Source organism: Rhinoderma darwinii, chromosome 2 (genome assembly GCF_050947455.1).
Source record: "Rhinoderma darwinii isolate aRhiDar2 chromosome 2, aRhiDar2.hap1, whole genome shotgun sequence".
Lineage (NCBI taxonomy): Eukaryota > Metazoa > Chordata > Amphibia > Anura > Rhinodermatidae > Rhinoderma > Rhinoderma darwinii.
In genome coordinates this window covers 321,529,046-321,817,403 of record NC_134688.1, presented here as the reverse complement: position 1 = coordinate 321,817,403, position 288,358 = coordinate 321,529,046, and the positions used below count along the sequence as shown (strand labels likewise).

Below are 288,358 nucleotides of genomic sequence, written 5' to 3'. Positions count from 1 at the left end.
TATAGAGAAACATAAAAGTGATCATGTGTCCTTGCAGGAATCCCCTAGAAATATAATATTACCTGCATTCACCTGTGCAGACATTTACCAACCAGGGCATATCAAACACCACTATAATAGGCCCATGTTTTTAGCCAATAGCCAATCCCAGGTAGTTCCTCTGAGTGTAGGGATCTGAATTTGACATATATATGAGGGCTATTTTCCCTGATCATAACTAGCTATGTGGGTCATTACAAATATAAATTATGACGGGGTTTGCCTTGATGTATCATACTTTCTTTGAACACCATGCCATTCTCCCATGTTTCTCCTGGTCCACAGACAGACACACCACAGGCATCCATTTGCATAGCTTTAGATGTTTGGTCAGGATGTTTGGTCAGCCCTAGTGACAAATCCTTAATCAGCACATCTCGCACCTTGGTGAGGAAAGAGCCAATTAAACATTTGTCAGACAGTGGACATCCTTTGATGGCCAAAGATCTGCATTTCCTATGCAAATCAGATGTATCTTCTGTGTCAGAGGGAGTTATGAAATTACCTCCTAGTAACCTACTTTTGATTCTCTTACCTATAACACCACACCTCCCCCCTTAAGACATGGCATGGGATCATTGATATAGCCATCAATATCCCAAGCCGATCTCCGCAGCTTCCCCCTGGCGCGATAACCCATCTGCGTTGCCATGCTCACTGCCCTTTTTGTGCTGGATAGTGAAATCATATTGTTGCAAGACTAAACTCCATCTCAGCAGCTTCCCGTTATCACCTGCTACCCTGTGCAACCAACTAAGTGGGTTGTGGTCGGTCACTACGGTAAATCTGCGCCCATAGAGGTATGCCTGTAATTTCTGCAAGGCCCATACAATGGCCAAACATTCCTTCTCTACAGTGGCATACGCAACCTCCCTCGGTAGAAGCTTTCTGCTCAAATACATTATTGGATGTTCATGCCCTTCTGGATTTACCTGGCTGAGCACTGCGCCTAGCCCATAGGCGCTGGCGTCAGTCTGCACCACAAACTTACGAGTGAAATCCGGGCTTTGCAAGACTGGGGAGCTAGCAAGGGCAGCTTTTAAAGCTGACAGAGAACTCTCGCAGTCGGCAGTCGAATTAACTATTTGAGGCTGTTTCTTCTTTGGGAGGTCTGTCAAAGGTTTTGCTAGGGAACTATAGTTAGGAACAAACTTTCTATAGTATCCTGCGGTCCCCAAAAAGGACATAACCTGTTTTTTGGTCTTAGGAGTGGGCCAGGCAGAAATTGCATCAACCTTTCCTGGCTCTGGCTTTAGTGTCCCTCCACCCACCTTGTGCCCGAGGTACTGCACTTCGGTCATGCCGATTTGACACTTTCCAGGCTTGATGGTCAGTCCTGCATCCTGGATACGCCTGAGCACCTGTGACAGGTGGGTCAAGTGATCCTCCCAGGTCTGACTGAATACAGCAATGTCATCCAGGTAAGCGACAGCAAACCCTTCAAACTTCTCTAACAGCTTGTTCACCAAGCGCTGGAATGTGGCAGGAGCATTTTTCATACCAAAGGGCATTACCTTGGACTCATAGAGTCCAAAGGGGGTGATGAAAGCGGACCTCTCCTGCGCTTCCACAGACATAGGGATTTGCGCTTACCCCCGACTTAAATCCATAATTGTTAGGTACCGGGCACCGGCTAGCTGATCCAAAAGCTCATCTATGCGGGGCATTGGATACGCATCAAACACAGTGATGGTATTCAACTTCCTGTAGTCCACGCAAAATCGTGTTGTCTTGTCCTTTTTGGGGACAAGCACTACAGGTGATGCCCAGGCACTTTGAGACTCCTGGATCACGCCCAGCCCTAACATTTCCTCTATTTCTTTCTTCATGTCAGCCCTCACTTCTAGGGAAACTCTATAAGCTGCTTGCCTAACAGGTTGGTGATGCCCCGTGTCTACATGGTGAGTTCTCCCAGGTCTCCCTGTAAAAGTGGCAAGGAAGGGGTTAAGTACCTCCTGCAGCTGGAACTTCTGACCCTCAGACAGCTGTGAATTGACTACGGCATCCTCAGTGGATCCTATCTCCTTTGCGGAAGCCACTAAATCCAGCAGTGTTTCACTTTCTCCCTCCTCTGGCAAACTGCAGACTGGCAGAGCGCACATATCCCGGTCATAATGCGCCTTGATCATATTCACATGAAAAACTTTGTGTTTCTTGCGAACATGATCGATCGTGACTACGTAGTCCACATCGTTGAGGCGTTGATGAATTGGATATGGGCCTTCCCATGCCGCCTGGAGTTTGTTTTGGGTCATAGGGACCAGTACCCATACCTTCTGACCCACCGCATACACTCTCTCTCGGGCATTCCTATCATACCACCTCTTCTGACTTGCCTGTGCCTGCACCATGTTCTCATGTACTAGGCCTGTCAGTTCCTGCATCCTCTCTCTGAATTTCAAGACATAATCTATCACAGAGACCTCTGGTGTAACCAATTCTCCCTCCCATGCTTCTTTCATGAGATCTAGGGGTCCCCGTACCCTCCTTCCATACAGGAGCTCAAAGGGTGAGAAACCGGTTGATGCCTGCGGTACCTCTCTGTAAGCAAATAGCAGGTGCGGGAGATAACGCTCCCAGTCTCGCCCTTGGGACGCCACAAGCATTCGTAGCATCTGCTTGAGCGTCCCGTTAAACCTTTCACACAGACCATTAGTCTGAGGATGGTAAGGGCTGGCCACCAGGTGTTGCACCTGTATTTTCTTACAGAGGCACTGCATCAAATTTGACATAAACTGGGTCCCCTGATCTGTGAGCATCTCCCTGGGAAATCCTACACGGGAAAATATGGTCAGAAGGGCGTCTGCTACCTTATCAGCCCTGATGGAGGATAATGCTATGGCTTCTGGGTAACGTGTGGCATAATCCACTACCGTCAGGATAAAGCGCTTTCCAGAACTGCTGGGTATGGCCAAGGGCCCTACCAGATCCACAGCAATCCGTCGAAAAGGCTCATCAATTATGGGCAAAGGAATGAGGGGGGCCCGGTGCACAGGTCCCGACTTCCCCATCCTTTGGCACACAATACAGGAACGGCAGTAATCTGTCACATCATTCCCCAGGCCAGGCCAGTAAAAGTTGTGTTTTAGGCGACTCTTAGTCTTACTTATCCCTAGGTGACCAGCTAGTGGTATCTCATGAGCCACCCGCAGGAGTTGTTCCCTGAACTGACGTGGCACCACTAGTTGCCTGTCTTTTAATGCATCCTGCTGGGGGTCAGTGGAAATACTTTGTCTATACAGTCTCCCCTGGTCCCAGGTTATTTTTTCAGTGTCCCCCTCCTCTGGGGTCCGATCAGCCAGCTGTCGCAGCTTCTGCAGACTATCGTCAGTGCGTAGGGCCGTCTGAAACAACTGACATTCTGCGTCTGTACTGGCTGATAGCAACACATTCTGACTAACTTCTGCCGCTGGCTGCGGGCTGTCAGCTGTCCCCACTTCCTCTGTAGCAGACACAGTAGGGGGCCCAGAACCCAGACACAGGTTTGTGTTACAGGCACCCTGACTGCGTGTCACAGGAGAAATGGACACAACATTCTCCCCGTCTTGGTGAACTGGTGTGTGTGTGGATGTGACAGGGATTTCATGCATGTTTATGACGTTTTCCGCTACTAAATCTACACACAAATCATTATCTGACGCTATACAATCCCCACATCCTACATCATTGCTAGTTATACAGTCTATATCCAATGCATTGTTAGATGAGTCTAGGTTATCACTAAGCACAGAAGCATTATGTAAGTCTATAACATTGCTGGACACAGGGTCATCACATTCCTTAGTATTGACAGTTTCATTATTATCATATACTACCTGCGGTGACACACATGGGGCAGCAAGTACGCTAGAGTCCTCCTCAAGGTCTGAAGAAATATATCTGGAGACTAAACGTCCCAGATCGGTTCCTAGTAACACATTAGTGGGGATTTTATCCGTCACTCCCACATCCATCATCCCTCTTCCCGCCCCCCAATCCAGGTAAACTCGTGCCATGGGTAAGGCCGGGATCAGACCACCAACTCCAGAAACAGTTAGAGTTTTTCCTGGGATAATGTCTTCTGAAGAAACAAGCTCTGGGTGGACAAGAGTCATTTCGGCACCAGTGTCCCTCAGTCCCATGGTAACCGTCTTGCCCACAGTGACCGCTTGTAAATTGTCACAAGATGCCCTCTCCCTCCCACCCACAAACAAAACTGCTGGGGACAAAATAGATGGTTTGGGCAAAGGGGTAGTTTTCCTCTTCTCTGGGCAAGCAGTGCTGATATGCCCCACTTGGTTGCATCCAAAACACCTGCGATTATCAACAGCAGGCCTGGGAAGTGGGGCAGGGGCAACACCTCCTGGTGATCTGCGAGTAGGGGCAAAAGTGTTAATAGGGGGCTTTCCCCCTTTCCAGCCTGGAACAGCAGGCTTTCGCGCCTCTGGCGCTCTGTTGGCGGCATATACATCCGCTATCTGGGCAGCTTTATCCAGGGTCTTGGGCTCACGGTCCAAAATAAACTGTCGTACTTCCATAGGACAGGTGTGGAGAAACTGGTCCAGGATCATCAGATCCTCCAAATCTTCAAAGGTGTTGACAGCTAATCCCTGCGTCCACTGCCTGAAGTGGTTCTTTAGTCCATCGGCCAGGTCTGAGTAACTGTCAGTACCCGTGCGCTGCAAAGCCCGAAATCGTTTCCTGTATACCTCTGGGGTGAGGTTAAATCGTTGGATTAAGGCCTTTTTAATAGCCTCATAATCTTGATCGATAGTTGTGGGCAGGGCTGCAAACACCTCCAGAGCTTTGCCTTTCAGCCCTGGAGTCAGATACTTAGCCCAGTCTGCAGGTGGCAGTTGGAATTGTCTGCAGACCTTTTCAAAACCTTTCAAATAAACATCCAGATCGCCGTCTTTCTCCATGACAGGGAAACGCTCTAGACGGGGTTTAAGGTTGATTGTGCCTGTGGACTCACTCTGAGGTGAGGATGAAGCACTTGGCAGCTGCATTTGGGTCAACTTGAGCTGGTACTCCCGCTCTGCCTGGCGTTCTTCTCGCTCCGCTTGACGTTCCGCAAACTCTGCTTGGCGTTGTGCAGCTTCTCGTTCTGCTTGGCGCTCTTGCATCACCAGTTGCATCCGCATATTCGGATCACAGTTGCCAATCTGCTGGAGGATTAGAGAAAGAGAAGACTCCATACCGTTTTGAGACCTGGTACTGCTGGTACTGCCATGCCCAGCCAGTTCCTGACTGGAGTCTCCTGTCCGTTCCTCTGAGGCTGAAGTTTCCTGCTCTGGTCCCTCGGAATGGTGGAGCTGTGTATCATCTGCCACCAACGCTTGGATCAGATCCGCTTTACTTTTGTTCGTTCCGTCCAGCCTTCTCTCCTCACAGAGGACTAGCAGTTCATCTTTCCTCTTATTTCTATACACCTCTGCCATCTTATCAGCGGTTTTTTCAAAATAAAAGAAAGAAAAGAAAAAACAAGAAGGGGAAGGGAAACTGTTTTGCACGTATGTATGTTAGCTGACAAATAGTATGCACTGAGTTCTTCCTTGTGGACTGTTGTATTATTTTCAAAGATACTCCAGCCCTTAAGTGTAAAGGTTAATTTCTTAAACAAAACACTTAACGTCTTTAACAGTGTAAATGACAATAACACTATCCCACCGCTGCCACCAATCTGTGCCGATCGCCGATCTCAGGTCACGTCACAGGGGTGAACTACACTACTGAGTTTATTAATTTACCTCATAAATCCACGCCCACCTACTCTAGATGACAGGATTATGCTAAATTACTCCTGTAGTTTCCAACACCCCAATAATTTATACCACAGTATGCTACCACCACCTATACTTATCTAGGCAATAGGGGCCTAAGTCTCTATGTTCCCTTAACACCAGTTCCTATAACACAGGTTATCTAAATTGAACATAAAATACAGGTAACGTTCCTCACCTTCGGAAGATTAAGTTCTGTAAGACTACAAGGAAGAGACTTATAAATATTTCAAATTTAATACACAATAGTGCAGTGCAATACATAAAATAGTTGTCAGAATAAAAGATAAAAAATATACATACAGTTACAATGCAATCAAACAGTTTATGAAAATAAAAGGGGTAAAAGAAACAGAACAAAACCTTACTGATGTACAGCGGCGATATCCTGGCTGTGGGGACAGCTGAAAATATGGGCAGTCACTCCAACCGAGATATGGATCCCCAACGACTGACACTGACCCTCACTTCTCATGGCATTTTAAACCCAGTTTTTTCCCTCCAGTTCACTGGCTGGTGATGTCACTGAGAGGAGGCTGTTCATATGATAATGAAGGGTACTCCTCCCATTACACAGTTGTATTTCTATAGAGAAACATAAAAGTGATCATGTGTCCTTGCAGGAATCCCCTAGAAATATAATATTACCTGCATTCACCTGTGCAGACATTTACCAACCAGGGCATATCAAACACCACTATAATAGGCCCATGTTTTTAGCCAATAGCCAATCCCAGGTAGTTCCTCTGAGTGTAGGGATCTGAATTTGACATATATATGAGGGCTATTTTCCCTGATCATAACTAGCTATGTGGGTCATTACAAATATAAATTATGACGGGGTTTGCCTTGATGTATCATACTTTCTTTGAACACCATGCCATTCTCCCATGTTTCTCCTGGTCCACAGACAGACACACCACAGGCATCCATTTGCATAGCTTTAGATGTTTGGTCAGGATGTTTGGTCAGCCCTAGTGACAAATCCTTAATCAGCACATCTCGCACCTTGGTGAGGAAAGAGCCAATTAAACATTTGTCAGACAGTGGACATCCTTTGATGGCCAAAGATCTGCATTTCCTATGCAAATCAGATGTATCTTCTGTGTCAGAGGGAGTTATGAAATTACCTCCTAGTAACCTACTTTTGATTCTCTTACCTATAACACCACATTCACATTGATAACTTCATTTTTATTTTGTTGCAGATTTTGCTGAACCGATTGGACTACATCTTTGATTCGTTGAATCTGCGAAGATCTACGTTTTCTCAAATTTTAATAAAATGGTTAACGAGGGTTTTGGGGGGATTTCTTATTTCAATTTAAAAAAAATAGTATTTGTGTTTTTTTTAAACTTTATTAGTGCCTAGATAATGGCAGTTGGTGGAGAGGCTAGTACTAACCACCCATTATTACTCCGGTACCCACGGCCACCAGGGGTGCCGGGAAGAGCTTGGGGCGATCCAGTACCCGACCGTCTGTAGTGATGTTTGGGCACTGGGGCGGCCATAGGCTGGTATTATGAGGCTGGGAAGGGTCAAAAACAGTGGACCTTCCCACCCTTGTAATGCTAGGCTGCTGCTGCTGTGTTGTATCTGGCTGGTTATGAAAATGGGGGGGTCCCCTACATTTTTAATAACCAGCCAGATACAACACAGCAGCAGCCGCCTGGCATTACACGGGTGGGAAGGGCCACTGGATTTGTCCATTCCCAGGCTAATAACACCAGCCTGCGGCCGCCCTGGTAATCCACCATCACTGGATCGTACCAGGCTCTTCCAGATAAAAGTAGTGGAGGTTGATATTGGGGTAATGTATGTTTACTGCTAGCCTAATGGACGTCGTCAAAAAGAAAACTGTCATTATGCATACGCTAATAAAGTATAAAAAAAAAACATAGATATTCCCAAAAAATTTTATTGAAATAAATAATCCACCACAGAATCCTCGCTAACCATTTTATTTAAACAAAAATCGTAGATCATCGCAGTAGTTCACCGAATATACTACGTAGTACAATAGGTCTAGCGTAACCAGATTAAAATATATAAATTAGGCCTGAAGCATTCTTTTGTGAAATGATTCCTTGTGCTGTCCCTTTTTTTAAAGTTTTTTTTCAGAATACAGCAAAACTTTAAAAATATTTGTATCAAATCTCAGGTTTTTTTTTAAAATAATTATTCGGTCACTACATTTTCCCTTTAGAAAAAAAAAGCGTTACTAAAGTAGTCCTCGAACCCAACTTAGTCAAGCAACCAAACCGTTCTAAAAACACAAATACAAAATTTATAACACATGGGGTAGGCTTACATACAGGGTACATGGGTGACACTGTCTGTTATATCAAGTATCTAAGCCAACAATAAGTTAGGCTTAGATACAGGTGCACAGCAGACACAAATCTTATACTATATAAGATTACTGTCTGCTGTGCCCCATTACATAAGGCTAATATGGGGTATGTATGCCCCTCATACAATATAATGGGTGGAACTCCACGTCTTTTTAAAAAAAATATTTCCCCAAAATGTAATAAATAATAAAATAAAAAAAACAGCCAGATACAACATAGCAGCAGCAGCCTGGCATTACAAGGGTGGGAAGGACCACTGTTTTTGGCCCTTTCCAGCCTCATAGTACCAGTCTGCGGCTTCCCCAGTGCCCAACCATCACAACAGATGGTCGGGTACTAGATCGTACCTGGCTCTTCCCAGCACCCCTGGGGGTGGTGGGTACCGGGGTAATAATGGGGGTTAGTGTTAGCCTCTGCACCGGTTAACACTAAGCCCCGCCTTAGTAATGGACTTTTTCAGACAGCAGCCATTACTAAAGTGGTAGTAATAAAAGTTTAAAAGAAAAGAAAATATATACCGTAGATAAAATATTTTATTGAAATAAAGCCCCCCCAACACAACCGTCATTAACCATTTTATTGTAGAAAAAAAAAGAGCGGTCATCAAAGTAGTCCTCGAAACCGATGTAGTGCAACGACCAAACCTGTAAACAAAACAAATAAAAAACACAAAAATAAAAAAAGTGAATAAAAACATGTCGTAGACTTATATTCAGGCCCATGTGTGATACTGACTGTTATACCATGTATAGAAACCTGCCACAAAGTTGGCTTAGATACAGGGCCCCAGCACACAGTATCATACATACATATATACAAACAAACACACCTGACCCCATATAGTAGTTATTCCGTTGTCCATGCTCCCAGGTTTGGTGACTTCGTTCCAATGAAAAAAAAATAATTAAAAACTCACATAAGACGTTCATACGGAGATCTGAACGGTCCCGTCACTTTTCTTCTTACTGCTCCCTTCACAATAACAAAGCGATGGGCGCAGATGACGTAATCACGCGAGTGTTATATGATTACGTCACCTGCGCCACAACGCATTGTTACTGTGAATGCTAGCGGCGCCAAGTAGCAGTAAGAAGAAAAGTGACAGGACCGTTCAGGTCTCCGTAGGAACGTCTTAGGTGAGTTTTTTTTATCTTTTCTGTTGTTCGCCGGGTGCTGATGCAGGATCGGTGCGGCGACTAAATATATTACATCGGGGGGGGGGGGGGGGGGTGCAGCTTAGCTGGAGAAGTGGCTTGCCGAAATAGGGTGAACAGAGGGTTGCGTGTTGGTGAACTTCAAGGTGTGTTCGTTTCAACCAGGCTTACCATGCCTGGTTGAGACGAACATTCTTCCGATGCTGCTAGAACGACAGTATCTAGCAACATCGGTAGCGCGCACACTGCAGAGCGGCTTAATTGACATCGAGCCGCTCACGCCCCTTTTTGGAAAAGATAACCAGCATTAGCTGAGTTATCAAGTTTTAAAAAAAGGTAGTTAGGGAATAAATTTTTAAAAAAAATTTCACAGCAAGTGTTTTATTATTTAATTCCAGCTTAGAATGTCTAAAAAAAAATAATTTTTGACTCAATTTGGGAATAACCCTTTAACCTCTTCCCACATTTTCACGTACATGCACGTCATAGTAAGGATATGTGCACACGAGAACTGTCTTTTACGTCTGAAAAGACAGACTTTTTTCAGGAGAAAACAGCTGCGTCGTTTCAGACGTAAAAGCTCCTCCTCGCATTATGCGAGGCGTCTTTGACGCTCGTAATCTTGAGCTGCTCGTCATTGAATGCAATGAAGAACGGCTCAAATTACGTTGCAAAGAAGTGTCCTGCACTTCTTTGCCGAGGCAGTCATTTTACGCGTCGTCGTTTGACAGCTGTCAAACGACGACGCCTAAATTATTGGTCGTCGGCACAGTACGTTGGCAAACCCATTCAAATGAATGGGCAGATGTTTGCCGACGTATTGTAGCCCTATTTTCAGGCGTAAATCGAGGCATAATACGCCTCGTTTATGCCTGAAAATAGGTTGTGTGAACTCAGCCTTAGGGTCATCTTCCCACATTGTGGCACGCAAGTACGTGATGGTGATTTTGCGGATCACAGCGGAAGCTCGAATATCACTGACAGCTGGTCTACCACTGCAACGGCTGAGATTGGAGAAGCCTCCTATTCTTGGCCGTTTAACCCTTGTTTGAAATTAATGGACATATGTCTTTTTTTAACTATACTAACTATGTAATTGTGTAACCCCTTAAATCATACCTCCCAACTTTGCAGTTTCGTAAAGAGGGACAACTGAAGCGGCACGCATAGCCCCGTTAAGCCACACCTCTAACCCCGCCCATATACACCCGGTTCAGCCCACACAGTACAATCCTCCTATAGAACCCCCAACATAGTATAATGCCCCTATAGCTAACCCCCCACACCGTATGATACCCCACAGTACCTTATACACAGTATAATGCCCCCATTGCTGCCTGACACAGTATCATAGCCCGATAGTGCATCCCACACAGTAGAATGCCCCCATACTACCTCTCATACAGTATAATGCCCCATAGCTGCCCCCACACAATATAATGCCCCCATAGTTGCACCCATACCGTGTAATGGCCACAAAGATGCCCCCATACAGTATAGTGCTCCATAGCTGCCCCTATACAGTATAATACCCCCATAGCTGCAGTGAATCACTGGCCTCAGCAGTCACAAGCCGTTCATGGCAGAATCACCACTGAGGCTAGCGATTGGCAGCAGCAGCACATGACCAATTAAGGACATGAATCATCAAATATTACAAATTAGAGGGGTGTTCCCACAAACACATAATCCACAGGATAAGAAGTTATGTGATCACTGGGGTCCAGCCACTGGGGCCCCCAACGATGAGGAGAATGGGGGGGCCAAAATTCCCCCGAAGCGCTACATAAGAATGGAGCGCTGGTGCTCATGCTCGGCCAGCGCTCCTTTAATGGCCGAGCATGTGCATTAGTGCTCCATTCTTGTGGAGCACTTCGGGGGACTTTTGGTTTCCCATTCTCCTCATCGCTGGGGGTCCCAGTGGTCAGACCCCCAGCGATCACACATGTAGCCCCAATCCTCTGGATTAGGAATACATGTTTGTGAGAAAACCCCTTTAACTCCATATGGGGCATGATCCACTAGGGCGTTTTTATATTTAGGAAGCCAGTGCCTGAACAAACTAGTGTTTCTAAAATCATAAAATAAACGTCATTCATTTTATGATTCTAGAAACGCTAGTGTCTTTTTTTTTACTCCAATTGTCGCACTTTTCTCTACTCACAGTAGTCTGTCTGTTTTATGGTGTCTAGTAGATCTGGGCCGTGCTGCCTGTTGAGCGCGCGTCCTGCTCCCTCACTCCAGGCACACAACGCTATTGCGCCGAGCAACGTACTCACGCGGGGCGCAGGCAGCTTACGAGTCACAGTCTGACCACAGTCACACCGTGACTCGTGAGCTGCATGCAGTGAGTAAGATCAACGTAAGCAAATTCAATTTGCCTTACGTTGACCTTACGAAGGGGAGGAGAGGGGAGGGGGCGTGGCTGGCCACAGGGAGACTGAGTCCATGACTCAACAGGGCTTAAATGGACATTTCAGACCTCCCGGGACAGTGGTTAAAAACCGGGACTGTCCCGCCGGATCTGGGACGGTTGGGATCTATGCCTTAAATGCTGCTGTCAAACATTTAAATGTTTTGATGGAGGGAGCTCCCTCGCTGACACATCAGTGGCCCGGGACCGCAATTGCCGTCTGCCTACGGGTTACTATTGTTATATGCCTATTAGGCTGTATCAGAGGCATCGCCTAATATATTACCTGTCAGTTCTACACTGCCAGGAAATAATGCTTTGGTATACTTCATATAACGAAGCATAATATCTATTTTTTTTCATAAAAAAGTGTTTTTATTTAGTAAGAAGTGAAAAATAACCCCCACACATGTATGGTTTTGTTGTGAGCAAAACACAATAAATAAAGTCAACACATTAATTAAACCGCATGATGAATGTCTTGTAAAAAATTAAAATAAAAAAAATGAAAAAACAAACAGCGAAATTGATTTTTTTCCTCCTCACACCCAAAAACAGAATAAAAGTTAAATAAATCCCATGTACCCTAATTTGTACCGATGAAAACTACACGTTGTCCCACAAAAAACAAGCCCACATATGGCTACATCGATGGAAAAATAAAAAAGTTACGACTCTTGGAATGCTGCACTGCAAAAACAAATAATTTGTGTAAAAGGGTTTTTATTGTACAAATGTAGTAAAACATAAAAAAAACGTCTACATAGTTGGTATTACCGTAATCATACAAAGAGAATAAAGGTGTTATTTACACCACTAAAATGTGAAAAATAATGCTGGATTAGTAGTTTTTTTCATTTCCCTCCACAAAAAGTTAAAAAAAATGTTAATCAATATAATATGCATCAAAAAAAAATTGTGTCATTGTAAAGTACAACTCGCCCTGCAAAAAAAAGCAAAAATTGTCCTTGTCTTTGTTCAGCTCAATTAGGGTATGTGCACACAACCTATTTTCAGACGTAATTCAGGCGTTTTACGCCACAAATTACGCCTGAAAAGACGGCTCCAAAACGTCTGCAAACATCTGCCCATTGCTTGCAATGGGTCTTATGATGTTCTGTGCAGACGAGGTGTAATTTTACGCGTCACTGTCAAAAGACGGCACGTAAAATTACGGCCGTGTCAAAGAAGTGCAGGACACTTCTTGGGACGTTTTTGGAGCAGTTTTTCATTGGACTCCAATGATAAACAGCTCCACTTACGTCCGTAAAAGACGTGCACAAATGTCTGAAATTCAGGAGCTGTTTTCGCCTGAAAACAGGTCCGTAATTTCGGACGTATTTTGCGATTGCGTGTGAACATACCCTAACTGTACAACGTTGTACATCGCCAAAGCAGACAAATCCGTTTACCAGTCACCAAACATTTTTAGGACATTCTGCTACCCATTCTAACTAATTTAGGCCTGTGTATTATGAAAGAATTATCGCACTGATAATGCGTTACTTCTCTAACATCGTGAATTTATAATCCTTAAGAAGAATCCTAACACCCCGAATATTTTTTTAGAACATCCCTAAGATACACTGAAGAATGATTTGATTTTCAGTTTTGTTATTTCTGCTTTTAAGATAAGCATTCTTCAATTTTAAATACCTAAAAAAACATAAGTGAGCCTTCCATCGCCAAGAGCATTTTTGCTTTTTCCCAAAACTTGTGCATATAAAATTCTCTGTGTTAATTTTTTGTTAACCATCCTGATTCAAGTATGTTTGTATGATTTAGGCTGGATTCGTACAGTGTTTGCTGCGTTTTTCGTGGGGTTTTTAACGGCTTTTATGCTGCATTTTTTCATGGAGTTCTAACTGCGGCCAGACGTTATAAAGTCTATAGTAAAAAAAACAAATGCCCTATACACAATTGTGTTCTGGTTTGTGGCGTTTGAGGCCATTTTGTGGTTAGTGGCGTTTTTTCCTATAGTTTGCTAAATGCCATAAAAAATAAAGATCATGTATAAAATGACACCAAATGAAAAACCTCAACGCCATAAAAGAATTAAAAAAAAACGCATGTTACATTTGATAACTAAACCTTTTTAGAAGTGTTTTTTGATGCAGTTTAAAAGGCCTAAATATTATGGCAATTTGTTCTAATGCAACCAGAAATGCATTTTCTGTATCCTGCCTATTTAAATGTAATGTTTTTTTGGCTACTGTGCTTTATATACTATGTGCTTACACAGTTTGATAAGCCGCTGTTTGACCCCCCAGGGTACCTGTAATGCAGTGTAAGGGTATGTTCACACGGCTTATTTACGGACGTAATTCGGGTGTTTTACGCCTCGATTTACGTCCGAAAATGCGGCTCGATAGCGTCGGCAAACATCTGCCCATTCATTTGAATGGGTCTTACGATGTTCTGTTCCGACGGTCTTTTTTTTTTACGCCACACTGTCAAAAGGCGGGGCGTAAATAGACGCACGCGTCAAAGAAGTGCCTGTCACTTCTTCAGACGTTAAATGGAGCCGTTGTCCATTGACTCCATGGAAAAACAGCTCCATTTACGTCCGTAATTGACGCAGCGAAAAAGCGCCTCAACATGCCATGACGGCTGAAATTACGGAGCTGTTTTCTCCTGAAAACAGCCCCATAATTTCAGCCGTAACGGACGCTGCCGTGTGAACATACCCTAATTAGTCATTTTTACCAGAAGCAGTATAGTAGACATAAATGTCTTCATTATAAATAGTGAAGCACAATAAGAATAGATTATATTGGGTACTTCAAGTATATTAGCCTGTGAATTCTATATGACATTTCTGCCGTTTCAGCCAATTCATGTATGAATTACTTGCATAATTTGAAATACTAATGTCACTTTATCAACATGGTAGATGTTAAATAACCAATGACATTATATTTTATTAGTGACATTATTATTTTATTAGTGATACAAAGACAATTCTCATGTCATGTATATTATATATTCAATTATAGTATAATATATTTAGTTTTTTTTGTTTTTTCTTTAAATCATTTCAAATAGTGCTCTTTTCTTTTTCAAGTAAATGAGGTATACTTGAAGTATTAAAACCTCACATATGTAAGATTTTACTAACAAGATTTGACTTTTATGCGACCTTTCATTTTGTAAATGCATGACTGTGTTCTATTACACAGTACCGTACTGAATATTATTGCTAGTTTTGGAGATGTGAGTCATTGCAAGCTAAATTTTTGGCCATTCACTGCAAAACAACTTAATCAATATTTCATTTCTTTGCATGCTTCAGTTATTCTGCACAGTGGAACCTCCCAACAGTGGTTTCCAAGAAGGAATAATTAAAAAATGTATGTGCTCTTTCTACCCGTGGTTTCTTCTCTGACCTCCCATCGAAAATCAATGGGAGGCAGAGAAAGCGGGCAAACGCTGCAAAAAACATGGCAGGATAGTGCAGGCAGGTCTACATGGTAGGCTTAGATACAAGGCTCCAGCAGACAGTAATCTCATACTAGATAAGATTACTGACTGCTGGGCAGTGTATCTAAGCCTACCTTGGCCTTAGATACAGGGACCAACAGACAGTATCACACATGGGCTTTGTATCAAAGCCTACCAAATGTGTTACTATCAGGGTTTCTTTTTTGAGCTTGAGGAATACTTCGATGACTTTTTTTATCTTCATTAAAATGGTTAACGAGGGTTGCGTGGTGTTTTTGAAATTTCAATAAGATTTTTTTTCTATGTCTTTGTGTTTTGTTTTTTGTTTTAAACTTTATTACTACCGCATTAGTGATGGCCGAAGGCTGATTGACAGCATCCATTACTAAGTCAGGACTCAGTGTTAGCCAGTGCAGAGGATAATACTAACCCCATTGTTACCCTGGTTCCCACTGCCACCAGGGGTACTGGGAAGAGCCAGGTGCTGTCCAGCAGCACTGGGGTGACAGAAGGCTGGTATTATTAGGTTTGGAAACCCACAAATAGTGGGCATTCCCACCCTGGTAATGCTAGCCCGCTGCTGCTTTGTTGTATCTAGCTGGTTATGAAAAATGGGGGGAGAAAAATAATGTGAGGTTCCTCCCCCCCCCCATTTTTCATAGCCAGCCAGATACAACATAGCAGCAGACTAGCATTACTAGGGTGGGAAGGGCCAAGGTTTCTGGCCTTGCCCAGCCTAACAACACTAGCCTGCGGCCGTCCTCACTATAGATGGTCGGGTGCTGAATCACGTCGGCGTAATAATGGGGGTTAGTGCTAGCCACTGCACTGGCTAACACTATGCCCTGCCTTAGCAATGGATGTGGTCAATCAGCCAGCGGCCATTACTAAAGCGGTAGTAACAAAGTTTAAAAAAATACATGGATAAAATATTTAATTGAAATAAAAAAAAACCCACACACCCAATCCTTGTTAACCATTTTATTGAGAATAAATAAAAATTGCATCATCAAAATAGTCCTCAAATCCCAAGTAGTTCAACAAATGAACCTGTAAAAAACAGAAACGCACAGAAAAAATTTGTAGTAACACATTAAAAATACATACTTATACATACTTTTCCTTTGTCCAGCACTGGAGCCGCAATGTCAGCGAGCTGGGCCTATATCTAAGCCTATTATATGTGAAAACGTCTGCTAAGCCACTGCATCTAATCCTATCCATAGATATAGATTCGTAGTGCTATAGATATGCTGTCGTCCCTAACGTTTTAAGACCTTAGTGACGCCCCTGGCTGCTAGTGCTGCATCGTTGGGTCACTTAGGAGTCCCAGCAATGCAAATGAAAGCTGCGGGCTATGAGAAGTTAGGGGGGCCCCCCAAGAAGAACTATTGCACCGGGGCCCATGAACCTTCAGCTATGCCCCTGCCTCCTGCTACTCAGAGACACATGTCCCGGACTTCACAATTTTAGAAAGAAGCCAGTGGCATATGTCAGCAGCGCTCAAAAATCGCCTGGGAATAGGAAATAGGAAAATGAGCAGTCACATGACCAGCTGTGCTGGACCACCTATTTATCTGTCTGACTCTTGAAGTAATAACAGTGCAGTTGATGTGAAAATTCAAAGAATAAAACATAGGAGTCTGAACACACAGTGGGTTTAGGTAGGAGTATTACAGAGAGTAAGGGTATGTTCACACGGCAGCGTCCGTAACGGCTGAAATTACGGGGCTGTTTTCAGGAGAAAACAGATCCGTAATTTCAGCCGTAATGGCATGTTGAAGCGCTTTTTGCTGCGTCCATTACGTCTGAAGAAGTGATAGGCACTTCTTTGACGCGGGCGTCTTTTTTACGCCCCGCCTTTTGACAGCGGGGCGTAAAAAAAATGACTGTGTGCACAGAACATCGTAAGACCCATTCTAATGAATGGGCAGATGTTTGCCAACGCTATCGAGCCGCATTTTCGGACGTAAATAAGCCGTGTGAACATACCCTAAGAGAGGCTTGGAAAAACCTTATAGTGGGAAAACCCCTTTTAGCCTCATGGACATTCCCATTCTTGTTAGCAGTTCACTTTATGAAGCCAAAGAAAATGAGGAAAGATATAATTTAGAGCAAACTGATACTTTAGTTTTGCAAAGAACTATATGCACAGCTTAATAAGAATGTCCCATTTAATGAGATAAAACGAATACTGTTGACATAGTCAAAGTTGAGAATTCCTTTAGGCCTTATTCACTCGGCCGTTTTCAGAACAATGATGTTCTGTGGGTGTATTCACATGGCCGTTTGTGTGGCAGCCTATGCAGGGGGGGGGGCTCTGTGTGTCAGCCTATACAGGGGGGGGGGCTGTGTGGCAGCCTATACAGGGGAGGGGGGCTGTGTGGCAGCCTATAAGGGGGGGGCTGTGTGGCAGCCTATACAGGGGGGGGGGCTGTGTGGCAGCCCATACAGGGGGGGGCTGTGTGGCAGCCTATACAGGGGGGGCTGTGTGGCAGCCTATACAGGGGGGGGCCTGTGTGGAAGCCTATACAGGGGGGTGGGGCTGTAAATAGTGTGTAGTTGAACATGTGACCTTCTTTTGGGTGTTTTCAGGGGGTTGGGACAATAAAAGCCTGAGCAAAGAAATTCCAGGCCCTGCTGCAGCTTCTGAACTATTTGACCCTGCTTCATATTGACCCTGGCTTACTGACTACTCTCCTGCTCTGCGTTTGGTACCTCGTACACTCCTGGTTTGAGTCGGCTTGTTCACTACTCTCCTGCTCTGCGTTTGGTACCTCGTACACTCCTGGTTTGACTCGGCTCGTTCACCACTCTTGTTGCTCACGGTGTTGCCGTGGGCAACTGCCCCATTTCCCTTAGCTTCTGTGTACCCTTGTCCGTTTGTCTGTCGTGCACTTATTGAGCGTAGGGACCGTCGCCCAGTTGTACCCCGTCGCCTAGGGCGGGTCGTTGCAAGTAGGCAGGGACTGAGTGGCAGGTAGATTAGGGCTCACTTGTCTGTTTCCCTACCCCCATCATTACATAATCACAAGCCCATATACCTAGTCTCCCTGGTCCCTGACACTACTATGGACCCCCTTGAGACCCTGGCTCAGCAAATGCAGGGTCTCTCCCTACAGGTCCAGGCCCTGGCTCAGAGGGTTAACCAGCCTGATGCTGCCATGGTAGTGCCCCTCACCTCACCTCTTGAACCCCACCTCAAGTTTCCTGACCGATTCTCAGGGGACCGGAAGACTTTTCTCTCCTTTCGGGAGAGTTGTAGGCTCTATTTTCGGTTAAAGCCCCACTCCTCAGGTTCTGAGAGCCAGCGGGTGGGTATAATTATGTCCCGGCTCCAGGAAGGGCCCCAAGAATGGGCCTTCTCCTTGGCTCCTGACGCCCCTGAACTTTCCTCCGTTGATCTTTTCTTTTCTGCTCTCGGACTCATTTATGACGAGACTGACAGGACTGCCTTTGCCGAGAGTCAGCTGGTGACCTTACGTCAGGGTAAGAGACCTGTTGAGGAGTATTGTTCTGACTTTAGGAAGTGGTGCGTAGCTTTTCGGTGGAATGACCCTACCTTAAGGTGCCAGTTTAGGTTGGGTCTGTCGAATGCCCTGAAAGACCTGCTAGTTAGCTATCCCTCTTCTGACTCCCTAGACCAGGTTATGGCTTTAGCGGTACGACTTGACCGACGTCTCAGGTAACGACAACTTGAAGGTTTTTGTGTTTTCCCCTCTGACTCCCCCTGATGCCTCCCGAGGTTCCGTTGCTTCGCTCTTCCACGGAAGACTCGGAGGTACCTATGCAACTCGGGGCCTCCGTGTCCCCCCCGACAACGTAGAGAGTTCCGCAGGAAGAATGGTCTCTGCTTCTATTGTGGGGATGACAAGCATCAAGTGAACACCTGTCCTAGGAATAAGAATAAGCAGCCGGAGAACTTCCGCGCCTAAGTGATCATCGGGGAGGTCACTTGGGCGCACAAGGTATTTCCCGTAAATATGAAACGTAATAAAATTTTGCTTCCCTTTCAGGTCTCCTTTGGTGGTAGGTCTGCTACCGGCAGTGCCTTCGTGGATTCAGGGTCTAATATCATGTCTGTGGAATTTGCTATGTCTCTAGCTATGCCTTTGATTGATTTGCCTAAACCTGTCCCGGTAGTGGGTATCGACTCCACTCCTCTTGCTAATGGTTATTTTACACAGCATACCCCTGTTTTTGAACTCCTTGTTGGCTCCATGCATTTGGAGCAGTGCTCTGTACTGTTGATGCAGGGGTTATCGTCCGATTTGGTTTTAGGCCTTCCCTGGTTGCAGTTGCATAATCCCACGTTTGACTGGAATACTGGGGAGCTTACCAAATGGGGTAATGAATGCTTGACGTCATGTTTTTCTGTTAATTCTATTTCTCCCCCTGAGGAGGTGAACACGCTACCTGAGTTTGTTCAGGACTTCGCTGATGTTTTCTCTAAGGAGGCCTCTGAAGTGTTACCTCCTCATAGAGAATACGATTGCGCTATCGATTTGGTACCAGGAGCTAAGCTCCCTAAGGGTAGGATATTTAATCTCTCTTGTCCCGAACGTGAAGCCATGAGAGAATATATCCAGGAATGCCTGGCCAAGGGTTACATTCGCCCCTCTACTTCTCCGGTAGGTGCTGGCTTCTTCTTCGTAGGGAAGAAGGATGGTGGTCTTAGGCCATGCATACTACCGTAACTTGAATAAGGTCACTGTATGGAACCAGTATCCCCTTCCTTTGATTCCTGATCTCTTTAATCAGGTTCAGGGGGCCCAATTGTTCTCTAAGTTTGATCTACGGGGGGCGTATAACCTTATCCGCATCAAAGAGGGGGATGAGTGGAAGACTGCGTTTAACACGCCCGAGGGTCATTTCGAATACCTCGTTATGCCCTTTGGGTTGTGTAATCCTCCCGCGGTCTTCCAGAATTTCATAAATGAGATTTTAAGAGATTACCTGGGGGTATTTCTTGCAGTGTACCATGATGACATACTTGTGTTTTGCAAGTACTGGTTCTCCCACATTGAGCATGTCAGGAAGGTGCTCCAGGTCCTTCGGGAAAAAAAAATGTTTGCGAAGACCGAAAAATGAGTGTTTGGGGTGCAGGAGAAAGCATTTTTGGGTCAAATCCTCACTCCTCATGAATTCCGCAAGGACCCCGCCAAGGTCCAGGCTGTGGCGGAATGGGTCCAACCTGCCTCCCTGAAGGCGTTACAGTGCTTCTTGGGGTTCGCTAATTATTACAAGAGATTTATTGCTAACTTCTCGGTCATCGCTAAGCCTCTTACGGACCTCACTCGCAAAGGTGCTGATCTCCTCCACTGGCCTCCTGAGGCTGTCCAGGCTTTAGAGGTCCTTAAGAAGGGCTTTATCTCGGCCCCGGTGCTGGTTCAGCCCAACCAAATGGAGCCATTTATCGAGGAGGTTGACGCATCCGAGGTGGGAGAGGGGGCTGTCTTGTCCCAGGGTACCAGGTCCCTCACCCATCTCCGTCCCTGTGCCTACTTCTCCAGGAACTTTTCGCCCACTGAGAGTAACTATGATATTGGCAACCGCGAACTCTTAGCCATTAAATGGGCATTTGAAGAGTGGCGCCACTTCCTGGAGGGGGCTAGGCACCAGGTAACGGTCCTTACCGACCACAAGAATCTGGTTTTCCTAGAATCGGCCCAGAGGCTAAACCCGAGACAAGCTCGATGGGCGTTATTTTTTACCAGATTCAACTTTTTGGTTACCTATAGGGCTGGGTCTAAAAATATTAAGGCTGATGCACTGTCGCGTAGCTTCATGGCCAGCCCACCTTCGGAGGAAGATCCTGCTTGTATTTTGCCTCCAGGTATAATCATTTCCTCTATTGATTCTGATTTAGTCTCTGAAATTGCGGCTGATCAAGGTTCAGCTCCCGGGAACCTTCCTGAGAACAAGCTGTTTGTTCCCCTGCAATTCCGGCTAAGGGTACTTAGGGAAAATCATGACTCCGCACTATCTGGTCATCCAGGCATCCTGGGTACCAAGCACCTCATTGCCAGAAACTAATGGTGGCCTGGGTTGCCTAAAGACGTTAAGGCCTACGTCGCCGCTTGTGAGGTTTGTGCTAGGTCCAAGACTCCCAGGTCCCGACCAGCGGGATTACTACGTTCTTTGCCCATTCCCCAGAGACCTTGGACACATATCTCCATGGATTTTATCACCGATTTGCCTCCATCTCAAGGCAAGTCGGTGGTGTGGGTTGTAGTAGACCGCTTCAGTAAGATGTGCCACTTTGTGCCCCTCAAAAAACTACCCAATGCTAAGACGTTAGCTACCTTGTTTGTCAAGGGGTCACTGTCAATATTGTTTCTGACAGAGGGGTACAATTTGTGTCTTTGTTTTGGAGAGCCTTGTGTAAAAAGTTGGAGATTGATCTGTCCTTCTCCTCTGCCTTCCATCCTGAAACTAATGGCCAAACCGAGAGGACTAATCAGCCTCTAGAACAATATTTACGGTGTTTTATCTCTGACTATCAATATGATTGGTTCTCATTCATTCCCCTCGCCGAATTTTCCCTTAATAACCGGGTCAGTAACTCGTCAAGGGTCTCCCCCTTTTTCTGTAATTTTGGGTTTAATCCACGGTTCTCCTCCGTTTCACCTGGTAGTTCCAACAATCCCCAGGTAGAGCTCGTTCTTCAGGAACTGTGCACAGTCTGGGCCCAGGTTCAGGAGAACCTAGAGGCGTCCCAGAGCATACAAAAAAACTCAGGCAGATAGAAGACATTCTGCTAACCCCTCGTTTATGGTCGGGGATCTTGTGTGGCTATCGTCAAAGAACTTGCGCCTTAAAGTCCCGTCCAAGAAATTTGCTCTCCGGTTTATAGGGCCGTACAAGGTCATTGAAGTCCTCAATCCTGTCTCCTTCCGACTGGAGTTGCCCCCATCTTTTCGAGTACACAACGTGTTTCATGCCTCCCTCCTTAAACGCTGCTCCCCGTCCTTGGCTCCCTCGAGGAAACCTCCTGTCCCCGTTCTCACCCCTGAGGGGGTAGAATTCGAGGTGGCCAAGATTGTGGACAGCAAGATGGTCCAAGGCTCCCTCCAGTACCAGGACCATTGGAGAGGATACGGGCCTGAGGAGAGGACTTGGGTACCCGCCCGGGATGTTCACGCTGGGGTATTGGTCAGGAGGTGCCACCTTCGTTTCCCCAATAAACCAGGTCCATCTAGAAAGGGTCCGTTGGCCCTTCATAAAAGGGGGGGTACTGTTAAGGTTCTGCCAGGCACAGCTTCTGTATCCACGCCCATAGGTAATTAGTCTGCACCTGCTTCTATGTCTGAGAGACTGACTCCATCTTCCACCACTCAGGATGGCAGGCTTAGGAGTGTGAGAGCCTATCACAGCCTGGCCAGACGGAGCTAGCTCCCGCCCTCTGTCTATTTATACTTGCCTTTCCTGTTCCTCCTTGCTTGTGATTCTTCTTTGTTGGTTTCCTGGCCCTGCTGCAGCTTCTTGAACTACTTGTCCCTGCTTCGTATTGACCCTGGCTTACTGACTACTCTTCTGCTCTGCGTTTGGTACCTCGTACACTTCTGGTTTGACTCGGCTTGTTCACTTCTCTTGTTGCTCACGGTGTTGCCGTGGGCAACTGCCCCGTTTCCCTTTGTTCTGTGTTTCCTTGTCTGTTGTCTGTCGTGCACTTATTGAGTGTAGGGACCGTCGCCCAGTTGTACCCCGTCGCCTAGGGCGGGTCGTTGCAAGTAGGCAGGGACTGAGTGGCGAGTAGATTAGGGCTCACTTGTCGGTTTCCCTATCCCTGTCATTACAGACACAGTGTATTGTGCTATTATCTTTAGGGATACAGTGTGCAGCACCATGCAAATTTTATCTTTGTTTACAGGTGTAATGCTTGAAAAGTGAGAAGCTGAAGACATCTGAGCGGCAAACTGCAGAAATGGGTTGTGGTCGGGAGAAGTCATCATAGAGGTCTGGACCGGATGGAGAATGAAAGACAAAAAGAACAAGAATCAGAAAAGACGTTACCGGTGAGTCACTCAATGTAAATGTTTATTCTGCCTCTAATCAGTACTGTAGTCACTATATGATCTGCAGTGAGATGATCGGTGGTGTTATTTATTTATTTTTGGGAAACAGCAACTCCCAGCATAACCTTACCATTGTTCGGGTCATGCTGGGAGCTGTAGTTCTATGCCATACAAACCTATATGGCAGGGGTTCCTCTAAATTGAGCTGTATTGTGCTGGTGTTGTGTTTATGTGCTGAGCCTGGTTTTGGTGATGTATTTACGTACTGAGCTTGGTTCCAGTGCTCTATATATTTACTGAGCTTGGTTCTGGTGTGTATATATATATATACTGAGCTTGGTTCTGGTACTGTATATGTGTACTGAGCATGGTTCTGGGGCTGTATATATGTACTAAGTTTAATCCTGGTGTTGTATATATGTACTAAGATTGGTACTGGTGCTGTATATATGCATTAAGCTTGGTTCTGGTGTATATATGTACTGGGCTTGGTTCTGGTGCTATATTAATGTACTGGGCTTGGTTCTGGTGCTGTATTTATGTACTGATCTTGGTTCTAGAGCTGTATTTATGTACTGTGCTTGGTTCTGATGTTGTATTTATGTACTGAGCTTGGTACTGGTGCTGTATATATGTACTGAGCTTTGTTCTGGTCTTGTATATATGTTCTTGGGCTGTATATATGTATGAGCTTGGTTCTGGGGCAGTATATATGTACTGAGATTGGTTCTGGGGATGTATTTATCTAGTGAGCTTGGTTCTGGAGCCGTATATGTCAGAGCTTGGTTCTGATGCTGTAATTGGAGTCATGGAGTGGTGCCACTATTCTGAAGAGTCACATAGTCCTGCCTCCAAACGCACCTTTCCATGTTTGATTCACATTCCCCTGGCTGATATACATCACTACCAGTCTCCTCCAACTTTCTTGGATGCGCCATTGCCTTGTACTACTTGGGCACACACCGTGCAGCGAGGTGTTCTCTGCCCGGCTGCACTACGCATACCAGTGCAAGGCAACAGCACATCTGCAAGAGTTGGAGGAGGCTGCTAGTGATGTGGCACAACCAGGGGGACGTCAATCAAAATCTGAGGGGCACCGTTTCAATTTTTGCCTCAGGCAGCAGAAAAGCTAGAATCGTCCCTGGGGGAGGGACAGCATTTGCAGGGCTATCAGACGTGCGTCATGATAGGCATGTCTGCTAGTGGTAGAAGTTAGAACACGCCTCTTTGACAATGCATGCACCTCCAGAGAGGAACAGGAAGGCAGGGAGGTGGTCATGCGGTGAGGTTAGTGTGGTACCTGCCTCCTGCCCCAGCCAACTCTAAACTGATCGGCTGACGCTAGGGAGGGATTAATTATACAGCAAGGTGGGGTTCATCTAACTCACTGCAGATGACTCTATGGGTGGATAATAATTTCAGCACTCAGCTCAACCCCCCCCCCCCCACTGTATAATAAATACTGAGGGCTCTATCGGGGATGGGGGGATTATTGCCCCTTCAAAGAGTCCTCTACAGTCACTTAAATGGATAGACCCCCCTTTCAGTATAATCCCCCCTTCCCTAGAGCCTTCAGTAGTTACTAATATATTGCATGGGGAGGTCAGATTTTCTGACTAACTGCTGGGTGCTCTATGGGGGGGGGGTGTCTGAGCGACTAACTGCTGAGGTCTCTATTGGAGGGATACCCCCCCTACAGAGATGTCCAAGTCAGACACTCAGACCGCCCGGCAGTCAGTCAGACAATCTGACCACCCCTTGCAATATTAGATAGATGCGGGTCCCACCTCTGAAACCTACCCACTAAACCCTACCTCTTTCTGCTCTTGCTGCCTCCCGGCCACTTCCTGACTTCATGGTCGGGAGTTACGAAAACAGCGTAGCTTGTTGAGCCATGCTGTTTTCTTAAGTCCCATAGAACTGAATGGTAGTTACGGAAACAGCATAGCTCGCATGCTACGCTTCTTCTGTAACTGCCACTCACTACTATATGAGTTACGGAAACGCTATTTTCGTTACTCCCGAACATGAAGTCAGGAAGTATCTGGGATGTAGCGAGAGCAGAAAGAGATAGAACGGGGTTTAGGGGGCTCCGTTAAATATATGTATATAGCTACAATTGCGCTATATGGATCGATGGATTCTCGCCATGATTGAGGTTATTATTGTATCTATATATATCCGATTGTGATTCTTTTTGTCAAATGCTTGTTTCTATTGTGCCGCAGAGACGACTGATTGCGGAGCATGCGCAGTAGCGCTCTAGGATCGTAACTGGAACCTGGAGTGTGGTGAACTTCCCTCCTTTGTTTTTCTATTATAAGAATAGCGATTGACATATTGATATTGATGATGTATTGAAGATGTATTGTATGTTGCATTTTTACACTTTTTGAGGATTATATAACAAATTGAAGATTGTCATTAAGACTAATGTATGTTACACCTGGGAGACCGGGTTCACGATTTTCACTGGTTGAAACGGACCATGTGATTACTTGTATTCACCTATTTAAAACGATGTTTTTAGACATGATGTTAGGCTTGAAAAAGACCCCTCACTCACTATGGGTCGAAACGTTGCCTGTCGTTTGTGGATGTCTTGACAATAAAACCACTTGACAGCGTGCACCGCACCAGATTCGGGATTAGTGATGCTTCAAAAATTATTTTTCTCTTGATATCCTGTGGCTATGTCATAAATGTCCCTCATGGTAAAACCCCTTTAAAGTGTAACTAAACTTCTAAAAAAGTTTTGATCGGTGGGGGTCCAAGCACGGAGACCCCCACCAATTGCTAAAACAAAATGACAGAAGCACTCAGGTGACCGCTGTGCAGCTTCGTTTCTGATCTGCTTTACTCGGAGAGCCGAGCAAGCGGTGTACGCCACTCTGAGGAATGCCGATCAGAAACGAAGCAGCGCAGCATTCAAACGAGCCCTCCTGCCGCCTCATTTTAGCGATCGGTGGGGGTCTCAGTGCTTGGACCCCCCACTGATTAAAAGTTCTGACATATCACTATGACATGTCAAAAGTTTTTCAAAAGTTTACTTACACTTTAATATTATTATTTTTCTTTTTTTTCCCTTTAATAAAACAGTGTATCAATGTGTTTGGTGCAACTTAGTAAATACTTTTTATTAAAAATGATTTTAACTTTTTGAGAAACAACTGCTTTGTATCCTGTATACAGAGCAGCTGTATCTAGTGCTAAAACCTATATCTGTCAGGTCATTGGCTCTGACAGGTACAGTGTCAGTGGGTTGGAGGGTTGAATTGTGTGTGAGGGGGAAGGAGGGGGCCCAAGTTGTGTCAACAGCCCAGGGCCCATGGTAAACTTAATCCGTCACAGGGAGATGGTGTGGTGACGTCAGAATAGGGGGACATGAAGTCAATCAGCGTGCAGGGGAGCATCTATGACATAGATCCGAAGGCATCTCAAAGTGGGTCACACAGTGTGGAGGATTTTGAATGGAGCGGTGGTTGTGCTTCAATGTCAATGTTTGAAGAAGCGCCAAAACAAGCGGTTAGCCGCCATACAGACAGTAGCGCCGAACACCTGGATACGCCAGGAACCAGTGGAACTAAGTGCCTGATGAAGGTCTCCTGACCGAAACGTTGCACGCACTAAGCCTCTGGCATCAAATACAATAAACTTGAAGAATTAAAAAACTACATTTTGTGTGCCGAATACTTCTTCAAATACGATTGGATTGGGACCCTATTCGTGCACCTGCCTTGGTCCAGTGCATTCTGAACCACTACCTGTCAATGTCAATGTGTTAGGCTTCAATGTCTATTGAGCCGACAGAAATAGCCAAGCGCTGTCGTCGGGCCCTCAGTGGTGGGGCCCCCAGCGATTACACCTTTTTTCCCGTGAATAGGTGATAAATGTTCTTATTGGGAAAACCCTTTTGAGGGTATGTTCACACATAGAAAAAATATATTTTATTGAAATAAACCCCTCCACACACAACCCTCATTAACCATTTTATTGAAAATAAAAAAAACGCCATTGAAGTAGTCCTTGAATCCGACGTAGTCCAACGACCAAACCTGTAAAATAACACAAACACAAAAAAAAACCATTAGTAACACATGTAGTAGGCTTAGATACAGGCCCACGTGTGATACTGTGTAAGACCATGCATCTAAGCCTACAACAAGGCAGGCTTAGATACAGGACACCTGCAGACAGTAATCTTATACTGTATAAGATTACTGTCTGATGGGGTCTTGTATCTAAACCTGCCTTGTGGTAAGTTTAGATACATGGTCCAACAGACAGCATCACACATGAGCTTAGATACAGGGCCCATGTGTGATACTGTCTGTTGGACCCTGTATCCAAGCCTACCACATGTTAGGCTTAGATAAAGGGCCCCAGCAGACAGTAATCTTATACAGTATAAGATTACTGTCTGCTTGGGTCCTGTATCTAAGCCTGCCTTGTGGTAAGCTTAGATGCATGGTCCAACAGACCATATGACACATGGGCCCTGTACCTAAGCCCATGTGTGATTCTGTCTTTTGGACCCTGTATCTAAGCTTGCCACAAGGCAGGCTTAGATACAGGACCTTAGCAGGCAGTAATGATGTTACACTTACCCAGCTCCTCGATGCAGCGGATGTCCCGTCACCATCCAGCGTCATGACGTCACACGCGGCGCACAGCGTAATGACGCAAGATGACGTCAGGACTTCTGCTGAGATCGGGAAGGAGGGTAAGTATGTGTCGTTACTATAGTAACAGGGGCCCGTGTATTTTATGACATAGGCCCCAGTTACTATAGTACATTTCTATAGCACTTCGGGGGCCACGGCCCGGTCGCAATCGTGACCGTTGTGACCCCTGTAGCGGCAGTCGCTCGGGGATCTGTACACTGGGCCAAAGATCCTGGACCATACACACATTGGATCACTACCCCACCAATTTAAAATCAACTCCAAGGTACCCCAACCCGCCACAACGAGCATCCTTTGAACCCCTTCAAGTATGCAAGCTACCCCACACTAACAAACCTCGCTCAATACCCTCTTGTATTCTGAGTGATCAGAGATCAATGCCCACCGCATTAAGGTGAACACCATCGGCCAAGCAGAAATTCCCTCAGCCATCCTCAAAATCGTAATGATGCACAATCACACCACCTGTTAGGGATCTGCCAGGTACTTCATCTAGGTATACTCCTGGGATTCATCAATCCACACCTGAGGCCAGACCTGTTCGACTGACACCATCTCCCACCAACCAGGGTGGCAGGCTCAGGAGTGGGAGAGCCTATCGCGGCCTGGTCTGTCGGAGTTAGCTCCGCCCCCTGTCCTTTATTACCTGCCCTGTTCTCTCCCTCAGTGCTTGTAATTCTTTTGGATTCCTGGCCCCACTGCTGCTTGCTCCAGCCTGCTTCTGCCGTGCTTCTGCCTTGCTGCAGTTCTGCTTGACCTGCTTTGCTTTGCCCCTGGCTTGCTTCTGTCTCCTTGCCCGCTTGGGTGTACTCACTTCGTCCTGGTCCTGACTGTCCGTTCGCCGCTCCGTTTCCTCGTGGCGTTCCGTGGCTACTGCCCCTTCCCTTGCATGTTCCCTGTTTGTTTCCCTGTGCACTTAGACAGCGTAGGGACCGCCGCCCAGTTGTACCTCGTCGCCTAGGGCGGGTCGTTGCAAGTAGGCAGGGACAGGGCGGTGGGTAGATTAGGGCTCACTTTCCCTTCACCTCCTTCCGGGCCATTACATAATTACAAGCCCTTACCTAGTCTACCATTTCTCCTACGCTGACGCTATCATGGACCCCCTTGAGACCCTGGCCCAGCAGATGCAGGGCCTCTCCCTACAGGTCCAGGCCCTGGCCCAAAGGGTCAATCAGGGTGACGCTGCTTTAGTAGTACCCCTCACCTCACCTCTAGAACCCGACCTCAAGTTACCTGACCGGTTCTCAGGGGACCGTAAGACGTTTCTCTCCTTCCGGGAGAGTTGCAGACTGTATTTCCGCCTAAAGCCCCACTCCTCAGGTTCCGAGAACCAGCGGGTGGGTATCATCATATCCCGACTCCAGGAAGGGCCCCAAGAGTGGGCCTTCTCCTTGGCTCCTGACGCCCCTGAACTTTCCTCTGGTGATCGTTTGTTCTCTGCCCTCGGCCTCATTTACGACGAGACTGACAGGACTGCCTTAGCCGAGAGTCAGCTGGTGACCTTACGTCAGGGTAGGAGACCGGTTGAGGAATACTGTTCTGATTTTAGGAAGTGGTGCGTAGCTTCTCAGTGGAACGATCCGGCCCTAAGGTGCCAGTTTAGGTTAGGATTATCTGACGCCCTGAAGGATCTGCTGGTTAACTACCCCTCGTCTGACTCCCTTGACCAGGTTATGGCCCTAGCAGTACGACTTGACCGACGTCTCAGGGAACGTCAGCTAGAACGCTTCAGTGTGCTCCCCTCTGACTTTTCTGCGATCCCCCCCGAGGTCCCGTCTCCTCGCCCCTCCACGGAGGACTCGGAGGTACCTATGCAACTCGGGGCCTCCATGTCCCCTCGACAACGTAGGGAGTTTCGCAGAATGAATGGTCTCTGCTTCTACTGTGGGGACGACAAGCATCTACTGAACACCTGTCCCAGGCGCAAGAATAAGAAGCCGGAAAACTTACGCGCCTAAGTGATCATCGGGGAGGTCACTTGGGCGCACAGGTATTTCCCGTTAATGTGAAACGCAATAAAATTTTGCTTCCCTTTCAGGTCTCGTTTGGTGGTCGGTCTGCCACGGGCAGTGCTTTCGTGGATTCAGGGTCATCTGCTAATATCATGTCTGCGGAATTTGCTATGTCTCTAAAGATGCCTTGTATTGATTTACCTTATCCTATCCCTGTAGTAGGAATCGACTCAACTCCTCTTGCTAATGGTTATTTTACTCAGCATACTCCTGTTTTTGAACTCCTTGTTGGCTCCATGCATTTGGAGCAGTGCTCTGTACTGGTGATGCAGGGATTATCGTCTGATCTGGTTTTAGGCCTTCCCTGGTTGCAGTTGCATAATCCCACGTTTGATTGGAATACTGGGGATCTCACCAAATGGGGTAATGAATGTCTTATGTCATGTCTTTCTGTTAACTCTATTTCTCCCCGGGAGGAGGTAAACACGCTTCCTGAGTTTGTTCAGGACTTCGCCGATGTGTTTTCTAAGGAGGCCTCCGAGGTGTTGCCCCCCCCATAGAGATTACGATTGCGCTATCGATTTGGTGCCCGGTGCCAAGCTTCCTAAGGGTAGGATATTTAATCTTTCATGTCCTGAACGTGAAGCCATGAGGGTGTATATCCAAGAATGCCTGGCCAAGGGTTTCATTCGCCCCTCGACTTCTCCTGTAGGTGCTGGCTTCTTCTTCGTGGGGAAGAAGGATGGTGGTCTTAGGCCGTGCATTGATTATCGTAACCTGAATAAGGTCACCGTAAGGAACCAGTACCCACTTCCTTTGATTCCGGATCTTTTTAATCAGGTTCAGGGAGCCCAATGGTTTTCTAAGTTCGATCTACGGGGGGCATATAACCTTATCCGCATCAAAGAGGGGGATGAGTGGAAAACTGCGTTCAACACACCCGAGGGTCATTTCGAATACCTGGTCATGCCCTTTGGGTTGTGTAATGCCCCTGCTGTCTTCCAGAATTTTATTAATGAAATCCTGAGAGAGTACCTGGGTAATTTTCTTGTTGTGTACCTTGATGACATACTGGTGTTTTCCAAGGACTGGTCCTCCCACGTGGAGCATGTCAGGAAGGTGCTCCAGGTCCTTCGGGACAATAATCTGTTTGCTAAGACTGAAAAATGTGTCTTTGGGGTACAGGAGATACCATTTTTAGGGCAAATCCTCACTCCTCATGAATTCCGCATGGACCCTGCCAAGGTTCAGGCTGTGGCGGAATGGGTCCAACCTGCCTCCCTTAAGGCGTTACAGTGTTTTTTAGGGTTCGCCAACTATTACAGGAGATTTATTGCCAACTTCTCGGTCGTCGCTAAGCCTCTTACGGACCTTACCCGCAAGGGTGCTGATGTCCTCCATTGGCCCCCTGAGGCCGTCCTGGCCTTTGAGACCCTCAAGAAGTGCTTTATCTCGGCCCCCGTGCTGATTCAGCCCAACCAAGAGGAGCCATTTATTGTGGAGGTTGACGCATCCGAGGTGGGAGTGGGGGCCGTCTTGTCCCAGGGTACCAGCTCCCTCACCCATCTCCGCCCCTGTGCTTACTTCTCTAGGAAGTTTTCGCCCACGGAGAGTAACTATGATATTGGCAACCGCGAACTTCTAGCCATTAAATGGGCTTTTGAGGAGTGGCGGCACTTCCTGGAGGGGGCCAGACACCAGGTAACGGTCCTTACGGATCACAAGAATCTGGTTTTCCTAGAATCGGCCCGGAGGCTTAATCCTAGACAAGCTCGGTGGGCACTATTCTTTACCAGATTTAATTTCTTGGTTACCTATAGGGCTGGGTCCAAGAATATTAAGGCTGATGCTCTGTCACGTAGTTTCATGGCCAATCCTCCTTCTGAGAAGGATCCTGCTTGTATTTTACCCCCTGGTATAATCGTCTCTGCCACGGATTCTGATTTAGCTTCTGATATCGCGGCTGATCAGGGTGCAGCTCCCGGGAACGTCCCTGGGGACAAACTGTTTGTTCCCCTGCAATACCGGCTGAGGGTACTCAGGGAAAACCATGACTCCGCTCTATCTGGTCATCCTGGCATCTTGGGCACCAAACACCTCATTACCAGAAACTATTGGTGGCCTGGGTTGCCTAAAGACGTTAGGGCTTACGTCGCCGCTTGTGAGGTTTGCGCTAGGTCCAAAACCCCTAGGTCCCGAACTGCGGGCCTACTACGTTCCTTGCCCATTCCCCAGAGACCTTGGACCCATATCTCCATGGATTTTATCACCGATTTGCCTCCATCTCAGGGCAAGTCGGTGGTGTGGGTGGTAGTCGACCGCTTCAGCAAGATGTGCCACTTTGTGCCCCTTAAGAAGCTACCTAACGCCAAGACGTTAGCTTCTTTGTTTGTGAAACACATCCTGCGTCTCCATGGGGCCCCAGTCAATATCGTTTCTGACAGAGGGGTACAATTTGTTTCCTTATTTTGGAGAGCTTTTTGTAAAAAGTTGGAGATTGATCTGTCCTTCTCCTCCGCCTTCCATCCCGAAACTAATGGCCAAACGGAAAGGACCAACCAATCCCTGGAACAATATTTAAGATGTTTCATCTCTGACTGTCAATTCGATTGGGTCTCATTCCTTCCCCTTGCTGAATTTTCCTTGAATAACCGGGTCAGTAACTCGTCAGGGGTCTCCCCGTTTTTCTGTAATTTCGGGTTTAACCCAAGATTCTCCTCCGTCTCCCCTGGTTGTTCCAATAATCCTGAGGTAGAGGATGTTCATCGGGAACTGTGCACTGTCTGGGCCCAGGTTCAGAAGAACCTAGAGGCGTCCCAGAGCGCACAAAAGATTCAGGCGGATAGTAGACGTTCTGCTAACCCCCGGTTTGTCGTCGGGGATTTGGTCTGGTTGTCGTCCAGGAACTTGCGCCTTAAGGTCCCGTCCAGGAAGTTTGCTCCCCGATTTATTGGACCTTATAAGATCATTGAAGTCCTCAACCCTGTATCCTTCCGTCTGGAGCTCCCCCCATCATTTCGCATACATGACGTCTTCCATGCCTCCCTCCTTAAACGCTGCTCCCTGTCCTGGTCCCCCTCGAGGATACCTCCTGTTCCCGTTCTCACCCCTGAGGGGGTGGAATTCGAGGTGGCCAAGATTATGGACAGTAGGATGGTCCAGGGCTCCCTCCTGTACCTGGTCCATTGGAGAGGATACGGGCCGGAGGAGAGGACTTGGGTACCTGCCCGTGATGTTCACGCTGGGGTATTGATCAGGAGGTTCCACCTTCTCTTCCCCACTAAACCGGGTCCCCTTAGTAAGGGTCCGGTGGCCCCTCATAAAAGGGGGAGTACTGTTAGGGATCTGCCAGGTACTTCATCTAGGTATACTCCTGGGATTAATCAATCCACACCTGAGGCCAGACCTGTTCGACTGACACCATCTCCCACCAACCAGGGTGGCAGGCTCAGGAGTGGGAGAGCCTATCGCGGCCTGGTCTGTCGGAGTTAGCTCCGCCCCCTGTCCTTTATTACCTGCCCTGTTCTCTCCCTCAGTGCTTGTAATTCTTTTGGATTCCTGGCCCCACTGCTGCTTGCTCCAGCCTGCTTCTGCCGTGCTTCTGCCTTGCTGCAGTTCTGCTTGACCTGCTTTGCTTTGCCCCTGGCTTGCTTCTGTCTCCTTGCCCGCTTGGGTGTACTCACTTCGTCCTGGTCCTGACTGTCCGTTCGCCGCTCCGTTTCCTCGTGGCGTTCCGTGGCTACTGCCCCTTCCCTTGCATGTTCCCTGTTTGTTTCCCTGTGCACTTAGACAGCGTAGGGACCGCCGCCCAGTTGTACCTCGTCGCCTAGGGCGGGTCGTTGCAAGTAGGCAGGGACAGGGCGGTGGGTAGATTAGGGCTCACTTTCCCTTCACCTCCTTCCGGCCATTACACCACCATTCCTAACAACAAAAGCAGAAACATCCTGCTGTCACTTTAACCCAAGCTCTATTCACGCCAACCACAGAGCAAAGCAGCTGCCACATCCTAGGTGGCACAATCTATGACCACACGGTAACCACATCAGGTTAAAGCGACTACAGATGAAGATCATAACTGATTACCTGATAAGCTCCCAGAAGGGCCGAACTCTAAGAGTAGAGATGAGCGTACAGGGACAACCGAACCCGGTTTCGGTCCGAACATCGGGAAAAGTTCGGTTCGCAGCGAATCCGAACTTAACCGGGTTCGGCCGAACCCGTTTTGACCGAACCCGGTCAAAAATATTATACAAATCGGCAGTCACTTGTCTCTATCAATCACTGATAGAGAAAAGAGGCTGCTGATTAAAAATAAAATAAAAAGCATTTTAAACGTACCCGGTCGTTGTCTTGGTGACGAGTCCCTCTTCTTCCTCCAGTCCGACCTTCTTTTCTGACGCGGCAGCCTGTGATTGGCTGCAGAGGCCTCTGCAGCCTGTGAGTGGCTGCAGAGGCCGCGGCTGTAATGATAGGGGTAGGGAAATGGACAAGTGAGCCCTAATCTACCCGCCACTCTGTCCTTGCCTACTTGCAACGACCCGCCCTAGGCGACGGGGTACAACTGGGCGGCGGTCCCTACGCTCAGTAAGTGCACGAGACAAAACATACAAGGGAATATAAAGCAAAGGGAAAGGGGCAGTTGCCCACGGCAACACCGTGAGCAACAGAGTGGTGAACGAGCCAAGTCAAACCAGGAGAGCACGAGGTACCAAACGCAGAGCAGAAGAGTAGTCAGAAAGCCAGGGTCAGAATGGAGCAGGATCAAATTGTTAGGAGCTGTAGCTGGGCCAGGAAACCACACAGAAAGAGTCACAAGCAAGGAGGAACAGGAAAGGCAGGTATAAATAGACAGAGGGCGGGAGCTAGCTGAGTCTGGCCAGGCTGCGATAGGCTCTCCCACTCCTAAGCCTGCCAGCCTGAGTGGTGGAAGCTGGAGTCAGTCTCAGAGAGATAGACTCAGGTGAAGACTGATTACCTAAGGAAGTTAACCCCGAAGCTGTGCCTGGCAGATCCTTTACAGTACCCCCCCTTTTATGAGGGGCCACCGGACCCTTTCTAAGTGGACCTGGTTTACTGGGGAAACGAAGGTGGAACTTCCTGACCAATACCCCAGCGTGAGAATCCCGGGCGGGTACCCAAATCCTTTCCTCAGGCCCGTATCCTCTCCAATGGACCAGGTACTGGAGGGAGCCTTGGACCATCCTGCTGTCCACAATCTTGGCCACCTCGAATTCCACCCCCTCAGGGGTGAGAACGGGAACAGGAGGTTTCCTTGAGGGAGCCAAGGACGGGGAGCAGCGTTTAAGGAGGGAGGCATGAAACACGTCGTGTATACGAAAAGATGGGGGTAACTCCAGCCGGAAGGAGACAGGATTGAGGACTTCAATTACTTATATGGCCCAATAAACCGGGGAGCAAACTTCTTGGACGGGACCTTAAGACGCAAGTTCCTAGATGATGACCACACCAGATCCCCGACCATAAACAAGGGGTTAGCAGAACGTTTTCTATCAGCCTGAGTTTTTTGTACGCTCTGGGACGCCTCTAGGTTCTTCTGAACCTGGGCCCAGACTGTGCACAGTTCCCGATGAACCTCTACCTGGGGATTGTTGGAACTACCAGGTGAAACGGAGGAGAACCGTGGATTAAACCCAAAATTACAGAAAAAGGGGGAGACCCCTGACGAGTTACTGACCCGGTTATTAAGGGAAAATTCGGCGAGGGGAATGAATGAGACCCAATCATATTGACAGTCAGAGATAAAACACCTTAAATATTGTTCTAGAGATTGATTAGTCCTCTCAGTTTGGCCATTGGTTTCAGGATGGAAAGCAGAGGAGAAGGACAGATCAATCTCCAACTTCTTACAGAAGGCTCTCCAAAACAAAGAAACAAATTGTACCCCTCTGTCCGAAACAATATTGACCGGGACCCCATGGAGACGCAGGATGTGTTTGACAAACAAGGTAGCTAACGTCTTGGCGTTGGGTAGTTTCTTGAGGGGCACAAAGTGGCACATCTTACTGAAGCGGTCTACTACCACCCACACCACCGACTTGCCTTGGGATGGAGGCAAATTGGTGATAAAATCCATGGAGATATGTGTCCAAGGTCTATGGGGAATGGGCAACGAACGTAGTTAGCCCGCTGGTCGGGACCTGGGAGTCTTGGACCTAGCACAAACCTCACAAGCGTCGACGCAGGCCTTAACGTCTTTAGGCAAGCCAGGCCACCAATAGTTTCTGGCAATGAGGTGTTTGGTACCCAGGATGCCTTTTTCCCTAAGTACCCTTAGCCGGTATTGCAGGGGAACAAACAGCTTGTCCTCAGGAAGGTTCCTGGGAGCTGAACCTTGATCAGCTGCAATTTCAGAGACTAAATCAGAATCAATAGAAGAAATGATTATACCGGGAGGCAAAATACAAGCAGGATCTTCCTCCGAAGGAGGGCTGGCCATGAAGCTACGCGACAGTGCATCGGCCTTAATATTTTTAGACCCAGCCCTATAGGTAACCAAAAAGTTGAATCTGGTCAAAAATAGCGCCCATCGAGCTTGTCTCGGGTTTAGCCTCCAGGCAGATTCTAGGAAAACCAGATTCTTGTGGTCGGTAAGGACCGTTACCTGGTGCCTAGCCCCCTCCAGGAAGTGGCGCCACTCTTCAAATGCCCATTTAATGGCTAAGAGTTCACGGTTGCCAATATCATAGTTACTCTTAGTGGGCGAAAACTTCCTGGAGAAGTAGGCACAGGGGCGGTGATGGGTGAGGGACCTGGTACCCTGGGACAAGACAGCCCCCACTCCCACCTCGGATGCGTCAACTTCCACGATAAATGGCTCCATTTGGTTGGGCTGAACCAGCACCGGGGCCGAGATAAAGCACTTCTTAAGGACCTCAAAAGCCTGGACCGCCTCTGGAGACCAGTGGAGTAGATCAGCACCTTTGCGAGTGAGGTCCGTAAGAGGCTTAGCGATGACCGAGAAGTTAGCAATGAATCTCCTGTAATAATTAGCGAACCCCACAAAAACACTGTAACGCCTTCAGGGAGGAATGTTGGACCCATTCGGCCACAGCCTGAACCTTGGCGGGGTCCATGCGGAATTCATGAGGAGTGAGGATTTGACCCAAAAATGGTATCTCCTGTACCCCAAACATACATTTTTCGGTTTTAGCAAACAGTTTGTTTTCCCGAAGGACCTGGAGCACCTTCCTGACATGCTCAATGTGGGAGGGCCAGTCCTTGGAAAACACCAGTATGTCATCAAAGTACACTACAAGAAATATCCCCAGGTAATCTCTCAAAATCTCATTTATGAAATTCTGGAAGACCGCCGGCACATTACACAACCCAAAGGGCATGACGAGGTATTCGAAATGACCTTCGGGCGTGTTAAACGCAGTCTTCCACTCATCCCCCTCTTTGATGCGGATAAGGTTATACGCACCCCGTGGATCAAACTTAGAGAATCATTGGGCCCCCTGAACCTGATTAAAGAGATCAGGAATCAAAGGAAGGGGATACTGGTTCCTTACAGTGACCTTATTCAGGTTACGGTAGTCAATGCATGGCCTAAGACCACCATCCTTCTTCCCTACGAAGAAGAAGCCAGCACCTACCGGAGAAGTAGAGGGGCGAATGTAACCCTTGGCCAGGCATTCCTGGATATACTCTCTCATGGCTTCACGTTCGGGACAAGAAAGATTAAATATCCTACCCTTAGGAAGCTTAGCTCCTGGTACCAATTCGATAGCGCAATCGTATTCTCTATGAGGAGGTAACACTTCGGAGGCCTCCTTAGAGAAAACATCAGCGAAGTCCCGAACAAACTCAGGTAGCGTGTTCACCTCCTCAGGGGGAGAAATAGAATTAACAGAAAAACATGACGTCAAACATTCATTACCCCATTTGGTAAGCTCCCCAGTATTCCAGTCAAATGTGGGATTATGAAACTGCAACCAGGGAAGGCCTAAAACCAAATCAGACGATAATCCCTGCATCAACAGTACAGAGCACTGCTCCAAATGCATGGAGCCAACAAGGAGTTCAAAAACAGGGGTATGCTGTGTAAAATAAACATTAGCAAGAGGAGTGGAGTCGATACCCACTACCGGGCAGGTTTAGGCAAATCAATCAAAGGCATAGCAAGAGACATAGCAAATTCCACAGACATGATATTAGCAGAGGACCCTGAATCCACGAAGGCGCTGCCGGTAGCAGACCTACCACCAAAAGAGACCTGAAAAGGAAGCAAGATCTTATTACGTTTCATATTTACGGGAAATACCTGTGCGCCCAAGTGACCTCCCCGATGATCACTTAGGCACGGAAGTTCTCCGGCTGCATTCTTACGCTTAGGACAGTTGTTTACTTGATGCTTGTCATCCCCACAGTAGAAGCAGAGACCATTCTTCCTGCGGAAATCTCTATGTTGTTGGGGGGACACGAAGGCCCCGAGTTACATAGGTACCTCTGAGTCTTCCGGTGAAGAACGAAGCAACGGACCCTCGGGAGGCATCATGGGGGAGTCGGAGGAGAAAACACATAAACGTTCGCGTTGTCGTTCCCTGAGACGTCGGTCAAGTCGTACCGCTAAAGCCATAACCTGGTCTAGGGAGTCAGAAGAGGGATAGATAACTAGCAGGTCTTTCAGGGCATTCGACAGACCCAACCTAAACTGGCACCTTAAGGCAGGGTCATTCCACCGAGAAGCTACGCACCACTTCCTAAAGTCAGAACAATACTCCTCAACAGGTCTCTTACCCTGACGTATGGTCACCAGCTGACTCTCGGCACAGACAGTCTTGTCAGTCTCGTCATAAATGAGTCTGAGAGCAGAAAAGAAAAGATCAACGGAGGAAAGTTCAGGGGCGTCAGGAGCCAAGGAGAAGGCCCATTCTTGGGGCCCGTCCTGGAGCCGGGACATAATTATACCCACTCGCTGGCTCTCAGAACCTGAGGAGTGGGGCTTTAAGCGAAAGTAAAGCCTGCAACTCTCCCGAAAGGAGAGAAAAGCCCTCCGGTCCTCTGAGAACTGGTCGGGCAACTTGAGGTGGGGTACAGGAGTAGAGGTGAGGGGAACTACCAAGGTAGCCTCAGGCTGGTTGACCTTCTGAGCCAGGGCCTGGACCTGTAGGGAGAGACCCTGCATTTGCTGAACCAGGGTCTCAAGGGGGTCCATAGTAGTGTCAGGGACCAGGGTAGACTAGGTATATGGGCTTGTGATTATGTAATGATAGGGGTAGGGAAACGGACAAGTGAGCCCTAATCTACCCGCCACTCTGTCCCTGCCTACTTGCAACGACCTGCCCTAGGCGACGGGGTACAACTGGGCGGCGGTCCCTACGCTCAGTAAGTGCACGAGACAAACATACAAGGGAATATAAAGCAAAGGGAAAGGGGCAGTTGCCCACGGCAACACCGTGAGCAACAGAGTGGTGAACGAGCCAAGTCAAACCAGGAGAGCACGAGGTACCAAACGCAGAGCAGAAGAGTAGTCAGAAAGCCAGGGTCAGAATGGAGCAGGATCAAATTGTTAGGAGCTGTAGCTGGGCCAGGAAACCACACGGAAAGAGTCACAAGCAAGGAGGAACAGGAAAGGCAGGTATAAATAGACAGAGGGCGGGAGCTAGCTGAGTCTGGCCAGGCTGCGATAGGCTCTCCCACTCCTAAGCCTGCCAGCCTGAGTGGTGGAAGCTGGAGTCAGTCTCAGAGAGATAGACTCAGGTGAAGACTGATTACCTAAGGAAGTTAACCCCGAAGCTGTGCCTGGCAGATCCTTTACAGCGGCAGCCTGTGATTGGCTGCAGCGGTCACATGGGCTGTATCGTCATCCAGGAATGTCGGGCCGGATGTCGAGAGGGACGCGTCACCAAGGCAACGGCCAGGAGACCGGACTGGAGGAAGCAGAAAGTTGTCGGTAAGTACGAACGTCTTTTTTTTTTTACAGGTTACTCTATATTCTGATCGGAATTCACTGTCCAGGGTGCTGAAACAGTTACTGCCGATCAGTTAACTCTTTCAGCACCCTGGACAGTGACTATTTATTGACGTCGCCTAGCAACGCTGCCGTAATAACGGGTGCACAAATGTAGCCACCCGTCATTACGGGGCCTCATGCACATGACCATAAAAACACCCGTTATTACGGGTCATAATTACGACCCGAGATAGCGGGCCCATAGACTTCTGTTAGCCAAGGGTACCTTCCCGTTTTCTCACGGTAAGGTGCCCGTGCCTTTAAAAAGATAGAGCATGTTCTACTTTTTTATTTTACGGGCCGTGCTCCTATACTTTATAATGGGAGCACGGCTCGGAAAAACGACCGGCTGCCCGTGGCTCTTACCATTACGTAGCTCAGTCTGTTACTTCTCCTCCACTCCTGTCCTCAATAAGACCTTCACATTATTGGCAAGTCACCAACCCGCACAAGATCTGCACGCTCATCTCCTGAAATACTCTGTGCTGCTGTGAACTCTGCTCTTACCATTACGTGGTGACTTGCCAATCATGTGAAGGTGTTATTGAGGACAGGAGTGGAGGAGAGGTAACAGACTGAGAGCTACGTAATGGTAAGAGCAGAGTTCACAGCAGCACTGAATCTGCATGCTCATCTCCTGAAATACTCTGTGCTGCCTTAAACTCTGTGGACAGGTCAGGATCCTGTTTCTTTTAAATGCTGCACTGTAGCGCAGCCTTATATAGTGGATCGAGCGGGCTCCCCAGCAGCATTTAAAAGAAACAGGATCCTGTGATTGGCTGCAGAGGCGGTCACGTGGGATGAAGCGTCATCCCTGGAGGCCGGCCTTCTGACGTCATCCTGACGTGCGTGACCGCCACTACAGCCTGTGATTGGCTGCAGCGGCGACATGGATGAAACGTCATCGCTGGAGGCCGGACAGGAGGAATGTAAGTATGAACGTATTTATATATTTTTTTTATTACATTAAAATTGTATTTTCCACGCGCCGAGCATGTACTGTCAAGGTTGCTGAAAGAGTTAGTGCAGCCCATTAACTCTATCAGCACCCTGGACAGTACCATGCTCGGCGCACGGAAATTGCAGGTTCGGTCAGAACTAGTTCGGTCCGAATCAAACTTTTTCGTGAAATTCGGGGAACTAGCCGAACCAAACTTTTCATAAGTTCGCTCATCTCTATCTAAGAGCATTCCCCCACATGCAAAACAAGAACATCAGCATAATGTTTGAAGTCCGGCAACACACGATTCCAACTCATACCTCTCTGACCCAACCAGCGAAGCACAGCCACACCCCTGGGGAAACCCAATTGCCTACCATCAGGACGAACATCCGCCTGTTCCGCTCCCTAATGAACATATGGATGCCCCAGTATCCACACCAAACGAGGAACTTTGCCTAAAGAAAAACAGACAACAAAAGGAGGGAAGGGGGATCAGAAAAAATAAAAACTAGCAAACGAAGAAATACATTACTACTGTAGCACTATACTCACCCTAGACCAACAGAAAGAAACACCCCTCACTAAACACACAAATGGGGACGAATATAAGACCGGAAATGCTGGGATTCCAAGCTACCGATCCTCTGAACCACATCCAGTGCAAGTCCCCATCCCGCCGCATCCATAGCAGCACCAATGTGGAAGGAATGAAAGGAAAGACGGAACAATCCAGCACTAATTCCTTCAAACGTTTGCGAAAAACACATGTAAACTGATACCAAGAGAGAAAAGAACCATCGGAATGGTACAACAAATAGCCAGGAGCCAAAGTCTGCCTATACAAATAACAGGCAAGGCAGCGCACAGGGCAGAACCCAATATTACACGCCTAGCCCTAACCCGCTGATCCGTTTTTGAACCGCCAGATCCAAAATTTAACCCTATCATCCAGAAACACAGCATCCGTAGCCAGCAAACCCTCAGCCCTGGTCCCACTAGGTGCGACCAACTCCCCTATCTGTAAAGCTACAAAAAATGCCCATGAAAAAGCTGACCGAAACAAAACCACTTCATAGCTCAAGTAGGGACAAGGAAAACGGGCACCGCCCATCCGGAAATGACCTACCCCTGCGGTAACCCCTAACGGCCTAACCGACCAGGAAATCCTTTGTGACATCACTGAAACTACTGGACTTAAAACCGGAGGCCAGGGCCGACAACCTTCGAAACCCGCTGCAGATTCATGTCTTAAGAAACCTAACAGCACCATCAGCATCTGAACAGACTACATTTCAACCAACCAATCAATGCACTCATGCCACACCACCTCACAGGAATGTCATTCCTGGGTGCTAAGGATAACAGGATAAAGGAGAACAGGACCTACTCTGCTCAGCATTAGTTGCACATGCATATTTGTACTTTATTTCACTGCCATTTCTGTGCATTTAACTCCTTAGTGTCTGCCGTCACCTTACTCTGCTCAGCACTTGCAAATGTTAGTAGAGACATATACATTTGCATTTTAACGTATTGCTATTAACTATTTATGTACTAGTATGTAATACTAGTTTTATGGATTCTGTATTATGGCCTGATTTGACTTACTTGCTGCCCATTGCAGATTTCCTTTTAATCCAGCAATTTTAACATATTTGTGATTTTTCTATACAGAAATAAAGTTATGTAATTTTGTATATTGTAGCCTTGTGTGCTCATAATTCTTGTGGGTTATATATTCCATTGCTGAGCATGACTGTTAGGGCATGCCCAGACGTGGCGGATTTCTTCCGCCACTGACCGCATCAATGCCGCACGGAATCTGCGTTGCAGATTCTGTTGCGGCTTTGCCTAAAATGGGCATTAAATTGATGCGGACTAGCCGTTGCGTATTGAGGGGAAGAGGGCTTCCCTTCTCTCTATCAGTGCAGGATAGAGAGAAGGGACAGCCCTTTCCCTAGTAAAAGTAAAAATAAATTCATACTTATCCGGCCGTTGTCTTGGTGACGCGTCCCTCTTTCGCCATCCAGCCCGACCTCCCTGGATGACGTGGCAGTCCATGTGACCGCTGCAGCCTGTGATTGGCTGCAGCCGTCAATTGGACTGAAACGTCATCCTGGGAGGCCGGACTGGAGGAAGAAGCAGGGAGTTCTCGGTAAGTATGAACTTTTTTTTTTTTTACAGGTTGATGTATCTTGTGATTGGAAGTCACTGTGCAGGGTGCTGAAACAGTTACTGCCGACCGCTTAACTCTTTCAGCTCCCTGGACAGTGACTATTTACTGACGTCGCCTACCAACGCTCCCGTAATTACGGGTGCACACACGTAGTCACCCGTAATTATGGGTGCACACACATAGTCACCCGTAATTATGGGTGCCCAATTGACTTCCTCAGTCTGGCTGTAGACCTAGAAATACATAGGTCCAGCCAGAATGAAGAAATGTCATGTTAGTAAAACCAATACGCTCCGCAGAACACATAACATCTACATAACATCTGCGGACTTCATTGCGGAATTTTGACTCTCCATTGAAGTCAATGGAGAAATTCCGCAATGAGTCCGCAACAAGTCCGCTACACATCCGCAACAACCATTGTATGCTGCGGACACCAAATTCCGCGCCGCAGCCTATGCTACGCAGCGGAATTGTCCGCAACGTGTAAATGAACACAACTAAAAAGCTGTGGAAGGCAATGGAGAAACGTGTACGCTGCGGATTTCCGCTGCGGACTGTCCGCAGCGGAATTGCAGAGCAATTCCGCTACGTGTGGTCATGCCCTTACTATTACTCCTGTCAGGGGTTTTAACAGTTAGTTTATTCAGCTGCATATTTTCCCCCATATAGGACAGGGAGTTGCCTTATTGGTATCTCTTTTTAAAAAGGTTGTCTAGTTTAGAAAACCCATATATCCTAATAGGGCATTTTGAGTTATTAGAAAGGGGCTTATGTATAGGGATTAGCGATCGTTACTCTGATCGCTTGTCTCCATACAATTTCATCATGTCGGCAGTGCATATCCCTGATTACACAGGGAGATGTGCTGCCGACAACGATGATTTGTAATCTTGCATAAAAGAGCAAATGAGCTGATGAATGAGCGTTTGCTCGTTTATCAGCTGATCGGTGCCCTTATTACACAGAGCAATGATCAGGAACAAGAATTTATATGAAAACTTGCCCAATCATTGGCCTGTGTAATAGGGCCTTCACTGCCAGGTTTCAGATTACAGTTGAATGATAGGAGTTCCAGCATTGGGACACACTGTGATCAGGTTATTGTCAAGCCACCCTTCAAAGCAGGGTTTGTCCAAAGCAGAGAATATAAACCAGGTTTGAAATACTCAGTTAACATTTATTTTTTATTGTGGACAATAAAAATACACAAAAAAACTATGAAAGCGTATAAAGTATAAAGTTAATACAGTAAACTGCTATGCAATGACAAACCATGCAAAGAGACATTAATAATAAAAAAAACAATACAGACGCAAAAGAGAAGAAAAGTAATTAAACACTACCAATAGATGTATATGTAAACTGAACAAAAGTAAGCAGTATTTCTCAGTGCCCCAAACTCATTGAGGATCAGATACATTGTGGAATGTCATTAAGAGAAAAAATTGTCAAGATGAAAGACATTCTGAACACCATGACAATTCTAGTTATAAGATTCTGACAAGAGATGACTAACATCTAACATAAGTTCCAGATCATTACATGAGGAATCTTTTAGATCCATAATGGAGGTGTTAGAAGCTTCATTTTCAGCTTCAAAAACGCCTGAAAATCAGAGGCTGTTTTCTCTCACACGCAGCGACCAAAAACTTCTGAAAATACGGAGCTGTTTTCAGGCGAAAACAGCTCCTGATTTTCAGACGTTTTTTTAAGAACTCGCGTTTTTCGCAGCATTTTTATGGCAGTTTTTGGAGCTGTTTTTCAATGGAGTCAATGAAAAACGCCTCCAAAAAAGCCCCAAGATGTGTCCTGCACTTCTTTTGACGAGCCTTCATTTTGCGCGCCATATTTTGACAGCGACGCGTAAAATAAAGGCTCGTGGGGACAGAACATTGTAAAACCCATTGCATGCAATGGGCAGATGTTTGTAGTTGTATTAGGGGCGTTTTTTCAGGCGAATTACGCCTGAAAACACTGCGTGTGAACATACCGTTACAGGGACACAGCTTTTACTTTAACTAAAGCATATGAGGTCTCCTCTTCTCTGGGAGGTCACAAATGTGAGGGGGAGGAGCAGATTCTATACTGCATCTGAATGGCAAAGTGGTGCTTGTGCTCAGATCTGGTCAGGAGTAGGGGTGAGAGATTTTCTTGGGCCATGGAATACAATGGGACAATCGATTCCCCTATTTTCCTCATGAATTCTCCAAAAGTGAATCTCAAACCTAATTCTCCAATGCATCGAAATGGATGATGAATCAGCTAAACACCGATTAGTGAGGAACCTGAACTTTACTTCATTGTTATGAGTTGTTATTGTTATTTTATCTGCCATGTATTAAGATGTTCCTGTGTATTATGCAGACCAGCTGCTTGTGAAGAGTTGAAGAGGCTCTGTCACCAGTTTCATACTTCCCTATCTCCTACCTAATCTAATAGGCGCTGTGTTGTAGATAACTACTGTGTTGTTGTTTTAAAAAAAACATTTATTAGTGACAAAGTGATGAGCATTTTAACATTTATGCACATTTTTTGTAAAAGCCCAACTGGGCGTTTTTTTTTAACTTTAACCAAGTGGGCATTGTAAAGAAAAGTGTATAACACTTACCAATCAGCGTCAAACACTTTTCATTCATGTCCAGCTTTAGTCACAGCACAGCATGATTTCGCAAGATCATGCTTTACCGTCACTTACTGCTGCTGTTCCTTCACCGAAGCGTTGGGAGAATGACCAGACCTCGCCTCCAGTCAGGAGGTGGCTGAAGGAGATGTCTGGTCATTCTCCTGTCACTCCGATGAAGGACCCGGGGGATGAAGTGACGGCATAGCGTGATCTCACGAGATAACGCTGTGCTGTGACTAAAGCTGTGCATGAATGAAAAGAAGTGTATGACGCTGATTGGTCAGCGTCATACACTTTTCTTTACAACGCCCACTTGGTTAATGTAAAAAAAACAACACATTTGGGCTTTTACAAAAAAATTGCATAAATGTTCAAGTGCTTATAACTTTGTCACTAATAAACGTTTTTTTAAAACAACAACACAGTAGTTATCTACAACACAGCACCTATTAGATTAGATAGGAGATAGGGCAGTATGAAACTGGTGACAGAGCCTCTTTAAGCTGCTAGAAGAGGATACAGCTGCTTGTAAAGGGTTAATCAGCTAGAGCAGTACACAGCTGCTTGTATCTGCTGAAGGAAGAGGAGACAGCTGCTCGTAAAGGGTTAATCTACTAGAGTGTAAAGCTGTTTGTATAGGGTTAATCTGATATAGGAGGAAACTGCTACTTGTAAAAGGTTAATCTGAGTTTATCACTATATACACACTGAGAGGAAAGCTGTGACAGGATTTACTTCTGCTGCTTCTTCTAGCTCCCCCCAAAACACAGTGGTCTCTCCAGCTTAGAAGCAGATTTTGACTGTGCAAAAAAAAAAAGGAGCAAACATAAATGCAGCGACGTGAGTGACTGCCATGGGCAACTGCTCTGCTTCACCCATGTGGAAGTTTTGATAAAATTCTTTCATTGTGTATAGTTCAATGTTTGTGCTGACAGAAAATTGCACTGTGCCAATTTATTAAAGAAAACCCAAAAAATCTGCACTTAGAGCGGTTGTCCAGCAAATTAAAATGTTATATTGCTCGCAGTAGTGTAGAAACATAAAAATAGCCATACTCACCACACCAGTCCCCTGCTGTTCCCATGCTGCCACTACCCAGTCCCCTGCCGATCTCTACTTTCTTCTGCAGTGGTCAAAGCTGCGGCCAGTAATTGACTTGCAACGGTCTCATGTCACTGTGTTAGGGTATGTTCACACGGCCTATTTTCGGCCATTTTTCGGGCCGTAAACACCCGAAAAACGGGAAAAAAATCGTAAGCAGAACGCCTCCAAACATCTGCCCATTGATTTCAATGGGAAAACGGCGTTCTGTTCCTACGGAGCGTTTTTCGCTGCGTTTTTTTATGCGTAAAAAAAACGGCTGCGAAAAAGAACTGCAGGACACTTCTTGGGAAGTTTTTGGAGTCGTTTTCAAAAGACTCTATTGAAAAAAGCTCCAAAAATGGATGTAAAAAAACGCAGTGAAAATCGCGAGTGGCACAAAAAACGTCTGAAAATCAAGCGCTGTTTTCTCTTGAAAACAGCTCCGTATTTTGAGAAATTTTTGCTCACTGCATGTGAGCATACCCTTAGAGCGTCAACACTGCAGCAGGAAGTACAGACTAGGCAGCGGTGGGGGATTGGTGAGGTGAGTTTTCTTTTTTTTTATGTTTGTACACCATTGTGAGTCGTTTTCAAAATAATTTTTGTTGGAAATCAAATAATGCAAAGATTTGCCATAGAATAATTAATTCTTAACAATATAGAATATGGAATGTATTTATGCAATATGTCCTGCAATTCAAGATTTATGAATAAAAATAATATATACAGTAAAGTAAACTAAGAGCATTATATCAATGTCATGACTAAGGGCCCCTGTTCACTCTTCATTACTTGGGAGCTTTAGTAAATTATTATGCTTTAGCACCTGTGGCATTTATTTTTTTGAAAGGTCAAATATGTTGGCAAATTCTTTAATATTTATGCACAACTAGCCTATTCTCAAAACAATATGGTCCTCTGTGCAGAAACAAAATAAATTAAACTGTTCACTGGTGTCACTAAATAGCTAAACCTACCTTGTCTCTTTTTTAAGAACAGCTTGTTTAAAAGATTATCCGTGGTCGAAAATTCATGACAGTTAGTGTAGGTTTACAATTGGTGGACATGCTGCAAACTTTCTAACCGGATTTGCGGGTGAAATATCTGCAACGTATTGCAGTAGCAAGTGGATGAAATTTTAACAAATGTTATTAAAGGAACACCAAAAGTGGAAAATATACATAAAATATAAAAAAAATCATGGCAATTCCTTTTATATAGAATTCTTCTATATACGTGCCAAGAGATCCATCAATTTCTCCCATCCATCTCACAAACCTGCCTTAGGTTGTAAGGCAACTGGCTGCAGCAGGAGTCCTCCCTGTCACAATCTGTGAGTATGTGGACCCACTAGGCAGCACCCCCGCTGCGGAGTAGCAGCTGGCCAAGCAACAGTCATAGTACAAGAGTACCTTTGATAGTCTAGACAGTAGCGGAGGCTTAGGCACAGATTAACTTGAAGGCAGATGACGCCATACGCGGCGGAATATTATCAGGCGTGGTAGATGACACCAGACGTGGTGTATGACAGCAGGCGTGACAGGTGGCACAACATGACTCCAACACTGTAAGGCTCAGGCACGAACATAGCAAGGGACACAGGATACAGGTAGCACAGCACAAGAACAACTGGAACAGGATAACACTAAGATCATTTGCTAAGACTAACATGGGTATACACAACAATGCTCAGGCAAGGAGTGAAAGGGCAGAACCCCTATTATAGTCCAGGGTGATCATGGGCTAATTTGTTATTTTTTACATGTGCGCGCACTGGCCCTTTAAGGCTAGGCGCAAGCGTGCGCGCACCCTTCGGGACACAGCAGAGCGGAAGTGAGTGCTGCCGTCTCCTAGGGGGGAAATGACGGCCAGCACTCACAAGTCCATGGCCGCGGCCGTCGAGGGGTATGTCAGAACGACGGTCCGTGGCTGTGGACGTTACAGTTCCCCACTTTTATGTCTGCAAATGGAAACTAGGACCTCTAAGCCTGGCTGCCAGATTAAAATGGAAACAATGTATATTTCAAAACCGCCACGTAAAATAACGCCCCGTCGGAACAGAACACAGTTTTTCCCATTGAAATCAATGGGCAGATGTTTGGAGGCGTTCTGCTTCCGATTTTTCGGCCGTTTTTTGGCCCGTTTACGCCCCAAAACACAGCCGAATATAATCCGTGATGAGTGTCAGTGCATGACAAAACAATAGAGATGCAGTGATGGTATGATGTAGATCAGGATATCTAACAATACTAGTATGCATTGGTATTAGTACAGAACTTTGCATTAGTGCTGTTTAATAGTAGTGTGTAATTGTATATGGTCTGTGCCATTTAGATGATCACAGACTGCAAAAGCCGGAAACACATGATAACATCCAGTGGTATTGGGGGTTTTAGCTGGTTTCCATCCAGTCTCAGGTATCTCAGGTGTGGAACGAAGGAAAAATCTGATGATAGGAAATCAACTGGAGCAAAGGGCAGTGGGCAGAGTTCAGTGCCATTAATTTCTGTGAAGAGAGAGAAAAGTATATATGTCAATCAATGAACTGTTTTAGTAGTCCACACATGCACAACAAAAACTATAAATATTGCCTAACCAGCAGTATTCTTTTGAAGCAGATCTGTTATTCCCAATTCCATTATCATCTCTATAAATTATTATATAAGGCCTCATGCACACGAAAGTAAAAACGCCCGTAATTACGAGCCATAATTACGGCCCGTAATTACGGGCCCATAGACTTCTATTGGCCAAGGGTACCTTCCCGTATGCTTACGGGAAGGTGCCCGTGCCGTTGAAAAATATAGAACATGTCCTATTTCAGGCCGTAATAACGGCACGGGCAGGTCAATAGAAGTCTATGGGGCTCCCGTAATTACGGGTGGCTACGTGTGTGCACCTGTAATTACGGGAGCGTTGCTAGGCGACATCAGGGGATAGTCACTGTCCAGGGTGCTGAAAGAGTTAACTGATCGGCAAAATAGTATTAAAAGTTAACTTACCCAGAACTCTTCTTCTTCTTCTTCTTCCTCCAGTCCGGCCTCCCTGCAGCGGTCACATGGACTGCCGCGTCATCCAGGGAGGTTGGACTGGATGTCAAGAGAGGGACGCGTCACAAAGACAACGGCCGGGTAAGTATGAATTTCTTTTACTTTTACTGTGGAAAGGGCTGTCCCTTTCTCTCTATCCTGCACTGATAGAGAGAAGGGCTGCCGATTAGTGCAGTGCAATTTTGCAGCGAAAACGTGCCCGTAAATACGGCTGGAATACTGGTGACACCAGACCCGTATTTACGGGCACGGGTCCGTAAATACTGGTGCAATACGAGACGAATACGTGTGACCAAGGACCCGTAATTATGCCAATGTTTACGGGAGGACAAAAATAAGTTTGTGTGCATGAGGCCTAACAGTAAACTTTTTCTATATTTTTATTAATCTAAGCACAGACAGATACGGGACAGTTTTCAAGAACAGCATGTGTACATTACTCAAACAAAATTTGGCATTCAGTTTTTTCTAAACACATTCTGCATCCTTTAGAAAAGGTAGTGAGTAGCTGCAACTATTTGTGTATTAGTCTCTAGGTTCCCATAATTTAGAATGTGGAAAAACATATAGACATTCTCAAAAATATTGTGAATACAATGTATGAGAGTAATTATTGATTATTGTTTAAGCATTTACCATTCAGTAGAAAAATCTGTAGTATAGAGAGTTAATAAGTATGTAAAAACATGTGTGAGACTTTGAAAGTCTCAGTAAATAATTGTTTTGAACAATTATAATAGATTGCCGTTTTTATGACCTTAAGATAAGGTTTTCATGTTTTAATGAAACTAAAGGGCCTATTACGCCGGCTGACACTCGGACGGTGCAGCGAACGACGATCAACAAGACATCGTTGATCAGCGCTCGTTTGCTCCTGTCACATGGAGCTATGGATGGGGACGAGTGGTCGTTACACCAATCGCTCGTCCCCATATATTATTACCATGTCGGCAGCGCATCTCCCTGTTTACACAGGAGATGTGCTGCCGACAACGATAATATTTTAGTTTTTTTACACGGTACGATCAGCAGATGATCGAGCTCGTTCTCCTGCTGATCCTTGCCCTGTTTTCACAGGGCAATTATCGACAACGACCGTTCTATGAACGCTCGTCTGCATGATAATCGCACAGTGTAAAACCCCCTTTAAAGTCTTACCTTCTCCAAACAAGATTTCAGGTGCAAAATTAACGAAGCTAAAAATTTTATTCAAATGGAGGGGGTTCAAGTGCGTTTCATGAGGCTCTATCAGTGCCGCACTTGCCATGAGGTGAGGTAAGCCGACAGCCTCAGGCGGCGCCACCTAGCCGAAAATGGGGGGCGGCATCAGTGGCGTAACGACCGTGGTAGCAGGGCTTGAGGGGGCCCGTGCCGCTAGCCGACATGCCCCCCCTCGTATGCCCGGTGGCGCCGCTAGCAGTCGTTGTGGCTGCTACTGCTGTAGCGACGCTACTACGGCCCGCACCGCCGAGCCTCTATTATTTATGGGCTTGGCGACACGGGCCCCCTCATGCCAAGGAGGGCATGGGAGGGGGCCCGGTGCTAGTGACAGCCACCCCGTCTTGCAGTAATTGTACTTGCGTCTATAGCACGCAGGTACAAATACATGCATTAGTGCTCAATGGCCGGGCCGGGCATGACTTGAGCCCCCATTCAGCGCCTTTCAGCAACGCTAGCGTAGCAATGACATCATAGGCCCTGATTGATGGGGCAAGTCATTCTGCACCACCAATCAGCGCCTTTGAACGAGGCGTCGTTCAGCTCCAGCGGACCTGCTCAGAAGAGAGCAGATCTGCATCGCCACCAGACGGGATCATGTGAGTATGTAAAGTTTTATTTTTTTTCTCTACTAAAACTGTGAATGGCATTATGAACAGTGGGGGTTCTATCTACGGGGGGGGGGGGTCGTCTATATGTGGGGATGTGGGCCACTATATACTGGGGGGGTCGGGTCTATATGTGGGTCACTATATACAGGGGGGTCTATATGGGGACCTTGGCCACTATATACAGAGGGGGTCTATATGGGGATGTGGTGCACTATGCACAGGGGGGTACATATGTGTGGATGTGGGCCACTATATACAGGGGGGTCTATATGTGTGGATGTGGGCCACTATATACAGGGGGGTCTATATGTGTGGATGTGGGGCACTATATACAGAGGGGTCTATATGTGGGACACTATCTACAGGGGGGTCTATATATGGGGATGTGGGGCACTATATACAGGGGAAGCTATATGTGGGACACTATATACTATATACAGGGGGAGCTATCTGCGAGGTACTATCTACAGACACAGTGTATGGTACTATTATAATCAGGGACACAGTATATGGCGCTATTATATTTAGAGGTTTTGAGAATTTTAACTTCGTTTATAGGTGCAGAAATGTTTTAAAAGTGAGAAGCTGAAGACATCTGAGCATAAAACTGCAGAAATGGGTCATGTCGGGAGAAGTCATCATAGAGGTCTGGACCAGAGGGAGAAGAAAATAACTAGAATCTAAGACATCGCCGGTGAGTCACTTAATGTAAATGTTTATTCTGCCTCTAATCAGTAATGTAGTCACTTTATGATATGCAGCAAGATGATGGGTGGTATGATTTTTTTTTGTGAAACAGCATCTCCCAGCATATCCTCCCCATTGCCCGGGCCATGCTGGGAGCTGTAGTTTTACGCCGTACAAACCTATACGGCAGGGGTTGCACTAAATTGAGCTGTATTTGTTCTGGTGCTGCATATATGTACTGAGCTTTGTTCTGGTGCTGTATATACACCGTGTTCCAAATTATTATGCACATTGGATTTAAGTGTCATAAACATTTAATTATTAGTTTTTCAATTAAACTCATGGATGGTATTTTGTCTTAGGGCTCTTTGGATCATTGTAATCAATCTCAGACACCTGTGATAATTAGTTTTCAGGTGTGCCCAATCGAAGGAAAACTACTTAAAAAGGACGTTCCACATTATTAAGCAGGCCACAGGTTTCAAGCAATATGGGAAAGAAAAAGGATCTCTCTGCTGCCGAAAAGCGTGAAATAGTGCAATACCTTGGACAAGGTATGAAAACATTGGATATTTTATGAAAACTTAGGCGTGATCATTGTACTGTGAAAAGATTTGTGGCTGATTCAGAGCACAGACGGGTTCGTTCAGATAAAGACCTAATGAGGAAGGTTTCTGGCAGACAAATTAATAGGATTAGGAGAGCAGCTGCTAAAATGCCATTGCAAAGCAGCAAGCAGGTATTTGAAGCTGCTGGTGCCTCTGGAGTCCCACGAACCTCAAGGTGTAGGATCCTCCAGAGGTTTGCAAGTGTGCATAAAGTTATTATTCGCCCACCCCTAAACAATTCTCACAAGCAGAAACGGTTGCAATGGGCTCAGAAATACATGAAGACTAATTTTCAAACAGTGTTGTTTACTGATGAGTGCCGTGCAACCCTGGATGGTCCAGATGGATGGAGTAGTGGATGTTTGGTGAATGGCCACCATGTCCCCACAAGGCTGCGACGTCAGCAAGGAGGTGGCAGAGTCATGTTTTGGGCTGGAATCATGGGGAGAGAGCTGCTAGGCCCTTTCAGGGTCCCTGACGATGTGAAAATGACCTCTGCAAAGTACGTAGAGTTTATGACTGACCACTTTCTTTCGTGGTACAAAAAGAAGAACCGTGCCTTCCGTAGCAAAATTATCTTCATGCATGACAATGAACCATCTCATGCTGCAAAGTATACCTCTGTGTCATTGGCTGCTATGGGCATAAAAGGAGAGAACCTCATGGTGTGGCCCCCACGTTCCCCTGACCTCAACCCTATTGAGAACCTTTGGAGCATCCTCAAGCAAAATATCTATGAGGGTGGGAGGCAGTTCATATCAAAACAGAAGTGTGTGGCGCAAACTACAGGGGTTTGTGTGTGGCACTATCTACTAAGGGGGGGGGGGGCTGTTCAGCACTATATACAAGGGAGGGGGGGTTGTGTGGCACTATATACCGTGGGAGCTGTATATCGCTATATACCAGGGGGGCTTTATGGCGATATCTACAGGGGGGTTTGTTTGCCACTATCTACAAGGGCGATGTGGGGGTCGCTATCTACAAGTGGGGTGTGACACTGTTTATAGGCGGGGCTGTATAGCACTGTCTACAGGGGGGCTGTATGGCACATTCTACAGGAGGCACTATCTATAAGGGGGGCTGCTTGTGGCACCTGGGGGGGCCCAGTCAAGAGTTTTGTCTGCCTGCTATGGTGCCCAGTCTTTCCTAGTTATGCCCCCGGGCGGCATTTTGAACCATGGAAGGACTCGACCGGGGGGAGGTGGCATGCCTTATTTTACTTACCTGACGTGCCGCATGATGGTACCCATCTGTAAGAACACTCCTTCTCCTCTCTGATGCTGTACGCAGAACGCGCCGCCAGAGAGGAGCAGATCTGCAGAAGGAGCGGTCGAGTGCTCTCTCCTCAAGAAGAGGCGTAACGAGATGCACGATGCACGAGGTGAGCGGTGGCCTGTATTAAAAACTGAGCGCCACTTACAGCGCTCACGCTCCTGCCTTCACTAATTTAAAAGGTGTCGGTCAGCTGTAGCTGGGGTACCGGGACCCGGGAGTAAACTGCAATGGAGGTCTGGGCATTTTACTAACAGTCAAGGGCTCTATCAGGGGGGAATAATCCACCCCATAGAGCCCTCATGTTACTATAATGGAAGGTAGGTGGATGAAGGGGAGGGGCGGTCTGAGCTTCTGACTTACTGCAGAGGGCTCTATGGGGGGATTATTCCCCCCCTAAAGAGCCCTCTGCTGTCAGTAAAACACCCAAACCCCCCTTGCAGTATACTCCCGGGCCCCCAGCGTCGGCTGACCCCTTTTAAATGAGTTGGGGCAGGATCAAGCTGTTACCGCTCACGTCTAAGATCATAACTTAGATGTGATCGATTATAGGTGAACTAATGGATTCAGGTCTCAGCACTAGATACAACTGCTCTGTATACAGGATACAAAGCAGCTGTATCTCAAAAAGTACAAATCATTTTCAATAAAAAGTAATTAAAACTTGCACCAATCACATTGATAGATATATTCATATTAAATATATATATTAGAGGGGCGTGGCCTAGCGGTGAATGTGAGAGGACGTGTGTGACCGGAGCTCCTGCTGTATTCATCCTATAAGGTCCATATATCCCGTAAAATTCGGGGAAAACAGCTTCCCCAGGGTCTTACCAGAGTCTAGAGGTGGAGGAGCACGAGTGCCCGTCCATAATGACGCGCTCAAAGAAGCAGAAGTCGCCGCCAGCGAGTCCCGGGTCCCGCGCTCAAGATGGCGTCGAGGAGAAGGAAGGCCGCAATAGAGGCCTCCGGCAGGAAGTAGTGGAGAAGCTGGAGAGGTTCGCCCGCACGCCGAGAGCAGGGGGGGCGGCTGCACAGCAGCGAAAGTCGGCTGGAGATCAGGCAGCTGGAGGCTCATCTTATGGATCCAGGTACTCTCCTTTGGCGGGGGACATGAGAAGTGAGGAGGAGGAGGAGGAGGAGGAGATGAGTGGCGCCATGCAGGATCAGCCAGGTGCTGGAGGGAAAAGTGGAGCAAGGAAGGAGGAACCCTCCCTAAAGGACATTTTGGCAGCGGTGAAGCAAAATTCTATGGTCCTTAATACCTTAGCAAGCCAGATGGGTGGATTGAAGGAAGACATTTTGCTGCTCAGGAATGATTTGCAAAAAGTAGCGGAACGCACCACTGCCGTGGAGGGGAGAGTCTCAGACATGGAGGATGCGATTCCTCACATAAAGCAGGATGTACAGGCACACTCGCAGGCAGTGGCGACATTGCTGGCTAAGACAGACGACATGGAAAATCGGCTGAGACGGAATAACGTTCGCCTAGTGGGGGTTCCAGAAAGAGTGGAGGGAGCGAATCCGGATGACTTCTTTGAAAAGTGGCTGATAGACACATTTGGCAGAGAGGAATTGACCCCTTTATTTGCGGTGGAGAGAGCGCACAGGGTGCCGACCAGACCCGGCCCTCCGGGAAGGCCGCCGAGACCGGTGCTGATAAAGATTTTACATTATAAAGATAGAGACAAGATCCTGAGGAAAGCTAGAGAACGTCAAGACATCTCCTTTAATGGGGTGAAAGTGTCCTTCTTCCCGGATTTCTCTATGGAAGTACAACGGAAAAGATCACAGTTTATGGATATAAAGAGACGCCTAAGGGCGTTACAAGTGCAATATTCAATGATGTATCCTGCCCGTCTGAGAGTGGTGGCGCTGGGCACAACTTCCTTTTTCGAGACACCAAGAGAAGCGGTTAGATGGTTGGATAGCCATGAAAGTCAGCTGAGACCGGCGGAGGCAGAGGGACGGCGTTGATCCGGAACAGACCGGCTGACAAAAGGAGGCTGGGGATGCGGGACTGAACCAGGTGTCGTAGAAAATTGGAAGATATGGCATTGAGGGTTCCTGGTCATGTTTGGACTTGGAGTTGGAGGGCATGGTTGCGGTGAACGCGGAAGACCGGAAGAGGAGGAATGTGTTTATGGACATTGAGGGGTACCGATATGTTGAAGGGATGGTTGTTTATTTGCAAGAAAAAGGCAGCGGGAGGGATGGTCAGTTACGCGGGAAAAGTGAATAACGAGTTATGGTATTGTTGAATGTACGGTGGGCGGAGTTGACCTGCCGACGCTTGTTATGGGTAATGGCAGATACGTTCTGTCGCCCCAACCCTTGGAAAGGGGTAGGTTTACGGGGGAGGTTACAGGGGGGGGAGGGGAGGGAGGGAAAGAGGACCCAGCCGGTCGGATATGTAAAATTACGAGAACAGGATAGGATGTGTTGGGATATGTTGAGGGATGATGGGATCACTTAATTGTTTGTCCTGGAATGTACGGGGCCTGCGGGAAGCCAGAAAACGACAGGCGGTATTTGATTTTATTAGGAAATAGGAGTCGAGGGTGATAGGACTACAGGAGACACATATGACTAGGGATTCAGTCTCCATGATGCATAGGGCCTGGGTAGGCCATAGTTTTCATTCATATCATACTACATATTCAAGGGGGGTGAGTCTTCTCATACATAGGGCAGTGCCATTTATATGTCACAACTCCTTCCAGGATGGGGAGGGGCGGTATGTGGGGGTACACTGTACGATGTATCATTGGAATTGTGTGTTGGTGGTGTTGTATGTCCCCCCTCCATTTTCTAGCGGATGTATCAAGAAAGTGGTGTAGGAACTGGCTAGGTACCCGGAGGTGCCGTTACTAGTGATGGGGGATTTTAACGCAGTATTGAATACCAATATGGATAAATTCGGCATGACAGGGGGAGGTTTAACAGCGTTTGGCCATCTTGTTGCTGAAATGGGTTGGCGGGACATATGGAGGGATAAACATCCAAATAGCTTTCAGTATTCTTGTGCGTCTTCCACGTATCAGTCTTTATCCAGGATAGACCTAATCTTGTGCTCACCGGCAGCGGTACCATTTGTAGCCCAGATAGAGTACTTGCAAAGAGCGTTATCGGATCATTCTCCTTTGGTAATGAAGGTAGAGACGGAGGGGAGGACAGGGCGGGGGCAAGGGTGCTGGAAACTCAATGCCTTTTGGCTGAAGTTGATAGATCATAAACAAATTTTAGACCTCATAAAGGAATACTTTCAATTCAATTCGGGAACGGTACCGCAAGAGATACTGTGGGACGCGATGAAGGCGTGGCTAAGAGGGGTGTTCATCCAGCACATTTCGGCAGTAAAAACACGGTCTAGACAATTAGGGGAAGCGCTGTTGGAAAGGGTAACGGAGACAGAAAGGCTACATATAATAGATAACACCAGACACACTGAAGCATTGGGTGGAGGCGCAGCGATTGTTAAAACAGCATCAGTTGGAGAGGGCAGATAACAAAAGGATGTTTTTAAAACGCCAATATTATGAGGAGGGGGAAACCACTGGACGGTTACTGGCAAGGATGGCGCAGGCTCAGAGGGAGAATAATTACATACACACTATTAAAGGGGAGGGGGGGAAGTTGGAGACGGATACAGGACGGATTTTGAAAGTTTTTCAGCAGTTTTACTCGGATTTGTATGCCTCTAGGGCAGAGCACACACCTCAACAGCTGGAAGAGTATATAGGGGAGATAGAACTTCCCAGGTTGGGAGGGGAGGAGAGAGGGACATTGGAGGAGCCCATATCTCTGGAGGAGCTCCAGGCAGCCATAGGGATACTAGCCAGTGAAAAGGCGCAGGGGCCGGATGGGCTTCCGGTGGAAGTTTTTAAGGAATATGGGGAGGAGCTCGCACCGCAGTTATTGGCCACTCTTTTAGATAGTTTTGATAGGGGGCGGCTTCCGGAAACAATGTACGAAGCAACTATAGTCGTTCTGCCTAAAGAGGGGAAGGATCCCCAGCTCCCGGGCTCCTATAGACCAGTTTCTCTATTGACGGCGGATATTAAAATCATGGCGAAAGTATTGGCGCTTCGACTAGCTAAGGTGGTGGCTGGGGTGGTACATGGGGATCAGGCCGGCTTTATGCCATCCAAATCGACGGCGGTGAATCTGAGACGGCTGTTCTTGAATTTACAAGTTCTGCCGGATAATCATGGGGGGAGAGCCATTCTGTCCTTAGACGCGGCTAAAGCATTCGATTGCGTGGAGTGGAAATATTTGTGGTCAGTTCTGGAGAAAATGGGATTTGGCCCTAATTATATAAAATGGGTAAAGTTGTTGTATGTAGCCCCGACAGCAAAGATAAGGGTGAATGGGGTGCTATCGGATCGGTTCGCGCTGGAGCGGGGAACGCGTCAGGGATGTCCATTATCTCCGTTGTTGTTCGCGTTGGCGGTGGAACCCTTGGCGTGCGCAGTGAGACAACATGAACATATTCAGGGGTTGAGATATGGGGGGGTGGAGGAACGAATTGCATTATACGCAGACGATATGCTGTTATTCATGGCGGATACCGAGCGCACACTACCGTTAGTGATGGCCCTAATTAAGCGGTTTGGGAAATATTCAGGACTACTCATTAATTGGTCAAAATCGGCTCTAATGCTCATGGACCCGGGGGTTATCCAGACTGGGGAGGAGGAGGTGGAGATACCGGTGGTCACGGAGTTTAAGTATTTGGGGGTTAGGGTGACGGCGAAAGCACAGGATTATATGTCCCTTAATGTAATGCCACTGTTAACAACGATAAAAGCCAAAGTAGAGGCGTGGAATAAGTTACCGCTATCGGCTCTGGGTAGGACGAATCTGATTAAAATGATCCTTATGCCCAAGGTGCTGTATGTCCTACATAACTCCCCGGTATGGATCCCCAAATATTGGTTCAGGAGGTTGCATAACCTTATTAGGGACCTAGTATGGAAGAAGGGGGTACCTAGGATTAAACTGGAGAAATTACAGCTGCCGAAAGAGGAGGGGGGCCTGGCTGTGCCCAATGCTTGGGTGTATTATTTAGCTGCCCAATGTCAGCATTTCTGGGGGTGGGAGCAGGAAGAGACATGGGGGTCCAGTGCGCGCATCCTATCATATCTGGGGGGGGGGGGGAGAACCCGTTGGGAGGACTGGAAGCGCACAGCTATAAACGGATGGCGAGTACCAGACCCACTCTGCTTCTCATACACAAGGTGTGGTGGCAGTGCAAGCAATTGCTGGGGATAGGAGAATGCACTAAATATACACCACTCTGGAGGAATGCTTATCTGGGGGAATTGGGTAAATTGGAAGGGATGCAGGGGTGGGAGCAGCAAGGCATAATACGATTGAGTCAGTTGTACGAGGGAGGCATACTCAAATCCTTTCAGCAAATAAGGGAGGAGTTTCAGCTGGACTCCCGCATGTTCTATCAGTACCTGCAGATTCGGCACGCTGTGCAGACACAAGCGGTCAGTGTAGACATGACAATGCATGCCGCGGGGGTGTTGGAGCATATTGCAAAAGCAGTAACGTCAAAAGGATTAATTTCATTGGTTTATCGCAGGTTATTGGTGGAACATCTGGGGGATCCTATGGCACCAGTGAAAGCTGTATGGGAGAGGGATGTGGGTCCTATTACAACAGACCACTGGGAGGCGGTATTGGCAGCAACATGTACTTTGTCCATTAATGTAGCACAACGAAGATCGCAGTTGTTTCTGATACATAGGGAGTATAGGACCCCGTGGGTGCTGAAACAAATGGGATTAAGAGCAGATGCCAAGTGCCCTAGGTGCCCGGAGGAAAAAGCAGACATCTTTCATATGTTCTGGACATGCGGGAGGTTGGGGATTCTGTGGACGGAAATATTGGAGCTAGTGGGGAGAGTGTTTGAGGTACAGATTCCATGGGATCCTGTGGTTATGCTGCTAGGGTATGTTGGAGATTTGGAGGGGGATAGGATGTCAGGGTTGGCAATCGCTAAAATACTATATCAAGTTAGGAAAGGAATAGCAAAGCACTGGCTGGATGCGGAGCCACCATCAAAACAAGAAATCATAGGGGCACTTAACTCACAGGTTCTGATGGAATATAGGATATACTCCAAGAGGGGGTCCAAGGTCAAGTTTGAAAAACAATGGGCTAGGTGGATTGATCAATCTGGGTATGCTTCTGCGGAGCTAATGACACTAAGGTCACACGTTCAGGTATAGGGCCACTGACGGGGGGGTACATACGGAGAGCAGGCGTAGGATGGGGAATGGAAAAGGGGAAGAGAAGGAGAGAGGATTGGAAAAGTGGTATCGAGAAGACCGGCTGGGGGGATACAAGGGGGAGTTGGGGGGAAGGGAATGTTTGGTTGGATATAAATAATTGGGTCTGTTGAAATTTGCTTATACACTGTATGAGAACGTACAATGACCTGTAATAATGTGAAGTTTGTTGAATAAAATTGAACTGATTAAAAAAAAATATATATATATATTAGATATATATATTAAAAAAAATAAGTTTTTAAAGGTGTACATAGCCTTTAAACAGTAGCTAAACTTTTATCATGTCATACTGACATGTCAGAAGTTTTCATTGGTGGGGGACCGAGCACTCAATAGAAAGTCTATGAGGCTGTACACAGATACATTTATTTACGGAAAAAGTCGAACATACACGAAGCGGCTGAGCGTTCACATGAGCACTTCAGCTGCTTTGTTCTAGCTCGAACCCCCACCAATCGAAAGTTATGACATGTCACTATGACATGTCAGAGGTTTGTCGAACGTTTATCTACACTTTAAGCTTTTGTTCAATAAAATGGTTAAAGTGGATTGTGTGGAAGAGTTATTTCAATAAAACCTTTTTTTTATGTCTCTGTTTTTTAATACTTCATTACCGCCTTAGTAATGGCAGCTGTCTGATTGAGAGCGTCCATTAGTAAGAAGGGGCTTAGTGTTAGCCAGTAAAAAGGCTAGCACTAACCCCCTATTATTACCCCGCTACCCACCACCACCAGGAGTACTGGAAAGAGCTGGGTACGATCCATTACCCGACCATATGAAGTGAAGGTTACTGGGGTGGCCGCAGGCTGGTACAATCAGGCTAGGAAGGGCCAAAAACCATGTCCCTTTCTACCCTGGTGATGCTAGGCTGCTGCTGCTTCATTGTATCTGGCTGGTTATGAAAAATGGAGGGGAATCTCACATTATTTTTTTTTCAATTTATTTTAAAAAAATGACTTGGGGTTCCCCCTATTTTTCATAACTAGCCAGATACAATAAAGTAGCTGCAGCCTAGCATCACTAGGGTGGGAAGGGCCAAGTTTTTTGGCCCTTCCCAGCCTGAGAATACCAGCCTGCGGCCTAACCGTCATTTCAGATGTTCAGGTACTTAATCGTACTCGACTCTTCCCGGTATCCCTGGCGGCAGTGGGAACCGGGGTAATAATGGGTGTTAGTGCTATCCTTGTTACTGGCTAATGCTAAGCCCCAGCCTTAGCAATTGAACGCTGTCAATCAGACAGCAGCCATTACTAAGGCCATAATAAAGTATTAAAAAAAACAGACAAAAGACTGTTTTTTTATTGAAGTCAAAACTCCCCCATGCAACCCCCTTTTCCAATTTATTATTTTTATTTTTTTAAAGTAGATAATTGAAGTAGTCCAATGAATCTACGACGTAGTCCAAACGGTCCAGCGGAACCTACCAAAAAAAAGTTAGCAGTATATAATTTAAAAAAACTTAAATTTGCCACAATAGAAACCCCTGCTCCTCCGTTTGCTCTTGTAGGCCACAGCCTGGTTTAGGCCTGAGGCCTACAAGAGATCGGGAGCACGCTGATGACGTCAACTGCCCGGCACGATGACGTCACTGCATCATGCCGTCCACCCCGGGCCACTGAACTCAGTTAAAAATCATAAGTCATTTAGGTAATAAAAAGGGGGCATAGAAGATGCGTTAAACCATTTTCAGTGATAATGCTGCGTTGTTGATCTATGATACTAAAGTAATACAGTATACAGTAAGTAGAATTCTTTAAATCTTTTCTATACCTCAAACAGCACTTTAGCAAATAAACAACAAATGTTTTCCTATTTTAAAAAAATGTATATATTGCATGTTTGTTGTGTAAAGCTAATAATGAGAAAACTCGGATAGATGGGGGTGCATCTTTTTATAGTTCGCCTCAGGCAGCAGAGGGGCTGATTTATATATGATTTATATTGCTTTTCAACCTTGCATTGCCTTATTGTGTATAAATAGGCCTCAAGCACCAGAGAAATGCCACATGTATGATACTGATGAATTTCCGTGTCTGTGTGATCTTTCCAATGCATCGTTATCATGATTTGGACTCCAAGGCTGGCTCCTTAGAGTACCTTAAGCTTTCCCACATTTCGTTGGTGCCAAAACCCGGGACCCACATTGTGCCTGTTTAACTGGATGCTCGATGCTTTTCGAAGGATCAGTGAAACTACAAAACCAGGGTAAGTAAAAACCATTCATTCTTACAAACCATTTCACCCATCCCTCGTGCCGGTGGCATTAGCAGGTGGACTGTCCCAAGCAGCGTCCCATAAACTCCAACCTGCGGAACAGTATGAATGTAACAACCTGTAGTGACAACTTGTCTTTTGTAGTCCTTGACTGGGTGTCTGTGAGTGTCTTGTTTGGATGCTATTTCTTTATGTTTGTACTGTGTTTGATGATAAAGATTACTAGAGACCAGAGAAAAGGATATCCTATTGTAAGACTATAAAAAGGCCTGGCTAGAAAGTGACATTCATTTCAAGTTCTAGGAACTGGTACTAAAGAACTCCAAAAGGGTAGTTCTTCAAGTAAACACTGTCTGGAGGACGGTGGTCATCTAGCGGTTGATATAGTGACCAGTAGAGATATCCTACCGCCTTGTTGTTTTAAACTGGCTGAAAAGACTATAAAAAGTACTGACTAGAATAGAAATCCAAGTTCTGGGAACTGGTAGAAAAAATAGAACTCCAAATGGGTAGTTCTACAAGTAGACACTGTCTGGGGATGGTGGTCATCTAGAAGTTGATATTGTTGCCAACAGAAAAGGAAAGAAGGCGGTAGAAGGTTGTGATAGAATGTTAGGAAAACAAGCTGGAATGTCAAAGGGATGTTGTTTAGATAGTTCAAGATGGAAAACTTTCATAGCAGAGCTACGGAAGAGTGTGTCAATTACTGTTGAACAAGGAAGTTGATATGAATACAAACAGATTTTGACAAGAAGAGTGACTGTGCTAGTGATGATGAATACTAATACAGCTAGGCACATTTCAGTGAGTAATTTGGATCATGACGAGAAGTATGATGTAGACATGTATGTGTATGTCGAAGACGAGTCAGAGGAACAGACTGGTGCTAATCGGAATGGACTGACAAATGTGGGAAATCTCTTCCCAATGTTAGGAAAACAAAAAGAAAGAAAACAAAGAAAAAGCTGTGTATGTACACAACCCACCCCCCCCCCCCACATATTTTCCCTGGCACTCCTCAACAGGGTTTTTACCCGTTCAATGGGACACAGGTTCAAGGGGAGGGCAATTTGCAAGGTGCCCCTATGAGCATGCTAAACTCCCACCAGGTTAGCAACCCACCCATTCCCCCCTTATGGGCCCCTCCCAACACTTGGTGGGGCAAAGCTCCAACCCTGGGTATAGTTCCCAACAACAGGGGTAAACCGAGGCTAATGTGGGCCCTTGTGGTGATAGAACTGTATCAGGCAACATATACTCGCACAGTGTTTGTCATTGCAGAGAACAGAGCAGCGATCGACCACAACAAACAGCTGACGGAGGTCGGACGGAGATGACGGGCAGCAGCAACACTGAAGGGGGTCACGGTGAGATGGGAGCCCTTGAGGTCCAGCAGCTTGGTGAGTCTGATTCTGATTCATCCGAAGGGGACTTGTGGTCAGAGGGTGAGGATACCAGCAGTGAGGGCAGGATGCTTAAAGTTTTAAGAAAATGTTTGAAGGCAGTAAAAAGTAAAGGTAAGTCAGGAGAAGAAAGGGTGCAGGGTCAGGCTAAGAATAGCTCATTAGTGGAAAAAGTGTAAGCGGCGGGCGGGCAGGATACTTACGCATGCTCATTCTCCCCAACATATGCACATTTGCCACAGAAAGTTTTGAAACGTATTAGGGAAGGGAAGTACATAGATATTTTTGAGTTATCAAGGGAAGCGGTAGCGGCAAAGGAGGAGAGAAGTGGTCAGTCGGATAGGAAACAGTGGAGGACCATTGTGGAGTGGATGAAGGGGTTCCTAGTTTACGCCAGTGTATGGATAGAATCCAGACCGGAGCAATTCATCAACATCTTAAAGTACATGGACTTGGTGGTTGATGCACATGCCTTTTACGGGGGTCAGGGCTGGTTGGAGTATGACAGGGCTTTTAGGAAAAAGATGGTAGAAAGTAAGATTTTGAGTTTTGGCCAGAAGGATTTGGATTTATGGTCCAGATTGATGGGGAGAGAGAGGGCTCAGGTGGGAACAGGGGCCAGAGGGGCCCATCAAGTCAGCAAGGGCAGAATGGTTTGTTGGGCATATAACGAAAGGAACTGTAATCGGGGGTTTGCATGTAGATTTAGACACGCGTGCTCCAAGTGTGGGGCAGGGCACCCCCAGGAGGAGTGCGGGGGGGAAAAAATTTGAAGGTAAACCCAGTAATTCCTTTCGTGGGTTTGCAAAAGGCGCAGTCAGCAGTGAACATAAACAGGCTAAGTGAGTGGCTAAGGCTTTATCCCGATAGGGAAAAAGCATGATTTTTGTAGGAGGGGTTTAAGTTTTTAAGTACCTGAGACCATAGAAAGTGACAGGAGAACCCACTTTACTGTAGAAATTATGAAAGAGGTCATGGGATCAGTGGGGATAGGACAGGCTTTCAACACTGCCTACCACCCCCAGAGCAGTGGTAGGGTAGAAAGAATGAATGGTACCCTGAATTTTAGGATACAAAAAGCAATGGAAGAAACTTAGAGTCTGCCCCTTGCTTTGTACTCAGTCCAGGTAATGCTTAATGAATTAATTGTTTTTATGATAGTGTCCCCAAGACAGGCTTGTACTTTCTTCAGCAGTTACAGGCAATGCATGAGGACCTTACCCAGTATGTCAGAGCCCTACAGCAGCATTTATAACACGTGCCTAAACATGTATTTTCTTCCATTCTAGACCTTAACGCCACAGACGGTACACACAATACAACCCGGAGATTGGGTGGTCCTCAAAAGACATGTAAGGAAAAGCATCGAGTCAAGGTTTGACGGATCCTACCGTGGCTTGAGGGAAAACCAACATGGGTCCACGCCAGCTACTGCAAGCAGGTGCCTGGATCGTTGTCCTCCTCTGCCTGATGACCACATGCCTCAACCCTAAATGAACATTTTAAAGATGAATTGGACAATAAGTGAACAAATGTTAGTGTCCCTCTTCCAATAGTGAGGCATGTTTTTGACCATTGGTGGGTCATTGGAAAAGGGTCAATGTTACAGCAGTTAAGTTAACCACTTCCGGACCGCCCATAGACTATAAACGCCGGTCCGCAATTAACTCTGCAGGGCCATTCCAGAACGTTCTGCAGAGTTAGCAAGTTTGCCGCTCCCAGGCGGCCCTTAGCTCTGTGATACAGCTATCTCTAGACAGATGTATCATGGAACTTTAACCAGAGACCGCTCAGCGTGGTCTCCGGTCATGTTTTCGTTGTGACAACCAGTCACAACTATCACATTGCTCCGAACAGCAGCGCTTACGCACCGACTGTGAGGAGCTCTGTGATACAGCTGTCTGCTACACGGCGATTTTGGCCCCGCACGACACAGGTCGACCAGCCAAAGATCGCTATGTTCCATAGCCTACATTGCATGTAATGAAAGTAAATGTGGTTGTGTTACAACGCGCAAGTTGCCACGACATGACAGTTGCAAGAAATCCAAACTGTCTTGTTGCAGTTACTTGCAGGTCGCAACGCGACCACATGGACTTTCATTACTTGCAGTGTAGGCTATGGGACATAGCGATCTTTGGTCAGACAACCTGTACACGGAGTATTTTGCAGGCATAAAAAAATCTGCCTCAAAATTCCTGAAGGAATTTTGAGGCATATTTTGACCTGCCTGCACTTTTTTGCCGTGTTTTTTGCCTGAGGCCATTAAAGGAACGCGGGTGTAAAACGCTTTTTCTGCCTCCCAGCCGCCCGGGAAAAAACAACAATTTCGGCTATATATTGGTGCTGATTTCGACGCGGTTTCCACGTCAAAATCAGCACGAAAAAAACTCTGTGTGAGTTTGACCTTGAGTGACGTTAGGTGTGGCGGATTCACTGCAAATTCGCAAGTAGATGAGATTTTACCAAACTCATCTGCATGCTGCAGACATTTTACACGGCAGATTTTCAAATCTTTGATATGTCGTTAAATTAATACCTTGGGGTCTGCTTTCCTTAAAATAATCATTTTTGGGGTGTCAAAGGGGTTTTCCAGTCCACAAAAATTGATTTCCCGGCCGTGTGATGGCCGTCACACGGCCGCAGTACCGAATGAGCCTATTCACACGACCGACTTTTTTGACGGCCTGGTTTACCGGGCCATCGAAAAATGGTACATGTCCTATTTTCGGCTGTTCTCCCGGCCCCCATAGAAGTCTATGGGGTCGGGTAATACATTCCATTATTTGAATGAGTTCCGAGTGACGGCCGTGTCTTCCGTCGCTCGCTCACTCTCCTCACAGTGCGAAGTGCATGTAAGGAGGAGGAGGAGAGTATTTTGTTGCTCCCTGTAGGAGCGTAATCCCCAAACCCCGGCCACAGCTTCGGCAACACTGTGGCTGGGGATTGGGGATTCCGCTCCAGGGTCACTTCCCCTTCATTTCCTTTACTTGTCCCTGACATCCTTAGAAAGCTCTTTGGTCTTGCCCATGCTGTAGAGGTTAGAGTCAGACTGATTAATTGAGTCTGTGGACAGGAGTCTTTTATACAGGTGACCATTTAAGACAGCTGTCTTTAATGCAGGCACCAAGTTGATTTGGAGCGTGTAACTGGTCTGGAGGAGGCTGAACTCTTAATGGTTGATAGGGGATCAAATACTTATTTCTCTGTGTACAATGCAAATAAATATATATAATTTTGACAATGTGATTTTCAGTTTTTTTTTTTTATATAATCTATCTCTCACTGGTAAAATTAACCTAGCCTAAAAATTCTAGACTCTTCATGTCTTTGACAGTGGGCAAACTTACAAAATCAGCAAGGGATCAAATACTTATTTCCTTCACTGTATATATATATATATATATATATATATATATATATATATATATATATATATATATTTATATATATATACACACTACCGTTCAAAAGTTTGGGGTCACCCAGACAATTTTGTGTTTTCCATGAAAAGTCACACTTATATTTATCAAATGAGTTGCAAAATGACTAGAAAATATAGTCAAGACATTGACAAGGTTAGAAATAATGATTTTTAGTTGAAATAATAATTTTCTCCTTCAAACTTTGCTTTCGTCAAAGAATGCTCAATTTGCAGCAATTACAGCATTGCAGACCTTGGCATTCTAGCTGTTAATTTGCTGAGGTAATCGGGAGAAATTTCACCCCATGCTTCCAGAAGCCCCTCCCACATTTTTGATTGGCTTGATGGGCACTTCTTGCGTACCATACGGTTAAGCTGCTCCCACAACAGCTCTATGGGGTTGAGATCTGGTGACTGCGCTGGCCACTCCATTACAGATAGAATACCAGCTGCCTGCTTCTTCCCTAAATAGTTCTTGCATAATTTGGAGGTGTGCTTTGGGTCATTGTCCGGATGAAAATGGCTCCAATCAAGCGCTGTCCACAGGGTATGGCATGGCATTGCAAAATGGAGTGATAGCCTTCCTTATTCAAAATTTATTTTACCTTGTACAAATCTCCCACTTTACCAGCACCAAAGCAACCCCAGACCATCATATTACCTCCACCATGCTTGACAGATGGCGTCAGGCTCTCTTCCAGAATCTTTTCAGTTGTGCTGCGTCTCACAAATGTTCTTCTGTGTGATCCAAACACCTCAAACTTCGATTCGTCTGTCCATAACACTTTTTTCCACTCTTCCTCTGTCCAATGTCTGTGTGCTTTTGCCCATATTAATCTTTTCCTTTTATTAGCCAGTCTCAGATATGGCTTTTTCTTTGCCACTCTGCCCTGAAGGCCAGCATCCCGGAGTTGCCTCTTCACTGTAGATGTTGACACTGGCGTTTTGCGGGTACTATTTAATGAAGCTGCCAGTTGAGGACCTGTGAGGCGTCTATTTCTTAAACTAGAGACTATAATGTACTTGACTTGTTGCTCAGTTGCGCAGCGGGGCCTCCCACTTCTCTTTCTACTCTGGTTGGAGCCTGTTTGTGCTGTCCTCTGAAGGGAGTAGTACACACCATTGTAGAAAATCTTCAGTTTCTTGGCAATTTCTCTCATGGAATAGCCTTCATTTCTAAGAACAAGAATAGACTGTCGAGTTTCACATGTAAGCTCTCTTTTTCTAGCCATTTGGAGAGTTTAATCGAACCCACAAATGTAATTCTCCAGATTCTCAACTAGCTCAAAGGAAGGTCAGTTTTATAGCTCCTCTAAACAGCAAAACTGTTTACAGCGGTGCTAACATAATTGCACAAGGGTTTTCAAGTCTTTTCTAATCATCCATTAGCCTTCTAACACAGTTAGCAAACACAATGTACCATCAGAACACTGAAGTGATGGTTGCTGGAAATGGGCCTCTATACACCTATGGAGATATTGCATTAAAAACCAGACGTTTGCAGCTAGAATAGTCATTTATCACATTAACAATGTATAGAGTGTATTTCTGATTAATTTAATGTTATCTTCATCTAAGTGACCCTAAACTTTTGAACGGTAGTGTATATATGTGTGTGTATATATATATATATATATATATATATATATATATATATATATATATATATATAAAGCCACAAAAATGTTAGCATAAAATAAGTACTGTTTGTGGTTAATCTGTTGGGGTGGCATTGGGTATATGTTCTTATAAGGATTGATATGAAAAGAGCTGAAAAGTTATATAATGTGTGTTAAGTGGTTGGCCATATACTACTTTTATCAGTAGAGCACCAATATCCAGTAGTGCCATATAGTACTGGTGTTTTCCAGTACTGTCATATAGCAACAGCATAGTTGTATTTTCCAGTAGTATCACATGGTATTGTTTTTTTTTTATAAAGGTGTATTTTCAGTAGCATTTCACCAGGTCCAAATTCCACAGCAATGAATGATTGTATATCAAGAATATTCTATAATATCTTGTCCTCCAATAAAATATGACAGCTACAATACTCCCTCACAGCTATAAATTGAGTGTTTCCAAACATGGCATGTTAATAAACTGTATTGCCCTGTGTTGATACTGTAAAGTTTATTTTCACCCACCTGTCGTGGTCTGTCATTTGGTGGGTGGTACCTACTTGTCACAGTAGTAGACCAGAGGACGCGGATACAATTGAGTGCAGGGGACCGGTTCTGGGTCTTGATTCTTCACTGTACTTTGAACTGGCTGTAATTTTAAGCAATGGCTCGGGAGAATCAGGACAAACCAGCCTTATCCCACTACTGAATGGGCGGTCGCCTGAACTGCGCATATTGGGATCCGCCAATATTGGGATCCACCATTGCTCGCATGCATGAATAGGCACGTGCCATTTATCTGGCACATTTCTAAGATAAAAACTGGCTTATTTTAGTTGCACCATATTTATTATGTAATTTTGTTAAAAAGAATAATGGCTTGCTCCGTGTGTGCCACATACTGCCGTCTCTAGCACCGGACAGGGGTGCAACTGCCCAGTGTGCCGACGGCTGAGGGGGTGGTGGTGGCGCCACTAAAACCAACCGCTGCCACCCCCTCCTGCTCTACAATTGCATCTAGAGAATGCAAATACAATTGAATGGATCACTAGCATTGGCAGGGCAAGGGCCATTCAGCGCCAGTCAATTATGCCTGTGGCGCAATGACATCATCGCGCTGCCTACATCGTTCAGCTGCAACAGACCTGGTCAGAAGAGACAAGGCCTCTAGTGCTAGAGGATGGAGTACGAACGGGATCAGGTGTGTAATGACAGGCGTGGGGAGACAGACAAGTGAGCCCTAATCTACCCACAACTCAGTCTCTGCCTACTTGCAACGACCCGCCCTAGGCGACGGGGTACAACTGGGCGACGGTCCCTACGCACAATAAGTGCACGACAGACAAACAGACAAGGGTACACAGAGCTAGGGGGAGAGAGGGGCAGTTGCCCACGGCAACACCGTGAGCAACCAGAGAAGTGAACAAGCCGAGTCAAACCAGGAGAGTACGAGGTGCCAAACGCAGAGCAGAAGAGTAGTAAACAAGCCGAGTCAAACCAGGAGTGTACGAGGTACCAAACGCAGAGCAGGAGAGTAATCAGCAAGCCGGGGTCAATATGAAGCAAGGACAATGGTACAAGAAGCTGCAGCAGGGCCAGGAAACCAAACGAGAAGAATCACAAGCAAAGGAGGAACAGGAAAGGCAGGTATAAATAGACAGAGGGCGGGAGCTAGTTCCGTCTGGCGAGGCTGTGATAGGTTCTCCCACTCCTAAGCCTGCCACCCTGAGTGGTGGAAGATGGAGTCAGTCTCACAGACATAGAAGCAGGTGCAGACTGATTATCTATGGGCGTTAACCCCGAAGCTGTGCCTGGCAGATCCTTTACAAGGTGAGTATGAAAAGTTTAATTGTATAGGGGCTACTTCTACATGGGACTCTATCTACAGGGACTCTATGGGGACACTATCTACAGGGGGTCATATGGGGGGCACTATATACAGGGGACTCTGGGGCAGTATCTACAGATGGCTCTACGGGGCACTATGTATGGGGGCATTATCTAGAGGGGCTGTTTGTGGGGCACTATCTACAGTGGGCTGGGGCACTATCTACAGTTGGATATATGGGGGCCACTATCTACAAATGTCTCTATGGGGGCCACTATCTACAGGGGAATCTATGTAGGGCACTATCTACACAGGAGCTGTATGGGGCACTATCTACAGGTGGCTCTATGAGGAGCACTATCTACCGGGGGCTCTATGAGGGGCACGATCTACAGGGGGATCTATGGGGACACTATTTACAGTGGGCTCTATGGGGGCACGATCTACAGGGGGCACTGTGTGCGTATTTGTGGTGCTTTAATTTACAGTGTGTGACATCATTGTATGGTACTATTATAGTCAGGGGCATGGTGTATGGTACTATTATATTTAGGTGTGTAGTGTGTGGCACCATGGGAATTTTATCTTTGTTTAAAGATGCTGAAATATTTGATAAGTGAGAAGACATCTGAGCGCGAAAAACAGCAGAAATAGGCTGTGGCAGGGAGAAGTCGTCATAGAGGTCTAGACCGGATGGAGAAGAAAAGAGAAAAAGTACAACTAGAATCTGAGAAGACATCACAAGTGAATCACTAAATGTAAATGTTTATTCTGCCTCTAACTAATCAGTACTGTAGTCACTGAATGATCTACAGTGAGACGATGATTGTTTGGGCCATGCCGGGAGCTATAGTTTTACGCCAAACAAACCTATATGACAAGGGCTAAACTGAATTTGCTAATTATCTCTGTACTGAGCTGCATTTCTGCTGGTAAGTGTATATGTATTGAGCTTTGTTCTGGTGCTGTATATATGTACTGAACTTTGTTCTGGCACTGTATTACTGTTCTAAGCTTTGTTCTGGTGCTGTGTGTGTGTGTGTGTGTGTGTGTGTGTGTGTGTGTGTGTGTGTGTGTGTGTGTGTGTGTGTGTGTGTATATATATGTATGTGTATATATATGTATGTGTGTGTATATATATATATATATATATATATATAAAAGATACATCACTGGTAGGTTGTCCCTAGTTTCGGCGCTTTCCTATTAGCAGCACCACTCTTGCCTATGAGTGATTTTATTCTATCTTTTATACACAGGTGCTCGCTTTGCTCTTATTATTAATGTTGTAACAGTGGGCGCTTTTTTGATGTTCGCCCTGTTGGCCAAATCCCCTAGAAACTGCCCTGGCGCAACATAAGTGTTTTTTCTAGCATGGAGGGCATGGCTATTGGCTGACCTTGGTTTTAGGCCTATTTATTAATTCCGAAAAAATCTTTCAAAAAGTGTCATCTGCATTCCACCAGCAGGCTAATATAAAATGTAAGCCACGCAATTAAACAAAAATCACCATGCCTTCTCTTTAAAATGCATTGTAACAAATGTTATGCAACATTAGATAAATTTGGCACAAAACAATGTGTAAGCCAGGTTATTCTTATATTCAGCTTTGTAAATGAAAAAAAAAAAAAATTTAAATTTACCATTTATGGATAGTGTTGATGCTTTACCCTGAATGGGTGCAGTGTTACCAAATGACTACACAGATCATATAAGTCAATCATTGCCGTCAAACCAGTTTATCACTTGTACCCACTGCAATCATTTATAAATAACACTGATGTAATGTTTTGGAGCATCATAAATTGTTTGCTTCAGGCTATTGAGCAAAAACAATATTTTAAATCAGTCCTTTTTTATGTGATTTATTGTATGCTAGTAAAACCTGAATCTGCATCACCTCAGTTTCTATTAGTCATTCTACAGTGACAGTTTGTAGTCACTCGGCAGCATAGCTAGTGTCTTTGATTGCTCATTTTTGTATACAAATAGTGTTGCAAGTGATTCATCAAATCTATTGATTATAGTGGGTGGGCAATACATTTCTCTAGTTAAGTGATTGTGTTTGCCAAAGATGTAGAAATAATTTGCTGTTTTCTTTGGTTATTCATCCATAAAAAAAAAAAAGCCCAAATGGATTTATCTTGAAACTGCCATGACTAAGGCCTCATGAACACGACCGAAGCCGTGTGCACGGCCCGTTATTATGGCATGGACGGCATGTGGAGTGTCACTAGTGGGCTGTCCGCAATTCCCGGCCCGTGCACACATTGATTTCAATGAGCCCGGACCGCAAACCCGTATAATGACTTGTCCAAGCCAATGCACGGAGCGTGGAAACCACAGTCGTGCATGGTCCTATAGAAAAAATGGGTCCTCAATTAATCCGCATTTTTGCAAAAATACATTCATGTGCATGGGGCCTTAGGCCTCATGCACATGGCCATAGTAGTTTTATGGCCCGCAAAACCACAGATCCATTTTACGCATTTGCGGATGAGTGTAGTGCATCCATATTTGTGGATCTGCAAAAAAAGGGGAAGGCTGGAAATGATGTCACAAGCTTGTCCCAAACACCTGGAGTAGGTCACCAGTAGGTCGTTTAGGAGCAATTTTCTTTTTCATTTTTGTTTCTCTTTGCTTTGTGTGAGTTCTGTCTCATTCGTCTGATGATCTAGCTTTGGTTTTTGGCAATTTTTCACTGCAAAGATGTCTTCAGCTCCTGTGAATAATATTCTCCAGGACTGGCTACTCTTTCGGCGATTTGGACAGCAACCACCAATGCTGGAAGATGAACCGAAGAGGAAAAGGTTTTAGGTTCCCCCCCATTGTCTCCCAACGGCCTAGGAAGGAGCATTACCACACCCTGTACGCTGACCTGTTGCAGCAGCCGGACAAGTTAAACAGCTATTGCCGTATGCCCATTTCAACCTTCAATCAACTGGTGTTGGACCTCTGTTCTTGACTCACCTTCTAGGATACCAATATGCGACGGTGCATCACTCTGGAGGAACGGGTTATCGTCACCCTCAGATAAGAACACATGATGTTCCCTTTGCCTATTGCTGCCATATAACCCTGATATAGATAGTAAAACCATACTTGTCCCCTGTGCCTATTGCCGCCATGTCACACTGCTACAGATAGTAAAACTATACTTGTACCCTGTGCCTATTGACGCCATGTCACCCTGCTACAGATAGTATTACCATAGTTGCCCCTGTGCCTATTGCCGACATGTCACAAGGCTGCAGATAGTATAACTATACTTGTCACCTGTGCCTATTGCAGCCATGTCACCCTGGTACTGCTATATGTAATTAATTTTCTTTTTTTCACAGATTTCTGTCAACCAGCAACTCATTTGCATCACTGCATTTTTTTTAATTTTTGTTGGGGTGCTCCACGATTTCACAGATCGTACAACTGACCTGCAAAGTCATTTTGCAGCAACTGATAATGGTGGTGGTGCCACAGCCCAAAACAGAAGACTGGATTTGTGTTGTCGAGGGCTTCTACCAGTCTGTGCAGTTCCCCAACTGTGTTGGTGTGCTCGTTGTGAAAGACATCCGTGTTAAAAAGCTGCCTCACTCAGGGTCACAATATTTTAATTACAAGCAGTTTTTCTCACTGGTGCTGTTGGACTTGTCTGATCAGTTTGTAATTGTCGATATTGGGACCTATGGGAGCTCTGCGGATGGTGGCGTTTCAGGGCTTCCAGAATGGGTGAATGGCTTCAGTCCAATCAGCTTGCCCTTCCAGAGCCGAGACAACTTCCAAGATATTCAGGACCTTCTGCACCGTTTATCATCTTGTCTGATGAAGGCTTTGGACTGACGCCTCACCTCATGCGACCATTCCCCAGGCATGCTTTGGCTGACCACTAACCACTATAGGACAATCCCCCCAAATATAGAGGAGGGTACCCACATTGCCACAATGTCTAAAGAAACCCGGATCATAGAGGTTGGTATGTTTTATATAAATATCTATAAAACACAAAAGGCCAGAAATAAAGAAAAAAACACTGCAGCTAGAGCTACGGCGGGAGATAAATCTACCACTGATAGTCACCCCCCAATTGATACCTCAGATACCTGAACCTCCACTTCCCCAGGACGGGTACAGGTTACATCCCCACCCTATCCCTATCTCAGGTATCAATATGGGAAAGACTATAAGGGAAGGATCCCGATTGTATCCAGATGTCTACAGAGGGTTGGAGTACCCCATAGATAGACAATGTAATCCTATGAGTGCTTTTTTTTGTTGAGAAATGTAATTTTCATTTGTAAATTGCCTGACAAAGGGGCCTCTGTGCTCTGAAAGCTTTAGAACTTTTATGGTTAGGCAATAAAGGTATCATACCTTCTATACTTTTGTCTTTTTTGACACAAAAGTATTAAACATTGCATGTTGAGAAATGTAGAAATGCCAAACGACTAGGGGTTTATTCATGTTGGGGTGCTTGCTCTGATGGACCCAACCTGAACATCTGGCTATGACAAGAAAATTGCCAGATGCTACGGAATTGAGGGACAAATTGATGGGAGGAGTACACCGGACTGTATTCTGATACCTGTGGAACAAACAGTTTTGGTTCTAAGAGCAGGAAGCAAGAGAGAAACAAAAAAGGGAGACCCCAGCCCATCATAATTAATCTAGCCACAGGAACCCAGAGCAATGCCAGACTGTGAAGAAGTAAATGGTCGTGCTTCATGTTTGACTTTTTTTTATGTTTGTAACCTTTGTTGTGGTACATGAGATTCCCTGGTTTACAAAACTGTGTGACTGCTTCTTATCCCTTTATTCCTTGCTTTCCTCATTAGGCTGGCCACGTAATGCTCTATTCCTTTTCCCCTTTATGTTTTGTCACCTGGGAACAATGTACCAAAACTAAGGAAATACTCCCAACAATATGAGCCGATATGTTAAACTATTAGTGTTTCTGTGTAACTATTTCACTTACCTGCACTAGTGCAGCTGCAGCAGGTCATACTCTGGCCGTATAAGAGTCAGGCTAGCAGCGACTCTAGTATTTTATAGTGAAATCTGCATGGGATTGTGGAAGTTTTGTTGTTATGAAAGATCTCATGAAACAGCAATCAGAGGTAGATGAGAGTGGAGACTGAGAGGTGTGGTGTTAACATGATGGGAGTCTATAGAATTGCAACATCCTGATGTTTAAGGATTTTGTTGTACAAATTCAGGTTGTACCAGACTATGGGTATTATGACTAGAAAAAGGCAGAAAAATGTCACTTGACAGCTGAGAAATTGACAACACTTCAGCAGCTAATGGGGGAAATTTTTAGCAACACCAGCCTCAGCCATGCCAGATTACATGAAACCCTTTAAATTCTTTTGTCATGAGGCAAAGGAACATGCACAAGGCGTCCTTACACAACTGCATGGGTTAAAACAAACACCATTGGGGTACTACTCTGTACATCTAAGCTCTGTGATCAGAGGGACACCGTCCTGCATCAGAGCAGTAGCAGCAGCAGAACTTTACAAGATAAAGTAGCAGATATTGTACTTGAGAGCCCTCTCACCATCCAGGTACCACATACAGTGCAGGAAATGTTCTCACAGGGAGGTACAAAACATCTATCAGCTGCAAGACTTACAAAATACGAGGTAGCATTACTTACCCCCCAACCCTCACCATCAAAACATGCGTAGTTCTGAACCCAGCGACATTACTTACGCTTGGTCCAGAAGAGGGGAATGAAGAATGGGATGAAAGGCTAGAACAGAAAGAAGAGACCCATTAGAAGGCATTAGATGGAGCAGAACATGAAGCTGATGGTCAGATAAGATTGGGAATTAGGAAGAAAGGTGATAATAAAATACCACACAAATTTTTCAAATTTTTCTTATTTGATACTCCAGATTAGAGATGAGCGAACTTATGAAAAGTTCGGTTCAGCTGGTTCGCCGAATTTCATGAAAAAATTTGATTCGGACCGAACTAGTTCTGACCGAACCTGTAATACAAGAAAGCCCCTAAAAATCGTGTATAATGCTGTTTAAAAGCCCTAGAAGCCCTGTATAACACTCTTAGGTCACCCATGAGTGTATCCAAGTACTTTTGAGCTGTCTTTAAGGCAAAGTTAGTGTCAAAGTTACGCCAACATGTTTGGCTATAGGAAAACGGATGGGACACGGTGATAACTAACAGAAACCACTGCACTTGTGCATGTTGTATGCTTAATGCATTGTTATAAAAGGTACAAAAATGAACCATTTTTGGCGGCAGATGCCTGCCAGGGTTCATACATATAAGGTGGTAAAAGAAGAAGCAATGGCTTTTGACAAGCCCTCAAAAAATTTACCCTTTATGGTAGCAGATGCCTGCCGGGGTTCATCCATACATGGATGTAAAAGCAACAAGCAATGGCTTTTCACAAGCCCTCCAAAAATATACCCTTTTTAATGGCAGATGCCTGCTGTGGTTCATCCATACATGGATGTAAAAGCAACAAGCAATGGCTTTTCACAAGCCCTCCAAAAATATACCCTTTTTATTGGCAGATGCCTGCCGGGATTCATCCATACATGGATGTAAAAGCAACAAGCAATGGCTTTTCACAAGCCCTCCAAAAATATACCCTTTTTATTGGCAGATGCCTGACAGGGTTCATCCATACATGCATGTAAAAGCAACAAGCAATGGCTTTTCACAAGCCCTCCAAAAATATACCCTTTTTATTGGCAGATGCCTGCCGGGGTTCATCCATACATGGATGTAATGTAAAAGCAACAAGCAATGGCTTTTGACAAGCCCTCCAAAAATTTACCCTTTTTATTGGCAGATGCCTGCCGGGGTTCATCCATACATGGATGTAAAAGCAACAAGCAATAGCTTTTCATAAGCCCTCCAGGCCTGCTTGTAGCAGACGGCAGTGGAGGTGTATTGGTGGTAGTAGAGGTAGCCAACGGACAGCAAGGGTGGTGGTAGTAGTAGTAGTAGCAGCACACTAAAAGACACTGGACAGTCACAGGACAAAGCCCTGTGGTGGGGCAGGCCTGCTTGTAGCAGACGGCACAGGGGTGGATTGGTGGTAGTAGAGGTAGCCAATGGACAGCAAGGGTGGTGGTAGTAGTAGTAGTAGTAGCACATTAAAAGAGACTGGACAGTCACAGGACAAAGCCCTGTGGTGGGGCAGGCCTCAGGCCTGCTTGTAGCAGACGGCAGTGGAGGTGTATTGGTGGTAGTAGAGGTAGCCAACAGACAGCAAGGGTGGTAGTAGTAGTAGCAGCACATTAAAAGAGACTGGGAAGTCACAACTAACAGGACAAAGCCCTGTGGTGGGGCAGGCCTGCTTGTAGCAGACGGCAGTGGAGGTGTATTGGTGGTAGTAGAGGTAGCCAACGGACAGCAAGGGTGGTGGTAGTAGTAGTAGTAGCAGCACATTAAAAGAGACTGGACAGTCACAGGAGGACAAAGCCCTGTGGTGGGGCAGGCCTCAGGCCTGCTTGTAGCAGACGGCAGTGGAGGTGTATTGGTGGTAGTAGAGGTAGCCAACGGACAGCAAGGGTGGGGGTGGTGGTAGTAGTAGTAGTAGCAGCACATTAAAAGAGACTGGACAGTCACAGGACAAAGCCCTGTGGTGGTGCAGGCCTGCTTGTAGCAGACGGCAGTGGAGGTGTATTGGTGGTAATAGAGGTAGCCAACGGACAGCAAGAGTGGTGGTAGTAGTAGTAGTAGCAGCACATTAAAAGAGACTGGACAGTCACAGGAGGACAAAGCCCTGTGGTGGGGCAGGCCTGCTTGTAGCAGACGGCACTGGGGGTGGATTTGTGGTAGAAGTAGTAGCAGCACCAACAGCGGCACATTAAAAAAAGAGTGGACAGGACAGAATCCCGTAGTAGCAGGCGGCAGTAGCAGGCGGCAGCGGCAGCAGCAATGTCAGATCTAATCAGTGGCATCAGGCACAGGGAATTTAAAATCCTCACCGATCCACGCTTGATTCATTTTCAGAAACGTGAGATTTTCCAAGCTGTTGGCGGACAATCTTGTTCGCTTAGGGGTGACGAAGCCCCCTGCCGCGCTGAATACCCTCTCTGACACTACACTGGAGGGTGGACAAGACAGTACACCCATGGCAAACTGGGCCAGTTCTTGCCAATGATCTAATCTGCTGACCCAGAACTCCATGGGGTCTGGGATCAGGATTTCTGACGGAGAAAGGGCACAGTCCAGGTACGAGTGAACCTGGTTGTTTAGGTGCTGGTGATGGTGAACATCCCTTTTGTGACTATGATGTGTGTCAGGTCGGGGTATTGGATGTAAAAATGGTGTCATCATATTTTCCAAACTGAATTGGCTGCTGCTGCTGCCGCTGCTGCCGCCTATTGCAGAGGTAGCTCTGCCAGAGGCGGTGGAACGATGAGACAGTGGGGAGCGGAGAGTGGCCCCCCGGTCAGACATGCTTGCAGCAGGTGTTTGCCGTTCGAAAGCCGTGACAAGCTGGCTGCATAGCTTCTCTCGATAATAAGCCAATTTTGCCTCCCTCTCGGAAGGCGCAAAAAACTCCCCCATTCTGGCTTTATACCGAGGGTCTAAAAGTGTGGCTATCCAGTACTCATCTCTTTGCTTCATGCTAACAATACGACAGTCAGCGCGCAAGTAACGAAGCATACAGCTCGCCATCGCCAGCGTTTCAGAGGGCCCGGTTGGTTCCATCTCCGCCCCATAATGTCATGGTTGTCCATCATCAAGGTCGTCGTCAGACTCGTCATCACCATCACTTTCATGTTGTGCGGCTGCCTCGTCCCCTATCCCTTCCTGTGATTACATCTCCAAATTCAGCTCCTCTTCAGGTCCTGTTTCCTCATCCTCCTCCTCCTCAACATCCATAGCCAGATGTGATCCTTCCTCCATCCTTTGCTGAATCATCGCTGTGAGCATTTGCTCCATAATGAATATCAGCGGCATAACATCGTTCATTCCGCTACCGTCACGGCTCACAAATCGTGTGGCCTCTTCAAAGGGCCTCAAAACGCGACATGCGTCTCTAACCAGCTGCCAGTGCCTGAGCTCGTAATTACACTGGCTCCAAACGCTGCCCGTCTGCTGCATCAGGAAATCATTCACGGCTTTCCGCTGTTCGCACAGACGGTCCAACATGTGCAGGGTGGAATTCCAGCGTGTTGGAACGTCGCAAATCAGGCTGTGTTCTGGGAGATTGTTTTGACGCTGCAAGTCCAGGAGGGCATGCTTAAATGCATACGAACGTTTAAAGCGAACGCAAACCCTCCTGGACATGGCCAGCACACCCTTCAAACCAACATATGACTTTAAGAAGTGTGTTATGACCAGATTGATCACATGTGCCATGCAAGGAGCGTGTGTCAGTGAAGCCACAACGTTCTTCCCGTTATCAGAGACAACATTGCCCAGTGTGAGTTTCAGAGGAGACAGCCAGCGTGCGATTTCCTCCTTGATGCACAGCAGCAGCTCCTGCACTGTGTGGCTTTTCTCGCCCAGGCTCAGCAGGTGTAAGACAGCGTTGTGGCGCTTCACCTTGCACCTATGAAAAGAGGAGGGAGGAGGAGTGGAAGATACGCTGTGTCCTGTCGGGGACGGGAAGACCTCCATTGAGAAGGGCAAGGAGGAGGAGGAGGAGTAGGAGGAGGAGGATAATAGGCGCCTGGTGTCCGGAGTTGAAACAGAAAGATACAAGCGTGGAGGTGGTAATGCCTGGCATTGCTGCGGTGGTGTATCAGACTGCAAAATATTGACCCAGTGGGCCGTGAAAGACATGTACTGTCCCTGCCCATAGTTGCTGCTCCACGTGTCGACGGTGGCATGTACCCTGCTGCACACGGATAATTGCAAGGACTGGCCCACCTTTTCCTCCACGTGCTTGTGCAAGGCAGGTACAGCTGTTTTGGAGAAGTAATGTCGGCTAGGTATTCGCCACCTAGGCTGAGCGCACGCCATCAATTTCTTGAAGCCGGCGGAGTCGACCAGGTGGTACGGCAGCGACTGCACCACCAACAACTTAGCCAGGTGTGAATTAAGCCGCACGACAAGTGGATGACTAGGTATATATTGTTGCTTATTGGACAACGATTCCGTAATGGATAACTGACGGGACGTAGGAGGAGCACTAGATGACAGTGATGATGATGATGACAACGACATGGTGGATAAGGCCTGGCTACTACTTAGATGACAGGGACTCGAATCAGCAGCATCAGCGGCAGAGGGGTCTTCATTAGATGTACATGATAATGGTGGGGCATGTCGATTGTCCCACATGGCCTTGTGATGCCGCTCCATGTGTTTACGTAGAGCGGTAGTTCCTACATTGCTGCCCTGCCCTCGCCAGACTTTCTGCTTGCAGATACGGCACTGTGCCATGTTTTCGTCCTCCGGGAAGGTACAGAAAAATTGCCACATGGCAGAGTACCGTAAAGAGGTAGCACCACCACCCGAGCTTGCCCCTTGTCTGGCAGGCTGTTTTCGGGAGCCTACACCAGTAGCATCAGTGTCGCCGTCACCGGCTCCTGAGCTGACCCTACCGCTGCAACGTTTTGCAGATTGACTTCTGCCCCTACCTCGGCTTGGTTGTTTATCACTGCCAGTGCTGCCACTACTACCCTCCTCCTCTGACGCCGTCATCACCTCGTCACCTGGTTCCCACGTCCTGTCTAAAACAACATCGTCATAGCCCTCCTCATCATCCCCGCCACTTCTGTCACTGTGTTGTGAATGTGATGTGACATCATGGCGGGTTCCATGTCCCCCCTCATTACTGCGTCTGCCACCACGGCTACCACCAACACCCCCATTACCACAGCTATGCGTCTCGGACACCGCTTCCACCTCCACCACCGCCGCAACACACTCCGTTGGCTGACTCGCGGAAAACAAATCATCATCACTATGTTGTTCAGTATCTTCCTTCGCACCCGAGGAGATGTCTCTTAGGACTCTCAGGAAAGATGGCTTCCCGCTAGGAAGGGGGAGTGAAGACATAGATCATGGAATGGAAACGCTAGAAATACCCATATTACTACTGTCACTGTGCCAAGGAACTGTAGAGGATCTGGAATCCAACGAAACCTGGCTTGAAGCCAGATCGTCAGAGTCTTCCTGCTGAGATGACCGCGAGCCAGCCAACCAGTCCACAATGGCTGTATTGTCTAAAGTAACCCGCCCACCTGAGGAGTTGGACAAGTCTGGCTTGCTGAAACTGCTACTACTACCAGCAGGCACATGGCTGCTGCTACTAGTGCAACTGGGCACATGTCTTGTGCCACAAATGCTGGTACTGGGTCTGGCACCAACATATCCAACATTTGGACTGGAAGAGGACATGGCATGGGTGTTTTTTCCTCTACCCCGTCCTTTCACAACCTTTTTTTTACCAGACATTTCACTGCTGTGCTGGAGTGCAGCAAGTTAAATCAAAACCCCGGGGATGAGCCCCTTCTAAAAGCGTATTCACAAACTGGCTTGGCAAATGGCAATGAGAATTTCTATCAGCCGCTGTACACTGACTCAGGGAATGCTGGCCCTGGGCGTTGTAGTACTACAAAGGCTGCCTGTATTGCAAGTTGGATGCAACAACGGGGATGAGCCCCTTCTTTAAGCATATTCACACACTGGCTTGGCAAATGGCAATGAATGAGAATTTCTATCAGCCACTGTGCACTGTCTCAGGGAATGCTGGCCCTGGGCGTTGTAGTTCTACAAAGTCTGCCTCAGCTGCCTGTATTGCAAGTTGGATGCAATGGGGATGAGCCCCTTCTAAAAGTGTATTCACACAATGGCTTGGCAAATGGCAATGAATGAGAATTTCTATCAGCCACTGTGCACTGACTCAGGGAATGCTGGCCCTGGGCGTTGTAGTACTACAAAGGCTGCCTCAGCTGCCTGTATTGCAAGTTGGATGCAACGGGGATGAGCCCCTTCTAAAAGCGTATTCACACACTGGCTTGGCAAATGACAATGAATAAGAATTTCTATCAGCCACTGTGCACTGACTCAGGGAATGCTGGCCCTGGGCGTTGTAGTTCTACAAAGGCTGCCTCAGCTGCCTGTATTGCAAGTTGGATTGTTATGTTAACGGGGATGAGCTCCTTCTAAAAGCGTATTCACACACTGGCTTGGCAAATGACAATGAATGAGAATTTCTATCAGCCACTGTACACTGACTCAGGGAATGCTGGCCCTGGGCGTTGTAGTACTACAAAGGCTGCCTCAGCTGCCTGTATTGCAAGTTGGATGCAACGGGTATGAGCCCCTTCTAAAAGCGTATTCACACGCTGGCTTGGCAAATGGCAATGAATGAGAAGTTCTATCAGCCACGCCGCTGTGCACTCAGGGAATGCTGGGCGTTGTAGTACTACAAAGGCTGCCTGTATTGCAAGTTGGATTGTTATGTTAACGGGGATGAGCTCCTTCTAAAAGCGTATTCACACACTGGCTTGGCAAATGGCAATGAATGAGAATTTCTATCAGCCACGCCGCTGTGCACTCAGGGAATGCTGGGCGTTGTAGTACTACAAAGGCTGCCTGTATTGCAAGTTGGATTGTTATGTTAACGGGGATGAGCCCCTTCCAAAAGCGTATTCACACACTGGCTTGGCAAATGGCAATGAATGAGAATTTCTATCAGGCATGCCGCGGTGCACTCAGGGAATGCTGGGCGTTGTAGTACTACAAAGGCTGCCTGTATTGCAAGTTGAATTGTTAGGTTAACCCATGCAACGGGGATGAGCCCCTTCTAAAAGCTTATTCACATACTCGCTTGGCAAATAGAGAATTTTTATTGCTATTTGGTTGTTGAGAGTAGACTCCCGCTGTAGTGGATGAGCCCCTTCGATTGCTGGATTCCTGGCTTTTAGATTCCTAAAGCTTTCCCTAACTGCACAGAGATGCTATCCCTACAGCTCGTGTCTGTAAAATGGCCGCTGAGCTCCGTGCATAGACTTTTATTGCTGGCTTGAGCCCGCCCCTATGCTGCCTCCCGATTGGCTGGGAGAGCCGTTTGCAAGGCATTATGGGGTAGCCTGATGTCAGGTGATATTGTGAAATCCTCCATTTTACATCTAACATGTGGCAGGCGCCAAAATGTAGCCGGGTTCGGTCAAAACGGGTTCGGCCGAACCCGGTGAAGTTCGGATTCGCTGCGAACCGAACTTTTCCCGATGTTCGGACCGAAACCGGCTTCGGTTGTCCCGGTTCGCTCATCTCTAGTCATGTGCATGGGGCCTTAGAGAAGCTATGGTAGACAGAAGGTAAACTGTGCCTACCCCTGGTCCTATACCCTATGATGACACATGGACCAACACATGCGACTAAGGATGCAATGGTAAGTTTAGTTTCCAGGTTCTGGGTTGTCCCTGGGTACAACAACACTGCTACCCGATATGTGCAGACATGTCTTCTCTGTGACAGCCATAACAAAGGGAGAACAGTAAAAGTCCCAGAGAAGCATACCCCAAGGCCATTGTACCCGTTCGGCTGGGTTCACACACACACTATTTACGGACGTAATTCGGGCGTTTTAGCCCCGAATTACGTCCGAAAATGCGGCTCAAAAGCGTCGGCAAACATCTGCCCATTCATTTGAATGGGTCTTACGATGTTCTGTGCCGACGGTCATTTTTTTTACGCGCCGCTGTCAAAAGGCGGCGCGTAAAAAAGACGTGCCTGTCACTTCTTCAGACGTAAATGGAGCCGTTTTCCATGGACTCCATGGAAAAACAGCTCCAATTACGTCCAAATGGACGCAGTGAAAGACGCCTGCACATGCCATTACGGCTGAACAACAACACACCAAGCTCTCCCAGCATCAAAGACCCGGCTGTGTCCAAGAGAAGCGAATATACGTAGTAGGAGTTAGGGACTCGCAAGTCTGGGGATCCTTGTCGTGGATTGCGAACTTGCGTCCTTTTGGCCAAGATGATTACTAATACCCCAGGTATTTTTCATTACTACGTATATTCGCTTCTCTTGGACACAGCCAGGTCTTTGATGCTGGGAGAGCATGGTGTGTTGTTGTTTGGCATAGCAAGCAGGGTAGCCCGCTCTATGAACTATCTATTATTATTTAAAGCACCTGCTCACTCCTTCATCAGCGTTTCTGACCTGGCTGTGTCCATTTGTAAGTATGGCCTTTTTGGGTGTTTTTGTATATGTCCCCTTGTTTTTATCGGTTCTGGTTGGTATTGACTGCAGCATTTAACGAGTTAAACTAGCGGGATCGCGCTCGAGTGCGATGCCGCTAGTTACTCTGAAGTGTCGGCTGTAACATACAGCCGACACCGGCATCGTATGGAGCGAGCTCCCTGCGTGAGCCCGCTCCATACTTCCCCTACCCGACTTTGGCGTATGGATATGTCAAATGTCGGGAAGTGGTTAAACAGGCGTTCTATATACCCTATCACCCCCAGGGTAGTGGGACGGTAGAAAGAATGAATTGGTACACTGAAGTTAAAAATTCAAAAGGCAATGGCTGAGACAGGAAAACCATGGACAGAATGCCTTCTAAATAGCGTTACACTCAGTCAGAGTCACTGCAAACAGAAAGATAGGGTTGAGCCCATATGAGATATTGTTTGGATGTCCACCCAAAACAGGACTATTTTTCCTCAACAGCTTTAACATTTGCACTCAGATCTTACTGCATATGTGGGAGCACTGAATAAAAATATAATTTGTTTGTATTATCGTGTTTATGGTTCCCTTCCAGATTCAGATTTCCTTGCAGGGTCTCATTGTGTTAAGCCCGGAGACTGGATAATGGTAAAGAGGCACATCCAGAGAACTCTTGAGCCCGGATTTAACGAACCATATCAAGTCCAGCTGACCATTTCCACTTTCTGTAAAACTTGAAGGGAAAGCTTCCTGGATATATACCAGTCACTGCAAGAAGGTTCAGAACCCCGAGGCTTCATCATTGTAACCTATCTTTTACCTATCTTTTATCCTAAAGGAGAATTGAGAAATTCCAGTAACAGTTCTCATGCTTCAATTCATCAAGGATGATGGATGGATATACGCCTACTGTGATGCATGAAACCCTTCTCAAGTCGACATATGTGTCCATCATGGTGTTGTTAGGAAAGAATCAGATAATTAGAGATAGATTTGTGTGGCCAGGAACACCCCATTCTCAGGTAAATGATTTATAGATGATCTGCGGGAAAGGATCTCAAGGCAAGCTTGATGATCCCACTGTTTATGTGGCTACCCGTGTAATCCGTGATCAACCACAATTTCAGCTGTAACTCATGATAGGTAGATTCCCCAATCTAATGGCCACTATAGGTTAGAAAGGGATAGAAGGATCCGAGTTTTCACCTTCAGAGGATATCGGTTCCCATAGGGATAGAATAGTTGGATGCAGTATTTTGTCAAAAAGAGGGGAACTGTCAGAGTAATAAATCTAATACCTGTTAGATTTGTTTTGTATTAATACAAAATGACTGCATTATATTGTTTGAGATATGTGTTAGTTATGTTTTTAATCTTCTCTTAAATGAATGTATTGCCTATCATCTAAGATAGGGTAAAGATGACATCATCTGGCATTCCAAACTGATGAGTACTAGGATTCATATATATTAGGAAGAAAGTCATTACCTTATATAGAAAGTATATTTAGGTGTATACATATATATACTTGGCATCATCTGATTGGTTAATGTGTGTTAAGTGAAAGCATGAACCTATAAATAAGGCTCCGTCCACAGCCATTTTAGATTTCTGTACATCAAACCATTGTATGTGCAATCTCTCCCGATCAGTAATTTTTGTAAATATGAATGAATCCTGGACAAATTCTGTTATGGAGAAAAGGAACTCAAGAGTGATGGAGTTTAATCTCACAGTGACCAGTACAAGGAGGCCCTTACATACTATAGGTGTCGCTAGCACCGGGAATTCGCACGGTTTCCCCGGGCAAGTGCCAATGTATGCAGCAACGTCCTCATGATGCTGATACAATTGAAAATCTGTATTAATTGTTTTTTTTCTGTAACACAGAAGATTTTACCAGACAAACGCAACTCAATAGTTATTGCCCAGATTCTGCAGTTTTTAGAAATATCTCACAGGAGTACCTAGTGGATTTTGGGGCCTCCATTTTATTAGAATATATTTTAGGCACCATGTTAGCTTTCAAGAGGTTTTGTGGTGCCAAAACAGTGGAAACCCCCCAAAAAAAGACACAATTTGGCAAACTACACCCCTCAAGGAATTTATGAAGGGGTTGAGCATTTTATTTGCTGTATTTAGTGGAATTAGGATGTAAAAATGAAAATCTATTTTTTTTTCCAGTAGCATGTAGAAATCTTCAATATTTACAAGGCGTAAAGAAGAAAAAGCACCCGAACATTTGAAAAGCAATTTCTCCCGTTTACGGCAATACCCCATATGTGGTAATAAACTGCTGTAGGGACCCATGGCAGGGCTCAGAATGGAAGGAGTACAATTTGGCTTTTGGAGCTTAAGTTTTGCTGGAATGGTTTTCGGTTGCCATGTCGCATTTTCAAAGCCCCTAAGGGACCAAAACAGTGGAAACCACCAAAAAGTGACCCCAGAAACTACACCCCTGAAGGAATTTATTGAGGGGTATAGTGAGCATTTTGACCTCACTGTTTTCTTGCTGAACTTAGTGGAATTATGCTGTGAAATTGCAATATTTCTCTGATATGCCAATTTAGTACACAATATGTTGTGCCCAGTTTGTTCCACCGAAGACAAATACCTCATAAAATGTTAATCTGGTTCTCCCGGGTAAGGCGATGCCATATATGTGGACGTAAACTGCTGATTGGGCACGCTGTAGGGTTCAGAAGGGAGGAAGCACCATTCGGCTTTTGGAGCGCAGATTTTGCTTGGTAGTAGCTCTGTTTGGGTTTTACTGGCACTTCAGTTTAATGTGGGAGCATAGATAAGCTGTGCGGAGTACATCAGGGCATAATAAGAGGGTATAATAATGCAGTAAATAAATAATAATTGATAGATATATGGCCGAGGTCGCACTGATAAATGGTGCCCAATCTTAACCGCTTTTGGAACGCTCTGGGCCTTTTTGTGTCGCCAGAACTTTTTTTGCCAACGCAGCTGTGTGTATTTGCTGTTGGACAATCTGTAGTTTTCATTGGTACCATTTTGGGGTACACGCACATTTTTTATCACTTTTTATTCCATTTTTTGTCAAGTAAGGCGACCAAAAACCATCAATTCTGGCAATGTTTTTTATTATTTTTTATTTTACAGTGTTCACCGTTGGCTATAGATGACATTTTACTTTAGTCTGCGAGTCGATACGCTTTATGTCTATGTTTTACTTTTGTAAAGGGAAGTTTTTTATATATTTATATCTATATACATGTGAGTGTAGATATATATATAGATTTGTCCCTCCAGAAAGGTGTATACCCATCCCCATACTAGATAATGGTATTCCATGAGGCCCAGGCCCCTCCCTTTCACGTGCATGAGCCTGTGAGGTCACACAGGTGTGCACGAGGAGGTTTAAAAGTTCCCAAAGCTCTTTCTCTCTTTTGTTCCTGCTACCTGGCTCCACTAAGGGTCTCCTCTGGCCTGCTCTTGGCTCATGGCCCTTCCTGAGAGACCACATGGACTGCTAAGTATCCAAGTGTAGCAGCAGCTACACGTTATGATCTCCCCCCTCCTTACTTCAACCCTTGTAGCCCTGAGTCCCTGTTTACCCTTGCTACCCTGAGTAACTTGCTAGCCCTGCTGTACCTGTTTAACCTTTTCCCACCATTTACACAGCAACCCATTCCCCTTGATAACCCATTGCTGAACCCTTAGAGTATAGGGAAAGTGATATTAGGTAGCGTGTATTGGATTGTAACGTAACAGTATTCATATGTATGTTTAGATAAGTGGGTGGTGGTATAACTAGGATTATGATATCATGTTTATACTGTACTACGTATAGTGTGAGTATACTCAGTATATATTAACGTGTTATATGTATTGGGGTATACTGATACTATACGGTGATCAGTTACTGTGTTCTGTGTTTGGTACATCAAACCATTGTATGTGCAATCTCTCCCGATCAGTCATTTTTGTAAATATGAATGAATCCTGGACAAATTCTGTTATGGAGAAAAGGAACTCAAGAGTGATGGAGTTTAATCTCACAGTGACCAGTACAAGGAGGCCCTTACATACTATAGGTGTCGCTAGCACCGGGAATTCGCACGGTTTCCCCGGGCAAGTGCCAATGTATGCAGCAACGTCCTCATGATGCTGATACAATTGAAAATCTGTATTAATTGTTTTTTTTCTGTAACACAGAAGATTTTACCAGACAAACGCAACTCAATAGTTATTGCCCAGATTCTGCAGTTTTTAGAAATATCTCACAGGAGTACCTAGTGGATTTTGGGGCCTCCATTTTATTAGAATATATTTTAGGCACCATGTTAGCTTTCAAGAGGTTTTGTGGTGCCAAAACAGTGGAAACCCCCCAAAAAAAGACACAATTTGGCAAACTACACCCCTCAAGGAATTTATGAAGGGGTTGAGCATTTTATTTGCTGTATTTAGTGGAATTAGGATGTAAAAATGAAAATCTATTTTTTTTTCCAGTAGCATGTAGAAATCTTCAATATTTACAAGGCGTAAAGAAGAAAAAGCACCCGAACATTTGAAAAGCAATTTCTCCCGTTTACGGCAATACCCCATATGTGGTAATAAACTGCTGTAGGGACCCATGGCAGGGCTCAGAATGGAAGGAGTACAATTTGGCTTTTGGAGCTTAAGTTTTGCTGGAATGGTTTTCGGGTGCCATGTCGCATTTTCAAAGCCCCTAAGGGACCAAAACAGTGGAAACCACCAAAAAGTGACCCCAGAAACTACACCCCTGAAGGAATTTATTGAGGGGTATAGTGAGCATTTTGACCTCACTGTTTTCTTGCTGAACTTAGTGGAATTATGCTGTGAAATTGCAATATTTCTCTGATATGCCAATTTAGTACACAATATGTTGTGCCCAGTTTGTGCCACCGAAGACAAATACCTCATAAAATGTTAATCTGGTTCTCCCGGGTAAGGCGATGCCATATATGTGGACGTAAACTGCTGATTGGGCACGCTGTAGGGTTCAGAAGGGAGGAAGCACCATTCGGCTTTTGGAGCGCAGATTTTGCTTGGTAGTAGCTCTGTTTGGGTTTTACTGGCACTTCAGTTTAATGTGGGAGCATAGATAAGCTGTGCGGAGTACATCAGGGCATAATAAGAGGGTATAATAATGCAGTAAATAAATAATAATTGATAGATATATGGCCGAGGTCGCACTGATAAATGGTGCCCAATCTTAACCGCTTTTGGAACGCTCTGGGCCTTTTTGTGTCGCCAGAACTTTTTTTGCCAACGCAGCTGTGTGTATTTGCTGTTGGACAATCTGTAGTTTTCATTGGTACCATTTTGGGGTACACGCACATTTTTTATCACTTTTTATTCCATTTTTTGTCAAGTAAGGCGACCAAAAACCATCAATTCTGGCAATGTTTTTTATTATTTTTTATTTTACAGTGTTCACCGTTGGCTATAGATGACATTTTACTTTAGTCTGCGAGTCGATACGCTTTATGTCTATGTTTTACTTTTGTAAAGGGAAGTGTTTTATATATTTATATCTATATACATGTGAGTGTAGATATATATATAGATTTGTCCCTCCAGAAAGGTGTATACCCATCCCCATACTAGATAATGGTATTCCATGAGGCCCAGGCCCCTCCCTTTCACGTGCATGAGCCTGTGAGGTCACACAGGTGTGCACGAGGAGGTTTAAAAGTTCCCAAAGCTCTTTCTCTCTTTTGTTCCTGCTACCTGGCTCCACTAAGGGTCTCCTCTGGCCTGCTCTTGGCTCATGGCCCTTCCTGAGAGACCACATGGACTGCTAAGTATCCAAGTGTAGCAGCAGCTACACGTTATGATCTCCCCCCTCCTTACTTCAACCCTTGTAGCCCTGAGTCCCTGTTTACCCTTGCTACCCTGAGTAACTTGCTAGCCCTGCTGTACCTGTTTAACCCTTTCCCACCATTTACACAGCAACCCATTCCCCTTGATAACCCATTGCTGAACCCTTAGAGTATAGGGAAAGTGATATTAGGTAGCGTGTATTGGATTGTAACGTAACAGTATTCATATGTATGTTTAGATAAGTGGGTGGCGGTATAACTAGGATTATGATATCATGTTTATACTGTACTACGTATAGTGTGAGTATACTCAGTATATATTAACGTGTTATATGTATTGGGGTATACTGATACTATACGGTGATCAGTTACTGTGTTCTGTGTTTGGTTTGGTGTATTTTATATATAAGTGTGATTATTGTTAGTAATAAATATTACCCTTTATTTAGTTTACAATTGTATTTATTGTACGGTTTTATTCCGTTGAGCAAAGCACAGCAAGTAGACGTTAGTATAAGGAAAAGGTAGGGGAACTAGGCATAACCCTAGTGACCTTGGTTATAAAGGGGGTAGTAATAGTGGGCGACCAAGTAGGTGAAACCCAGCTATTATACCAGCCCTTGTACACACGTGGGTGAGTGTGTAGAAAGTGAGTACTCATTATATATCATTATATATATATATAGTTATTTATATTGAGTCCTTTTACAACTTTATTCTGCAAAACGGTACAATTACGGCAATACCATATGTATACAGTTTTTTTTTTATGTTTTGCAGCGTTTGCACAATAAAATCACTTTTTTAAAAAACTGTTTATTTTTTGTCTCACCATATTCTGAGAGCCATAACTCTTTTAGTTTTCAGTCAAAAAAGCTGTGTAAGGGTATGTGCACACGAGGGCATTACGTCCATAATTGACGGACGTATTTCGGCCGCAAGTGCCGAACCGAACACAGTGCAGGGAGCCAGGCTCCTAGCATCATACTTATGTACGATGCTAGGAGTCCCTGCCTCGCTGCCGGACAACTGTCTCGTACTGAAAACATTATTACAGTACGGGACAGTAGTTCCACGGAGAGGCAGGGACTCCTAGCATCGTACATAACTATGATGCTAGGAGCCCGGCTCCCTGCACTGTGTTCGGTCCGGTACTTGCGGCCGAAATACGTCCGTCAATTACGGACGTAATGCCCTCGTGTGCACATACCCTAAGGGATTGTTTTTTGTGTGACCGGTTGTCGTTTTTATTGGTACTGTTTTGGGGTACAGGTGACTTTTTTAAAAATTTTTTACATTTAGTTTTTATTGAATTTTTTATGATGACATAAACAGAGAATGCATGCATCGGTTTAGCCAACATGGCTACAAAAGCAGTATTACTCTTAATTAACATTATAACGCATACAATGCAATATATGTAAACGAATAATCAGGAACAAAGAAAATAACATTCATGGCTGCTTACACATGTAGTTAGACAGAGAAAAAGGACTGTATGTCCTATAATCAGGCACTTAAAATAAGGGTATGTGCACACGACCAATTTTCAGGCGTAATGGAGGCCTTTTACGGCTCGAATTACGCCTGAAAAGATGGCTCCAATAAGTCGGCAAACATCTGCCCATTGCTTGCAATGGGTCTTATGATGTTCTGTGCAGACGAACTGTCATTTTACGCGTCGCTGTCAAAAGTGCAGGACACTTCTTGGGACGTAATTGGAGCCGTTTTTCATTGACTCCAATGAAAAACAGCTCCAATTACGTCCGTAAAAAAACGCAGCGAAAAACGTGTGCACTTGTAAAAACGTCTGTAATTCAGGAGCTGTTTTCTCCTGAAAACAGCTCCGTAATTTCAGACGTTTTTGGCATTGTCGTGTGAACATACCCTTATACAAATGGTCACGTCGGTAGATTCTCACATCAAAGAGTGAAAGGCCCTGAAGAGAAGAACATGGGAGAACAGGTCTCTCCAGAGCTTATAATATGTTGGCTCGTATAGTTATACATGAGAATCACATAAATAAATAGGTACAGGTGACTTTTAATCACTTTTTATTCCATGTTTTGGGAGGGGTGGTGATAAAAAAAATAGCGATTCTGGCATTGATTTTTTTATTTGTTTTTGCGTTGTTCACCGTGGAAGAAAAATAACATTATAGTTTTATACTTTGGGTCGTTACGGCCGTGGATATACCAAATATGTATACCTTGTACTTTTTTAACGGTTTAATTTTTTTTCTATAATAAAAGTCTTATTATAGCAAAAAAGGCAGTGTTTGATTTTATTGACTTGAAACGTTTGTTTTTACACTTTTATTCAACTTTTTTATTAACTTTTATCAACTTTTTTTTTGTCCCACTAAGGGACTTGAAGGCCTGCGCCTCTGATCTTTACTCTAATGCACTGCACTACCCACATCGTGTTGAAGCCGATCGCTACAAACCACTAAGATGCCGTGATCGCTATTGATTGCGGCACCTAAGGTGTTAATGGCAGGGATCAGAGCTAGCTCCGTTCCCTGCCATTACAGCATGGTCAACCTGTGCCATCTTTCTTTTTCGGCCGGAAGCCTTTTAGGCCCCGCCTCTGGGCGGGACCTAGCAGGCTTCAGTAATTGGCAGACAGGAGGCCATTGTTAGGCCTCTGGTCTGCCAGAGCAGTCATCGGAACCCCGCGATTAGCATTGCTGAGTTCCGATCTGCTAGGAAACACCATAGATGCAGTGCTCACTTTTGAGCGCGGCATCTAAGGGATTAATCGGCCTGATTGAAGGCTAGCTCAGGTCCTGGCCACGCAGCAGGGTGTCAGCTGTAATATACAGTTGACAGCCACTGGCAATGGTGCGGGCCCATCCTCTGAGCCAGCATCAGCAATACAACGTACCAGTACGTTGAGTTGCATTAAGTACCTAATGACAACAACGTAATAGTACATTGGATCAGGGACGTAGCTAAAGGCTCATGGGCCCCGATGCAAAGTTCATATTGGGCCCCCCCCGCAAACTTCTCATGGCCGACGGTCCGCAGCTTTCAGCTGCATCGCTGGGTCTCCTAAGTGACCCAACATTGCAGCACTAGCAGCCGGGGGCGTCACTAAGGGTATGTGCACACGATAACTGCATTTACGCCTGAAATTACAGAGCTGTTTTCAGGAGAAAACAGCTCCGTAATTTCAGACGTAATTGCATGTACTGGCGTTTTGTGAGGGGTCTATTACGGACGTAATTTGGAGCTGTTCTGCTGTTCTTCATTGGAATCAATGAAAAATGGCTCCAATTACGTCCCAAGAAGTGTCCTGCACTTCTTTGACGGGGCTGTTATTTTACGCGCGGTCTTTTGACAGCGACGCATTGAAATGAATGTGCAGATGTTTGCCGACGTATTGGAGCCGTGTTTTCAGGCGTAAATCGAGGCGTAAAACGCCTCATTTACGCCTGAAAATAGGTCGTGTGAACCCAGCCTTAGGACTTAAAATGGCAGAGGAAATATCTCCAATACATATGTGTCCGCCCAAAAAAAATGTGTGTGTATAGGAGACAGCATATCTATAGCACTACGACCCTATTGGCTCAGCAGACAGTATCACACATGATAGGATTAGATACAGTGGCCCAGCAGACAGTATCACACATGATAGGATTAGATATAGGGCCCAGCAGACAGTTTTACACATGATGGGATTAGATACACAGCTCAGCAGACAGTATCACACATTATAGGATTAGATACAGTGGCTCAGCAGTCAGTATTACACATGATAGGATTTGAGATAGGGCCCACCAGACTGTATCACACATGATGGGATTAGATACAGTAGCTCAGCAGACAGTATCACGCATGATAGTATTAGATATAGGGCCCAGCAGACAGTATCACATATTATAGGATTAGATATAGGGCCCAGCAGACAGTATCACACATTATAGGATTAGATATAGGGCCTAGCAGACAGTATCACACATGATGGGATTAGATACAGTAGCTCAGCAGACAGTATCACACATGATAGGATTAGATATAGGGTCCAGCAGACAGTATCACACATTATAGGATTAGATATAGGGCCTAGCAGACAGTATCACACATGATGGGATTAGATACAGTAGCTCAGCAGACAGCATCACACATTATAGGATTAGATATAGGGCCCAGCTCGCTGATATTGCAGCTCCAGCGCTGGACCCAGGAAAGGTAAGAATAATAATTGTTTTGCTTCTTTATGTGTTACTAATTATTTTTGTGTGTTTGTGTTTTTTTACAAGTTCGGTTGTTGGACTACTTCGGATTCGAGGACTACTTCAATGACAGTGTTTTTTATTCTCAATAAAAGGTGTTTTTTTATTTCAATAAAATATTTTTTCTATGTGCTTGTATTTTTTTAAACTTTATTATTACCGCCTTAGTAATGGCCGCTGGCTGATTGACAACCTCCATTACTAAGACGGGGCTTAATGTTAGTAGGTGCAGAGGCTAACACTAACCCCCATTATTACCCCAGTACCCACCACCACCAGGGGTACTGGGAAGAGCCGGGTATGAACCAGTACCCGACCATCTGTAGTGACGGTAAGGCACCGGGGCAGCCGCAGGCTGGTATCATAAGGCTGGGGAAGGCCAAAAACAGTGGCCCTTCCCACCCTGGTAATGCTGGTTGGTTATGAAAATTGGGGGGAACCCCACATCGTTCTTTCCAATTATTTTTTATTTTTATTTTTTTAAATGACGTGGGATCCCCCCATTTTTCATAACCAGCCAGATACAACAAAGCAGCAGCAGCCTAGCATTACGAGGGTGGGAAGGGCCACTGTTCCAGGCCTTTCCCAGCCTGATAATACCAGCCTGCTGCCGCCCCAATGATCGACCATCACGATGGTCAAGTACTGGATCGTACCCGGCTCTTCCCAGCACCCCTGGTGGCAGTGGGTACCGGGGTAATAAAGGGGGTTAGTGTTAGCCTCTGCACCGGCTAACACTAAGCCCCGCCTTAGCAATGGATGCTGTCAATCAGCCAGCGGCCATTACTAAGGCGGTAGTAATATAGTTTTAAAAAAAAACACAAAGACATAGAAAAAATATTTTATTGAAATAAAAAAAAACACACAACCCTCATTAACCATTTTATTGATAAAAAAAAAGCCGTCATCGAAGTAGTCCTCGAATCCGACGTAGTCCAACGACCGAACCTGTAAGAAAATGCACAAGAACGATTAGTAACACATAGGCTTAGATACAGGGCCCATGTGTGATACTGTCTGTGGGACCCTGTATCTAAGCCTACCACAAGGTAGGCTTAGATACAGGGTCCAGCAGACAGTAAACTTATACAGTATAAGATTACTTTGTGCTGGGGCCAGGTGTCTAAACCTACCGTGTGGTAGGCTTAAATACAGGGCCCATCAGACAGGATCACACATGGGCCATTTATCTAAGCCTACCATGTGATTGGCTTAGATACAGGGCCCAGCAGACAGCATTACACAATCTGTAATACTGTCTCATGTGTCCTCTAAGCCTGCTACATCGTAGGCTTAAAGAGGCTCTGTCACCAGATTATAAATGCCCTATCTCCTACATAATCTGATTGGCGCTGTAATGTAGATAACAGCAGTGCTTTTTATTTTGAAAAACGATCATTTTTGAGCAAGTTATGAGCTAGTTTAGATTTATGCTAATGACTCTCAATGGACAACTGGGCGTGTTTTTACTTTTTACCAACTGGGTGTTGTACAGAGGAGTGTATGAGGCTGACCAATCAGCGTCCTGCACTTCTCATTGTTCCTTTCCAGCATGATCCACAGCACAGTGTGATTGTGCAGTGAAAGAAGTAAACACGCCCAGTTGCGTAAAACACAATACACGCCCAGTTGGAAATCAGAGAAAACACGCCCAGTTGTCCATTAGAAAGGCTCATTTGCATAAATATAAAATTGCTCATAATTTAGCCAAAAATGATCGTTTTAAAAAAAACAAAAAAAACGTTACCGTTATCTACATTGCAGCGCCGATCACATGCAATAGGAGATAGGGATTTGATAATCTGGTGACAGAGCCTCTTTAAAGGGGTTGTCCAGTCCCTAAACATTGATGAACTATCCTCAGGATAGTCCATCAATAGCTGATGTGTCGGGGTCCGTCTCCCGGGACCCACCAATCAGCTGTTTTGAAGGAGCCACAGCACTCGTACAAAAGCTGCTTCCCCTTCATTTCCCTTACTCGCTCACACTGTGAATAGCCGACACGGATTCACAATGTTAGCAAGTGACCGGAATGAAGTGAACGGAATGAAGGGAAAGCAGCTCTCATACGAGTGCTGCGGCCCCTTCAAAACAGTTGATTGGCCGGCTCCCGGGAGTCTGACCCCGCCAATTAGCTTCAGCAGACAAGGATATTAATCTTACCTTCCTCTTCAGCCGCAGCGGATGTCCTGACTCTATCCAGGATCCCGATGTTGTGCGAGGCGCATTGCGTTGTGACGTCATGCACTGCGCACATCGCTGCGACGTCAGGACCTCCAATGCGCTCCGGAACCAGGAAGGTAAGTACTGTCAGTTACTACAGTAACAGGGGCCCGCGGCCCGAGTTACTATAGTAACTTTTTATTGATGTGGTGCTTCACACTGCTGCAACCCCTATAGCTACGCCACTGCGTTGGATGTCGTTAAGGGGTCCTATCCACTGGATAAGCTAAAAATGCTAAATTGGTGGGGGTCCGGCTGCAAGACTGCAGCTGGGAGGAGTTTGAATAGAGCGGTCTCTGTCAGCCCCATATACTTTGAATAAAGCGGCACCCCGCATGAGCAGCATCCACTCTATTAAAACTTTTCCTAGCCACTGTCTTGCTGGAGGGAACGGGGGACCATGGTCTCCCATTCTGGTGATAGGTGGGCTCCTAGCGGTTGGACTTTCATCCAACTATCCAGTGGATAGATGAAAAACGCTAAAGGTTGGAATACCACTTGAAGGCCCATTTACACTGGCCAATTATTGCCATGAATTTAAAATTTCTACATCATGGTACCACTATTGTAATAATAATTGGCCAGTGAAAATGAAGAAAAAGGTCAGCAATATACAATAAAACTATTATCATCATAAAATTGTATTATTACTGGTAGCACAATCTGTAAATGTCACTCAAAGCGACATTTACAGAAAGACATTGCTGCTTATTAGATGGTTCTCAAGAGTACAATGATACTTTTTGCCCAGCGGGTAAAATTCACCTTAGGCTGTTCTATGAAATCGAGCATACAGGGGTACAGTAAACCCGTGCAACGCTATAGGTGTCTTATTACAGCTCCGTACGGCACATAGCTGTAATACAACTGTGTTCATAAGGACTTTTTCTGGAATGCCAAAGCAATCTGGCTTTAAAATCTAATTAAGATGTTCCAATACTGAGAATGAGCAAATCTTTTGTTTGTACCTCCAATGATGGTCTGAGCAGCATCTCTCACCATTAATCTAAAACTAATACCAGGAGAGGCTCCTGGCGTTGTTGGGTTGCTTAAGCAACCAAACTACTCGCAATCAGGCTGTCATAGTAACCATGACACTAACAACTTAAAAAGTCATCTTTCTGGAGAATTTAATTAAACGTGTTTGCGATTGAGAAACTGGGCTAGCATACCATTTACAAAAACTGTAAAAAGATCTTTTAGCTGGGACTATAAAATGTATTGACCTTTGAATGCTGATGGCGCTCTGGAAGAAGCCGCAATCTGTGAAAACCAGGGCTGGCCAAGGTTAGTGTGCCACGTATATGGCATTAAAGACTTTGTTTCTTTTATCTATGGAGTACAGTCTGTGCGATTTTCTCTGATTTATACCCAGTGGAGGAAACTTCAAGTGGAGTGAAAACCCGTCCGGCAGATTTTTGGAGTAGCCAGTGTCATTCCCCGCACTACAGCTGATATCTGACGGTCTACTATCAAGCCTTGTAACAACAGTACTAGGACATCTAATTGTGGGGATAAGTGCAATACATGTTATTGTGACTGCACTCATTATATTTTCCCTCTATGTATTTTTTTAAGGTGTAAATGACATACAAATCAGACTGCCAAATCTAGTCTACAGATATATTGTTTAATACATAAAGAAAAGGAGTCATATACTTATTGCCAATAAGTAGAAAAAAAAATTCACATTTTATTAAATAACAACACATATTGAAATAGAGAATTTGAATGGATAACTGTATATGGGCTATATACAGAACAATAAAGCACGACAGTAGCAACAAAATCTCATGTACAGAGGGCTATTGTACCATATCAGGAGTAGCTACATTTATGAAATGTCACATAAACAAATGGGTATAAAGTGCCTAAACAAAGACACTATATAGAGCAAAATGATTTCCAAAAAGGAGAAACATACATGCAAAGTAGGTTTATGGAGGGGGAGACGAAGCGATGGTGTAGGTACTACGTGCTGCTCAATGAATCACGTTAGATAACATGTGGTGAGCATATGTATGCACTGTCATATAGAGGGAGTGACCCCTCACACTTCAAAAAAAGAAGAGATAGTCTCTCAAAAATAGATATATAAATAAGTGAAAATCAAGTGACTACTGATCGTGCGTCCTGTAAGCCCAGAAAGATGCCCCGATGCGCGTTTCGCGAGGTTAGCTTTATCAAGGGGTACTAAACCAATGTTCATCGAACAGTTTAAATGCCGTGCGAGATGAGTCACAGGTGGTATGCAGAAAGCCAATAAGATGCCTGATCAAGCGGCGATGAGTGCCAAACCAAAGACTCGTACTCCATAGAAATCAATAACGCAATTAGTGAAGAAGTGGCTTAAAACATGTTTAAGGTGAAAAGTGATAGCTTTCGATAAGAATGCGGATTATTATATTACCATCTCTTGCAATTTACGTAATATATACATAAAAATAGCCTCATAATAGTGTAAATCAACATCATAATGATGCAAAGTATAAAAATATAGCTTTGTTTACAATAAGTGGGAAAAGGAATCTAAAATCCACTTCTTCACTCATTGCATTATTGATTTCTATAGAGGAGGAGTCTTTTTGTTTAGATTATAATAAATAAGTTCTAAAATAGTTTCTTACTAATGGAAAAATAGAAAAATATTCTAAATCAGTATCGCCACATTCATAAAGACTGATACTATAAAATGATTATGTAATTTATTATTGCAGGGTGAAGGCAGTAAAAAAAAAGACAAACAATGCCAGAATTGGTGTTTTTGTTCAACCCCCTTCTAAAAAAAACTAAATATAAAGCGATCAAAAAACCGTATGTACTCCTAAATGATACCAAAACATCAACTCATTCCGTAAAAAACAAGCCCTCACACAGATCTGTTGACAGAAATCTAAAAAAAAATGATGGCTCTCTGAACTAGTCGATGCAAAAACATTCTTTCTATGAAAGATGCTGTCATTGTGAAAAAGTAGTACAGTATAAAAAAAATATATAAATTTGGTATCACTGTAATCATACTGACCCGCAGAATATATTGAACATGCCATTTATACCGCACGGGGTACATTGTAAAAATGGAACACACCAAAAAAAGAGAGGTTTTGAAATTGCTGTTTTTTTCCTATTCTCCACCCAAAAAATTTATAAAATGATTTCAATATATTATATCTACCCCAAAATAGTGGCATTAGAAATACAATTCATCATGCGAAAAAACAAGATCTCGTACGGACTTCATTTATGCACATGTACGGCGCTGTTCTGCAGAACTTCCTGCAACCCGCCATACATGTACAGTGGAGCATTAAGAGGTCACTGTGTCTAGTGGCACGGTGACTGAGCAATGATGGCTGCTCTCCTCGACAGCAGGCCATCACTACTCATTGCGTCCACTCCATAATAAAGATCGTTGTGATTGGCCAGTCAATTCTGAGAGGCCAATCGGAGATAGTATGTGCTAACAGTTGCAGGACACGGTGACAAAGTGCTTATTGGTGATGTACTGCACAGCACTAATGTCTACCGAACGCCAAGGGGACCAATCACAATGGTCCCACTTTGGCGATCCTGTGATTTGACAATCTGTACTAGGCGATGTTTCAAAGTATCTGCTTCCACTCTGCCCACTTTATTCTGTTTAGGAATGACGAGCACAGCGAGTCAACGGGCAAAGGGGACAAATGTCCTCATTGTCCCCAACGTGGAGCGACAGAGATACCCCATTGTTCATTTAATCTTCCTAATCCCCGAAAAGGAGCCCCAGAAAACAGCAGGGGCAACCCCTGAGATTAGTGACTTCATATGGACCCCATCCCCAAAGAACTATGAGCTTCAGCCCTATCGTGCCCAGACAGAAAATGAGTGCCACTTATGGGATACTACTGTACCCCAGTGAAACTGTAATTATAGTGGTGCACTTCTCCAGTGACAAACATTTATGTTCTAAAATGGCACATCGGTGGCCAAATGGCAGTCCTTCCCTTCTGAGCCCTGCTACAAATTTTTACCACTTATGGGGTATTTCCACACCCGGGAAAGCCCGCTTAACATTGTTTGGGATGTTTGGAGGAGCAAGTTGAGCACAACATATTGGGTACTGAAAAAAATTCGTGCTCCAAAATCCAAATGACGCCATATTCCCAAACAGTGTACACTTAGGCCAGACAGTCAGAAGATGCCAGAAGTCAGATGGTGCCAAATTTATCAAAGTGGCGCAGGCAGTATGATAAATATGGCCCATCTTGCTAGACTTCTTAGACACTTTTCTCTCCCATATAAAATCTATTACATAATTTCTTTATGCCAAATTTTGGCAAATGTAGACGCATTTTAAGCCATAACCGATGCTCCTTTTTCTGCTAGACCACCTAATGCCACGCCCCATTATTGAGCATGCTGCAAAAAGCGTCTAATGTCCATTTGAGACAGAATTCATGTGCATTTTGAATAGTAAATCTGCATCTAAATGTTTAGACTATAGAAGCCCTTTTAATATTCAACCAGTTTTGTTTTTTATCAAGATCACTTTCTATAACGTAGGCCTACTTCACACGCAGTGGCGTAACTACGGGGCCTGAGGCTTGAGGGGGCCCGTGCCGCCAGCCGACACACCCCCCCATATGCCCGGTTGCGCCGCTAGAAGCCGTTATGGCTGCTACAGCGGTAGCGTCGTACTATGGGGCCCGCGCCGCCGAGCCTCCAAGTATGGGCTGGGCGACACAGGCCCTCTCATGCCTGTAGGTGTCGCTAGCACCAGAGGGGGCCCCGGTGCTAGCGGCAGCCAAATATATGATTTAGCACTGAATGGCCGGGCATGTTCCGTGCCCGACCATCCAGTGCCTTTCAATGACACTGATTCCATGCTTGTAAGGTGCTGATTGATGGGGCAAGTCATTCTGCCCCGCCAATCAGCGGCATTGGACGAGCTCGTTCAGCTCCAGCAGACATGCTCAGAAGAAAGCATGTCCGCATCGCCAGTGAACAGCGTGGGAACGGGAGCATGTGAGTATGTCAAGTTTATATGTTTTTTTTCTCAGAAAAATGTGAGTGGCATTATCTATAGTGGGGGGGTCTAGCTACAGGGGGGTCATCTTTATGTGGGCCATTATACACAGGGGGGGTCTATATGTGGGCCACTATATACAGGGGGGTCAATATGTGGGCCACTATATGTGAGACACTATACAGGAGTGGGCTATATGTAGAGCACTATCTATAGGGGAGCTATTTTTTAGGGTACTTTCTATAGGGGTGGGCTATATGTGGGACACTATATACAGGGGTGGGTTACCTGTGGGGCACTAGCAACAGGGTGGCTATATGTAGTGCACAGTCTACAGGAGTGGGCTATATGTGGGACACTATATACAGGGGGAGCTATATGTGAGACACTCTCTACAGAGGTGGGCTATACGTGGAGCACTATCTATAGGGGAAGCTATATGTAGGGCAGCACGGTGGCTCAGTGGTTAGCACTATTGCCTTGAAGCTCTGGAGTCCATATGTGGGCACTATCTACAGGGGCTTCTATGTAAGTCACTCTCTACAGGGGGCTATGGGGCACTATGTACAGGGGGCACGGTGTGTGTGACATAGTGTATGGTACTATTATAATCAGGGACACAGTGTATGGCGCTATTATAGTTAGTGGTGCAGTGTATGGTGCTTTATTATACTCAGAGGTGTTGAGAATTTTTACTTTGTTTATAGGTGCAGAAATGTTTTAAAAGTGAGAAGCTGAAAACATCTGAGCGGAAAACTACAGAAATGGGTCATGGCCGGTAGAAATCCATCATAGAGGTCTGGACCGGAGGGCGAAGAAAAGAACTAGAATCTGAGACGTCACCGGTGAGTCACATAATGTAAAGGTTTATTCAGCCTCTAATCAGTATTGTAGTCACTGTGCGATCTGCAGCGAGATGATTATGATCTGATATTTTTTTGTGAAACAGCATCTCCCAGCATATCTTCACCATTGTTCGCGCCATGCTGGGAGCTGTAGTTTTACACCGTACAAACCTATACGGCAGGGGTTGCACTAAATTGAGCTGTATTTGTTCTAGTGTTGTATATATGTACTGATCTTGGTTCTGATGCTGTATGTATGTACTGAGCTTGGTTGTGGTACTGTATATATGTCAGAGCTTGGTTCTAGTGCTGTATTTATGTACTGAGCTTGGTTGTGATACTTTATATTTGTCAGAGCTTGCTTCTGGATCTGTAGTTATATAGGATATATTTATAATAACAAAATTGCAGGGCAGATGGAATTTTTCTCAATTCATTGTAAATTTAATAGGAATTTGTCAGGTAGTTTTAACCCCTTAAACCGCCACCATGCGGTAATACATGACCTGACAATATTTCCAAACATTCCCTTGTATGTTTTTTTCAGATGCAGCAAAATCCTTAAAATCCACTTTTAAAACGATGCACACTATATGCTAATTACTCATTAGAGGGTCATGGGGCGGTGACACTATTCTGAAGAGTCACATAGTCCTGCCTCCAAACCCACCTTTCTATGTTTGAGTGACATCTCCCTGGCTTATACAACTTTCTCGGATGCGCCATTGCCTTGTGGCACTATACACATGGGGAACTGTATGGAACTATTTACAAGGGGAGGGCTGTGGCTCTATCTACAGGGCTGAGTGTGGCGCAATCTACAGGGGTCTGTGTGCTGCACTTTCTACTAAGGGGGGGCTGTGAGCACTGTATACAAGGGAGTGGGACTGTGTGGCACTATATACAGTGAGAGCTGTACAGCACTATATACAGTGGGGGCTTTATGGCGATATCTACAGGGGGGCTGTATGGCACTATCTACAAGGGGGATGTGGGGGCGCTATCTACAAATGGGGTGTTACACTGTCTATAGGCGGGGCTATATAACACTGTCTACAGGGGGGCTGTATGGCACATTCTACAGGGGGCACTATTTATAAGGGGGGCAGCTTGTGGCACCCGGGGGGGGGCGGTCAAGAGTTTGCTATGGGGCCCAGTCTTTCCTAGTTGCGCCCCTGTTCACAAGGCTATGTTCCTGCCTTGAATACAGTTTAGGGAGCCGGGCTTCTAGCATCATAGTTATCTACGATGTTAGGAGTCCCTGCCTCCCTGTGGGAATACTGTCCTATACTATAATCATGTTTTTAGTACAGGACAGTATTACTGCGGGGTGGCAGGGACTCCTAGTATCATAGATATCTACGATACTAGATGCTTGGCTCCTTGAACTGTGTTTGGTCTGGGAAATACGGCCGACCTACAGACCGTATCTCACGCACAAACTTGGCCATGTGAAGCAAACCTTAAGGTGGTTTTATTCTGGCAGATATTCGCCAATTTTTACCGCCTTTAACGAGCACCGATCAACAATACAGCTTGTTGATTGGCGCTCGTTTGCACAATTCAAACAGAGCAACAATAATTAAGTATGGATATGAACGATCGTTACTAAGATTGTTAGTCCTCATGCAGTTGCGTCATGTTGGCAGTACATTGAGATTAGTGACTATTTTTAAAAGATGTGTAAAATATGCGATCAGTCGGCTGATGTTTGCATTGATTGTGATTGAGCATTCGTACAAATTGCTGTAACAAGGAAACATAATGGCCCATGCACAGTACTAGCAAAGGAAGGAAAGGTAGGAAATTTCACCGCCAGACTTCAGCAATACTCCACCGAACCGAAGGGGTGTACGTCCGAGGTTTTTGAGATACAGCTGCTTTGCATTCTGTATACAGAGCAGGTGTATCGTACGATAAGACCTGAATCTGTGAGGTCCGTGGAACTTACGGGTTCAGTTAAGTTGGGTCCTGCATGTCTCTGACACGCAGGATCCACCAGTAATCGATCACATCTAAGTTATGAACTTAAATTTGATAGATAGCAGCTTGATCCTGCTTGTCAGAGACACACAGGACCCGTTGACACTGAACCCTTCAGTCTCGCGGATCTGACAGATACAGGTTTCAGATCTAGATACAGTTGCTCTGTATACAGTATACAAAGCAGCTGTATCTCAAAGTAAAAATAATTTTTGATAAAAAGTATTTTAAAAGTTGCACAAAGCCTGGAGCGGAATCCCCGGCCAGAGTGTTGCCTACGCCCTGGCCGGGGATTCCGCTCCTAGCGGGAGCCCGTGACGTTACTGTCCATATATGGAGAGTGACCGCCAGGGGCTCCTCTTGGAGCAGAATACCTGACCTGAGCGTTTCCAACATTCTGGCTCTGGGTAGGGAATCTACTCCTAGAGGGAGCCCCAATGGTGCTATCTACGGGGGGGAAGGGTTTGTGTGTGACGCTATCTACAGGGTGGTGCGTAGAGCTATATACAGTGTGGTGTGGGGCGCTATCTACCAGGGGGTGGCACAAGCTACAGGGGGTGTGTGGCACTATCTGGGGGCGTTTGTGTGGTGCTATGTCCAAGGGGAGTGTGGCGCTATCTACATGGGCACTGTGGCATTAGCTATGTGGGCACTGTGGCACTATCTACAGTGGGCATTGTGACATCATATGGGCACCTTGGCACTATGTGGGGACAGGCACTATTTATGTGGCCACTATCTACAGTGGAAACTGTGGCACTATCTACAGGGGCATTGCGGAAATATCTACATGGGCACTGTGCTGTTTTCAGGGGGGTTGGACAAAATAACCCTGACAAATGAAATACCCAGACAGACTGGAAATGGATGACAATTTGGAGACACTGGAAGTCTGGAATAAAATTCCACACTGCATGTCAATTTCTGAGCGTTTTTTCCCGTTGAGTATTTACGCAGCGCGTGGATGACATTTGTTTTAACGGACGTTTTTCAGGAATCAATCCTTTGGTAAAAACTGATCCTGGCCGAGGACTCCCTGGACACAGCGCTACTTTGAGCGCTGAGCCCGGAGAAGCCATTGACGTCACTGACCATATATGAAAAGTGACTTCAGGGGCTCCCTCTAGAAGCAGAATACCCGGCCAAAGCATCGCAAGATCTATGGCCGGGGACTCTAGTCTTGGGAAAGCCCCTGGTGTCACCATCCATATAAAGATAATGACGTCCTTATGAACAGAGGGTGTGTCTTAGAAGCGATGGGGTAGCCACCCCCTGCTCCTGCCCTCGGTAAGGTCATTAACCTTATTTTTTCAGAAAAAACAAAAACTATCCTGCAGCTGCCCCCCTCCCCCTGTCCCTTCAATTCCTGCTATCTAACTATCATGATATCACCAACCCTTCATGATTCTGTGCCAGTGCACGCAAACAAACTTGGTCAATTAAGGGCATGACCACACATGGCGGAATTCCTCCGCAACTGTCCGCATCAATGCCGCACCTAATCCGGGTTGCGGATTACGGCTGCGGATCTGCACAAAATGTGCAGAAAATTGATGCGGACTAGCTGCTGCGGACTGCGGGAAAAGTGCTTCCCTTCTCCCTATCAGTGCAGGATAGAGAGAAGGGACAGCACTTTCCCTAGTGAAAGTAAAAGAAATTCATACTTACCGCCCGTTGTCTTGATGACGCGTCCCTCCTTCGGCATCCAGCCCGACCTCCCTGGATGACGCGCCAGTCCATGTGACCGCTGCAGCCTGTGCTTGGCCTGTGATTGGCTGCAGCCGTCACTTACACTGAAACGTCATCCTGGGAGGCCGGACTGGAGACAGAAACAGGGAGTTCTCGGTAAGTACGAACTTCTTTTTTTTTTACAGATACATGTATATTGGGATCGGTAGTCACTGTCCCGGGTGCAGAAACAGTTACTGCCGATCGCTTAACTCTTTCAGCACCCTGGACAGTGACTATTTACTGACGTCTCCTAGCAACGCTCCCGTCATTACGGGAGCCCCATTGACTTCCTCAGTCTGGCTGTAGACCTAGAAATACATAGGTCCAGCCAGAATGAAGAAATGTCAAGTTAAAAAAGCAAGACGCATCCGCAGCACACATAACATGTGCATGACAGCTGCGGACTTCATTGCGGAACTTAGAATCTCCATTGAAGTCAATGGAGAAATTCCGCCATGAGTCCGCAACCAGTCCGCCACTGCTCCGCAACAGACAGAGCATGCTGCGGACACCACATTCCGCTCCGCAGCCTATGCTCCGCAGCGGAATTGTACGCATCGTCTAAACGAACACTGCTAAATTAAAGTGAAAGTCAATGGAGAAACGGCTCCGCTGCGGATTAACGCTGCGGAGTGTCCGCAGCGGAATTTAAGTGAAAGTCCGCCATGTGTGAACCCGCCCTAAGTCAATATGGTATCCCCTAGCAAGTAGAACATTTTTGAGATCTTTTGCCTGTATTTCTAAATCTGACTCTTAATTCTATGTAGACTTAGGAACTGGCTATACGTTAAATGAGCTCTTCACATGATTTAGGTGCTGACTTTAAGGCCCTGTTCACACAGAGTTTTTGGACACGTTTTTTTAAGCAGAAACCATGTTGGAAAACACGCCAAAAAACATCCGAAAACGCCTCCCAGGCGATAAAAAACAAAGTAGTGACATGCCCTATCTTTGGCCATTTACATCTCTGACCTCCCATTGACATCAATGGGAGGCAGAGAAAGCGTTTTCTGCCTCTAAAAGACCCTGTGTGAACATACCCTTAGGCCCCATACACACAACCGTAAAAAATTTCCGGAATTGCGGACCGTAATACGGTCTGCAATTACGGACCCGTTCGGTTCTATTGGGCCGGACACCTTTCCGTGTTGATAGGTGTCCGTGGCGTAGGTCTGCCATGTACCCGGGGAAGATTCCCACAGGCCCAACACACAATTGTTAATGGATAATTGCCCAGGAAGATCGTAAATCTAATCAATATGTTCAATAACTTTTTGCCAAAAACAGAACAGTTTTGGACAGCGCCACAAGAGGTGAACTAAACTGCATCATTGATCCATATTATCATTTAGTGAATAAAAGTCCTTTAAGTGATTAAAATTGATGATTTTATGTTATCCAATAATTGTGATAATTTAGTAATGCCTTTTTAAACCCAAAAAGCAGGTGTCGTCGGTTTCCTGACTTCTTTAACCAGTTGCAGTTTCAGGACATACTATTAGGTCATGCTAAGTATAACGTTCGGCTCCGTGACCTAACAGTAGGTCATGGGAATAATCGCCATTTCGGCCGTCATCCCAGCAGTTTTATAAGCTGTGACAAATGCTGTCTGCCTGTAGTGCAGTGTATTAGAATTGTAATCAGGGCCTTCTGCCTTCAAGTCCCCTACTGGGACAAAAAAAAAGTTGTACAAAAATAAAATAAATAAAACTTTTAACCCCTTAATGACCAGCCTATTTTAGACCTTAATGACCAAGCTAATTTTTAAGTTTTTCCATCGTCGCATTCCAAGAGCTATAACGTTTTTATTTTTGCGTCTACATAGCTGTATAAGGTCTTGTTTTTTGCGCGACAAGTTGTATTTTTTAATAGCACCATTTTGAGGTACATATTATTTATTGATTAACTTTTATTAACTTTTTTTTGGTGGGGAATAGAAAAAAATCTGAAATTTCGCCACTCTTTTTTGCATCCTAAATCTACGCCATTTACCGTGTGGTATAAATAACACAATAAGTTTATTCAGCGGGTTGTTACGATTGCAACGATACCAAATTTGTATAGATTTTGTATGTTTTACTACTTTTACACAGTAAAAACGCTTTTTTTTTTTTAAATTATTTGTTTTTGTGTCTCCGTATTTAAAGAGCCGTAACGTTTTGTTTTTTTTGCCGATGCGGTTGTATGAGGGCTTTTTTTTGCGGGAAGACTTGTAGTTTTTATTGGTACCATTTTGGAGTAGATGTGACTTTTGATCACTTTTTAATCACATTTTTTTTAAATTCAGGATTCACAGAAAACAGCATTTTTTCCGTTGTTTTTTTATTTAATTTTTTACGGCGTTCACCGTGCGGGTTAAGTAATGTAATAGCTTTATAGTCGTGGGTCGTTACGGACGCGGCAATACCAAATGTGTAACTTTTTTACTTTATTTAGTTTTTATAATACTAAAGCAGTTTGTAAGGGGAAAAAGTGGGTTTATCATTTTTTTTCACATTTATTTTTTTATTAACTTTATTAAACTTTTTTTTTTTACTAGTTCCACTAGGGGACTTTAATATGCGATTCTCCGATCGCTATTATAATACACTGCAATACTTTTGTATTGCAGTGTATTACTGCCTGTCCGTTTAACACGGACAGGCATCTGCTAGGTCATGCCTGTGGCATGATCTAGCAGGCATTCATTACAGGCAGACCTGGGGGCCTTTATTAGGCCCCCGGCTGTCATCGGAGACATAGACACTCGGCGATCACTAATGGGTTAAAGTAATTAAATAAAAAATCCTTCTTTTCCATTATTAGTCCATTATTATTAAAAATATAAATAAAATAAATATATAAACTATATATAATTGGTATTGCCACGTCCATAACGGCCTGAAAGTATTTTGTTATTTATCCCATGCGGTGAATGCCGTAAAAGAAAATAATAATAAACCATACCAGAATCCCAATTTTTTGGTCACTTCACCTGTCAAAAAATGAAATAAAAAGAGATCAAAAAGTTGCATGCACCCAAAAATGGTACTAATCGAAACTAAAGTTAGTTACGCAAAAAACAAGTCCTCACACAGCTTTCTTGATGGAAAAATAAAAAAGTAATCGCTCTTAGAATAAGGCAACACAAAAAGTAAACGATTTAAAAAATATATATTTTATTGTACAAACGCCATAAGACATAAAAAACTTTAAACGTATGGTATCGCCGTAATCGTATCGAGCCGCAGATAAAAGTGAATTTGTCATTTATAGAGCACAGTGAATGTTGTAAAAATAAGGAATTAAAAACAATAGTAGAATTGCTGTTTTTTAGTCACCACGCATCTAAAAAAATTGAATAAAAAAACGGATCAAAAAGTCGAATGCACCCCATGAAAACTACAATGAATTCCTCAAGGGGTCTAGTTTCCAAAATGGGGTCACTTTTAGGGGTTTTCCCCGTACCTCAGAAACTCTGCTAATGCGACATGGCGCCCAGAAACCAATCCAGCAAAATCTACATACCAAATAGCGCTCTTGCCATTCTGAGCCCTCCCGTTTGTCCAATCAGCAGTTTATGACCACATATGGGGTATTGCCGTAATCAGGAGAAATTGATTTTCAAATGTTGGGGCACTTTTTCTACTTTATACCTTTTATTGGAAAAATATGTGATTTAAATTTCATAGCCTAATTCCACAAAATGCAGCAAAAAAACCTGTGGGGTCTAAATGATCACTATACCCCTCGATAAATTCCTTAAAGGGGTGTAGTTTGCCAAATGGGGTCACTTTTGGAGGGTTTACACTATTTTGGCACCACAAGACCTTTTCAATCCTGACATGGTGCCTAAAATAGAAAAATAGAAAATGTTCTCCAGCTCACCAGTCTTGGCGTTTATCATCCCAGGTTACGCACGGATCCTCGAGGTGGCACTCGGTTAAATCATAGTGAAGGAAAAAATTTTTTCGATCCAGCGCTAAGTTTAAAAAGGAAAAAGCTTCCACTTTATTGAAAAGATGTTTAAAACTTACACGAACACAGAGGGGTGGATGCACAAAGCCTACGCATTACAACCGATTCACCTGGTCTTAATCATGGTTTGTCATACAACATGGCTGTTTCACCCTGCATTTGTATCTGCAATCAGAGGTATGGGAACAACCATTACCACTGTTTGCCCAATCCCTGGCAACTCTGGGCGGGGACAGCTCATAGAAATTCCAGCCTGTTAACTATTTGTTGCCCCAACTAAACAATAGGTAAATGTACACCCAGTTTGCTAATAATTTTTTTGTATATATAGCACGTTATACCCGTTCCAAAACTGTTTACACATAGCTTGAGACAGGGGGCACAAATGGATGTATAATATCAGATGAATGTATATAATAGGTGAAACAGTATTTGAGTTATATATTTTATGATTAACTAAGTAATATTAGGTAACTATTATTAGCATCAATATAATTATGCTGGAGGTTTTAAGGCAGACACTGGACTGGTCGGCATGTACAAATGCATGGTGTCTACAGAAATTGAATTTAAAAACATTGATAAAATTATAAGTAAAGGCAATTTTTGAATATGAAGTTACTTATGACATAACATTTATTTTTTATTTATTTATTTTGTCATGATAAGGAGCAAGCAATCTGGAACTCAAGTCAGTAATATCAGAACAAGCATTATAATGTCAGAGGAAAGAGAGTTTCTGTCAATATCAATAATGAAACATTAGTTATTTTTTCAAATTCAATCCCTTTGGAACCCTTGTATTTAAATGGTATATCCAAAAAGCCTCCCTATCCAGAAGAGAATTTTTATAACCAGCCAGATACAGCACAGCATCAGCAGGCTAGCATTTACCAGGGTCAGAAGGGCCACTGTTTTTGGGCTTTCCCAGCTTAATAATACCAGCCTGCGGCCGCCCCAGTGCACCTCCGTCACTACAGATGGTTGAGTACTGGATCGTACTTGGCTCTTCCCGGTACCCCTGGTGGCGGTGGGTACCACAGTAATAATGGGGGTTAGTAATAGCCTTTTCATGTCTAACATTAAGCCCTGCCTTAGTAATGGATGTTGTTAATCAGCCAGCGGCCATTACTAAGGTGGTAGTAATAAAGTTTCAAAAAATACAAATACATAGATAAAATATTGTATTGAAATAAAAATCCCATACACAACCCTAGTTATCCATTTTTTTGAGAATAAAAAAAAACGCCGTTATCGAAGTAGTCCTCGAATCTGAAGTAGTCAAACAATCGAACTTGTAAAAGAACACAAATGCACAAAAATATTTAATAACACATAAAAAAGGAAAATAATTCTTATACTTACCTTTCCTAGGTCCAGCGCGGGAGCCGCAATGTCAGCAAGCTGGGCCCTATATCTAATCTTATCATGTGTGATACTCTCTGCTGAGCCACTGTAGCTAATCCTATCATGTGTGATACTGTCTGCTGAGCCACTGTATCTAATCCTATCCATAGCTATAGGGTTATATTGCTATAGATATGCTGTCTCATATATATATATCTACACTACCGTTCAAAAGTTTGGGGTCACCCAGACAATTTTGTGTTTTCCATGAAAACTCACACTTATATTTATCAAATGAGTTGCAAAATGACTAGAAAATATAGTCAAGACATTGACAAGGTTAGAAATAATGATTTTTATTTGAAATAATAATTTTCTCCTTCAAACTTTGCTTTCGTCAAAGAATGCTCCATTTGCAGCAATTACAGCATTGCAGACCTTTGGCATTCTAGCTGTTAATTTGCTGAGGTAATCGGGAGAAATTTCACCCCATGCTTCCAGAAGCCCCTCCCACAAGTTGGATTGGCTTGATAGGCACTTCTTGCGTACCATACGGTCAAGCTTCTCCAACAACAGCTCTATGGGGTTGAGATCTGGTGACTGCGCTGGCCACACTATTACAGATAGAATACAAGCTGCCTGCTTCTTCCCCAAATAGTTCTTGCATAATTTGGAGGTGTGCTTTGGGTCATTGTCCTGTTGTAGGATGAAATTGGCTCCAATCAAGCGCTGTCCACAGGGTATGGCATGGCGTTGCAAAATGGAGTGATAGCCTTCCTTATTCAAAATCCCTTTTACCTTGTACAAATCTCGCACTTTACCAGCACCAAAGCAACCCCAGACCATCACATTACCTCCACCATGCTTGATAGATGGCGTCAGGCACTCTTCCAGCATCTTTTCAGTTGTTCTGCGTCTCACAAATGTTCTTCTGTGTGATCCAAACACCTCAAACTTCGATTCGTCTGTCCATAACACTTTTTTCCAATCTTCCTCTGTCCAATGTCTGTGTGCTTTTGCCCATATTAATCTTTTCCTTTTATTAGCCAGTCTCAGATATGGCTTTTTCTTTGCCACTCTGCCCTGAAGGCCAGCATCCCGGAGTCGCCTCTTCACTGTAAACGTTGACATTGGCGTTTTGCGGTTACTGTTTAATGAAGCTGCCAGTTGAGGACCTGTGAGGCATCTATTTCTCAAACTAGAGACTCTAATGTACTTGTCTTGTTGCTCAGTTGTGAAGCGGGGCCTCCCACTTCTCTTTCTACTCTGGTTAGAGCCTGTTTGTGCTGTCCTCTGAAGGGAGTAGTACACACCGTTGTAGGAAATCTTCAGTTTCTTGGCAATTTCTCGCATGGAATAGCCTTCATTTCTAAGAACAAGAATAGACTGTCGAGTTTCACATGAAGGCTCTCTTTTTCTAGCCATTTTGAGAGTTTGAGACTACTACTGCACACACACACACACACACACACACACACACACACACACACACTAGGCTAGGTTAATTTTACCAGTGAGAGATAGATTATAAAAAAAAAAAAAAGAGAAAATCACATTGTCAAAATTATATATATTTATTTGCATTGTGCACAGAGAAATAAGTATTTGATCCCTTTGGCAAACAAGACTTAATACTTGGTGGCAAAACCCTTGATGGCAAGCACAGCAGTCAGACGTTTTGTGTAGTTGATGATGAGGTTTGCACACATGCTAGATGGAATTTTGGCCCACTCCTCTTTGCAGATCATCTGTAAATCATTAAGATTTCGAGGCTGTCGCTTGGCAACTCGGATCTTCAGCTCCCTCCATTAGTTTTCGATGGGATTAAGGTCTGGAGACTGGCTAGGCCACTCCATGACCTTAATGTGCTTCTTTTTGAGCCACTCCTTTGTTGCCTTGGCTGTATGTTTCGGGTCATTGTCGTGCTGGAAGACCCAGCCACGAGCCATTTTTAATGTCCTGGTGGAGGGAAGGAGGTTGTCACTCAGGATTTGACGGTACATGGCTCCATCCATTCTCCCATTGATGCGGTGAAGTAATCCTGTGCCCTTAGCAGAGAAACACACCCAAAACATAATGTTTCCACCTCCATTCTTTGGGTCATAGGCAGCATTTCTCTTCCTCCAAACACGGCGAGTAGAGTTAATGCCAAAGAGCTCAATTTTAGTCTCATCTGACCACAGCACCTTCTCCCAATCACTCTCAGAATCATCCAGATGTTCATTTGCAAACTTCAGACGGGCCTGTACATGTGCCTTCTTGAGCAGGGAGACCTTGCGGGCACTGCAGGATTTTAATCCATTACGGCGTAATGTCTTACCAATGGTTTTCTTGGTGACTGTGGTCCCAGCTGCCTTGAGATCATTAACAAGTTCCCCCCGTGTAGTTTTCGGCTGAGCTCTCACCTTCCTCAGGATCAAGGATACACCACGAGGTGAGATTTTGCATGGAGCCCCAGTTCGATGTCGATTGACAGTCATTTTGTATGTCTTCCATTTTCTTACTATTGCACCAACAGTTGTCTCCTTCTCACCCAGCGTCTTACTTATGGTTTTGTAGCCCATTCCAGCCTTGTGCAGGTCTATGATCTTGTCCCTGACATCCTTAGAAAGCTCTTTGGTCTTGCCCATGTTGTAGAGGTTAGAGTCAGACTGATTCATTGAGTCTGTGGACAGGAGTCTTTTATACAGGTGACCATTTAAGAGCTGTCTTTAATGCAGGCACCAAGTTGATTTGGAGCGTGTAACTGGTCTGGAGGAGGCTGAACTCTTAATGGTTGGTAGGGGATCAAATACTTATTTCTCTGTGCACAATGCAAATAAATATATATAATTTTGACTAAGTGATTTTCATTTTTTTTTTTTTTCATAATCTATCTCTCACTGGTAAAATTAACGTAGCCTAAAAATTCTAGACTGTTCATGTCTTTGACAGTGGGCAAACTTATAAAATCAGCAAGGGATCAAATACTTATTTCCTTCACTGTATATATATATATACATATATATATGTTCCTCCTCACAGGCCGCTTGGAACAGGATGGCGAACGTAGGTGAAACCGGCATCCCCATCGATGTGCCAGCGCACTGCCTAAACCATTGGTGGTTAAAGATAAATGCATTGTGTGACAGTACAGATTCTAGGGATTTACAGATTTATTTTTTACAGTCAGATCACTTCTCGGTCCTATCCAAAAATGTTTTCACCATACTGACACCAAGATTCTGTAGGACCCTGCTATAGAGGTTCTCTACATCAAAGGAGGCCAAACCATAACCAGAACCCCACAGAAATGACTGATGGATGAAAGAAGGGCCCATGGACACTGCTGTGTTATGCCATATTGAACAGGTCTATAATACAATTTCCATAACCTACTATGGGCCCATATTGTTCCTCTATGTGCCTTTGAGGTCTGAATCCGTGAGAAAAAACATATAATGGCATGTTCCAATGTATGTTGCATTAGAGAGGTACTCTCCTCTAGAAGACCTCTAATTCTAGCGTAGTATGGTGTCTCACAGAGATTTATATACTTTCAAGAATAACAGTTCACACAATTCAGGAGATGTAGTAGACTGTAGTGTGCTTTTTTTTGGTTATAGCTTAGCTTTAAAGCAGACCTAACCTTTCATGTGACTTTTCAGAATAAGTTGTCATTTGTGTGTACATGAGAAATAACACTATTTCTGGCTAATTATATAACTTGTATCCTGCATTTTTTTATTTAGCACTTTCCCCCTCTGTATGGCTATATCTCTAATTCTCTGTTTTCCCTGAACTAGTGGGTGGAGTGTAACTGCTTTCATGTCTACCATAGACATCACACATAGAGATGAGAACATCTTGCTTCCCAATCTTTTTGTAAAGATGCGTTCACCCTTACCTTTGCTTGAATTTAGTTAAGGACTCCAATTTCCCATGAAACATGAGAACTACCCTCATTCTCCTGAGGTGGAGCTAGCTTCCCTCTCACAGAAGCTGACCAATCAGCACGAGGCCGTTTGACGGTAGTTCACGCCACTTTGGCTAACTACAGCAAATTAGCACATAGGGAGCAAACACAGCAGGGGGCCATATGCCTGGAACGGGAGGGTCCTGGAAAAAAACAACTGCGCTGAAATCAGGGAGACAGTGCTATTCAGTTCAGATAAACTGTTCAACTTATATGACCTAGTGTCAGGGCCTCTTTAATGGTCTAAGCTATTAGTACAAATGATATTTAATAGTGGGATAACCCCTTTAAATAGATAGTGAGATAGTGTAGAGTGAAATTTGCTCATGCCATAGAAGGTTGGGCCCACTTGCTGTTTCTCTAATGAATAAAAAGCAAAGGTTATAGTGAGGAAGATTTGAAGCCTGTAACTCTGACTAGAACAATGCCCTCCTGCTAAGCACAATTCATTTCTCTCTTCATGCAGTGTGTTGTTGCCCACGATGGAGACAGCAAACTTCTCCCTGATTATACTCCTTCTGTTGTCCTAAGGTGATGAAAGGGTTAATAGTGATATATTATCCATGTTGGTCGAGGGTGGTCATGCTTAGTGCAAGTGCATTCATACAGGTCACAAAACTCGGATCTGGCTTCTTATAATCTGCATTATTTATATTAAAGGGTACATTAATCTTTAAAATACACATCTCAGTTCATACAGAACCTCTTTTTGAATAGTAAAAGGAATCCTCCAGTCTACCATTGATATGAAATTACCTCCGAACTGTATAATACATACTGCAATTGGTTTAAAAAATACTACTTTTTTTAATGAGAAAAGCAGCACTGCATGTCAGTGGTTGGCACAGGAAAAGGAACTTCCTGTAAAAGGGATCTCCAACAGACCGCTTCTGCAATAAGGGATAGGTAGATATGTAGCGCCACTCATGTCTGTATAATTGTATGGGTTCTGATTTCAGATGTGATGTTTATACAAATAATATTGACACATGCCAATGGAGAGTTTAGTGTATCATATGGTTATTATTATTTGGTTTAGGATCGTGGAGGAGTTAATGAAGATGGTCCAGGGCAATAAAGTGCATGGATAGGCTATAAAACCAGAGGGCCATATTGTGTTCCGATATGGATAAGGCTCTCTATGCATCTCCCCTGTCACTCCCTGTTCTCTGGGGATTACTTCCTGTACACTATAATAATCTATGACAATTCCCTGTCAATTGACTCCCATTAATTTCAGCTGCCATAAAGTACACACACCTTGCTGCAATTTCCATGCAAACAATACTGGAAGGAATCGTGCTGCCTCGGGAAAGATTTTAAAAATAAAATGAAATAGCTACAACAATGAAAAAAGTAACAAACAGAGAAAGCCTCATTTATCAAAACTGTCTAATACTAAACATGTCCTTGTTGCCCATAGCAACCAATCGGAGCTCAGCTTTCATTTCTTAAACTGCTCTGGGAAAATAAACGCTGAGTTCTGATTGCTTGCTATGTGTAAAAAAAAAAAAAGAGTGTTACTGTATAGTTTTGTTAAACGAGGCCCAATATTTCTCTTCTATAGACTGAAATAGAATTGACCCCTTCCCTCCATTTGATGTATACGTACTTACATCATAGCCGGGAAGGGGGCGTATGGAGCGGGCTCACGCGGGTGTTGGCTGCATGTTATAGCCGACACTTTACTGTAACGACTGGGATCCCGCTCGCTTAACCTCTTAGATGCTGCGGTCATTAGCAATCGCAGCATCTAAGCCATTGTAATGAAGGGGACAGCCCTCTCTGACAGCCCATTGTGACCCCCCCCCTCGACGCAGTTGTGGGTTGTCGCTGGTTGTTATGGCAGCCTGGTAGCCTAATGAAGGCCATTAGGTCTGCCATCTTTGTGCTCCTATTATGCCCTGCCAGAGGAAATTCTTAATAGAAGCCTGTGAAAATCATGGGGATCGTGCAAGCGATCCAACAATTGCTTGTTCAAGTCCCCTGGGGGACAAATACAAAACAGTTGAATAAAGATTTTTTTTATGTACAAAAAAAATATTAAAAGTAAAAAAAAAAACTTTACCCATTTTCCCCCTAAACAGAATCACTGTTTTTTGGTCACCACATCTCCCAAGAAAAATTAAATAAAAAGGGATCAAAAAGCTATATTTACCCCAAATTGGACCAATAAAAACCACAGCTTGCTCCATGAAAATTAAGCCCTCACACCTCTCAATCAATGGAAAAATAAAAAAGTTATGACTTTCAGGATAATGTAACACAAAATTTTTTTTTTAGCAATTTGTTTTTTCCTTGTAAAAGTAGTAAAACATAAATAACTATATAAATTTGGTATCTCCGTAATTGTTAACATGTCGTTTTTATTGAACATTGCACGCCGTCTAAATGAAACCCAATAAAATAATGGTGGAATCACATATTTTTCCCATTCTGCCCTACAAATAATTTTTCTCCAGTTTTCCAGTACATTATATGGTACAATAAATGGTGCCATGAAATATAACAACATGTCACACAAAAACCAAGCCCTCATACGGCTTTATAGACGAAGAAATAAAAAAGTTATGGCTTTTGGAAGGTGGGTAGGAAAAAGTGAAAATGAAAATCCCAAAAATGGCTGCGGCAGGAAGGGGTTAAGAAAATGAAAATTTAAATACATGAGGCATTCCCTTAAGGGTATGTTCACACGATAGCGTCCGTAACGGCTGAAATTACGGGGATGTTTCCGCCTGAAAACATCCCAGTAATTTCAGCCGTAACGGCATGTGCAGGCGCTTGAACGCCGCGTCCATTACGGACGTAATTGGCGCTGCTATTCATTGGAATAACTTCTTTGACGCGGGCGTCTATTTACGCGCCGTCATTTGACAGCGGCGCGTAAATTACGCCTCGTGTGAACAGACAAACGTCTGCCCATTGCTTTCAATGGGCAGATGTTTGTCAGCGCTATTGAGGCGCTATTTTTGGACGTAATTCGGGGCAAAAACGCTAGAATTACGTCCGTAATTAGTGCGTGTGAACATACCCTAAACGGTGCAATTATAAGAGGACCAGGGTAGGGGAATCGGACCGATTTTGTGTCTCCCTGCATGAGTTTTTCTTAAAGAATTCCTCTGTTTTGTTATAAAAGAGACATATTAGATAAGAACTCTTAAAGCTTTAAAACAGTCACATTGGAAAAATTGATTTTTAAAATAATCAATCCCCTCTAATCCTAATTTATGAAAATGTCATTTTATTGACTTTTTTGATATCGCTATTTAGAAAACTGATTAAGATGTAGATCAATATTGTTTAGTAGGTAGAGAATCAGACCTTGAAATTACTGCTTCATGAATTGATTGGTCAAATACAAGCTGCTTCAACAGCTCTCATCTTAGCTATTTCATCCATATTTGGTTCCCTGAACAGTTCCTTCAGGATTCATTTTCCTCACTAGTTAGATGAAGGAACACCAAACGCTCTGATAAGACTCATAATTGCTATTGAAATGATTAGATTATTTCTTCAGTTAACTTGTTATGAGTGAAGGACGAGAGAATGCCTCTAATCGTTCACTTCATTAAATCATTTGATAAACTAAAACTTTGTATGATTTTTTTTTTAATATTTTTGTCAATAATTTTTAATCATAATATTTACATTATATACAAATAGCAATAAAAACAAAACAAACAAACAAAAACAATGTAGAAAAAAAAATCTTCCAGTCCATGGCCTTAAAAAGATAATCATCTTTTATCCAGTGCATCCACCTTTCCTGAAAAAAAGAATTTCCAACTTCACAGTCTAAGGCCGGATTCACATTAGCGTGTGCGTTTTGCGCACACAAAAAACGCCGCATTTTGCGTGCGCAAAAGGCACTTAACAGCTCCGTGTGGCATCAGCATATGGTGAGTGGCTGCGTGATTTTCGCGCAGCCGCCATCATTATGACACTCCATTTGGATGTTTGTAAACAGAAAAGCACGTGGTGCTTTTCTGTTTTCATTCATACTTTTCACTGCTGTTGCGCGAATCATGCGCTTCCCACGGAAGTGCTTTCGTGTGCCATGCGTGATTTTCACGCACCCATTGACTTCAATGGGTGCGTGATGCGCGAAATACGCACAAAGAAAGAACATGTCGTGAGTTTTACGCAGCGGACTCACGCTGCGCAAAAATCACTGACTGTCTGCACGGCCCCATAGACTAACATAGATCCGTGCGAGGCGCGTGAAAATCACCCGCGTTGCATGGATGTATTTTACGTTTGTCTGAATAAGCTCTGAGGATGTGTTCACATTAGTGTTGGCCTTCTATTCATCGGTACCGTTAGACCTTTCCGTCGGAGGAACTGAGAAACGTAAAGCCAAAAGGAAACCATAGCTTCCATTTGCATTACCATTGATTTAAATGGTAATGCTTCTGTTGCAATTGGTTTCCGTTTCCATTCCGTAAGGTTTCCGTTTTTTTTAGTGGAAACAATAGCATAGTCGACAGTCATCAGTGTGAATAAAGGCAATTGAAAGGCAATTTTTTTTTCAGTGTGTTTGGTGTAACTTTACAAATACTTTTTATTAGAAATTATTTTTACTTTTTGAGAAACAGCAGCTCTATATTCTCTGTACAGAGCAGCTGTATCTAGCACTATTCACTGAATCTGTCAGTCCCGTGGAACTGACGGTTCAGGGACAGCAGGTTCTGCCTGTCTCTGATAAGCAGGATCCATCTGTAACTATCCACCTGTAAACTATCACATCTAAGTGAACTGCATAAGAGTTTCTACCTAGGGTATGTTCACACGCAGTGTTTTCAGATGTAATGCGGGTGTATCACGCCTCAAATTACGCCTGAAAAAACGCCCTTAATACGCCTACAAACATCTGCCCATTGCTTTCAATGGGTTTTAAGGTGTTCTGTTCCCACGAGCCTTAATTATTAATTATTTTTCATACTGGTTGTTTTGTTTTGCAGGTTCCGCTTGACCATGTGGACAACGTAGTAGATTTGTTGGATTACTTTGATGATCTACATTTTTTTTAATAAAATGGTCAGAGGGTTATGTGAGGGAGTTTTTATTTCAATTAAAAAAATTGTATGTCTTTTTTTTTTTATACTTTATTACCGTCTTCGTAATAGCCGCTGTCTGACAGCATCCAATACTAAGGCTGGGGCTTAGTGTTAACCAGTAAAAAGGCTAGCACAACCTCCCATTATTACTCCAGTACCCACCGCTATCAGGGGTACCAGGAAGAGCCAGGTACGATCCAGGACCCAACCACCTGAAGGGATGACGATGCCCGGCCGTCGCTTCATATGTTCAGGTATTGGATTGTACCCGGCTCTTCCCGGTACCCCTGGCGGTGTTGGGTACCGGGGTAGTAATGGGAGGTTGGTGCTAGCATTTTTACTGGTTAACAGTAGGTTCCAGCCTTAGTAATGGATGCTGTCAATCAGATAGCGGCCATTACACTGGCGGTAATAATGTATTAAAAAAACACATGGACATAAGAAACATTTTTTTATTTAAATAAAAACTCCCTCACACAACCCACTTTCACCATTTTATTTAAAAAAGAAACAGAAAAAACATAGATCATCAAAGTAGTCAAATAAATCTACGGCGTAGTCCAAATGGTCCATTGGAACCAACCGGGGAAAAAAAAGTATGAAAAATAAAAAAATATACACTTTCCTTCTTCCCTGCAATGCACTAGAATGTAGAGGTAAAAAAAATAATAATTCCCCTTCAGACTCTGCTACCTGTCAACTTAAAAGTCTTTCACCAGAGGGAACATTTTTTCCACATGGCAGAGTAGCAGGTCCCAGGCTCGGGTGAAGCTTTCTTTTACTCCACCATTGGGAAACATTTTTTCCTCTGGTGGAAGATTTTTCCATTGACATGTTGCAGTTTATAGCGGTGGTGTTAGGGAGGACAAACTCAGCAATTGCACAATGCCCCCAAAATGGGCCGCTACTCTTGGAAAAGTGCTGTGTGCTTGCCTCCAGGCTAAAATGTGCCAGTCAGCCCTGGGCCGTTGGCTCCCTGCCCCACCGTTTTCTCTCATAGACCACAGCCTGGTTTAGGCCTGCGGTCTACAACAGTACAAGAGCACGCTATCGACGTCAGCTGCCTAGCGCGATTACGTCACTGCATCATGCCATCCGTGCTGGGCCGCTGAACTAAGTCAGAACGTCCGGGTGTGGTTACTTGAATAGATTTGTGGGGGGGGGCGCCTTTCCATAGTTCGCCTCAGGCAGCAAAGGGGCTAGGTTCACCCCTGTATATTCGGATAAAGTTTATGTATAAATCTGACATCTTTCTGCAGTAGATGAGTTTCCGGGAAGAAGGCTATGCCACAATTTTTGTTCCCTTATTCCAGGAAAGATATCTTTTTTATGGGAAATTTTACTCATTGACGTTTAACCCGTTAGTGACGGCCCCATAGTGCTTTTACGGTGGCCACTAACGCATAGGCCTTTTTACGGCGCTGCATCAGAATAAATAAACAGAGCAGGGAGCCATTAAATCTCCCTGCTCTCAGCTACCAGAGGTATCTGAGGACTGGGGGAATCCCTGCTTGAACCGGTGAGATCGATATCAGTATCGATCTCACCTGTTTAACCCATCAGATGCGGCACTCAATAGTGAGCGCCAAAGCTGAGTGGTTTTGGAGAAAGGGAGGGAGCTCCCTCTCATCCCACCGGCATTCAGTGATGAGATTGCCGAGTGTCTGTGTCTCTGATGGCAGCCGGGGGCCTAATAAAGGCCCCCAGGTCTGCCTGTAGTGTATGCCTGCTAGGCATGACCTAGCAGATGCCTGTCCGTTTTACACAAACAGGCATAATACACTGCAATACAGAAGTATTGCAGTGTATTATAAATGTGATCGGATAATCGCATAGTGAAGTTCCCTAGTGGGACTAGTAAAAAAGAAAAAAATAGTTTAATAAAAAGTGAAGAAAAAAAAAAAAGGAAAAACACACTTTTTCCCCTTACAAACTGCTTTATTATTAAAAAAACAAAATAAAGTAAAAAACATACACATATTTGGTATTGCCGCATCCGTAACGACCCCAACTATAAACTTATTACATCATTTAACCCGTATGGTAAACGTCATAAAAATAAAATAAAAAAACATGCAAGAATTGCTGTTTTCTTCAGCCTTAAAAAAATGTGATAAAAAGTGATCAAAAAGTCGCGTCTACTCCAAAATGGTACCGATAAAAACTACAAGTCGTCCCGCAAAAAAAGTCCTCATACAACTGCATCAGCGAAAAAAATCAAAAAGTTATGACTCTTCAAATAAGGAGAACAAAAACAAATAATTTTTGAAAAAAAAGTGTTTTCACTGTGTAAAAGTAGTAAAACATCCAAAATCTATATAAATTTGGTATCGTTGCAATCGCAACATCCCGCTGAATAAAGTTATTGTGTTATTTATACCACAGGGTAAACTGTGTCAATTTAGGTAGCAAAAAAGTGTGTAGAAATTGCAGGTTTTTTTCTATTCCCCCCCAAAAAAGTTAATCAATAAATTCTATGTACCCCAAAATGGTGCTATTAAAAATTACAACTTGTCCCGCAAAAAACAAGACTTTATACAGATGTGTCGACGCAAAAATAAAAAAGTTATAGCTCTTTGAATGAGATGATGGAAAAACGTAAGAAATGGCTTGTCATTAACGTCTAAAATAGGCTGGTCACTAAGGAGTTATTGACATAAACTTAAAACCCTTATGTATATATGTATTTGATTACTTGAATATATATTTTCCCCTCTAAATTTTCTGTTACTGCCCCATTAGTTCTCTTTCTTTTTACAGCCATGCAAAACTTTATTTTTTTATTTTTAAAATAAAGAAAAAACAAAACAAAAAAATCTGTGTGAAAAACTAAAAAAGCATAGCCCATAAGTGTGGGATATATCATTAACCATGGTGGCTGGGAATAGATGTATGACCTTTCAATGAGAGAGACATAGCCAAAGAATAACAGAAAATTAGATAGAACAATAAAAAAGAGCAGACAGACAAATGTGATTGAGATAATCACATAAGATTCTCCTAAATCTTAATTATTATGTTTCAAACTGTCCACTTATTTCTTCAGCCATTCGCTGTACAACTTAGATGGGGTCCTGGTTTAGTGGACAAGATTTCTATTGCTTTTGATGATGGTTTCCTGCAGCAGTCCTTTTCTTTTGCCTGATATACAGAAAGTATTCTCTTCATGAGAGAATGTTACTACAAAAAAATGACATATTTTCAGTATTTCTGTTTTGTTGGCACTTATCTATGAAATTGTAATCCTGCTTAATAAGTCCTCCTGAGCATTGAAAAACATTAATCAAAGTTTCCATCTTCGCAATTCTTTCGTTCCCGAGCGGTTTAGCCTGAAGCTAATATCTTTTGATAAAGGAATATGAAATTCAATAATTTTTAGAATTTATGATAATTTGCAAATCTGTGCGCTAGGTACAATAACTGCTTCTCTATATATGGATTTTCCCTATGCAATCTTTTTGTTTCCACCAGAGACAAGCAGCACCAGAGATGCAAGAAGATTACCGTATTTTCCGGACTATAAGGCGCACCGGATTATAAGGCGCACTTTCTATGAGCGCCTTATAAGCAATCATGTTTCATATATAAGGCGCACTGGATTATAAGGCGCAGCACATTACCGTTAAATAAACCATTGCTCAGACTGCAAGTCAAAATTTATTACACTTTTTAACAATAACTTGCAACTGGTTCAGCTGTAATTGCAAATCAAAACGTTTAGGGTATGTGCACACACACTAATTACGTCCGTAATTGACGGACGTATTTCGGCCGCAAGTCCCGGACCGAACACAGTGCAAGGAGCCGGGCTCCTAGCATCATACTTATGTACGACGCTAGGAGTCCCTGCCTTGCTGCAGGACAACTGTCCCGTAGTATAATCATGTTTACAGTACGGGACAGTTGTCCTGCAGCGAGGCAGGGACTTCTAGCATCGTACATAAGTATGATGCTAGGAGCCCGGCTCCTTGCACTGTTCGGTCCGGGACTTGCGGCCGAAATACGTCCGTCAATTACGGACGTAATTAGTGTGTGTGCACATACCCTTACCATACTTTTTCAGTTCATTCCTAGGCGCACGGGGGGGAGGAGCATGGTGTGTGCTGTGGTATGCCGCCGCCGACCCCTGCCGCCCACGATAGAGGTAAAGGATCCTGTATGAACACCTCTCTTTACTGTCGGGTTCATATATAAGGCGCACCGGATTATAAGGCGCACTTTCTATTTCTGAGAAATTCTCAGCATTTTATGTGCGCCTTATAGTCCGGAAAATACGGTATGCTCGTTAATGGAGAATTGGGGCCTAGGAAAGGTATGTTCACACGGAGTAAATTTGTGGCAGAAAACTCTGACATGGAATCTGCCTGTAAAACAGATGCGTTATAGAAGCAGTTTTTATTTAAGACATTTCTTTAATGCAGAGCACATTTGAGGCTTTTTTGGAGCGTTTTCTGTTGGGTTATTGTGCCACATGTTTCTGAAATTTTCAGCATAGATTACAATACACAGCTCAGAAATAAAAACATATCACAGGTCACTCTTTTGAGCGGATTTCAGCAGATTAACCCCATTGAATAGGGATAATCTGTGTGTTAATCCGTGGCACAAGCATCTATCTATCTATCATCTATCTATCTATCTATCTATCTATCTATCTATCTATCTATCTATCTATCTATCTATCTATCTATCTATCTATCTATCTATCTATCTATCCATCCATCCATCCATCCATCCATCCATCTATCTATCTATCTATCTATCTATCTATCTATCTATCTATCTATCTATCTATCTATCTACCTACCTACCTACCTACCCATCCATCCATCCATCCATCCATCCATCCATCTATCTCCAAAAGACCTCCAATTCAAATGAAATATATCTTAATCAACTTTTCTGCCCTCTTAGGGTATGTTCACACGAAAACGCAAAATAAGTCTGAAATTACGCAGCTGTTTTCAGGCGAAAACAGCTCCTGAATTTCAGACGTTTTTGCATATACTCGCGTTTTGCACGGCGTCTTTTACGGACGTATTTGGAGCTGTTTTTCATTGGAGTCAATGAAAAACGGCTCCAAAAACGTCCCAAGAAGTGTCCTGCACTTCTTTGACGCGGGCGTAATTTTACGCGCTGTCTTTTGACAGCGACGCGTAAAATTACACCTCGTCTGAACAGAACATCGTTAGACCCATTGCAAGCAATGGGCAGATGTTTGCAGACGTATTGGAGCCGTCTTTTCAGACGTAATTCGAGGCGTAAAACGCCTGAATTACGTCTGAAAATAGGTCGTGTGCACATAATCTTAATGTATCTTTTTCCAACACCAGTGAGAGGGCAGAAGTATTGCTACATGGATGAATAAAATGCATCTTTTTTACATGTATGTGAGTGCTGCAGTGCTTTTATTTGTAGCTACTGTAGGACCTGGAATTATGGCCTTGGCTGCTTGCACCCTATGGAATTGAGTGCTACTTTCCCATGTATAGATATATGCACTACTAGTATAGAAAACCCGTTACAAAGGTTTGCTAGCAAATGGAATGCAGTGATCTGCTAATATATATATATAAATGCTCCCCATCACTGCCCCCGACACCGTATAATGACCCCCATAGCTGCCCCCACACAGTATAATGCCCCCCCATAGATGCCCCCACACAGTTTAATGCCCCCCATAGCTGCCCCCACAAAGTATAATGCCCCCATATCAGCTCCTCCAACAGTATAATGCCCCTCATAGCTGCCCCCACAGCATAATGCCCCCATAGCTGCCCCCACACAGTATAATGCCCCCATAGCTTCCCCCACACAGTATAATGCCCCCATAGCTGCCTCCAGAGTATATTGCCCCCCATATCTGCCCCCACACAATATAATGCTCCCCATAGCTGCCCCCACAGTATAATTCCCACCTCTCTCCCATACACAGTATAATGCCCCCTCCCTCCCATACACTGTATAATGCCCCCTCCCTCCCATACACTGTATAATGCCCCTCCTCCCTCTCATACACAGTATAATGCCACCCTCCCTCCCATACACAGTATAATGCCCCCTCCCTCCCATACACAGTATAATGCTCCTTCCCTCCCTCTCACACACAGTATAATGCCCCTCCCTCCCTCTCACACACAGTATAATGCCCCCTCCCTCCCATACGCAGTATAATGCCCCCCTCCCTCCCATACACAGTATAATGCCCCCTCCCTCCCATACACAGTATAATGCCCCTCCCTCCCATACACAGTATAATGCCCCCATATGAAAGGACCAAATAGAAAAATAATAACATACATACTTACCTATCCCCGTTCCCATGACGTCTGAAGGATCCTTTGCCTCCTCTGCACTGTGCTCAGTGTGCTGTGAGCGGCTCGGTGAAGGCAGGCGTGATATAGTTACGTCATCGTGCCTGTCTGCACCGAGTCACTAACATCGCACAGACCGGAGGAAGAGAAGGATCCTCCACCCGGGGAGGGGGGGGGGCAGGGATTGGTAAGTATGTATGTTATTATTTTTTTATTAGGTCCGTACATATGGGGCATTATACTGTCTATGGGAGGGAGGAGGGGACTATACTGCGTATGGGAGGGGGGGCATTATAGCTACGCCACTAATCACTCACATCCAGAGGTGGGATTACAATTTTTAACAACAGTTCCCTGTTTGGTGGACAAAGACATACAGTGAAGGAAATAAGTATTTGATCCCTTGCTGATTTTGTAAGTTTGACCACTGTCAAAGACATGAACAGTCTAGAATTTTTAGGCTAGGTTAATTTTACCAGTGAGAGATAGATTATATAAAAAAAAAAAGAGAAAATCACATTGTCAAAATTATATATATTTATTTGCATTGTGCACAGAGAAATAAGTATTTGATCCCCTACCAACCATTAAGAGTTCAGCCTCCTCCAGACCAGTTACATGCTCCAAATCAACTTGGTGCCTGCATTAAAGACAGCTGTCTTAAATGGTCACCTGTATAAAAGACTCCTGTCCACAGACTCGATTAATCAGTCTGACTCTAACCTCTACAACATGGGCAAGACCAAAGAGCTTTCTAAGGATGTCAGGGACAAGATCATAGACCTGCACAAGGCTGGAAGGGCCTACAAAACCATAAGTAAGACGCTGGGTGAGAAGGAGACAACTGTTGGTGCAATAGTAAGAAAATGGAAGATATACAAAATGACTGTCAATCGACATCGATCTGGGGCTCCATGCAAAATCTCACCTCGTGGGGTATCCTTGATCCTGAGGAAGGTGAGAGCTCAGCCGAAAACTACACGGGGGGAACTTGTTAATGATCTCAAGGCAGCTGGGACCACAGTCACCAAGAAAACCATTGGTAACACATTACGCCGTAATGGATTAAAATCCTGCAGTGCCCGCAAGGTCCCCCTACTCAAGAAGGCACATGTACAGGCCCGTCTGAAGTTTGCAAATGATCATCTGGATGATTCTGAGAGTGATTGGGAGAAGGTGCTGTGGTCAGATGAGACTAAAATTGAGCTCTTTGGCATTAACTCTACTCGCCGTGTTTGGAGGAAGAGAAATGCTGCCTATGACCCAAAGAACACCGTCCCCACTGTCAAGCATGGAGGAGGAAACATTATGTTTTGGGGGTGTTTCTCTGCTAAGGGCACAGGACTACTTCACCGCATCAATGGGAGAATGGATGGAGCCATGTACCGTCAAATCCTGAGTGACAACCTCCTTCCCTCCACCAGGACATTAAAAATGGCTTGTGGCTGGGTCTTCCAGCACGCCAATGACCCGAAACATACAGCCAAGGCAACAAAGGAGTGGCTCAAAAAGAAGCACATTAAGGTCATGGAGTGGCCTAGCCAGTCTCCAGACCTTAATCCCATCGAAAACTTATGGAGGGAGCTGAAGATCCGAGTTGCCAAGCGACAGCCTCGAAATCGTAATGATTTACAGATGATCTGCAAAGAGGAGTGGGCCAAAATTCCATCTAACATGTGTGCAAACCTCATCATCAACTACAAAAAAGTCTGACTGCTGTGCTTGCCAACAAGGGTTTTGCCACCAAGTATTAAGTCTTGTTTGCCAAAGGGATCAAATACTTATTTCTCTGTGCACAATGCAAATAAATATATATAATTTTGACAATGTGATTTTCAGTTTTTTTTTTTTTTTTTTATATAATCTATCTCTCACTGGTACAATTAACCTAGCCTAAAAACTCTAGACTGTTCATGTCTTTGACAGTGGGCAAACTTACAAAATCAGCAAGGGATCAAATACTTATTTCCCTCACTGTATGTGCCGCGCAGGGGGTGGGGGTGGGGGGGGTTCACAGTGTTTTATGGTGTAACGCGCCATTGAAAATGACTCTAATAATAAAATAAAACAATTATGATATTCCAAATACCCCATACCCTCTGGATATGTCATAAATGTCTCTGATGGGAAAACCACTTTAATGCTACATCATACAAAGACATTTTGGACAATTGTACCCTTTCCTGTTCCAGATTGACTGTGCCCCAGTGCACAAAGCAAGGTACATAAAGACATGGTTGGGTGGCGTGCACAGAGCCCTGCCTTTAACCCCATTAAATACCTTTGGGATGAATGTGAACAGCGATTGTGGGCCAGACCTTCTTGTTCAACATCAGTGCCTGACCTCAAAAATGCTCTTAGGCAGAATGGGCAAAATTCCCACAGGCACTACGACATCTTGTGAAAAAGCATTCCCAGAAGAGTGGAGGAGTTTAAACCTGCAAAAGGGGTGTACACTGAATCTCTGTAGTCAGTTTAAACAGTTCAGGGACTGTGGGTGGCACTCTCTACAAGGGGCTGTTTGTGGCACTCTCTACATGGGGCTGTGTGTGGAACTATCTACATGGGGCTGTGAGTAGCACTATCTACAAGGGGGCTGTGTGTGGCACTATCTACAAGGGTCTGTGTGGTTATATCTACAGGAGGCTTTGTGTAGCACCATACAGGGGTGTGTGACACTATATACAGGGGCACTGTGTGGGGAACGATATACAGGGGGTAGATGATCTACCCCCAAGGCCCCCCTATTTAATGAGAAATAGGCCCCCCTATTTTATGTTCCCGCACCACGAAGTAATAGCATGTTGTGGTGTATGGGGTGAGGTTTGGAGCAGGCTCACCCGCTGAGCCTGCTCCATACGCAGCAGGTGTCAGCTGTGTATTACAGCTGACGCCCGGGACTAATGGGCTTAAAGGGAATGTGTCGTTTTATTGTTCAAACCTCCTACACTGTGTCGCCATTTTTTGAGCGAATACACAGTGTATTAGGCTTACATACAGTGTTAATCACACACGAAAACACAAACATACACAAACATACACAAACATACACAAACATAACTTACCTGCTCCTGCCACTGCTCCCTCCGGTCCGTCCGCTCCATCCGCTCGCTCGCTTCTGAACACATGTCCGGAAGCCGCGACCGGAAGTAGTCATCTTACTGTCCGGCCGTGGCTTCCGGTCCACAAGAAAATGGCGCCGGATGTCGCTCGGCCGAAGACCTTCCATTTGGACCGTGTGGGAGCGGCGCATGCGGCGTTCCCACACAGACGGCGTACACCATAGTGAATGCGAACGGCTCCCGTTCGCATTCTCTATGGGGATGTATGTGCCGTATTCGATCTCTGTATGTGTCGTTAATCGACACATACAGAGATGAACAAAAAAATGGCAGCCCCCATAGTGAAGAAAAAGTTAGAAAAAAAAAAGTCAAACACAAACACACAAATAAAAAAAAAAAATGTTAATAAAACACTAAAAGCAAATTGATATAAAAAAAAAATTTTTCGCGACACCCTTCCTTTAACCCCTTCCCTCTTTAGCCACTTTTGACCTTCCTGACCGAGCGTCATTTTTCAAATCTGACATGTTTCACTTTATGTGGTAATAACGTCGGAATGCTTGTACCTATCCAAGCGATTCTGAGACTATTTTCTCGTGACACATTGGACTTTAAGTTAGTGGTAAAACTTCGTCGATACGTTCAGTATTTAACTGTGAAAAACACCAAAATATAGTGAAAAATTGCAAAAAATAGCATTTTTATCAATTTAAATGTATCTGCTTGTAAGACAGGCAGTTATAACACACAAAATTGTTGCTAATTAACATCCCCCATATGTCTACTTTAGTTTGGCATCGTTTTTTGAACATCCTTTTATTTTTCTAGGACGTTACAAGGCTTAGAACTTTAGCAGCAATTTCTCACATTTTCAAGAAAATTTCAAAAGGCTATTTTTACAGGGGGCAGTTCAGTTCTGAAGTGGTTTTGAGGGCCTTATATATTAGAAACCCCCAAAAAGTTTCCCCATTGTAAAAACTGCACCCCTCAAAGTAGTTTTATAAATATCACATATGTGGCCCTAGCGTGCTTATGGACTGAAGCACCGGCCTCAGAAGCAAAGGAGCACCTAGAGGTTTTGGGGCCTTGTTTTTATTACAATATATTTTAGGCACCATATCCGGTTTGAAGGACTCTTGCAGTGCCAAAACAGTAGAAACCCCCCACAAGTGACCCCATTTTGGAAAGTACACACCTTGAGGAAATTATCTAAATGTTTAGAGCAGTTTGTCCCGAGTAAAACAGTACCCCACATGTGGTCATAGACTGCTGTTTGGACACACGGCAGGGCTTAGAAGGGAAGGAATGCCATTTGGCTTTTGGAGCTCAAATTTAGCAGGAATGGTTTGCGGAGGCCATGTCGCATTTGCAAATCCCCTGAGGGGTCAAAAGAGTGGAAACCGCCCACAAGTGACCCCATTTTGGAAACTACACCCCTTGAGGAAATGATCTAGGGGTATAGTGAGCATTTTGACCCCACAGGTTTTTTGCAGAAATTGTTGGAAGTAGAATGTGAAAATTAAAATCTACATTTTTCCCATTAAAACGTAGGTTTAGCTAATTTCTTTTCATTCCCACAAGGACTAAAGGAGAAAAAGCACCACAACATTTGTAGAGCAGTTTCTCCCGAGTAAAACAGTACCCCACATGTGGTCAGAAACAGCTGTTTGGACACATGGCAGGTCTCAGAAGTGAAAGAACACCATTTGGAGTTCAAATGTAACTGGAATGGTTTGCGGTGGCCATGTCACATTTGCAAAGCCCCTGAGTGGTCAAAACAGTGGAAACCCCCCAAGAGTGACTCCATGTTGGAAACTACACCCCTCAAGGAACTTATCTAGGGGTATAGTGAGCATTTAAAAAAATGTTTCAATTAAAATCCATGGATGTGTGATAAACTTTGAAGCACTCTTTTATGCACAGGCCAGCTTTGTCGGGACAGGTTTCACAATGATAAGTTGTGTCTCGTCTTCTCCCTCTTTTGTAACACACTTTACACCTTTTTTGGCTCCTTCCCTTTTTACCAGTGGAGGGGATTTCGCCAGGAAAGTGTTGCCCTGGTACAATACGTGGACCATCACATCTAGAAGTACTGGGACCCTCCCCTTCCTGGTTCCCAAATACAAGGGCCTTGATAACCGCTTCTTGAAACTGAAGGAATGTCCCTGTCCGGCCTGCACATTGGTATAGCACGTAAGCGTTATACAATGCCATCTGTACCACGTGCACGGGCAGCTTTTTGTACTACGCCTTTGTTTTACGCATGGCACTGTACGGCTTCAGTACTTGATCAGAGAGATCAACACCTCCCATGTACTTATTATAGCCGAGGATGCAGTCTGGCTTGGGGGTCATTGTGGTGCTACCTCGGACAGGGACAGGGGTGATGCCACTACCGTGTATTGTGGTCAACATAAGGACGTCCCTCTTGTCCTTATACTTGACCAGCAACAAGTTATCGCTGTGTAGTGCCCTGCTTTCTCCTTTTCTTATGGGTTGCCCAATCAGATTTTTAGAGAGGCCTCTCTGATTTTTGCGCTACAGTACTTCTGGTGGAGAGGCATTTAAATAGTGGGATGCTGGTATAGAAGTTATCCACGTAAAGGTGATAACCCTGGTCCAGCAGTGGGTGCATCAAGTCCCACACTATTTTTCCACTAACTCCCAGGACAGGGGGGCATTCTGGAGGTTCTATCCTGGTGTCCTTCCCTTCGTAAACCCGAAACCTGTAGGTGTACCCTGAGCTGCTCTCGCACAGATTGTACATTTTAATTCCATACCTCGCCCTCTTGCTTGGCAGGTATTGGCGGAATTTTAGTCTCCCCTTAAAATGTACAAGGGACTCGTCTATTGCTATGTTCTTTTCGGGGGTGTTCACTTCCTTAAATTTGGTGCAGAAATAATCAATCATTGGCCTGATTTTGAACAGGCGGTCGTATGTAAAAATTTCAGAATAATTTCAAATCGTGCCCGGGTCATTGCCATGCGGTATAATGGGGTGCTATATAAAATGTCCGCACTCCAGTATTGCCTAATCTCTGTTTTTTTTTTACTAGGCCCATATGTAGGACAAGGCCCCAAAATTTAATCATCTCCGCTGCCTCTATGGGGTCCACCTAGCAAATGATGACGTGGGGTTTTGGGATAAAAATTGTTGGGCATATAAATTTGTTTGGGCCGCCATTACATTTACAAAATACTCAGTGAAAAAGAGCTTGAAATAGTGAATTTCTGCGAGGCCTACAGTCTCAAATCGAATTCCTGAGCTCCCTGTGAAATCTGGAATGTGAGGCTCATAATTATCAGGGGGTGGGTTCCACAGGGTATCACTCATTTGGGGGGTTGCCTCATCTGATGTCCTGGGGCATCTTTGCGGGGGTTCCTCATCACTGGATGAGGATGATGAGGTCAAGATGAATGGGGCAATTTCCTCTTCTCCCTCGCTGGCTGATTCAGTGTCAGAGGCCAGGATGGCGTATATGCCTCCTCAGCGGAGTAGAGCCTTTGAGATGATTGGGCCATTTTTATTAGTGGGGTATGTAGTGCTTCAACACGTGTAATACTCTTTATAGAGGTGGTTGTGTATGTTGTTCTTTTACACGTGTAATATGAAATTTATAGGAAAAAATAAGAAGAAAAAGAAGAGAAGAATAAGAAAAATGTAGGAGAAAGAAATTTTTTGAACGTTCAATATAGAACTGTAAATAAAATTGAGCTACAACTGTGTCGCTACGCTATCAAAAATTTAGTGAACAAATTTCAGTTAAAAAAACTGAATGTATGTCACTAAACGGACGCTGACTATAACGCTATAAATTTATACTAACTGTCACTACGCTATCAAAAATTTAGTGAATGAACTTCAGTTAAAAAAAACCTGAATGTTCGTCACTAAACAGACGCTGACTATTAGGGTATGTTCACACGGCCTATTTACGGACGTAATTCGGGCGTTTTTGCCCCGAATTACGTCTGAAAATAGCGCTGACAAACATCTGCCCATTGAAAGCAATGGGCAGACGTTTGTCTGTTCACACGAGGCGTAATTTACGCGCCGCTGTCAAAAGACGGCGCGTAAATAGACGCCCGCGTCAAAGAAGTGACCTGCCACTTCTTTGGCCGTAATTGGAGCCGTTATTCATTGACTCCAATGAATAGCAGCGCTAATTACGGCCGTAATGGACGCGGCGTTCAAGCGCCTGCACATGCCGTTACGGCTGAAATTACGGGGATGTTTTCAGGCTGAAACATCCCCGTAATTTCAGCCGTAACGGACGCCCTCGTGTGAACATACCCTAACGCTATAAATTTATACTAACTGTCGCTACGCTATCAAAAATTTAGTGAATGAACTTCAGTTACAAAAAAACTGAATGTCCGTCACTAAACGGACGCTGACTATAACGCTATAAATTTATGCTAACTGTCGCTACGCTATCAAAAATTTAGTGAATGAACTTCAGTTAAAAAAAACTGAATGTCCGTCACTAAACGGACGCTGACTATAACGCTATAAATTTATACTAAAACTGTCGCTACTGTCGAACTAAATGTCCATCACTAAATGGACGCTAATTATAAGAAGTAAATTTATTCAAATTGTATAAAAAAATATATAGCTATAACTCCTGCTATATATCTTTTTTACAAAACGGACGTCAGTAAACGTCCGCTACTCTAATGCTACTCTTTTTTTTTTACAGTTTTATAAAATCAAGAAAAAAGGGCCAAAAAAAAACCTGTGTAAGAAAATTACCACTGAGGAAGATTATTAGACTCAGCACTCAGTAGCCGCAGGGCGCACGCAAAAAAAAGGTGCAGTAATAAAAAAGGCCAAAAAATAAAAAAACTTGCGGCAAAAAAAAATTATGGCGGTCACTAATCAGCACTCAGTGGCCACAGGGCGCACACAGGGAGGTGCAAATATACAAAAAAAAAGCAAGTCCTGTGCCAAAAATTGGCGGTCAGTGATGGCGGTCACTGATCCGCACTCAGCGGACGCAGGACGTAAAAATGGAAAGAGGGGTAGGGGGGATGGGGGGAGGGTACAGGGATAAGAAGTTTAGGAAAAAACAAGTGCTGCTGCTAAAAAAAATAAAATAAATCAGCAGCAGCACAGATGATGATGATGACGGTTCACTCTTCTGCAGGAAGCAGTCGGATGAAGACGTCACAGCAGGATCGAAGAACAGAAGGCCTCAGATTCGGTAAGTATGGCTCACAGACGGTCACACCAGCTCTGCTCACCGTTCCTAACCGGAATGAGGTGGGCAGGGCTGGTGGAGGGTGTTTCAAACACCCGCCATGGCTGCGATTGGTCGGTCTGTGCTGATGGCATCACCGCCATTTTTTACATGGAACATGGTAGTCATTGGTGCTGTCCTAGACAGCACCAATCACCACCATATCACTGTGCCCTGTGGCACAGTAATTGGCAAAAGCCGCAAACAGCCGCAATTGGCCGGTCTGAATTGACCGGCCAATGGCGGTGATCGCCGATGCAAGGGCGGAACAGCAGCCATCTTTACTTTAAAACTTTTATTTTTGACACGGTAACCCCTTCTGCATTTGGCGTATGGGTACGTCAAAATGCGGGAAGTCAATGCTTTCCATGACGTACCCATACGGCAAATGTCGGGAAGGGGTTAACAGAAGCCTATAAAAATGACAATATACATATGTAGCCATCTTTACCTTGACTTTTAACGCATTAAATAAACAATGGCTAGATCTCTTATCTTGACTTTTTCAATGACTTTTCAATTGCTTTTGTTGTGTGATATCACGCTGCAGCAAGTTATCAGAATCAAGTTAAAGATGGCTACATCTGTACTGCAATACATTAGTATTGCATGCAGGGATAGCTATAACATAACAAAAGAGGCTATACTAATCCCTCCCTTTACACTTTAAAAGTTAGCAAGAACAGATAGAAACAAGTCCTTCCTATCCCGGTACTTTGAGTTTCAGGTACGGTAAGTTTTTTTTAATTAAGTATTATGACTATGAAATAGCAAAATTAAATAATAAAAAATATATAAATATCAGTGCTTCACTGTTTGTAACAATTTTCTAAAGCCAGTAACCAAAGGTTAACCTGTTTCCGTACCACGATGTAATAGCACTTTGTGAGGCGGGGGGTGAGGTTTAGAGCAGGCTCACCCGCTGAGCTGCTCCATACGCAGCGGGTGTCATCTGTGTATTACAGTTGACACCCGGGACTAATGGGCTTAACAGAAGCCTGTAAAAATTACAATATACTGCAATACATTAGTATTGCAGTGTATTGTACCATTAACCTAACGATTGCTGGTTCAAGTCTTCTATGGGGACAAATTAAAATGTGTAAAAAGATCAAAAATCAAAAAGTAATAGTGTTCAAAAAAATAAACACCCCTTTTCCCATTTTTCCTCTAAAGTAATGCAAAAAATAAACAAAATTGGTATTGCTGCATCTGTAAAAGTCAGAACTATTGCAATATACCATTATTTAACTCGCATGGTAAACTCCGTAAAAAATTAAAGCCAGAATCGCTGTGTTTTGGTCACTACATATCCCACAAAAAAATGAAATAAAAAGTGATAAAAAGTCTCATGCAGACAAAAATGGTACTAATAGAAATTACAGTTTGCCTCTCAAAAAATGAGCCCTCATACCGCTCAATCGAGAGAAAAATAAAAAAGTTATGGCTCTCAGAATATGGCGACAAAACACAAATTTTATTTTTAACAATTAGTTTCTTCCTTATAAAGGTAGTAAAACATAAAAAAATATATATACATTTGGTATCACCGTAATTGTATTTACCAGTGGAATAAAGGTTATATGCCATTTTTACTGTATAGTGAAAGACGTAAAAAATAAAAACCCCTCAAAATATTGAGGAATCGCTGTTTTTTTTTCCTATTCCACCTCACATATTTTTTCAATTTCTCAATACTTTATATGGTATAATAAATGGTGCCGTGAAAAACTACAACTTGTCCGTCAAAAAACAAGCCCTCATCCGGCTTTAATGGACGGAAACAATTTGGAAGGTGGGGAGGGAAAAACTAAAACGAAAATCCAAAAAATGTCTGTGACGGGAAAGGGTTAATAAGAGTTCACTTAGCGGCTTAGCTGCATTTTAAATTGCAGACAGAACTGATAAATGTTTATTGTCGGGAGGACGGAGGAGGGTGGTTCCAGTCCAAAGTTTGCTTTGGGGCCCAGTCTTTCCTAGTTACACCACTGGTCACAGGGGTGTTAATTCGCCTGACGAAGGGGTCTTTGTGCTCTGAATGCTTGCATATAGAACTTTTATGGTTAGTCAATAAAGGTATCATACCTTCTATACTTTTGTCTTTTTTGGCACAGAAGTATTTAACATTGCACCCCTGGTCACAGAAAGACACAACACTACTGAAAAGCAGTACACTCCACAGTCTCAATATACAACTGAGCACCTTCAGCAGAACAGAGTCAGAACTACCTCAATATCATATCAGTAAGCTCTTAACCCTGAGGCTGGGTTCACACGACCTATATTCAGACGTAAACGAGGCGTATTATGCCTCGTTTTATGTCTGAAAATACAGCTGTCAAACGACGACGCGTAAATTGACTGCCTCGGCAAAGAAGTGCATAACACTTCTTTGCAACGTAATTTGAGCCGTTCTTCATTGAAGTCAATGAAGAGCAGCTCAAGATTACGTGCGTCAAAGACGCCTCGCATAATGCGAGGAGGAGCTTTTACGTCTGAAACGACGCAGCTGTTTTCTCCTGAAAACAGTCTGTCTTTTCAGACGTAAAAGACAGTTCTCGTGTGCACATACCCTAAGGGTATGTTCACACGCTTAGGGTATGTTCACACGCTAGCTGTCATTTACGGCTGAAATGACAGCCTGTTTTCAGAAGAAAACAGCTGCATCGTTTCAGCCGTAAATGCTCCTCCTCGTAATATACGAGGCGTCTGTTATGCTCGTATATCTTGAGCTGCTCTTCATTGAGTTCAATGAAGAACGGCTCAAACTACGTGGCAAAGAAGTGTCCTGCACTTCTTTGCCGAGGCAGTCAATTTACGCGTCGTCGTTTGACAGCTGTCAAACGACGACGCTTAAATTACAGGTCGTCTGCACAATACGTCGGCAAACCCATTCAAATGAATGGGCAGATGTTTGCCGACGTATTGTAGCCCTATTTTCAGGCGTAAAACGAGGCATAATACGCCTCGTTTACGCCTGAAAATAGGTCGTGTGAACCCAGCCTTAACAAAAAACGTCTGAAAATACGGAGCTAATTTCAGAGAAAACAGCCTCTGATTTTCAGGTGTTTTTGAAGCTGAACATGAAATTTGGAGCTTCTTTTGAGGCTTCTTTTGAGGCGTTTTTTGAGGCGTTTTTGGAGCTGTTTTCAATAGAGTCAATGAAAAGCGGCTCCAATTACGTCCCAAGAAGTGTCCTGCACTTCTTTTGACGAGGCTGTATTTTTACGCCGCGTCTTTTGACAGCGACGCGTAAAATGACAGGTTGTCGGCACAGTACATCGTAAAGCCCATTAAAAGTAATGGGCAGATGTTTGCCGACGTATTGGAGCCGTTTTTTCAGACGTAATTCGAGGCATAAAACGCCTCCATTATGTCTGAAAATAGGTCGTGCGAACCCAGCCTAAGAGCTCACGTGTCAGATTTGACATGGATTTCGACACAGATTCTGCCCCCAAAATCTGACGACAATTCACATCCTATGCTTGTGAATGAGGTTTACACAACTATGTTCACTTGGTGCTGCGGAAAATTTCCAGGAAAAAAAGGTTTACACAACTCCTCTTACATACTGCGGAAATTTTCCGGAAAAAAATCAGCCAAGGGAATACTTCAGACATAAACGTCTGATGTATGGCCCCAGCATGATGTGAACAGAGCCTCACTTTCACAGTTCTGTAGGTGGCTAATAAACATATACATATAACCCGATTGCATATAAATGCACAAAGCTCAGATGTGTATTCATATGAAAATTTACATGCATACAGTACAGCTCTGTGTGAGCGAAAAGGGTTAAAATGATGCATAAAATATTTATTTAGTATGTGAATGCACCAGTAGAGGTGAGGTGCTCAATTTCATTGGGCAGTTGTATTTCACTTTCATTGCTACAGTCAGCAAGAAATGTGCAGAGCGTGGCAGTAAAAGTACAGGCTAATGCAGGTAGAACTAGTCACTGCTTCACTGACTTTAACCCCTTAGTGACCAGCCCATTTTAGGCCCTAATGACCAAGCTATTTTATTCGTTTTTCTATAGTCGCATTCAAAGAGCTATAACTAACATTTTTTCGCTGTATGAGGACTTGTTTTTTGCGGGATTAGTTGTGCTTTTTAATAGCACCATTTTTGGGTACATATAATTTTTTAATTAACTTTTATTAACCTTTTTGGGGGGGATTATAAAAAAAACTGAAATTCCGCCATTGTTCTATGCGTTTTTAAATTGATGCCGTTCACTATGCGACGTAAATAACATGTTACCTTTATTCTATGGGTCGGTACGATTACGGCGATACCACATATGTAGAGGTTTTTTTATGTTTTACGACTTTTGCACAATAAAAACACTTTTGAACTAAAATTATTTGTTTTTGCATCGTCGCTTTCCAAGAGCCGTAATTTTTTTATTTTTCCATCAATGTAGTGATTTTTTGGGCTTGTTTTCTGCGGGACAAGACGTAGTTATTTATTCATTTTTATTATGACTTTTTTGGGGGGCAATGGAAAAAAATTGCAATTTCGCCATGGTTTTTTGCGTTTTTTTTTTACGGTGTTCACTTTGCGGTTTAAATTACATATTAACTTTATTAATGGAGTCATTACGGTAATTACTTTTTTTATTTTTTTACACTTTTACTAAATAAAACCACTTTTTATGGAAAAAAATGGTTTTATTTATTTTTTTACTGTACTTTTTATTAATAATCTTTATTTCACTTTGATGACTTATTTTATTAGTCCCACTAGGGGACTTTACTGTGCGATATTCCGTATACCAGAGCATTATTGCCTGTCAGTGTAAATCTGCAATAACAGGCATATGTCCAGGGCAGACCTGGGGGCTTTTATCAGGCCCCCGGCTGCCATGACACCCCATCGGAGACCCGCGATTGCATTCGCGGGCCGCCGATGGGTGACAGAGGGAGCTCACTCCCTCTGTAAACAAAGTTAAATGCCGCGGTCGCTATTGACGGCGGCATTTAACGGGTTAAATGGCCGCGATCGAAGTAAACTTCGATCGCGGGCGTTGGAGCAGGAGCTCAGCTGTCATCAGACAGCAGATCCCCGGCTCCTGCCTGCACGGGAGACCCGTGCAGGACTTAGACTAGGCTGACGTGAAAAGGTGTCAGCCTAGCCTAAAGCCCATTAGTGACCGACGTAAAAAGGCGTATTAGTGGTCACTAAGGGGTTAAAGGATCGAATACTTCGGTCAGCTTACACTCTGACCCCTCACCTTTACCACCTGAATAAGACTTCGACAACTCTTGTGGTGAAAGGCCATAGCATCCATGTTTATTAAAAAAAAATATGTAACCAAATATTCACATTTAGCATAATAATAATAAATATATATACGCATTACATATAAGTAACCAATAATAATAACAACAGATAATAACATAAAAACATAGGTCAATTATGGGAGGGAGGAAAAGCTCCTTCAAGGCAGTCTCCAAAAAAATCTATTTTACCCTTTGCCGTCCACACCTGACCCAAAGGCACCATGTACCATTTGTAAATTGCTCCTGGGGACTCCATCCCCCCAGGAACTCCACCTGGTGTATTTTACACCAATCCGATGTACGGCCCATTTTCGTGCACCTTACCCTCCATTTTTTCCCTCCAAGGAGCCCCATTTTCCCGCAATACACATCAACCGCTGCTATGACAAGAAAGCTCCAGTCCCTGAAAAATCAAAACATGTTAACACAATATACAACGTCAGAAATAAAAGAAAAATTGTAGGGCGGGAGGGTGGGAACTTCTCCCTCTGCGCGCCAAACTGTATCACTTCCCCTTTACTGCCCCTTAAATAACCTATAACATGCAAAGCCCACCCTTACTCTGCCTACTGGTTAACCCATTAGTTCCTGACAAACTTAACCCCTTCTGTACCTTTTCAGCTTCCCTGATTCTACCCCAGTGAAGCCGCATTCCACTACAGCTTCGCCCCGCTCCATTGCTCACCTGACTTTAAAGGATCGAATACTTCGGTCGGCTTACACTCTGACCCCTCACCTTTACCCCTGAATAAGACTCCGACAACTGTTGTGGTGAAAGGCCATAGCAGCCATGTTTATTAAGTAACATTTTGAACCAAATATGCACATTTAGAATAATCATAAATATATATATATAAGTATTATATATAAATAACCAATAATAATAACAGATAATAACATAAAAACATAGGTCAATTATGGGAGGGAGGAAAAGCTCCTTGAAGGAAGTCTCCAAAAAAACAATTTTACCCTTGGCCGTCGACACATGAACCCAAAGGCACCATGTACCATTTGTAAATTGCTCCTGGGGACTTCAACCCCCCGGAACTCCACCTGGTGTATTTTACACCAATCCGATGTACGACCCATTTTCATGCACCTTACCCTCCATTTTCTGCCTCCAAGGAACCCCCTTTTCCCACCACCGACAGGGCTACAGTGACACCTTACTGTCGGCCGTCCCACAACACCTGACGGGCAAGCTCTAAACCCTCCTGCAAACCCAAACACCAAATGTCAATACCGATGGCATTCAAATGCAACCCGTCAGCTCTGCGGAGCTCCGCCGATGGCGTCTCCAAATCCCGCTGCCGCACTGCAATTCCACCGTTCCGGTAAGCAAAATGGGCAATTTCTTTATTTATTTTTGCCCTAGCCTTATTCAAGCTATCTACGGAGTGTGCCTGCCGCCAAGCACGACGCGCCACGAAAGCTTTATATCCCTAACTAATTCCCTGGAAGGCCTGGGGGCAATATCATTGCCCCTTACATGTAAAAGCAAAACATCAGGCGGTCTATCCAGGCCCGCATAAAATTGTACCTCAGATAGGACTTTGTTCCACAGCATGCCCCGAAGCCCCAGCCACCTTACTTGCATCTCCGACCGCGCCAAACCCAATTGTCGACCATCTGGACGTACATCCGCCCGCAGTGAATTAAAAACATTAAAGAGAACATAACATGCAATCCCATATGCAACCCATCCCCACCTAATACAACAACTGAGGCCGAACATAACTCTTAAATCTAGCAGACTCCCATCTTCCAATTCTCTTAATTACCGAATCAGACAACCCCCAACTGGAAGCCTCTGTGGCCACTCCAGTCCGAAATGAATGAGAATAAAATTCCCTATCCACCTTACCCAAAGAGGCCAAGCATTTTCGAAAAACCACCACAAACTGATACCGGGATAAAAAACTACCATTCGCATGCACCAAAAGTGGACCGCCATGCCTTGGCTGCTCAATCAAGAATCGCTCCACACAAGCAACCGGACACACAGGAGAACCCTCCAAATGCGCCAATACCACTCTCAAACCTCTGCCCGTCTGATCGGTTTTTGACCACTGAATAGCACATGCCAAAGAATCCACCTCCAGGCGCACATCACCCACCAACAAACCACCCAGCCAACTCAGAAACTCTAAACGCCCCAAAAAACGCCAAAGAAAAGGCCGCCCTAAATAAGCAAACCTCATAACCAGAGGAACACACCTGCTCAAAACACCTACTCAATGATCCCAATAACTCAAAAGTAACCGGCCAGCGAGTGTCCCTCCGCACACCTTGTTTCCGATAACCCTTCAATGCCTGTCTAACCATAAAGGACTTAGAAATATCACAGATGCCCCTCAATTTGCACCAAAAAGCTGCCGCCGCCACCCGCTGTGAAGCCACTGAAAAAGAAGCACCTTCACTAAAAGATAAAGCCACGAAGTACAACAAGGAGCCCAGCGACTCATCTGCCTCTTGCATCCCCACCTGTCGCAACAAATCCTTCCAACTAGCCCATACCTGGGAATACGCCACCCAGGTAGCAGTACTCACGGACTGATGTATCAATGCTGTCGACACCCCTGGACCACATCCCACAGCCACACTGGGCAAGACTTCCCCAGCCGCTCCGCACCCGGTGCCAACCTGCGAAATCTGTCCCACTGAAACCGTGAGAGAGAATCAGCAATGTCGTTAACAATTCCCGGAACATGAACCGCCACAAAACAAGCATTCAAAACCAGACAACGTAACACTAAATGGCAAAGCAATCTTACCACCGGAGGGCCGGAGGGGAATTAGCCATCTGTTTATTTATGGCCTGCACAACTCCCAGGTTATCGCAACAAAAACGCAGCTTTTTGTTGCACAAACGTTCGCCCCAAATTTCCGTCGCCATCACAATGGGAAACACCTCTAGCAACGCCAAGTTAGTCACCAAACCCTCCGCCTTCCAAACCTCCGGCCATGTCCCAGCGCACCATTCACCCTGAAAATATGCCCCAAATCCATGCGCCCCCGAGGCATCCATATGCAATTCCATATCCACACTCGAAAGAACCGCATCCATCCGCATGGACATACCATTATATTGAAACAAAAATTCCTCCCACACCCCCAAATCAACTCGAACTTCCGCCTACAGTCGAATAAAATGGTGAGGTACTGCCACTCCCGTCGTAGCTAAGGCCAGCTGGAGGCAGAACACGCGCCCCATGGGCATAATCCGACAGGCCGAAACTCAAATTCCCAAGCAGGGGCTGCACCTCCCGCAGCTGTACCTTCTCTGCCCCCCGTACCCTAGCGACCATTTCCTTCAGATCCAGAAGCTTGTCTTCCGGCAACTGACACTCCATGCGCACCGAATCAATTACAATGCCCAAAAATTTTACCGTCGTGACCGGCCCCTCTGTCTTCTCGGGTGCTAACGGTTCCCCCGAAACTCGCCGCCACACGCTCCATCATATTTAACAATATGGATCAAACAGTAGATCCCGACGGACCAGCAAACAAGAAACCATTCTGTAAAGGATTTGCCAGACACAGCTTCTGTGTCGACGCCCGTGGGTAATCAGTCTGCATCTGCTCCTATGTCTGTGAGACTGACTCCATCTTCCACCACTCAGGATGGCAGGCTTAGGAGTGGGAGAGCCTATCACAGCCTGGCCAGACGGAGCTAGCTGCCGCCCACTGTCTATTTATAGCTGCCTTTCCTGTTCCTCCTTTGCCTGTGATTCTTCTATGCTTGTTTCTTGCTGCTGCTGCTTGTACTACTCATCATCTGCTGCTTGTACTACTCATCATCTGCTTGTTACTACTCACTCTCCTGCTCAGCGTTTTGTACCTCGTTCTCTCCTGGTTTGACTCGGCTTGTTCACTACTCTTGTTGCTCACGGTGTCTCCGTGGGCAGCTGCCCTGTTTTCCCTAGCTTCTGTGTACCCTTGTCTGTTTGTCTGTCTTGCACTTACTGAGCATAGGGACCGTCGCCCAGTTGTACCCCGTCGCTTAGGACGGGTCGTTGCAAGTAGGCAGGGACTGAGTGGTGGGTAGATTAGGGCTCACCTGTCTGTCTCCCTACCCTGTCATTACACATTCAGGGAGTGTAATACTGAACACCAGCCGGCTTTCTGCTTCACTACCCACTCCAAAAAGGTACTGAACCTCTCAAAGTACACGCACGATATCGAACAGCCCATCGGCAGACAACAATCTACATAAAATTTGCCCTCCCAACAAAACCCCAACAACGGGAAGCTAGCTGGATGTACCGCCAACAGAGCCCCCTCCAAATTTCCTAGCCCACGCAACCGCTGAATCAAACGACGACATGAGACTGAGCACAAATCTGGATCAATGCCATCATTGACCGACCCACCCACCGGGAAAGATAAATGGTGGATGAGCTGAAATTTATTGGGCTCCTTCTTCGGGACGAGTTCCAAAGGAGAAACCCGCATATCCATCCAAGGCGGTGTACTAAACAGGCCCGCTATCCTACCTAGATCTACCTCCTTCCTGATTTTATCCGCCACCACCCCTGGCCGAGCCCTAGCCAACACCAAATTCTTATGTACTATCAGTGGCCCGCCCTGGTGATACGGGATATGAAAACCCTCTGTGAACTCCGCCCGCAAGCATTCCGCCACCGCTTTATCTGGATACGTCCCAAAATAAGGTAGCATCCTTGTTACCATCACCGGCGTCGCCCCTCTTCTGTCCAACTTCCTGTTCCTTGCCCTTACCCCGCTTGAAGCATCTAGACAAGCTATGTGCGCCCACACAACCAGAGCACTCATGTTTATAACGGCAGTCTGACAGGAATTTGCAGTGTCCTTCATTAAACTGCCAGCAACAGCCTTTTCGTGTCCCAGCCGAGGACCCCGAAGCCGAAGCAACCCCGGTTGCCCCAGGAAAGGACTGCCCACTACTCCTTGGCACTGCCATAAGTTGCATCCACAAGATAATATCCTTATGGACCCAACGCAGCGTGGGCCGAACAGATTTCCGCTGTCGAAACTGCTCATCGTAGCACAGCCAAGCTACCCCTCCATACACCCGATAAGCCTCACCGATCCCATCCATGTAACAAAACAACGCTGAACAATTTTCCGGAGCTTTTTCACCCACTACACTAGCCAAAATCGCGAACACTTGCAGCCAGTTAGCAAAAGTACGTGGAATCAAGCGATACCACCGCTTCTCCTCATCATACTTTTTACTCTCGTCTGGCTTAACACGATCCAAGTTAAACTTCTCCAAAGGCAACAAGGAGAAGATCTCCACGAATTCGTACTTCCAGATCATTTCCTTGACCTCTGGCTTCAAGTGAGCTCCGAGAGGCCCTTCAAAGCACACATATACCTCTCCTCTGGCCGCGTCCGCCAAATGCACATCATCCGCCGCTTTTGCCTTACTGGTAGCATCCCCATCCTCTGCAGGCATCCCCCACTATCCGTGTCTGCTGCTGGGACCTCACCCACCTTCCCCCACTTATCGCCCCCTGCACACTCACCGCAGGTGCCACCGCGTCCGCCACTACCCCTTATCCTGCCTGACTCTCCATAGTCACGCCGCCCCCAGACACACCAGTCCCGCCACACGCCTGACCCATCGCAGACCACACCACAGCCGGTGAACGACTTATACTGAGTGCCCCTTCCCCCATCTTAGACAACAAAGCAAGCACACCAGACAATACCTCTCGCACCGACCTCTCTGCGTCCATCCGTCCCCCAGCACCCCACGGCAATACAGACCCCCACCCTCCCCAAAACCCGATCGCTCCTCACCTGGTCGTCCCTGGGCAGGACACCCAGCAGCCGCTGAGCCTTCTCCTGTAGTCATCTCTGGCCTGCTGGCAGCGCCCCCTTCCGTCATCCTGGGAATCCCTTCCCTATGAGGAGGGACATCAGAGAAGTCATCGACGTCGCCCTCGGCATCCTCCAGAAACTCTCCTTCTTCCAGCTCCTCCCTGGCAGCACTCCCGTACACCAGATCAGGGGAGCTAAGCTCCGCACCCTGGTTACGACGAGCAGGCTGCCGGTCTACACTCCTGCACAGGCCGCAGAGCCGGACCTCCACGGCTCCTGCTGACTCACTTCCCGCTGCTCCAGCAGCTGGAGCTGCTGATCGACCCAATTCTTGAGAGCCTGTACGTCGCTGGGACTGTGCCGCTTCCATCTGCAGGACATTTCCCTGCCTGGCTGCTTCCCCAGCAAGCACCTCGCCAACTGGATTAGCCATACTGCTCTCTGCCGCACGTCATCCAGAAGGAGGGGGGAGCCCCCCGCCTGCCTCCCTCCAAGTACAACCGCTGTACAGGATTGCTCCCCACTCGCAGCGTCGCCGGATGTCTGCGGCAGGAGGATCCCTCTGGGGGGGGTCCTTCTGGGGGCTCCTTAGCCGGCGCCGGACTCGTGGGGTAACTTCAGGGCTAAGGCGTTCTGGCGGTCTGGAACGTCGGGCCCGGACCCTGGAACCTTGCCATGCCGCCGCATCCCCGCTAGCGGATGCAGCCGCCATCAAAGTGGTCTGTACCCACTCTTGTCCTCGCTGCTGCACAGCTTCATGAACTGCCGCCAAGAACTCATCCATGGAAGACATCACTGCACTCAGGTAAGCTCCAACTTCTCCCTCTGCACACCAAACTGTATCACTTCCCCTTTACTGCCCCTTAAATAACCTATACCCTGCAAAGCCCACCCCTACTCCGCCTACTGGTTAACCCATTAGTTCCTGACAAACGTAACCCCTTCTGTACCTTTTCAGCCTCCTCGATTCTACCCCAGTCAAGCCGCATTCCACTACGGCTTCACCCCGCTCCATTGCTCTCCTTATAGTCTTCCAATATAAATTCTTTGACAGGTTTACCTTTAACTGTTTCATACTAATTGTGGAACGCCATCTGCTTGTCCATGCTTGTAATCAATATTGACAGAGGAATCTTCACAGAGGTCAAGTGCTCAGGAGGGACTTCATTCTTTCTGTTTTTTTTTTTTAATTTATACTAATTTCTAGGGCCTTCTAGGGAGTCCATGAGATTAGCAGTGAGATTGTGGCAATACTGCAACCATGTTGGATTTATTTTCTGATTTCTGAAAGGTCGCTTACAACTTTATCTTACATAGGAAAAAACTGAAGTCATGAGTGAGTTGCGATAATGCAGCTGTTTTACTCACAGGTGATTCTATGTCGCTGTAGAGCCCAAGCCTTATGGAAATCACAGATGCTACAAATTCATTTCTTGCTGGCACTTATGTCTTCAGTGTAATCTAATGTTAATTGAAAAGACAGCTTTTGAATCATTACAAGTTGGTCCATTTATGAGAAGCAGAGTCTTGTATCTCCCTGGGCTTTTCTTCGCTTAGAGGCTGTCATTCTGCATTTTGTACTCATCAGTTAATTAAAATGCTTCCAGGAGTACGGGAATCAGAACTACGCGTAATCGTCTGCGACCCCTCCAGTGGACTTTCACAAGCTCATAGCTATCTACAATATATATCTTTAAGGCAGATTACGTAACAAACACAAAGATAAATTTATTTCAGTACATTTGGAGTATGTTCTTCTCATCACAAACAGTTTTGGGGCTGTAGTATATTTTGTTTGACCAATATTTTTATAATGTGTAAATGTCCAGGTGGTCAATAAAAAGATCGGCACTGATATGGCTTTTGGAGCGCTATGAGTCCCAGCACCAGACACAATCACAATTCTCAAGTGGGTTCAATTTAATCCACAACATGTGGTGCTCAGTAGTTGGCAAGATAAGTAATAGAACAAAAAATGTTGGTAGAAAAATTCCACGGCACTCATTATTCAGTCTAATTATTCGAATGGATGTGGAGTTCAACCAGTATGCATGTGGAGTTCAATTTTTATAATGTGTTCAATCTTTTCCAGTCCAAAAATATGAAAGCCAGCCCAAATTTTTTTTTTAAAAGTGAAGCTAGGACACCCACTGATCACTACGTTGGGTCTTCCATTCTTCCTCATCAGGACATCAGCAGTGAGAAGGAGCTTGTATAGGGCAGCGGTCAAACATGCGCGTTGCCAGTATATAGAACCTTATGGGAGTTGTGGAAACAGTTTTGGGGCTGTAGTATATTTTGTTTGACCAATATTTTTATAATGTGTAAATGTCCAGGTGGTCAAGAAAAAGATCGGCACTGATATGGCTTTTGGAGTACTATGAGTCCCAGCACCAGACACAATCACAATTCTCAAGTGGGTTCAATTTAATCGACAACATGTGGTGCTCAGTGGTTGGCAAGATAAGTAATAGAACAAAAAATGTTGGTAGAAAAATTCCACGGCACTCATTATTCAGTCTAATTATTCGAATGGATGTGGAGTTCAACCAGTATGCATGTGGAGTTCAATTTTTATAATGTGTTCAATCTTTTCCAGTCCAAAAATATGAAAGCCAGCCCAAATTTTTTTTTAAAAGTGAAGCTAGGACACCCACTGATCACTACGTTGGGTCTTCCATTCTTCCTCATCAGGACATCAGCAGTGAGAAGGAGCTTGTATAGGGCAGCGGTCAAACATGCGCGTTGCCAGTATATAGAACCTTATGGGAGTTGTGGAAACAGCATATTTTCTTTGTTGGAAAACTGTTTCCACTACAGAGGATATAGACAGACCAGCGATACAAGAGGGAGGAACATAATGTATGTTTCTTGGTGCGCTACAGTGGGAGTATAATTTATGAATAAGAAGAGGGTATTTTAAGGCTGATCTGGTCTTGGCAAGAAAAATGGTGGGTATACTGTATAAGTTATACATGGGTAAGGTGTTTTTCACACATTACTCACATTTCCCTGTAAATTAGAGCAGATGCCAGATGTAACCCTTTAGTGAATGTGATTTCCATTCACACAGTGGATTGTAAACCAACATGCTTTTATCTATCTATCTATCTATCTATCTATCTATCTATCTATCTATCTATCTATCTATCTATCTATCTATCTAAAAATTCAAAAGAGAGAATGCTTGAGAAAGGTCCATGTGGGGCTGAAACGAAGCATTTTTTCATATAGTTACATAGTTACATAGTTACATAGTTAGTACGGCTGAAAAAAGACACATGTCCATCAAGTTCAACCAAGGGAAGGGAAAAGGGAAGGAAAAATTTCTACACATAGGAGCTAATATTTTTTTGTTCTAGGAAATTATCTAACCCTTTTTTAAAGCCATCTACTGTCCCTGCTGTGACCAGCTCCTGCGGTAGACTATTCCATAAATTCACCGTTCTTACTGTAAAGAAGCCTTGTCGCCTCTGCAGCTTGAACCTTTTTTTCTCCAGACGGAGGGAGTGCCCCCTTGTTTTTTGAGGGGGTTTTACAAGGAACAGAATTTCACCATATTTTTTGTATGTGCCATTAATATATTTATATATAAAGTACAGTGAAGTTTACCGCTCAGACGGCACTGGTAACAGTCCAATATCATTCAGTATAGACACTCTCTCCCAGAAAAATGCAGTGGACAGTCCGCAATCCAATGAGGGTGTGGATGGTAATTCTTATCCTTGTAGTTCCACCAAGCTCCTTATCGTCTCCCTCCACATTCAAAGAACTCCTGGTAGGAAAAGGATCTTATGTCTCTAATAGATGGAAAAAGGAAGACACATAGTGCAACACCCTCTGCAAAAAGATTGCTCCACGCCAAGTTTAATCCATACTCACAGAAGTAACAAGAAATAAAAGCATCAAGGTAAGTAAAAATCTTTAAAATTTCTAGGCGGCACGCCAAACACTCTCGCCCGACCCTGGGTTTCGCCCTTCCGGCTTCCTCTGGGGCATGTGTGACGTGTCTAATTAACAGGTTTATATAGCCGCATATCATTTAAATTTACATAAATTTACATACATAAAAAATGGTTAAAAAAAACATATACACCCACAATGAGCTCTGCAATATATAGAGATAATCTGATCTTACCATCATAATCATATACATATATATACACTTTTATTATTTTTATATAAATGCCTAATCTCTTTAAAAAGTAAAAAAATATATATATAATATATTATGCTAAACAAGCCTATTTGCCACCTTTATAGTTGGTTAGATTCCACATATCATCCCATATCCATTATATTGATTTTTATTTATATTTTATCAGTTGTTTTATATTTTTTCTGTCTCTAATTTTCCACTTAGTCTGAACTGTGGCCAATCTCTAAAGCTTCCAGAGCTTCAGTGAGCTGCAGCTAATCAGAACAATTAAGTTCTGCTGAGACAAGATCCCTTGGTCATAATGCTATGTGTGAACAAGTCTCTTACTAATACTATACATAGGGCATTTTTTGGCATAATTGTTTTCATAACATGGAACTACAAATATGGACCAGAATATCTATCAGATGGTATCTCACCAATATTAATAAATACTTGTATAAACAAAACAAAAACAAAAAAACATTTTTATAAAAAACACTTCAATTCGAAGTCTGAATTGAGTCCTAAGGGCTGAAGCGTTTTTAATTGATAGATCCAAAAACTTTCTTGCTTGCTCATTTTTTTAATAAAATCCTCCCCCCTCCAATGATTATCAATTGTCTCAATAGCAAAGAATTTAGTGTCCTTGGGATCTTTATGGTGGAATTTACAATAGTGTGCTGATACACTATGGTCCATCTTGCCTTTTCTGATGTTATTACAGTGTTCTGCTATTCGAGTTTTCAATTTGCGGGCTGTACGTCCTACATATAACTGCCCACAGGGACACTGCAATAAGTATATAACCCCTTTAGTATTACACGTTGTGAAATGTTTGATCTCATATTTTCTTTTATTTTCGGCATCCATGAAAAAGGTAACATTCCCCTTTCTTTTATTATACCCCACTTCTTTACAAGCTTTACACTTGTTACAGGAAAAAAATCCTTTTGTCGCAATAATTGGTTTTGTAGGAGCTTTTATAAAACTATGAGTAATTTTATCCTTTATATTAGGTGCCCTACGATGTACAATACTAGGATTTTTGGGCAACCTAGATCCTATAACAGGATCGTTCCTTACAATATGCCAATTTTTTCTAATAATATTTCGTATCAATGAAGAACTTGTGGAATATGTGGTAATGAACGGAACCCTTAATGTTTTATCATTATCATCAATTCTCTTTGTATGAAAATTATCAATTTTTTTGATGTTATCGCCAGAATGGACTGCGATTTCTTCTCTAACCTCCTTCAATGCTGACGACACCCTCTGTTCCTCATAATTCCTTTCTATCAAACGAGATTTAATAACTTGTGACTGTACATCAAAGTCCTCTATTTTTGTACAGTTTTTCTTTATCCTTTTAAACTGCCCTTTTGGGATATTCCGAAGCCAAGGTTTAAAATGGCAACTTGAACATTCAATATAACTATTACAGTCAGTAGGTTTGAAATAATTTTTGGTGTATAGTACATTGTTTTCTATAAAAATTTCCAAATCCAGAAAGCTAACTCTATTTTTATCATACTCTGAAGTAAAGGTCAGATTACATTTATTGTTATTAATATAATCTATGAAAGTTAATAAATTCTCTGTTGTTCCTTCCCAAATGATAACCACATCATCTATGTAACGTTTGTACAACTTTATGAATTCACAGAAAGGATTATTACTAGAGTAAATAAAAGAATCTTCCCAGACTGCCAGGTACAGATTTGCATAACTTGGTGCAAATTTAGCGCCCATAGCAGTACCGGCAGTCTGAAGGTAATAGTCTGAATTATACCAGAAATAATTCTTCTCTAAACTAAACCTAATGAGGTCTATAATAAAACGACCTTGCTCAGGAGTCATATTTTTATCCATACCAAGAGTATGTTCTACAGCCTGTATCCCTAATTCGTGGGGTATACAGGTATACAATGATGAGACATCGCATGTGCATAAAATAGTGTCTCTATTGACATTCACGGTTTTTAACTCCTCGATTACATGTGTGGAATCTTTCACATGGGATCTACTAGCAACAACATATTTTTGCAAGAAACAATCAATATACTCAGAAATGCGACTAGTTAGCGAATCTATTCCGGCTACAATTGGCCGACCTGGCGGATTGGTCTTGTTTTTATGAACTTTAGGTAAGTAATAAATTACAGGTATCTTGGGATGTTTAATATTTAAATATTCAAATTCACGGTCATTTAGAATCCCCCTCATTTTTGCATCCAGAAGGAGACTCTCCAGTTGTTTTTTGAAAACTTCGGTAGGATTATTCTTTAGTTTTTTATAGGTAACACAGTCTGACAGTAATCTTTTCATTTCAGTGTGATAATCAGATTTATTTAAAATAACAATCCCCCCCCCTTTATCCGCAGGTTTTATTATCACCTTAAGATCTTTTTCTAAATCTCTCAACGCTGTTTCTTCTGCGGAGGTTAAATTTTTTCCTTTATTCTTCACACTTATCAGATCCAATTGGTTGAGTACAACCTTTTTAAAAGCCTCAATACAATGGTTGTTGCTAATAAGGGGTATGAATCCTGATTTATCACGTAAATGTGTGTGGTTATATTGGTCTTTATGTCCTTCAAAGACTGTCTCTTTATGTGTGACGTTATCTCTACTATTTTTTATAGCGAAATGCTTCTGGAGGTTGAGGGATCGAATGAACTTGTGTACGTCAATGTATGTTTTAAATTTATTCATGGATTGTGAGGGTGCAAATTTAATCCCTTTACTTAGAACTCTATAGTGGTCATCTGTGAGTGTTTTATCACTCAAATTGAATACTCCTTTTTTACTCAGATCTCCTTCTGTTTTTTTTGGGGGAACAGTCACCCCTTCTATTCTTTGTCCTTTTGCCTCGTCTAATTTTCTTTTTAGCGGCGTCAGTCTTTCCCCTTGAAAATGATTTTCTTTCTGGGGTATTAAATTTTGCGATTTTAATAACTGGTGGGGAAAATTTTTTGGATTAATACCATGATTCATGTTGCCTGGTTGTAATGAGGGTATGTATTGATCCACTTCCTGATATTGATAATTATTATAGTATCTCGGAGGCCTAAAACCTCTCTGTTGGTATGGGATATGGTGATACTGTCTATGATAGGCTTGAGAACTATAGTTATTCCTAAAAGAAGGAGGATAGCTCTGCTGGTATACTCCAAAATTTCTTCTTGGACTATTTTTATAAGTATTGCCATTGTAAGGCCTTCTATAATTTCTCCCATGTGTCTGATCATCTTGTCTGTGGCGATTATCGTACCCCTGTACAGGGACATTGCTAAATTTCTGTTCTCCTTTGTCCCCCAAATGCATATTGGTCTGTGTGATATCTAATTTTTGGTGCCATTTATATACTGTTTTATTTATATAGTCATTTTTTATTTTTATATATTTCTTATGTTTTTTGGCTCTAATATCATTCTCAATCTTTTTAATTCTCTTTTGACTTAGTCCTGATAGTTCTATATAATCATCTAATGATTTATTGCTGATTTTACAAACAATATAGAAGTTGATCTAGATATGGAACAGAGATCGGATGATCTAGAGTCCATGTTCAAACAGCTTGAAACATTTATTATCAAAGAGATATCCCTCATGTGGGATGTAGCTTCCCTAGAAAAACTTTTAAGCGAAAACATGATTCCTGAAGGCCTCAGGTGGCAGCTGCAGTTGAATGGGGACTACGATCCACATGATTTAAATACATGGGAAGATTTTCTAAATCAATGTGCTTTTAAAGGTATTCAATTCATTATTAATATAAGAAAAAAGAAACTGAGATTACTTAATGAAAAAATTGAAGAATATAAAATTAAATTAGAACCATTTAAATCATTAGATGATTATATAGAACTATCAGGACTAAGTCAAAAGAGAATTAAAAAGATTGAGAATGATATTAGAGCCAAAAAACATAAGAAATATATAAAAATAAAAAATGACTATATAAATAAAACAGTATATAAATGGCACCAAAAATTAGATATCACACAGACCAATATGCATTTGGGGGACAAGGGAGAACAGAAATTTAGCAATGTCCCTGTACAGGGGTACGATAATCGCCACAGACAAGATGATCAGACACATGGGAGAAATTATAGAAGGCCTTACAATGGCAATACTTATAAAAATAGTCCAAGAAGAAATTTTGGAGTATACCAGCAGAGCTATCCTCCTTCTTTTAGGAATAACTATAGTTCTCAAGCCTATCATAGACAGTATCACCATATCCCATACCAACAGAGAGGTTTTAGGCCTCCGAGATACTATAATAATTATCAATATCAGGAAGTGGATCAATACATACCCTCATTACAACCAGGCAACATGAATCATGGTATTAATCCAAAAAATTTTCCCCACCAGTTATTAAAATCGCAAAATTTAATACCCCAGAAAGAAAATCATTTTCAAGGGGAAAGACTGACGCCGCTAAAAAGAAAATTAGACGAGGCAAAAGGACAAAGAATAGAAGGGGTGACTGTTCCCCCAAAAAAACAGAAGGAGATCTGAGTAAAAAAGGAGTATTCAATTTGAGTGATAAAACACTCACAGATGACCACTATAGAGTTCTAAGTAAAGGGATTAAATTTGCACCCTCACAATCCATGAATAAATTTAAAACATACATTGACGTACACAAGTTCATTCGATCCCTCAACCTCCAGAAGCATTTCGCTATAAAAAATAGTAGAGATAACGTCACACATAAAGAGACAGTCTTTGAAGGACATAAAGACCAATATAACCACACACATTTACGTGATAAATCAGGATTCATACCCCTTATTAGCAACAACCATTGTATTGAGGCTTTTAAAAAGGTTGTACTCAACCAATTGGATCTGATAAGTGTGAAGAATAAAGGAAAAAATTTAACCTCCGCAGAAGAAACAGCGTTGAGAGATTTAGAAAAAGATCTTAAGGTGATAATAAAACCTGCGGATAAAGGGGGGGGGATTGTTATTTTAAATAAATCTGATTATCACACTGAAATGAAAAGATTACTGTCAGACTGTGTTACCTATAAAAAACTAAAGAATAATCCTACCGAAGTTTTCAAAAAACAACTGGAGAGTCTCCTTCTGGATGCAAAAAAGAGGGGGATTCTAAATGACCGTGAATTTGAATATTTAAATATTAAACATCCCAAGATACCTGTAATTTATTACTTACCTAAAGTTCATAAAAACAAGACCAATCCGCCAGGTCGGCCAATTGTAGCCGGAATAGATTCGCTAACTAGTCGCATTTCTGAGTATATTGATTGTTTCTTGCAAAAATATGTTGTTGCTAGTAGATCCCATGTGAAAGATTCCACACATGTAATCGAGGAGTTAAAAACCGTGAATGTCAATAGAGACACTATTTTATGCACATGCGATGTCTCATCATTGTATACCTGTATACCCCACGAATTAGGGATACAGGCTGTAGAACATACTCTTGGTATGGATAAAAATATGACTCCTGAGCAAGGTCGTTTTATTATAGACCTCATTAGGTTTAGTTTAGAGAAGAATTATTTCTGGTATAATTCAGACTATTACCTTCAGACTGCCGGTACTGCTATGGGCGCTAAATTTGCACCAAGTTATGCAAATCTGTACCTGGCAGTCTGGGAAGATTCTTTTATTTACTCTAGTAATAATCCTTTCTGTGAATTCATAAAGTTGTACAAACGTTACATAGATGATGTGGTTATCATTTGGGAAGGAACAACAGAGAATTTATTAACTTTCATAGATTATATTAATAACAATAAATGTAATCTGACCTTTACTTCAGAGTATGATAAAAATAGAGTTAGCTTTCTGGATTTGGAAATTTTTATAGAAAACAATGTACTATACACCAAAAATTATTTCAAACCTACTTACTGTAATAGTTATATTGAATGTTCAAGTTGCCATTTTAAACCTTGGCTTCGGAATATCCCAAAAGGGCAGTTTAAAAGGATAAAGAAAAACTGTACAAAAATAGAGGACTTTGATGTACAGTCACAAGTTATTAAATCTCGTTTGATAGAAAGGAATTATGAGGAACAGAGGGTGTCGTCAGCATTGAAGGAGGTTAGAGAAGAAATCGCAGTCCATTCTGGCGATAACATCAAAAAAATTGATAATTTTCATACAAAGAGAATTGATGATAATGATAAAACATTAAGGGTTCCGTTCATTACCACATATTCCACAAGTTCTTCATTGATACGAAATATTATTAGAAAAAATTGGCATATTGTAAGGAACGATCCTGTTATAGGATCTAGGTTGCCCAAAAATCCTAGTATTGTACATCGTAGGGCACCTAATATAAAGGATAAAATTACTCATAGTTTTATAAAAGCTCCTACAAAACCAATTATTGCGACAAAAGGATTTTTTTCCTGTAACAAGTGTAAAGCTTGTAAAGAAGTGGGGTATAATAAAAGAAAGGGGAATGTTACCTTTTTCATGGATGCCGAAAATAAAAGAAAATATGAGATCAAACATTTCACAACGTGTAATACTAAAGGGGTTATATACTTATTGCAGTGTCCCTGTGGGCAGTTATATGTAGGACGTACAGCCCGCAAATTGAAAACTCGAATAGCAGAACACTGTAATAACATCAGAAAAGGCAAGATGGACCATAGTGTATCAGCACACTATTGTAAATTCCACCATAAAGATCCCAAGGACACTAAATTCTTTGCTATTGAGACAATTGATAATCATTGGAGGGGGGAGGATTTTATTAAAAAAATGAGCAAGCAAGAAAGTTTTTGGATCTATCAATTAAAAACGCTTCAGCCCTTAGGACTCAATTCAGACTTCGAATTGAAGTGTTTTTTATAAAAATGTTTTTTTGTTTTTGTTTTGTTTATACAAGTATTTATTAATATTGGTGAGATACCATCTGATAGATATTCTGGTCCATATTTGTAGTTCCATGTTATGAAAACAATTATGCCAAAAAATGCCCTATGTATAGTATTAGTAAGAGACTTGTTCACACATAGCATTATGACCAAGGGATCTTGTCTCAGCAGAACTTAATTGTTCTGATTAGCTGCAGCTCACTGAAGCTCTGGAAGCTTTAGAGATTGGCCACAGTTCAGACTAAGTGGAAAATTAGAGACAGAAAAAATATAAAACAACTGATAAAATATAAATAAAAATCAATATAATGGATATGGGATGATATGTGGAATCTAACCAACTATAAAGGTGGCAAATAGGCTTGTTTAGCATAATATATTATATATATATTTTTTTACTTTTTAAAGAGATTAGGCATTTATATAAAAATAATAAAAGTGTATATATATGTATATGATTATGATGGTAAGATCAGATTATCTCTATATATTGCAGAGCTCATTGTGGGTGTATATGTTTTTTTTAACCATTTTTTATGTATGTAAATTTATGTAAATTTAAATGATATGCGGCTATATAAACCTGTTAATTAGACACGTCACACATGCCCCAGAGGAAGCCGGAAGGGCAAAACCCAGGGTCGGGTGAGAGTGTTTGGCGTGCCGCCTAGAAATTTTAAAGATTTTTACTTACCTTGATGCTTTTATTTCTTGTTACTTCTGTGAGTATGGATTAAACTTGGCGTGGAGCAATCTTTTTGCAGAGGGTGTTGCACTATGTGTCTTCCTTTTTCCATCTATTAGAGACATAAGATCCTTTTCCTACCAGGAGTTCTTTGAATGTGGAGGGAGACGATAAGGAGCTTGGTGGAACTACAAGGATAAGAATTACCATCCACACCCTCATTGGATTGCGGACTGTCCACTGCATTTTTCTGGGAGAGAGTGTCTATTGTTAGAATAGTTTTATTTTAAATTTATTGTTACTTCATGTAATAGATATTAAATGTGCATACAGGGTTCTCAGAAAATGCTTTAGCTAACAAAAGGTTAAATATGTTATATTCTTAAGTGTGTAAGTCGGTTGGATTTCTTAATAAAGATTGCAATCTCCAGAGGAAGTCCAACTGACCTAATCTCATTTTGAGGTGTAAGACATTTCATATGACAGGAAAGCCACAAACGGTTTTCAGTTGGTATATGTGTATATAAACCTATGCTTATGTAATGAAGGCAGACAACTGCTGATTTTGACTTGTCTCCTCATCGATGAGAATAAAACTCTTATTGGGATGAAAACTTGAATCATTATTGATAAGTATGGAAAATTCTTCTAACATCTTGGTCCTTCGAAGCCGGAAACCAATATTTCCAGACCCTCGTCCACCCGAGGACTGTACACCGTGCACGGGGTGAGTCATCAAAATACTCACTTAATTCAAAGACCTCCGGTTAAATTACCGTTCAAAAGAGGCCAGTCAGACGGAGGGACGAGGTGTGGAATGACGGTTTTTAAAAGAACATAGTAAGGAGAATTGAGGATTCGAGTTTTCATCTGAATAACGGTAATATAATTTTGTATATATGTGTTTTTATTATTTTTCATATTTAGATGTTATAAGGTTATGTGATGATAAAAAAACAAAAAAAAAAGATAACGTAAAAAACCTGAGTTGGAACTTAGGTACTAAGACTGGGTCTTAGTTATATTAAGCAGAGGTCTTAATATAAAAACCTGGGAATAGTGGTTCTCGAGGTTAGTAGTCCATAGCCTGTGTGAGAAGGCTACAGGTAATAAATAACTCCGTGCAGCACGTAAAAGATAAAGTACTTGGAGATTTGGAGGATCTCCTATAGAATAAGTATTATGATTATTTCTTATAGAGTATTATGATTGTTTCTTATAGAGTATTATGATTATTTGTTATAGAGTATTAGGATTATTTGTTTTATAAAGTTTATGATTGTGACTAAAAGTATTGAATGATTGAGATAAACTAAATCCAAAGTTAAAGAAAGATAAAGACTTTCAAACTGTGGTGTAAAGACACATCCAGGACATCTGCTGCTGGTCTGACCAGCCTCTTATTGTCTCTGGACGCCCCTGACACCAGAAGTTTTAAGGTAATCAAGTATTTCTTTGGTGCAGTTGAAAGAAATGGTTGTTCTAGATGAAACATATATGAGACTCCTTGACTGCGAAGATTGAATGTATGAGGGTTAAATAAATAAAACCCTGTGTGTATAAGGGAGTCCGATTAGGAATGGTCCTTTGTAAAATTGTTACAAGGACAAATCAGTAGGAAAAATACTGTTAAAACACCCAGGAACATGAAGTATATGACTGATCAGCATAATACTTGTAAATATTGTTGTGTTTTGTGTGTGTATTGTGAAACTTTGGTGAAAATACCTTGTGGTCAAGATATACGAGGTATACAGAAATATAGAATATGATAGTAGGTTTTGTTATTCATATCGAATTTGTCTGTTTGTTAATCGTTAATCATGTGTCTTGTCTAAATGTGATAAAAGTGAGAGTTGAGACAGTCTTTCACATTTCCTCGTCGTGGTCACCTTGGGTGAGCGACATTACTGTCTTGGGACTGTGTTTTCGTAAGCAGCTCTAGGCGTCTAGAGTGCAGCGAGTCCTACAGTCCAGGGAGAATAACGTTTTGGTAAGCGGCCTTATTTATAAGGTGCAGCGAACACTGTTATTCAATATTCCCAACTGACCATCAAAATTCTACAAGACTCTTTGAATGAGATCAAATTAGAGTCAGATCATAGAACCAAGAACAAATAGAATAAAGGGATAAATTAATATTAGTAAGTCAAATTGTCACGTAGCAAAAAGATGGATTAACATCTATTGAAAATATTAGAAAAGAACAAAGGCACACCAGATTGTTTTAGAATGTTTTATTCTGATTGTATGTTTGGATTAATGTTGACTATTTCTACTGGAGGTTGGAGAATAGTCAAAATAATTGATAAAGGATACAAAGTTAATCAAATCTTTTCATATTAAAAGTGCTCGTAAGACTCCTATTCTAGAAAAAAGAAAAAATAAACTATTTAGGTGTCCATTAAATAGAGAGATCGACATATACTAAAATTGCTAAATTATATTTCCTTTCAAAAGGACACTGCTTGTAACATGTGTAACATATCAGGGACAGTCTCAGGATGTGGTTGTGTTAAAAAGTATTAAATATTCCTTTAGAAGGGGATGTTAAGTATATGCACAAATTAGATGTGGTGAATGTACAATGATGATGATGATAAAGGTGTGGCAAATTTGGATTTAAAAGGACTTTGAGGGTAATTGAATGCTATAATTTAGTGAAGGAAAAAGAGAAGTGTGGTTTTGATTGTGTAAGACGACGGTTGGAAGATTCTCACAAAGGAGAACAAGGTAGAAGGTTGACAGAATGTTAAAATGATAAGGAATGTTAAAGAAGGTTGTTTATATAGTTCAAGATGAAAAACTTTCATAGAACAAAATGCTGGCTGGTTGAAAGACCATGAAATGATTGGAAAAGCAGAACTATAGAAGAGTATGCAAGAAGAAATTTGGTTTGAGACACTTGTCAGATAAAACGTATGGTATATGTGAATATTTCTGTGAGTAGAAGATGTTACAGATAATCATCTCAGATCAAGGTACAAATCCTGCTGAAAGGGGTAACAACAAGTGTGACATAAAATGTACCCAGTAACTACATATTTCTAGGTTCCCCTGTCCAGAGAGACAGAGAAGTTTTTCTTATATAAAGGTGTTTGTTTGATTTGATATACAGGACTTGTCAATGAACTGATGACACCCAAACCAGAGGGGTGATAGCGTGAGATTGGTGATAGTATTCTTTTCTTAGTTGAGACTCTATTGTTTATATTGTCTGAGGTTTATAATTATAATGTATGCCACGGTATTGTGAATAACAACTTGAGGTGTTTTATGTGAAGTTATGAGGTGAAGGTCACTGGTTGTTGTCACTCATAAGTAAGAAGTACATGGCAGCAATGACAGCCCGGAGGTTATGTGACCCTGATGTCTTTAGGTTTGAGGAAGATGCTGCCCATAACCTGTTATATCTGCAGGGGTAAAAGTCGAATTAGAACAGTAAGTGACAGTGCGACAATTATGACCAATATGTACCGTGGTAGGAGAAGTTTGGATTATTGACAATGTTAGTAGGTTTAGCAGTAAAGAATGCTCATAATGTAGAGAAAGTGGCCGACAGATTGAACACTGCTCCCTTGGCATTTGCCAAGTAGTTGGCTCAACCTGTTGCCACTGTATAGACCTTTTTGGCCTTATGCAGGATAGAGCAAGCTAAGAAAATAAAGTCCGTAAGGGGGATAAGCCCTATTTTAAGTACCTGGCTTGGGTACAAAATGTCCTAAAATAAACAAAAGGTGGGAAAAATGAAAGTGATTAAAATAATGTTTAGATTAATTTATTTTGTGCAGCAGCCATCTTGTCTGGAGACCCCGTCTTGTTCTTATGTAGTGAATAAGAAAGACATTGTTCCTTTAAGACAAGTATATTAATGCTGATTTCGCATGTTATTAAAATTAGTTATTTTTGACATTAGTTCTTATGCGAAACCCAAAGGGAAGATTTATTGTTTAGTGATTATTGATGTATTCACCAAATGGATAGACTATTTGTAATACCACAGTTACATCCATTCTCTAGGATGGATGAAGAGTTTGATTTTACACTTGCTGAATATATGGCAAAAATGCTAACCAACAAGGAAGTTTCTATCTCTAATTGTATTCCAGGTGTACCTATACCTGTACCTGAACCTGTGAAGCCAGGAAATTGGATATTATTTTCATTGAAAAAGATCATATCAGGTTCTGCTTACCACACCTACGGCCGTACAGATAGCCGAATGTACCTCTTGGATACACTTATCACACTGTAAGGTAGTTAGGAAATTGCCACTATCCTCCTAGGCTATTAGAGACTGATTACAAAGGGTGGTCATTTGTTATAAGTGACTGGTCTCAAACTTCAGCGAAGAAAACATCCAGAGCCTGGGAGGAGACAGGGCAAAATGTTATATGTTATTCTAGGTATCCTATGGGGGTCCAAGGTGTGTCAACCAAAGGTATGGGATCCCTGGGAAACAGGGTCAGAGTATGATTCCTTAAAGACTTAGCTTAAAGAGTTAAATATTTTAATTTCACTGAAGGTAAGACTGCAACATATGAAATAGATTTCCGCGCTGTGTTATAGATCAATGCAAGGATAGAAACATAGCTTACAAACTAGCATATTCAGATAAATACATTTGTACTATCTATGTAAATACCCTAATAAAAAGGATAAGGGACTATATGATATAGGAATTGATGTTTCAGGTACTGGCCTATAGGGCATTTCTTGCAACTGAAAGTTTTTTAGTTCCAAAGATAGACCTACCCTCTAAAGTTTATCTGGCCAACTTCACTTATGAAGATAAATTGACATTAGAAACAGGTTACAGTGATAAACATGAATGGTTAGTCTGGATGAGATACACTGCAATCCAAAATAATAGAACTAACTGTATCGCTTGTGCAAAAGTCAGGCCTCATCTGGCTACTATATCTTTAATGCTATCAGATAAGGAGAACCCACAATGTCTGCAATGCGTTTTATCTTTATATAATGCATCATATAATCCAGGTGATGTAAGACATTCTCTTTATTGTACCCACCTGTGGGGAGAGATGAAATCCCTCCCTTAGTAGTGGCTTAGCCAGGCAACTACACCTGCTTTCTGAGGAATGGGCAAGGTAAGAAAGTAGGGAACCTCACTGAACAATTTTGTGACCGATAATGGTAATTACTCCTCTAATTGGTTTACCAACCAGACAAGGGCAAGGACTGATCTCTGGCGGCTATGTGGAGAAGGAAGGCCAAGTGGCAGGGAAGCTGTGCTCTGGTTCAGATTCTGATGCCATTCCACTTGTTTTTAGCACCTGAGTTTCAGAGAAGGAGTAAACGCCCTGGAGACTATCTGAATCGCTATAAGCGGTAGATCCCTGGAAGTTCCTTTGACCATAGAATATACATAGAAAATAGGAGTACCCCGAAGGGGGCCAAATGAGTTTAAGGCCCAAAATCAGATTGCATCAGGCTGCGAGTCTGTACTTTTCTGGTGATCTACGATAAATAAGAATGTCGACTGGATTAATTATATTTATTACAATCAACAGAGATTTGTTAATTTTACCAGAGATGCAATAAAGGGCATTGCAGATCAGTTGGGACCTATATCTTTAATGACATGGCAAAATAGAATAACCCTGGATATGTTACTAGCAGAGAAAGGGGGTGTCTGCAAAATGTCTGTTGTACTTTTATTACCAATAATACAGCTCCTGATGGCAGTATTACCAAGGCAATGGAAGGACTCAATTCCCTGTCCGAAGAACTTGCAGGAAAACTCCAGAATAAATGACATCTTCACCTCATGGATTGAGGGATAGTTTGGAAAATGGACTGGCCTGGTAACATCTGTACTCATGACCATTGCTGTTGTTGCCAGTATATTGACTGTTTGTCGATGCGACACTCTGCATAAGAGGATTGATCCAAAGATTAATTGAGACCTCAGTGACAAAGACAATGTGCCAAGAGATTCAAAAGAAGAGAACCTGTCCTGGATAATCTTACAGAACATGTCTACATAAATTTATAAGAGGAGGGAATGTTAGAATAGTTTTATTTTAAATTTATTGTTACTTCATGTAATAGATATTAAATGTGCATACAGGGTTCTCAGAAAATGCTTTAGCTAACAAAAGGTTAAATATGTTATATTCTTAAGTGTGTAAGTCGGTTGGATTTCTTAATAAAGATTGCAATCTCCAGAGGAAGTCCAACTGACCTAATCTCATTTTGAGGTGTAAGACATTTCATATGACAGGAAAGCCACAAACGGTTTTCAGTTGGTATATGTGTATATAAACCTATGCTTATGTAATGAAGGCAGACAACTGCTGATTTTGACTTGTCTCCTCATCGATGAGAACAAAACTCTTATTGGGATGAAAACTTGAATCATTATTGATAAGTATGGAAAATTCTTCTAACACTATACTGAATGATATTGGATTGTTACCAGTGCCGTCTGAGCGGTAAACTTCACTGTACTTTATATATGCTATTTAGGGTATTTGTTGGATCATACCCAATTTAGTTTTGCCTGCTCCGGTCTGAGAGAGATTTTGTGGGTATTTGAGCCAAGAGAAACCACCATTATAAATATATTTATATAAGTTAATCATGTCCCCCCTTAGTCGTCTTTTTTCAAGGCTAAATGGGTTTCATTCTTTCAATCTTTCCTTATAACTTAAATTCTCCATGCCCCTTATTAGCTTCGTTGCTCTTCTTTGTATTTTTTCCAACTCCAGGGCATCCTTTCTATGAACTGGAGCCCAGAACTGGACTGCATATTCTAGATGAGGCCTCACTAATGCTTTGTAAAGTGGTAATATTACTGGGTAAATAAATCTTATTTTCACTTGAGCCAATGATGTGGAGTGCTGCCGGTCTTTTGAATTTTTGAATGGGGGTCGGAGGTCGAGCTCCTGAGGCTTGCACACACAATATCTCTAAAGAAACTTTTTTGGCTTTCTATGCTGCTCTTCTTGTATCTATCTATCTATCTATCTATCTATCTATCTATCTATCTATCTATCTATCTATCTATCTATCTATCTATCTATCTATCTATCTATCTATCTATCTATCTATCTATCTATCTATCTATCAATCACCCATCTCACACATGCCCAACGGCACTGTATATCTCCTCACTGATAGCACCTCCTGATGATATCATTGGATGACCTTTCAATCAAGGTTCCTAATTTGAGGTTCTCTTCTTTACTACAGTGTGTTCCTACAAAAAGCAATGGGGTCTCAAGACTGTCACCGTTGGAATATTATTTAAACATACTTCACATTTCACTGTTTGAGCCTTCTTTTCTTCTGTTGAGTTGGTATTTTTTTTAGGTGTATGAGCCGTCAAATTCATACAGAGGCATATAGAGTTTGTTTTCAGTTGCTTTTTTACACACTGAGTCCAATGGAGGCAGTACAATACTGCATGTAGACTCTGTACTAAAGAAGCTGCAGGGGCTTTGTGCACAGCGTCTGTCATGTGAGTAAGGCCTTAGTATCTCAGGGGAATGAAGCCTAAATTTAAATTCTTACAAAAACAAGATAGGATAGGATTTTTAGTTTGTCATACATTTCTGTTTGAAAATTATTATAAGAAGTAAGCTTTTTGCTCCAACAATAGATCTGATAAACCGGTTAATAACATGATTAAAATACATATCCATAAATAACTTAAAGATCCACCTGTAATGGATCAAATAAGTGATACTCAAAATTCATCAGTTTTTCATTACGTTTTCCATTGGTTCTGTTAATGGACAGAAAAACATAACATTGTAAAATCACACTATTCTTATTGGCTTGAAATACACATTGAAATAAAGGATGTATAACACATTTAAATCAATTAAAAAAAATAAAATGTAGCAAACAAAAATTCCTGAAAACTCATAACTTTTAACCGAGTCATAGTTCAGGTTTATGAACTATTTGTAGAAGGAATAATTTATTTTGGTTTTTGCTATAACACTGTCATCAATAAAGTAAAATATAGTATAATAGAATACTACAGTGTGGAATATAAAAATATTGGTTATGCCTTGTATATACATATTATAATATGTCATTATCACTCTATCGCATAATATCATGTTTCTTGTTCATTTCATAGTCTCATCCCCCACTGTAAACAGTGTAGATGCCTCCCTATTTTATGCAGATACTTTCATTAGTGTATTCTTTCATATTAGCTGTTCATTACCTGAGCTAATGAGTTTATTTGTGTAATTCTTAGGGTATGTTCACACGCACTGTTTTCAGACGTAATTCGGGGCGTTTTACGCCTCGAATTACGCTTGAAAAAACGGCTCCATTACGCCTACAAACATCTGCCCATTGCTTTCAATGGGTTTTACGATGTTCTATTCTCACGAGGTGTAATTTTACGTGCCGCTGTCAAAAGACGGCGCGTAAAAAGATGCCCGCATCAAAGAAGTGCAAGTCACTTATTGGGACGTTTTTGGAGCCGTTTTTAATTGACTCCATTGAAAAACAGCTCCAATAACGTCCGTAAAATACGCCGCGAAAAACGCGAGTAGTTACAAAAACGTCTGAAAATCAGGAGCTGTTTTCAGGCGAAAACAGCTCCGTAATTTCAGACGTATTTTGCTACTGCGTGTGAACTTACCCTTAGAGTGGCCATTGACAGACAGATGCCACATATCTGTACTCGACATCTGCCTGACCTTGGAGCATATTGGTTAATCTCCCTGTGCAATGCAACACATTTTTGGTGATCAAAACAGCTCATCATATTGGAGCGTATGGGTAGGTTTGTATGTCTTCATCAGGGGCGTAGCTAGGGGGGGGCAGGCGTGGCATGTGCCCCGGGTGCAGTTCAGAGGGGGGCGCCAGCGCCACCTCCTCCTGCACTATAATTGTACGTGTGTCGCAAGGACACAGGTACAATTAGAAGCAATGAATGACCGGGCACGTTCCGTGCCCGGCCATTCAGCGCCTTCCCACGAATGAAGCGACCGGTACCTTTTGTACCAGTGAAGCTTCCGTCGATGAAAGGCGCTGACTGACTGACAGGGAAAGTCATCCTGCCCAGCCAATCAGCGCCTTTCATAGACGCTGTGTTCAACCCCCTGTAGACCTGCGCAGAAGAGAGCAGGTCTCCATGGCTGCCGGACGGCGTGGGAGCGGGAATAAGGTGAGTTTGAATATTTATTTATTTTTTAATTGTAATAGAAGTGTGTGGCTGTATCTGCGGGGGGGGGGGGAATTTATCTACAGGGGGGGGCTTTATCTACGGGGGATGTCTATCTACAGGGGGACTATATCTACAGGTCTGGGCTATATACAGGGGGACTATAACTACAGGGGGGCTATATACTGGAGTGGGCTGTCTATAGGGCACCATATACAGGGGTGGGCTATAGCTACAGGGGGGCTATATAGTATATAGCCCCCTGTAGATATAGCCCACCCCTGTATATGGTGCTCCATAGATAGCCCACCCCAGTTTATAGCCCCCCCTGTAGATATAGTCGCCCTGTATATAGCCCAGCCCTGTAGATATAGCCCAGCCCTGTAGATATAGCCCAGCCCTGTAGATATAGCCCACCCCTGTAGATATAGCCCACCCCTGTAGATATAGCCCACCCCTGTAGATATAGCCCACCCCTGTAGATATAGCCCCCCTGTAGATATATTCCCCCTGTATATAGCCCACCCCTGTATATAGCCCCCTGTGTATATCCCAGCCCTGTGTATAGCCCAGCCCTGTAGATATGGTCCCCCTGTAGATATGGTCCCCCTGTAGATATGGTCCCCCTGTAGATATAGTCCCCCTGTAGATATAGCCTCCCCCTGTAGATATAGTCACCCTGTAGATATAGTCCCCCTGTAGATATAGCCCACCCCTGTATATAGTCCCCCTGTAGATATAGCCCACCCCTGTATATAGTATCCCACAAATAGCTCCCCCCTATAGTGCTCCACAGAAAGCCCACCCCTGTATATAGCCCCCTTGTACATATAGTCCACCACTGTATATAGTGCTCCACAGATAGCCCACCCTTGTATATAGTATATACAGGGGTGGGCTATCTGTGGAGCACTAGCTCCACAGATAGCCCACCCTTGTATATAGTATATACAGGGGTGGGCTATCTGTGGAGCACTATATACAGGGGTGGACTATTTAGTGGAGCACTATATACAGGGGTGGACTATATGTACAAGGGGGGGCTATATACAGGGGTGGGCTTTCTATGAAACACTACATACAGGGGTGGACTATATGTGGAGCACTATATACAGGGGTGGGCTATATCTAAATGGGGCTACATGGTTGGGCTATCTGTAGAGCTCTATATACAGCGGTGGGCTACATCTACAGGGGGCTATATACAGGGGTGGGCTATCTGTAGAACACTATAGGGGGAGTTATTTGTGGGACACTATATACAGGGGTGGTCTATATGGGGGCACTATCTACAGGGGCTTTATGGCAGGCACTATCTACAGGGGGCTCTAAGGCAGGCACAGTGTGTGTGTGTGTGTGTGTGTGTGTGTGTGGGTGTGTGTGTGTGTGTGTGTGTGTGTGTGTGTGTGGGACATGGTGTATGGTGCTATTATAATTAGAGGTGCAGTGTATAGCGCTATTATATTTAGGGGCGTAGTGTGTGGTATAATGATAACTTTATATTTATTTCTAGGTGCAGAAATGTTGGAAAAGTGAAAAGCTGAAGACATCTGAGCGGCAAACTGCAGAAGTGGGCTGTGACCGGGAGAATACATCATAGAGGTCTGGACCGGATGGAGAGAAATCTGAGACGTCACCGGTGAGTTACTTAATGTAAATGTTCACTCTGCTTCTAATCAGCACTGTAGTCACTGTATGATCTGCAGTGAGATGATGGGTGATATGATTATGATAGGATTTATTTTTTGTGAAACGGCATCTCCCAGCATATCCTTACCATTGTTCGGGTCATGCTGGGAGCTGTAGTTTTACGTCGTACACACCTATACGGCAGGGGTTGCACTAAATTGAGCTGTATTTGTGCTGGTGTTGTATATATGTAGTGAGCTTGCTTCTGGGGCTGTATATATGTACTGAGCTTGGTTCTGGTCTTGTGTATAGAACCATATTGCTTGTGAAATGTACAAATATTTTTATGCTCGCGTTACATAAAAAGAAATGACACGTCGATTGGTAGAGAAAACAAACACGGCGAGGGGAGGGAGATGTCGGGAAAGAGGTTGGGGGGGGGCGCCAAACTGAATCTTTGCCCCGGGTGCTGGAGAAGCTATCTACGCCTCTGGTCTTCATTCACGAATTTGCTTCATGTAGGAGCACAGAAAAACTAAAACTATAAAAAAAAAGACTACTATATTCAGGTTTATTACAAAACATCACAAAAGGAAAATTATACGTAAGAAATAAACAAAAAATACATTTAATCCTACCATAGCTATAAGGGTATGTTCACACTGCATATTTTCGGAAGCAGAACGCCTCCAAACATCTGCCCATTGATTTCAATGGGAAAACGGCGCTCTGTTCCAACGGAGCGTTTTTCGCGGCGTTTTTTTACGCAGAAAGAAGCGGCCACGAAACAGAAGTGCCGGACACTTCTTGGGACGTTTTTGGAGCTGTTTTTTATAGACTCTATTGAAAAAAACTCCAAAAACTGCCGTAAAAAACGCAGCGAAAAACGCAGCGAAAATCGCAAAAAACTTCTGAAAATCAGGAGCTGTTTTCTCTTGAAAACAGCTCCGTATTTTGAGACGTTTTTGACTCTGCGTGTGAACATACCCTCAACATGACAAGGTCTGCATCATAGCTCTATAGAGAAACACATAATGTGCTATAAAACTTGAACTATTCTTTATGATTTACACATTCAGTAACCTGAACTATACATGAGATCATTTGCATGAGATCATTTGAGAAAAATCAATGCAGCCTTCCAAGGCTAACAACTAAAGGAGGAATGCTATGCTTTGAATTAGACACCTCACCTGCAAATGCTTCATAGAAAGGTTCCATTTATTATAGTTGTAACACATCAACTAATCCCATTTATAAATATATTTAATGCAGAAACATGCACGGATTCAACTTACTTTCTATTATGTTGTCATTCATGTAGAGGTGCTCCAGTTGGGGGTTTATTGAGGGTACCACTGTAAATCGGTTATGGGCTAGTTGAAGAACCAAAAGGCTAGAAATGTTAAATGTGTGCTTAGAAAGTCCTTTCTCTGAGAGCTGGTTGTAATTTAGCCTTAGGAAAGCTAATTTGGGAAGATCTTTGAAGTAGTTAGGGGGAATATCTTCTATATTATTCCTGTCAAGAAATAGTTGATTCACGGTATCTGGTACTGTGGGAGGCATTTTCCTTAGTATATTGTGTGCCAAATTAAGCTGAATAAGATTCTTTAGACCCTTAAATGTATTCTTGTTAAACACATTATCACTTAGCTTATTGTGGTGCAAGTCCAACAAGATCAGATGGTCCATTTTGTTGAAGACACCAGCAGGGATTTTGGAAATCTGATTGCGGCTGAGACGAAGCTGCTCCAGCCTCGGAGGCAAATAAGGTGGTACTTCCTTTAACTGGTTTTTCTCTATATAAAGATAAGTCAGGTTTTCCATCTTCTCCAAGATTTTTTTGTCTAACTTCTTAATGCGGTTGTTGTCAAGGTTGATCCACTGAATGTCAGTGGCATTTTTGAAGGCCTCCTCTGGTAGATCTTCAATGAAATTATTTTGAAGATAAACATACCTGGCGCGGGAAGGTAGAATTGGCACTTTGCGTAAATTGCGACTGTCACAATAAACTGTAGAAGGAAAATCAGGAGGACAGAAGCATTCACGAGGGCAATCAGGAAAAATAGATGGAGGTCCAGGTGGAAACGGCGGGGGCAGCTCTGTGGGTTCCTCAGGTTCTGGTGGAGGTGGGGTTGGCTTTTTAGGTGGACGAACTACAGTTGGACGCGGTCTGCGTCTTTGACCATCTACTTTTATAACCAAAATGAGGACCAGAGTTAAAAGTACAATGACCCAAGTTCTCATAGTCACCTCCTGTAATATAAAACATTAGTAAAATTAACCAAGTAGAAATGTAATTAAATGTAAATGATTGCACTTTAGACTAACAAAGGTAAATTATTTCAGAAGAACTTATGCTTGCTTTTCTGAATGAATAAAATTATTTTTTTTAAAGAAATGTATCTACTGGAAAGCTATGTATATCTAGTATGTAAAATTCATGCATTATGTCACATTTCCAGCATTGTTCCGTTTCATACTCTATGGCTATGTTCACACTGGCCGGATGCGTATCCACCTTTGTCCCCGCAGGGAATTCCGGCTGAAAAACTGCACCAAATTATGGTATGGTTTACCTAGCAAGGATGTGGGGAACGTCCCTCATTAAGGACACCCTGTTGTGTTTACAAATCCCATTTAGCATATGCCACAGTGTTGATGGTCAAATGGGAGTAGAGAGGGAAAGATGCACCAATACATTTTTGTTATTCAGACTTTCCCTGGGTTATGTCCTGTGTGAGCTTCACTAACATGCCGCCCATTAGGCATATGGCGGCATTACCCAGTGTTGTAAAGTTGCTCTTATGTATGAGCTACGAGTCTGTTGATCAGTTACCGGTAATATATACTTTTCAGTGCACTTACTTTTGTTGCCAGTGGCTTTAGTTGTTGTAGAAAACGGGCAACATAAAGCATTAGATAGTGAAAACAGCTAGAGAAACACCACTCTCACTTCAAGTCTGTTATTTAACCACCAGAAGAGGATACTTTTGAGTGCACTTTATTGTGTTGCCAGTAATCTTATTTATTTTCGAAATCTGTCAGCAAAAAACACTAGTTGGTAAAAACAGCACTCCTCATGCGCTATTGAAGTGCTGTGGATCGCTATGCTGATATTCAGCTGTGAATTGAAATCGTTCAATACCTTGGTGAGAGCGGCATCCAGCAATGCCACTGAAGGCTACTTTCTAGCCATGTGCATTGCCCGCGATTTGCGGGCGGCTTGCGGCTGACAGTTCGCTGCACATGGCTATGGTTGTGGATTTATGCTGTGGTATTTACGTTGCGTGTGGACATACCGTATCTGTAGCGGGAGCAAGCAGATTGCTGACTGTGCAGTCAAGTGTTTTCACACAAGTATGCATTATCAGGCTTCCATCCATGCATATAGTATATGGACGTAACCATACCAACTGTATGTCTAATATATTAATGTTAATGCACATAAATGCAGGTGATTCGGCAGGTAAAATCCGCACTTAAAGGGGTTGTCCACTATCGGACAACAGATGACTTATCCACCGGATAGGTCATCAGTGCATGATCTGTGGGGGTCCGACACCCGGACCCAGCACCGTTAAGCCGCTCCAGCTGCCTCCGGGCGCCGGATATCCAAGCCGGAAGCAGATGGTCATGGAATAGCGGCCCAGCTGCTGTACTGCAGCTCTGCTCCTATTCAAGTGAATAGGAGTAGAGCTGCAGTTTGGCAGCACGGCCACTATGCATTGTACGGAGTGAACTGCTTCCGTACATTGCATAATGTGCCATAACATCCGGTGCCCGCAGGCCACCGGAGCAGTTGATCGGTGCAGGGTTCGGGTGTTGGACCCGCACCGATGATATACTGGTGGATATACTGATAATATCTGGTGGATAGGTCATTAGTTGTCCGGTAGTGGACAGCCCCTTTAATACTGTGTTTTTAAATGCATTTTTTATGCTGATATTACGTTTTGATGCGGAAACAGGTGCAGATTTTATGCTGTGGTTTTTTGTTTGTTTTTTTATAAACTTGTCAGATACAATTCTGAGACAGAAACGCAGGATAAATTGACATGCTGCGGATTTTAATCTGCACCACAGGTCAATTCACGTGAGGAAAAGTTCTGCAATACGTGAAATTACTTATAGTCCTATTTACTTTTATTGTACTGTATTACCCTACACATTTTGTGCAGGAAAATCGGTGTGGCAAATACGCACTTAATATGCATTGTGTGCATGCGACCTAATGCTAATAATAATAATAAAAAAGCATAATTGACAAATCTACAGAATGCAGTTTCTTTGATATTGTAAGTGAACCAACATTATATAGTCAAACGACATAAAAATTGGTGCCTCTTCACAACCTGAAATAATCTGGATATTTATTACAGTGCAGTGAAAAAGTATTTACCCCTTCCAGATGTTCTCTGTTCTTAAATATTTATCACAGGCTAAATGGTTTCTGGTGTTTAAACAAAGTCTTAGCCCCATGCACACAACCGTGCCCGCAATCACGGCCCGTGATTGCGGGCACGGCCGGCCGCCAACTGAGAGCCGCATTTTCGGGCCGTGCTCACATAAAAAGTATGGGAGCACGGCCCGCAAAATGCAAAAGAACGGACATGTTCCATAATTCCTGGAACATTTCCACGGCACGGACACCCTTCCGTAGTGCTACGGAAAGGTGTCCGCGTTCAATGAAAGTGAATGGGTCCGTTTTTGCGGACCGCAGTTGCGGTCTGCAAAAACCGAGGTTTTTTACGGTCGTGTGCATGGGGCCTTACCATTTAATTTACTTTGGCCCCATGCACACGACCGTGCCCGCAATCACGGCCCGCGATTGCGGGCACGGCCGGCCGGCGACTGACAGCCGCATTTTCGGTCCGTGCTCCCATACAAAGTATGGGAGCACGGCCCGCAAAATGCAAAAGACCGGACATGTTCCATAATTCCCGGAACATTTCCACGGCACGGACACCCTTCCGTAGTGCTCCGGAAAGGTGTCCACATTCAATGAAAGGTGTCCGCGTTCAAAACGGAGGTTTTTTACGGTCGTGTGCATGGGGCCTTACTGAGATTTTCTCAGAACTAATAGCTCTTCTTTAACAATTGCCATACACTTTTGAAATACACCAATATCTACAGTTTAGAGTCCTACCATTCCGGCTGCTCTCTTTATGTTTAGATGCTGAAAACCTCTGATTATGTCTTTAGGCCTCATGCACACGACCGTATTTTTGTCCACCCGTAAATACTGGCATAAAATACGGGTCCGGTGTCACCCGTATTCCACCCGTATTTACGGGCACGTTTTTTGGATGCAAAATTGCACTGCCCTAATTGGCAGCCCGTCTCTCTATCAGTGCAGAAGGGCCGTAATAAAAGTAAAATAAATTCCTACTTGCCCGGCCGTTGTCTTGGTGACGCGTCCCTCTCTTGACATCCAATCCAACCTCCCTGGATGACGCGGCAGTCCATGTGACCGCTGCAGCCAGTGATTGGCCTGTGATTGGCTGCAGTAGTCACATGGGCTGGAGGAAGAAGCAGGGAGTTCAGGGTAAGTATGAACGTCTTTTTTTTATTTTACAGCTTTATCTATATTGTGATCGGTAGCCACTGTCCAGGATGCTGAAACAGTTACTGCCGATCGTTTAACTCTTTCAGCACCCTGGACAGTGACTATTTACTGACGTAGCCTAGCAACGCTCCCATAATTATGGGTGCACACTCGTAGTCACCCGTAATTATGGGAGCCCCAAAAACTTCTATGGGCTGCCCGTGCCGTAATTACGGCCTGAAATAGGACATGTTCTATCTTTTTCAATGGCACGGGCACCTTCCCGTAAGCATACGGGGAGGTACCCGTGGCCAATAGAAGTCTATGGGCCCGTAATTACGGCGCGTAATTACGGGAGTTTTTACGGTCGTATGCATGGGGCCTTAGGCTGTGTTCACACCAGCGTTGCTTTCCATTCAGTGGTTCCGTCTGAGTTTTCCGTTGTCTGCGCTATTGAGTCCATCAAAACAACGGTACCCTGTCACAACGGTGACAAACTGAAACCTTTAGCAATCTTTCCGTCACCATTGAGATCAGCGGTGAGGGAAACGGAAGCTATGGTTTCAATTTGCCTTTCCCTTAATGGGTTAACCTGACGGAAACCTCCGATGGAAACCCTCAACGGAAGGCCCTTACCCGTAGTTTTGGTTTGTAAGCAAATTTTTCCCTTTTTACTTAGTTATATAGTTAAAAATAGATCCACATCAATCTAGTTCAACCTGTAATCCTACTATGTTTATAGCATTCCAGTTTCCCATTATGGCCCAATGCACATGTAGTTTTCATCCGTAATTACGAATGAAATTGCGGACCTATTAATTTCTATTGACCACGGATACCTTTTGTATATTTACGAATGTGTGTCCATGCCGTATAAGTGATCCGCAAAATATAGAATATATCCTATTCATGTCCGCGATTGCGGCATGGACACGCAATTGCGAATAGCTACAGATACACATCCTTATTCGTGGACAATAAAAACCCTCACGGTCATGTGCATGAGGCCTAACCCATTTACGAATTTGCGCATACTATTATGTCCTAATTGCTATGTCCTTACCACAGTAGGTCAAAATAGTATGTCCAGGTCACCATGTGGGCACAGGAGAAATGATTGACAACTGTTCTTCCGATGTAACGGCCGTCTCCATAGTCTGGTTCATATAGGGGTGTCCCAAGCAGGTGACAGTACACCCCTTTAGGACATTCATATGACCTAATAGGAGGACAACCCCATTTGACAACTTCTTTAACCCCTTCCCGACATTTGCCGTATGGATACGTTATGGAAAGCCAGTGCTTCCCGCATTTTGCCATATCCATACGACAAATGCATGGCGCCAGCTCAGAAGATGAGTCGGTGCCATCATCACTGGATGTCAGCGGTGTATTACAGCTGACATCCGAATGTAATGGCGGGAACCAAAATTAGCTTAGATCCCCGCCATTTACCCCTTAAATTCAGCGGTCAAATGTGATCGCTGCATTTAAGTTGTTTGCAGCTCATCGGCACCCCAGCAATGAAATTGCAGGGGTCCCAGTGGCTGCAAGGGCAACCGGAGAGCTAATACTGGCCTACAGGTTTGCCTAGCATGGAAACCTTCCAGGCCCCGCCTGGAGGTGACAGCAAGATGGCGTCATCAGCAGTGGATGTCAGCTGTATGTTACAGCTGACAACCACTTGTAATGGCAGGAACCGGAGCTAGCACCGATTCCTGCCATTAACCCCTTAGATGCAGTGATCGAAAGCGATCGCTGCATCTTAGGGGTTGCTAGCAGATCGGCAGCCCTGCCATGCAATCAGTGCTGCCAACTGCCTAACAACGGCCTCCTGCTCTGCCATTACGGAAGCCAATTAGGCCCCGCCAGGAGGCGAAGCCTAAACGTCTTGCTGTCAGTGAATGACTGACAGATTTAATACATTGCACTACATAAGTAGTGCAAAGTATTAGAAAAAAAAAATATGACAGTTGGACCTTCAAGTCCCCTAGTGGGACTTGAAAAAAAGTGTAAAAAAAGTATAAAAAAAAGTGAAAAAAAAGTTTTAAAACATATAATAAAAGTTTCAAGTAACAAAATCAAACACAATCGCCCTTTTTCCCTTATCAAGTCCTTTACTATTGGAAAAAAAATAAACCAAACATATTTAGTATCGCTGCAACCGTAACGGCCTGAGCTAAAAAAAAATGATATTATTTATTCCACGCGGTGAACAGCGTAAAAAAAAATTATGAAAAACCTATACCGGTATTTCTGATTTTTGGTCACTTTGCCCTACAAATATTGGAATAAAAAGTGATCAAAAAGTTGCATGTATTCAAGCATGGTACCTCTAAAAACTATAGCTCGTCTCTCAAAAAACAAGCCCTCATACAGCTCTGTCGACGAAAAAATTAAAACGTTATGGTTCTCACAACTTGGCGACAGAAAAAATCCATTATTTTAAAAAGTAATTTTATTGTTCAAAAAGTTGTAAAACATAAAAAAATTCTATAAATTAGGTATCGCCGGAATAGTACTGACCCGCAGAATAAAGTTAATATGTAGTTGTATAACGCATGGTGAACGCTGTGTAAAAAACCCTAAAAAAACTATGACAAAATTGCTGTTTTTTGGTTACCTTGCCTCCCAAAAAATAGGATAAAAAGTGATCAAAAAGTTGCATGTACCCCAAAACGGTACCAATAAAAACTATACCTCGCCCCGCAAAAAAAAACAAACAGCTCTCATACCAATACTTTTTTTGAAAAAATAAATTTGTTAAGGCTTCCATAAGTCAGGAAATAAAAAATATTCAGTTGTGCAGGCCCAAGGGCAACATTTCTTCTTTTTCAAGAGGCAGATTATCAAGGCCCTAAAATTAGGGAACCAGGAAGGGGAGGGCCCAAACATATTATACCAGGACAACACTTCCCAGCAAAATTCCCCAAACTGCAAAGGCGCGGAGTGTGGACCAAAAGGGGGATAAGGAAGGACATTATCAGTGCGACACTGGCCTGTGCAGAAAGGAATGTGTCACAGCGTAACCCACATCTATGGATTATTTTACTGTTTTTTAATAACCCAATTATTATACCACCTGACTATGCCCCTCATGTACTCTGCCCAGCTTACATATGCCCCACATAATAAATGGAAACACCAGCATCTACCAAGCAAATCCACGCTCCAAAAGCCAAATAGTGCTACCTCCCCTCTGAACCCTACAGCGTGCCCAAACAGCAGTTTACTTCCACATATATGGCACCCTTTTAACAATTTGTGGGATGTGTGTTTCCAGTGGCACAAGCTGGGCACTATATATTTGCCACTGAAATGTCACATCTAGGGAAAAATATAAATTTTTACTTTGCACCATCCGCAGCGCAATGATTTATGGAAAAGTCATGTGGAAATGCTCACTACACCCCTTAATAATTGCCTTGAGGGGTGCAGTTTCCAAAATGGAGTCACTTCTCAAGGGTTTATTTTATTATTTCACATCAGGGCCTCTGCAATTGTGAACCAATACTTTGTAAATCACCAAATTAGGCCTCAATTTTACATGGTACTCTTTGGGTATGTGCACACGATAACTGGCTTTTATGTCTGAAATTACAGACTGTTTTCAGGAGAAAACAGCTGCGTAGTTTCAGACGTAAAAGCTCCTCCTCGCATTATGCGAGGTGTCTTTGACGTCCGTAATCTTGAGCTGCTCAAATTACGTTGCAAAGAAGTGCCCTGCGTATAATGTATATAAGTGCCCTGCACTTCTTTGCCAAGGCAGTCAATTTACGCGTCGTCGTTTGATAGCTGTCAAACGACGACGCGTAAATGACAGGTCGTTGGCACAGTATGTCGGCAAACCCATTCAAAGCCGTATTTTCAGACGTAAAACGAGGCATAATACGCCTCGTTTACGTCTGAAAATAGGTCATGTGAACCAAGCCTTACACTCCTGAGTACTGTCAAATGTCCAGGCAAAAGTATAAGGCCACATGTAGGGTGTTTCTAAAACCGGGAAACACAGCATTATAATTTGAGAGCTGTCTTGTTATGGTGGCACAAGCTGGGCACCAAATATTGGCACATCTATGGAAAAAAATCCCATTTTCACTCTGCAACATCGAGTGCACACTAATTTCTGCAAAACACCTGCGGGGTTAACATGCTCACTACACCCCTAGGTGAATACCTTGAGGGGTGTAGTTTCCAAAATGTGCTTACTTCTGGGGGATTTCCATTGTTTTGGTCCCCAAGTGGGTTTGCAAATGCGACCAGAAACCAATCCATCAAAATCTGCACTCCAAAAGCCAAATGAGCCCCGCCGTGTGCCCAAACAGCAGTTTATGACCACATATGGGGCATTGCCGTACTCTGGAGAAATTGCTTTACAAATGTTGGTGTTCTTTTTTTCCTTTATTTGTTGAGAAAATTAAACATTTTGAGCTAAAGCTATCTCTTATTTTCACTGCCAAATTCTATGAAACACCTATGGAGTCAAAATGCTCACTACACCCCATAGATGAATTCCTCAAGGGGTGTAGTTTTCATTGTTTTGTCCCCTCAGGGGCTTTGCAAATGCGACATGGCCTCCGCAAACCATTCCTGCTAAATGTGATCTCCAAAAGCCAAATAGCGGTCTTTCCCTTCTAAGCCCTGCTGTGTGTCCAAACAGCCGTTTATGACCACATGTGGGGTATTGTTTTACTCGGGAGAAATTGGTTTACAAATTTTGCTTTTTTCCCCTTTAGTGCTTGTGGAAATGTAAAAAAATTAGCTAAACCTACATTTTCTTCGAAAATTTTTTCTATTTTAATTTTCACGGCCTAATTCCAATAATTTCTGCAAAAAAACGGTGTGGACAAAATGCTCACTATACCTCTAGATCATTTCCTTGAGGTGTGTAGATTCCCAAATGGGGTCACTTCTGGGGGATTTCCACTGTTTTGGCACCGGAAGAGTCCTTCAAACCTAAAATATATTCTAATAAAAAGAAGGCCGCAAAATCCTCTAGGTGCTCCTTTGCTTCTGAGGCCTGTGCTTCAGTACATTATCACACTAGGGTCACATGTGGGATATTTCCTAAGTCTGCAGAACCTGTGCAATAAATAGAGTTGCATTTCTCTGGTAAAACTTTCTGTGTTACAAAAAATGTTTATAAAAAAAAAAATTCTGCAAAAAAATTGAATGTGTACATTTCACTTCTACTTTGCTTTAATTCCTGTGAAACGTCTAAAGGGTTAAGAAACATTCTAAATGCTGCTTTGAATACCTTGAGGGGTGAAGTTTTTAAAATGGGGTGACCAATTAGGGGTTTTTAAAATATAAGGCCCTCAAAGCCACTTCACAACTGAACTGGCCCCTGCAAAAATAGCCTTTTGAAATTTTATTGAAAATGTGAGAAATTGCTGCTAAAGTTCTAAGCCTTGTAACGTCCTAGAAAAGTATAAGAATGTTCAAAAACGATTCCAATCTAAAGTAGACATATGGGGGATGTTAATTAGCAACAATTTTGTGTGGTATAACTGCCTGTCTTATAAGCAGATACATTTAAATTTAAAAAAAAATGCAAATTTTTGCAATTTCTCACAAAATTTTGGTGTTTTTCACAATTAAATACTGAATGTATCGAGCAAATTTTGCCAGTACCATAAAGTCCAATGTATCACGAGAAAACTTTCTCAGAATTGCTTCGATAGGTAAAAGCGTTCCGAAGTTATTACCACATAAAGTGAAACATGTCAGATTTTAAAAATGAGGTTCTGTCAGGAAGATCAAAAGTGGCCAAAGAGGGAAGGGGTTGATAGGTACTTTATTGATCTCCATATGTCGCATTAGGGCTGGTACTCAGTAGGGTCAGAACGTTCTGTTGAATAACTTAAAGGGAAAGTGTCGCTAGAAATGTATTTTATTTTTTTAGTTAAGCAATTATTATTTAAATGATTACACATTGTTCTAATTTTTTTAATGTTTTCAAAAGTCAGGAAATATTATAAATTAGATTCTAATTTATAACATTTCCATGTGCTGGTCACTAGAGGGAGCAGTTCCCAAAATTGCAGCATGGTCAATGTGGTAAAGCAACCAACCTCATTGCTTTATGCTGCAAATTTGGGGTAGACACACTCGCTCTAGTGTCCTCACACAATCCCCCCTCCCTTATTTTGGCTAGTGCCAGGAGAAGGAGGGGTTTGAATCTTCAAACCTCCTACACTGTGTGCCGCCATTTTCTGAGCGACTGCACAGTGTAGGAGGATTAGATACAGTGCCAAGCAGACAGTATAACACTAACATACACGAACATAATACACACATCACATACACAAGCATAAATTACCTGCTCCTGCCGCCGCTGCTGCCTCCGCTCCTATTCCTTGCGTCTTCGCTTCCTTGAACATATGGCCGGAAGCCGCGGCCGGAAGTCGTCATCTTACTGTCCGGCAGCGGCTTCCAGTCCACATGAAAATGGCGCCGGATTTCGCTCTGCTAACGAGCTTCGTTTAGGCCTGTGTGGGAGCGACGCATGCACCGTTCCCACACAGACGGCGTACGCTGCAGAGAATGGAATGGCTCCCGTTCGCATTCTCTATGGGGATGTATGTGCCGTATTCCATCTCTGTATGTGTCGTTAATCAACACAAACAGAGATGAAAAAAAAAATGGCAGCCCCCATAGAGAAGTAAAAGTAAGAAAAAAGTAAAAAGTAGAACACAAGAACACAAATAAATAAAATTTATTTTAATATCATACTAAAAGCAATATTATAAAAAAAAAAAAAATTCATGACACCTTCCCCTTAAGGACATTTTATTTCAACCATGCTAATTGTTACTGTGAAGTAAATCTATATATAAAAAAGTACTGTACACTTTGTACTTTGTTCCCAGGCAATTGTTGTTAATTAGGTCCATGGTGTGAATTTTACTAACCCATTTTACTCTATGTAATTATCTCCATAGCCTATAAACTATGCAGTGAAGCTGCCAAGTTGTAGTTGTTTTGAACATGTGTAGGCACACCTATTTTAGTAAACACCACCTGATGGCTGTTTGAGTTCCTTGAGAAGTTGAAAAATCAATGGTGGCCCCAATTCACTTCTATATTAGTAAATTAAATGAAAAAAAGTATTTATTATCTGTGAAGCCACAGCTGGCACGTGGAGTATGTTTACCTGGCACACAGAGTCCTGAGCCCCACAACTGCTCTCCAGCCTCAAACTTGCCCCCCCCCCCCCTTGGCTTGATTGATGGCTCTAGCGTGCACCAACATCGCTGGTTTCTCCTGGGCCAGGGAACGTACAGCACTAGTCTGAGAACTGACTAAAGAAACCAGTGACATCGATGCAAAGGCAAGGGGGAGGTGTTTTGCCGGGATTTATATGCCAGTCTCATCTATGCAGTGCAATTCTATGAATGACGGCTGTCGCCCCTAAAACAAAATGTCCCCTCATCCTATATAAGCCTTGCAAGGAACAATAAGTCAGCTTGTCTCTGAGTGGTTGCAACTTTTTTTTTTTTTTACATATCTGTGTGAGCAGAATTTCTCACATGTGAATTCTATCCTTAGCCCCTCACGAAGCAGGCTTACTGCAGACCACTGTGAGGCCTGTGTTCAGCTCAGTCATCTCGTATGCACCACGGATGGATGATCTTTGCAAAGAAAGCCAGGGACAAGACATAAGGCTCTTTTACACTAGGCAATTATCGGGCAAACGAGTGTTCACAGAATGCTCATTCCCACTAATTGCCCTGTGTAAACAGGGCAAAGATCAGCCATTGTTCCACCAAACGCTCGTTTATCAGCTGATCGTATAGTTTTAACCCCTTTAGTACCCAGCTCATTTTGGCCTTGAGGACCAGACCCATTTTTTCAAATCTGACATGTGTCACTTTATGTGGTAATAACTCTGGAATGCTTTTACCTATCCAATTGATTCTGAGAAAGTTTTCTCGTGACATATTGTACTGTATGTTAGTGAAAAAATTTGGTCGGTAAATTCATTGCTTATTTGTGAAATACATGAACATTTAGAGAAAATTTGAAGAAATTATGATTTTTCCAATTTTAAATGTATCTGCTTGTAAAACAGATAGTAATACCACACAAGATAGTTACTAATTAACATTTCCCATATGTCTACTTTATGTTTGCATTGTTTTTTGAACATCCTTTTATTTTTCTAGGACATTACAAGACTTAGAACTTTAGCAGCAATTTCTCATATTTTTAAGAAAATTTCAAAAAGCTATTTTTTTCAGACACGAGTTCAGTTCTGAAGTGGTTTTGAGGGCCCTATATATCAGAAACACCCATAAAACACCCCATTTTGAAAACTGCACCCCTCAAAGTATCCAAAACAGCATTCAGAAAGTGTTTCAACCCTTTAGGCGTTTTACAGGAATTGAAGGAAAGTAGAGCTGAAATGTTAAATTTTATTTTTTTTTACAAACTTCATATGTAATAAAAAAAAATCTGGACCACAGAAGGTTTTACCTGAGAAACGCATCTACATTTTTATTGCCCAGGTTCTGCAGTTTTTAGAAATATCCCACATGTGGCCCTAGTGTGCTAATGGACTGAAACACAGGCCTCAGAAGCAAAGGAGCACCTCGTATATTTTGGGGCCACCTTTTTTCAGAATATATTTTAGGCACCATGTCCGGTTTGAAGAGGTCTTGTGGTGCCAAAACAGTGGAAACCCCCAAAAATGACCCTCATTTTTTAAACTACACCCCTCAGGGAATTTATCTAGGGGTATAGTTAGCATTTTGACCTCACAGGTATTTTGCTATATTTATTGGCGTTAGTTTGTGAAAATTAAAATCTACTTTTTTTCTGGAAAAACGTAAAAATTTCTAATTTTTTCAAGAAATAAAGGAGAAAAAGCACCCCAACATTTGTAAAGCAATTTCTCCCGATTACGTAAATACCCCATATGTGGTAATAAACTTCTGTTTGGACCCACAGCAGGGCTCAGAAGGGAAGGAGCGCCATTTGGATCTCTGATTTTACTGGAATGGTTTTCGGTGCCGTGTCACGTTTGCAATGCCCTGGAGGGACCTAAACAGTGGAAACCCCCCAAAAGTGACCCCATTTAGGAAACTATACCCCTCAAGGAATTTTTCTAGTGGTATAGTTAGCATTTTGACCCCACAGGTTTTTTGCTGAATTTATTGGAATTAGTCTGTGAAGATGAAAAGAGACTTTTTTTTTGGGAAAAAAAATGGATTTTCTAATTTTTATAAGGAATAAAGGAGAAAAAGCACCTCAACATTTGTAAAGCAATTTCTCCTGATTACGGTAATACCCCATATGTGGTAATAAACTTCTGTTTGGACCCACGGCAGGGCTCAGAAGGGACGGAGCAACATTTGGATTTTGCAGCTCAGATTTTGCTGAATTGGTTTCTGGGGGCCATGCCGCATTTGCAGAGTCCCTGAAGTACCATTACAGTAGAAATTCCCCAGGTGTGATCCCAATTTGGAGACTATACCCCTGAAAGAATTAAATTAGAGGTGTAGTGAGCATTTTGAGCCCTCAGGTGTTTTATATATTTTATTAGAATTGGTCCGTAAAATTGAAAAAATTTTTTTTTCCAATAACCTGTAGATTTAGCTCATAATTTTTCATTTCCACAAGGAATACAGGAGAAAAGACACCCCAAAATGTGTTACACAATTTCTCCTGAGTAGGGAAATACCCCATATGTGGTTGTAAACGGCTATTTGGACATACGGCAAGGGTCTAAATGGAAAAAGCGCAATTTCGTTTTTGGAGTGGAGATTTTACAAAATTTGTTTTTGACGCCATGTTGCATTGCGCTGAGGTACCAGTACAGTGAAAACTCTAGAGAAGTGACCCCATTTAAGAATTCATCTAGAAGTGTAGTGAGCATTTTGACCCCCAAAGTTTTTGCAGAAATTAGTGCACAGTGGATGTTGCAGATTGAAAATTTCCATTCTCCACAGATATGCTATTTCAGTGCCCAATGTGTTGGGCCCAGCTTGTACCACTGGAGACATACGCCCCATAAATTGTTAAGCGGTTCTCCAGAGTACGGTTATACCCTATATGTGGTCATAAACTGCCAGGCCCAGAAGGAGCGCCATTTGGCTTTTGGAGCGCAGATTTTGCTTGGTAGTAGTTTTTTTTAGTGTTTTACTGGTGTTTCAGTTTATAATGTGGGGGCATACACTACCGTACAAAAGTTTGGGGTCACCCAGACAATTTTGTGTTTTCCATGAAAACTCACACTTATATTTATCAAATGAGTTGCAAAATGACTAGAAAATATAGTCAAGACATTGACAAGGTTAGAAATTTATGATTTTTATTTCAAATAATAATTTTCTCCTTCAAACTTTGCTTTCGTCAAAGAATGCTCCATTTGCAGCAATTACACATTGCAGACCTTTAGCATTCTAGCTGTTAATTTGCTGAAGTAATCAGGAGAAATTTTACCCCATGCTTCCAGAAGCCCCTCCCACAAGTTGGATTGGCTTGATGGGCACTTCTTGTGTACCATACGGTCAAGCTGCTCCCACAACAGCTCTATGGGGTTGAGATCTGGTGACTGCGCTGGCCACTCCATTACAGATAGAATACAAGCTGCTTGCTTTTACCCTAAATAGTTCTTGCATAATTTGGAGGTGTGCATTGGGTCATTGTCCTGTTGTAGGATGAAATTGGCTCCAATCAAGCGCTGTCCACAGGGTATGGCATGGCTTTGCAAAATGGAGTGATAGCTTTCCTTATTCAAAATCCCTTTTACCTTGTACAAATCTCCCACTTTACCAGCACCAAAGCAACCCCAGACCATCACATTACCTCCACCATGCTTGACAGATGGCGTCAGGCACTCTTCCAGCATCTTTTCAGTTGTTCTGCGTCTCACAAATGTTCTTCTGTGTGATCCAAATACCTCAAACCTTGATTCGTCTGTCCATAACACTTTTTTCCAATCTTCCTCTGTCCAATGTCTGTGTGCTTTTGCCCATATTAATCTTTTCCTTTTAGTAGCCAGTCACAGATATGGCTTTTTCTTTGCCACTCTGCCCTGAAGGCCAGAATCCCGGAGTCGCCTCTTCACTGTAGACGTTGACACTGGCGTTTTGCGGGTACTATTTAATGAAGCTGCCAGTTGAGGACCTGTGAGGCGTCTATTTCTCAAACTAGAGACTCTAATGTACTTGTCTTGTTGCTCAGTTGTGCAGCGGGGCCTCCCACTTCTCTTTCTACTCTGGTTAGAGCCTGTTTGTGCTGTCCTCTGAAGGGAGTAGTACACACCGTTGTAGGAAATCTTCAGTTTCTTTGCAATTTCTCGCATGGAATAGCCTTCATTTCTAAGAACAAGAATAGACTGTCGAGTTTCACATGAAAGCTCTCTTTTTCTAGCCATTTTGAGAGTTTAATCGAACCCACAAATGTAATGCTCCAGATTCTCAACTAGCTCAAAGGAAGGTCAGTTTTATAGCTCCTCTAAACATCAAAACTGTTTACAGCGGTGCTAAGATAATTGCACAAGGGTTTTCAAGTGTTTTCTAATCATCCATTAGCCTTCTAACACAGTTAGCAAACACAATGTACCATTAGAACACTGGAGTGATGGCTGCTGGAAATGGGCCTCTAAACACCTATGTAGATATTGCATAAAAAATGAGACGTTTGCAGCTAGAATAGTCATTTAGCACATTAACAATGTATAGAGTGTATTTCTGATTAATTTAATGTTATCTTCATTGAAAAAAACTGTGCTTTTCTTGCAAAAATAAAGACATTTCTAGGTGACCCTAAACTTTTGAACGGTAGTTTATGTAAGCTGGGCGGAGTACATCAGGGTATATGTAAGCTGGGCGGAGTACATCAGGGTATATGTAAGCTGGGCGGAGTTCATCAGGGTATATGCTAGCTGGGTGGAGTGTATCAGGGTATATGTAAGCTGTGCGGAGTACATCAGAGTATATGTAAGCTGGGCGGAGTACATCAGGGTATATGTAAGCTGCACGGAGTACATCAGGATATATGTAAGCTGCGCGGAGTGCATCAGGGTATATGTAAGCTGGGCGGAATACATCAGGGTATATGTAAGCTGGGCAGAGTGCATCAGGGTATATGTAAGCTGCGCGGAGTACATCAGGGTATATGTAAGCTGGGCGGAGTACATCAGGGTATATGTAAGCTGTGCGGAGTATATCAGGGTATATGTAATCTGTGCGGAGTACATCAGGGTATATGTAATCAGTGTGGAGTACATCAGGGTATATGTAAGCTGTGAGGAGTACATCAGGGTATATGTAAGCTATGTGGAGTACATCAGGGTATATGTAAGCTGGGTGGAGTGCAACAGATCATAATAGGATGATGTAATAATGGTGAGAATGAATAATAAAATTAATTATCCATGGATTGGTGTGGTACGCTTTGAACTAATCCTTTATGCACAGGCCGGATTATTGGGTGCAGGAGTCGCACTTCTAAAGGGTGTCTGTGGTGTTGTACAAAACATCCGCACTCCAGCATTGCCTAATCTTTGACTTCTTCACTAGCCCCATATGTAGCACAGACCTCAAAATGTCATCGTTTCCGCTGCATTTACAGGGTCTACCAGTGGGGGCTGCAAATGATAACGTGGGGTTTTAGGTGAAGAACTGCTGCACATATAAATTAGTCTGGGCCGTTATATTGCATTATTGCGTTCCAAGAGTCCTAACTTTTTATTTTTCCGTTGACGAGCTGTGTGAGTGCTTGATTTTCATGGGACGAGCTGTAGTTTTTATTAGTATCATTTTGGGGTACATGCGATAATTTGATCAGTTTTTATTCCATTTTTTGTGAGGTGATGAGATCAAAAAACAGAAATTCTTTCACTGTTTTTTTTATAATTTTTTAACGGCGTTCTCTGTGCAGTATAAACAACATGTTTAATTTATTCTGCGGTTCGATACGATTATGGCAATACCAAATTTATATAGTTTTTATATGTTTTACTACTTTTACAAAATAAAAACACTTTTTTCTAAATAAAATGTTTTAGTGTCACCATGTCCTGAGAGCCATAACTTTTTTTTTTTTTTGTTGACGAAGCTTTGTGAGGGCTTGTTTTTTGAGTGACACACTCGTTTTTATTGGTACCATGTTTGGCTACGCACGACTTTTTCATTCACTTTTTATTCAATTTTTTTGGAAACAACGTGACCAAAAAAGGAAATTCTGCCATTGTTTTTTATTGTTTTTTTTTTTTACGGTGTTCACCGTGCGGGATAAATAATATGATATTTTTTTAGGTCAGGCCGATACGAGCGCGGCGATACCTATTATGCCTAGTTTTTTTTTTTCGTTTTTTTCTAATTATAAAGGACTTGATCAGGGAAACAGGGCGATTATTGTTTTTATTACGTAAAATTGTATTTATTTATCTAAAATTTTTATTTTTCACTTTTTATTTTACACTTACTAGGAGACTGGAATGGTATGTACTTGTGTAGTGCAGTGTATTGTAACTGTCACTTTACAACTGACAGTTGAGCCTATTACATCCTGCCTTGGGCCGTTGCTAGGCTTCCTGGTTGCCATTGCAACCATCAGAACCCCGCGATTTTTTGCGGGGGGGGGGGGCAATGGGGTGCAGAGGGAGCCCCCTCCCTCTGTATCAATCACTTAAATGCTGCTGTCGCTATTGACAGTGGCATTTAACGGGTTAAACTACAGCGATCGTAGAGAACAGTGATCGCTGTTGTTGCAGTGGGATGACGGCTGTATAATACAGCCGACACCCAATGTAGATGGAGCTCGCACAGCTCCTGTGCCTGCTTCATATTCAGGGCGTTACTATACGCCCATTTTCGGGAAGGGGTTAATAAAAATAGGTTTTTGTTTTTTTTACACAGCTTTCTCTGATCTCCTCACGGATCTCACAGAAATGAGGAGATCATAGAAAGTGACAGGAGCTTTCTCCTGTAGACAACGTCACAGACGGCTGTGATTGGTCAGTCTCTGAAGACTGACCAATCACAGCAATCGCCGGCATGTTGACCTGCTAATTGGTCCCCAGGCCGGTAACAGACGATTAGCTGTCAATGACAGCTGCTGCCGCTGTTATATCACTGTGATTTCACATAGTGACAGTTTTTTCCTGCTCCGCAATAGTACGGCGCAGGTCCGCTTCAATAAGCGGCGTGTGCCGTACTATTGCGGAGCAGGTACGCAACGGGTTAAATGCAGAAAATATTATTGTTGTCGTCAGCAAATTTCCCTGTGTAAACACGGAGACGTGCTGCCGACATGATAGAAATGTATGGGGACGAGCGATCATAGTAACGAGTGCTCGTCTCCATACTAGCTCCTTGTGAAAGGAGCAAACGAGCGCTGATCAACAGGTAGGCCCGTGTATTAGTACCATACAATGAAATGTAAATCAACTGATTAATTAGTTAATGTACCATACATGGTAACAGTTTGTGTTATATATATATATGTTACATGGCAAACTGAGCACTTCCGTACAAAAAAAGGTTGCCTACCACTGCAATACAGCTAAACGACAAATTCTCCTCATGCTCCATCTGCTGGACAAATGATATACTGCTAGTAGTCTTCTCAATTTTTTATCTGGACTTTTATCTGGACAGCAATGTGAGGTCTTTGTTTTTATTTTTGCAGGACAAGTTGTTTTTTGTAGGCATACCATTTTGGGGTACATATACAGTAGCATTTAATCTTTATGAATTTAATTTTTAGGGGACAGGCAAAAAAGCCAAAAACATTCACCATGATTTTCTTTCCTTATCTTTTAAAGCTGTTAATTGCTGACCTTAAATAGGTGTATATATTTATAGTACATGTTGCTACAGTTATGGGTTATGTGAAATATCAGGTTTTGTTTATTTACTATATATTCATTCTATTGAATATAATTTTTTCTATTTTAAAAAAAAACAAGAAACATTTTGTGTCCTTTTTTGTTAAATTAATATTTTTTTTGTCCCATAAACATATTGTAACTTTTCATTTTGATTCTTAAGATACAATGACTATTGCAGTATATTGTACCTCTGCATAGAAATATGCACCGGCACCTGTTAGGAGAAAATAACTGTTATGCCCTCATGTTCATTTACATTAGACACCACCATTGTGATGCCAGACCTGACTATCACTGGTACAAGGGGTCTCTCCCTTCAACAGTGCCAAGATCAGTCTTGATTGTGGTACTGAAGGCCTTAACTGCCAGAATCTAAGTTTTCCCGAGTCCCACTGCTGAAACAATCTCTTCAAGAGTGGAGACCGCAACTTGGAGAAAAAGTACAAGTGAATTCACATATACCAATATTATATAGGTGCTAAACTCCAAGAAAGGGCGCTATATACAAGACACTGCAAGGCACAATGCTGCCCACTACTGTGGGAACACTATATGTTTTTTACTTATTCATGTTTGACCCCGAACATATTAATTTGTGGTTTCATTGAACTTGAATTGATATTTTTTTTCTGAACCCCCTGAATCCCCTGATGACTCCCATATGGAACATCGGAAGGAATGCGTTGGGAACATGTTTAGGGCAATGTCTAGGGTCTGCTTAGTTTAGGGACAGGTTCCAGACTTCCTGCGATTCACACAGCAGTCAGGGTCAGTAACAGGACTGAATATTTTTCCTACTTAGGCTAATGAACTAAGGCAACCGGCCGCCACATGATGTAAACTAACCAATGACAGCTTAGAGCTGTCACTGCTAAGTTACTGAGCCTTATAAGTGGCGCAGGATCACACGAGATGAGCCAGAATTTTGGCATATCACGGATGCGTATGCCACTATAAACCTAGTGTGGGGACTCCTTCAGATACAAAGGAGTCCCCGCGCTAGGAGTTACTAGCATTGGCGGGGCTCAGCAATAAATTTTCCGTTGATGCAGGCCTGGTCTTTTCTTATCAGGCCTGCTCCAGAGTGCCGAATGATGAGGAAGGGAACTAGTAATTCTCTTGCTTGATGGGCGCTTTCAATTGTATCCGCTTCCTAAGGATGCGGATAGAATTGAAGACAGTACATTACATTAGGGTTGTCACGATACCAGAATTTGGACTTTGATACCGATATTTTGTGTAGTATTGTGATTTTCAGTACCAAAACGATACTTGGCAGCAATAATAATAATAATAATAATAATAATAATAATAATAAAAAATATAAAAATAAAAAGTTCTTTCATTTTCTGATGTGAGGCATGTGGTGTTTAGAATTTTGAACCTCCATGTGCCTCACATTAATAGTAATTAACCCCATAGTGTTTCTCACAGTCATAATGGACAACATTAGGTTAATGTGTGAGGTACATGATGGGGTTAATTACTATTAAAGTGAGGCCCATGGAGGTTCAAAATTCATAACGCCTCGTGCCTCACATTAATAAGTGAAAGAAAGCCGTTTTTATATTTTTTTTAGTGTTCACATTATAAATGACAATATAAATTTGTTGTTTAGGTTATTACCATCGCAACAATACCGAATGTGTATATTTTATGTATTGAGACTTATTTTAATGTTTATTGTAAAAAATGTGTTTTTTTTACACTTTTATTTTATTTAATATTACGTTATTGTTATTTTTTTATTTTTAAACTTTAATGTACTGGCAAATATCTATTTGCCAGCACATTAGCCTGTGTACTGATAGTACACAGGCAGTTGTTAGGACATAACTCAGTATGCGCTAACAGGAAATATGGTCAGACAGACCTGGGGTCCTTCATTGTACCCCGGATTTTCTGCCCATATATGGTATGTCCCTCAATCGCGTCACAGGCAATTCCTGTGACGCGATCCAAGGGGCATCTCCCTTTGCATTTTTCCCTTGAATACTGCGGTCAGCTGTGTAATGCAGCCATTGCCTCGCTCCTGACCAACAAGTGTGTGTGTGTGCGCGCGGTTAGCATAAGGTGATGCGGCCGGCGTTGCACTAATAGGCGGCGGTGCCAGCAAGGAAGACAGAACATGGGTGTGTTTTGCGGTGCACCCACCATGTTCTGTCTTCAGTGCCGGCAATCATTACACCGTGTTCCAAATTATTCTGCACATTGGATTTAAGTGTCATAAACATTTAGTTATTAGTTTTTCAATTAAACTCATGGATGGTATTGTGTCTTAGGGCTCTTTGGGTCATTGTAATCAATCTCAGACACCTGTGATAATTAGTTTGCCAGGTGTGCCCAATCAAAGGAAAACTACTTAAGAAGGACGTTCCACAGTATTAAGCAGGCCACAGGTTTCAAGCAATATGGGAAAGAAAAAGGATCTCTCTGCTGCCGAAAAGCGTGAAATAGTGCAATACCTTGGACAAGGTATTAAAACATTGGATATTTCAAGAAAACTTAAGCGTGATCATCGTACTGTGAAAAGATTTGTGGCTGATTCAGAGCACAGACGGGTTCGTTCAGATAAAGGCATAATGAGGAAGGTTTCTGCCAGACAAATTAATAGGATTAGGAGAGCAGCTGCTAAAATGCCATTGCAAAGCAGCAAACAGGCATTTGAAGCCGCTGGTGCCTCTGGAGTCCCACGAACCTCAAGGTGTAGGATCCTCCAGAGGTTTGCAAGTGTGCATAAAGCTATTATTCGGCCACCCCTAAACAATGCTCACAAGCAGAAACGTTTGCAGTGGGCTCAGAAATACATGAAGACTCATTTTCAAACTGTGTTGTTTTCTGATGAGTGCCGTGCAACCATGGATGTTCCAGATGGATGGAGTAGTGGATGTTTGGTGAATGGCCACCATGTCCCAACAAGGCTGCGATGTCAGCAAGGAGGTGGCGGAGTCATGTTTTGGGCTGGAATCATGGGGGCCCTGACGTTGTGAAAATGACCTCTGCAAAGTACGTAGAGTTTATGACTGACCACTCTCTTCCGTGGTACAAAAAGCTGAACCGTGCCTTCCGTAGCAAAATTATCTTCATGCATGACAATGCACCATCTCATTATGCAAAGAATACCTCTGTGTCATTGGCTGCTATGGGCATAAAAGGAGAGAAACTCATGGTGTGGCCCCCATGTTCCCCTGACCACAACCCTATTTAGAACCTTAGGAGCATCCTCAAGCAAAATATCTATGAGGGTGGGAGGCAGTTCACATCAAAACAGAAGCTCTGGGAGGTTATTCTGAAATCCTGCAAAGATATTCAAGCCAAGACGGTCCAAATACTCACAAATTCAATGGAAACAAGAATTGTGAAGGTGATATCAAAGAAGGGGTCCTATGTTAACATGTAACTTTGCCTGTTAAGTTTTTTTTTATTGAAAGAGCTTTTGATTTCTGTAAATATGACCTCCTGATGCTGCAAATTCAACAAATTACCATTTTAGTTCTTTTTACAACCTTTAACCCCTAGGCGCACCAGGACGCAACTGTACGTCCCTGCTGCCAGTGTCTTAGCGCACAGGGACGTACAGTTACTGAGTGGGTCCCGGTGCACACTGTCGGTGGCAGTGTGCACCAGGAACAGCAGGGACAGCTGTCCCCAACAGCTGACACTCCCCAGTCACCGGCATTGGACCCGTAAAAGCGGTCCAATGTCGGCGATCGATGTAATCGGTGGATCTGTACAGATCCACCGATTACATCATTTCTGCACATAAAGTATGAAAAACCGTTTCAGGACATGTAATAAGTCCCGAAACGGTTACTATAGAGACTCACCCGCCCCCTCCGATGCCTCATGTCACCGACAATGGACCAATAGCAGTGGCCATTGCCGGCGACTGCATTGATAGGTGGGTCTGAACAGACCCACCTATCATAGAGCATTCCCAGCCTCGGGTGAATGAAGGGGCGGGTAAAACCCCCTCCCCTGACTACTAGCACTCCCTAGTTACCGGCATTGGACCCGTAAAAGCGGTCCAATGTCGGCGATCGATGTAATCGGTGGATCTGTACAGATCCACTGATTACATCATTTCTGCACATAAAGTTTTCAAAACTGTTTCTGGACTTGAAATTAGTCCAGAAACAGTTACTATGGGAACCTCCCCCCCCTGTCCCATGCCCCATGTGACCCCCCCCCTCCTGTCCCATGCCCCATGTGACCAGCAGGGAACCAATAGAAGAGGTCATTGGTGAGTCTGTTCAGACCCACCTATCACAGTGCATTTTTCACCCAGGGTGGGTGAAAAATAAAGGACACAGGTTCTGATCTCTTAGTAGGTGAAGAGAAGTTGGAGAGATCAGAGCCTGTGTCGTGTTGTGTGCCCCCACACAAAGTGAAAAAAAACAATCAACCTCTAATTTCCCTCTTCCCTGTTCCTAGTGTGTGACCCCACACACCTCCCAGTGTATAAGGGAGATTTTCTTTTTTTCATCCAATTTGTTAGCGTCAATCCGTAGCGTCAGTTTGGCAGTTAGTGTCAATCCGTCACTGTTAGTCGCGTCACTTGTCAGCGTCAATCCGTCACTGTTAGTCGCATCACTTGTCAGCGTCAATCCGTCACTGTTAGTCGCGTCACTTGTCAGCGTCAATCCGTCACTGTTAGTCGCGTCACTTGTCAGTTAGTGTCAATCCGTCACTGTTAGTCTCGTCACTTGTCAGTTAGTGTCAATCCGTCACTGTCAGTCTCGTCACTTGTCAGTTAGTCAGCGTTTCAGTGTTTGTTAGTGTTTAGTTTGAAAAAATGAAAAAAAAATCTTTGTTATACAACGTAACGTTGTTACAGCTATGTGTGTATAAACTACATATATATACACACACACAAATTAATAAAATGGCTGCGAAGCGTTACACCGCTGAAGAGGCGTATGCAATGATCGCATCCGATACGGACTCAGCGAGTGGTGAGGAACCAGAGTTCTTTCTCTCGTCCTCCTCCTCCTCTAGTGACAGCGAGGAACCTCCTCGTAGTCGCAGGAGGGTTAGTGCCCAAGTTCTGCCTGACCCTGAAACTGCCGTTCTGCCTGACCCTGGTACTGCCAGCAGTGATTGGTCACCCCCAACCAATTACACACCCCAAATCCCAGAATTTACTGCTGCAGCAGTAATTAATGTGCAGACGGAAGGGCTGCCTGTAATTGAATATTTCAAATTGTTCTTTACCGACAATTTGATAGAGCTTATGGTGGACCAAACAAACATCTACGCTCACCAATTTATACCGAACACCCAAGCTCATTTTATGCCCAGCCCAATCGTTGGCAACCAACTAATTGTGTAGAAATGCAAAAATATTGGGGGTTAGTTCTCAACATGGGTCTCACTACTGGTCTACGGACATTTTATATCATTGTCCGTTGTACCGCAATACAATGTCCAGACCCCGCTTTGAGGCCCTCCAAAATTTCTGCACTTCAGTGACAACTCCCTATGCCCCCCCAGGATGACCCCAATTCCGACAGACTTTTTAAAATTAGGCCCCTCCTAAACTTTTTTTCCCAAAAGTTTCCTGAAATCTACACCCCCAACAAAGATATTTCAGTTGATGCATCCCTGGTGCACTTTAAGGGTAGGCTGAAGTTTCGCCAATATTTGCCCAATAAGCGTGCCAGGTACGGGATCAAGGTCTACAAGCTGTGTGAGTCTGAGACTGGATACACATATGCTTTCCGGATCTATGAGGGGATGGACAGGACAATACAGCCCCCAAATTGTCCCCCCGTCCTGTCCACAACAGGGAAGGTAGTGTGGGATCTCCTACACCCACTGTTAGATCAGGGGTACAACTTGTACTTGGACAACTGGTACACAAGTGTACCCCTGTTCAAATGTCTAAAAGACAAAAAAACAGTGGCATGTGGGACGGTCCGAAAAAACCAGCGGCACCTTCCCAAGACCCTCATCGGCCAATCCCTGCAAATTGGAGAAAGCAGGGCATTGCTGCAGGATGGGATCCTGTGTTTAAAATACTGGGATAAAAAAGATGTAAGCATGCTGACATCTATGCATGATGCCAGGTGCACACCTGTCCCCACACGTGGATTCACAACGTCCACAATGAAGCCTGTGTGCATTCAGGCATATAATAAATTCATGGGGGGTGTTGACCTGAATGACCAGGTGTTAAAACCGTACAGTGCCATGCGGAAAAGCAAAATTTGGTACAAAAAAATTGTCCGTGTACCTTGTACAGATGGCACTGTACAATTAATTTCTAATTTTCCGGAAAGCTGGCCACCCGGGTACCTACTTGGAGTACCAAGAAAAAATTAATACATTTTTATTGCTTGGAGACGAGGTGGGGGAAACATCTGCTGCTTCAAGTAGTTCTTGCCGTATCGTTCCTGGGCAGCACTTTCCAAGTGAAGTGCCTGCAACTCCAAAAAAACAGCGGGCACAAAAAAGGTGCCGTGTCTGTGCAAAAAATGGTATCCGTAAGGATACCATATATCAGTGCGACACCTGTCCATCAAAACCCGGACTCTGCATGAAGAACTGCTTCCACATCTTCCACACCTTCCTGGATTAAAAAAAATTATACTTTTGAAACCCCCACACCTCCCTTTATCATTCTGGTCTTTTACCCATTTATAAAATTGGACACTCTAAAAAAAAATGTGTAACAAAACTAAAAACCCTCATTATACCCCTAGATGAATACCTAATACTATAACATTTGTGTATGATCTGCACAATTTTTTAGGCCTATGCTTGTGGCTAAAAATCATCCAAGTAAAAATAAGGCCTCAAAATCCTTGTGGTGCTTCTTCACTTCCAGGCACTGCTATGTGTCCAGACAACATATTTAGACCACTTTGGGGGTATTTCTAAAGTCAGAAGAAATACCCCAATAAATATGGAGGCACTTTACTTTACTTATATGTTGTGTCTGAAAAATCTGGCCAAAAAAATGGCGCATTTGTAAAAAATTTAACATTTTATTTTGTAAGCCAGAAAAACTATGGGGGTCATAAAAGTGATCACACCCCTACATAAATTCTTTGAGGGGTGCAGTTTCCAAAATGGGGTCACTTCACTGTACTGGAGCTCTGCAAACGCAACATGGCACCTGAAGACCATTCCAGCAAAATCTGTGCTACAAATTGCGCTCCTTCGTTTCTGAGCCGTGCTGTGGGTCTAAACAGCGGTTTATTACCACATATGGGGTATTGCCGTAATCGGTAGAAATTGTTGTACAAATGTTGTGGTGTTTTTTCTCCGTCATTCCTTGTAAAATTAAAAAATTCTATGTTTTTTCAGAAAAAAAGTAGATTTTCATCTCTACAGTCTATTTCTACTAAATTCTGAAAAAAAACTGTGGGGTCAAAATGCTAACTATACCACTAGAAAAATTCCTTGAGGGGTGTAGTTTCCAAAATGGGGTAACTTTTTGGGGGTTTCCACTGTTTTCATCCCTCAAGGGTGTTGCAAACACGACATGGCACCGACAAACATTCCAGCAAAATCTGCGCCCAAAAATCCAAACATTGCTCCTTCGTTTCTGAGCCGTGCTGTGGGTCTAAACAGCGGTTTATTACCACATATGGGGTATTGCCGTAATCGGGAGAAATTGCTGTACAAATTTTGTGGTGTTTTTTCTCTGTCATTGATTTGTAAAAATTAAAAAATTCTATGTTTTTTCAGAAAAAAAGTAGATTTTCATCTTCACAGTCTATTTCTACTAAATTCTGCAAAAAAACTGTGGGGTCAAAATGCTAACTATACCACTAGAAAAATTCCTTGAGGGGTGTAGTTTCCACAATGGGGTCACTTTTTGGGGGTTTCCACTGTTTTCATCGCTCAATGGTGTTGCAAACACGACATGGCACCGACAAACATTCCAGCAAAATCTGCGCCCAAAAATCCAAAGATTGCTCCTTCGTTTCTGAGCCGTGCTGTGGGTCTAAACAGCGGTTTATTACCACATATGGGGTATTGCCGTAATCGGGAGAAATTGCTGTACAAATGTTTTTTCTCCGTCATTCCTTGTAAAAATTAAAAAATTATTTGTTTTTTTCAGAAAAAAAGTCGATTTTCATCTTCACAGTCTATTTCCACTAAATTCTGCAAAAAAACTGTGGGGTCAAAATGCTAACTATACCACTAGAAAAATTCCTTGAGGGGTGTAGTTTCCAAAATGGGGTGCGGTCTGAAAAACATCCCGCTGGGCGCTGCAGCTGTATCAAAACAGCTGATTGCTGCTGACAGGCGCCCTGCACGCCGGACTACTGCAGGAGCGATTAGCGATCAGCGCCAGAAGGAGGCTTTGCGTTGGCTTTCTGACTGGTGTCGAAGCCGGCATCGACACCAGTCAGGACGCCGTCGCAAGTCCTCCTGCCATCTCCTAATGGTGATTGATGTGAAGGCAGAGCGGAGAGTGGTAACAGTGGACTATCTCTACCGCTCTCTGCTCTGGCAGCATTGTGGCAGAAAGTAGAAGGGGGAGGGGGGTTGTGTGGCACTATGTAAAAGGGGGAGGGGGTTGTGTGGCACTATGTACAATGGGGAGGGGGTTGTGTGGCACTATGTACAAGAGGGGGGCTGTGTGTGGCGCTATATACAAGAGGGGGCTGTGCGTGGCACTATCTACAGGGGTGCTGTGCGTGGAGATATCTACAGCGGGCTGTGCGTGGCACTATCTACAGGTGGGCTGTGTGTGGACCTATCTACAGGGGGGCCATGTGTGGAGCTATCTACAAGGGGCCGTGCGTGCAGCTATCTACAGGGGGGCCATGCGTGGAGCTATCTACAGGGGGGCCGTGCATGGAGCTATCTACAAGGCGGCCGTGCATGGAGCTATCTACAGGGGGCCATGTGTGGCGCTATCTACAAGGGGGCCAGGTGTGGCGATATCTACAGGGGGCCGGGCATGGCGATATCTACAGGGGGGCCGTGCATGGAGCTATCTACAGGGTGGAATTGTGGAGCTATCTACACCGCATTCCAAATTATTATGCAAATGTTATTTTTCGCTGATTTTCATAAATAGTCGATGCAATTGACAGTCAGTATAATCTTCAAGCCATCAACCATTGGAATATAACAAGTTGCATGTTAACATAGTACCCCTTCTTTGATATCACGTTCACAATTCTTGCATCCATTGAATTTGTGAGTATTTGGACCGTCTTGGCTTGAATATCTTTGCAGGATTTCAGAATAACCTCCCAGAGCTTCTGTTTTGATGTGAACTGCCTCCCACCCTCATAGATATTTTGCTTGAGGATGCTCCTAAGGTTCTAAATAGGGTTGTGGTCAGGGGAACATGGGGGCCACACCATGAGTTTCTCTCCTTTTATGCCCATAGCAGCCAATGACACAGAGGTATTTTTTGCAGCATGAGATGGTGCATTGTCATGCATGAAGATAATTTTGCTACGGAAGGCACGGTTCTTCTTTTTGTACCACGGAAGAATGTGGTCAGTCATAAACTCTCCGTACTTTGCAGAGGTCATGTTCACACACTTGATGACGTCGCAGCCTTGTTGGGACATGGTGGCCATTCACCAACCATCCACTACTCCATCCATCTGGACCATCCAGGGTTGCACGGCACTCATCAGTAAACAACACGGTTTGAAAATTAGTCATCATGTATTTCTGAGCCCACTGCAACCGTTTCTGCTTGTGAGCATTGTTTAGGGGTGGCAGAATAATAGCTTTATGCACACTTGCAAACCTCTGGAGGATCCTACACCTTGAGGTTTGCGGGACTCCAGAGGCACCAGCGGCTTCAAATACCTGTTTGCTGCTTTTGTAATGTCATTTTAGCAGCTGCTCTCCTAATCTTATTAATTTGTCTGGCAGAAGCCTTCCTCATTATGCCTTTATCTGAACGAACCCGTCTGTGCTCTGAATCAGCCAAAAATATTTTCACAGTACGATGATCACGCTTAAGTTTTCTTGAAATGTCCAATGTTTTCATACCTTGTCCAAGGTATTGCACTATTTCACGCTTTTCGGCAGCAGAGAGATCCTTTTTCTTTCCCATATTGCTTGAAACCTGTGGCCTGCTTAATAATGTGGAACGTCCTTCTTAAGTAGTTTTCCTTTGATTGGGCACACCTGGCAAACTAATTATCACAGGTGTCTGAGATTGATTACAATGATCCAAAGAGCCCTAAAACACAATACCATCCATGAGTTTCATTGAAAAACTAATAATTCAATGTTTATGACACTTAAATCCAATGTGCATAATAATTTGGAACACGGTGTATAGGGGGGGCTGTGTGTGGCTATCTACAGAGGGGTTGTGTGGCGCTATCTACAGGTGGGGCTGTGTGTGGTGTTATCTACAGGGTGCTGTCTGTCGAGCTATCTACAGGGGGGGCTGTGTATGGAGCTATCTACAGGGGGGTCGTGTGTGGAACTATGTACAGGGGGGCCATGTGTGGAGCTATCTACAGGGGGGGCTGTGTGTGGAGCTATCTACAGGGGGTGTGTGTGGCGCCATCTACAGGGGGCTGTGTGTGGTGCTATCTACAGGGGAGCTGTGTGTGTGGCGTTATCTGCAGGGGGGATGTGTGTGGAGCTATCTACAGAGGGGCTTTGTCTGGTGTTATCTACAGGGGGGCTGTGTCTGGCGCTATCTACACACAGCCCCCCCCCCCCTGTAAATATTACTAACTTTATTTTTTTGATTTACAGGTTCAGCTGGACTGTTTGGACTACGTCGTAGATTCGTTGGACTACTGCAATGATCTACGTTTTTTTTTCAAATAAAATGGGCAAAGAGGGTTGTGTGGGGGAATTCTTATTTCAATAAAAAATATTTTCTTATCCCCCTTCATGTATCTCTGCTACCTGTCAGCTGAAAAGTCATCCACCACAGGGAAAAATGTTTCCCCATCATGTCTGATTCCCAGGTGTTTCTTTGTGGTACTCCGCCATGGGGAAACATTTTTCCCTCTGGTGGACGATTTTTCCATTGACCGGTAGCAGAGTTACACAACTGGAAAAAAAAATTCCCCATCATGTAACTATGCGACCTCCCTCTTGACTTTCATTGTTCTCAGCCTTTTGGTTTGTCTTGCTGCTGCTGCCGTGATGAGCAAATGTTATACCCAAGTTAGGAACAGTAACACAAAGACAATATAACCTGACCCATAATATCTGTGATATCCAAGAACGATCTGGCCGTGATTTGATGTGTTTATGCGGGATATTGGGCATGGTTAGTTGGCGTGGCTTAAACATGTCCCTCTTTTCCGAATTCAAAAGCTGGGAGGTATGGTTGTTTGTTTGTTATATGTACCAGTACATTTTAAAGAAAATATTAAAAGTTAATTTTTATTTGGTAACCTATGCTGACCTGAAAGAAAGTACCAGTGCATATATCTCAACTACTGACATACATTTTACCCAACGGCTTCATGATCTTTGGATAATCCCTTTTACTTAAGCTGATCAAATAGAGCCGCTATTAAGATCCCACAGTGATCAGCTGCAATCTGTGGGGGAACCTAGCAGTAAGTTTTCAATTCACCTGCAATGCCTCCAAAGAGGAAATAGAGCATTGCAAAGTTCATTGAAATCAGTGATCCGGCTGTGTAATGCTGGTTCCTCCAGACTGGAGATGTTCACATCTGCGTTGGGCATATTCTGTTCTTCTGCTGCATCAGAGGTGCAGAACAAGGAAATACTGGAACGAACTGTTCCGTTGCACAACGGATCTGGTCGATGGAACCCATTGACTTCAATGGGTTCCGTTAGCTTTCCGTTGGGGGTGTCCGTGGTTTTGCTAGAAACAATAGCGCAGCATGCTAATCCCTGCCAGACTTAGGATGTAGTCCCCACTGATGTCTGTGGAATGGGTGACGTGTAATGTATTCTGCTTACGCTGCACACATAAACCCCATCATCCTTTCCCTGGTAAATTAGATCAAACAGACTATTCTTTTTGGATGTGTGCAAATACATGGCAACACATATATGCTGCACTAAAGCCACAGGCACTAAAGCATCACCCATGCACATTTCCTGGAATATGCATCCGAAGCTGTCATTTGCTATTAAGAATTTTAGCCTTCGTGCATATTAATAACATAAATCTTTTTTAATTCTAATTAAACACAATTACATCTTTTTTTTTTTGTTCAAATTAAACATAATTACAATCATGTACAATGTGACTGACAACTTAATACTCAGTGCACACATTGAAACAAACCAAAAGGGAGATTATAAAGATTGGCAATAAAATAACTCATTTATGATGTAAAAGCAGTCCCGACTCTAGTCAGACACTCCCAGTTACACTAAAAGTTGGACTAAGCATTTTATGCACAGCTGGCTTCTTGGCTTCATAACAGTAATACATTCCAGTAAGATGATTATGTTTCCTCCTCACTAAAATATTGGCTAAAGTACGCTTAGAAATTAGGCCCTGTTAAAATCACATTTTGAGTCTACGTCTGGCGTATACGTTTAAAGAAGACCTGTCACCTCTCCTGACATTTTGGTTTAAGTAAATACTTGTATTCCCCATTAAACAACAATTCTGGTGTATCTTTTCTTAGAACTCTACATTGTGCCCTGCCTCTGTTATTCCTCCTTAGAAATTGATGAAAAAATTTACAACTGGGTGTTACCAGTTGGGGGATGTCCAATCAGTGCTAATAGAGTGAGGCAGAATAGGGACACACCCCTTTGACAAGGGTAATGGTTACACCTAGTTGTCAATTTATTCATACATTTCTAGAAGGAATAACAGAGGAACAGCTCAACATAGAGTTCTAAGAAAAAATATGTTTCAGAATTGTTTTTTACTAAAATAGACAAGTCAGGAGAGCTGAAGGATTCTCTTTAACGCCTTCCTGCAAAATGACGTGTCTGGTATGTCAGCATTGCAGGTAGTTTACTGCAATGCAACGTACCAGACACGTCCTGCGGATGAAGCGGGCACAGGAGCTGTGCTCGTTTCATTTTCAGCAGGTGTCAGCTGTAATATACAGCTGACATCCCGCTGCAACGGCGGTCATCGCAGTTACTTCCGATCGCTGCCGTTTAACCCCTTTAATGCGGCGGGCAATGGCGTCCGCCACATTAAAGTGGATGACAGTGGAAGGGGGCTCCCTCTGTACCTCACCTGCACCCCCCGCAAGAGATCGTGGGTGCCGTCGGTTGTTATGGCAACCAGGAAGCCTCGCAACGACTTCCAGGTCGGCCAGGTACAGAAGCCTATTAGGTCCTACCAAAGGCAGGACCTAATAGGCCTAACTGTCAGATGAAAAATTACAGTTACAATACACTGCACTACACAAGCAGTGTTTGTACAGGGCATTAGAAGATCAGATCTTCAAGTCCCCAAGTAAGTGTGAAAAAAAGTAAAAAAAAATGTTTAAGAAATATAATTAAGTAAAAGTTTTAAGTAATAAAAACAATAATCGCCCTGTTTCCCTGATCAAGTCCTTTCTAATTAGAAAAAAATGAAAAAAATATACATAATACATTGAGTTAGAAAAAATAATATCGTTGAGTTCGAAACGGCCTGAACTATAAAAATATTACGTTAGTTTTACTGCACGGTGAACTCCGTAAAAAAAATTAAGAAAAGACAAGCCCTCCCAAAGCGATATCTACTGAAAAACATAAAAGTTATGGCTGGCAGAAAATGGTGACACTAAAACCTGATTTTTTTTTTAGAAAAGAGTATTTTTATTTTGGGAAAGTAGTAAAACCTAAAAAAAACTATATAAATTTGGTATCGCCGTAATCGTATCGACCCACAGAATAAAGTTAAAATGTTGTTTATACTACACGGTGAACACTGTAAAAAAAGAAGAAACAAAACAGTGCTAGAATTGCTGTTTTTTGGTTTTCTAGAAATAAATAGTGATAATAAAAAAAAATAAAAAAAATCGCATGTACCCCAAAATGGAACCAATAAAAATTACAGCTCGTTCCACAAAAACCAAGCCCTCACACAGCTCAGTCAATGGGAAAATAACACATTATAAGGCCTTGTGCTGCTTATAGAGCAAGTGAAGAAGTCAAAGATTAGGCCATACTGGAGCGCAGATATTTAGAATAATACACTAAAAACCCGGCCTGTGCATAAAAGATTGGTTCAAAGCGTACCACACCAATCCATGGATTATTCATTTTATTATTCATTCACCCCATTATTACATCATCCGACTATGCCCTGATGCACTCCGCCCAGCTTACATATACCCTGATGTACTCCGCCCAGCTTACATATGCCCTGATGTACTCCGCCCAGCTTACATATACCCTGATGTACTCCGCCCAGGTTCCATATACCCTGATGTACTCCGCCCAGCTTACATATACCCTGATTTACTCTGCACAGATTACATATGCCCCCACATTATAAACTGAAATACCAGTAAAACCCCAAACAAAACTACTACCAAGCAAAATCTACGCTCCAAAACCAAATGGCGCTCCTTCTGAGCCAGACAGTGTGCCCAAACAGCAGTTTATGACCACATATGGAGTGTTACTGTATTCTAGAGAACCCACTTAACAATGTATGGGGTGTGTGTCTCCAGTGGCACAAGCTGGGCATAACATATTAGTCACTGAAATGGCATGTCAGTGGAAAAATGGCAATTTTCAATCTGCAACTCTGGGCATTAATTTCTGCAAAACACTTGCGGGGTCAAAATGCTAACAATACCTCTAGATAAATTTCTTCAGGGAAGTATTTTCCAAAATGGGATAATTTTTTGGGGCTTTCCAATATACTGGTACCTTAGCTCAATGCAACATGGTGTCAGAAATCTTGTAAAATATCCAAGTGTTGGCGCCTGGAAACAATACTAAAGTTATACATACAAACAAAATTCGGCTATGAGAAATCAAAAATTGATGGGATTTAATAGAATATGGGAAACCTGGCTTGAAGTGCAAGAAAAAAAAAATGCATGAATAAAAGACACAGTGTCGTAGCTATAGGGGTCGCAGCGGTCGCAATTGCGACCGGGCCCTGCAGCCTGGGGGGCCCACGGCCCCCCCACCACATTTTCGTGAGGTTACTTATGTAAAAACGCTGCATAAGCAGCATTAAAGTTGGACAGATGCCGTTTGCTAAAGGACCTATAATGACGTCATGCCCATGTGACCTGATTCGCCTTTGAGGAACAGAAGCCACGCCCACCGATCAGGTCCTTCTACCACAGTATAGCAGCAGAGTCAGCAGAAGAGAAGGCATGTCCACATCTCAGGTCCTGGTGAGCGCTTCCTTAACCCCCTCTCTCCCTGCATCCCTCATTGTCTCTTCTTTACTTGTCTCTCCTGACCCCAACTCCTGTAGGGTTTGTTAATTTTTTTTTATTCAACATGCGTTTTGCCGCGATTTTCGTAATCGCGGCAAAAATGGCGTGGTTTTGCAATGATTTTCGTAATCGCGCCAAAAATGCCGCTCTTTTGCCGCGATTATGAAACTTGCAGCAAACCACACCATTCATATCACAAATTCGAAGATTGCTTAAAAGTAGTACAAGATGCATAAAAATATTAGGCTTAGGGCTTATTCAGACGAACGGGTTATACGTCCGTGCAACGCGCGTGATTTTCATGCGCGTCACACAGACCTATATTAGTCTATGGAGCCGTGCAGACAGGTGCGTGATTTTTACACAGCGTGAGTCCGCTGCGAAAAACTCACAACATGTCCGTTCTTTGTGCGTATTTCGTGCATCACGCACCCATTGAAGTCAATGGGTGCATGAAAATCACGCGCACCACACGGAAGCACTTCCGTGGGACGCGCGTGATTCGCGCAACAGCAGTGAAAAGTATGAATGAAAACAGAAAAGCACCACGTGCTTTTCTGTTTACAAACATCCAAACGGAGTGTCATAATGATGGCCACTGGCGTAGCTATAGGGGTCGCAGCGGTCACAACTGCGACCGGGCCCCGAAGCCAGGGGGCCCACAGCCCCCCGCACCACATCAATAAAAAGTTACTATAGTAACTCGGGCCGCGGGCCCCTGTTACTATAGTAAGAGACTTTACTTACCTTCCTGGTTCCGGATCGCAGCGGAGGTCCTGACGTCAAGCGCTGTGCGCAGCGCATGACGTCACAGCGTTATGCGCCGCGCACAACATCGAGAGGGCAGAACTTCCGCCGCGGCTGAAGAGGAAGGTAAGATTAGTAGCCCTGACTGGCGGGGTCCGACTCCCGGGACCCGCCAATCAGCTGTTTTGAAGGGGCCGCAGCACTCGTACGAGAGCTGCTTCCCCTTCATTCCGGCGATTCACAGTGTGAGCGAGTAGTGAAATGAAGGGGAAGCAGCTGTCGCACGAGTGCTGCGGCCCCTTCAAAACAGCTGATTGGCGGGTCCCGGGAGACGGACCCCGACACATCAGCTATTGATGACCTATCCTGAGGATAGGCCATCAATGTTTAGGGACTGCACAACCCCTGTAAGCCTATGATGTAGCAGGCTTAGAGGGCCCATTAGACAGGATCACAGATTGTGTGATCCTATCTGCTGGGCCCTGTATCTAAGCCAATCACATGGTAGGCTTAGATACATGGCCCATGCGTGATCCTGTCTGCTGGGCCCTGTATATAAGCCTACTACACTGTAGGCTTAGATACAGGGCCCCAGCACACAGTAATCTTATACTGTATAAGATTACTGTGTGCTGGACCCTGTATCTAAGCCTACCTTGTCGTAGGCTTAGATACAGGGTCCCACAGACAGTATCACACATTGGCCCTGTATCTAAGCCTAACACGTGTTACTAATCATTTTTTTTGTGTGTTTTCTTACAGGTTCGGTTGTTGGACTACGTCGGATTCCAGGACTACTTCGATGACGGCTTTTTTTTTATTATCAATAAAATGGTTAATGAGGGTTGTGTGTTTTTTTTTTATTTCAATAAAATATTTTTTCTATGTCTTTGTGTTTTTTTTTAAACTATACTACTACCGCCTTAGTAATGGCTGCCGGCTGATTGACAGCATCCATTGCTAAGGCGGGGCTTAGTGTTAGCCGGTGCAGAGGCTAACACTAACCCCCATTATTACCCTGGTACCCACCGCCACCAGGGGTGCTGGGAAGAGCCGGGTACCATCCAGTACTTGACCATCAGTAGTGATGGTCGGCCACTGGGGTGGCCGCAGGCTGGTATTAACAGGCTGGGAAAGGTCAGATACAGTGGCCCTTCCCACCCTGGTGATGCTAGGCTGCTGCTGCTTTATTGTATCTGGCTGGTTCTGAAAAATGGGGGGGACCCCACGTCATTTAAAAAAAAAAAAAAAAAAAATAATTGGAAAGAACGATGTCGGGTCCCCCCCCCCCCCCCCAATTTTCATAACCAGCCAGATACAACACAGCAGCAGCAGGCAGCATTACCAGGGTGGTAGGTGCCACTGTTTTTGGCCTTCCCCAGCCTAATACTACCAACCTGCGGCCACCCCGGTGCCTGCCCGTCACTACAGATGGACGGGTACTGGTTCGTACCTGGCTCTTCCCAGTACCCCTGGTGGCGGTGGGTACCGGGGTAATAATGGGGGTTAGTGTTGGCCTTTGCACCAGCTAACATTAAGCCCCGCCTTAGTAATGGAGGTTGTCAATCAGCCAGGGGCCATTACTAAGGCGCTGATAATAAAGTTTAAAAAGATACAAGCACATAGAAATAAATATTTTATTGAAATAAAAAAACAACCCTCAATAACCATTTTATTGAGAATAAAAAAACGCTGTCATTGAAGTCCTCGTTCCCGAAGTCCAATAACCGTACCTGTAAAAAAACACAAACACACAAACATAATTAGTAACACATAAAAAAGCAAAATTATTATTCTTACCTTTCCTGGGTCCAGCGCTGGAGCCGCAATGTCAGCGTGCTGGGCCATGTATCTAATCCGATCATGTGTGATACTGTCTGCTGGGCCCTATATCTAATCCTATCGTGTGTGATACTGTCTGCTGGGCCCTATATCTAATCCAATCATGTGTGATACTGTCTGCTGAGCCACTGTATCTAATCCTATCATGTGTGATACTGCCTTCTGAGCCACTGTATCTAATCCTATCATGTGTGATACTGTCTGCTGAGCCACTGTATCTAATTCTATCATGTGTGATACTGGCTGCTGAGCCACTGTATCTAATCCTATCATGTGTGATACTGTCTGCTGGGCCACTGTATCTAATCCTATCATGTGTGATACTGTCTGCGGAGCTGTGTATCTAATCCTATCATGTGTGATAATGTCTGCTCAGCCACTGTATCTAATCCTATCATGTGTGATACTGTCTGCTCAGCCACTGTATCTAATCCTATCATTTGTGATACTGTCTGCTCAGCCACTGTATCTAATCCTATCATGTGTGATACTGTCTGCTGAGCCACTGTATCTAATCCTATCCATAGTTTATAGGGTCGTAGTGTTATAGATATGCTATGCTGTCTCCTATACACACATTTTTTGGGGCGGACACATATGTATTGGGGCTATTTCCCCTGACATTTTAAGCCCTTAGTGACGCCTCTGGCTGCTAGTGCTGCATTGTTGGGTCACTTAGGAAACCCAGCGATGCAGCTGAAAGCTGCGGACCGTCGGCCATGAGAAGTTTACGGGGGGGGCCCAATAAGAACTTTTGCATCGGGGCCCATGAGCCTTTAGCTACGCCTCTGAAAATACACATTCATGTAGCGGAGCAGACACTGTTAATGACTTCTCTTGCTGTCTATGGGTGAGTCTGTGATCAGACAGATGACCCTTCCCGACATTTGCCATAAATGTACGTCATGGAAAGCATTGACTTCCCGCATCTTGCCGTACATATACGCCAAATGCAGAAGGGGTTACCGTATCAAAAATAAAAGTTTTAAAGTAAAGATGGCTGCTGTTCATAACAGCAGGACATCTGTACACGATGCCCAGGGGGGTGTCGCCTCCCCCCGCATCGGCGATCGCCGCCATTGGCCGTTCAATTCAGACCGGCCAATTGCAGCTGTTTGCGGCTTTTGCCAATCACTGTGCCACAGGGCACAGTGATATGGTGGTGATTGGTGCTGTCTAGGACAGCACCAATAACTACCATGTTCCATATAAAAAATGGCAGTGATGCCAGCCCCCCGATCGCTATGGTTGGTCGGTCAGCACCGACCGACCAATCGCAGCCATGGCGGGTGTTTGAAACACTCTACTCCAGCCCTGCCCACCTCATTTCGGTTAGGAACGGTGAGCAGAGCTGGTGTGACCGTCTGTGAAGCCAACTTACCGAATCTGAGGCCTTCTGTGCTGCGATCCTGCTGTGACGTCTTCATCCGACTGCTTCCTGCAGAAGAGTGAACCGTCATCATCATCAACTGTGCTGCTGCTGATTTTTTTTTTTTCTTTAGCAGCAGCACTTGTTTTTTTTTCCTAAACTTCTTATCCCTGTACCCTCCCCCCCATCCCTCCCCTCCCCCTCTTTCCCTTTTTACGTCCTGCGGCCGCCGAGTGCGGATCAGTGACCGCCATCACTGACCGCTAATTTTTGGCACAGGACTTCCTTTTTTTTTGTATTTTTGCACCTCCCTGTATGCGCCCTGCGGCCACTGAGTGCTGATCAGTGACCGCCATCACTGATCAGCATCCGTGGTAATTTTTTTTATTTTTTGGCCTTTTTTATTACTGCACCTTTTTTTTGCGTGCGCCCTGCGGCTACTGAGTGCTGAGTCTAATAATCAGCCTCAGTGGTAATTTGTTTACGCAGGTTTATTTTGGGCCTTTTTTTCTTCATTTTATAAAACTGTAAAAAAAAAAAGTAGCATTAGAGTAGCGGACGTTTACTGACGTCCGTTTTGTAAAAAAGATATATAGCAGAAGTTCTAGCTATATATTTTTTTATACAGTTTGAATAAATTGACTTCTTATAGTTAGCGTCCATTTAGAGACGGACATTTAGTTCGTTCACTAAATTTTTGATAGCGTAGCGACAGTTCGTATAAATTTATAGCGTTATAGTCAGCGTCAGTTTAGTGACGGACATTCAGTTTTTTTAAACTGAAGTTCGTTCACTAAATTTTTGATAGCGTAGCGACAGTTAGTATAAATTTATAGCGTTATAGTCAGTGTCCGTTTAGTGACGGACATTCAGTTTTTTTTAACTGAAGTTCGTTCACTAAATTTTTGATAGCGTAGCGACAGTTTTAGTATAAATTTACATCTTATAGTCAGCGTCCGTTTAGTGATGGACATTCAGTTTTTTTTAACTGAAGTTCGTTCACTAAATTTTTGATAGCGTAGCGACAGTTAGTATAAATTTATAGCGTTATAGTCAGCGTCCGTTTAGTGACATACATTCAGTTTTTTTAAACTGAAATTTGTTCACTAAATTTTTGATAGCGTAGCGACACAGTTGTAGCTCAGTTTTTTTTACAGTTCTATATTGAACGTTCAATAAATTTCTTTCTCCTACATTTTTCTTATTCTTCTCTTCTTTTTCTTTTTTTTTTCCTATAAATTTCATATTACATGTGTAAAAGCACAACATACAAAGCCACCTCTATAAAGAGTATTAAACGTGTTGAAGCACTACATACCCCCCTAATAAAAATGGCCCAATCATCTCAAAGGATCTACTCCGCTGAGGAGGCATACGCCATCCTGGCCTCTGACACTGAATCGGCCAGCGAGGGAGAAGAGGAAATTGCCCCATTCATCTTGACCTCATCATCCTCATCCAGTGATGAGGAACCCCCGCAAAGACGCCCCAGGACATCAGCTGAGGCAACCCCCCAAATGAGCGATACCGTGTGGAACCCACCCCCTGATAATTATGAGCCTTACATTCCAGATTTCACAGGGAGCTCAGGAATTCTATTTGAGACTGTAGGCCTCGCAGAAATTCACTATTTCAAGCTGTTTTTCACTGAGGATTTTGTTAATGTAATGGCGGCCCAAACAAATTTATATGCCCAACAATTTTTAGCCCAAAACCCCACGTCATCATTTGCTAGGTGGACCCCCATAGAGGCAGCGGAGATGATGAAATTTTGGGGCCTTGTCCTACATATGGGCCTAGTAAAAAAAACAGAGATTAGGCAATACTGGAGTGCGGACATTTTATACAGCACCCCATTATACCGCATGGCAATGACCCGGGCACGATTTGAAATTATTCTGAAATTTTTGCATTATAAGGATAATGCACAGTGCCCGCCCCGTGATGACCCCACATATGACCGCCTATTCAAAATCAGGCCAATGATTGATTATTTCTGCACCAAATTTCAGGAGGTGTACACCCCTGAAAAGAACATAGCAATAGACGAGTCCCTTGTACATTTTAAGGGGAGACTAAAATTCCGCCAATACCTGCCAAGCAAGAGGGCGAGGTATGGAATTAAAATGTACAAGCTGTGCGAGAGCAGCTCAGGGTACACCTACAGGTTTCGGGTTTATGAAGGGAAGGACACCAGGATAGAACCTCCAGAATGCCCCCCTGTCCTGGGAGTTAGTGGAAAAATAGTGTGGGACTTGATGCACCCACTGCTGGACCAGGGTTATCACCTTTACGTGGATAACTTCTATACCAGCATCCCACTATTTAAATGCCTCTCCACCAGAAGTACTGTAGCATGCGGCACCGTGCACAAAAATCAGAGAGGCCTCTCTAAAAATCTGATTGGGCAACCCCTAAGAAAAGGAGAAAGCAGGGCACTACACAGCGATAACTTGTTGCTGGTCAAGTATAAGGACAAGAGGGACGTCCTTATGTTGACCACAATACACGGTAGTGGCAGCACCCCTGTCTCTGTCCGAGGTAGCACCACAACGACCCCCAAGCCAGACTGCATCCTCGGCTACAATAAGTACATGGGAGGTGTTGATCTCTCTGATCAAGTACTGAAGCCGTACAGTGCCATGCGTAAAACAAAGGCGTGGTACAAAAAGCTGGCCGTGCACGTGGTACAGATGGCATTGTATAACGCTTACGTGCAGGCCGGACAGGGACATTCCTTCAGTTTCAAGAAGCGGTTATCAAGGCCCTTGTATTTGGGGACCAGGAAGGGGAGAGCCCCAGTACTTCTAGAAGCGATGGTCCACGTATTGTACCAGGGCAACACTTTGCTGGCGAAATCCCCTCCACTGGTAAAAAGGGAAGGAGCCAAAAAAGGTGTAAAGTGTGTTACAACAGAGGGAGAAGACGAGACACAATTTATCATTGTGAAACCTGTCCCGACAAACCTGGCCTGTGCAGAAAAGAGTGCTTCAAAGTTTATCACACATCCATGGATTTTAATTGAAACATTGTTTTAAATGCTCACTATACCCCTAGATAAATTCCTTGAGGGGTGCAGTTTCCCACATGGAGTCACTCTTGGGGTGTTTCCACTGTTTTGACCCCTCAGGGGCTTTGCAAATGTGACATGGCCACCGCAAACCATTCCAGTTACATTTGAACTCCAAATGGTGTTCTTTCCCTTCTGAGCCCTGCCGTGTGTCCAAACAGCCGTTTATGACCACATGTGGGGTACTGTTTTACTCGGGACAAACTGCTCTACAAATGTTGTGGTGCTTTTTCTCTTTTAGTCCTTGTGGAAATGAAAAAAAATTAGCTAAACCTACGTTTTATTGGGAAAAATGTAGATTTTCATTTTCACATCCTACTTCCAATAATTTCTGCAATAAACCTGTGCGGTCAAAATGCTCACTATACCCCTAGATAATTTCCTCAAGGGGTTAAGTTTCCAAAATGGGGTCATTTGTGAGGGGTTTACACTGTTTTGTCCCCTCAGGGGCTTTGCAAATGCGTCATGGCCTCCGCAAACCATTCCTGCTAAATTTGAGCTCCAAAAGCCAATTGGCGCTCCTTCCCTTCTAAGCCCTGCCGTGTGTCCAAACAGCAGTCTATGATCAAATGTGGGGTACTGTTTTACTCGGGACAAACTGCTCTACAAATGTTGTGGTGCTTTTTCTCTTTTAGTCCTTGTGGAAATGAAAAAAAATTAGCTAAACCTACGTTTTATTGGGAAAAATGTAGATTTTCATTTTCACATCCTACTTCCAATAATTTCTGCAATAAACCTGTGCGGTCAAAATGCTCACTATACCCCTAGATAATTTCCTCAAGGGGTTAAGTTTCCAAAATGGGGTCATTTGTGAGGGGTTTACACTGTTTTGTCCCCTCAGGGGCTTTGCAAATGCGTCATGGCCTCCGCAAACCATTCCTGCTAAATTTGAGCTCCAAAAGCCAATTGGCGCTCCTTCCCTTCTAAGCCCTGCCGTGTGTCCAAACAGCAGTCTATGATCAAATGTGGGGTACTGTTTTACTCGGGACAAACTGCTCTACAAATGTTGTGGTACTTTTTCTCTTTTAGTCCTTGTGGAAATGAAAACAAATTAGCTAAACCTACATTTTATTGGGAAAAATGTAGATTTTCATTTTCACATCCTACTTCCAATAATTTCTGCAAAAATCCTGTGGGGTCAAAATGCTCACTATACCCCTAGATAATTTCCTCAAGGGGTGTAGTTTCCAAAATGGGGTCACTTGTGGGGGTTTCCACTGTTTTGTGCCCTCAGGGGCTTTGCAAATGCGACATGGCCTCCGCAAACCATTCCTGCTAAATTTGAGCTCCAAAAGCCAAATGGCATTCCTTCCCTTCTAAGCCCTGCCGTGTGTCCAAACAGCAGTCTATAATCAAATGTGGGGTACTGTTTTACTCGGGACAAACTGCTCTACAAATGTTGTGGTGCTTTTTCTCTTTTAGTCCTTGTGGAAATGAAAAAAAATTAGCTGAACCTATGTTTTATTGGGAAAAATGTAGATTTTCATTTTCACATCCTACTTCCAATAATTTCTGCAAAAAACCTGTGGGGTAAAAATGCTCACTATACCCCTGGATAATTTCCTCAAGGGGTGTAGTTTCCAAAATGGGGTCACATGTGGGGGGTTTCCACTGTTTTGTCCCCTCAGGGGCTTTGCAAATGAGACATGGCCTCCGCAAACCATTCCTGCTAAATTTGAGTTCCAAAAGCCAAATGGCGTTCCTTCCCTTCTAAGCCCTGCCGTGTGTCCAAACAGCAGTCTATGATCAAATGTGGGGTACTGTTTTACTCGGGACAAACTGCTCTACAAATGTTGTGGTGCTTTTTCTCTTTTAGTCCTTTTGGAAATGAAAAAAAATTAGCTAAACCTACGTTTTATTGGGAAAAATTTAGATTTTCATTTTCACATCCTATCTCCAATAATTTCTGCAAAAAACCTGTGGTGTCAAAATGCTCACTATACCCCTAGATAATTTCCTCAAGGGGTGTAGTTTCCAAAATGGGGTCACTTGTGGGCGGTTTCCACTGTTTTGGTACCGCAAGAGTCCTTCAAACCGGATATGGTGGCTAAAATATATTGTAATAAAAACAAGGCCCCAAAATCCTCTAGGTGCTCCTTTGCTTCGGAGGCCTGTGTTTCAGTCCATAAGCACGCTAGGGCGACATGTGGGATATTTCTAAAAACTGCAGAATCTGGGCAATAAATATTGAGTTGCGTTTTTCTGGTGAAACTTTCTGTGTTACACAGAAAATGGATTCAAAATGAATTTCTGCAAAAAAAAAGAAATTTGTAAATTTCACCTCTATATTTCTTTAATTCCTGTGAAACGTCTAAAGGGTTAAAACACTTTCTGAATGCTGTTTTCAATACTTTGAGGGGTGCAGTTTTTAAAATGGGGTGACTTTTTGGGGGTTTCTAATATATAAGGCCCTCAAAGCCACTTCAGAACTGAACTGGCCCCTGTAAAAATAGCCTTTTGAAATTTTCTTGAAAATGTGAGAAATTGCTGCTAAAGTTCTAAGCCTTGTAACGTCCTAGAAAAATAAAAGGATGTTCAAAAAACGATGCCAAACTAAAGTAGACATGTGGGGGATGTTAATTAGCAACAATTTTGTGTGTTATAACTGCCTGTCTTACAAGCAGATACATTTAAATTCATAAAAATGCTATTTTTTGCAATTTTTCACTATATTTTGGTGTTTTTCACAATTAAATACTGAATGTATCGACCAAATTTTACCACTATCTTAAAGTCCAATGTGTCATGAGAAAACAATCTCAGAATCGCTTGGATAGGTACAAGCATTCCGACGTTATTACCACATAAAGTGAAACATGTCAGATTTGAAAAATGAGGCTTGGTCAGGAAGGTCAAAAGTAGCTAAAGAGGGAAGGGGTTAAAGCACTGTTACTTTTACTACACTTTCTCCTGTTCATAACTACTCATTAGACCTGAGGGAAGGTATACTCATGACAATCCTTCTCTAATAGGCGTCTGTCTAAGTATTTACGTGTTTATCCATATACTTTAGTCAGCAATAACTACTGGTATTGGCTCCGCACTTCATATTAGAGTCGTATCTTTCTTTGTATTTTAAATTGTCTGTGATATTTGTTTAACCCCCTAATGACCGGGCATGTTTGTACCTTAATGACCAAGCCAGATTTGTCAAATCTGGTATGTCTGACTTTATCAGAGAATAACTCTGTGAAAGTTTTGAATATCCAAGTAATTTTGACATTGTTTTTTCGTCACATGTTGTACTTTATTTTAGTGGTAAAAGTAGACTGATACAATTTGCGGAAATTAATAAAAAAATAGAAAAATGGAAGAAATTTTGTAAAAATTACCATTTCCCCCTATTTTAAACTGCAATATGTCACATATATACACACATACTGTACAATTTTTTTAATTAAATATATATTTCTATCTCTTTACTCTATTTTGGCAGCACTTTTGAAAAAATTAAATACATTTTCAGCAATTTAGAGGACTTACAAATTGAATAATAATTTTATAAATTTTGAAGTACATTTTGTTTTCCTGCACCAAGCCAGGTTTTCAGAGGCTCATAGGTCTCAGAGTGATGGAAACCCCCACAAATGACCCCATTTAGAAAACTAGACCCCTTAAGGTATTTACCTAGGGGTATAGTAAGTATTTTGACCCCACAGTTTTTTGCTAAATTTATTACATAGCAGGTGAAAAAAAAAAAATGTCACTTTTTTTCATAAATGTATCAGTTTGAAGACCAATTTCTTAGTAAAGCGACCATGAGAATGAAGAAACACACCACAAAATCTATCACCCTCTTTTTCCTGTTTTCAAAAATACCCACATTGTGGCCCTAATGCGCTGCCTGGACACACAGCAGGACCCAAAAGGAAGGGAGCACCCGGAGGCTTTCAGGACTCATATTTTGCTTGAAAATGTTTTAGGCCCCACTGTACATTTGGAGAGGCTTTGAGCTGCCAGAACGATAGAAACTCCCCATAAACGACCCCATTTAGAAAACTAGACCCCATAAGGTATTTATTTAGGGGTATAGTAAGTATTTTGACCCGACAGTTTTTTGCTAAATTTAATGCATAACAGGTGGAAAAAAAATTATTTCACTTTTTTCATAAAAGTATCAGTTTGAAGACCGATTTCTTTGTAAAGCGAACATGAGAATGAAGAAACACACCACAAAATCTATCACCCTGTTTCTCCTGTTTTCAAAAATACCCACATTGTGGCCCTAATGCGCTGCCTGGACACACGGCAGGGCCCAAAAGGAAGGGAGCACCCGGAGGCTTTCAGGACTCATATTTTGCTTGAAAATGTTTTAGGCCCCACTGTACATTTGCAGAGGCTTTGAGCTGCCAGAACGATAGAAACTCCCCATAAACGACCCCATTTAGAAAACTAGACCCCATAAGGTATTTATTTAGGGGTATAGTAAGTGTTTTGACCCCACAGTTCTTTGCTAAATTTAATGCATATCAGGTGAAAAAATAATAATTTCACTTTTTTCATAAAAGTATTTGTTTGAAGACCGATTTCTTTGTAAAGCGAACATGAAAATTAAGAAACACACCCCAAAATCTATCACCCTCTTTCTCCTGTTTTCGAAAATACCCACATTGTGGCCCTAATGCGTTGTTTGGACACACGGCAGGGCCCCAAAGGAAGGGAGCACCCGGAGGCTTTCAGGACTCCTATTTTGCTTGAAAATGTTTTAGGCTCCACTGTACATTTGGAGAAGCTTTGAGCTGCCAGAACGATAGAAACTCCCCATAAACGACCCCATTTAGAAAACTAGACCCCATAAGGTATTTATTTAGGGGTATAGTAAGTATTTTGACCCGACAGTTTTTTGCTAAATTTAATGCATAACAGGTGGAAAAAAAAATTATTTCACTTTTTTCATAAAAGTATCAGTTTGAAGACCGATTTCTTTGTAAAGCGAACATGAGAATGAAGAAACACACCACAAAATCTATCACCCTGTTTCTCCTGTTTTCAAAAATACCCACATTGTGGCCCTAATGCGCTGCCTGGACACACGGCAGGGCCCAAAAGGAAGGGAGCACCCGGAGGCTTTCAGGACTCATATTTTGCTTGAAAATGTTTTAGGCCCCACTGTACATTTGCAGAGGCTTTGAGCTGCCAGAACGATAGAAACTCCCCATAAACGACCCCATTTAGAAAACTAGACCCCATAAGGTATTTATTTAGGGGTATAGTAAGTGTTTTGACCCCACAGTTCTTTGCTAAATTTAATGCATATCAGGTGAAAAAATAATAATTTCACTTTTTTCATAAAAGTATTTGTTTGAAGACCGATTTCTTTGTAAAGCGAACATGAAAATTAAGAAACACACCCCAAAATCTATCACCCTCTTTCTCCTGTTTTCGAAAATACCCACATTGTGGCCCTAATGCGTTGTTTGGACACACGGCAGGGCCCCAAAGGAAGGGAGCACCCGGAGGCTTTCAGGACTCCTATTTTGCTTGAAAATGTTTTAGGCTCCACTGTACATTTGGAGAAGCTTTGAGCTGCCAGAACGATAGAAACTCCCCATAAACGACCCCATTTAGAAAACTAGACCCCTTATGGTATTTATCTAGGGGTATAGTTAGCATTTTGACCACACAGGTTTTTCGCTAAATATATTGGAATTAGTCTGTAAAAATTGCACCCCAACATTTGTAAAGCAATGTCTCCCGATTATGACAATACCCCATATGTGGTAATAAACTGCTGTTTGGACCCACAGCAGGGCTCAGAAGGGAAGGAGCGCCAATTGGATTTATGATTTTGCTGGAATGGTTTTCGGTGCCATGTCGCATTTGCAATGCACTGGAGGGACCAAAACAGTGGAAACCCACCAAAAGTGACCCCATTTTGGAAAAACCTTCAAGGAATTTTTCTAGGGGTATAGTGAGCATTTACACCCCACGGGTCTTTTGCAGGGTTTATTAAAATTAGGGCGCGAAAATGAATATCAACATTTTTTCCACTAAAATGTTGCATTTTCTCATTTTCACAAGGGATAAAGGAGGAAAAAAAACAACCATTTTTTATAAAGCAATGTCTCCCGAGTACGGAAATACCCCACATGTGGTCAAAAGTTTTTTCATTAGAAATGAATTAACCCTTTCAGGACTGATCCATTTTTTGATTCAATATTTTAGATTTTCACTCCCCGCTTTCCAAGAGCCATAACTTTTTTATTTTTCCATCAATAGAGCGGTGTGAGGGCTTATTTCTTGCGGGAGGAGCTGCAGTTTTTATTGGTACCATTTTTGGTACATAAAAAGTGATTCAAAAGTTGTATTACATTTTTTTTTTAGAGCGACGGTGATAAAAGAAAAAAACAGCGATTTTGGCGGTTTCAATTATTAAATTTTTTTAAAGTGTGCACTGTCCAAATTAAATAATGGTATATTGTAATAGTTCAGACTTTTACGGACGTAGCGATACCAATTTTGTTCATTTTTTTTACATTACTTTAGAAGAAAAATGCGAAAAGGTGTTTTGTTTTTTTAACTTTAAAAAAAAAAATTCTCACTACTAATAACTATAATTCTTCTACACATTTTAGTAATCAATCCCCTTAGGGGACTTGATCCAGCGATCATTGGATCACTGGTACAATATACTGCAATACTAATGTATTGCAGTATATTGTTAGTCTTACAAGCTTCTTACAGAGCGATCGCTGTACCTGTCCGTTAGTACCGAGGGGGCCTGCTGTAATACACAGCCGACACCCGCAGCTTATGGAGCGGGCTCAGCACGTGAGCCGTCTCCATACATCAACCACCGCACCATGACGGGCAATTAAGTCATAGTGCGCAAAGGGGTTAATACGCAGCGGATGGTTCAAAGTGAAAATTGCAATTTTCCACTGATACGCCAGTTTAGTGCATAATATGTTGTGCCCAGTTTGTGCCACAGAAGACAAATACCTCATAAAACGTTAAGTGGGTTCTCTCGGGTATGGCGACGCCATTTGTGTGGGTGCAAACTGCTGCTTGGGCACGCTGCAGATCTCAGAAGGGAGGGAGCGCCATTTTGCTTTTGGAGCGCAGATTTTGCTTGGTAGGTTTCTGTTTTGGGTTTCGCTGGTATTTCAGTTTATAATGTGGGGGACATGTGTAATCTGTGCGGAGTACATCAGGGCATAATAAGAGGGTATGATAATGGGGTAAATAAATAATATTTCATAGATGTGTGGCCGGTGTCGCACTAATAAATGGCGCCCGTTCTTATCCACTTTTGGACACTCTGCACATTTTGCATCGCCATATTCTGAAAGCCAGAACTTTTTTATTTTTTCACCACCGGAGCCGTGTGAGGGCTTATTTGTTGCAGGACAATCTGTAGTTTTCATTGGTACCATTTTGGGGTACATGCGATTTTTTTTGATCACTTTTTATTCCATTTTTTTGCAATCCAGAGCAAAAAACAGGAATTCTGACACCGTTTTTTAGGTTTTCTTTTTGCGGCGCTCACCGTACGCTATAAATGACATTTTTACTTTATTCTGCGAGTTGGTACGGTTACGGCGATACCATATGTATATAGGTTTGGTCTTTTTTTTTAGCGTTTGCACAATAAAATGACTTATTTATAAAAAAAAAAATTCTGTGTCACCATATTCTGAGAGCCATATTTTTTTTATTTTTTAGTAAAAAAAGCTGTGTAAGGGCTTGTTTTTTGCGGGACGGATATAAGTTTTTATTGGTGCTATATTCGGGTACATGCGACTCTTTGATCAATTTTTATTCTTTATTTAGGGAGCGGTGGTGACCAAAAAAATTGTGATTCTGTCGTAGTTTTTTATTGATTTTTTTTGGGGTGTTCATCGTGCGGGAAAAATAACATTACAGTTTTATAGTTGGGGTCGTTACGAAGGCGGTGATACAAAATATGTGTACTTTTTTAACGTGTTCATTTTTTTTCTATAATAAAAGTCTTATAGGGAAAAAAAGCATTTTGTGTTTATAGAACTTATAACTTTTATTTTTACACTTTTTTTAAAACATTTTTATTACTTTTTTTTACTTTTTCACTTGTCCCACTAGGGGACACTTAGACTTGCAGCTTTGATCGCTGCTAGAGTACATTACACTACACACGTAGTGTAATGTACTCTAACTGTCATTGTGACGTGACAGTCACACTGACAGGAAGCCTCGGAGGACCGGCCGGAGGCTGCTCCTCCGAGGCATCCGTACATGGCAACCCGGAGGTCATTATCTGACCTCCGATTGCTGTGACAAGCATCGGTAGCCCCCACGATAACTTCGTGGGAGCTGCCCGATGTGCTTCAAACCACTTAAATGCGGCGACGGCAATCCGTCGCCGCACTTAAGGGGTTAACTGCCGAAAGCAGCGGCGATGGTCCGCTGTCCGGCGAGACTGATGTCTCAGCTGTCTAGGACAGCTGTCAGCGCGCGTCTGTCACTCTGTGTTTACACAGAGTGACAGTTTGAAATGCGGACGAAAATGAACGTCATGGTGCGGGAACTAGCAGCCGACCATGACGTTCATTTTCGTCCTTGGTCGTGAAAGGGTTAATAAAAATTCTAAATTTTATATATATATTGGCGTCAAATGCTCTGATTGTTTCTCTATGGTATATGGATGAATAAAAGACACATGGTATACTAATATTTTATAACCTCTAGATAAAAATGAGAGATATTATAGAATTAGTTTATTAAATAATTTTTTTCTCTGCTCCCCCTTCACCACCCGGTATCTTCATTCTTGGGAAGGAAGGGATGGGGATGGGTAAGGGGTATTAAATATAAAATGTGTTATTGAAATGCATTTTTGTGTAACAAGAATGTATGTATCTTATGTTGGAAAAATAAAAATAAAATTTTGACAGCTAAAAAATCTTTTTTGTAAAATCTCCACTCCAGAAACCAAATTGCACTCCTTCCCTTTAGAGCCTTGCTGAGTGTCAAATAGCAGTATATGACCACATGTGGGGTATCACCTTAATCGTGAGAAATTGCTTTACAAATGTTTGGCGGCTTTTTCTCCTTTATCCCTTGCGAAAATGAAAAAAATCATCTTTTTGGTGGAAAAAATGTTGATATAAATTTTTATGGCCTAATTCCAATATATTCTGCAAAAGACCTGTGGGGTCTAAATGCTCACTGTACCCCTAGATAGATTCCTTACGGTGTGTTTCTCAAATGGGGTCACTTTTTGGGGGCTCCTACTGTTTTAGCCCCGCAGAGGCTTTTTAAATGTGACATGGCACCTGAAAACCATTCCAGCTAAATTTGAGCTCCAAATGTCGCTCCTTCCCCTGTGACCAGTTTATGACCACTTATGGGATATTGCCGTAATCGGGAGAAATTGCTTTTCAAATTTCGAGGTGCTTTTTCTCCTTTATTCCTTGTAAAAATTTAAAATGTCCACGTTTTAATGGGAAAAACATAGCTTTTCAATTTCATGGCCTAATTAGACTAAATTCGGCAAAAAACCTGCGGCGTCAAAATTCTCCCTTTACCCCTTGATAAATTCCTTCTGGGGTGTAGTTTCTCAAATGGGGTCATTTTTGGGGGCTTCCACTTATTTGCTCCCACAGGTGCTTTGCAAATGTGACATGGCGCCGCAAACCACTCCAGCAAAATTTGAGCTCCAAAAGCCAAATGGTGCTCCTTCCCTACTAAGCCCTGCTGTTGGTCCAAACAGCAGTTTATTGCCATATATGGGGTATTGCTGTGCTCAGAAGATGTTGCTTTAGAAATTTTGGGATTTTCTCCTTTATTTATTGTGAAAATGTAAGTCTGAGCTAAGACTACATTTTATTAGAAAAAACATAGATTTTCCTTTTCACGGCCTAATTCCACTAAAGTCAGCAAAAAAACTTGTGGGGTCAAAATGCTTACTATACCCCTTGATAAATTCCTTGAGGGGTATAGTTTCCCAAATGACGTCACTTTGGGGGTTTTCCACTGTTTGTCCCACAGGGGCTTTTCAAATGCGACTTGGCACCCGAAACCATTGCAGCAAAACTTGAGCTCCAAAAGCCAAATGGCGCTCCTTCCCTTCTGAGCTATACCGTGTGTCCAAACAGCAGTTTATTACTACATATGGGGTATTGCTGTAATTAGGATAAATTGCTCTTCAAATGTTTTTTTTTTTTTGTCCTTTATGCCTTGTAAAAATGTAAAATTTCTATGATTTATTGGAAAAAAAAATTGATTTTTCATTTTTACGGCCCCGTTACACTAAATTCAGCGAAAAACCTGTATGGTCAAAATGCACACTATACTACTTAATAAATTCCTTGAGGAGTGTAGTTTGCAAATGGTGTCTTATTGGGAGTGTTTCCACAGTGTTGGCCTCTTCAAGACTTCTTCAGACCTGACATGGTGCCTAAAATATATTCTAATAAAAAGAAGGATGAAATCCTCTAGGTGCTCCTTTGCGTCTGAGGCCTGTGCTTCAGTACATTAGCACACTAGGGCTACATGTGGGATATTTCTAAAAACTGCAGAATCTGGGCAATAAATATTGCGTTTCTCTGGTAAAACCTTCTGTGTTTGTAACGGCAGGAAGGAGGTCAAGGGAAAGTGAGCCCCAATCTACCCACCGCCCTGTCCCTGCCTACTTGCAACGACCCGCCCTAGGCGACGGGGTACAACTGGGCGGCGGTCCCTACGCTGTCTAAGTGCACGGGAAAACAAACAGGGAACACGCAAGGGAAGGGGCAGTAGCCCACGGAACGCCGCGAGGGAACGGAGCGGTGAATGAGTAGTCGGACCAGGATAAGGTGGAGTATACCCAAGTGAGCACGGAGGAGGAAGCAAGCCGGAGGCAAAGCAAAGCAGGTTAAGCAGAACAACAGCAAGGCAGAAGCACGGCAGAAGCAGGCTGGAGCAAGCAGCAGTGGGGCCAGGAATCCAAAAGAATTACAAGCACTGAGGAGGAGAACACGGCAGGTAATAAAGGACAGGGGGCGGAGCTAACTCTGACTGACCAGGCCGCGATAGGCTCTCCCACTCCTGAGCCTGCCACCCTGGTTGGTGGGAGATGTGTCAGTCGAACAGGTCTGGCCTCAGGTGTGGATTGATTAATCCCAGGAGTATACCTAGACGTAGTACCTGGCAGATTCCTAACAGTGTTACAGAAAAATAAAGGATTAATTATGAATTTTTGGAAAAAAAAATATTTGTACATTTCAGCTCTACTTTGCTTTCATTTTGTGAAATGCCTAAAGAGTTATGAAACTTTCTTAATGCTGTTTTGAATACTTTGAGGTGTGCAGATTTTAAAATGGGGTGATTTATGGGGCTTTCTAATATATAAGGCCCTCAAACCCACTTCACAACTGAACCGGTCCTGAAAAAATAGCCTTTTGAAATTTTCTTAAAAAAGTTCTAAGCCTTGGAACGTCCTAGAAAAAGAAAGGAACGTTCAACAAAACTATGCAAACATAAAGTAGACATATGGTAAATGTGAAATAGTGACCATTTTGTGTGGTATTACTTTTAATTACAGCCGTGTTCGATCTGTGTGTCGGCCATATTTCCCGGACCGACCACGGTTCAAGGAGCCGTTCTGACACTGTCCGTAGCTGATTGGACAGTATAGGGGGTAATTCACATATCGGGCGCCAATAATAGCTGTACCGATATCTCAAAAATGGAGGAGGCTAGACAGGTAGTTTAAAGTGCCTCAGGGTCTGTGCAGCAGAGCCTATAACGTACATGATGCACTCAGCTGCACATGTCTGGGCTAGTGAAAGGTTCTCTTTAAGGGCATGACCACACGTGGCGGATTTCCTCCGCAACTGTCCGCATCAATGCCGCACAGAATCTGCGTTGCAGATTCTGCTGCGGATCTGCACAAAATGTGCAGTACATTGATGCGGACTAGCTGCTGCGGACTGCGGGAAAAGTGCTTCCCTTCTCCAGGGGCGTAACTAGGAAAGACTGGGCCCCATAGCAAACTTTTGACTGGGGCCCCCCCTCTGCTGGGTATCACACAACCCCCCCCCCCTTGTAGATAGTGCCTCCCTATAGATTCCACCACACAGCGCCCCACTATAGATAGCACCATACACAGCCCCCTGTAGATAACGCCATACAGACCCCCTGTAGATAACACCATACAACCCCCTCTGTAGATAACACCATATAAGCCCCCCCCAAAAAAACAAAAACGGCCTATAGTTTGTCCTACAAAAGACATGCATCCCCTATCCACAGGATAGGGGATACATGTGCGATCGCTGGCATTGATAAGGAGAACGGGGGACCGAAAGTCCCCCGAAGTTCTCCATGACTAACCTCGGACTTCTGGCGTCTGCGCAGTTCAATAAAAATGAAAGGAGCGCTGGTCACGCATGCGCACAAGCGCGACCGGCGCTCCATTCATTTCTACGGAGCTGCCGACACAGACCCCGGAAGTTCGAGGTTTGTCATGGAGAACTTAGGGGGGACTTTCGGTCCCCCGTTCTCCTCACCGCTGGGCATCCCAGCGATCCCACATGTATCCCCTATCCTGTGGATAGGGGATGCATGTCTTTTGTAGGAACAACCCCTTCAGTGGCGTCGCGCTGTAGCAGCCGTAGTGGCTGCTAGCGGAGCCTGCGGCCATGGTGGGGCCCGTGCTGGCGGGTGCCACGGGCCCCCTCATGCTGCAGGCCCCGTAGAAGTCGCTACGGCGTCTATAGCGGTAGTTACGCCACTGCGTATAGGTTTGTACGGTGTAAAACTACAGCTCCCAGCATGGCTGGAACAATGGTAAGGATATGCTGGGAGATGCGGTTTCACAAAAAAAAATCATACCACCATCATCTCGCTGCAGATCATACAGTGACTACAATACTGATTAGAGGCAGATTAATTTACATTAAGTGACTCACCGGTGACATCTCAGATTCTAGTTCTTTTCTTCTCCCTCCGGTTCAGACATCTATGATGGATTTCTCCCGGCCATGACCCATTTCTGCAGTTTTCCGTTTAGATGTCTTCAGCTTCTCAGTTTTAAAACATTTCTGCACCTATAAACAAAGTTAAAATTCTCAACACATCTAAATATAACTGTCTCACACACACACACAAACACACACACACACACACACACACACACACACACCGTGCCCCCTGTAGATAGTGCCCACATATGGACTCCAGAGCTGCAAGGCAATAGCGCTAACCACTGAGCCACCGTGCTGCCCTACATATAGCTTCCCCTATAGTTAGTGCTCCACGTATAGCCCACCTCTGTAGATAGTGTCTCACATATAGCTCCCCCTGTATATAGTGTCCCACATATAGCCCACCCCTGTAGACTGTGCACTACATATAGCCACCCTGTTGCTAGTGCCCCACAGGTATCCCACCCCTGTATATAGTGTCCCACACATAGCCCACCCCTATAGAAAGTACCCTAAAAAATAGCTCCCCTATAGATAGTGCTCTACATATAGCCCACCCTTGTATAGTGTCTCACATATACTGCCCCACATATAGACCCCCCTGTAGATAGTGGCCCACATCCCCACATACAGACCTCCCCTGTAGCTAGTGCCCCACATATAGACCCCCCCTGTATATAGTGGCCCACATATAGACCCCCCTGTATATAATGGCCCACATATAGAGCCCCCTGTATATAACAGCCCACATATAGAGCCCCCTGTATATAGTGGCCCACACCCCCACATATAGACCCCCCTATATATGATAGGCCCCACATAAAAACGACCAACCCCCCCCCCCCATTATAGATAATGCCATTCACATTTTTGAAGAAAAAAATTAATAAATTGCCATACTCACATGATCCCGTTCCCACGCTGTTCACTGGCGATGCAGACATGCTCTCTTCTGAGCATGTCTGCAGGAGCTGAACGAGCGTCCTCCAATGACGCTGATTGGCGGGGCAGAATGACTTGCCCCGCCAATCAGCACGCTCCAAGCATGGAAGCGGCGCGATGATGTCATCGCGCCGCTAGCCAATCAGTGTCATTGTAAGGCACTGGATGGTCAGGCACGGAACATGCCCGGCCATTCAGTGCTAACACATGTATTTGGCTGCCGCTAGCACTGGGGCCCCCTCCGGTGCTAGCGACACCTACAGGCATGATGAGAGGGCCTGTGTAAGGCTCGGCGGCGCGGGCCCCACAGTAGCGGCGCTACCGCTGTAGCAGCCGTAACGGCTGCTAGCGGCGCCACCGGGCATTTGGGTGGGCGTGTCGGCTGGCGGCACGGGCCCCCTCAAGCCCCGGGCCCCGTAGCAGCCGCTACTGCTGCTACCGCGGTAGTTACGCCACTGCCCTTCTCCCTATTCAGTGCAGGATAGAGAGAAGGGACAGCACTTTCCCTAGTGAAAGTAAACGATTTTCATACTTACCGGCCGTTGTCTTGGTGACGCGTCCCTCTTTCGGCATCCAGCCCGACCTCCCTGGATGACGCGCCAGTCCATGTGACCGCTGCAGCCTGTGCTTGGCCTGTGATTGGCTGCAGCCGTCACTTAGACTGAAACGTCATCCTGGGAGGCCGGACTGGAGACAGAAGCAGGGAGTTCTCGGTAAGTATGAACTTATATTTTTTTGACAGGTTGCTCTATATTGTGATCAGTAGTCACTGTCCCGGGTGCAGAAACAGTTACTGCCGATCGCTTAACTCTTTCAGCACCCTGGACAGTGACTATTTACAGACGTCTCCTAGCAACGCTCCCGTCATTACGGGAGCCCCATTGACTTCCTCAGTCTGGCTGTAGACCTAGAAATACATAGGTCCAGCCAGAATGAAGAAATGTCAAGTTAAAAAAGCAAGACGTATCCGCAGCACACATAACATGTGCATGACAGCTGCGGACTTCATTGCGGAAATTAGAATCTCCATTGAAGTCAATGGAGAAATTCCGCCATGAGTCCGCCACTGCTCCGCAACAGACAGAGCATGCTGCGGACACCAAATGCCGCTCCGCAGCCTATGCTCCGCAGCGGAATTTTACGCATCGTCTAAACGAACACTGCTAAATTAAAGTGAAAGTCAATGGAGAAACGGCTCCGCTGCGGATTAACGCTGCGGAGTGTCCGCAGCGGAATTTAAGTGAAATTCCGCCACGTGTGAACCCAGCCTAAAAGATATTCAATGGTCTAAACATTAAGATGCAGATTTACTATTCAAAATTGCCAGAACTCAAATGGACTTTAGACACTTTTACGTATATCACGGACCAAAGACGGCCGTCTAAATAAGGCCTTAATGTACATGCTAAAAACTTAGACAAAAAGTGCCATTTTATTTCTTTAAACTATGTTCTTTTACATATACATTAAAAATATATGCAATAGTTTATATATGTTTGTCTTTGTTTTTACAATGAAAAAACAGTTTTAACCCCATAAAGATGCAGCCAGTTTTGGCCTTAAAGATGCAGCGATTTTTATATTTTTTTGCATCATGGCATTCCAAGAGCCAAAACTTTTATTTTTCTGTCGACAGTCATATGATGGCTTATTTTTTGAGGAAGAAGCTGTATTCTTTAACCCTTTAATGATCATTTTTATATTTATCTATATTATATGAATATGTGTATATATAAACAAGTCCTTCTCAATGAATTAGAATATCTTCAAAAAGTTAATTTCAGTAATTAAATACAAAAAGTGAAACTCATATATTATATAGATTCATTGCACACATTGTAATCTATTTCCAGCATTTTTTTATTTTAATGTTGATGACTATGGCTAACAGTTAATGAAAATCCCAAATTTAGTGTCTCAGATAATTGGAATATTACATAAGCCCAATTTCAAAAATGATTTTTAATACTGAAATGTAGGCCTACTGAAAAGTATGTACAGTATATCAACCCAATACTTGGTCGGGACTCCTTTTGCATGAATTACTGCAACAATGCAGAGTGGCATGTGGGCGATCAGCCTGTGGCACTGCTGAGGTGTTATGGAAGCCCAGGTTGCTCTGATGATGGCTTTCATCTAGTCTGCATTGTTGGGTCTGGTATCTCATCTTCCTCTTGACAATACCTCATAGGTATTCTCTATGGGGTTTAGGTCAGGCGAGTTTGCTGTCCAATTAAGAACAGTGATACTGTGGTTATTAAACCAGGTATTAGTACTTTTGGCAGTGTGGGCAGGTGCCAAGTCCCACTGGAAAATTAAATCCGCTTCTCCATAAAGCTTGTCAGCAGAGGGAAGCATGAAGTGCTCTAAAATTTCCTGGTAGACGGCTGCGTAGATTCTGAACTTGATATAGTCTTCATCGCTCTCCATTAGTCTGGATCGTTGTGAGGGGAGAGTGAAGAGGGGAAGAGGGCTATAAGTCTATATTCACGTGAATCTGTGTGTCTCAAAATTTGAATCCATTTGTCGGATGTCTAACCATTTTTAACCGCCATTTGCCATCGGTTTTTTATCGCTGTTAAAAAGAATGGATGAACTTTATTCGTTAGGTTTTTTTTTTGTCTCAACCCCATGAAAACACCACAGTGCCCATGTAGATAATGCCGCAATAGCACTGTAGATAGTGCCACATTGCCCACTGTAGATAGTGCCAGTACCCACATAAATAGTGCCCACTTTAGATAGTGCCAGAGTGCCCACATAGTGCCACAGTTTCCACTGTAGATAGTGCCTACATAGTGCCACAGTTGCCACTGTAGATAGTGCCCATATAGTGCCATAGTGCCCATGTAGGTAGTGCCACCCCGTGTAGATAGTGCCAGACTCCCTGAGATAGCGCCAGACCCCCTGTAGACAGCACCACACACCCTGCAGATAGCACCACCCCATGTAGATAGCATCCTCCTATAGATAGCACCATCCCCCTGTAGATATCACCCCCCCCCCGTAGATAGCACCAGAACCTCCCCCCCCCCTGTAGATAGCAACTGACTCCCCTCTGTAGATGGCACCAGACCTCCCCTGTAGATAGCACCACCAAAGCTCGCTCTAGAAGGGGAATCCCCAGTTAGAGCGTTCTGGCCGGGGATTCCACTCCTAGAGGGTGCCCCTGACATCTCTATCCATATATGGACATTCACATTAGGGGCTCTGTCTAGGAGCGGAATCCCCGGCCAGAGCGATCCAGAGGGAGCTTAGATGGTGCTATCTACAGGCGGAGATGGTGCTATCTACAGGGATGTGTTATCTACAGGAGGGGTGACGCTATATGCAGGGGGCTGCACTGTCTACAGGGGGGATGGTGCTATCTACAAGGGGGATGGAGGGAGCTTAGGTGGCGCTATCTTCAGGGGGGTTGCGTGTGGCTCTATGGACAAGGTGGTTGTATTCCAGGGCTCTAAAAGCCCCGGCAGACATGAGTGCCAACGTTTATATACGTGGTAACTGAACGGGGCATTGGCATTGGCAGCTGGAACGTATATAGCAGTATGGCTGTCGTGAAGGGGTTAATGACACCAATTTGGGTTACATATAATAGGCCAGATTTCCGAAGACTGTTGTTTCATGCTGCTGGAGTAAGATGCGACAGATTTATTAAGAGGCCGCATGCCACAACTCTGGCGCAATAAACGTGGGCTCGCTCCACAACAACCACGTCTTTGCACCATCCATTTTCTCTACCATTGGACATTAAAAAAAATAAAAAAAATTATACTCACTCCGTTAGTCTGGATCGTTGTGAGGGGAGAGTGAAGAGGGGAAGAGGGCTATAGGGCTATAAGGCTATATTCACGTGACGTGAGAAAAAAGACAGTTAAAAACAGATCAACTGTCAGTTTTTCAAGGCTGTTTCGCATCAGTGTGTTTCAAAATTTGAATCCATCTAATTGTTTTTAACCGCCATTTGCCATCCGTTTTTATGGGCGTTAAAAAAAATGGACGAATTTTATTCATTAGGTTTTTTTGTCCCAACCCCATGAAAACACCACAGTGCCTATGTAGATAGTGCCGCAATAGCACTGTAGATAGTACCTTTCTGCTTCTCCCATCCGGCTTCCTTCAGGCTCTCACTACCGGCCACAGCTCATACAAAGTCCTGACGCCAAGCAGCATCAGGGCCTTATATGCTGCATTACATACAACTGCGTTGCATACAACTGCATTACATACAACACCCTAACTCTGCCTGGCATCAGTACTTTATAGGAGTGGCTTGCTGTGAGGGACACACATTTTGTTTGATGGGGACAGGTTACTCTACCTTGCTACCTTGCTATGACTTGCACAGAGGGTTATCTATACCAGCTGGGAGCTAGTGTGGATTGCCTCGATAATTTATGCCCATTAGTCCCACCCCTTTTTGTAAGCTACGCCCCCTTTTCCAAAACGAAGCAGTGGGGGGTTGTTTTTTTGTGGGATGGGCTATAATTTTTTATTAGTACAATTTTGGGGTAAATCACGTTTATCTGTCTTTTAGGAGGCAGGATGAAGAGAAAAAAAAAGCAATTATTGCATTGCTTTTTAGGTTTGTTTTTTTACAGCGTTCACTATAAAATAATGTGCTAATTTTGTCGTTTAGGCCTTTACAGATGCATCAATATCACTATCAAAAGGGATTTCTACTGGAGAAAACGTGTTTTTTACTTTTTTTTTTCAAAATACTTAATTTTTTATTTTACATTTTTATTAGTCCCACAATGGAACTTCACATAACTTAAATTCTCCATGCCCCGTATTAGTTTCGTTGCTCTTCTTTGAATTTTTTCCAACTCCACAGCATTCTTTCTATGAACTGGAGCCCAGAACTGAACTGCATATTCTAGATGAAGCCTCACTAATGCTTTGTAAAGTGGTAATATTACATCCCTGTCCCTGGATATAATAAGGCTTTTATTATAGGAAAAAAATGAAAACATTAAAAAAAGTACACCTTTGGTATCCCGCGTCTGCAACGACCCAAACACCGCAAGATAAATAAATAAAAAAACAATGCCAGAATCGCAATTTTTTTGGTCACCATCCCTTCTAAAGTATAGAATAAAAAATGATCAAAAAGTCACCCGTACCAATAGTACCAATGAAAATTACAACCCGTCCCGCAAAAAACAAGCCCTTACATAGCCTTGTTAACGCAAAAATAAAAAAGTTATGGCTCTCAGAATATGGTGACACAAAAAATTTACTATTTTTAAAAATATAAAAATATATTTTTTGTGTGCAAATGCTGCAAAACATAAAAAAAACTATATACATATGGTATCGCCGTAAAATGTATTTTATTACCCCAGGGTGAACATTGTAAAAAAAAAAATGGAATAAAAAGTGATCCAAAAATTGCGTGCACCCTAATATGGTACCAATAAAAACTATAGATTGTTCCGCAACAAATAAGATCTGGTGGAGAGAAAATAAGAAAGTTCTGGCGACGAAAAATGTGCAAACCTTTCCAAAAGCGGATAAGATTGGGCACCATTTATCAGTGCGAGACCGGCCACACATCTATGATGTATTTATTTACCCCATTATTATACCCTCTTATTATGCCCCTTATTGTACTCCGCACAGCTTACATCTACCCTCATGTACTCCGCACAGATTACATATGCCCCCACATTATAAACTGAAATACCAGTAAAACCCCAAACACAACAATTCCCAACCAAAATCTGCGCTCCAAAAGCCAAATAGTGCTTCCTCCCTTCTGAACCCTACAGTGTGCCCAAACCGCAGTTTACAGCCACATATACGACATTGGAAGAACCCGCTTAACAGTTTATGAGATATTTGTCTTCAGTGGTACAAACTGGGCCCAACATATTGTGCACTAAATTGTCATATGAGTGGAAAATTGCAATTTTCACTTTGAATCATCCGCTGGGCACTAATTTCTAATGTAGAATCACCTGTGGGGTCAAAATGCTCACTACATCCCTTAATATGCCCTAAGGGGTGTAGTTTCTAATATAGGGGTCACTACTTGGGGGTTTGTTTTACTATTTGACCACAGAGCCCTGCAATTGTGTGCCAATGCTGTGAAAATCACCAAAATAGGCCTCAAATGCGCATGGTGCTCTTCACTTCTGAGCCGTGTTCTATTCAGGCAAATGATAAATGCCTTAAGGGGTGTCGTTTCCAAAATAGGGTCACTTCTTGGGGCTTCCACTGTACTCTGGTACCTCAGGGGTTTTGCATATGCGACAAAGTGGCCAAACACCAATCCAGCAAAATCTGCATGCCAAATAGCGCTCCTGCCTTTGTGAGCCCTGCCGTGTGTCCAAACAGCAGTTTATGACCACATCTGGGGTATTGCAGTAATTGGGAGAAATTGCTTTACAAATGTTAGGGTGCTTTTTCTCCATTAACTCTTGTGTAATGACGGGGTAGGGAGATGGACAAGTGAGCCCTAATCTACCCGCAACCCAGTCCCTGCCTACTTGCACGGCCCGTCCTAGGCGATGGCGTACAACTGGGCGACGGTCCCTACACTCAATATGTGCACGACAGACAAGACAAGACAGGGTGAACAGAAGAGAGGGAAGTGGGGCAGTTGCCAGCAGGAAACACTGTGAGCAACAGGAGTAGTGAACAAGCAGAGTCAAACCAGGAGAGTACGTGGTAACAAAAGCAGAGCAGAAGAATAGTAGTCAATCAAGCCAGGGTCAATATGAAGCAGGTCAATTGTAAGTAGCAGGAATAGCAGAGCCAGGAACCAGAGAGAATCACAGGCAAAGGACAAGCAGCAAATGAAGGTATACATAGACCAAGGGCGGGAGCTAGAACCGTCTGGCCAGGCTGTGATAGGTTCTCCCACTCCTGAGCCTACCAGCCTGAGTGGTAGCAGATCGAGTCACTCTAACAGACCTAGGCACATATGCAGACTGATTAACCACGGGCGTCGAGACAGAAGCTGTGTCTGGCAAATCCTTTACAGTACCTCCCCTTTTATGAGGGGCCACTGGACCCTTCCTAGGTGGACCTGGCTTGTTGGGGAACCGAAGATGGAACTTCCTGTGCAATAACCCGGCGTGAACATCCCGGGCGGGTACCCAAGTCCTCTCCTCAGGCCCATATCCTCTCCAATGGACCAGGTACTGCAGGGAGTCTTGGACCATCCTGCTGTCCACATTCTTGGCCACCTCAAATTCTACCCCTTCAGGAGTGAGAACAGAGACCAGAGGTTTCCTCGAGGTAGCCAAGGACGGGGAGCATCTTTTCAGAGGGGAGGCATGGAACACGTTGTGTATCTGAAAGGACGGGGGTAACTCCAGCTGGAAGGAGACAGGGTTAAGGACCTCAATGATCTTGTACGGCCCTATATACCGGGGAGCAAATTTTTTGGACGGGATTTTAAGGCGCAAATGTTTTGAGGACAGCCACACCAGATCCCCGACCACAAACAAGGGGTTAGTAGAGCGTCCCTTATCTGCCTGAGTCTTTTGGATGCTCTGGGATGCCTCAAGGTTCTTCTGAACATGGGCCCAGACTGTGCACAGTTCCCGATGAACGACGTTGGAACCACCAGGTGAAACGGAGGAGAACCGTGGACTAAACCCAAAATTACAGAAAAAGGGGGAGACCCCCGACGAGTTACTGACCCGGTTATTAAGGGAAAATTCGGCGAGGGGAATGAAGGAGACCCAATCATCTTGACAGTCAGAGATAAAACACCTTAAATATTGTCTAGAGACTGATTAGTCCTCTCAGTTTGTGTAAAGGATCTGCCTGACACAGCTTCTGTGTCGACGCCCGTGGTTACTCATTCTGCACCTGCTCCTAAGTCTGGTCGAGTGACCCCTTCTTCCACCAATCAGTCGGGGAGGCTGAGGAGTGGGAGAGCCTATCACAGCCTGGCCAGACGGAGCTAGCTCCCGCCCTCTGTCTATTTATACCTTCACTTCCTGCTGCTCCTTTGCCTGTGATTCTTTCAGTCTGTTTCCTGGCTCTGCTGCTGCTGCTTACTACTTGTCTTCTGCTTCATATTGACCCTGGCTTGACTGTCTATTCTCCTGCTCTGCGTTTTGTACCTCGTCCACTCCTGGTTTGACTCGGCTCGTTCACTATTCTTGTTGCTCACGGGGTTGCCATGGGCAACAGCCCTATTTCCCTTAGCTTCTGTGTACCCTTGTCTGTTTGTCTGCCATGCACTTAGTGAGCGTAGGGACCGTCGCCCAGTTGTACGCCGTCCCTTAGGACGGGCCGTTGCAAGTAGGCAGGGACTGAGTGGTGGGTAGATTAGGGCTCACCTGTCTCTCTTCCTACCCCGCCGTTACATAATCACAGGCCCATATACCTTTTCTACCCTGGTCCCTGTCACAACTATGGACCCCCTTGAGACCCTGGCTCAGCAAATGCAGGGCCTCTCCCTACAGGTCCAAGCCCTGGCTCAGAGCGGCAACCAGCAAGATGCTACCCTGGTAGTGCCCCCCACCACACCTCTTGAACCCCACCTCAAATTGCCTGACCGGTTCTCAGGGGACCGGAAGACTTTTTTCTCCTTTCGCTAGAGTTGTAGGCTCTATTTCCGTCTAAAGCCCCACTCCTCAGGTTCCGAGAGCCAGCGAGTGGGTATAATTATGTCCCGGCTCCAAGACGGGCCCCAAGAATGGGCCTTCTCCTTGGCTGCTGACGCCCCTGAACTTTCCTATGTTGACCTTTTTTTTTCTGCTCTCGGGCTCATATATGACGAGACTGACAAGACTGCCTTTGCCGAGAGTCAGCTGGTGACCTTACGTCAGGGTAAGAGACCTGTTGAGGAGTACTGTTCGGACTTTAGGAAGTGGTGTGTAGCTTCTCAGTGGAATGACCCTGCCTTGAGGTGCCAGTTTAGATTGGGTCTGTCGAACACCCTGAAGGACCTGTTAGTTAGCTACCCCTCTTCTGACTCTCTAGATCAGGTTATGGCTTTAGCCATATTTAGCCTGCAATTCCGGCTAAGGGTACTCAGGGAAAATCATGACTCTGCACTATCTGGCCATCCAGGCAGCCTGGGTACCAACCACCTCATTGGCCTGGGTTGCTTAAAGACGTTAAGGCCTACGTTGCCGCTTGTGAAATTTGTGCCAGGTCCAAGACACCCAGGCCCCGACCAGCGTGTTTACTATGTTCTTTGCCCATTCCCCAGAGACCTTGGACCCATATCTCCATGGATTTTATCACCGATCTGCCTCCATCTCAAGGCAAGTCGGTGGTATGGGTGGTAGTGGACCGCTTCAGTAAGATGTGCCACTTTGTGCCCCTCAAGAAACTACCCAATGCTAAGACGTTGGCTACCTTGTTTATCAAACACATCCTGCGTCTCCATGGGGTTCCTGTCAATATTGTTTCTGACAGACGGGTACAATTTGTTTCATTGTTTTGGAGAGCCTTCTGTAAAAAGTTGGAGATTGATCTGTCCTTCTCCTCGGCCTTCCATCCTGAAACTAATGGCCAAACTGTAATGGCGGGGTAGGGAGACAGACAGGTGAGCCCTAATCTACCCGCCACTCAGTCCCTGCCTACTTGCAACGGCCCATCCTAAGCGACGGTGTACAACTGGGCGACGGTCCCTACGCTCACTTAGTGCACGACAGACAAACAGACAAGGGCACACAGAAGCTAAGGGAAATGGGGCTGTTGCGAGGTACAAAACGCAGAGCAGGAGAGTAGTCAGTCAAGCCAGGGTCAATATTAAGCAGAAGACAAGTAGTAAGCAGCAGCAGCAGAGCCAGGAAACAGACTGAAAGAATCAAAGGCAAAGGAGGAGCAGGAAGTGAAGCTATAAATAGACAGATTGTGACTTTAACAGAAAAACTTTAATTTACATAAAAAACAGCCCTGTATGACCACATATTTTTTAAATGCATTGTATTTAGGATGCATGATATATGGATCCCAAATATGGTTGTCTGCATGAGGCCTAAATATATTGCATGCTGAGAAGTGCCACAATAAAATTTCACTGTAGTTTGTTGTCAGCTTTGGGAAACATTGTATCATGGCACCCTCAGGCTGGGTTCACACGACCTATTTTCAGACGTAAACGAGGCGTATTATGTCTGAAAATAGGGCTACAATACGTCGGCAAACATCTGCCCCCTTCATTTGAATGGGTTTGCCGACGTACTGTGCAGACGACCTGTAATTTACACGTCGTCGATTGACAGCTGTCAAACGACGACACGTAAATTGACTGCCTCGGCAAAGAAGTGCAGGGCACTTCTTTGCAACGTAATTTGAGCCGTTCTTCATTGAACTCAATGAAGAGCAGCTCAAGATTTACGAGCGTCACAGTTGCCTCGTGTATTACGGGGAGGAGCATTTACGTGTGAAACGAGGCAGCTGTTTTCTCTTGAAAACAGTCTGTCTTTTCACACGTAAATGCCTGCTATCGTGTGCACATACCCTAAGGGAGTAGTGGAGCTGTGTGAGATATTTTTTCCATCACAAAATGGCCACATCATGACAGAAATGTTGAGTAAGTTACACATTTTGTCAGAGTGGCCTTAAATTTGTGAGTAGGGGAATACTGAATTGCTGCTTTGGGGCACTCGCAAGATGACGTTAATTTAGAAAAATCACTTCCATTACTTTACACTTTGAACATACTTAAAACTGATATGACTAGACTTTGGGTCTGATTGACTCCTTAACATTATAGATATATATATCTATGCAGAATATTTGAAGTTTTGTTTTATAAGAAAAACAGATATCCACTATAGAGACAAGTTAAAAAGTTATTCAGCACAGAATTTTCAGGCTAGGTGGATATTCACTTTAACCTATCCACAGGACAGGTATTCCTTTTCTGATCGCACTGCTTTTAGGATTCCACTGCTGAGACCCCCCACTGATCACGAAAACGGGGGTCCTGTACCTTCGGTTCGTGATCGACCGCAGTAAGGGAAACACTGAATGGAGCAGTAGTTAAATAGTTAGTCCGGTTCAAAAAAGACACATGTCCATCAAGTTCAACCAAGGGATGGGAAAAGGGAAGGTAAAAATATCTACACATAGGAGCTAATACTTCTTGTTCTAGGAAATTATCTAAGCCTTTTTTAAAGAGGCTCTGTCACCAGATTTTGCAGCCCCTATCTGCTATTGCAGCAGATAGGCGCTGCAATGTAGATTACAGTAACGTTTTTATTTTTAAAAAACTAGCATTTTTGGTCAAGTTATGACCATTTTTGTAGTTATGCAAATGAGGCTTGCAAAAGTCCAAGTGGGTGTGTTTAAAAGTAAAAGTCCAAGTGGGCGTGTATTAGGTGCGTACATCGGGGCGTTTTTAATACTTTTACTAGCTGTGCGCTCTGAATAGAAGTATCATCCACTTCTCTTCAGAACGCCCAGCTTCTGGCAGTGCAGACACAGCGTCGATGTAGCTACTTACCTGCAAACGCTGATGCTGCTGCAGAATCAACTGTAGCCTCTGGTGCCGGTGTCCTCGCTCGTCTGACACGATGCAGGACCTGTAAGTGACGTCACAGCGTGATCTCTCGAGAACACGGCTGTGTCTGCACTGCCAGAAGCTGGGCGTTCTGAAGAGAAGTGGATGATACTTCTCTTCAGAGCGCCCAGCTAGTAAAAGTATTAAAAACGCCCCGATGTACGCACATAATACACGCCCACTTGGACTTTTACTTTTAAACACACCCACTTGGACTTTTGCAAGCCTCATTTGCATAACTACAAAAATGGTCATAACTTGGCCAAAAATGCTCGTTTTTTAAAAATAAAAACGTTACTGTAATCTACATTGCAGCGCCTATCTGCTGCAATAGCAGATAGGGGTTGCAAAATCTGGTGACAGAGCCTCTTTAAAGCCATGAACTATAGCTACTGTGACCAGCTCCTGCGGTAGACTATTCCATAGATTCACAGTTCTCACAGTAAAGAAGGCTTGTCGCCTCTGCAGGTTGAACCTTTTTTTCTCCAGACGGAGGGAGTGCCCCCTTGTTTTTTGAGGGGGTTTTACATGGAACAGGATTTCACCATATTTTTGTATGTGCCATTTATATACACTACCGTTCAAAAGTTTGGGGCCACCCAGACAATTTTGTGTTTTCCATGAAAACTCACACTTATATTTATCAAATGAGTTGCAAAATGACTAGAAAATATAGTCAAGAGTCTTGACTATATACATTGACAAGGTTAGAAATAATGATTTTTATTTGAAATAATAATTTTCTCCTTCAAACTTTGCTTTCGTCAAAGAATGCTCCATTTGCAGCAATTACAGCATTGCAGACCTTTGTCATTCTAGCTGTTAATTTGCTGAGGTAATAGGGAGAAATTTCACCCCATGCTTCCATTAGCCCCTCCCACAAGTTGGATTGGCTTGATGGGCACTTCTTGCGTACCATACGGTCAAGCTGCTCCCACAACAGCTCTATGGGGTTGGGATCTGGTGACTGCGCTGGCCACTCCATGTAGCGCCCATGGCCGCGGGCCGTCGGGTTCACTCACCTCCCGACGCCCGCAGCCATGGATCTGTGAGAGCTGGCCTCCGTCTCCCTCCTAGGAGATGCCAGCGCTCACTTCCGCTTCGTCCGGCCGGGTCCCGTAGGGTGCGCGCGCACGCTCGCGTCCGCTCTTAAAGGGCCAGCGCGCACATGAAAACTATGATCATTAACCCACGTGATTCCCTGCTCTATACGAATGTCCCAGCCCTTCTGATCCTTGACTGAGCGTTGTTAGTTTTTCCCTGTCTGTCTCGCAAATGGTCCTAGTGTCTCCCGTTCCAGCTGTTACCCGTGCCCTGTTACCGTTCCTGTATTCCGCTTTGTTCCTGTGCCTACCCGTGTTCAGGTGCCATCTGCCACGTCAAGTGCCATCTGCCACGTAAAGTGTCACCTGCCACGTCAAGTGTCTTCTGCCACGTCAAGTGCCATCTGCTCATCGGATACTGCCCGCCACGTCTGGCGCCACTCTCCGCACCTGCCTCCATCCGTGCTGAAGCCACAGCCACCGTCCGGACTATTTCAGGTACCTAAGCATTACTGTCTGCCATCTTACTTTCACATAGACTGTGACCTGGTCAGCTGCCTCCCCGCTACGGCGGAGCGGCCTAGTGGGTCCACAAACCCAGCGCCCGTGACACTCCATTACAGATAGCATACCAGCTGCCTGCTTCTTCCCTTCTTGCATAATTTGGAGGTGTGCTTTGGGTCATTGTCCTGTTCTAGGATGAAATTGGCTCCAATCAAGCGCTGTCCACAGGGTATGGCATGGCGTTGCAAAATGGAGTGATAGCCTTCCTTATTCAAAATCCCTTTTACCTTGTACAAATCTCCCACTTTACCAGCACCAAAGCAACCCCAGACCATCCATCACATTACCTCCACCATGCTTGACAGATGGCGTCAGGCACTCTTCCAGCATCTTTTCAGTTGTTCTGCGTTTCACAAATGTTCTTCTGTGTGATCCAAACACCTCAAACTTTGATTTGTCTGTCCATAACACTTTTTTCCAATCTTCCTCTGTCCAATGTCTGTGTGCTTTTGCCCATATTAATCCTTTCCTTTTATTAGCCAGTCTCAGATATGGCTTTTTCTTTGCTACTCTGCCCTGAAGGCCAGCATCCCGGAGTCGCCTCTTCACTGTAAACGTTGACACTGGCGTTTTGCGGGTACTATTTAATGAAGCTGCCAGTTGAGGACAGGTGAGGCGTCTATTTCTCAAACTAGAGACTCTAATGTACTTGTCTTGTTGCTCAGTTGTGCAGCAGGGCATCCCACTTCTCTTTCTACTCTGGTTAGAGCCTGTGTGTGCTGTCCTCTGAAGGGAGTAGTACACACCGTTGTAGGAAATCTTCAGTTTCTTGGCAATTTCTCGCATGGAATAGCCTTCATTTCTAAGAACAAGAATAGACTGTTGAGTTTCACATGAAAGCTCTCTTTTTCTAGTTATTTTGAGAGTTTAATCGCACCCACAAATGTAATGCTCCAGATTCTCAACTAGCTCAAAGGAAGGTCAGTTTTTTTTAGCTCCTCTAAACAGCAAAACTGTTTACAGCGGTGCTAACATAATTGCACAAGGGTTTTCAAGTTGTTTCTAATCATCCATTAGCCTTCTAACACAGTTAGCAAACACAATGTACCATTAGAACACTGGAGTGATGGTTGCTGGAAATGGGCCTCTATATACCTATGTAGATATTGCATTAAAAACCAGATGTTTGCAGCTAGAATAGTCATTTAGCACATTAACAATGTATAGAGTGTATTTCTGATTAATTTAATGTTATCTTCATTGAAAAAAACTGTGCTTTTCTTTAAAAAAAAGGACATTTCTAAGTAACCCTAAACTTTTAAACGGTAGTGTATTTATATAATTTAATCATGTCCCCCCTTAGTCGTCTTTTTTCAAGGCTAAATAGGTTTAATTCTTTTAATCTTTCCTCATAACTTAGATTCACCCCTTATTGGCTTCGTTGCTCTTCTTTGTATTTTTTCCAACTCCAGGGCATCCTTTCTATGAACTGGAGCCCAGAACTGAACTGCATATTCTAGATGAGGCCTCACTAATGCTTTGTAAAGTGGTAATATTACATCCCTGTCCCACGAGTCCATGCCTCTTTTAATACACGACAATATCTTGCTGGTCTTTGAAGCAGCGGATTGACATTGCATGCTGTTATTTAGTTTATGATTTACAAGTATACCCAGATCCTTCTCAACAAGTGACTCCCCCAGTGTAGCTCCCCCTAGGACATATGATACCTGGAGGTTGTTGGTACCCAGATGCATAACTTTACATTTATCTACATTAAACTTCATTTGCCAACTGGACGCCCAAACATTTAGTTTGTTTAAATCCAGTTGCAATTCACGAACATCTTCCATAGACTGAACATTACTACATAGCTTGGTGTCATCTGCAAAAATAGAAATAGTGCTATTAATCCCATCCTCTATATCATTAATAAATAAGTTAAATAATAGTGGTCCTAGCACGGAACCCTGGGGTACACCACTTATAACCAGGGACCATTCAGAGTAGGAATCATTTAGCACAACTCTCTGCAGTTGAGCCAATTCTCAATCCAATTATAAACTATACTATCTAAACCTATAGTATTTAATTTACCCATTAGACATCTATGAGGTACAGTGTCAAATGCCTTTGCAAAGTCCAAAAACACTATATCCACAGCGGCCCCTCTGTCTAGGCTTCTGCTCACCTCTTCATAAAAACAGATCAGGTTAGTTTGACAACTTCTGTCCTTAGTAAAACCGTGCTGGCTGTCACTTATAATACTATTTTTTGTCACATAATCCTGTATATAGCCCCTTAATAGCCCCTCAACCCCCCGTAGATAAAGTCCCCCCGTAAATAAAGCCCCCCGCGTGTAGATAAAGCACCCCCCCGTAGATAAAGACCCCCGCATATAAAAAAAGGCCCCCGTAGATAAAGCCCCCCGTGTGTAGATAAAGCCCCCCCATAGATAAAGTTCCCCCGTAGATAAAGCCCCCCGTGTAGATAAAGTCCCCCCGCCGTAGATAAATCCCCCCCGTGTAGATAAAGTCCCCCCGTAGATAAAGTCCCTCTTGTAGATAAAGGCCCCCTCCCCGTGTAGACAAAGTCCTCCCAGTAGATAAAGTCCCCCTTGTAGATACTGCCACACACTTTTATTACAATAAAAAAAAAAAAAAAAAACTATTTCAACTCACCTTAATTCCGCTCCAACACCGTCCGGCAGCCATGGAGACCTGCTCTCTTCTGCGCAGGTCTCCTGAGGGTTGAACACAGCGTCTATGAAAGGCGCTGATTGGCTGGGCAGGATGACTTTCCCTGTCACTCGGCGCCTTTCATCGATGGAAGCTTCACTGGTACAAAAGGTACCAGTTGCTTCACTCGTGGAAAGGCGCTGAATGGCCGGGCACGGAACGTGCCCGGTCATTCATTGCTTCTAATTGTACCTGTGTCCTATAGACACAGGTACAATTATAGTGCAGGAGGAGGTGGCGCTGGCGCCCCCCTCTAAGCTGTGACCGGGGCACATGCCCCGCCTGCCCCCCCCCTAGCTACGCCCCTATATAAGGGCTTGATTTTTGTGGGACGAGTTGTAGTTTTTCGTAGCACCATTTATTGTGCCATATAATATACTAGGAAACGGGAAACAAATTATTTGTGGGGTAGAAAATAAAAAAAATGCGATTCCTCTATGTTTTTTGCACGTTGTTTTTACGGAATTCACTGTGCAATTAAATCAACATGTTAACTATATTCTGTGGGTCAAAACGATTACAGTGATACCAAATAAATATAGTTTTTTTTATATTTTACTACTTTTACAAGTAAAAATCTATGTGTTAAAAATAAAATTTATTTTGTGTCGCCAAATTCCAAGAGCCATAACTTTTTTTATTTTTCTGTCGATTAAGTGGTATGAGGGCTTATTTTTGGCGTGATAAGCTGTAATTTTTGGCGTTTATGTGATGTTTTGATCACTTTTTATTTCATTTTTTTGTGGTAGATGAGGTGACCAAAAAATAGAGATTCTGGCGTTTACAATTTTATTTTTTTACGGCATTCACCATGTGGGTTAAATAATGAGATATTGTAAGGCTGGGTTCACACGACCATGTTACGTCCGTAATGTACGGAATGTATTTCGGCCGGAAGACCCGGACCGAACACAGTGCAGGGGGCCGGGCTCCTAGCATCATAGTGATGTACGAAGCTAGGAGTCCCTGCCTCTGCGTGGAACTACTGTCCCGTACTGTAATCATGATTACAGTACGGGACAGTTGTCCTGCAGCGAGGCAGGGACTCCTAGCATCGTACATCACTATGCTGCTAGGAGCCCGGCCCCCTGCACTGTGTTCGGTCCGGGTCTTCCGGCCGAAATACGTTCCGTACATTACGGACGTAACATGGTCGTGTGAACCCAGCCTAATAGTTCAGACTTTTACAGATGCGGCAATACCAATTATGTTTATTTATTTATTTCTTTACTATGCTCTATGGGGAAAATGGGAAAAGTTTTTTTTTTTAACTTTACATTTTATTTTATTTTTTTACATTAAAAACAACAACTTTATTTTACTCTTTTTTACTTTTTTTATTAGTTTCCCTAGGGGGACTTCAACCAGCGTTAGATCGCTTGCACGATATTGCAGACTAATGTATTGAAGCATATCGTCATTCTGACAGGCCTCTATTAAGCCCTGCCGGAGGTAGCGCTTTATATGAGCACAAAGACGGCAGACATGGGGGCCTTCATTAGGCCCCCAGGCAGCCATAGCAACCATCGCCCCCCCCTCCCCGCGATTGCGTTGCAGGGGGCGCGATGAGCTGTTAGAGGGGGTCCCCCTCTGTTTAATGATTTAAATGCTGCGGTCGCTTTTAACCGCAGCATTTAACGAGTTAGACGAGCGGGATCGCGCTCGAGTGCAACCCTGCTGGTTACTCCGAAGTGTCGGCTGTAACATACATCCGACACTGGCATCGTATGGAGCAAGTTCACTCCATGAGCCTGTTCCATACTTCCCCTACCTGACTTTGGCATATGGATACGTCAAATGTCGGCAAGGGGTTAACAGCACTGGCACTGGCTATATCAGCTTCTCTTTCTTCCGTTGTATATACAGAGCTAAAGAACCCATTTAGTAATTCTGCCTTCTCTTGATCCTCTGTGACCAACTCCCCATTACCACTATCTAAGGGTCCTACATGTTCAGACCTTGGCTTTTTTGCATTTATACAGTATATCTATATTTTCTTCCAGTATCAAGGCCTCCAGCTTTGCTTGCTAGACTTCTGGCATTTGTGAACATAAACTTTAACTTGCCATTCAGTTTTTCACTTTCAGTATCAGAAATATGATTATTTGACATTTGGGCATTTTTATTTTCATTTTCATTGCTGTTTTGTAACAAAAGGATCTTCCTATCCTGTTGTCTAGTCCTCTCCCCACAGTCTATTTCTTCCCCCACCAATATAATTTGACCCCTCTCTAACCTGACTACCCTTTTATTTTCTACATTGACCTGCCTCCTCAGCCCTAGTTTAAATACTCCGCCACCCCAGCTAGAATTCTCTCCCCCAGCACAGCGGACCCCCTTCCATTTAGGTGCACATTATCTGCAGAATACAGTTTGTACTCCAATGAAAAGTCATCCCAGTGCCCTAGGAACCCATATTCTTCTCCTCTACACCAAGACTTCAGCCATGCATTTAACTCCCTGAGCTCCCACTTTCTTTCCTGTGATGTGCATGGCATAGGCAGTATTCCTGAGAATACAACCTTAGTTGTCCTTCCCTTCAGCTTGTAGCCTAGTTCAGGGGCGTAGCTAAAGGCTCATGGGCCCCGATGCAAAAGTTCTTATTGCCCCCCCCCCCCCCGCAAACTTCTCATGGCCGACGGTCCGCAGCTTTCAGCTGCATCGCTGGGTTTCCTAAGTGACCCAACAATGCAGCACTAGCAGCCAGGGGCGTCACTAAGGCTGGGTTCACACACACTATTTACGGACGTAATTTGGGCTCAATAGCGTCGGCAAACATCTGCCCATTCATTAGAATGGGTCTTACGATGTTCTGTGCCGACGGTCATTTTTTTTAAGCGCCGCTGTCAAAAAGGCGGCGCGTAAAAAAGACGCCCGCGTCAAAGAAGTGCCTCTCACTTCTTCAGACGTAAATTGAGCCGTTTTCCATAGACTCCATAGAAAAACAGCTCCAATTACGTCCGTAATGGACGCAGCGAAAGACACCTGCACATGCCATTACGGCTGAAATTAGGGTGCTGTTTTCTCCTGAAAACAGCTCCGTAATTTCAGCCGTAATGGACGCTGCCGTGTGAACATACCCTCAGGGCTTAAAATGTCAGGGGAAATAGCCCCAATACATATGTGTCCACCCAAAAAAAAATGTGTGTATAGGAGACAGCATATCTATAGCACTACAACCCTATAAACTATGGATAGGATTAGATACATTGGCTCACAGACAGTATCACACATGATAGGATTAGATACAGTGGCTCAGAAGGCAGTATCACACATGATAGGATTAGATACAGTGGCTCAACAGACAGTATCACACATGATTGGATTAGATATAGGGCCCAGCAGACAGTATCACACATGATCGGATTAGATACAGGACTCAGCTCGCTGACATTGCGGCTCCAGCGCTGGACCCAGGAAAGGTAAGAATAATAATTTTGCTTCTTTATGTGTTACTGATTATTTTTGTGTGTTTGTGTTTTTTTACAGGTTCAGTTGTTGGACTTCGGATACGAGGACTTCAATGACGGCGTTTTTTTATTCTCAATAAAATGGTTAATGAGGGTTGTGTTTTTTTATTTCAATAAAATATTTTTTCTATGTGCTTGTATTTTTTTTTACTTTATTATCACCGCCTTAGTAATGGCTGCTGAATGATTGACAACCTCCATTACTAAGGCGGGGCTTAACGTTAGCTGGTGCAAAGGCCAACACTAACCTCCATTATTACCCCGATACCCACGGCCACCAGGGGTACTGGGAAGAGCCGGGTACGAACCAGTACCCGTCCATCTGCAGTGACGGTTAGGCACTGGGGCAGCCACAGGCTGGTAGTATTAGGCTGGGGAAGGCCAAAAACAGTGGCCCCTACCACCCTGGTAATGCTGCCTGCTGCTGCTGTGTTGTATCTGGCTGGTTATGAAAATTGGGGGGGGGACCCGACATCGTTCTTTCCAATTATTTTTTAAAATGACGTGGGATCCCCCCCATTTTTCATAACCAGCCAGATACAATAAATCAGCAGCAGCCTAGCATCACCAGGGTGGGAAGGGCCACTGTTTTTGGCCTTTCCCCTCCTGATAATACCAGCCTGCGGCCGCCCCACTGGCCGTCCATCAATACAGATAGTCAAGTACTGGATGATACCTGGCTCTTCCCAGCATCCCTGGTGGCGGTGGGTACCGGGGTAATAATAGGGGGTTAGTGTTCGCCTCTGCACCGGCTAACACTAAGCCCCGCCTTAGCAATGGACGCTGTCAATCAGCCGGCGGCCATTACTAAGGTGGTAGTAATATAGTTTAAAAAAAAACACAGAGACATAGAAAAAATATTTTATTGAAATAAAAAAAAAACACACAACCCTCATTAACCATTTTATTGATAATAAAAAAAAAGCCGTCATCGAAGTAGTCCTGGAATCCGACGTAGTCCAACGACCGAACCTGTAAGAAAACACAAAAAAAAACGATTAGTAACACATGTGTTAGGCTTAGATACAGGGCCCATTTGTGATACTGTCTGTGGGACCCTGTATCTAAGCCTACCACAAGGCAGGCTTAGATACAGGGTCCAGCAGACAGTAATCTTATACAGTATAAGATTACTGTGTGCTGGGGCCCTGTATCTAAACCTACCGTGTGGTAGGCTTATATACAGGGCCCATCAGACAGGATCACACATGGGCCATGTATCTAAGCCTACCATGTGATTGGCAAAGATACAGGGCCCAGCAGACAGGATAACACAATCTGTGATCCTGTCTCATGGGCCCTCTAAGCCTGCTACATCGTAGGCTTAAAGGGGGTGTCCAGTCCCTAAACATTGATGGCCTATCCTCAGGATAGGCCATCAATAGCTGATGTGTTCGGGGTCCGACTCCCGGGACCCGCCAATCAGCTGTTCTGAAGGGGCCGGAGCACTAGTACGACAGCTGCTTCCCCTTCATTTCACTACTCGCTCACACTGTGAATCGCTGACACCGATTCACAGTGTGACCGCAATGAAGGGGAAGCAGCTCTCGTACGAGTGCTGTGGCCTGTTCAAAATAGCTGATTGGCGGGTCCCGGGAGTCGGACCCCGCCAGTCAGGGCTACTAATCTTACCTTCCTCTTCAGCGGCGGCGGAAGTCCTGTCCTCTCGATGTTGTGCGCTGCGCATAGCGCTGTGACGTCATGTTCTGCGCACAGCGCTTGACGTCAGGACCTCCGCTGCGATCCGGAACCAGGAAGGTAAGTACAGTCTGTTACTATATTAACAGGGGCCCGCGGCCCGAGTTACTATAGTAACTTTTTATTGATGTGGTGCGGGGGGGCTGTGGGTCCCCCTGGCTTCAGGGCCTGGTCGCAATTGCGACCGCTGCAACCCCTATAGCTATGCCAGTGGCCTAGTTCTTTAAAATTATTCTTAAGGCTCCTCCACCTACCATTTATTCTGTCGTTGGTACCCACATGGACCACGACAGCTGGATCATCACAAACCCCTCCCAGTAATTTATCCACCCGTTCCACCACATGCCGAACTGTGGCACCAGGGAGACAGCAAACCATTCGGTTGAGGCGGTCTTGGCGACAAATTATTCTATCCGTCTTCCTGATTATAGAATACCTTACAACTACCAATTGTCTTGTCTTACCTGCATTTCCATCCCGCCGACTACTAGCTGGGCTGTTCTCCCCTCTGTTAGGGAGATCAGTATCCACTAGGGCGGCCATTTCTGAAACCGACACCCTCGCATCATCACCCAACTTGGCAATTTTGCGTGGAATATCAGAAACTGGATTGGTCTTGCTTTTCTTTGACCCCTTTCTACTGTCCCTAACTGCATTAACCCAACTACTTGCCTGATCCTGCTGACCCATGTCTTCACCCTTCAGTTCTACCTCACTAGCTGCTTGCTCAGTCAGCAGCATGCTCAGCTCAAGATTGTCTATCACCCTCAGTGTTGCATTTTGCTCATCCAGATCTCTAATGCGAGCTTTCAGGCAAACAACATTCTCACATCTGCCACAGAGGTATTTACCCTGGAACTCCAGCTCCAGTCGTGCATACATATGGCAGACTGGGTACTGAAGAAAACCTCCAATCTTGCTATCCATTATCCCAGTTACAAAAAAACAGTGAACAATTGTTAAAGTAAAAGAAAAGAAGAATGCTTAAAGGGGCTTTAACTCCTCTTTTTAACTCTGCTTTTGTAACTCCACTTGATATACAAACCACTTGTTTAGCAAGCCAAAACAGAGCAGGCTCTACAGAGGCCTGAGGGCTAATTTATACAACCTGGGAACAGTTAACCCCTCCCCCTAGTCAGCTGCACAGCAGGACAGAAGCTAAGAAGGAAAAAAGGGTTTTAAATTGTGTCAGTTTTGCAAACTTCTTTTAGCAAGCACTCAATTCCTATATGACACACAGTATCCCACACTGTATGCCACACAAGAACACAGCAAGTCAATCCGGTTTTGTAACTCCACTTGATATACAAACCACTTGTTTAGCAAGCCAAAACAGAGCCAAGTTGTTGAGTTATGCATGCTGCCACTCCATTCAGAGTCTGTTGGAATGACGGAAACAACCGAGTATGGAGCAGCGGGTGCATGCTCGACTTCCACTCAATTCAAGCTCTTCCTCTCTTCAGGGAGAACCGCAGGAGGATTTGGGGTTTTAGGACGCCCGTTGCCGTAATTAGTAGGTGTCGAAGCAGTGGAGTCTCCAGCGATCAGAAAATTATCACCTTTCCCGTTGATAGGTGATAATTTTTAATTTTGCTACAACCCCATTAATGACCAAGCGATTTTTCTATTTTTTCATCATCACATTCCAAGAGCCATAACGTTTTAATTTTTCCATCAATATATTTGTGTGAGGGCTTAATTTTTGAGAGACGAGTTGTGTGGAACCATTTTGGTGTACATATAACTTATTGGTAGACTTTTGTTAACTCTTTTTGGAGGACACATCCTACCCAATTCCACCTTTCTTTCTTGCATTTAAATTTATGTAGTTTACTGTGTTACTGTCGCCTGAGGTTACTTCCCGCACGACAACATATAGTTACTGACTCATTCCCGGTGCACACTGTCAACGACATTGTGCACCGGGAACCGGGTGGACAGCTGACACTCCACTCTTGCTGGCCAGCGGTCATTTGCCCCTGATTTTGGCAATTAACCCCTTAAATGCAGCGATCACCGCATTTTAGGGGTTTCTATCACATCCGCAGACCCCAGGCTGAAATAGCAGGGTTTGCCGATGGTTAGCATGCCAAACGGAGGCAAAACAATGGCCTCTGTGTCTGCCATGGATGGAAGCCTATCATTACCAGCCTCTGGCTCAGAGTGACAGAAAGTCACTGTGTCGTTGCCGATGCACACTGTCGGCAACAGTGTGCATCGGGGACCAGGAGGTCAGCTGTCCCCGACGGCTGACACTTCAGTGTTGCCGATCAGTGGCTCATCACCGCTGATTAATGAAATGAATCCCTCAAATGCGGTGATCAATTGCGATCACCGCATTAAGGGGGTTTGTAGCACATCGGCAGCCCCCATGTAATTGTGGGGGTTGCCATGGCAACTGGAGGCCAGACAACGGCAACCGGAGGCCAAATAACGGCCCCCGGGTCTGCCATGTATGGAAGCCTATGGGGGCCAGCTTCTGGCTGGTCCTCCTAGACTTACTTGTCAAAGTGACTGTGACATCACACTGACAGTTGGAATACACTACGAGATAGTGCAATGTATTCTAGCAGCGATCAGTGCTGCAGGTAAAAAAAAAAGTGTCAAATGGAAAAAAAAGGGAAAAAATTAAATAAAAATGTTTTATAAAAGTGTAAAAATAAAAGGTTTTTTTCGTATAATAAGTCTTTTATTATAGGAAAAAAAATAAAAACATTAAAAAAAGTACACATATTTGGTATCACCACGTTTGTAACGACCCAAACGATAAATCTATATTGTTATTTTTCCCCCACGGTGTACACCGCAAATTTTTATTATGAAAAAACTATGCCAGCATCGCAATTTTTTGGTCACCACCCCTCCCAAGATATACAATAAAAAGTGGTCAAAAAGTCGCATGTACCTCAAAATCGTATCAATAAAAACTAACACCCGTGCCGCAAAAAACAAGCCCTTACACAGCTTTTTTGACTGAAAAATAAAAAAGTTATGGCTCTCAGAATATGGCAACACAAAAAATAATTTTTTTTTATAAAAATTTGATTTTATTGTGCAAACGCTGAAAAACATAAAAAAAACTGTATACATATAGTATTGCCGTAATTGTAGCGACTTGCAGAATAAAGTAAAACATATTGCGCACGGTGAACGCCGTAAGAAATAAAGATTTTAAACCGCCAAAATAGCTGTTTTTGGCCACCTGAGCTCTAAACAAAATGTAATAAAAAGTGATCAAGAAGTTGTATGTACCATAAAATGGAACCAGTAAAAGCTACAGCTCGTTTTGCCAAAAATAAGCCCTCACACCCCTCAATCAACCAAAAAATAAAAAAGTTATGCCTCTCACAATGTGATGATAGAAAACAATTATTTTTTTTAACTAATAGTCTTTTCTTTGTAAAATATTAAAAACCTATATACATTTCTTCAGTTTCCCACTACATTATATGGTATATTAAATGGTGTCAATAGAAACAACAACTCCTCCCACAAAAAATAAGCCCTCACACTGCTCTGACGGAAAAATAAAAAAGTTATGGCTCTTGGAAGGCCGGGATTGAAAAATGAAAATGAAAAAGGATCAGTCCTTAAAGGGTTAATTAGTTTCTAATTTTTAAAAAAAAAGGTATTGCCGTACTCGGGAGAAATTGCTTTTCAAATGTTGGTGTGGTTTTTCTCTTCTATCTCTTGTGAAAATAACAAAATTCAACATTTTAGTGGACAAAATGTTGATATTCATTTTCACGGCCTAATTCTACTAGATTCCACAAAGAACTGTGCTGTCAAAATGCTCACTATATCCCTAGAAAAATTCCTTGAGGGGTGTAGTTTCCAAAATGGGGTCACTTTTGGGGTGTTTCCCCTGTTTTGGCCCCTCCAGGGCGTTGCAAACGTGACATGGCACTGAAAACCATTCCAGAAAAATCTGTGCTCCAAAATCCAAAAGGCGCTCCATCCATTCTGAGCCCTGCTGTGGGTGCAAACATCAATTTATGACCACATATGGGGTATTTTCGTAATCGGGAGAAATTCTTTTACAAATATTTGGGTGCTTTTTCTCCTTTAGTCCTTGTTATCAGAAAAAAAGTAGATTTTCATCTTCACAGTCTAATTCCACTAAATTCAGCAAAAAAAAAATAGTGGGGTCAAAATGCTAACTATACCCCTAGAAAAACGCCTTGAGGGGTGTAGTTTCCAAAATAGGGTCACTTTTGGAGGGTTTCAATTGTTTAGGCACAAGACATCTTCAAATCTGACATGGTGACTAATATATATTCCTAAAAAAAGGAGGCCACAAAATCCTCTAGGTGCTCCTTTGCTTCTGAGGCCGGTGTTTCAGTCCATTACCATTCTACGGCCACATGTGGGATATTTCTAAAAACGGCATAATCTGGTCAATAAATATTGAGTTGCGTTTCTCTGGTAAAACCTTCTGTGTTACAGAAATAAATGTATTACAAATGAATTTCAGTAAAAAAAATATAATTTGTAAATTTTACCTCTGCTTTGCTTTAATTCCTGTGAAACGCTAGCTGATGCTCTGCTCAGGACTCAAGCAATAGACAATGTGACAGCCCCTTGCGGTCATGTTCACGAACACCAGATGAAGCAAGCCCTCAGTCACGTGGGGGCCGTGTCGGAGCGTCATCATTATTAGAAAAGCTCCAGCACTTCCGGGAACATTTCACGAGGTTGGAACTGCACCATTTAATACAGAATTTTAAATTAAACTTTATATTAGTAAGTTACATCGTTTCACATAACGTTCTGTCCGCCGAATCTATCAGACAACATGTGGATATGCCATAAATGTTAAACGCCCCAAAATACGCCTGAAAAAAATGGTAGCTGAAGGCCTAGAAACATCTGCCCATTAAATTCAAATGGGAAAAACAGTGTTTCGTTTAGACGGGACATTTTTCTGAAAACAGCTCCCTAATTTTCAGCTGTTTTTTGCTCAGGGTGGGAACACACCCTTATTATCCATGGTTTTCCTAGGTGTTTACTAAATACAAGAACTGAAAAAAAAGTGAAGGACATATTTTTTTTTTCTCGAGCAGTCTAGATTTAATGTTTTAATGACTATAAAAGTAATGTTATAGGCCATGTAAACTTTTGAAAGGGATTATTTTTTTTTTTTATATAAAAAATGGTCAATCATTATGTTTGGTGCAACTTTAGAATTTGTTTTTATTAAAAATTATTTTTACTTTTTGAGATACAGCTGCTCAGTATTCTGTTCATAACTTAGATGTGATAGATTACAGGTGGATCCTCTATGTAAGAGACATGCAGGACCTGCTGACACTGAACCTGTCATGCAGAATAAAGTGGTGTCTGGGAAGAAAAAAACGTACACAGCACCACATGGTGCAAGATAAACCTGATAGGTAGGTTAATTATTAGTTGTGCTGCTCATAGGCGTAATGTTATAGACTGAGATTTGTGACGTTATTTTCTATGCAAGTAATTAGTGCTCCAGGTGCCATCTAGTGGCCAGTGTTAGTAATTTCCTCCTTTGTGTAATTTCTTGTTTTCCCCACCCATGAGAAGGTGAAAAGCATTCTGGGAAGAAGGGCAGTTTCTTCTATGTCTGCTCAAAGAGAGGACCAGTGTGATTCATTCCATCCCTCTCGTCATAGTATAGTCGGTAAGCAGATAGATGGTTTATATTACTGGCTGTCAGCAGCCACAGGAATACTGTTAGGACAGTATTCACTCTGTTACATGGGACTGTAATATATCAGTTGGTGTAGTTGTGAAGCTCGGCCTAGCCTCATGGTCAGCCATGTATAGTCCTATACTGTATTTGTACTGCCATACACTGTTCATACTGTACTATAACTGTTATTTCTACTGTTTATTTGTATACAGGCTTATTATATGTCAGCCTGTTACCTCTATATGTAGTACATTTATTCAATGTGCCTTGTTCTTATGTATTGCTGTAATCTAATGACATGTATATTCTTGTTTGTTCCTCAGTTTTACCCTAATCCTATGACCAGCTAATAAAGCTACAGACTTTCAGCCAGTCTCAATTATTGGCTAGTAGGAAGGTGTTTAGCTGCCTGTCGAGCTCCACATAGACCCCAGGGGTGCGTGAAGTGGGGGCAGGACAGTAGTGGTGGTAAGTTATAGCACTCACCTAAAGAAGTTTGTACTGGCAGGTACAACTTAGGGATGTAGGCGGTAGTAAAAATAGATTGCAGCTTTCAATATCCAGAAGCCGGCATCAACTGTGTTGTGTCGCGAGAAAAGCCATTTAAAAGAGTATATATTTTTTAGAAAAAAATATATATTAAAAATGGATATAGCAAAGCGTCTTTGCAAAATAAATCCACCTGTTATTACTCCTTTGTGTAGCGCTTTCCTATTTCCATTTTTAATATATATTTTTTTTCTAAAAAATATATACTCTTTTAAATGCAGAATAAAGAACAGCTGTATCTAAAAAGGAAAACATATTTTTTTAATAAAAACAAATTATAAAGTTGCACTCAACATACTGATTGACCTTTTTATTTAAAAAAAATCCCTTTCAAAGGTGTACATAGCCCTTAGGCTTTATTCAGACGAACGTAAAATACGCGCGTGCAACGCGCGTGATTTTCACGCGCGTTGCCCGGACCTATATTAGTCTATGGGGCCGTGCAGACATGTGCGTGGTTTTTGCGCAGCGTTGCTCCGTTGCCAAAAAGGCACGACATGTCCGTTGATTCAGCGTTTTCAACGCATCACGCACCCATTGAAGTCAATGGGTGCGTGAAAACAACGCAGGGCACACGGAAGCACCTCCGTACGCACAGCGTTTTTCACGCAACACTTGTTAAGTCTATGTAAATGAGTTGAGCAGACTAGACAAAACAACTACACACCAGGAAGTGGCTTTTCACTTTCTGAGCACATGCGCACAGTTTAAACTGACATCTGCAGCAATAGTAGTTTTTTTACCTGTAAAACCACCCAAAAACAACAAACACGGGCCAAAGTGTGAGGTAACGTGAAATCTTGATGCGAACATGTGCTCACAGCAAGCAGGTGTTGGAGAAGGTGTCTTTTTGTAGGCTGCCCTCTCCATTACTCCACGCTCCGTTGTTTTGACGCGCGTAAAAAACGCATGCCATACGCGCGTTAAATACGCTATCATGCTGCCCAAACGGATGCCACACGCAACTCCAACGCAACCGAAACGGCGCGTTTTTCACGCGCGCAAAAACGCAACGTTCGTGTGAATCCAGCCTTAATCAAAGGTTGAACTGCATTTTAAGCAGTGTTATTTTTACTATATATATATATATATATATATATATATATATATATATATATATTTATATATATCTATATATAATAAACCAGTCTTTGGGGATGCAATATTCTTAATTTTCAGGTTGTGATTCAATCTCCCATGCCATTTATAAAAGGGAGAGGTGTCATGAGTTATGTTTTAAAGCCCATGCATCAGGTAAATCTCCCTGACTGGGGGGGATAATCAGGATGTACATAATCAAATAAGTTTGCATGTCATCTCAAGGACCAACTTTGTATCTGTGGGGCTCCCATCACACCTGGGTACTAATATAGTCAATACTTTGGAAGCCAGACAGCTAGACTCCAGTACCCACAGGTCTACAGAAATGGCTGTATGGGACAAAATAAATATAATCCTTCAAAGCCCCCCCTGTCATAATTCATCTTGTATATAACCCAGCTAGGTGTATATGATCCAGGAACTCAGACGCTCCTTGGGTCTCAAGCGCAGGGATACTCGGCCATGACAAACCCCAGAACTGAATGTTGGTTACAATTATTAACCCCTTCAGGACTGAGCCTGTTTTGGCCTTCAGGACGAAGCCGATTTTTTAAATCTGACGTGTCACTTTTTGTGGTAATAACTCCGGAATGCTTTTACCTATCCAAGCGATTCCGAGATTGTTTTCTCGTGACATATTGTACTTTATGTTAGTGAAAAAATTTGGTTGATAAATTCAATATTTATTTGTAAAAAACACCAAGATTTGGAGAAAATATGCAAAAATTTGCATTTTTCTCAATTTAAATGTATCTGCTTGTAAAACAGATAGTAATACCACAGAAAATAGTTACTAGTTAACATCACCCATATGTCTACTTTATGTTGGCATCGTTTTTTGAACATTCTTTTATTTTTCTAGGATGTTACAAGACTTAGAACTTTAGCAGCGATTTCTCATATTTTCAAGAAAATTTCAAAAGGCGATTTTTACAGGACCAATTCAGTTCTGAAGTGGCTTTGAGGGCCTTATATATTAGAAAGTCCCCATAAATCACCCCATTTTGAAAACCTCAAAGTATTCAAAACAGCATTCAGAAAGTGTATTAACCCTTTAGGCGTTTCACAGGAATTAAAGCAAAGTAGAGGTGAAAGTACAAATTTCATTTTTTTTTTACAAAATTCATTTGTAATACATTTTTTTCTATACCACAGACGGTTTTACCCGAGAAATGTAACTTATTATTTATTGCCCAGATTCTGCAGTTTTTAGAAATACCCCACATGTGGCCCTAGTGCGGTCATGGACTGAAACACAGGCCTCAGAAGCAAAGGAGCAACTAGTGGATTTTGGGGCCTCCTTTTTTTTAGCATATATTTTAGGTACCATGTCAGGTTTGAAGAGGTCTTGTGGGGCCAAAACAATAAAGACCCCCAAAAGTGACCTCATTTTGGAAACTACACCCCTCAGGGAATTTATCTAGGGGTATAATTAGCATTTTGAACCCACAGTTTTTTTGCTAAATTTATTTGAATTAGTTTGTGAAGATGAAAATCTACTTTTTTTTATGAAAAAACGTAGAAATTTGTAATTTTTTCAAGGAATAAAAGAGAAAAAACACCCCAACATATGTAAAGCAATTTCTCCTGATTATAGCAATACCCCATATGTGGTAATAAACTGCTGTTTGGACCCACAGCAGGACTCAGAAGGGAAAGAGCACCATTTGGATTTTGAAATTCTGATTTTGCTGGAATAGTTTTCAGTGCCATGTCGCGTTTGAATTGCACTGGAGGGAACAAAATAGTGGAAACCCCCGGAAAGTGACCCCATTTTGGAAACTACACTCATCAAGGAATTTTTCTAGGGGTAAAGTTAGCATTTTGACCCCACGGTTGTTTTGCTGAATTCATTGGAATTATTCTGTAAAGGTAAAAATCTACTATAGCCAGAAGAAAGGTAGCCATTTTTAATTTTTACAAGGAATAAAGGAGAAAAAGCACCCCAACATTTGTAAAACAATTTCTCCCGATTACAGAAATATGCCATATGTGGTAATAAACTGCTGTTTGGACCCACAGCAAGGCTTAGAAGGGAAGGAGCGCTATTTGGCTTTTGGAGCTGAAATTTAGCTGAAATGGTTTTTGGGTGCCATGTCGCATTTGCAAAGCACCTGAGAGCCCAAAATTGTGGAAACCCCCCAAAAGTGGAAATTACACCACTTAAAGAATCTATCTAGGGATATAGTGGGCATTTCGACCCCACAAGTCTTTTTGCAGGATTTATTAGAATTAGGCCATGAAAATGAATATCAACATTTCTTCCACTAAAATGTTGAATTTTTTTCAATTTTACAAAGGATAAAGGGGGTAAAAGCTGCCCAACATTTGTAAAGCAATTTCTCCCGAGTACGGCAATACCCCACGTGTGGTCATAAATGGTTTTTCATTAGAAAGTAATTAACCCTTTCTGGACTGATCCATTTTTTTTCTTTTCCTTTTTAATTTTTTTCTCCCCGCGTTCCAAGAGCCACAACTTTTTTATTTTTCAGTCAATAGAGCGGTATGAGAGCTTATTTATTGAGGGACGAGCGGTTGTTTTTAGGTGACTAAAAAAAACTGCGATTTTGCCGTTTTAAATTCTTTATTTTTCACGTGAGACGCTCCATACATCACCCCCCACACTAAGACATGCTATGTTGTGGTGCGCGAAGGGGTTAATGCGCAGCGCATGGTGCGGAGTGAAAATTACAATTTTCCACTCATATGCCATTTTAGTGCACTATATGTTATGCCCAGTTTGTGCCACTGAAGACAAATACCTCAAAATATTAACCGGGCTCTCCCGGGTGTGGCGATGCCATATCTGTGGACGTAAACTGGTGTTTGGGCACACTGCAGGGCTCAGAAGGGAGGGACGCCATTTGGCTTTTGGGGCGCAGATGTAGCTTGGTAGTTGTTCTGTTTGGGGTTTTACTGGTGTTTCAGTTTGTAATGTGGGGGCATATGTAATCTGTGCGGGGTACATCAGGGTACATGTTATCTGTGCGGGGTACATCAGGGTATAATAAGAGGGTATAATAATGCAGTAAATAAATAATAATCCGCAGATATGTGCCCGGTGTCGCACTGATAAATGGCGCCCGATCTTATCCGCTTTTGGAACACTGCACATTTTGCATCGCCATATTCTGGGAGCCAGAACTTTTTTATTTTTTCACCACCGGAGCTGTGTGAGGGCTTATTTGTTGCGGGACAATCTGTAAGTTTTCATTGGTACCATTTTGGGGTACCAGAAATTATTTTGATCACGTTTTATTCAATTTTTTGGCAAGCAAGGTGACCAAAAACCATCAATTCTGACAATGTTTTTTATTCGTTTTTTTATGGCCGTCACCCTGGGCTATAAATGACCATTATACTTTATTCTGCGGGTCGGTACGATTACGGCTATACCAGATGTATATAGTTTTTTTATGTTTTGCAGCGTTTGTGCAATAAAATCACTTATTTATAAAATAAATACATTTTTGTGTCACCATATTCTGAGAGCCATAAAGTTTTTATTTTTCAGTCAAAAAAGCGGTGTAAGGGCTTGTTTTTTGCGGGACGGGATGTAGTTTGTATTGGTACCATTTTGGCGTACATGCGACTTTTTGATCACTTTTTATTGTATATTTTAGGAGGGTTGGTAACCAAAAAATTGTGATTCGGACACTGTTTTTCGTTTATTTTTTTCGCGGTGTTCACCGTGCGGGAAAAATAATCTTACAGTTTTATAGTTGGGGTTGTTACGAACGCGGCGATACCAAATATGTGTACTTTTTTTAACGTGTTAATTTTTTTCCTATAATAAAAGACTTATTATAGGAAAAAAAGCATTCTTTGTTTATGTCACTTATAACTTTTATTTTTACACTTTTTAAAAACATTTTTATTATCTTTTTTTAACTTTTTTTACTTGTCCCACTAGGGGACACTTAGACCTGCAGCTCTGATCGCTGCTAGAACACATTACACTACACACGTAGTGTAATGTGTTCTAACTGTCATTGTGACGTAACTGTCACACTGACAGGAAGCATCGGAGGACCGGCCGGAGGCTGATCCTCCGAGGCTACCGTACATGGCAACCCGGAGGTCATTGTCTGGCCTCTGGTTGCCATGATAAGGATCGCCAGCCCCCGCAAATACATGTGGGGGGCTGCCGATCCGCTGTAAACCTCTTCGATGTGGTGATCGCAATCGACCACCGCATCGAAGGGGTTAATTGCCGATTTCAGCGGCGACAGGCCGCTGATTGGCAATGGGGAGAGCAGGGCTGACACCCTGCACAGTTAACCGCCGCTGCGGTGTAGCGTCGCGCGGCGGTTAACTGTTAAAGCGCGGACGTAACTGCACGCCCAGGTGCGCGAAGTTACTGCTCACCTGGACGTACAGAAGGGGTTAATATTTCATAGTTGGTATGCCAAGGTTGGTAAATATATGCCTGGTAACTTGTCGGACATAGTATCTCACTATGAGATTAATATAACCAGTTATGACCGATTAGAATTGTGTCCGGCAACTTTCCCTGTTTTGCATGTAATTAGCCATCCTCCTTCCACCTGACCAGGAGGAGGGGTGAGGGGTCTTGCTTGGACCCTTTATACTGGCATACCAAGAAATACACAGTGTCAGACCCCTGGAGATGCGACCACATTGCAGTTCTGTCCACCTTCAAGCTGTTCTCCTCAGCGGGATCCCTAACCTATCAAATACGTAAGAGGTCTGTTATTCTTTGTTTTATTCCCTTTTATTTTGTAACTGTTTTGCTTATATGTATGTCGTTTTATTTACATCATTTTTGTAATCTTTTTTGTAAGCACTGTACTTTCGTATATTAACCCCTTCCTGCAACTTTGCGTACATGCACGTCCAGGTGAGCAGTAACTTCGCGCACCTGGATGTGCAGTTACGTCCGTGATTTAACAGTTAACGGCCGCGCGGCGCTACACCGCAGCGGGGGTTAACTGTGCAGGGTGTCCACAGTGCTCTCCCCGTTGCTGATCAGCGTCCCGTCGCCGCTGAAATTGGCAATTAACCCCTTCGATGCGGCGGTTGATTGCGATCGCCGCATTGAAGAGGTTTAGAGCAAATCGTCAGCCCCCACATGCATTTGCAGGGGGCTGGCGATCCTTGTCATGGCAACCGGAGGCCAGACAATGGCGTCCGCGCTGCCATGTACGGAAGCCTATGAGGACCAACCGCAGGCTGGTTCTCATAGGCTTCCTGTCAGAGCGATTGTCACGTCTCAATGACAGTTAGAATACATTACACTACGTAGGACACTACATAGGACACTGCAAGTCTAAATTTCCCCTAGTGGGACAAATAAAAATTCAAAAAAAGAGAATAAAAATGTTTTAAAAAAAAGTGTAAAAATAAAAGTTAGAAGTGACATAAACAAACTGCTTTTTTTCCTATAATAAGTCTTTCATTATAGGAAAAAAATGAACACGTTAAAAAAAGTACACATATTTGGTATCACCGCGTTCGTTAGGACCCCAACTATAAAACTATAATGTTATTTTCCTGCATGGTGAACGCCGCAAAAAAAATAAGTAAAAAAACAATGCTAGAATCACTATTTTTTTGGTCACCATCCCTCCCAAAATATAAAATAAAAAGTGATTAAAAAGTCGCATGTACCCCAAAATGGTACCAATAAAAACTACATCCCGTCCCGCAAAAAACAAGACCTTACACCGCTTTTTGACTGAAAAATAAAAGAGTTATGGCTCTCAGAATACGGTGACACAAAAAATTAATTATTTTATAAATAAGTGATTTTATTGCGCAAACGCTGCAAAATGTAAAAAAAACCTATATATATATATATATATATATATATATATATATATATATATATATATATATGGTATCGCCGTAATCATATCAACCCACATAATAAAGTAAAATGGTCATTTATAGCCCAGGGTGAACGGCATAAAAAAAAAAGAATAAAAAACTTTGTCAGAATTGATGGTTCTTGGTTACCATGCTTGCAAAAAAATGGAATAAAAAGTGATAAAAAAAAAATCGCACGTACCCCAAAATGGTACTAATTAAAACTACAGATTGTCCCGCAACAAATAAGCCCTCACATAGCTCCGGTGAAGAAAAAATAAAGAAGTTCTGGCTCTCAGAATATGGCGATGCAAAATGTGCAGTGTTCCAAAAGCGGATAACATTGGGTGCCATTTATCAGTGCGACACTGGCCACACATCTGCAGATTATTATTTATTTACCCTCTTATTATACCCTCTTATTATGCCCTGATGTACCCCGCACAGAATACATATGCACGAACATTATAAAATGAAATACCAGCAAAACACCAAACACAACAACTACCAAGCTAAATCTGCGCTCCAAAAGCCAAATGCAACCTACTCCCTTCTGAGCACTACAGCGTGCCCAAACAGCAGTTTACACCCACAGATCTGGCATCGTTTAATATTTTATGAGGTATTTTTCTTCAGTGGCACAAACTGGACACAACATATTCTGCACTAAAATGGCATATCAGTGGAAAATTATAATTATCACTCTGCACCATCCGCTGCGCATTAACCCCTTCGCGAACCACAACATAGCATGGGGGGTGATGTATGGAGCGGGCTCACGCGCCATACGCTGCGGGTGTCAGCTGTGTATTAGAGCTGACACCCTGGACTAACGGACATGAAAAGCGGTCGCACTTTTACAGGAGCATGTAAAAATGACAATATACTGCAATACATTAGTAGGGCAGTGTATTGTACCAGCAATCTACTGATTGCTGGTTCAAGTCCCCTAGGGGGCCTAATAAAATGTGTAAAAACAAAAGTAAATAGTTATTATTAGTGAAAAAAATGAAATAAATATTTAAAGTCCCAAAAAAAACCTTTTCACATTTTTTTCTCTAAAGTAATGTAAAAAATTACAAAAAAACACAAAATTGGTATCGCTGCATCCGCAAAAGTCAGAACTATTACAATATACCATTATTTAAAGGAACAGTGTCATCACAAATTATTTTTTTATATGTTAAAGATGTTAGTGCTTTATTAAAAACGTTTATATTCATTTGTGTGTTTGTGTTTTACTTTTTCTTATTTTTACACTTTTTCTTCCCTATGGGGGCTGCCATTTTTTGTTCCATTTCTGTGTGTGTCGATTAACGACACATACAGACATGGAATACGGCAGCCACAGTCCCATAGGGACTGCGAACGGCTCCCGTCCCATTGACTGCAGTGTACGGCGTCTGTGTGGGAACTGCGCATGCGCCGCTCCCACACAGTCCTATTCGAAATTGGCGCCGTCCGGCGCCATTTTCCTGTGGACCGGAAGTCGCGGCCGGACAGTAATATTACTACTTCCGGTCGCGGCTTCCGGATTTGTGCACTTGCACCAGCGGCAGCAAACGGAGCGGACGGGCCGGAGGGAGCCGCGGCGGCAGGAGCAGGTAAGAGATTTCAATGTATGTTCGTGTTTGTGTGTGTTTACTACTGTATGTAAACCTACTACACTGTGGGTTAGCTCAAAAAATGGCGACACACAGTGTAGGAGGTTACATCGTTCAAACCCCTCGTTTATCCCGGCCCTAGCCAGGATAAAGGAGGGGGGATGCTGAGAGCTCACTAGAGCGAGGGCTTTTAACCCAATGTTGCAATGTTGCAATTTTGGGAACAGCTCATCTAGTGACCAAAAATGGGTAGTATTATAAATTAGAAATAATTTATAATATTACCTGGACTCGTGCAAAAAAATAAAAAAAATTTGAACAGTGTTTAATCACCCACACACTAAATGTTTAATTTTTTAAAAAAAAACATGTTTTTCTGGCAACACATTCCCTTTAACTCGCACAGTGAACGCCGTGAAAAATAAGGAATGTAAAACTGTAAAATCGCTATTTTTTTGGTCACCTTGGCTCCACCAAAAATTTTATAAAAAGTGCTCAGAAAGTTGTATGGACCAAAAAATGATACAAATAAGCATTACAGCTCGTCCTACAAAAAAAATAAGCCCTCACACCACTCTATTGATGGAAAAATAAAAAAATGATGGCTCTTGGAAAACGGGGAGGGAAAAAGAAAAAGCAAAAAATGGTTCAGTCCGGAAAGGGTTAATTACTTTCTAATGAAAGAACATTTATGACCACATGTGGGGTATAGCCGTACTCGGGAGAAATTGCATTACAAATGTTGGGTGGCTTTTTCCTCCTATATACTTTGTGAAATTGAAAAAAATTCAACATTTTAGTGAAAATAATGTTGATATTTATTTTCACGGCCTAATTCTAATAAATTCTGCAAAAGACCTGTGGAGTCTAAATGCTTACTATACCCCTAGATAGATTCCTTAAGTGGTGTAGTTTGACAAATTGGCTCAGTTTTGGGGGGTTTCCACTGTTTTGGTCTCTCCATATGCGACATGGCCTCTGCAAACCATTCCAGCTAAATTTGAGCTCCAAAAGCCAAATAGTGCTCCTTCCCTTCTAAGCCCCGCTGTGGGTCCAAACAGCAGTTTATTACCACATATGGTGTATTTCCGTAATTGGGAGAAATTGTTTTACGAATGTTGGGGTGCTTTTTCTCCTTTATTCTTTGTAAAAATTAAAAATGGCTAAGTAGTTTCAGAAAAAAAAGTAGATTTTTACCTTTACAGACTAATTCCAATGAATTCAGCAAAACAACTGTGGCGTCAAAATGCTAACTTTACTCCTAGAAAATTTCCTTGAGGGGTGTACTTTCCAAAATGGGGTCACTTTTGAGGGGTTTCCACTGTTTTGGTCCCTCCAGTGAATTGCAAACGCAACACGGCAATGTAAACTATTCCAGCAAAATCAGAAATCCAAAATCCAAATGGCGCTACTTTCCTTCTGAGCCCTGCTGTGGGTCCAAACAGCAGTTTATTACCACATATGGGGTATTGCTATAATCGGGAGAAATTGCTTTACATATGTTGGGGTGTTTTTTCTCCTTTATTCCTTGTAAAAATTAAAAATATATAAATTTTTTCAGAAAAAAAAGTAGATTCTCCTCTTCACATACTAATTCAAATAAATTTACCAAAAATACTCTGGGTTCAAAATGCTAACTATAAATCTAGATAAATTCCTTGAGGGGTGTAGTTTCCAAATTGGTGTCACTTTTGGGGGTTTTTACTGTTTTGGCCCCACAAGACCTCTTCAAACATGACATGGTGCCTAAAATATATTCTAAAAAAGGAGGCCCCAAAATCCACTTTGGTGCTCTTTTCCTTCTGAGGCAGAAGTTTCAGTCTATTAGCACACTAGGGCCACATGTGGGATATTTCTAAAAACTGGGCAATAAATATTGAGTTGCATTTCTCGGGTAAAACCTTCTGTGGTACAGAAATAAATGTAATACAAATGAATTTTGCCAAAAAAAAAAATGAAATGTGAAAACTTGACCTCTACTTTGCTTTAATTCCTGTGAAATGCTTAAAGGGTTAAAACACTTTCTGATTGCTGTTTTGAAAACTTTAAGGGGTGCAATTTCGAAACGGGGTGATTTATGGGGACTTTGTAATATATAAGGCCCTCAAAGCCACTTCAGAACTGAACCGGTCCCTGAAAACATAGCCTTTTGAAATTTTCTTGAAAATATGAGAAATCGCTGCTAAAGTTCTAAGCCTTGTAACGTCCTAGAAAAATAAAAGAATGTTCAATAAACTATGCAAACATAAAGTAGACATATGGGAAATGTAAACTAGCAACTATTTTGTGTAACTATCTGTTTTACAAGCAGATACGTTTAAATTTAGAAAAATGCAAATTTTTGCAAATTTTCTCCAAATCTTGGTGTTTTTTACAAATAAATATTGAATTTATGGACCAAATTTTTTCACTAACATAAAGTACAATATGTCACGAGAAAACAATCTCGCTATCACTTTGATATGTAAAAGAATTCCGAAGTAATTACCACATAAAGTGACACGTCTGATTTGAAAAATCGGCTTCGTCCTGAAGGCCAAAACAGGCTCAGTCCTGAAGGGGTTAAACCTTAAAATTAATACGTTTGTTCCTGTTGAATGCTATTTAGATTCCGTGTGTGCCTGTGTGAACGTGTGCGTTACCAGGAGGAGGCCCTTGTCGGCCTAATACGGCAAGTGGTGGCTGCAGTGTGAACTGGTTTTGGGGTGCACTTTTACTCATTGTTAGCCTGTTGCGATACGTGTGTGTTATCGTGAGAGTGGACAAGCGGAGTTCCCCTTTACAGTAGCATCCAAAATAAAAAGGACTAATATCTATATGTCAATTGCTCCATAATGAGAACCCAGTACCTCATTATACAACAGAGCACCACTTCCAAAACTCTGGAAGCATGTGTGAATAAGCACTATGGAATTCCAGACATTCCCAGGGGTACATTTTAAGAAGTATAGTACACCTTAAAATGTGCTCAAAGTGAATGAACCATATCTACCATTGTATACCCATCCCAATATGTCACTAAAAATTAATGTGTCTCATCATTATGAGTAAATGTGTCCAGTGAATGCTAAACTTTGTACACAAATCCATAAACTGGTCTTTCTGTAGCCCCTCCTGCTGTCTACAAGTTTAAGACCTAACGTGTAGCTTTGTTTCCATGGAATTTCTTTATCTGGCTCTCATGAGTAGCGTTATTCTCAGCCAAATCACACAAACATTTCCAGACTCAGTAAAACTGATGGAGAGTGACCGAGCAGATATTAAAGCCGTAAGATCCAAAAGGAGGCTCAAAGTAGGTAGCTGGAGGGAGACTTTTTACATTACAAACTGAATATCATAAATGTTGTCTATCATAAAATCTTCATAAATGTAGCACTGGAAAGCTAAGAAGAAGCAACAATATTATGGTAAATGTATTACCTATTCTATTGGTAGAAATAAAAAGGTTTTCTGATTAATTCTGTGATGTTTTATGCTTATGCCATTAAGTTAAATGGTACGATCATCTTGAAATACCATTTCCAGTATACACCCATGCCATGCTTTTAAAAAAATAACACTACATAAAGAAATATACTTACAAAAATACGACATTTTTTAAATGTTGAACAACTCTACTAATAGTAACGCAGTCTAGTAATTGTAAGTGACATAAAACTCTGTAGCTCGCCAATAAATTGTATTTTATTACTTTATTTTATTGTATGTTATTACCACGAATAGATGAGCTTAATTAGTTTGTCTAGGAGTAGAACATGGACTGTGCAACTGAAGTAAAAAATACTTATTGTGCACTGTCACCAATATGTTGTCCTATAAAGTTAGAAGCTTAATAGGGGTGAGATTGCGGTGTTATTGACAGTTCTGCTCTTAGCACATGTTATGTATATTGAAAAATCACAGCAACCAGCCTGCAGGACTGTAGCATTATTTTTCACTGACATACACATCACAAATCCCCAAAAATTCTTCAAGTATATAAATTCAAAAAAGCCAAGGTCTGAACATGTAGGACCCCTAGATAGTGGTAATGGGGAGTTGGTCACAGGGGATCAAGAGAAGGCAGAGTTACTAAATGGATTCTTCAGCTCTGTATATGCAACAAAAGAAAGAGAAGCTGATGTAGCCGGTGCCAGTACTGTTAATATATCAGTTGATATATTGAATTGGCTGAATGTAGATATGGTCCAAGCTAAATTAAACAAAATAAATGTACACAAGGCCCCAGGACCAGATGGGTTACACCCTAGAGTTCTTAAGTAGCTTAGTTCAGTTATTTCTGTCCCCCCTCTTCATATTATTTAGAGATTTTAGTGCCAAGGGACTGGCGCAGGGCAAATGTGGTGCCTATTTTCAAAAAGGGCTCTAGTCTTCCCCGGGTAATTATAGACCAGTAAGCTTAACATCCATTGTGGGAAAAATGTTTGAGGGGCTATTGAGGGACTATATAGAGAATTATGTGACAATAAATTGTATTATAAGTGACAACCAGCACGGTTTTACTAAGGACAGAAGCTGTCAAACCAACCTGATTTGTTTTTATGCAGAGGTGAGCAGTAGCCTAGTGTCATGAAGGGTCTGTGGACCCACTGGGCCGTACCGCCTTGGCGGTAAGGCAGCTGAACAACATGGAGCAGGTGAGGGTCTATAGTTCTATAGGTACCTGTGGCAGCTCAGACAGCAGCAGGGCAGGCTCGGCTGGGACTAGGTAGCAGGCGGACGTCAGGCAGGTGAAGCAGGTCATACGTGGATGCAGCACGGCACGACTTTGGCATAGCTCAGTGCTAGACCAGGAATGAATGGATTGCTAGGAACATGAACTGGAAACAGCTATAGGTACAGGGACAGGGACTAGAACAGGGACTGGAACAGGAAACACACTAGGAGGCCATCACATAGACAAACTAGGGAACACAACAGCGCTCAGGCATAGAACTAGGGGGCTGGACCCCTCTTATAGTCCAGGATACTCACGGGTCAAAGTTCATCAACGAGGTCCGGTGCGCACGTTGTCCCTTTAAGAGCGGGCAACGGGATCCGGCTGAGGTGAGTGGACGCGAGCACTGGCGTCTCCTGAGGAGGAGGCTGGGGCCAGCGCTTGCCGACTCGTGGCTGCGGCTCTCGGGGAGGTTAGAGCTGACAGCCCGAAGCCACGGACATTACACCTAGACAGAGGGGCCGCTGTGGATATAGTGTTTTTGGACTTTGCAAAGGCATTTGACACTGTCCCTCACAAATGTCTAATCGGTAAATTAAGGACTACAGGTTTAGAAAGTATTGTTTGTAATTGTATTGAGAATTGGCTCAAGGACCGTATCCAGGGAGTTGTGCTAAATGATTCCTACTCTGAATAGTCCCCGGTTATAAGTGGTGTACCACAGGGTTCAGTTCTGGGACCACTATTATTCAACTTATTTATTAATGATATAGAGGATGGGATTAATAGCACTATTTCTATTTTTGCAGATGACACCAAGCTATGTAGTAATGTTCAGTCTATGGAAGATGTTCGTGAATTGCATGCGGATTTAAATACACTGAGTGTTTGGGCTTTTACGTGGCAAATGAGGTTTAATGTAGATAAATGTAATGTTATGCACCTGGGTACGAACAACCTGCATGCATCATATGTCCTAGGGGAGCTACACTTGGGGAGTCACTTGTTGAGAAGGATCTGGGTGTACTTGTAAATCATAATCTAAATAACAGCATGCAGTGTCAATCAGCTGCCTCAAAGTCCAGCAAGATATTGTCGTGTATTAAAAGAGGCACGGACTTGCGGGACAGGGATGTAATATTGCCACTTTACAAAGCATTAGTGAGGCCTCATCTAGAATATGCAGTTCAGTTCTGGGCTCCAGTTCATAGAAAAGATACCCTGGAGTTAGACAAAATACAAAGAAGAGCAACAAAGCTAATAAGGAGCATGGAGTATCTAAGTTATGAGGAAAGATTAAAAGAACTAAACCTATTTAGCCTTGAAAAAAGACGACTAAGAGGGGACATGATTAACTTATATAAATATATTAATGTCACATACTAAAAATATGGTGAAATCCTGTTCCATGTAAAACCCCCTCAAAAAACAAGGGGGGACTCCCTCCGTCTGGAGAGAAAAAGATTCAACCTGCAGAGGCGACAAGCCTTCTTTACTGTGAGAACGGTGAATCTATGGAATAGTCTACCGCAGGAGCTGGTCGCAGCAGGGACAGTAGATGGCTTTAAAAAAGGCTTAGATCATTTCCTAGAACAAAAAAAATATGTGTAGATTTTTTTTTACTTCCCCTTTCCCATCCCTTGGTTGAACTTGATGGACATGTGTCTTTTTTCAACCGTACAAACTATGTAACTATGTAACTATATATGTGCGCATATCTGTTGGTGGAAATTTTGTCATGCTCTATTACATGAATTACTCTCTCATTAGAGTTTTCGCTGTCTATAAAGAATAAAAACAGTGGATGAGCTTGCATGCCAACTCTGATTGGAGGAGAGCTCGATGACGGTGTTCCTTGTCTGAATTGCCGTGACAGGCTCTATGCAGAGGCACTGCAGAAGTGACATCCACCCTCCCCTTGATCTCTGGTTGGTGGAGGCTGCACAGCAGACACTTAGTTTGCAAGTGTTATAACTTCTTTAGGCATCTTATAGATTCCCTCTATTTAAAGCCAGACTGTCTTATGACAGCTGCTCTTTAGAATGTCACTATATATAAATTTTATATAAATTTTTAATTAAATAAATGAATACCCCTGTTTACAGTGATTATTTTAATACTATATTGTAATAAGGTTCTTAGCTGTTTCTTTCATAGAGTTTTCACAGATTTGTTTAATTTTCAGCAGCACATTGCCACCACTAGGGGAAGCAAACTAAAGACAAGTTAATACAGGTACTATGGCGCTCAATGCATATGTTAGGGAATTGATTTACAGTAGTGCGATTCACTAGTGATTGTTTTTTAACGTGGTCTATAAATTGTTAATTAATACTTAGTGGTTTTTTTAAGTAGAATTTATAATAATGGCACAAAAATTTATTCACGACAGGCTCTCCAAGAAAGAGATATAACAAGCAGCCGACAGAATTTAATTAGACAAAAGTGGACCTTTAGTTTCAGGTGATGTTTTATGAGAACATGCTGTTTAATAAAATGAAGTTTAAACAATGCATTCTGTAAAGTACCTCCAGTCTGCATATATGTTCAATTAAATGTCCAGTGATTTCCTTGTTAATATCCTGTTTTGGTAATATAGGAAAGGCTTCTTTATATATGTTATTAGTAAAGAGATGGTGAAGTTACTTGACTCTTGTCAGCCGGCTCATAGTAACATAGAAACCTTGTTTTCATATAACTACCTACAGCAAATAAATGGTTATTTTAAAGCAAACTCTCCCATTTCTCCTATTAATATTTGTTGATGATCTAGTATAAGTTAGAATAGCTTGTTTACACTTTGAAATGAAACTAAAAAATTCATTTTATAGTGTTTACTAATAATGGCTTCTCTTACTAACATTTGTTACACTTTCTTTGAAAAGTGTAAACTTTACTTTGACGTTCTTTGAAATTGCAGATTGCACAGGGATGGCTTGGGAGGCAGGTCAGGAAAATGGTCTGTGGACTGTCAAGGTGTTATATTCAGAAAACACAAAGCTTTTGTAACATAAAACATAAGAGCACTGTTTGGCTCCACTCGGTAGAGCATACTGGCGCTTAATGGGTTACCTGTACTTAAAACATGCAGAGCAATTTCATTGCAAAACTAAATCATAAAATCTGATGTTCCACTTTTTTCCTGACGTGACATTACAAAGTAGACAAACCTCTTACCTGTAACGGCTTCTGCCAGCTAAATACAGGTGGGCTTTATTTCCAAAGAAATATTTGGATCTCCCTTTCACTCTTTCAATTTCACTTGTATCTCTCCTCCCTCCTTTTCTTCTCTATCTCTCTTTTCTGTCCAGATCCCAGTGAGTAAATCTTTGAGTTTTCTGAGATACAAGGAAGAAGGGAGGGGAAGAGAGATGTACAGGAGGGGAGAGTATTAGGGAGGAGGACAAGAGAGAGGGTGAAAAGGGGAAAAGGAGAGAGGAGCGTAAGGGAGGGGATAATGACAGAATCAAATACGGTGGGGGGAAAGGGGGGAGTACAATGAAGTCTTTATTTGGCAGCTAGAGCTTGTTGGATTTATTCCTGCTCACTAGCATCCCCTCCTCTGAACACCTTCAATTTGGTAATGTTCTGTTCTCATTATAAACATGAAAAAAAGGATAGATCCGGAGTATATATAAAATATAACTTTTACTGTGCTTTCATTTTAAAAGGATTTTTAGAAAAATATTAACATATACACATGGTGTATACATATGCCATATATTCATATATAGTTATTGCATTTATTATAGCATATATGCAGATTTTTTTTTTTTTCGTTTGATAAAGATTAGACAGCAGTTAACCCAGTGAAAGGTTATCAATATGTATTGTTTTTCTTTATAACAAGGTTTCTCCAATATTTACTTTTGTATTTTCCTTGCATAATTGATAGTGAGAAACATGGAAATTAGGGGTCAGTGCCCCCCTACCCATTTAGATGCTGAATATCATCCTTTGTTCTATCAACGCAAGTGGACCGGGGAACCTCTCTTTGAAAGTAAAAATCCTCCCGACGTGTTTCCTCACTGCCAAACGATTCCTCAGGGGAGATGGGCCAAAATCTGTTTTACCCAGATTCCATAAGCACTGGAAGAGATTGTCGTGGCTGTATGTTTAGAAGAAGCTTTTCAGAGAAAGCATGCTCGCAGTGGCAAGAAATCAAAGATCTTTAGGTGTTAAAATCGGCGCCTACTCCTGGCTTCTGACATCACTGTTACTAGAAATTCCCTGGTATTTTAAACCTAGTGACTCCTCCCCTTCCTATTACACTCCCTCATGACTTCTAGGGATGTGTACTGTTTGGGAGGCGATGATACGTTCCCCTCTTCGTGATACAGTCAATGACAAAATTGCTGCGTCAGTTCAGTCCGCGATGTGAATCATCGCCTCCACCCACTATGGCACGCATGCAGTGAAATCCCCTCTCTCAGAAAGTCGAGAGATATAGGGAAGATGAGTCCACATCAAGCGGCGCTCTTATTAGCGTCCGCTGTATGGGGACGCGTTCCCTAAGCAACGAGACGTGATCGTAAGTCCAACAAGTATGGGCCCGGACGACACGGGCCCTCTCATGCCCGTAGGCTTCGCTAGCACCGGAGGGGGGCCCATTGCTAGTGACAGCCAAATACATGCATTAGCGCAGAATTGTCAGGCATTTTTTCCGACCATTCAGCGCCTTACAATGATGCTGATTGGCAGGGCAACATGACTTGTCTCGCCAATCAGCGCCTTTCAACGATACTAGCGGCGCGCCGCATCCGTGCTTGAAAGGTGCTGATTGACGGGGCAAGTCATTCTGCCCGCCAATCCGAGTCATTGAACGACGCGTCGTTCAGCTCCAGCAGACCTGCTCAGAAGAGAGCAGATCTGCAATGCCATAGGACTGCGCGGGAACGGGATCATGTGAGTATGTAAAGTTTTTAGTTTTTTTCTAATAAAACTGTGAGTGGTATTATCTATAGTGGGGGCTCGATCTACAGGGGTGTCATCCACATGTGGCACACTATATAGGGGGTCAATATGTGGGGATGTGGGCCACTATATAGGGGGGTCTATATGTGGGGATGTGGGGCACTATCTACATGGGGGGTTTATATTTGGGGATGTGGGCCATTATATACAGGGGGGTCTATATATGGGGTTGTGGGCCACTATATACAGGGGGGTCTATATGTGGGCCACTATATACAGGGGTGGTCTATAGGTGGGCCACTATATACAGGGGGCTTTATATGTGGGGATGTGGGCACACTATCTACACGGGGGTCTATATGTGGGGCACTATCTACAGGGGGTCTATATGTGGGGCACTATATACAGGGGGAGCTATGTGTGAGACACTATACAGGGGTGGACTATATGTAGAGCACTATGTATAGGGGAGCTATTTTTATGGCACTTTCTATAGGGGTGGGCTATATGTGGGACACTATATACAGGGGTGGGTTACCTGTGGGTCACTAGCTACAGGGTGGCTATATGTAGGGCACTTTCTACAGTGGTGGGCTATATGTGGGACACTATATACAGGGGGAGCTATATGTGAGACACTATCTACAGAGGTGGGCTATACGTGGAGCACTATCTATAGGAGAAGCTATATGTAGGGCAGCACGGTGGCTCAGTGGTTAGCACTATTGCCTTGAAGCTCTGTCCACATGTGGGCAATATCTACAGAGGGTTGTATGCGGGACACGATCTACAGGAGCTTCTATGTAGGGCTCTATCTACAGAGGCTCTATGGGGGTCACTATGTACTGGGGGCTTTGGGGGCACTATCTACAGGGGGCATGTGTGTGTGTGTGTGTGTGTGTGTGTGTGTTTGACAGTGTATGGCACTAATATAGTCAGGGACACAGTGTATGGCGCTTTAATATATTTAGAGGTGTTGAGAAATTATAATGGTTTTCACCGGTTTGTTCGTGGATCCTCGGTGTCATCTGGGAGATGGTGCTTGGGTTGCACTAAATTGATGTAATGGATCTGCAAGACACAGCTTTTGTGTCGACGCCCGTGGTTAATCAGTCTGCATCTGCTCCTAGGTCTGATAGAGTGACTCAATCTGCTACCACTCAGGCTGGTAAGCTGAGGAGTGGGAGAACCTATCACAGCCTGGCCAGACGGAGCTAGCTCCCGCCCTCGGTCTATTTATACCTTCATTTCCTGCTCTTCTTTGCCTGTGATTCTGTCTTGTTTCCTGGCTTAGCTGTTCCTGCTAGTACTATTGACCTCTGCTTCATATTTGACCCTGGCTTCACTGACTACTCTCCTGCTCTGCATTTGGTACCTCGTACACTCCTGGTTTGACTCGGCTCGTTCACTACTCTTGTTGCTCGCGGTGTTGCCGTGGGCAACTGCCCCATTTCTCTTAGATTCTGTGTACCCTTGTCTGTTTGTCTGTCGTGCACTTATTGAGCGTAGGGACTGTCGCCCAGTTGTACGCCGTCGCCTAGGACGGGCCGTGCAAGTAGGCAGGGACTGAGTGGCGGGTAGATTAGGGCTCACCTGTCTGTCTCCCTACCCCGACATTACATGTGATTACAGGCACATATACCTTTTCTACTCCGGTTCCAACACTACTATGGACCCCTTGAGACCTTGGCTCAGCAAATTCAGGGTCTCTCCCTACAGGTCCAAGCCCTGGCTCAGAGGTGCAACCAGCCTGATGCTAACCAGCTAGTGCCCTCCACCTCACCTCTTGAACCCCATCTCAAGTTGCCTGACCGGTTCTCAAGGGACCGGAAGACTTTTTTCTCCTTTCGGGATAGTTGTAGGCTCTATTTCCAATTAATACCCCAATCCTCAGGTTCTGAGAGCCAGCGATTGGGTATAATTATGTCGCGGCTCCAGGACGGCCCCCAAGAATTGGCCTTCTCCTTGGCTCCTGACGCCCCTGAACTTTCCTCTGTTGACCTTTTTTTTTCTGCTCTCGGGCTCATCTATGAAGAGACTGACAAGACTGCCTTTGCCGAGAGTCAGCTGGTGACATTACGTCAGGGTAAGAGACCCGTTGAGGAGTACTGTTCTTAAAGTCAGAACAGTACTCCTCAACGGGTCTCTTACCCTGATGTAAGGTCACCAGCTGACTCTCGGCAAAGGCAGTGGTGCGTAGCTTCTCGGTGAAATGACCCTGCCTTGATGTTCCAGTGTAGATTGGGTATGTCGAACGCCCTGAAAGACCTATTAGTTAGCTATCCCTCTTCTGACTCTCTAGACCAGGTTATGGCTTTAGCGGTACGTCTTGGGAACGACGACTTGAACGTTTTTGTGCCTTCTCCTCTGGCTCCCCCATGATGGCTCCCGAGGTTCCGTTGCTTCGTTCGTCTACGGAAATCTCGGATGAACCAATGCAACTCGGGGCCTCCGTGTCTCCCCAACAACGTAGAGAGCTCCGCAGGAAGAATGGTCTCTGCTTCTACTGTGGGGATGACAAGCATCAAGTGAACAACTGTCCTAGGCATAAGAATAAGCAGCCGGAAAACTTCCGCACCTAAGTGACCATCGGGGAGGTCGCTTGGGCGCACAGGTTTTTCCCGTAAATATGAAACCTAATGAGATCTTGCTTCCCTTTCAGATCTCTTCTGAGGGTAGGTCTGCCACCGGCAGTGCCTTCGTGGATTCAGGGTCTTCTGCTAATATTATGTCTGTGGAATTTGCTATGTCTCTAGCTATGCCATTGATTGATTTGCCTAAACCTGTCCCGGTAGTGGGTATCGACTCCACTCCACTTGCTAATGATTATTTTACACAGCATACCCCTCTATTTGAACTCATTATTGGCTCCATTCATTTGGATCAGTGCTCTGTACTGGTGATGCAGGGATTATCGTCTGATTTGGTTTTAGGCCTTCCCTGGTTGCAGATGCATAATCCCAGGTTTAACTGGAATACTGGGGATCTTACCAAATGGGGTAATGAATGCATGACGTCCTGTTTTTCTGTTAATTTTATTTCTCTCCCTGAGGAGGTGAACACTCTACCTGAGTTTATTCAGGACTTCGCTGATGCTTTTTCTAAAAAGGCCTCCGAAGTGTTACCTCCTCATAGGGAATACGATTGCGCTATCGATTTGGTACCAGGAGCTAAGATCCCTAAGGGTAGGATTTTTAATCGTTCTTGTCCCAACGTGAGGCCATGAGAGAATATATCCAGGAAAGCCTGGCCAAGGGTTACATTCGCCCCTCTACTTCTCCAGTAGGTGCTGGCTTCTTCTTCGTAGGGAAGAAGGATGGTGGTCTTAGGCCGTGCACCGATTACTGAAACTTGAATAAGGTCACTGTAAGGAACCAGTATCCCCTTCCTTTGATTCCTTATCTCAGGTTATCAGGTTCAGGGGGCCCAATGGTTCTCTAAGTTTGATCTTCTGGGGGCTTATAACCTTATCCGAATCAGAGAAGGGGATGAGTGGAAGACTGCGTTTAACACGCCCGAAGGTCATTTCGAATACCTCGTCATGCCCTTTGGGTTGTGTAATGCTCCTGCGGTCTTCCAGAATTTCATAAATGAGATTTTAAGAGACTACCTGGGGGTATTTCTTGTAGTGTACCTTGATGACATACTTGTGTTTTCCAAGGACTGGTCCTCCCACATTGAGCATGTCAGGAAGGTGCTCCAGGCCCTTCGGGAAAACAAACTGTTTGCTAAGACCGAAAAATGTGTGTTTGGGGTGCAGGAGATACCATTTTTGGGTCAAATCCTCACTCCTCATGAATTCCGCATGGACCCCGCCAAAGTCCAGGCTGTGGCGGAATGGGTCCAACCTGCCTCTCTGATGTCGTTACAGTGCTTCCTGGGGTTCGCTAATTATTACAGGAGATTTATTGCTAACTTCTCGGTCATCGCTAAGCCTCTTACGGATCTCACTCGCAAAGGTGCTGATCTCCTCCACTGGCCTCCTGAGGCTATCCAGGCTTTTGAGGTCCTTCAGAAGTGCTTTATCTCGGCCCCAGTGCTGGTTCAGCCCAACCAAATGGGGCCATTCATCGTGGAGGTTGACGCCTCCGAGGTGGGAGTGGTTGCTGTCTTGTCCCAGGGTACCAGGTCCCTCACCCATCTCCGTCCCTGTGCCTACTTCTCCAGGAAGTTTTCGCCCACTGAGAGTAACTATGATATTGGCAACCACAAACTCTTAGCCATTAAATGGGCATTTGAAGAGTGGCGCCACTTCCTGGAGGGGGCTAGGCACCAGGTAACGGTCCTTACCGACCACAAGAATCTGGTTTTCCTAGAATCTGCCCGGAGGCTAAACCCAAGACAAGCTCGATGGGCGTTATTTTTTACCAGATTCAACTTTTTGGTCACCTATAGGACTGGATCTAAAAATAATAAGGTTGATCACTGTCGCGTAGCTTCATGGCCAGCCCTCCTTCGGAGGAAAATCCTGCTTGTGTTTTGCCTCCAGGTATAATCATTTCCTCTATTGATTCTGTTTTAGTCTCCGAAATTGCGGCTGATCAAGGTTCAGCTCCCAGGAACCTTCCTGAGAACAAGCTGTTTGTTTCCCTGCAATTCCGGCTAAGGGTACTTAGGGAAAATCATGACTCTGCACTATCTGGCCATCCAGGCATCCTGGGTAGAGATGAGCGAACTTATGAAAAGTTCGGTTCGGCTGGTTCGCAGAATTACATGAAAAAGGTCGATTCGGACCGAATTAGTTCTGACCGAACCTGTAATTCAAGAAAGCGCCTAAAAATCAACACTCTTAGGTCAACCCATGAGTGTATCCAAGTACTTTTGAGCTGTCTTTAAGGCAAAGTTAGTGTCAAAGTTACACCAACATGTATGGCTATAGGAAAACGGATGGGACACGGTGATAACTAACAGAAACCACTGCACTCGTGCATGTTGTATGCTTAATGCATTGTTAAAAAAGGTACAAAAATTAACCATTTTTGGCGGCAGATGCCTGCCAGAGTTCATACATATATGGTGGTAAAAGAAGAAGCAATGGCTTTTGACAAGCCCTGAAAAAATTTACCCTTTATGGTAGCAGATGCCTGCCGGGGTTCATCCATACATGGATGTAAAAGCAACAAGCAATGGCTTTTGTCAAGCCCTCCAAAAATTTACCCTTTTTATTGGCAGATGCCCGACAGGGTTCATCCATACAGATACATGGATGTAAAAGCAACAAGCAATGGCTTTTCACAAGCCCTCCATAAATGTATCCTTTTTATTGGCAGATGCCTGCCGGGGTTCATCCATACATGGATGTAATGTAAAAGCAACAAGCAATGGCTTTTGACAAGCCCTCCAAAAATGTACCCTTTTTATTGGCAGATGCCTGCCGGGGTTCATCCATACATGGATGTAAAAGCAACAAGCAATGGCTTTTCACAAGCCCTCCAGGCCTGCTTGTAGCAGACGGCAGTGGCGGTGTATTGGTGGTTTTAGAGGTAGCCAACGGACAGCAATGGTGGTGGTAGTAGTAGTAGTAGCAGCACATTAAAAGACACTGGACAGTCACAGGACAAAGCCCTGTGGTGGGGCAGGCCTGCTTGTAGCAGACTGCAGTGGAGGTGTATTGGTGGTAGTAGAGGTAGCCAACGGACAGCAAGGGTGGTGGTAGTAGTAGTAGCAACACATTAAAAGAGACTGGACAGTCACAGGACAAAGCCCTGTGGTGGGGCAGGCCTGCTTGTAGCAGACGGCACTGGGGGTGGATTGGTGGTAGTAGAGGTAGCCAACGGACAGAAAGGGTGGTGTTAGTAGTAGTAGCAGCACATTAAAAGACACTGGATAGTCACAGGACAAAGCCCTGTGGTGGGGCAGGCCTGCTTGTAGCAGACGGCAGTGGAGGTTTATTGGTGTTAGTAGAGGTAGCCAACGGACAGCAAGGGTGGTGGTAGTAGTAGCAGCACATTAAAAGAGACTGGACAGTCACAGGACAAAGCACCGTGGTGGGGCAGGCCTGCTTGTAGCAGACGGCACTGGGGGTGGATTGGTGGTAGTAGAGGTAGCCAATGGACAGCACGGGGGGTGGTAGTAGTAGTAGTAGTAGCAGCACATTAAAAGACACTGGACAGTCACAGGACAAAGCCCTGTGGTGGGGCAGGCCTGCTTGTAGCAGACGGCACTGGGGGTGGATTGGTAGTAGAAGTAGTAGCAGCACCAACAGTGGCACATTAAAAAAAGAGTGGACAGGACAGAATCCCGTAGTAGCAGGCGGCAGCGGCAGCAGCAATGTCAGATCTAATCAGTGGCATCAGGCACAGGGGTTTTAAAATCTTCACCGATCCACGCTTGATTCATTTTCAGAAACGTGAGATTTTCCAAGCTGTTGGCGGACAATCTTGTTCGCTTAGGGGTGACGAAGCCCCCGGCCGCGCTGAATACCCTCTCTGACGCTACACTGGAGGGTGGACAAGACAGTACACCCATAGTAAACTGGGCCAGTTCTTGCCAATGATCCAATCTGCTGAACCAGAAGTCCATGGGGTCTGGGATCAGGACTTCTGACGGAGAAAGGGCACCGTCCAGGTACGAGTGAACCTGGTTGTTTAGGTGCTGGTGATGGTGAACATCCCTTTGGTGACTACGATGTGTGTCAGGTCGGGGTATTGGATGTAAAAATGTTGTCATCATATTTTCCAAACTGAATTGGCTGCTGCTGCTGCCGCCTATTGCAGAGGTAGCTCTGCCAGAGGCGGTGGAACGATGAGACAGTGGGGAGCGGAGAGTGGCCCCCCGGTCAGACAAGCTTGCAGCAGGTGTTTGCCGTTTGAAAGCCGTGACAAGTTGGCTGCATAGCTTCTCTCGATAATATCCCAATTTTGCCTCCCTCTCGGAAGGTGCAAAAAACTCCCCCATTCTGGCTTTATACCGAGGGTCTAAAAGTGTGGCTATCCAGTACTCATCTCTTTGCTTCATGCTAAAAATACGACAGTCAGCGCGCAAGTAACGAAGCATACAGCTCGCCATCCTGGCCAGCGTTTCAGAGGGCCCGGTTGGTTCCATCTCCGCCCCATACTGCCATGGTTGTCCATCATCAAGGTCGTCATCAGACTCGTCATCATCATCACTGTCATGTTGTGCGGCTGCCTCGTCCCCTATCCCTTCCTGTGATTCCATCTCCAAATCCAGCTCTTCTTCAGGTCCTGTTTCCTCATCCTCATCCTCCTCCTCCTCAACATACATAGCCAGATGTGATCCTTCCTCCATCCGTTTGCTCCAGAATGAATATCAGCGGCATAACATCGTTCATTCCGCTAGCGTCACGGCTCACAAATCGTGTCGCCTCTTCAAAGGGCCTCAAAAGGCGACATGCGTCTCTATTCAGCTGTCAGTGCCTGAGCTCGAAATTACACTGGCTCCAAACGCTGCCTGTCTGCTGCATCAGGAAGTAATTCACGACTTTCCGCTGTTCGTACAGACGGTCCAACATGTGCAGGGTGGAATTCCAGCGTGTTGGAACGTCGCAAATCAGGCTGTGTTCTGGGAGATTATTTTGACGCTGCAAGTCCAGCGGCCAGCACACCCTTCAAACCAACATATGACTTTAAGAAGCGTGTTATGACCAGATTGATCACATGTGCCATGCAAGGAGCGTGTGTCAGGTGACCTAGACGCAGTGCAGCCACAACGTTCTTCCCGTTATCAGAGACAACATTGCCCAGTGTGAGTATCAGAGGAGACAGCCAGCGTGTGATTTCCTCCTTGATGCACAGCAGCAGCTCCTGCCCTGTGTGGCTTTTCTCGCCCAGGCTCAGCAGGTGTAAGACAGCATTGTGGCGCTTCACCTTGCACCTATGAAAAGAGGAGGAAGGGGGAGTGGAAGATACGCTGTATCCTGTCGGGGATGGGAAGACCTCCATTGAGGAGGGCAAGGAGTAGGAGGAGGAGGATGGTAGGCGCCTGGTGTCCGGAGTTGAACCAGAAAGATACAAGCGTGGAGGTGGTAATGCCTGCCATTGCTGCGGTGGTGCATCGGACTGCAAAATATTGACCCAGTGGGCCGTGAAAGACATGTAATGTCCCTGCCCATAGTTGCTGCTCCACGTGTCGACGGTGGCATGTACCCTGCTGCACACAGATAATTGCAAGGAATGGCCCACCTTTTCCTCCACGTGCTTGTGCAAGGCAGGGACAGCTGTTTTGGAGAAGTAATGGCGGCTAGGTATTCGCCACCTAGGCTGAGCGCACGCCATCAATTGCTTTTAGAAGGGGCTAATCCCCGTTGCATGGGTTAACATCCAACTTGCACTACAGGCAGCCTTTGTAGTACTACAATGCCCAGCATTCCCTGAGTGCACAGTGGCTGATAGAAATTCTCATTCATTGCCATTTGCCAAGCCAGTGTGTGAATAAGCTTTTAGAAGGGGCTCATCCCCGTTGCATGGGTTAACATCCAACTTGCAATACAGGCAGCCTTTGTAGTACTACAACGCCCAGCATTCCCTGAGTGCACAGTGGCTGATAGAAATTCTCATTCATTGCCATTTTCCAAGCCAGTGTGTGAATAAGCTTTTAGAAGGGGCTCATTCCCGTTGCATGGGTTAACATCCAACTGGCAATACAGGCAGCCTTTTGTAGTACCACAATGCCCATCATTCCCTGAGTGCACAGTGGCTGATAGAAATTCTTATTCATTGCCATTTGCCAAGCCAGTGTGTGAATAAGCTTTTAGAAGGGGCTCATCCCCGTTGCATGGGTTAACATCCAACTTGCAATACAGGCAGCCTTTGTAGTAAATGAATGTGTAATGACGGGGAGACAGACAAGTGAGCCCTAATCTACCCGCCACTCAGTCCCTGCCTACTTGCAACGACCCGCCATAGGCGACGTGGTACAACTGGGCGACGGTCCCTACGCTCAATAAGTGCACGACAGAAAAACAGACAAGGGTACACAGAGCTAGGGGGAGAAAGGGGCAGTTGCCCACGGCAACGCCGAGAGCAAGAAGAGAAGTGAACAAGCCGAGTCAAACCAGGAGAGTACGAGGTGCCAAACGCAGAGCAGGAGAGTAGTGAACAAGCTGAGTCAAACCAGGAGTGTACGAGGTACCAAACGCAGAGCAAGAGAGTAGTCAGCAAGCCGGGGTCAATATGAAGCAAGGACAAATAGTACAAGAAGCTGCAGCAGGGCCAGGAATCCAAACGAGAAGAATCACAAGCAAGGAGGAACAGGAAAGGCAGGTATAAATAGACAGGGCGGAAGCTAGCTCCGTCTGGCCAGGCTGTGATAGGTTCTCCCACTCCTAAGCCTGCCACCCTGAGTGGTGGAAGATGGAGTCAGTCTCACAGACATAGAAGCAGGTGCAGACTGATTATCTATGGGCGTTGACCCCGAAGCTGTGCCTGGCAAATCTTTTACAGTACCCCCCCTTTTATGAGGGGCCTCCGGACCCTTTCTGAGTGGACCTGGTTTACTGGGGAAACGATGGTGAAACCTCCTGACCAATATCCCAGCGTGAACATCCCGAGCTGGTACCCAAGTCCTCTCCTCAGGCCCGTATCCTCTCCAATGGACCAGGTACTGGAGGGAGCCTTGGACCATCCTGCTGTCCACAATCTTGGCCACCTCGAATTCTGCCCCCTCAGGGGTGAGAACAGGGACCGGAGGTTTCCTCGAGGGAGCCAAGGACGGGGAGCAGCGTTTAAGGAGGGAGGCATGGAACACGTCTTGTACTCGAAAAGATGGGGGTAACTCCACTCGGAAGGAGACAGGATTGAGGACTTCAATGACCTTGTACGGCCCTATATACCGGAGAGCAAACTTCTTGGAAGGGACCTTAAGGCGCAAATTTTTAGACGATAGCCACACCAGATCCCGACCATAAACAAGGGGTTAGCAGAACGTTTTCTATCTGCCTGAGTTTTTTGTATGCTCTGGGACGACTCTAGGTTCTTCTGAACCTGAGTCCAGACTGTGCACAGTTCTCGATGAATGACCTCTACCTCGGGATTGTTGGAACTACCAGGTGAAACGGAAGAGAACCGTGGATTAAACCCAAAATCACAGAAAAAGGGGGAGACCCCTGACGAGTTACTGACCCGGTTATTAAGGGAAAATTCGGCGAGGGGAATGAAGGAGACCCAATCAAATTGACAGTCAGAGATAAAACACCTTAAATATTGTTCTAGAGACTGATTAGTCCTCTCAGTTTGGCCATTAGTTTCAGGATGGAAGGCAAAGGAGAAGGACAGATCAATCTCCAACTTTTTACAGAAGGCTCTCCAAAACAATGAAACAAATTGTACCCCTCTATCAGAAACAATATTGACAGGGACCCCATGGAGACGCAGGATGTGTTTGACAAACAAGGTAGCTAACGTCTTAGCATTGGGTAGTTTCTTGAAGGGCACAAAATGGCACATCTTACTGAAGCGGTCTACTACAACCCACACCACCGACTTGCCTTGAGATGGAGGCAAATCGGTGATAAAATCCATGGAGATATGGGTCCAAGGTCTCTGGGGAATGGGCAAAGAACATAGTAAGCCCGCTGGTCGGGACCTGGGAGTCTTGGACCTACCACAAAATTCACAAGCGGCGACGTAGGCCTTAACGTCTTTAGGCAACCCAGGCCACCAATAGTTTCTGGCAATGAGGTGCTTGGTACCCAGGATGCCTGGATGGCCAGATAGTGCAGAGTCATGATTTTCCCTAAGTACCCTTAGCCGGAATTGCAGGGGAACAAACAGCTTGTTCTCAGGAAGGCTCCCGGGAGCTGAACCTTGATCAACCGCAATTTCAGAGACTAAATCAGAATCAATAGCGGAAATGATTATACCTGGAGGCAAAATACAAGCAGGATCTTCCTCCGAAGGAGGACTGGCCATGAAGCTACGTGACAGTGCATCAGCCTTAAAATTTTTAGACCCAGTAACCACAAAGTTGAATCTGGTAAAAAATAATGCCCATCGAGCTTGTCTCGGGTTTAGCCTCCGGGCAGATTCTAGGAAAACCAGATTCTTGTGGTCGGTAAGGACCATTACCTGGTGCCTAGCCCCCTCCAGGAAGTGGCGCCACTCTTCAAATGCCCATTTAATGGCTAAGAGTTCACGGTTGCCAATATCAAAGTTACTCTCAGTGGGTGAGAACTTCCTTGAGAAGTAGGCACAGGGACGGAGATGGGTGAGGGACCTGGTACCCTGGGACAAGACAGCCCCCACTCCCACCTCGGACGCGTCAACCTCCACGATAAATGGCTCCATTTGGTTGGGCTGAACCAGCACCGGGGCCGAGATAAAGCACTTCTTAAGGACCTCAAAAGCCTGGACAGCCTCAGGAGGCCAGTGGAGGAGATCAGCACCTTTGCGAGTGAGATCTGTAAGAGGCTTAGCGATGACCGAGAAGTTAGCAATAAATCTCCTGTAATAATTAACGAACCCCAGGAAGCACTGTAACGCCTTCAGGGAGGCAGGTTGGACCCATTCCGCCACAGCCTGGACCTTGGCAGGGTCCATGCGGAATTCATGAGGAGTGAGAATTTGGCCCAAAAATGGTATCTCCTGCACCCCAAACACACACTTTTCGGTCTTCGCAAACAGTTTGTTTTCTCGAAGGACCTGGAGGACCTTCCTGACATGCTCAATGTGGGAGGACCAGTCCTTGGAAAACACAAGTATGTCATCAAGGTACACTACAAGAAATACCCCCAGGTAGTCTCTTAAAATCTCATTTATGAAATTCTGGAAGACCGCGGGAGCATTACACAACCCAAAGGGCATGACGAGGTATTCGAAATTACCTTCGAGCGTGTTAAACGCAGTCTTCCACTCATCCCCCTCTTTGATGCGGATAAGGTTATAAGCCCCCCGTAGATCAAACTTAGAGAACCATTGGGCCCCCTGAACCTGATTAAAGAGATCAGGAATCAGAGGAAGGGGATACTGGTTCCTTACAGTGACCTTATTCAAGCTTCGGTAGTCAATGCATGGCCTAAGACCACCATCCTTCTTCCCTACGAAGAAGAAGCCAGCACCTACCGGAGAAGTAGAGGGGCGAATGTAACCCTTGGCCAGGCATTCCTGGATATACTCTCTCATGGCTTCACATTCGGGACAAGAGAGATTAAATATCCTACCCTTAGGGAGCTTAGCTCCTGGTACCAAATTGATTGCGCAATCATATTCTCTATGAGGAGGTAACATTTCGGAGGCCTCCTTAGAGAAAACATCAGCGAAGTCCTGAACAAACTCAGGTAGCGTGTTCACCTCCTCAGGGGGAGAAATAGAATTAACAGAAAAACATGACGTCAAGCATTCATTACCCCACTTGGTAAGGTCCCAATTCCAGTCAAACGTGGGATTATGCAACTGCAACCAGGGAAGGCCTAAAACCAAATCGGACGATAATCCCTGCGTTAACAGTACAGAGCACTGCTCCAAATGCATGGAGCCAACAAGGAGTTAAAAAACAGGGGTATGCTGTGTAAAATAACCATTAGCAAGAGGAGTGGAGTCGATACCCACTACCGGGACAGGTTTAGGCAAATCAATCAAAGGCATAGCTAGAGACATAGCAAATTCCACAGACATGATATTAGCAGAAGACCCTGAATCCACGAAGTCACTGCCGGTAGCAGACCTACCACCAAAAGAGACCTGAAAGGGAAGCAAGATTTTATTACGTTTCATATTTACGGGAAATACCTGTGCGTCCAAGTGACCTCCCCGATGATCAAGTGGGCGCGGAAGTTCTCCGGCTGCATTCTTATGCCTAGGACAGTTGTTCACTTGATGCTTGTCATCCCCACAGTAGAAGCAGAGACCATTTTTCCTGCGGAAATCTCTACGTTGTTGGGGGGACACGGAGGCCCCGAGTTTGATAGGTACCTCCGAGTCTGCCGGGGAGGAACGAAGTAACGGAACCTCGGGAGGCATCATGGGGGAATCAGAGGAGAAAACATCAAGACGTTCAAGTCGTCGTTCCCTGAGACGTCGGTCAAGTCGTACCGCTAAAGCCATAACCTGGTCTAGGGAGTCAGAAGAGGGATAACTAACTAGCAGGTCTTTCAGGGCGTTCGACAGACCCAACCTAAACTGGCACCTTAAGGCAGGGTCATTCCACCGAGAAGCTACGCACCACTTGCTAAAGTCAGAGCAATACTCCTCAACAGGTCTCTTACCCTGACGTAAGGTCACCAGCTGACTCTCGGCAAAAGCAGTCTTGTCAGTCTCGTCATAGATGAGTCCGAGAGCAGAAAAGGAAAGATCAACGGAGAAAAGTTCAGGGGCGTCAGGAGCCAAGGAGAAGGCCCATTCTTGGGGCCCTTCCTGGAGCCGGGACATAATTATACCCACCCGCTGGTTCTCAGAACCTGAGGAGTGGGGCTTTAAACGAAAATAGAGCCTACAACTCTCTCGATAGGAGAGAAAAGTCTTCCGGTCCCCTGAGAATCGGTCAGGAAACTTGAGGTGGGGTTCAAGAGGTGAGGTGAGGGGGACTACCATGGTAGCATCAGGCTGGTTGACTCTCTGAGCCAGGGCCTGGACCTCTAGGGAGAGACCCTGCATTTGCTGAGCCAGGGTCTCAAGGGGGTCCATAGTGGTGTCAGGGACCAGGGTAGACTAGGTATGGGCTTGTGATTATGTAATGACGGGGGTGGGGAGACAGACAAGTGAGCCCTAATCTACCCGTCACTCAGTCCCTGCCTACTTGCAACGACCCGCCCTAGGCAACGGGGTACAACTGGGCGACGGTCCCTACGCTCAATAAGTGCACGACAGACAAACAGACAAGGGTACACAGCGCTAGGGGGAGAAAGGGGCAGTTGCCCACGGTAACACCGTGAGCAACAAGAGAAGTGAACAAGCCGAGTCAAACCAGGAGAGTACGAGGTGCCAAACGCAGAGCAGGAGAGTAGTGAACAAGCTGAGTCAAACCAGGAGTGTACGAGGTACCAAACGCAGAGCAGGAGAGTAGTCAGCAAGTCGGGGTCAATATGAAGCAAGGACAAATAGTACAAGAAGCTGCAGCAGGGCCAGGAAACCAAACGAGAAGAATCAGAAGCAAGGAGGAACAGGAAAGGCAGGTATAAATAGACAGAGGGCGGAAGCTAGCTCCGTCTGGCCAGGCTGTGATAGGTTCTCCAACTCCTAAGCCTGCCACCCTGAGTGGTGGAAGATGGAGTCAGTCTCACAGACATAGAAGCAGGTGCAGACTGATTATCTATGGGCGTTGACCCCGAAGCTTTGCCTGGCAGATCCTTTACATCTAGATTCCAAGTTTTTTGCTTTTTTTCTAAATTCCTTTATGTCAGAGCAGTTCCTTCTGAGGCGGAGACACTGTCCTTTCGGTATACCTCTTTTAAGAGGACCAGGATGGCAGTTTTCCCACCTCAGAAGGCTGTTCGTGGCTGTTGATTTTCTTGACTTGCCTAAGTAGAGTCATGCGCTATTGAACATTTTATTCCCCTTTTTACCACCCATCCACCAAAGAAAGACACGTGGCAGCCGAGGTTGGATGTGAAATGGCCACAGCAGCCGTTTATTAATTCACATTGTTTTTGAAATGCAATCAGAGCAGGGGAAGTCCTTGATGCCATTTTTCCCGGTTTTTTCTTTAAGTTAGCCATCAGCAAACAAACACCAACTATTTACCTCCAGCCGTAAACTAGCTCGGAGGCACCGCTCACCTCTGCAGATGGCTCCAACCACCAGAAGACCACTTCAAAGGGATAACACTTGGTGTCGGCCCCGGCACGTGCACACTGAGTACAAGCGCCGTGTTATTGGTCTCTCCCCTGTCTGTCGCTCTGGGCATGCATGTGGGCCCGTGATCAAATGGCCCTGGCGCATGCGCATCGTATACGGGCAGTGTGGAGATTTCAATCAGCACTGGGCATGTGCGGAATCCCGCGTCATAACATTATCTGGTCTCCTGTGCATGCACATAGCGCACGGACAGAGGTCCGTTTACTCCATTGTTTTTTTTTTCAATAGGCAGTGGTAAGGAAGAGTTAAGTGTGTGCACCCCTCCCCCTTCTTTCCTCCAAGCACACAGCTTACAGTCATTCTAATTAAAAAACCATATATAATACTCCTCACTTCACTACTTCAGTACCCCTGAGGAAGCCACGTTGTGACAATATGCGTGGAGCGCTTTATACCTCCATAACCCCTCGGTTTGGACACTACACTATGCATTCAGGACTCAATTATTCACATGGTCTGATGCAATATTCTGTTTATCTGTGTCCATATCTTTGTGATCATTACGTGAGGGTTATTTGAGGTATGTTCTTTTCTGGGGGAGTTAGCATTGGGCTGCTTATCAGGGCAGTATCTCCCAGTTGAACCAGTTATAGCAGCCATCTGTTTTTTTTTAAAATGTTTTTATCGTGTTTGTGGAGTATTTTTTTAAAATAAATTTATATGCCTTATTATATATTCTTTGTGTCTATAGACTTTTTGCCATATACATACCCATGTGTGTTCTTTGTCTTCATCCATTAAAAGTGAATCTCATAGCAATCTCATTTCGATTAAAAATTCCAACATATTCTTCGAAAAGTTTCATAGATGCTGTCCATAAAACTAAAATATTGTCAATATAGCGTGCCCACATTGAGACTGGTAAACTAAAGAAATGCCGCTCATCAATGAATACGAAGGTTTCTTCCCACCAGCCCATCAACAAGTTGGCGTATGTGGGTGCACATGAGTTGCCCTTGGCAGTGCCCCTGAGCTTGTGGTACATGCGTCCATTGAATAGGAAATAATTCCTTGTCAGAACAAACTCTAGCAGTTTCAATGTGAGCGCGCTGTGATCCTTGAGGTGCGTCCCCCTGGTATCTAGAAAGTGTTGTATTGCCCTAAGGCCCATTTCCATTTCATCTCATTATAAATAGCAAGAAACACAAACAAAAGAATATGAAAGACATGAAACATTTGCATACATATTCTTTAAACAATAACCAACAGGGTAAAATGCATGTAAACAATATGTTTTTAGGATTGTTAGTGCTATTTTAGGCAACATTCTACACTCAGAGGCATAACTTCAGAAGCTCCTGGGCTTAATGCATAATTTAAAACAGGGTGCTAGCAGCCACCGTCTAGCATTTTCTTGCATGGTAGAGGGGTCTTTGGGCTCTCTAAGGTACCAGGGCCCAGGTACGACTGCTTCATCTGCATCCTCTATAGCTATTCCACTGCTCACACTATCCACGTCTCTGTATAGATGTGGTCAGGGCCGGCCTTAGGATAGATGGCGCCCCGTGTGAAATTATCTTTCGGCGCCCCACCCCATCATAAAAAATATATAATGCCCCCCAGAGTATAATACCCTATATAGTGCCCCACACAGTATAATTCCCCTTTAGTGCCCCCATACAGTATAATAATAATATTTAATAATATATTATAACCCCTTCAAGGACACAGTATTTTGTCCTCTAATTGTGCCCACACAGTATATTGCCCCCTGTAGTAGCCCTGCAGAGTATAATGTCCGCTTATTGGCCCCCACGCACAGTGGCGTAACTACCGCAGTAGCAGCCATAGCGACTGCTACGGGGCCCGTAGCATGAGGGGGCCCGTGTCCCCCGCCAGCACAGGCCCCCCCTCCAATGGCCAGAGGCTCCGTTAGCAGCCGCTATGGGTGCTACAGCGTGACGCCAGTGAAGGGGTTGTTCCTACAAAAGACATGCATACCCTCTCCACAGGATATGCATGATCACTGAGACGTACAGTGATAAGGAGAACGGGGGACCGAAAGTCCCTCGAACTTCTCCATGACAGACCTCAGACTTCCGGGGTCTGTCTGCAGTTCCATAGAAATGAATTGTGCACCGGTCGCGCTTGTGCACATGCGTGACCAGCGCTCCTTTCATTTTTATTGAACTGCGCAGACGCCGGAAGTCTGAGGTTTGTCATGGAGAACTTCGGGGGACTTCCGGTCCCCCGTTCTCCTTATCGCTGCCAGCGATCACACATGTATCCCCTATCCCATGGATAGGGGATGCATGTCTTTTGTAGGACAAACTATAGGCCATTTTTTGTTGGGGGCTGCATGGCGTTACCTACAGGGGGGGTTTAGGCCTGTATGGCGTTATCTACAGGGGGGGGGGGCTGTATGGTGTTATCTACAGGAGGGGCTGTATGGCGTTATCTACAGGGGGGCTGTATGACCTTACCTACAGGGGGGGCTGTATGGCGTTATCTACAGGGGAGGG

The 288,358-nt window shown here is 43.7% G+C and overlaps 1 protein-coding gene and 1 long non-coding RNA gene across 2 annotated transcripts; one reads left to right on the top strand and one right to left on the bottom strand.

Annotated features, from left to right (window-relative positions):
* Positions 1-46,015: 46,015 nt before the first annotated feature.
* On the bottom strand, positions 46,016-269,602 carry PRELP (proline and arginine rich end leucine rich repeat protein). Its single transcript, XM_075853595.1, has 3 exons — positions 269,413-269,602; positions 170,645-171,602; positions 46,016-49,129 (listed from the first exon to the last, which is right to left on the bottom strand). Exons 2-3 carry the CDS (start codon positions 171,591-171,593, stop codon positions 48,954-48,956), a joined length of 1,125 nt encoding a protein of 374 aa, XP_075709710.1. The 5' UTR covers positions 171,594-171,602; positions 269,413-269,602; the 3' UTR covers positions 46,016-48,953.
* On the top strand, positions 252,280-268,938 carry LOC142741246 (uncharacterized). Its single transcript, XR_012881043.1, has 4 exons — positions 252,280-252,483; positions 252,819-252,963; positions 268,421-268,470; positions 268,628-268,938. It is a non-coding gene; the product is annotated as an uncharacterized LOC142741246 (long non-coding RNA).
* Positions 269,603-288,358: the final 18,756 nt, after the last annotated feature.

What these genes read in the sequence shown, in the direction of transcription:
- PRELP (XM_075853595.1), bottom strand. Translation starts at nt 171,593, where the DNA reads ATGAGAACTTGGGTCATTGTACTTTTAACTCTGGTCCTCATTTTGGTT. An exon ending in GAATGACAACATAATAGAAA is followed by an intron (nt 49,130 to 170,644) that starts GTAAGTTGAATC and finishes CTCTCTTCACAG; the next exon opens with AAATTAATGGCACTGAACTC.